This window comes from Polypterus senegalus, chromosome 2, assembly GCF_016835505.1.
Source record: "Polypterus senegalus isolate Bchr_013 chromosome 2, ASM1683550v1, whole genome shotgun sequence".
NCBI classification, from domain to species: domain Eukaryota; kingdom Metazoa; phylum Chordata; class Cladistia; order Polypteriformes; family Polypteridae; genus Polypterus; species Polypterus senegalus.
The window spans coordinates 73,214,328-73,422,157 of record NC_053155.1 but is presented as its reverse complement, the minus strand read 5'-3'; the positions used below and the strand labels follow the sequence as shown (position 1 = coordinate 73,422,157).

The following is a 207,830-nucleotide window of genomic DNA, read 5'->3' as shown; positions in this document are numbered from 1 at the left end:
CACAAACATCTTTCAGATGTGGGAAGAAACCTAAAGGATAGAGATCACAACCAGCACAGACACAGGATTAAGTGTACACTCCACAGAATCAGTACCTGGGCCAGGTCCCTTACTAGTGATATCCACACAAACATTTAACTGTGTTTGTTTAAATATGAACATAAATAGTACAGGATAGCTGGCAAGAAGAAGGGTTACTCCATCTAGTGGTGAAAATCAAGCTCTGCAAATTTTGATGTGGTGTTGCTGGTGTAAGTTCCATCTCTGCGTCTTATGAGTTAGGGGGTTCCATCTGTCTATATAGCTATAGCTTGATTACTGAATAATTCATTTTTAAGTTTTTGAGTCTTTACCACTTATTAAAATATTTTTGTTAAAGTTCTTAATGTGCACAATATAGGTATAAACCACTTTCAAACACCTTTTAAAATATACTTATTCACTCACTTTCCAATAGCTTCTTCTGGTAAGGGCCTCTGAGGCTTCAAACTAAATAGGTGAGACTAGTCTTCCTTTTCTCCAGGGTGTCCTCCTAGTTGGCTGAGTGGAATAATCTACTGTGGGAGCCACAAAAACAGCTGTCCCCACTTGATCCAAGGAAGTAACTTTGCTATTACCAGTTCCCCTCAGATTGAAAGTTTTCTGAGCCTGATATGAAGAATGAGCCTAGTAACCTTGCCAAAGAAACCTTTTTCAGCCACTTGTGCCCATGATTTTATTTATTTGGTTGATACCTAAAGCTCTTGACCATATTTGAGGATGAGGACACAGATTGACTGGTTTATGAAGGACTTTCTCCAAGGACTTCATTCTGGTATCACAACTGCAAAAGTGGACGGACACTCTCCATGTTGATGTCACAGCAAAGATACCTTAATCAATTTTGCAGTCACTTATAACTAAAATCCTGAGATTAAATGAGTCAATGTAGAATTCACAATCCTCTTTCTGGATCTAACGTTGACTTGTGAGATGGAGTATCAGTTCCAGTGACTGGCATGGAGCTTCTTCAGAGAAGCTGAGCAGTGTCTTTACTGTGTAATTAGCACACACCCTGTGGTACTCCACCACAGACACAGCCTGCCAGACTCAAAGTGTTAAACGTTCTTCTACACATTATTTAAGGGCATTGTTAACCTACCCAGCACTATGAAATCCAGGGCCTACATCATTTCTGATTGAATCTTGCCAATCCCTTCAGGCCTGGCAGCTGTTGTGGTTAAAAAGCTCTGCCACAAAGTCATGTAGAGAAATCAGTTCAATACAAAATATTCCCCATTTATGATACTCCTAGGTCCTGTTAATATCTGGATGGTTTCCTGCTAACCCTTCATTAGTTAAGCAATGGTTTGCCAGAACCTGCCTCCTTAAAGTCATGTCCCATGGCCGCGCCAGACACCTCCTACACACAACCTTTACCTCCCTACACCACTGCAACATCACTATTGTGGCCTTTCAGCAACATTTAACCCAATCCAGAGATCTAATAATCTTGCACGAAAAGTCTCCTTATTCAATTTAACAGATTATTTCATACCATTGATGTCAACCAGATGGTTCATGAATTCCTGCCATCACACTGCAGGTTGCCTATCAATCTCAGGATAAAAATTGCAGTGCCAGTCTATCTCAATGTTCACTCACACACACAAGTACAGTGTATACAGTAATTTAAATTACTTTTAGCTGTGGAAAGCAGTGTCTCCAGGCCAGGAATCATACCCAAACTCTGAAGTTGTGAAGCAACTGAGTTAATCAATGCACAACTGTGGTGCACTGGTGCTCCTATTAAAGAATGAATACTGAAAATTCTCCTTTTTCTACTATGAAATGCTGCTTATGACTTAGGAATGTATCAATTCTACTACCCCAGTCTGCCCATCACCATTGCTTGCTCTAACCTACCAGTCCACCTGAGACCCTCTGATCTGTACTTTCTGGCCATTCCAAAGCCTTGTTTTGAAACATTTGTGAACTACTAGCTTTTTAGCTTCTACTCTCTGGGGCTACTCTTTAGTACTGTCTGTAAAGCTTCATTGGTGGTTGCCATCAAATCATGTTTAAAACCCTCATCTCTCCTGTCTTTCATTGATATAACTATTTTATTCTCTGACTCTTCTGTTTCTACTGTATCAGTGTTGTCTTGCTTTTTACTATCTATGTTCCTTCATTGTAATTCATTTTTAATTTTGAAGTCTCCTGCTGATGTTTTTTTTCATGTATCTGAAAGTTCCCATTTTAAGCTTTGTTGTCGTGTTGCTTTAAATTGTTTTCTTGTGTGCTTTTAAGAGCTGTGCTCAAAGTTTCCTGTGAGAATAACACTAGATACACAAAAAAACTGATTGAATCATATGTCTGAATTTTAGATTTCTTATCTGTTTCTTCAAGTGACATATCTGAAGGTAAAGCATTGCAGGTTGATCAAGCAACCTCAACTGAATTAAGTTTGATAATGGATAAAGATTAGTTACAGGACTATGAGGACCCAGTCTTTAAATAAATGGTGTTAAATGGAGATTCCTCATGACCAAGAGAGTAAACTTAACTGTGTTCAAAATAAATAAAGTAAACTTTTACCTCAAAGGAAAATGTTTAGTCTGATAAGACAGTTTCTTTCATATGCCTAAAATGTAATCATTCTGCTGTCTATATCAGTGTCTGATTTAAATTACACAAAGGTAGATAGTGTTTGTGTCAGGGCAAAGAATAACATTTCTGTTTGTCAAAGCAATCAGAAGTAGCCAATTCAGAAGAAAGCCTGAGACCAAGACAAAACCAAACCTGTCAGCTTGCCTCTTTCGCCAGCCAAGGGATAAAACACTAACAGACACTCATTCCAGAGTCAGAAGACCAAACCAACACATCTCAAGACTGCAGTCACTGCACCAAAGTTATCCTAAGGCTGTACAGTACTGTATTTTCCCATCGCCTCACATTATCTGACATTAAACTGGGTTATCCTGCTTAGGACCCCAGCTCCTTGTTGGCTTCATTTTTCCTTGTTGTTTAAAAATATTTAACACTGCTGGAGCAACACCTCATGATTATTCAGGGCCTAGTGTCTTGGGTTTGAAATCAACAAGCAATTATCTGTATGAAGCTTGCATTTTTGCATTTTTCCTTCAAAGTCTGTGTCGGTTTACTCCAGGTACTTATCTATTACACCCAAATCTCATTGATATGCATGTTGTGAATAACTGATGATTTGAAAATGGCCCTGTGAGCATGAGTTTGTGTAAGAGTGTGTACTGTGATATACTACCACCATGTCAGGGCTGGTCCCTGCTTTGTGCCCAGTACTGCTTGATCAAATGGGTTTTCAAATGCTATGTTATGCTATATTATGAATTTAAAACTCCATAAATTTGTATTACACAGAATGATTGAGAGTTAATTTTATTATAGAAGCGGAAACTAAATGTAAGTAGAGGTTAAGAACATGATGATGTTTTTAAAATAACCCAATTTTGTTCATCTTTAGGTACAAGCAGTGCTTTCAGACATATTTTTTAATTTTAGTAGCTACAAGCCTAGAGTGGCAGAGTTTGGATACAAATATTTAAGTCAGGCTGATGGGCCAGTTTTACATAAACTTGGATGTTTTGGAAAATGTAACCTAGTATACAGGTGTCATTTCTGACCTGAATTCATTGTAACAGCAGAACAAATACTAGACAGATTTTTAAAAGGCAGGTTTGATGTAGTAACTTCCAGACTCATCCTCTTCTTTAACGTCCCATATACTGTATCTTCAAAATATTTCCATACTCTTTGAATATTGTGGCCTGACTCGGATTATAAAAATTAAATGCACATTGCAACTGACTTGTTTATCTATCAAGCCATAACACCAAATAACTTATGATTCATTATAATAAAAAAGGTTGCTTAATCAGTGATATTTTGTATTAGTCAGTGGGCATGCTTGTAAAGACAGTCAAAAGTAAACAAAGTGGTTCAAATCAAACAAACTTAATTTTGAAAAAACAAAAATCCCGAAACCGTTGACGCTTCAGGGTGCCTTTCACATTTTATGCTGCACTCTGAGTTCTGTTACAAACATGGACATTGTCCATAAGTTAAGATGTTTACATGCTTGTAACTGCAGGTGTAATTTGTGTGTCTAGACAGTGTGTCTGCTGCAACTCATTAATGTAGATAATTTCTAACAGACTATTCAATTTTGTCCTCATCTGAGCAGGCGAAAATGAATCTGTGCTGAATTTAAAATGGCCAATTAACTGTAAACATGGCTGCACTTAATGCTGCCTCTTAGTTGAAGAGAGAGGCACTGTGACTATGTGCTGGTTCTGCATGTTGACATGTAAGACTTGCCATGTTCTCATTTCTGATTTCTGTTAAATGTATTTCAAAATTTCATTGATACACACAAAGTCAGTCAAAGTACAAACCATTTACTGAACTACATTATAATATGTGAAAACGGTTGCATTGCAGTTCTTTCTTTAGAATACCTGTGCATTGCAAGAATGTACTATGGAAATTAACTTTAGAACTCAGCTGCAAAATTCTAAGTTATACAGGTGTATCCTTTATAAAAGGGGTTGCCAACTCCGGCCCTGGAGGACCACGGTGGCTGCAGGTTTTCATTCTAACCCCTTTCTAACCTGTTTTTGCAGGTAATTAACTTCTTTTGAACTTATTTTATTTGACTTGCTCTTGAAGACTCAGCCCCCTTCATTGTTTCTTTTTCCTTAATTAGCAGCCAAACAATAATAAGATACAAAATGAGCCAAAACATGACTAGCAAACTGCATCCATCATATAATATCTAAAAATAAAGAAAGATGAAGGTCTCAGGAATGTTGATCTTCTCAGGTCCCCAAAACATTTTTACCAGAGAAAATTAATAATTTCGGAGATGTCTGCTAATGCACCACGAGAGCAGCAACAAGCCACAAAATTAAAGAACGGGTTTAATTAACGACAAGAATTGGCACCTCATTAAGCAGCTGGTTGCAGAGAAATTGGTTGGAGTTTGACGTCTTCACTTAGTTGGTCATCTGTTGGCTCAGTCACTTCACATTTCATTTCTGTTTGTCTGCCATTTAAGGAAATAAATGAAGCAATTTGGAGGAACGATGAAGAAATTCAGGGGAGCAAATCTTAAACAAGGAATTCAATTAAAATGAATTCACAGGAAGTTAATTAGCAGCACAAACAGGTCACTCATTAAGAAAGGGGCTAGAATGAAAACCTGTAGCCATGGTGGTCCTCCAGGACAGGACTTGGCGACCCCTGGCTTATACTACTACCATTTACAGCTTCAGGATAATAAACATCTCCAGCTAAAGACATCACTTTGAATTTATAGCCACAACTGTCTATATGGTAAGCCAAGCAATAATCCACTCATCTATTTATCAATCTATTTATTGAACCAGTTTAATCTAACTGCAGAGTTACCGGCCAAAACAATAGCCCACACATGGCTTTTGATACTTTCTAATTGGTTATTGTACAGAACAGTTTCTTATTAATCCTTGTTATTGTTACAGTATAACAGGCTGTGAGATCTATATTGTGTGTTTAATATATTAACATAAACTCTGCAACAGAAGAGTTAAAGAATAAAAAAAGACTTGTTGTATCTCTTAAAAGGCACACTTTGTCTCTGGCTATTGCATTTAGATTGTAATTTCCATATGCCCAAAGATAAATAAATAACCTTTTGAAAACATTAAAAAAATCAATATACCAATTATAACAGACAACTTGGATGAGGGTTAGTATAATACAAATAACAACAATGTAGTAAAAACAGAGAAAACCAAAAAAAAACAGAATGGTGGCAGTGTGACATCCACATAATTTGTACCTGTCCTGGCAACAATGAGCACAAGGCAGGAACAGCTCACCCACACACACTCTGATGGAGCCAGTTTATTATCACCAGATAGTGTAACATGCACATCTTTGAGGACGTGGGAAGAAAACTCCCACATGCAGACATGGAGGGAACATGCCAAATGTACACAGTGAGCAATGAACTCAAGAGCAGGAATCTCAGTCTGTGAGAAAACAGTGTTAACTATTGAGCCAACATGCCACAGTGAGTATATGCTTAAAACAAAATTTAAATACAAGCCTGCTTCACATAGGGGATAAACACACCTTTTTTGAAAAGAGGTCTGTAAAGATAAAGGTATGAATCAGAGATTATTATTATTGAACATCCACATGTAGAGAGCAATGTTAATAAATACTGTTATAAAAGGGTCAAAATGTGAATTTAGATGGGACTAAATATAAACTGGGAAAGGCTACAAAATAGTAGGTCATGGAATCAGAGAGTGCTAAGCACAATGTATCTGGCTAAGTCTGTCTAGATTTAGTATTTTTACAATAATCAAAACACACTACCTATATATATAAACTACTAAACCATTTGGATCCAGTGATCTTGATATGCAATAGTAGGCTTATTATAATTTAGGCCAATCATCAAACAGTATCAATTTTCTGTCAAAACTTAATTTACTTCAGGGTTTTGCAGGAAAGAGAAAAACTGTGTCATTTATTTTTTGTAGGGTAGACTTAGGCAAGTATGGTAAAGCCTTAAAAAGTAAACTGGGATTATTATAGTTGAAGGTTACGTTTACACAACAAACAATTAAAAATAGTTGGAAACATAAGATCTCCTCAGTAGTTATGTAAAGTTAATAGTAAAGAAATTATTATAGAACACACATCTTTAGAAGGCTCCATAGGATATGTAACATATTAGAGCACCAGTTAAAAAGGAAATTTAAATTTATAAAAGGCAGATGGAGAAAAATAATACCATGAATACAAATTATAATTCTGAAAGGCACTTCTAGTGTTTTAACTGCAAGAGAAGCAGTAATGAAACAGTGGAGTATATTAAGACACACAAAGGGGAAATGTAATATGTACTATTAAAAGGGACAAAGGCAAATAGACTGCACATTTAATTAGTTGCATTCAAAAAAGCGAGTGATTAAATATATAAACCTGTAAACAGATATTTTTCAGAAATCACTAAGTTCCTCAAGAGTAGAAACTATACTTGTACCATTGTTTAAAAAATTTATCTGACAGACCTTGAAAACTATAGGCAAGTTGCGGTGTCTTAACGTAATGGCAGATCATTTAAAGGCAGCAACTGTAAAAGATGAGCTGACAAAACAGATATCCAGTAAAGGTCTATTAGTAGACATTTAGCATGAGTTTAGACAGAAGTGATTGTATTTCACTAATATGTTTATTGTCTCTTTTCTTAGCGAGTCAAGCATCTCTTTGAGCGTGTGCCATTTAGCATCTTGACGTAGTGCATGTACCTCCCCAGACCACAGCTCTCGCTCACTTGTGCTGGGGCCCCGATTATTGTGATTCTGGGCCATGCAGCTCAGCTACTTACTGTAATATCCACAGCACTGGCATGTATAGGACCTTTCCTCCCACCTATGTGGCTGGATATTTTCTATAGGATTCACCCACTGTCTTGTGGCATCCTGGTGCTGCTTTAACCTCTAGCAATATCTTAACAGTCAAGTAACTGTTTAGTTTTATAGCATTTGTTCAAGTAAATGTAAATGGTGGCACAAATACACAAATACAAAATAAATATACAATAAATTTAAGTTATGGTAACACAAACAAAGAACCCAAATAAAAACTGAAAAATAACTTTTACCTTAGCCATCGTAACTTAGGTCTGTCTTGTACTCTGCTATTAACTTACTGTGCCACTATGTTCTACTCCTTACTCCCAGCCCCTCACCTCTTCGCTGTTGACAAAACAGACATATCTAACAGTTTCATAAACTAACATTATGACCAGCTCTTACTTTCCCTTTTCCATTCTTGTTTTTTCCTTGGCATTCCTGATGTAGGACTTGGTACAATAACTACATCAACCAAGCTACTCCTCCTGACCCTGTGGAATAAGACTTGACAGATTTTCGGAAGCAACTTCATCAATGGTACCAATTTCAGAATGAAATTATGATTACACCACAGATGTGGATGCTAGAACACATCATGTTGTATTGTAGAATATGAATGGAGAGTCCCAGAGACCACACTTTTTACTTTTCTGTGTTCCAAATGTTCAGGGGATTATTTATTTCAGGGAAGCATGCCAACTGTAGATTTTTTTTCCTTCTTTATATAAATAGAACTCTACACTTATTCAGTTACCACTGTCTACACAATTATTACTGTCTACTGCAGGCTTCTCATTACCCAGAGTTTTTGGTTTGAGTTTTCCAGTCGCTCACAAATTTGTCTGCTCATGTTTTGGTCTGAAGTTCCCCTAACATTGTTGGTTCAATTGTCTTCAATGGCTTTTGTAGTACATATCCATTGTTTATACCTAGAATGTTTCTTTTATGCAGAATATTTTGATAGTTAGTTATATTCTGTTATTTAGTTTTCACATAGATAGCATGTTTTCAATTGAAGCTTTTTTTCCCTCTAGACAGTGGGCTTTTATTTTGTGTGTGATGATACAGCATCTGCTTATAGAAATGGAGCATATTGACTGGGAAATTGCCAGTAAGCATAGCTAAGGTTTTCCTCACCCAGATGGCTCAGGGCTAAGCTATTTGGAGCTAAATATTTTTTAGAGCTGTGCACTGCAGCCTTTGGCCGCTCTCTCTTCTTTCTCTCACAAGTTATAAACATACTTCTGACCACCTGCACTTCATCAGCTTTATATCTCTTCCTGCCAGCTTTAGTCTGCTTCGGAGCAACTATTATTGTTATTTAGCTTTTTTTTTTGAAGATGGCCAATAAATCACCCTTTTCTCATTAAAATCATATGTTGTTAAACTTAAAAATTTTTTTTTGCTGTTTTCATAGTCAATATATATAAAGTTGTTTTTTCTCTCATTTTTAAAAGTACAGAATTAATATTGAACATGATTTTCAGCATAAGATGTAATATTTAGTGCTCCTGCCTACCAAATACAGCATTCTGTATTCAACACAGGCACCTATTTGTTATCGGTGTGATAGTTACACATTCTCCCCATGTCTGCATGGATTTTCCCTCCCACCTTCCAAACATGGGTACATGTTAGGCTAACAGGCAATTCTATATGGGAATATGTGAGTGTGCTTCTTTGTGAATGGCCATTGTTATAGACTTGCACCCCATTGATGAAACTGTTTTTACTCTGAACTTGAAGCTTCCTAGACAAACTGCACAGTCATATTATTGAATATAGTAGTGTGCTTGGCTGTTAAATCTGCACTTACTAAAAGCAAGTTAAAATTGAAGCAATAATTATGCAAATATCCTTTAGTCTTATTAAATGGAATAGAAAAACATCTAAAAACAGGCCATCAGCCTCTCTTAGTTCCTGATGTAAGTGAAAAAGTGACATTCATCTACAGTATTTGATTATTGAAAGCACAATCCTTCAGAGTTATTATATGGAATGGATCAAAAGCTGAGTTCAGGCCACCATCCTCCTCTGGCACCTGATAAAACTAGAATAGTGGTATTTATCACCTTAACTATCGAAAGCAACATCCTGAAGTTCCAGAGTGTTTCTCACAGAGCCTATAAGCTAGGCCACTTCAGAATTTTAGCTATTATTGTCTTATTGTCAAGCAGAAGAGGTTTTACTTTGATTCATATGTAGTAGCAATGTTGAACTAGACAGATCCTGCTGCAAAAAAAGATGATGCCTTCTCAGTTAGAAATCTTACTGGTCGCTCCAGAAGGGAGAGTTCTCCTTTATCTCCAGCGACTAAGATGACTCCACTTTGCACTCAGAGTCCAGTGGCCCAAGTTTGGATCTAGAAGCTCTGGGTGAGGACGTGCAGCCAAGAAGGGTGTAATCAGAGCAAATTTCTCTGCAGTGACATACAGTGTGTGTATTTGACAGGCAGTCATGTGCTCACTGCAGTGACTGTGCATGTGAATGCCATACTGCCATTTCAAAGTTTATTGGAAATAATTCTTTGTATAGTCTAAACAGCAATTTTGTTTATGGGATTTATTAATAATATTTTATATATACGATATGTCTCAATGTTTTATAGGTATTAGTGTTCAATAGAACGGTGTTTAAATAGCTATTCTTTAACATGTCTTCATTTGTATAGGTTTAATCAGAGTCTTGTGTGTCTTGTGCTCTGTTCAGGTACAAAAACTATCAAGATGGCCACGTATGACATCCATTCATCCATCCATCCTCCAACCCGCTATATCCTAACTGCAAGGTCACAGGGGTCTGCTGGAGCCAATCCCAGCCAACACAGGGCGCAAGGCAGGAAAGAAACCCTGGGCAGGGCGCCAGCCCACCGAAGGCTGCACACACACACACACACACACACACACACACACTAGGGACAATTTAGAATCACCAATGCACCTAACCTGCATGTCTTTGGACTGTGGGAGGAAACCCACAGGGACACGGGGGGAGAACATGCAAACTCCACGCAGGGAGAACCCGGGAAGCGAACCAGGGTCTCCTTACTGCGAGGCAGCAGCGCTACCACTGCGCCACCATGCAAATTTAAACATACTTGATTGCAAGTCTAAATGTGTTTAAAACAATGAAGGCATTCTTGTTGTAGAAGAAAAGTCATTGAGGTGGTGGGGCTACAAAGAATTAGATTTCCAGGGTCTTAATGAAGTCTTCACAGTATATATCATAATTAAAATTCACATAATAGCATGGAATTGTCTTACCCTGGGCCTTGCCTTCTATCTTAAACTATATAGTAGATTTAATATCTATGAACTCAGATTCACCGTATTTATTACTGAAATCCTTGTGTGATTTTAGACTGGAAACTTCCTTCAGGACAGACTGATATGGAACTTGAATTCCCTTTTTTAATACAGTGTTTTAAAATGGCTTTACGGTGGCATGCAGTAAACAAATCATCTATTCATCCATATTATATATATATTTGGATGATTTAGAGCAAATGTGGACCCTGCCCTGGACTAGGAGTCAGTTCATTGTGAGGCAGTCATATTCACAAACTAGAGAACCTGGAGAAAATGCCTGCTGTTGTGAGATTAACAGACAAGTTACAATCAAAGAGTGACCAGGCTGGTATACAGTTAGATCCATATTTATATGGACATTGACACAATTTTCATAATTTTGGCTTGACAGACTTGTAATAAAGCAATTTTAACATGATTAAAGTGTAGACTTTCAGATTTAATTTAAGGGGTGCTTACCAAAACTATCGTATGAGCTATTTAGGAATGATAGCCATTTTTCTGCATAGCCTCACACCCTCCAATTCCAGGGGCTCAAAAATATATGGACATTTGACAGACAAGCTGTTCCATAGGCATGTGGGAGCAGTTCCCTGATTATTTCATTAATTATTAATCAAGTATAAGGTCAGGAATTGATTGCAAGTGTGGAAATTGCATTTGAAAGCTGTAACTGTGAACTCTAAATATGATTTCCAAAAAGCTGTCCATGCAAGTAAAAACAGTCCATTATTAGGCTGTACCCTTATCTCACCTCGCCAAATACTGTTTTGCTTTGTATGGATAATGTTTGATAAGTACATTTGTGCTATCTATCTATCTATCTATCTATCTATCTATCTATCTATCTATCTATCTATCTATCTATCTATCTATCTATCTATCTATCTATCTATCTATCTATCTATCTATCTATCTATCTATCTATCAACAAGTTTACACAACCACAAAGTGTAGGATGAAGGCCCAAAACACAGATGTGGTTTACCCCATAATCTATCTTTGTATACAGCAGGTTCTTGCAGGCAAATGGAGATGGATGAAAACATTGCATTTTACCAAGAAGCATGGCTCACTTTAACACACAACAAAGATTTAAAAAATATCAACACTGTGAATAAAAGATATGTCATCCCCTCCTACAATTATTTTTCTCAAGATGTGCTTTCTTCACTTCACTAAATTGAAATGGATCTGGAAAAAGTGGCATATTATATAACCATTTCATACTGGAATAGCTCAAGGATTAAAAGCCGCACTGGCTTTCTGGGGCTTGCAGAAGAAGCATCTCTACAAATGTAATTTATTTTAAATGATTTTTCTAAGCATTTGGTTTTATAATAAAACTTAAATCAATGTTAACTATTTTGCTTATATGTATAGTTGACACCCAAAGTTGACATAAATGGGCTATAAAATGGATTCATTGACAGATAGATTTGTCATATTTACAGAAAATTTACAGAAGAATAATTCAATTACAGGTACCTTAGCAATGTTTGTGTTGTCACTGAAATGGCACAGTATATTTCACAGTTTTGCAGAAAGAAATATGAGTGTATATATAGCATATAACAAATTTGTTCTGAGAATTTTCGGGAAGCAAGATAGAGGCTTTGAGTTATGGACATTGTTTCACTTTAGTAAAACTGAAGTTTTGAGGTAAGGTGGTTGTACTCACTAAATATGACACCGGAGACTGTCAAAATATTGCACAATGATTAGCTCATAAGACTTTTACTGTACTCTGTACGCATGACAATAATGACTCTATAAACCTGCAAATCTGTCTATCTATTGCAACAGTGTGATAGAAACCACTGGATGGATTTTGAATCTGAGTTTAGTCTGCGGTCTTTCTTTACTGAAGAATGGGTTCAAGGGGAGTAAGACACAAGCATGTTAATGGGCAACCAGAGAGGGCAGTATGCTCATTTTTTTTAAGATTTTACAAGGAAAGCTCTGTATCTAGAAATAATTTTACAGACATCTTGGAAGTGAACATCAGGCCAGAGTATAACATGCTGCTCCTTTTCTGTGTTTTTAAGGGGCTACAGTCCACTTGCCTTCATTCTATACAGAGGAGTGTGCTAACAAAGCTTTACAGAGATCTACGCTGTCTCTATATCAGACTCACCTCAATGACTGAGGGCCTCATTTATAAAAATGTTGTGTGGATCTGATTGTGAAAATATGGGCAAAGAAAAAAAAGCATGCCAAAAAAATTCGATTTATCCTACTCAGTCTACCATTTATTATTCACAATCACCTTGTAAATATGCATACTTGAGCGTGCCTCAAATGCCACCCTGAATCATCCATATATGGAGAATGCTACAATGAACCTCATACATATGCAATCACCATGCTGCAGAACTTCATTGGCTGGTAGAGCAGCCCCATCTTGACATGTCGAGACCCAGCCACCTGCATTCAAAAGTATCTAACTGACTGTGCTCCGCAACTGAGAGAGCAAGATCATGTGCGACATTATAGCGACTCTCCTCTAAACTCTGGAGGTCTGGGGAAGGTGTAAGACACCATTGTCTGGCACATATGATGATGTGTTTGCTGTTACAATGAATAGTATAAAACATATGAAACACTGAGGGTTACCTTACCAACAAGCCAGCCACCACATGCAGCGCCATCACGTCTAAAGTTACTTTGCCTCAAAATAAATGAATCATGGATTTTACCAGACCTTAGAGACACAGTGTTTGCCAGTCACATCTTGGGAAACTTGTGCATTAAAAGAATGTAACTGCTTATGGGTAACAAAAGACGCTTCATTTTCGCAAGGTGTCCTTATTGCAATACCGTATGAGTGCAGTAAAGTGCTCCGACTATTTTAGGCGAACCGGACACTGCTGCAAACTAACTTTTATGTTTGGTAAAAACGTGTCTCTCTTTTTTATGCATGTACACCCATACTATACAAAAACTGGATGTAGGGCCTCACTGGTTGGTCAGGGGTTTCCACCACAGTGGCCATGATGGAGTGAAGCTTGGCTGAGATACTGTTGACCTGTCGATCAGTTTCCTGAGAAGTGAAAACTGGTAGCTGATAGAACTAACAAAAAAAAATATATATAAATATATATGTTCAGTACATTTACGTTGCACTGGCCCTCTTAAAAGAGGGCTAAAATACATTTTACTTATTTGGCTGATGCTTTTATCCAAGGCGACTTACAGTATGACACAATTGGTTCCATTTCTTTTTGGTTTTCCAGTTGGAGCACAGACAGGTCAAGTGAGGCAGGCAGGTCACACAGTGTCAGTAGCAAAATTTGAACCCACAATCTCAAGGTTGAGGTCCAAAGTCTTAACTACCTCACCACACTGCCTGCCTGGACATAATGTTTATCATTTTTGAAATGTAATATGTTTGTTATGTCAACATGCATTATAATAACAGCTCAGTGATATGAATTATGTGTGTGAGTCATCATTTAACTGGTTTGGCTGGATCTTCCTGAATGATCAAGTGTCGTCATTTCCCAGTTTCTCTGAAATGTTGCGGACCACGGATCATAGTTGCCATATATATATATATATATATACGTTTCCTTGACATGTTTTCTTTTATAATTCCTCACATTTGCATGGGAATTTGTGTAAGTGCATTTCAAGCCTCTTTTTGTGCTTATACAGACTTTATAAAACAGGGCTCTGGACGTGGCACCCATCCACCCAACATAATAGAGCTTCTTCATGACAATCTGAAGGAAAAAACATGTAGCAATAAAAATGAAAGAAATGAAATTCAGCCTGAAAGAGCACTACAAATCTCACTGGATTAATGAAATGAAAAAAAACCCAGTTAAGTTAAAAAATCAAAAGTTCATAAAAATACGAATTGGCAACAAATATAACCAAATTAAAAAAGGAATAAAAAAAATGAAAAACTGATCAAAAGCAGACTCAGTGACCACAAGGCAGCTGCCTGCACAGAATGAGCCAGACACCTGGAGAGCAGAGACTAAGTGGCTACCGAGAGTGTGCATGCTTGGAGAAATGTATTTCCTCCTATTCTGCCTAGGTATTAAAGTACAGTACCTACAAATTAGAGAGATTCAGCCCAGTGATCCATTGTATGCTGGAATTCTTTACTTTTAATAAATAGAAATTAAATATGTTATGAATAAGTACAGTAATTGAATTAGTAGGGCAATTACCAACTGAGGGACACTCTAATACTCCACACTGCAGACAAGAAAATTTATACAGACCTTCAGTAATAATACTTTTACCAAGCAGGATCTTATTACAGTTTTTTAAAAACAATAATTAATTATTTTTTATTTATTGATAATTATTATAAGAAACATTATTATTAATGCTTTGGTAGTATCCAAGTTAGTGTAATTTGAGATGCAGACTCAATGAGGGCTGTTAAGTATTTCTTATTTTGTATATTGTATATTTTCTTTATTGATCCTCTATCTTATTAAATATTAAAGTAATTTAAAATAATCTAGTCTTTATTAGTATTCATAAAATGGTTGTTTATTAATTCTGAAATGCCTAAAGTTGTTTGGCGTGTACGTCCTCTGATCGCACAGCTCTGCATTTACATGAGAATGTTGTATCCCTGCATAACAAGAAAAGACGTTAAAGTTTGCAACCCTTGCATTAAGGGGAGGAGAAATTGGAGAGAAATTCACAATGGTTGCTCTGCAGGACTCCCTACTATAGGCGACAGCACCAGAAACATGTAATTGGTAATTGTATAAAGATAATTAAAAATCATTCAAAGTTAATTTAAAATTGCTATGAATCACAACTCTTGCATCAAAGCCTAACAGAGAATTGCTTCATCATATCATGGACTTGAATAAATGTCTGCTAACAAGTAAAAGTTACTCATTACTTTTACTCACCCAAATATACCACTCTTAATTGCTGTGTTTCTCTGCCATGCTACATAAAGCTTAATGTTAAATGGTGGTCATGGTGCAGGCTCTTTCAAAAATCAAAGATTTAGGTTTGACAAAAAATGCAACTTAGTGTAATCAGTTGAAATGTATTGTCACATACAGTATATGGAGTACTGTGAAATTCTTTTTTGCATACTTGATCAATACACAATAGGCACCACTTCCCATCTCTGTGAACCTCAATCCATAGGTTATGTGAAGCGGAACAATGCAGAATACAATGGAGCCTGGATCTGGTTAGTAGCCTGCTCTGGCATCATGGCGTGCAAGACAGTAACCAAACATAGGTGGGATGCTTGTCCATTTCTGGGCATATCATGTGTAAAAGTTTCTTTTCTTCTTTCTACAATAAGACCAGCACTGCATTGCCAGATTCTAGAAAACTCACCTGTTTTTAGGTTCTCATTCAAGGCCATCATGTTATTATAGATATTAGTTTCAATTAAACTTTTTTCCAGCCTTTTCCCTCCTGTTAGTTTCCACTCTTATGTGATCTATGAGCAGCAAATCTAAGCCGTCTATTCAAAGCTGCATCTAATACACATTAACATCACAGAACTGTTTCCTTAAATATATGGTTCTCTGTAGCAGAAGCACATTGTTTTCCATCCCTAATGGAATATATCAAGGCATTGTTTAAATTTTGGTAATGTTTTATTGCATGGATTCATGTAAACAGGACCGGATGTCAATCTTTGCATTTAAGAAGTTTCTTTTATCATGTGCCATGTAAAGGCATGCATAAATTGGATGTATTTCCATTTCTGTTGTTATATTGTCATATTCTGTTCAATTCTATGGAGCTTGTAAGGCCAGTAAGTGATGATGTGGTCATTACACGTTGGTAATGCTCTGTATCTGAGGGTTTTCCTATACATCACACTTTATTCTTATAATTGGATTCCTTGTACCAATTTAAACGTTTCTTGTATCTAGGCCAGATGACAACTTCTGAAACTGTTGATGTTCAAGTCTTTGTCATTAAATAGTGTTGTCCATCATCATCAAAAAAAAGGCAACAGGATAATTCCATGGTATACTGGGAACCTTTTTATGGTACATTTTTGTAACATTTGTCATTTTCTTTTGTGTGTAATATGCCAACAGTGCCCAAGAGATGACCCATTAATAGGGAGATTTTTTTTTTTTTTTACTAATTAAACTTTATTGTTTCATCATCTCCTTTGGATCATAGTCAAGCTTAATTTACTTTGTGTAACTTATTGTTCTTTTGAGAGACCTGGTGGTGCTGGTCTGACCACACTTGATTTTCAACAGCAATCTTTTTAACTTGTTTCCCAGGGATGGAGACAAATATAATACTTCCACCCTATCCTGGTTTTAATCCAGGTCTCCACTCTGTGGAACTTCACATTTAAATCAATTAATTGGCAGCATCCAGAAGGAAAGATGGACTTTTAATTTAATGGACACCATAAAGATTAAACGACCAAAAAAAACATCTTTGGATATCCAACTGTCATGTTGTGGCTGGTGGAGCTGATTTTGATGTGCAGTTTCTTGCACTCGTGATGCAATAGCTTTTTCAAGTATCTGACTAACCTACCATGACTGGCAAAGTCCCCTCATTTTTTATTTTCACAAATTACCCTTTTTTGTCTTTTGTAGTGTTTCATTTATACTTCTTTGATGGCACATTGCTCATAATTATCTGAGTTTGGGACTTATGGGATATAATGAGCCAGAACCCCTAAGAGTACTCATTTTCATTGTTCTACATCTGTGAACAGACAGCCTTCCATTGTCCCATCAATGCCTTTGAAAGCCCCTGTGAGTAACATCTGGTCTTTAGTTCCTAATAAAGCCTGTTTTCCAAAAGTGTACAGAATTGCTGCTATAAAGTGAGTAGGGATAATATCTTTAATTTTCTTGCATACAGTAATCTTTAAGTACAGTACAGGCCAGAAGTTTGGACACACCTCCTCATTCAATGTGTTTTCTTTATTTCATGACCATTTATATTGGTAGATTCTCACTGAAGGCATCAAAACTATGAATGAGCACATGTGGAGTTATGTACTTAACATAAAAAGGTGAAATAACTGAAAATATGTTTTATATTCTAGTTTCTTCAAAATAGCCACCCTTTGCTCTGATTACTGCTTTGCACACTCTTGGCATTTTCTCGATGAGCTTCAACAGGTAGTCACCTGAAATGGTTTTCACTTCACAGGTGTGCCTTATCAGGGTCATTTAGTGGAATTTCTTGCTTTATCAGTGGGGTTGGGACCAGCAGTTGTGTTGTGCAGAAGTCAGGTTAGTTGGACGATCATTTATTTTTCAACAGGACAATGACCCCAAACACACCTCCAGGCTGTGTAAGGGCTATTTGACCAAGAAGGAGAGTGATGGAGTGCTGTAAATGGTCATGAAAATAAAGAAAACACATTGAATGAGGAGATGTGTCCAAACTTTTGGCCTGTATTGTATAACAATGAATTTCTCAAATGTTAACTACATCTTTTGTTTGTTAATAAAGCACAGACAGATTTACTGAAACAAAGTAAATCATAACTAGTTAAACAATATTTCTTTACAATCTTTCACTTATTTTTAACACAAAAAGTAGTTAGTAGTATTGAAAACATTATTCTTTTTCACTTCTATTATGTGCTACATCTCTGTCATCCAAACCCTTCCTGTATCTAGAATGAGTACTTTTTGTCAGTGTCTAGACCTGAATTCTAAATGGGCCTTGTCAACGCTTACAGTGGTATGATGAACTAGTGCCTCATATAGCTGCTGATTTGGACTGGTTGTTTTTGTAATACTGTAATACTGTACTCTGTCTGTGAAGACTGGATTAAATATCTTGTGAGTTTTCCCTCAAGATCAACTAGGATGGACCTGTAGTGGTCAATCATCTTTGTCAGCCCGCTATTGTGCATTAAAAATGTAGCGAGACACTGACAAGTGTCACTCTTCTGTGGCACAGACTTTTCAGAAGTTTCTCCCAACTCTAGACAAGACAGCTCACTTATGATGTGATACATCAAAGCTGGTCTTCTTTTAAAATGGGAACGATAAACAAATGATCAAACACGTTCAAACCATTGTAACAAACCATATTCAAACTGTAATTTTGCTATTTTTGAAATTAAGATTATTTTTTCATAATCGTGGTGTAAACTTTAATTGAAGTCATATTGAGTAGCAACTGTCTTCCTAAACTGCTTCATGTGACCTCCAGACTAGAGAGATTTTCAGATCTTTAATAAAGGGAAAAATATAAGTAGGTAAAATAATGAGAGGCCTTTGAGCAGAAGTACTAAATCTGTTTTAACTCCATGATGACAAAACTGCATGTGCCCCTTCTACAACTTACAAGAAGTAAACTCAGATATATTATCAGCCATTCAAATGGCAAAAGGAAACTTGCTCTGCATACCAGAAAGACAAAGAATTAAGAGAAGACACAAGGAGTTAAGGAGAAGACCGAGAGGACCAGCCTGCTCCCTGAGTTTTTCCCCATGAATATGACTTTGTCTCCAAAATTGCTAAAGATCTGGTTGTCTCCTTTTTCCCTCATTTGACAATCAACAGAGAGATGTGTGTATCCTGAAACTGAAGTTTCCGAGTACGATTCTTTAGCAACAGGTTAGAAATTTCCTGAATGATCAGATATTTCAGGTTTATATTTCTCAATCTTGCCATACTGGTTTAGTCACTGACAAAAATCTGACACTGTTGATGTGGTTCAGCATGAGTAAGACTGGCAAATATGCATGGGTATGCCAGGGGTGGACTGTAATCCCATACAGTGCTGGGATTGCTTTGATTTTTTACTTTAATGTAGTGGATTCAGACACTGGATGACTAGGTATGAGAATTTGTTTCCTTTGAGTAGGCTTAACATGGAATCATATATTGGCCATTCTTTCAGGTAGGGCAGTCCTATGATAGTCTGAAGAGAATTTGGGCAGAAGACATGACACATTTCCATCACTGACTTTCTGTGTTAAATCTTTCAGGAGATTGCATCATATCTGGATACTAATGAACAATTCTTGTCACAATGATTTAGAATGGCCGTGGGGCTGGGTGTTCTTTTGCCCTTTGAATTCCTACAGGTCGGTTCTTTCAAACCAGATGGATTTTTCTTTTGCTCTTCCTCCAAACTTGCTGTTTGATCACAGCATATATTTTCAGATCAGCCATCACCATTTACCTCTAAATCCATTGGAAACTAATTTCTGTCTTTTGTTATTTGTAAATTATGTTGTGCTACACTTCCATGTAGAAATGTGCTATATACTTTAAATAAATGTTATTATAGAAATACAGGGCAATTTATAAATCAGTATTCTTTTAATCCACTCTGATCAGAAAGTTTCTTTAATTAAATACCCAGATATTATAATTTTATGAGTGCTCATATTAGAAACCAGTGCAAAGACATTTTAAATAAATTCTCTGTCATCCATGTTAGGTGAACATATATTTGCCAGAATTACTTTAGAATTCCTCCCAAACATGACATAGTGCCCTTTAGGATCACATACTACATCTGTTGCTACAAGTGGGATTATTTTATGGATTAAAATTCCCATACCTCTTGAATGAAAGATTTGGCCAATCCAGTCTCTTTTCAGTTGAAAGTGATCCATACTTGTTAGGTGAATCTCTTGTAAAAACACCGCCTTGGCCAACAGAATGTTAGGTTATATAGCACGATGTGTGGAGTACAAGTCCAAGGAGGTTATGCTCAACCTTTATAACGCACTGGTGTGGCCTCATCTTGAGTACTGTGTGCAGTTTTGGTCTCCAGGCTACAAAAAGGACATAGCAGCACTAGAAAAGGTCCAGAGAAGAGCGACTAGGCTGATTCCAGGTCTACAGGGGTTGAATGATGAGGAAAGATTAAAAGAGCTGAGCCTTTACAGTTTAACCAAAAGAAGATTAAGAGGTGACATGACTGAAGTGTTTAAAATTATGAAGGGAATTAGTACAGTGGATTGAGACTTGTATTTTAAAATGAGTTCATCAAGAACATGGGGACACAGTTGGAAACTTGTTAAAGGTAAATTTCGCACAAACATTAGGAAGTTTTTCTTTACACAAAGAACGATAGATACTTGGAAAAAGCTACCAAGTAGTGTGGTAGACAGTAAGACGTTAGGGACTTTCAAAACTCGACGATGTTTTCTTGGAGGAAACAAGTGGATAGGACTGGTGAGCTTTGTTGGGCTGAATGGCCTGTTCTCATCTACAGTGTTCTAATGTTCTAATCTAAGCCTGCAAGATCTGACAATACTTTTTTCACTTTAGTGACTGATCAGTGATATACTGCTTCTGAGCATTAGGTGTAATTTATTATTTTACGTAAAAATGGTGCATTTTTATGTTTTTGTATCCAAATTCAAGAGAATATTTCATTTTTTCATCTGTACATTATATTTACTCAAGAATGTATTGTGTCACAGCTCAATATTCTGAATGCAGATGAAACTTTAATTCAACACATTTAGAAATACAGGATGCCATAAAATCATTTGAAAGTGGAAACCAGCAGACCCAGGTTCAGCTATATTGGCTTCTTTATTATTAACAATGTTTATAGAGGCTAAAAGAAACACACTTTTACACCACATATTCTGCCAAGCATTAATAAACACTTTCCAAAGAAAAGTAAAGACTTGCTACAATGTGCACCATATAGACAATTTTACTCTTGGATAACGAGGTTAAGGATTGAGAAAGTTCTTCCCTCTGTAATACCACAAGACCAAAAATAGATTTATTAAAGGCAGACACTCAGCCTCACACTTTCTGTGCCTGTTTAATGTAATTTACTTATGACTCACCGGAAGTCTTCTTGTCTTTGAATGCAGAAAAAGTCATTGATAGACCCAAAAAAGATTATCTGTTTACTACACTGCACAGTTTCAATTTTGGCGGCAATATATCTTCATGATTTTAACTACTTTATACATGTCCAGAAGCCTCTGTCCATATTAATAATCCAAACTCTGAATACTTTAGATTAAAACAAGGTACCTGACAAAGGTGCCCAATTATCACCAATTATTTTTTTGAATTAGTCATTGAGCCATTGGCTATTTATATCTGAAGAAACCACAGGTAAAGGGGCCTATCAGAGAAGGAATCAAACATAAATATCACTATATGCAGACGATATGGTGCTTTATATATCAAACTCACAATCATCTCTACCATTAGTCTTAATCATGTTAGTAGAGTTACATAAGATTTATGAATTTCCCAGTGAACTCTCTAGTGCATCATACTAGATTAGATATCTATTTATTCATAATATAAAAACATGTTAAATATCTGGGAATAACCATCACAAGTAAATTTAAAGGTCTTTTCCAGCATAAAAAGTGCCATGAATAAAATCAGACAAGATGTTAACAAATTGCCCACACTCCATCTCCAATTAGCAAGAGAGAATTAACACTGTTAAAATGAACATTCTTCCTAACCTGCTATATCTGTTCCAGTGTACTCCAATACACATGAACAAATCATTCTTTAAGAAATCAGACTCAATTATAACATCATTCCTCTGGAATTTGAAATGGCTACACATTCAAAAGGTAACTCTTGGTCACCTTACATTAGTTGGGTCCTACATCAGTTACATTAGTTAATTTAGATTTGACTTTAAAATTCTACCATGTAGTTATCCACCTTAAAAACAGGATAAATACCTATGTGTCTGTGTATCTGTATTTCTGTCCGGTTGCTATGTCCATGTCATTTCAATAGATGGTGCTTCACAAGCATTTGTAGCAATAAAATGCATTACTACTAATGTTTTTGATGGGCCATCTGTTGGAATGACAAATGCAATACATTTTATTGCTACTTATTTTACAAAATACATTCCAGTAGATGGTGCACTGCAAACATTAGCACTGAGTTCGATGAGGATTACTTTGATTTCAACCCATCTTAGACGGGTAGCACAGCTAATGATATATAAAGCCTTAAATAATCCTGCTCTTTCCTATAATTTGGAATGTCTGTCGCCATACATTACAGGTCATACATGCACCTTAGATCTTCTAATAATGACCTCCTTATTATTCCAAGAGCTAAGCATGAAAGATGTGATGAGGTGGCTGTTTATCTTCAAGGAGCTTGTGCAATCACTGACCATTTCTTTATTGTGTGGTGGGCGGCTGGGGTTGGTACCCAGCTGGGACGCCCAGGAGGAAGCCCTCCAGACCACGAGGGGGCGACCGCCCTGGTTGTGTTGGGGGCCACAGATAGAGGGTTTGGAAGCCCAACCCTGTAGGGGCCCGTGGCCACCGCCAGGGGGCGCCCCGGTGCCTGAAGAACCCTGGACCTCAGCACTTCCGCCACACCAGGAAGTGCTGGGGGGAAGAAGACTTGGGACACCCGGAGGGCTTCCGGGTGCGCAGCCGCCACTTCCGCCACACGGGGGTGTGTTCGCGGAGGACTGCCGGGAAGCAGCTGGAGCCCATCTGGGCTGGTATATAAGGGGCCGCCTCCCTGCATTTGAGAGCGAGAGTTGGGTGGAAGAGGATGGAGCTGAGAGAGAGGAGTGGAGGCGGCCAGAAGGAAGACACTGGAGACTGTGAGGCCTGGACTTTGGGGGATCGGTGCTGGAGGCACTGGGTTGTGCACTGAAGTTTATTGTAAATACTGTAAATAAATGAGTGTGTTGGGTGCAAAAGCGATGTCCGTCTGTCTGTGTCCGGGTCACGTTCCACAATTGTTATGAAGATCTACATTTGTTCTCCTCCTAACCTTCAGTGTTGAACTTCCTTAAGACATTCTGTTAAGTCCCACCAATAACCAGACTGACGTTTTTGTGCATTCTGCAGAGCCGCGTTTTTTTCATTAACATACTTTCCAGAACCTGGCACAGTAAAACATTTGAGGGAAACCTTATTCAGCGTATCTTATATATTTTATTAGCCTGTTTAAATGCTGTGCACATTACCAACAGAATCCTCTGTATCCTTTTCAGTGTACGTTTCATGGAGCTTAGCGTCTTCCATTTTATATTTAACACTAGCCCCGGTACCTGTTGAAGACAGGTAACAGAATAACTAAGAAATGTTTGCGCTACAAGCTACTTTCCTCTGTATTCACGTGTGTGTGCCCATCTCTCCACCGGTGCTCACTCTCTCAAGCATGTTCCCATAAAGCCTACTTCTCAGACTCTCCTCTTAGCATCTTATCTGGTTTTATACTTTCAGTCTTTAATGGCGACTCTGTTAGCGTGTGCCTTATGCCTTTACTAACATTTCTTTACCAGCTTTACCCCTCTCGAGCGTGTTCCCATAAAGCCAGCTTCTCTGATTCTGTCATTATTTTTGAGGCGCCATTCTGAACTCCTGTCCAGATCTTTGAAGGCAACACACTCAGCGTGCCTTGTACACATTTGCTCCTCCTCGTATGCCTCACACTCGCACTTCTTCCTTCGATCATGTCACCAAAGCCAAATTGACCCATGAGATTGCTCAGAGGGACTGGACACATAGACCTTAGTGTTTTATTATATAGTAGATTCTTGCTCCCTCTAAATTGTATTAAGCACTTAACCATTTTAACATATTTGCAGAAATTTTAACTGTTTCAATAAATGGTCTTTTTCAAGGTTTACCATGTACAAAAACACTGTTAAAAATGAACCTTAATCAGCTGATGATCAGACATAGTCAGCAGGTTTTGCATAGACAGTCAATGAACAGTCAGATCAAACGGCATAGATTACGAGGATTCATTTGGCCCATCTAAAGCTAAGTGGCCAGCTTATTGTAACATTTACTAAATGCCCCTTCAACTGAACGTAGACTTGAGTGTTACACCATTTATTGGAAAGAAACACTTTGTTTTTACCCAGAAGGTCAGCTTTTAATATTAGGTGGTATCATTTCTTCTGATGTTCATATAGGTTTTCTCAGATTTTCCAAAGACATGCCATTAGATTGACTAGTGATTCTAGACTAGCACATTATAAAGGTGAGCATATCCACCTTCTGTCCATTACTTCAGCTCCTTGTGACTTTGGACTGGATGCAGTATGTTTAGAATCTGTCATGATAAGTGATTAGAGAGAAATTTCAAAGAGAAATGCAGCTAGCTGTCTGATAAACACAAGTTCTTTAACTGCAGGCTTTCCACTGACCAGCCAGACACATTTATTTTTATCAGCACCAGCCAGCCTTCCGGGAGCAGCTTCAGGCCGTGACGTGCAATCTATTAATCTAATTTGGGAACTGAGTCTTAACACAACAACAAAGCACACCAGTGTCCTGGAGCCATTCACATATTCATTTATTACACTGTCTGTAATCACTATTGACACCCATAATCCTCACATCATTTTGTAGAGTGGTAATCAGACCATTACAGGCCACTGACTAACCTTCCCGAAAGAATGACCTTTATGATCAATGCCATCTTGTTACAGCTGATCAGAACACAGGCGTTCTGGGATATAATTTTCCCACTAGGCACATATAGTAGATATGATTTTGCTTAAGCACTTGTTGTATATGCTACTTTTTAAAAAGTCATTAGTAATCACAGCAAAAAATCATTCTTAGTCAAAACTGTTGGACCCATATCCAGTTCAGGATCATGGACACTAGAGATTACAGCAGTACTGTGTGCAAGTAAGGAACCAACCAAAGATGGGGTGACATGTCACACAGCCTTTAAATTTGGGCATTCCAGATTTTTCTCTCACATTCTGTAGATATGCACTTTACATCAATTATTTGAACTGAACTTGGTACAGTATGCATATCTGCCCTGTGATGGTCTGGTGCCATGTTCTGGGCCATGCACCTGATACTGCTGCCGATTCTGACTTGGGCATTGACAGATTCAGAGAATTAAGCCTGTTTAGCCTCGAGCAGAAAGGACTATATAGGGACCTAATGCAAGTATTTAAAATCCTCAAAGACATTGATAAAGTTGATCCAGCAACATTCTTTCATCTTAAGGGTGAACATCAGTAGAAATTAAGGGGAAGTGCATTTAAAACTGAAACCAGAAAGCACTTCTTTACGCAAAGAGTGGTGGGACTCTGGAACAAACTGCCGAGACATGTAGTTGAAGAAGAAACCTTGACAGCCTTTAAGAAAAAAATCTGGATGAGATACTGAGGCATCTTAGCTATTAGCTAAACAAATGGGCTTGATGGACTGAATGGTCTTCTCTCATTTGTCAAACTTCTTATGTTCTTTTTATTTTCTTATGTAAAATAAGGTCCACATTAAATCATTACTAATAATGCAAAGGTTTCCAACTGGGGGCCAGATGGACACTTAGGGAGCTCTGGTTGATGTTCTTTATAGAAATCAATTCTAATTGTAAAGAATGTCTTTAAATTGCCTCACATACTTTTTAAAGAGGTAAAACTAAAAATGTTTTTCAGTTGTTGCACAAAGCTAGGCCTGTACCAATGTAGTTAAAGTTTAGAGCAGTGGTTGTGAGCAGCAGTCAGTTGGTACTCAAAAGAAATTTAAAAAAACTGTGAAGAAAAGGTGGTCCTTTAAAAGCCCCTTGGCTACACAGCGGCTGATCCTGAGTTTCCATGCTCACATCTCACAGTGTTCCTGTTGTAAGACTCCACTCCAGTCTCTTCCACCCTGCTTCATTCATGTTTACTTCTTCTTTTTCTTCTGTGGCTATTTCCATTTTTATATGGGGTCGCTATTTGTTTTCACTAGACTTCTCCAAAAGAGGTTACGGCATGATTTGGACGGTATCCAGTCTTGGGACTGCTCACATAGTGTCTGACATAATACCTATCTTATCATTCCCCAACTCCTTGAGCTAATCCATTCCAGGATCAAGAATCCCCAGAAACCATGCGCCAAGGCCACTGTATTTTTTGGAAGAGTGCATCTTAAGAGGTCAGTGCTTGCTTTCTGCACCCCTCCTAATCCCCCAATCCCTAACCCCTGTACACAGCATATCTTCTTTCACTGAGGCCTGGTCTGCCTTCAAAACATTTTCAATTTTGGTATATGTATTTGGTCTACCATCATTTTTAGAGCAATTTTAGAAACTGACAGAATATGCAAGGAAAAACAAAGAACTGTTTACAATTATTAATAATAAAATTATCATTTCATGATATTCATAATCAATTTAGTGTTCAATATTCTCCTTGGCATCATCCTTACAATTGGAAAAAACAAATCAAAACCATTACATTTTTTTCAACAACAACCAAAACAATTGATTTTTCTTCAGCAACAGCAAAATGTTATGTGAGACAGAAACATGCAAATACCAAAAAGTCAACATAAATACAGCAGGAAGGGCATGTCCAGTGTCCATTACTATACTGATGCAGATTTAGTATACACGCTTTATCCTCAATACACGCGGGTAGTGTTCAAGCAAATGTCAAAAGATTTTTTGCAATCTTTTTTTCTGTTGTTTGCACATGAGGGGGTAGAATGTCTGTGACCGAACCACACAATTGTATTGAATGTACTTGCCACCCCACTTGGTCCCTCTACAGGTATCAAGTTCCAGACGTACCCAGAGCTTACTTCACACAGCATCTAGAATTTGATACTGAATCATGCCCATTTGGATGCGATGTACTGTATCCACAACAGCCTTTCCTCGTAACCTATGAGACTTTTCTTAGTACTTATGTTTCAACTGGGAACATACACCTTCTGCATATTTGTGATGATCGCTTGATACACATCCCACAGTTTTACAGTTTCAGTGCTTCACCATAGTCAGCATTATAAGTGAAATGCAGGCATTTGGTAATGAGTGAAAAACTCATCTCCTGCGTGGTTTACGTACTATGACCGGCAGCATCTGGAGATTGAAAAAACACCTGCATGTTGTCTGCACCAATAGGCTGCCAGTGCCTGTGACAAGCAAATGGCTTACTGTGACTTTTCTGACACTTCTCACAATAGCAATTCATTTCAACAACTATTTTCTCCACCAAACTGTCATTGACAAATTGTAAATAGTCCAGATAATCATGACAAACAGACATTTTTAGACAGTACCTGACCAACACGATTGTGCAGGATTGTCAACATTAGTATGAAGCTAACACCAAACATGAACATCACTAAAACTTGGCAAGTTGGAATCTACTGAAGAGATGTCAGTTTCACTGTCCTTGTCAACACCTGATGACCAAATCACATTGTCATCACAATTTAAAGCTATGGCTCAGTTTCAGTTTGTTATGAAACTGGTTTTTGGTTGAAGGCTCCACCTAGAAATATTCATGTTTTTTTGCAGCATTATGTTATTTCATCCACTACATGGCAGAATATTGTCCTAAGAATTATTTGGGCTCAACACTTACTGTAAAGCTGATCTTTAAACTTCACCCTAAGTCTGACTCAGGCTGAACTATATTTAAATAGAATTTCAAGCCCATGTTACCAATGTGGTTAATGCAAAAGAGGTTAATATTAATCAAGAACAGAAAGTTATTGTTTTGGACAGAGTTTCTAATGTCTGGTAAACTTTGTCCTTTTTTTTAAAATAAGTACAGGAAATATCTGCACCTAGAAGGAGAACTGTGCTTGAAGTTATCAAAACTGGAACCCTATGTGCCATGAAGCAGGCTCAGCTTTCCCACTGACCTGTAAACATTTCTGAGTTATCTTCCTCCTGTTTTAACCTTTTTACTTTACATCAAAATATACTACTGCTTATATTAAAAATAATTAGCATTTGGAGTATATTAGAAAAAGACACACAACCACATTAAAAAACATTATCTGCCTTCTCCCAGTATGTGGATTGTAACACCCGGGGAAACAGGACTATCGACATACTATATGAAAAAGTTAAAGACGCATATAGTGCCACCCCGCTGCCTGCGCTTGGGAAAGCAGATCATAACCTGGTTCTGCTTCAGCCTCACTACAAACCAAGAGTGAGGGAGCTACCTACAACCACACGCTCATTCAGGAAGTGGTCCCCTGAGGCAGTGCAGGCTCTGAGAGACTGCTTTGGAACTACAGACTGGGATATATATCACTGGGGTCACATAGTGAGAACATTGAAGAGGCTGTTGAATGCACAACTGATTACATCAACTTCTGTATGGACATTGTAGTTCCAGTAAGAACAGTACGCTGCTATGCTAACAACAAGCCATGGATTACAAGTGACATCAAGGGCCTTTTGAACCAGAAGAAAAGGGCTTTTAAAGGTGGTGATCAGCATGAGCTCAAGCGCGTGCAGAAGGAACTCGAGTCCAGCTCAGGGCGAAAGAGCAGTACAGGAGAAAGCTGGAGCAGAAGTTGCAGAACAACAGCATGAAGGAAGTGTGGGATGGGATGAAGATTATCACTGGCTGCAGCTTGAAGTGGGGTGCCGCCATTGAGATAGATGTGGAGAGAGCAATCCAAATTAACAACTTCTTTAATAGGTTTGATCACCCTAACCCACCTCACCTCGGAGTACTGCATCCTCCAACCATCCTTCTGCTGATACCAGCATAGGTGAGACATCCCCACCCACAATTACAGCAGTCCATGTGAGCAGAGAGCTGAAAGACTTGTGCCAGCAAAGCAGCGGGTCCAGATGGTGTATTGCCACGACTGCTGAAGGCCTGTGCGCTGGAACTGGGGAGTCCTCTACCGCGCATCTTCAACCTGAGCCTGGAACAGGGGAGAGTCCCAAGGCTTTGGAAAACATCTTGTATCATCCCTGTCCCAAATGTATCACGTCCTAGTGAGCTGAATGACTTCCAGCCTGTTGGTCTGACATCACATCTGATGAAGAACATGGAGCGGCTGCTGCTTCACCACCTGAGGCCACAGGTCTGCCACGCCCTCGACCCTCTGCAGTTTGCATACCAGGAGAAGGTGGGAGCGGAGGATGCCATCATCTATATGCTATACCGATCCCTCTCCCACTTGGACAGAGGCAGTGGTGCTGTAAGAATTATGTTTTTGGACTTCTCTAGCGCCTTCAACACCATCCAACCTCTGCTCCTTAGAGACAAGCTGACTGAGATGGGAGTAGACTCACACCTGGTGGCATGGATCATGTACTATCTTACAGACAGACCTCAATATGTGCATCTTGGGAACTGCAGGTCTGACATTGTGTTCAGAAATACAGGGGCGCCGCAGGGGACTGTACTTTCTCCGGTCCTGTTCAATCTATATACATCAGACTTCCAATATGACTCGGAGTCCTGCCACGTGCAAAAGTTCGCTGATGACACTGCTATTGTGGGCTGCATCAGGAGTGGGCAGGAGGAGGAGTACAGGAAGCTAATCAAAGACTTTGTTAAATGGTGCGACTCAAACCACTTACACCTTAACACCAGCAAAACCAAGGAGCTGGTGGTGGATTTTAGGAGGCCCAGGCCCCTCATGGACCCTGTGATCATCAGAGGTGACTGTGTGCAGAGGGTGCAGACCTATAAATATCTGGGAGAGCAGCTGCATGACAAATTGGACTGGACTGCCAATACTGATGCTCTCTGTAAGAAAGGTCAGAGCTGACTATACTTTCTGAGAAGGTTGGCATCCTTCAACATCTGCAATAAGATGCTGCAGATGTTCTACCAGACGGTTGTGGCGAGTGGCCTCTTCTACGGTGGTGTGCTGGGAGGCAGCATAAAGATGAAAGACGCCTCACGCCTGGACAAACTTGTTAAGAAGGCAGGCTCTATTGTAGGAGTAAAGTTGGACTATCTATCTAAAAAATCCTTACATGATATTCTCCAAGTGCAATATTGGGTTTGAAATTTAAAAAAATATCTCCTTAAATTGTTCCTGTTATAAGAATTCAGTACTTTACAAGAATGAAAAAATGGCGATACTTTACCCCATTTCAATTCCTGGAGGTGGTACATCAAGAAGAAAGGTGGCGGACCCCTGACCTAGAGGTATCATGTGAATTTTGATCACATATGTATCAACAGTTTGCTACAGTTAGGCATTTGCCTTTATTAATATTTTTCTATTATTCAAAATCACACTGTATGACTATGGTTGGCAAAAACTAAGATATAAAATCATATTCTGCTTTGCAGTGTTGGTTTGTATTAGTGTGGGGTACTGACCAAATGTCACAATATTTTGGGGGCCTTAGCTTACAAAGGTTTGGCAACCCCAATTTACTTTTACCCCTCAAAAAACAAGTCTAGAACATTGAACTTTTTCAACAAGAATGAATGTTATTATGTAAATCAAAAACATGTACTGTAATTACAAAAAAAATCAACACAAATACAGTAGGGAAGGTATGTCTAGTGTCCACTGCTGTACTGATGAAGATTTAGTACACGTCCTTCGTGTAATATGTTTTTAAATGGTCACCAACACACATCCTGATGTTGCAATCAGGACAGTAGGAGAGTGTTTGCATAATTTTCTTTTAATATTTTTCTGTTTTAGCATATGATTTGTTAGAATGTCAGTGCTTGATGTGCACGACTGATGCGCCTCTTGTGTTATTGTAGGCTACCACAGTGCCAGGTTTAGTGACTTCCACATTTTTGCTAACATGAACACTGACAGTTGTTGCATTATGTATATCGCTTAGGAGGCTAACATCTATTTTGTCCTTCCACTTAATAACAATCATTTAACCTTTTTGCCATGTTGACGCTTCATGCCACAAAATTCACATATCATGGTGGTTCAATCGTACAGTGCTGTATGCATGTGTTTCACTGTCTCTATCAACACCTGATGACCAATTCACACACTGTCATCTCTATCACTTGATTCAACTAATGGTTCAGGTTCAGTTTGTTCTAAAACTGGCTTGACATTTTTTGGTTTTCATGCCATGCCACCGCCCCACTAGTCAGTACTGATGAGTTATCATGGAATAGCAAAACACTTTGAAATATTCCTAATTTTTTAATAGTGTGTAATTTTATCCACTAGAGGACAGCAGAATCCTGTCCCGGGTGCTGTTTGGGCTTAACACTGTACATGCAAACAATACACTATCCCAGAGAGACAGTCAAGCTTAACCGTACTTGCATAGAATCCCAAGCCATAGAGACGCTTAGGGTTAACATCAAGGAGCATATATATTAATGTGTGAAATGTTATACTCATTAAATTTTTATAAATTTTATTTTAATTAAAACATATACTGTAACACACAATTCAATCAAAAATACATTTGTGTGAGAAAATACAGAAGAACAACCATTTTGTTCCAAAAAAAATGAGAGACAAAATCAAGCATAATCAAGCTAAAAGGAAAACACACACTCTGCTTGATTTTTTTGACTGAAATGTGTTAAATTTAATTAAACGGGATTTATAAGGTCAGTAAAACTATAACACTATCTCATTTAATACCGGATGGCAATAACGTATTTCTGCTTTTTCACCACAGCAGTTGTAGCTTAATAAATCATTTAAAATTTCAGTTAATTTCAGTGTTCTGATGAACTATCTTGACTTGAATGTGATGTCACTGTAATTGGTCACAGTAAGCGAGCTCCAGAGCTGAAAACTTTTACATTCTGACTATGCAGCAGTCCCTGGCGTATATTGTAAATCCCTAATTTTCTTACACATTGCTGTGATTTAAATATTTATTCCCTTAGTTTTCAGACTTCACCCGTTTGATTTTCATAATGACATTTTCTCCATACTCTCCTCTTATCTTTGTCTTGCACTTCCCTCTTCTTTGCTTTGGTTAGGTTAGGGCTTTAGGGGACACCTCAGCAGTTACTAGACTTAAATTATTGGAGAGATCCACTGAAAATGCAGAGCGACCCACTCAAGTCACGTTTCTCTCTTACTTGCTTATTCATTTACTCTTCTGATCTGTCTATTAGTATTTGGCCAGAAAGCACTCCCCACTGAGAGAGGGAGGCCCACCAGTCCCGATAGCCATTCCATTCCTGGATGTGGGCAAGTCTGGTAGTGTTACAGTCACTCTATGGTAAATCTGTCATAAAATGATCTCACCAATCACCAGAAAAGGCCCTAGAGTAGGATACTTAAGCAACTGACTCTTGTTTGCATAATAACAATCAAATTTTGATTCTCTGCACTTGCATTATGGTGGTTGGGCTCAGGTCCCTTGGATGTTGATTGTTTAAAAATGTACCAAACTTTCTATAAGTGTGATGTGTGAACGAAGCCAAAAATGTTTATAATAAATTTATTATACAGACCACCAACACACAAACATGTGGGCTAGTGACTATGAATTGGCCCAGTGTCTGTGAGTCTGGCCAACTGATGGATAGGAAGTCCATCCAGTTGTTCTTGCACTGTTGTTTAAAATGATGATGCTTCACAACTCTGCACAAATTTTGAAAATGACATCAAACACAACAGAGATCTAAACCTTTGTGCTTTTGTAGTAACAATAGTCCTTCTAAGAAAGTTATGAATTGAACCATACTGTACATTGTAAATGCACCAATCAGTTTTCATGATGAAAATGAAAGTAGCAGGACAAGCTTTGGCAGTAGAAAGACAGCTAGGTCTCTTTTTGTTTTGCATCACGAGGCATCATTTTAAAATAATGGCAAGCAGCCTTTATGTGCACAATAAAAAAATCTAATTCAAAATACAATTTCAGTTTCCCAACTCATAAGTACATGCATGGAAAAACCACCTTTTGAGTCACTCAACCTTAAAGGCGAAGAAGGATGATTAGGTTGTATTTGGTGTTGTCTTAAAATATTCGTCTGGTGAAATTAAGGACATTCCTCTTAACCAGCTGTGCAGCCTGATGTGCTCGACATTTAACTTCATGAAGAACCAGTAATGATCAGAAGGCCATTTCTTCATAACTGGATGTCTGAAGAAAGAAAATTCACACATAAATGGTATAGTACTGTTATTATTATGTCAAATTTAGCTTTAGGTTCATGTCAGAAGACTTAGACATGACACGTGCATACTTTAATGCAGTGTGAGTTTAGACCTGACTTGGATACGGTTCTGCTCCTGGAGAGTTGTAATCTTTTACTTTACACCAAAATGTATTTCAACAATTTGCAATCATACTTTGTTATCTTGCAGAAGATACAGAATTTTTATGGACTGCCTGTGAACATCTTCCATGTTCTCCTCGAGCCTACGTGCATTGCATGTGTACTTTGGTTTTCTTGCCTCAGATACTAAGCTAGGTGGAAGTGTGGATTGGGTAGTATTAGTCAGATCATTACAAAGGGACCTGGACAGAATTAAGAGCTTGGCAAATCTGTCACAGATTACATTTAATGTAATTTAAAATGAATTGTTACAAGTAGGAAATGAAAATGTTAGATTTGAACACACAATGGGAGGTCTGAAACTTTATAGCTCACCTTATGAGAAGGACCTAGCAGCCATTAGGGACTCAAGACAGTGCATTGAGCGATCAAGAAGGCTAATGAGATTTTACAGTAGGTTATATAGTACAATTTGTGGAGTACCAGTCAAGAAAGGTTATGCTTAGGTTATACAAAGCACTAATGAGTCTTTATATCTTATTTTTGATTGGATATTAAAGGCATGCTTTTACAAATTCAGATCATCTCACCACTTGTGTGTCATCTCATGCCAAAAACCTAAGCCTGATTTTTCACTCAACAAATAATTTTGGCAAACAAATTAGTTAAGTTGTTAAAAGTTTTTACCAGTTGAGAGTTATTTCTAGAATTAAATTTATTTTGTCATATCAGGATCTGGAAAGCTTCATTCATAACATCACAATTGCGACCACTGGCACTGACAGGGCTGCCTATGAGGACTGTGCTGGTCCCCATGGGTCTGACGACCGTGATGAAAGTGACTCCATATTGCTTGACGTTGCAAAAGGTCAGTGACTGTGGATCCCTGTATCCTGGTTCCAGCACCCTTTTCTGGTGGTGCGGTGAAGGAGATTGATCACATCCTTGTGGGCAGATGCTGGAGGCTCCTACAGAAGCGCAGGGTCCACAGTGCCCAGTTTGTGAATTCTGACCAGAGACTTGTTGTTGCTAGTCTGAAGATCCAGCTTAGGTCCAATAGGCTACCCCCTATTAGGAGAATGATGCTGGACCTGGCTAGACTCCAAGATTAGGCTGTTTCTAATGAGTCTGCCTGCAGTTTGTGTGAGAAACTTGTAGACTTGGGTGCGACTGCCAATCTTAATATAATGTGGGAGGCCTTCCATGACAAGACCATGAAAGTTGCTGAGGGTTGTGTTGGTGTTGCCAGTGTTCCCTGAAGGAGGTGTTTTATCTCGCAGGGCACCATGGATATCATCGAGAGGAGTTGCAGTGCACAACTTTATGGTACCAGGAACTGAGAAGGATGTCTGTGAGGGCAATGAGGGCAGATAAGGAGGCATTTGTTAGAGGAATCTGTGAGCAAGTGACATACCATCTATGATCTAGTTACCCACGTCCTGCTTACAGAGGAATCGAAGCATTACACCCCTCTGAATCTGTTCCTCGGAGTGTTGCAGGCAGGGCAGGTGATGGAACAGTCCTTACAGATGACACTGCAATTGTGACCTGCTGGGCTTGCTATATTGAGCAGCTGTTTAAAGCTGATCCTCCGGCTAGGACGTTGGACATCTCTGGGTTGATCATCCAATTAGCTGTAAACCACCCAATCTCACTGAGATTGCACAGGTGTTGAACCAGCTGAGGGTAGGTACAGTTGCAGGGATCTGTGGTATCCAGGTTGAACTTTTCCAGGCTGGTGGTAAGGCTGTCCTCCTTGCATTACAAGCATCATTCCAACTGACTGGAAAACAGGACTTATCGTCCCTATCTGGAAAGGAAAGGGTGATTGCCTGGCTTGCTGCAACTACAGGGGGGATAACACTGCCCTCAGTGTTGGGGAAAGTCCTCACTAGGGTCATCCTCAATAGGATTCGTGATCACTTGCTCACCTAGCAGTGACTGGAACAGTCTGGTTTTACACCTAAGAAGTCTACAATCGACCACATCCTGGCACTGATGGTTCTCATGGAGCACATACGCGAATATTGCCAGAATTTCTTTGCAGCCTTTGTCGATTTTTGTAAGGTGTTTGACTCAGTTGATCGAGTTACTCTGTGGGACATTCTGAGACTTTGCAGGATCCCCCCGAAGATGCTGGATATCATGTACACTGGTACTGTGAATACTGTGCAGACTGGAGACAGAACCTCTGTGTTTTTGCCAGTTGATTCTGTGGTTCATCAAAGGTGTGTTCTTGCTCCTGTTCTATTCATTGCTTGCATGGACTGCTTATTGCCAGGGTTGTGGGGTCCAGCGGCTGTGGGGCTTCTGTTGGTGAAGAAATATTAAATGATTTTGATCTTCACTGAGTCAATGGAGGCTCTGATTGGGGTACTTGAGAGACTGAGTGAGGAGTCTGAGTGTCTGGGCTGGTGAGTGTGTGGGATAAAAACCAAGAGTTAGGCCTTTAATGACCTCTTGGGCACAGCCATCAGCAGTGTGTCTGTTTGTGGAGAGAATATCGACCTTGTCGATAGGTTTATTTACCTTGGCAGTGACATTCATGTCTCTGGTGACTCTTCCGATGAAGTCAGCATACGAATTGGGAAAGCATGAGGGCTCATGAGGTCACTGGAAAGGGGTGTGTGGAATTCAATATAAAGTACTATTAATTGTTTTTAAAGCTTAAAATGGGATGGTCCCTCCTTATATGTATTTCAGATCTTCTCTGCTCTTATTTATCTCTCAGGTCTCTTAGATCTTCAACCAAAGAAATCCTGCATGTGCCACAGACACTTATAAAACAAAAAAGTGACTGAGCATTGTCTGCTGCATTTCCATGGTTCTGGAAACGTTTTTAGGTTGATTTTAGATGTGCTTTCACCATTTTTGTATTTAAATCTAGACTTACTTGTATACTCAAGCCTTTTTAGACTGCTAATAAAATATGTTAGACATTTTCTAGGTAATGTTTCAATATGTTTATTACTATTATTATTATCCATCCATCCATTTTCCAACCTGCTGAATCCGAACACAGGGTCACGGGAGTCTGCTGGAGCCAATCCCAGCCAACACAGGGCCACAAGGCAGGGCGCCAACCCACCGCAGGACACACATACACACACACACACCCACACACCAAGCACGCACTAGGGCCAATTTGGAATTGCCAATCCACCTAACCTGCATGTCTTTGGACAGTGGGAGGAAACCGGAGCCCCCGGAGAAAACCCACGCAGACACAGGGAGAACATGCAAACTCCATGCAGGGAGGACCTGGGTCTCCTAACTGCGAGGCAGAAGCGCTACCACTGTGCCACCGCGCTGCCCATTACTATTATTATTATTATTATTATTATTGTTAGTAGTAGTAGTAGTATGTACAGCACTTTGGTCAGTGAAAGCTATGTTAAAATGTGGTTTATAAATAACTTTTGCTTACTTACTCCCTTACTAGTGAGGCTTCATCTGGACCACTGGGCACAGGTGTGGTCTCCATATTTCAAAAAAGACATAGCAGCACTGGACAAAAGCGACCACACTAAGTCTAGTTATGAGAATAAACTGAAGGAGCTGAACCTTTTCTTTTTAAATGAGATTTAGAAGTGACATGATTGAAGTGTTTTAAATTATGAAGGGATTTAGTACATTTTGGAGGATCCCAGCTGTTATTTTAAAACGAGTTCTTCAAAAAGACAGGGACACAGATGTAACTTGTTAAGAGAAAAGTTCATACAAACACTAAAGCGTTTTTCTTTACAGACAGAAACATAAACACATGGAATAAATTACCATGTAGTGTTATAAACAGCAGGACTTTGGGACCTTCAGCTTTTGACTTGTGTAGGTTGAGAGGAAACAGAAACACAATGGAACCAGGAGATGAAATGTAGTCTAAGACATAAATGTGCCAAAATGATGTTAATATAATTACTAAAGTCTGAACAGGAACCAAAATCAAAAGGGAAAGCTACAAGATCAAAACCCTTTTAAAATGAACACTCACAAGTTCTTTGTTTTTACCTAAGTCACAGTGTCATGATTTGGTATGATTTCGGGTCCTAAAAGGCCTCTAGTGTTTATTTCCATTGTTAGGTCTGCTTCTAACGTTGCTAGCGGAGTGTCCTCTGAGGTCAGGACTCATGTGTAATTGATGGGATGGGATAAAAGGACAGTTATGAGTGCAAATCCTTATCTGATCTGTGGATGCCAAGTCACTGAAGTATTCAAGGTTTTTTTGTGCTCTTTCCTTGCGTGTACTTGTGGTTTTGACCTTCTTGTTCTCTCTACCATGATTTTTGTCACTCATACCTGACTTTGGTTTTGTTTTGCTTTATATCCTGTTTTTTGTCTTGTTTTTTACACACATCTCCTGTGTTTTGCTCAAAAGCTTATCTTTCAGTTCTCTGACAGAACACAAAGATACCGAATGTGCATGTGCACCTGTGCAGTGTTTCATGTACTACCAGGTACCACCCGCTCTTGGTGCTCTTCCTCATGCACTGGCATGATAATGTGCTCTGTAACTGCTAGATCATGCTGTCTAAACTAAACCAAGGCTTTGCTCAGGCTGCCTTATCCCATCTTTTCCTGTCTGCATAGCTTTTGTTCACTGGAACATGCACCTTACTATCTTTAGATACAGTAGAAATGAATTGCCATACCTGGAAAGCAGAGCGTCTTTAGCATATTCAACTTCCTCTCCCTCTACTGGTACCATTTTACCCATCAAGGTCACTTTGTTACACTTCAGGTCTTCTAGGTCTGTTGCATCTTCTCTATAAAATAAAGAAGTGGTGCCATTGATATTTTACAGGAAAGGTTTACATTTTGTATGGCTGGTTTATTGCAGGTTTCCAAAATGGCAAACATTATGCTATCCTTGCATTTTTACAAATTAATTTAATTACATTTCTAAAATAATAAAATCTACACATTCAAGTCTGAAAAGGAGAGGTGACTTGAGCTACACAAGTCAGAGTAAAAATAAAGCTAATATACTACTTTATAAAATAGCCAATAAATATCTACAGTTTTAGCATATTTTTAATAGTCTAAAGAATGAATATGTTCTCAGTGGTGTGTACTTGGATAAACCAAAATAGATGGATGTAAGCATATCTATATCTGTTCTTTCAATTCCTGAGCCTATATATTCTAGCAATATCAAGTGATAGGCTGGAACCAACCTAGTATGGGGTCCTATTTCAAACCCATGCTCATCCAATTTAATGTCAGATATTTTCTTTTTTTAAGTCTTTCATCATCAAACAATAATGTCATTTATTTGCTGCCTCCACCATTGTGATGTTGACCTTTTTTTGAAAATTTAGAACTTTAAAAGCTAAAAGCTCAAGCTTTGGATCGAAGTCAAAATTTTTTAAAAGGTCTTACAAAGTCCTAAGAGCACGTGCCAAATTCAATGAATTTCTAAGCAGTGGTTTGGCTGTTGTTCGTATCAACTTTAAAAAGCCACGAACTGTGAAAGCTTGAAGCAGAATCACCTAATCAGCTCTTAAGACTAATGAGTTCATAAGTTCTCCACAAAATTTCATAAGACTCATTCCATTCATTCTTGAGTTACATAGTCTACAAAATGTTCACCACAAACTAATGGACACACAGTACATACAGTGGTGTGAAAAACTATTTGCCCCCTTCCTGATTTCTTATTCTTTTGCATGTTTGTCACACAAAATGTTTCTGATCATCAAACACATTTAACCATCAGTCAAATATAACACAAGTAAACACAAAATGCAGTTTTTAAATGATAGTTTTTATTATTTAGGGAGAAAAAAAATCCAAACCTACATGGTCCTGTGTGAAAAAGTAATTGCCCCCTTGTTAAAAAATAACCTAACTGTGGTGTATCACACCTGAGTTCAATTTCCGTAGCCACCCCCAGGCCTGATTACTGCCACACCCGTTTCAATCAAGAAATCACTTAAATAAGAGCTGCCTGACACAGAGAAGTAGACCAAAAGCACCTCAAAAGCTAGACATCATGCCAAGATCCAAAGAAATTCAGGAACAAATGAGAACAGAAGTAATTGAGATCAATCAGTCTGGTAAAGGTTATAAAGCCATTTCTAAAGCTTTGGGACTCCAGTGAACCACAGTGAGAGCCATTATCCACAAATGGCAAAAACATGGAACAGTGGTGAACCTTCCCAGGAGTGGCCGGCTGACCAAAATTACCCCAAGAGTGCAGAGACGACTCATCCGATAGGTCACAAAAGACCCCAGCACAACGTCTAAAGAACTGCAGGCCTCACTTGCCTCAGTTAAGGTCAGTGTTCACGAGTCCACCATAAGAAAGAGACTGGGCAAAAACGGCCTGCATGGCAGATTTCCAAGGCAAACCACTGTTAAGCAAAAAGAACATTAGGGCTCGTCTCAATTTTGCTAAGAAACATCTCAATGATTTCCAAGACCTTTGGGAAAATACCTTGTGGACTGATGAGACAAAAGTTGAACTTTTTGGAAGGCAAATGTCCCGTTACATCTGGTGTAAAAGGAACACAGCATTTCAGAAAAAGAACATCATACCAACAGTAAAATATGGTGGTGGTAGTGTGATGGTCTGGGGTTGTTTTGCTGCTTCAGGACCTGGAAGGCTTGCTGTGATAGATGGAACCATGAATTCTACTGTCTACCAAAAAATCCTGAAGGAGAATGTCTGGCCATCTGTTCGTCAACTCAAGCTGAAGCGATCTTGGGTGCTGCAACAGGACAATGACCCAAAACACACCAGCAAATCCACCTCTGAATGGCTGAAGAAAAACAAAATGAAGACTTTGGAGTGGCCTAGTCAAAGTCCTGACCTGAATCCAATTGAGATGCTATGGCATGACCTTAAAAAGGCGGTTCATGCTAGAAAACCCTCAAATAAAGCTGAATTACAACAATTCTGCAATGATGAGTGGGCCAAAATTCCTCCAGAGCGCTGTAAAAGACTCATTGCAAGTTATCGCAAACGCTTGATTGCAGTTATTGCTGCTAAGGGTGGCCCAACCAGTTATTAGGTTCAGGGGGCAATTACTTTTTCACACAGGGCCATGTAGGTTTGGATTTTTTTTTCTCCCTAAATAATAAAAACCATCATTTAAAAACTGCATTTTGTGTTTACTTGCGTTATATTTGACTAATGGTTAAATGTGTTTGAAGATCAGAAACATTTTGTGTGACAAACTTGCAAAAGAATAAGAAATCAGGAAGGGGACCAATAGTTTTTCACACCACTGTATTTCCAAAAATGCTCAAAATATGTCGTAGGGATATCATATTTTTTCTGTGTTAAAAAGTGAAAGTCAATTTTTTAATTAAAACAATACTTTATTGATATATGAAATATGGAGAAATAATACATTTTATTTAGTCAGAACCCCTTTATTGAACATTTTAGCCTAACTATACCATGTGATGACCTCTTTTTGCTCTTGTGGTGTGAATTCAAATTAACAAAGTAACAAGAGGCGTTTTGTTGTCAAATCCCCCTATAGTAACTGTCTCCTAGGAAAATGTCACTTTAGGAGTGTAGAGAAAAAAAGATAGCACTACATAAAATGAGATTAAGGATAAAATGTTGGCAACCAGTTAGACACTTCAAAAAGAACAGGGCCAGGTGCCTGCCGAATGACAAGAATCCACAAATGTGGCTCCAGGCAAAAGCTGAGGGTTACATAAATATTAAATGAAATCAAACACATCCCATTGTATTCAAATATCCTTTTGTTAAATATACTGCCTGGTTAAGGTTACTTCTTGTTTAGGGTGAAATGCTATAGTAATCACCTATCATACATATCTTACAGGCTTTCCAAACAGACAAAGTCATAAATTAGGAAAGGCTTACTTAAAATGTTGTTCCAGAGTTTCTCATTACAGTACTCTGCCTGTATATACATTTCAGCCAAAATTACACCACCTAAATCAGCTCATTGCAGACTGGCTGTCATATTTGCTCTTCAAACATTTCATCTTTTAAAGTACCAGTTTATACTTTCTGAATGCCTAATGGCATTAACCCCTAAAACTAACACTACATAAGGAGATGATCAGCGTACTGTATTTTAGTAAAGAAAACAAGTACAATAAAGAGCCATACTCTGTTTTGCTCTCTGATGTGCTTGTTAATTGCTCTCTTTGGGCGTCTTTACTAAACCTTCACCAATAATTTGCAGATGGTTATTTTTAAAGACTTCCCTACAGTCTTGCTGTTGTCGTACCTAAATCTATGTTAAAGCACTTTGGTACACACATGAATGCAATGACTTGTGTTAATAGCTGGTAGCTCAGAATTTTATCAACTTATTCTGTGAAACTTAATTTAACATTAAATGTATGTTTTTGTATGGTACAATTAATTGATTGTTAAATCTACAGTATCTTTATACCACAATATTTTGCCGGGATTGGCAGTAACCTTCTAAGACCCTAAATTGGACTAAGATGGTTCAGTAAATGGATGGATGGACTAATTATTTTGAAACAAAAAGGAATCACCTAGGGTGACAATTTGTCTAGATGTCATTTAGTTTACATCAGTTTATTTAGATAAAATTATCTCAAATTAAGATCAGACACGCTAAATATCCATAATTGCAAATGTACTCACACACAAATGATAAATGAAATACTAATTAGCCTAAATGTCGGCCAGATCTGACATGGGTGCAAATTCACTACCACTTGCAGTTTTTGAAGGACATTTCATGTCATTTGTGCCCAAGTTTGAGCTTTGTCTTTAAAAAGCCATTTTGAGCAAAAACGAGCAAAACATCAGCAGAAAAATATGAGAGTTAAAGTGCTTGTGTGGGTCCCAAAAGTCACATGAGATGTAACGTGCATCTAACTGATATGTGCCCCAAGAAAGCCAAAGGTCTATTGAAACATCGCTTTCAGGTAAAAGCCAAAATTAGTGTCTGATGATGACAGCTTCAAACGAAACCCTACAGTCTGAGGCTCAGCATTGTGTCATTCAATGCTTAGGACTTTGAGCAAGTTATGTTTTTAGAGATTCAGCATAATTGTGTTATCTTACAACAACAACACCACTGTCATTTATGCAGCTTTGGAATATACATAACAATTTCAAAAAATGTGCACATTAGAAGCTTTTCAAAATGGGTGCAATAATAATACATGAAGTTCACATATATACTATCTGTGGAAACCCATAATGACTGAACAGTGAAGTTGAAAGTTTTACATTACTTTATACATTCATCTGACTATCCATCTTTCCATCCAACCATTAATTTTTCTGAGTGTGTATTTTTTTGTTTTTAGTAAAATATTGCAAAAAACTGCCGCTTTCTGAGCTTGGGACCAGATAAGGTCTGCATGGCAGCCCATTTCACGACACAGTTACCCACTGAGCAAGCTAAAAGTATGTAGAGTTGAACTCCAGGGTCTAGGCACCCTTAAGGTAGCCAACTCCAAAATAGGGAGAGCGTTCAATGTCCACACAGAAAGCATTACTTTCAGCAAATGACAGCATGTTGGTGTGTCAGTGTAATTTTATTATAATGCATTGTCAAGGTTTGCTTTGCCTGCTTGTGACATCTTGGAAGGGAGCATAGAGAGAACAATAAGAAGAACAACAGGGAAATCCAAATGATTCAAAGCATGTTCTGCTATCTTTCTGGAGAGGATGCAAATTTAGGCAGGGAGACCACACGTAAGAACATAACCAGAAGTGGAGGAGGAGAAACTACTTTCCATTAAGGCCTCCAGGAAATAAAATGTGTGTCCAGTCATATGGTCCGGGAACCAAGGAAACAGTGCAGAGTATGGTCAGCCATCCGGGCACCCAGAATGAACTCTGGTGTTAAAATGACAAATTTCACCAAGGACAGAGGGTCCCTGTCCTTGTTAATTAGTACTGATAAACCAAAGTGTTAAAATATGAACTGTATGTTGGATTGTGCTGATTGATGGAGACCATCTCTGATAGCTGGACTGGTACATATCATTGTTTACTCACTGTTAATAAATGCATTAATCGGTCCAGGGATAGGTAAATTCATAGCTTTGTGGTTGTCTCATCTTCTCGATGTGTCCCTTTCTGTCACAGTAGTAAGAAGATTCATACATATAAGATCCAACATAAACAATCATATCTAATGTCTAAATCGGTACATTAGAATTAAACACCACATGGAGGAAAATTAGGACTGTGGCAGTGCATATCTGCAAAAGCATACACTGATTGTTAATGTAAAGAGGGAGAGCAGGTGACAACTTTATAAATCTTACTTGACTAGTCTGCTAATGATATGTTGTATAAGTCTCAGTGTTACAATAACGTCCACTGTTTATATTGGTAACCATTTGTGACATGGACGGTTTATAAGAAGTGACCCTTGTTAGATTCTTTGCGGCACACTCTTTATTTACAGAAAAGCATATTATTTTCATTTTGGAAAGTAAAAGAGAAGGTTAAAGACATATTGCTGCACTTTTCACTTGGCCTTCAGCAGATGTGCTATATAACAGTTCATCTGGCTACATGGTCAATATGTTGTGACTTTAACCTTTATAGGATAGAAATGATGCTTATCTTTATATTAGCGTGCATGTGGATGTTTAGAAAGCAATGAAAATTACAAACACCATTGGTGTATATACTCTCTATGCACCAGTGTCTATAATACAATGATTTACGCCAATCACACTCAAGGCTTTGTGGAGGACTAGTGCCCTGCCCAGGGTTAGATAGCTTCCAGATGCAGCTCTGAACTAGATTTAAGCTAGTCTAAGAATTTTATGGTATATGAAAGTATTCTTTGAATAGAGGTGTCAACACGTGCACATATGGCAATTTCTGCAAGCTCCAGTCTTGTTAATATATCCCATTACATTATCACATACAGTATAAGCAAAGTCAAGCACCCATTTAACCTTCTTTTTAATTGTCATTAGTCTACAACTCTATTATGAATTCTTCCAAAACTGTAATGAAAGAAAGTTAATCAGTTGTTTAAATTTTGTTTAACCACAAGCAGTCAGGGGCTATAGTGGTATTTCCAATAAAATGGAACCAGCTGGATGGGTCTATTTATAATCAGTTAGATTTTATGTCACTGAAAGAAAAAGCAAATATGTAGAAATTATAAATAATTTAACATTAAAGAAAATGTTAATGGTTAATGAGCATAGGACATTGTGGCCGGTGTGTGAATTACCCCATGGTAATTAGTAAGGGAGGGTGTGGGAACAGTGGTTTCATTAGTCCTCATTTGTTAGCTATACAGAAGCACATATACTAAGGTACAATAAATAAAGTGCTATCAACTAGGATATTAATATTTTTCAATTGATTAAGTGCATCTTATATGGATATGTAATCTGCAAATGAAAACCAAGCCAGCTTGTACTTCTGACCAGCATCCCACAGAACAGCCAGTTTTCATGACACACAGACGTCTGTGCAGGACTGCAGAAGCCACAAACTAGCCATAGCAGTGATGATGCTTGTTCTAACAACAGTAAAACCTTTGGTTGAAATTTCATCTTTTGTAGCTTTTTCATTATTCTGCATGAGTTTTTCTAAAAATATATCCAAAATTTATGAGCAGAAAACCTTGTTCACGCTTCTTTGTTCTGGAGCAGACTTAGAGTAAATGAAATGTCATTAACGCCATGGTGCCACAGACCAACACTAAAACTCAAATTTATTAAGAGTAAGGAAAACAGAAGTAGGTCATTTTCAGGGCTAACAAAAGTATGCAAACACTCCAACAATGACCTCCTTCTTAATTCATATTTTAGCCTATCTTCTCACAGGCCCAGTAATGGGCACTAAGTGATTTATAACACCCTAAACTGTTTTACAATTTATTTTCTCTAATGATTTTGATTTTTGAGGCTTTCCCTGGGTTCCTTAATGGTTAATTAGAAGTTGCCACAATCCCCTCCCTGATCCCACTTATTTTACGTCTTGACTGCAACTGACGAGAACATCTTTCTAAGACAAAAGAGTGAATTCCTAGTATAATATTTCTTGGGTGGCAGAAGTTAAAAGTGCTAAACAGAAACTGTAGTCTGAGACAAGTGAGGGTCAAAAGATTGAGTGAACCTAAGTTATAAAATGAACCAGAAATTATATTCAAAAGAGCTTAGTCAGAAACTTGATATTCTAAACAAAAGCTTTTATTTTCAATTCTTTCTTTCTTAAATAGCCTGTTGTTAAATAGGATGCATTTGATACATCATTAATGGATACATCCAAACCCTAACACTACAAAGAGAAAGTGACCTTGAGTGAGAAATGAGTCAAAACACACAGCACGACATCATTAAGAAGGTGACAGAGAAGAATGAAAATGATTAACAGAAGTAATTAAAAAACTCAAAAAAGTAAAGTAATAATGTGTCCAAGAATCATGATGGACACATTTTCAGGCACTTGAAAACACTTAGGGAACAGTGGGGTAGGTCATCTTGAGGGGTTGAGTGTTTTCTCAGCCACATGGTAAGCCATGACAGAAGAATTGTACATCTGATCGTTTCATAAACCAGTAAAAATACTTTATAATTTTGAATTATTGAGATTGATTTCTCTATACTCTATACTGTATATTGTTTTTTTCACAATCACCTTTTAATGCCAATATTTAATTTCTCTTTATGGTCTTTTGAAGCAAAGATGTTTAGTTATAGCTGAATCATAACTTTCTTCTTCGCTAAATGGTGAATATGTATTTATAATCTATACATTATGTACAATTAGTTATTTTATGTTTAAAACAGACAAACTAGGAGTAATATTATCCATTGAGCAGCTTACAGTACCTGCAGTAATTGCCCTCTGGGTCAGAAAGAGTAAGAGTAGCCATTGGGTTGCTTATCATATCCACGACACTGCTGTCCTTTAATGGGATGTAGAAAAATGGGATTCCTGTGCCATTGTTTGGAAGGCCATCGCTTATGCAGAAAACATTGCCAAGTGGTACGCCTTTGATCTGATGAAAACAGGGAGAACAGGTTATAGTGTTTTGCAACTCTGTCTCTGAATGGCCAGGTCTAGAGATAAGTTAGCATTTCCGTTAAAGTGACATCCACTGTTTATACCTGTCACCATTCGTGACTTTGACAGTTCAATACTGACCCATGCTGGGACTTTGTGGTGGCACCCTTTATGTAAACCACATATGAAGCAGTAAGGTGAATAAACATTTATGTACACAATTTTACTATAACATTTATTAATTTAACATCTCTTTACTCGTTCACTGTATATTCAATATATATCTGCAGCATATTTTACATTTAAGGGAATAAAATGCAAACAATAAATCACAGGTTAGTTAGGGATAAAATAAATGCAGTAATGCAGATACTGTGTTACTAAAAATTCCTTAAACTGAACTCTTAGTCCCCTTCCTCTGCTCCTTTCACAGAGCTATATAACAGGAGAACACAGTGTAATGGAGATCCTTACTTATATTAAGACAGCAGAAAACGTTTAGGAGAGTGCCAACATGCTTATTTTTTGAACAGAATTAATGACTTCTTGCCAAATTCTAAAAAAATCTTTAGCCTTCCTTGTAAAGAGAATTTACTCTAAGTATCTAGGTTATGGCTGCATTGTATCAGGTAATGTACAGTAGAACACAACTGAACACAGTTGAATAGGACACCAGTTTCGTGCTGCCTACTTAGTATACAGTATGCTGTGAAACAATGGTGACTCTTCAGATTAGACCATGTGGAGATGGAATATAAATCTAAGGGGACCTCACACTGTCCTGTGTGGTGCTGAGGTGTCACCCGTTGCACGGCTGCACTCGGATTCCAATCTGGGTGGTTCATTGTGTGCGGCAACGAGCTGCAATCAGCGCAAGCTTCTCCTCCTCTACATGGTCAAAATGCAAAGTTACATTTATAATGTAAAAGTTAACTTGAAAATCTATATAATTTATAAGTTAAAATTAACAGGAATTATTTACCTGGAACACAAGCAGCTTCAGCAACATAAGGTTAGCCAAGTGAGTCAGTGTAAGCCATTCAACAAGCACCTTAGTGGTGTATGGTCCTGCACCTTAGCAAATATACCAAGTTCTAATAAGCTGTGTTATTATTAAATTACAAGAATTTATGCTGCATGCTTTCAGGAGTTCAAAAAAGTACTTCTGCGATAACTGTGGTTGTTCTTAGTTTTCCTCAACCAGCTTCTTGCCTTTAACAAGTTGCTTGTCTCAGTTAAACATCTTTGTTGTAAAATCAGCAGTGTTAAGGTAACATTTTATCTATGGAAACACTGATTCCATATAAATACTTTAAGGGATTACTTTAATACTTTAAGAGGTAATTTAACACTGATGGCCCCCCCAAGAGAGTTTGAAAATGGATGGGTAGATGAACAGATGGGTATCTGCTTAATGCAGAAATTAATTTGTCTTCATCAATCTGAAATGATTAAGTTAGTTCTTCTTTCCTCCTTTAGCAACGTACTGTAATTAAACCATCCATACAATAAACTCCAAGGTGTAAAAGACAATAATAAAACTCCATCCTTTTCTTTATTAGTCGATCCCACATCTAGAAATAAAGAAAACTGGCATGAAAAGGCTATTCAGCCCAGTGTATCTTATATTTTCCTATTTACTTTAACATGTCCAGAATATAATTAATTGATGATCTGAAGCTCTTTATTGTGCTTTCAACTACACTACCAGGTCACTCATCACACATCTTAAGTACTGTGCATATCCTCATGTCATATTAATTTTGGGATTTTGTGAAACATTATTATTTACTTTGTGATTTGAAATTCATTTTATGGTTTATTATTATTTTTGACTTTTAAGTTGTTATACTGCGAATACTTCCATTTTAAGATAGTTGTTTTTTTTACTTACGTCCATGTTGTGGTTGGTAACACATTGTCTTTGCCATAATTCCAGGAAGTCATGTGTTGTGATGTCATAACCTGGAAGGTATTTGATGTGGCAAAGCTCTAATCCTGGCTTCTAAGATTCTCGATATTCTAAACAATAATTTTGAAATGGCTACAGTTTGTTTTCTTAAGGATCTTCAGGGCTAGGAGGCTTTATGAGTGTTTGGTTAGACTTTATGATTCTTGGTGAAGTTTCTGGCTTGTCGTTTTAGTTTCATTTTGAGTTCCAGCTTTTCTGTCCGTTGCTTTGTCTTTTGACCACCTTTTTTGCTTATCCCATCACCTGTTCAATTCCAAATTATTTCCTCTCTGCATTTTCCTATCCATGGGAGAATGGTACAAACTCCATACAGAAGGTGTATGGGCAGGGACCTAAAAACAAGCTTCTGAATCTGTCAGTGATGTTGTGAGGTAGCTACAGTGACCACTGTGCCTTCCAGCCAACAGAGATGGCTAAATTGCTCAAAAATAAAGTAAGCATGGACACTGGGCAAGCTAGTGGCCCCATGGTTGATACACAGAGAGGTCAGGCAGAACAACACCACTGGAGACCAACTATACCATTGGAGACTACATAATCTGACCACAAAAAAAGTGAAATGTAAATTGTTTGTACTCGCCTTGAGATGATAATTATGGGATTACAGCTGAGTGGCATGAACAGTATATCCTCTTTTATAGCTTAAACAGCAATTAATCCTCACGCTGTCATTTTAGATGTTGGTTAAAACATAAAAGCAGCTTTTAGTGGTCCTGGGATGGAAACAGTCGTAGGAAAGATGATTTTGTGTAATAAACAAGCACTTTTCTCCTTAGTAGTCACGAGAGCGACATTAGTCAGGAAAGCATTGAATGCGGGGACAGATATCAACAGTAAATTGGGGAAACAGATGGAAACCAAGGTAAAAGGTTAAGTGACCCATTAATCATGTCTGGCTAATGCTGCGGTTTTGGTCTAGTGGTTTAATACTGTTTACACTGGCGATGACTTCTGCATTTTGTTTAATTTATTTGGGTTATTTAAAAATTGCAAATTTGTTTTACTCCAACTAAAATGTTTTCCCAGCAAATGAATTCAGCCTTCTACATTTAAAGGTTGGACTTATTATAAATATTTAGAAATCTGTTTAGGAAATTTAAAAAAAAAATGTCATGTGTATCAGGGCTTGCCTTTTATCACAGACGTCCTATATTAAATGGAAAGTCCTTCTTATTTAAAGATGTTTAGAATTCAGTGGTTTGCTACTCCAGGGACCCGAGTTTGATCACTGTCTGTGTGGAGTTTGCTCTTTTCTTCCCAAGATTGCGATTGAGTGCTGGTTAGGTGTGATTGCCCATCCAGGGCTGAGTCCTATCTGATGTCGCTCATGATCTGAAATGGTTAAAGTGTTTTTAGAAAACAAACAGTTACACAGAAGAAAAAGGTTTAAAGATTTATAGAAGAGCACAAAATTGAGCTGCCAAGCTAACATCAATTCTAGCAATGCAACAAGGCATATTTAGTAAAGTTCTTTTTTAGACTTTACAATATAATGTCTGCTTAATTCCATTCATTTTCTCAACCAATTTATTTCAGGCAGTACAGGTTCACAGGAGGCTACAACCTATCATGGAAGACTCAGGTGCAAGATAAAAAAATCACAGTAAGATGGAAAGCCAGTCCATCCCTGACCACACTCAAACAAATGTCCTAACAGGTTAAACCCCTCATTAGCATAACCTGCATGTTTTTGGGATATGAGATGGAATAAAGCACCCCAAGAAAATTCAAGTGAACACGTGGAAAATGTGCAAACCTCAAAAAGACAGTGAACAAGCTTGGAATTGAGCTCAGGACTCTGGAGCTGCGAGGCTAGCCACGGAGCCACCTAGCCACACTAGAAATGAAATAACTGTAAAATGTTAAAGATTGTAGGAGTGAGCTAATTTGCTTTTGCCTAAAACCTGTACACACCTTTCCTAAATTTCATAGCTAGTCATGTCTCAGCTAACACACTAAAGAAAGAAACAAGAAGACAATACAGTGAAACCACTGGTCAGCAGAAATTACCTGCCTGATTAATGAAAGTAAGTATTTACAGTGATCTGCTTAGGCAAACTTCTCCTCTTTAACATCCACAGGATCTGCTTAGCACAGCTTCTAGTGCTGGCCATGGTCATTCATCAACTGGACTACAGCAAATCCCTCAAGCCAAACGTGCTGCCTTTCTATTCTAAAACTTTCTATCATAGTTGCATGTAACTCTCATGTCGCCTCATGATTCAGAACCTTCATCCAATCTTACTTGGCCATCGAGTGTTTATCCCTACCACACTACCAGTGGTTTCCATTGCTCATGGATGCTACAATTGTGTATTCATTTCCTTATATTTTAAAGTGATGCTTACATTCAAAGCAATGTATGGCTACAGTTGCGTCAATATTGTAAAAACTGTGACTTGTTCACCGAGTAGAGGACAAGCCTTGATGCTTAGAAAGTAAGGCCTCAGCCACTTAGGGTCCACGTTGTGTATTTCAACAGAGGTTTTAGCCTCACATCACAATTACACCTGTTACTCTGTTTGAAAGTAGTGAAAAGCCACAATATTAGACTTAAAACTCTGAGGTCTGTCACCTTATTTGAGGAGTGTGTGTGATGATGTGTATCTATGGTTTAATCAACTACAATACTTGCATTAGTCAATTCCACCCACTTTCTGAAACTTCTTTATCCATTATAGAGTCATAACCAACTGGATTCTGTCCCACAGATACCAGGCTGAAGGTCATACAAATCCCAGGATGCCACGGCATGTCATCACAGGGTACACTGGTCCACACTAGGACAACAAATAACTTATCCTCTACTATAGCAGCATTTGCATGGAAGCTCTCCATTTTATTTTCATACACTTATAATTTGATAGTTGTGCTGGGTGAAAGCATCTAATAAGGAAGTAAATAGAAAGATCAAACCCAGATCTAAAACACAATGCAATAATCGTAATAAGTATTAAATCTTTGGTTTCCTAAATTAGTCATTGTACCCCTTTTATGAAGGGACAGTTAGCAGCAATAGTGCATCTCGATTACAGGATATATATAAACATACACAGCACTGTTACAGTGCCCTCCATAATCTTTGGGACAAAGACACATTTTTTCTTAATTTACCCCCGTGTTCCACAGTGTAAAATTACAAATACAACAATTCAGATGTGATTAAAGCACACATTGCAGACTTTTATTTAAGGGTATTTGCAAAAGTATCAGTCACATCATATAGAAATGACAATTTTTCTACATCATTCCCTCATTTCAATGTACCATAATGTTTGGGACATAGCAATGGCAGGTTATATTCAAGCAGCTGTATTTGGTACTGTGCTGTGTATTCCTTACATACAATGGCTGCTTGAAGTCTGCAAATCATAGACATCTCCAGGTGCTGAGTGTCTTCTCTGGTGATGCTCTGCCAAATCTCTAATGCAGCCATTTTCAGCTCCTGCTTGTTTTTGGAGCTTTCTCCCTTATGTTTTCTCTTGGCCATGTGGAAGGCATGCTGAATGCAATTTAAATTGGGGGACTGGCTTGACCATTTGAGAATTTTCCATTTCTTTCGCTTTGATAAACTCCTGTGTTGCCTTAACATTTTATTTGGGATCATTACCTTGTAGGATGAAGTGCCGTCCAATGAGTTTGGAGGCATTTCCTGGAACTCGAGCAGACAACAAGTTTCTATACACCTCAGAATTCATTGTGCAACTGCCATCAGCAGTTCCATCATCAATGAAGGTCAGTGTGCCAGTACCTGTGGCAGCCATACATGCCCAAGCCATAACACTCCCAACCACCATGTTTAACAGGTGAGATGTTTTGATTTTGTTGTCATTTCTACATGCTGTGACATAAATGTATGCATTAAATGAAAGTGTATAATGTACACTTTAATCACATCTGAATTGTCTGATTTGTAATATTAAATTGTAAATGTTGTAATGTAAATGTAATGTAAATCATGGAAAAATTAGTCATTGTCTTAGACATTGTGGAGGGCACTGACAGCACTTTTATATGTCCATCTGTTCATTTTTTCCAGTACAGAATTACAGAGAACCAGAATGAGAGCAGGTGCATAGCAAGAACCCACCCTGGATGGGAGACAGAGCAGACACATGCATTGGGTCACCTTGAAGTAATCAAGCAATATTAAGTGTGTATCTTTAGGTCCAGGTATGCAAGCATGAAAGATATACAGTCTTCACACGTTGAAAGAGCATCTCAGCCTTATAATGCTTCCTAAAATTTCATTGTCCTATCTATTTTATACTTCCTATGCATTGCTGAATTCATGTAATCCAGTTCAGGCCGGAGGCAGCAGCCACCCTGGAAGGGATGCCTATCTAATGAGGGGCACTCCACACTTACTCAGCTGTTTTCGAGTCACCAATTTATCTAACCAGCTAACCGCTGCATGAAACTGCTGCTCCGCTTATATTTCTTTATAAGGCGCATAATACCAGGGGTTTGCAGCACCACTGTGTTTTGTGATATGCCCTCTCAAATCCCGGCTGGTCTGCCTGTCTTGACTTTACCTGTTCTCTCCGTGTGAGTGTGGCTTTCTTCCCCAGTCTCTGTGTGATTTGTGCCTTATTAAATGTAGCTGAATTTATTAACATGCTCAACAATGGGCTGGCATCCCGTCCAGTGTTTGATCCTGCCATCAGCACCTACCGTGGCTACACAAGGGTTCACAAAGTGAATGGAAATTAAATACCCGAGGGACACACCGCATCGCCACTGACACGCTTATGTGACAACAGACAGACAGATACGATTAGACATTACCGGTTCCTGGGTAGCAGTGGTCGCCAGGACCCCCCAGATGCTGCGGTGCACCAGGGAGCGGGCATTCTGCGCTGCTTCCTCGTGTGGAGGAAGAGGAGGAGGCGGCGGCGGAGGAGTAGGGGATTCCGTTGCTTTTCCCACCTCCCTCCGGTACGAAAACATCCTGGAGGTGCGGGGGATCGGCTGGGGCTCTCGGGTTCTGGGCGACGCGCTCTTCTCCTCCGAGGTCGGGTACGTCTGCTTCCAGATGTTGCTGGTGTCCTCCTGCAGGAGGGCCGGCAGGGTGTCCTCATTGGAAACGCCGTCCAGCTCTTCTTCCACCTCGTCAGTGACGGCCCACGAGACCGAATTAAGGATCACGTACGGCCCGCCGGGGGACGTGGCGCTGAAGAGAAGCACGAGCAGGCTCGCCAGCGGCAGCGTCGAACTGGCACTCATATTTAAAAACAAAAACAAACAAACACAGTGTAATACAATAAAATAGCAGACGTGCACCCTAAAATACTCATAAAAAATCATCCAGAGGATAAAGCAACAGCTGGACTGCTAGTGCCCCCTGCCGGGCCAGTTGAAGCGCCACAGCAGCATCAATGCTTCACGTACTATGGCAGCAGATGTGCAAAAAAGTATATCAAAAAAATAAAAGAGACATACATGCACATCAGCACAAATAATGGGATCGACAAATCAGTGGACTCACACCAGTAAATGACAGATTGACGGTTGCCTCCAGTCAAACGAATGTCTAACATCAAGCTAACGTGTTGTGGCTAATGAGTTCTTTAAACATCTCATATCCCATCATGCTCAGGGGCTCGTTTAAACTGCTGTTCCCCTTTGGTCAGTCCTTACTGCGGTGAGCGTGGACAGAAGACAGGAGCTCCGCGTTATCTAAAAGGGGGGGCTGAGCTTTCCGGCATGTTTGTCAGAAGGTGAGGAGACACCAGCTGGCTGATAATTCATGAGAGATGCTCGAATTTCGGGGGCATGGGGGGTCAGCCGTGAACCAATTTTGAAATAAATTATTTTGGTTGCCAGGACGTACCACCAAAGCTTATTTTATAATGAGAGTGAGACATGGAGGTTGTATCTGGAACTTGTCAGCCTGTAGTTGCTCATTTTTTAAACAGGATGCAAAAAAAAGGATACTTGTCCTTCGTTCCTTTACTCTCACTTCACATATGCATTACTCCCCAATTGCTATAATATTCTTCCACCTGTTGTTCTCCTTCCACACTCTCACACACCCTCCTTCCTTTCTTCTCTCTTCTTGTTGACTCCATTTACCCCAACAGCCTTTTTTCTTCCGTCATTCTTCTTTTCGTGTCTTTTGTCTTTAGCCCAGAGCCTCTTTGGGGTTGCAAGGTAAAATCTTCCCCATCAGTAAGTATTGTATAGTAAATTATACGCTTAATAAAAGATGTTTAAAAATATGTAACACTGTTCTGTTCTAAAGAAAGGGTGTGTTACTTGTCCAAGTAAATTACCTACTTGCAGTAACTACAAGTACAGATGTACTAAGAAATTTTAAGTTATTCAGATACAAAATAATTTCAGCTTTCGATGTGCACTGTTGCATGAAGTCTGTCAAACAATTACATATTATTGCAATGAATGGAGAAAATTCACAAATGATGGGCACCATTTGTTATTCAAAACACGTTCAAATGTCTGACTTGATAAACAATCATGCTAATGAAAAAGCTCGGTTAAGGTATTCTTTCATGATATTAAAGTTTAATGAACTTACTGCACATTAACCTCTCATTGAGCAGACTTCAGTGTTCTGTGCTGTGATATACAGTTTCATTTTAAAGGTCAGTAACTCCATATGGTGTTTGTTCCAATCACACTTTAATTTATAAGCCAAAAAATGTAGAAAAGCAAAAGTAACCATTTAAATAATCAAAGCACGACCTGTAAACTCTGGTTCTGTGCTCCTATCGAATTTCGGCCTGCAGCTTGATGCTTCGGGGCAAATGGTTATTTTTATACTTAAATATACTCAAAAGAATATATTCTACTCTTGCAAAGCTGCAACAACAACTTCACAGAACTCTGCAAACTAATACCAGCCATAGATTTGCTTTCATGTTTAGCTGGAATTGTGAATCTTGTTAATAAAGTCTGAAAAATGAACAGGATGAGTACTGCCAAGGGGCAGGATAAAGTCAGATGGCCATCAATCCCAAACCATTCTGATTCCTAACCAATTATACAAGAGCTTTACTGTGACAGGTATGTTGGTTATTGTTTTGCCGAATGATGCTTTGATTGAGCATTTGTGGGTGCAGAAAATTTTGGAAGTTAATCCTTTTTCCATAGGTAGATAACTCACATGAAAGAAATCTGCCTTTTTTTAAAAAAAATCCCCCAAGTTAAATTCAGCCTCCACCCCATGAAACTCAACCCCATCATTTAACCCTGATTTCCCCCAGATATGGGAAAATTTCCCCTGACCTGGCAAACCAGAGCCTTTTCTAAGAGATGAGTATTCCCTAACATGCGGTGGGCAACTAATATCTTCAAGGATAGATAGATAGATAGATAGATAGATAGATAGATAGATAGATTATATGTCCACTGGGGAAAAAAATGGCTTTTTTACAGAAACTCTTAAAATGAATACATAATTAATTACAAAATGTAACAATGGTGTTCTGTAAAAATCAGAAACATGAACTGGGAAAGGTTTTTTTCTATTCTAATTAATGTAATGTAACTTACTTAAACCCATTCAGTTCAATTCAAGGTTGTGGGCATCAGGTACAAGACAGTGAGTGCCAGGCCCACTCCTACACACACACACGCACACTCCCACTGGGTTCATTAGACTATCACATATGCCTTTGGGATGTGAGAGGAAAACCCACAAAGTCAAAGGGAAAATGTTCATTTTACATGGGTAATAATCAGCGAACAAACAGGGAGCAATGGCACCATGGCACACAAACAAATTGTTAGTTTTAAACGATAACATGAAAACACATTTTATGAAAACAGTGTCCCAATATATGCACTTTTAAAGCTTAATGCAGGGGTCCTTAATCATGGTCTGGTGGGCCTCACTGGCTGCAGGTTTTCCTTCCAACTAGTTTCCCAATTAGAAGACAGTCCTTGCTGATAATAAAACTTGGCATTTAACTAATTGGCTTGTTAGTGCTTTCATTCATCCAAGAGAAATTTTAATTTCACTGTAGAATTTCCTTTTCTGAGAACATTATCCATGTGTTTTGTGGACCAGAACAGATTTAAACTTAGCAGTCCTTCCAATTCCCCTCTTATTTATTTCTCAATATTTTTTTCACCCAGATACTTCATGGTGCATATGCACAGGTTTAAAAGGAAGCACATTCGTGGGAGAGCTGCCAGTTTATTGGTTATCTGCATTTCATTGTTAACTAATGTCTGGTTAAGAAAACAGTCACCAATTAAAACGTTAATACAGCTGCTAAAAACTAAAACAGGCAGTTAAGGGTACTGATCTGTAACAGGCAAGATAGCTAAAATTAAGTCCAAAACATGTATTGCTTTCATAGTAAATAAATGGGTTCTAATTAAGAAATAAGTGAAAACCTGCAGCCACTGAGGACCTTCAGGACTGTAACTGAGGACCTCTGATCTACAATGTAATTAAAATTTACCTTTGATGAATGAAAGTTCTAAATACCAAGTTTCATTATTAGCAAGGACTGAGTTCTAATTTGGGCACTGACTGGAATGCAAACCTGCAGCCACTGCGGCCCTCCAGGTCTGTGATTGAGGACCAAATGCCTTAATGTCATACCATAAAGCATTTGCACAAGGCTATAGGCTATTTTATAAGGATGGTGCATTGAACACTTAATAGAACTTTACACATGAAACACACTGCAGCACACAAGCCACTAATTACAGATGACAATGTACATGAACAATGAGCATATTGATGTAGCAATGAAAGGGCAGTCGAGATAAGTGATGAACGTATGTTCTTCCTACATGTAAGAGGGAAAGTAACAGGATGTCTTGTTTGCACAACGTCTGTAAATAATGAATTTACAGACACCAAAAGAACTATTTGTTGAGCATTGTTTAACTAAATATAGCATGTCTCATCTTTGTGTCTCATTACCAAGGAGCTATTGGAGCAGAAAGCTTTAAGGCTGAATGCCCTTCCTGGATCTGACCTTTTTTAGTTGTCTTTTTTTGAAACATAAGAAGGGTGGTGGCTGTAGTAGTTGGTTGAGAGTGTGCTAGAGAAAAGTATCAGGGAACATGTGAAAGCTAACAAAATGTGTTTGATTTCATGCCTGGGAAGGAAACAACTGATGCAATGTTCATTGTTAGGCAATTCAGGAAAATCATCCATCGAAGAAAAAGAAGCTACATTATGCATTTGTACATCTTGGCAAGGCATATGATAAAGTTTCACAAGAGGTGGCGAGGTGGGCATTGATAAAGTTAAGCACGGAGGAATGGTTAGTGTCTAGGGTGATGCTGAATTTAAGAGGAGGACTGTTTGAGGTCAAGACAGTAGATGGAGATAGTGAGAGTTTTTGAGATGAAGGTGGGGCTATGCCAGTGATCCATTCTGAACCCATTGATTTTCATGATAGTAATGTAAGTAGTGACCAGAGAAGTGTGTAAATGATTGTCACAGGAATTCTTGTATTTCTTGTATGCCAATTATCTTGTGATGGAAAAAGTGAAGTGGAATTGAAGAAAAGATGCTGAAATGTAATACTAGTTTGAAAGCAAAGATCTCAAGCTAAATTCAGGAAAAGACAAGGTGATGGTAGGGATGCTTGGAAGAGGCCGGTCCATGGCCGTGAGACATGTATGGGAAGGTTGTTAAGAGAAATGTAATCCAACCCCTGTTGTGTCTGAAGTGGGTGCTTAAACGATGTGGTGGTGTGTAGGGTAGTTCACATGTAGCAAGTGTGATCTTTGATTGATTAAAGTGTTTGAGATGAGCGCGGATTACTATTAGAGTGAATGTCAATGTTGATATCAGCAATGAGGCTGTTTTGGAAAAGTAGGAAATTACTGCTACTTATGTGACATGTTTGGATATGAAACTGCAAACATAGAAGTGACAGCCAAGGTCAGAGGTGCATGGAAGATATCCCAAGAGCTGTCTCCCACTTTCTGAAGGAGTCTGTCTGGCATTGAAGGGTAAAGATTATGAAAGATGTATGAGGAGTAGTATGTTTTGTTAGAGTGAGACATGGCTGATGAAAGTGGGATGTGAAGAAAATCTGGAAAGAACAGAACTGAGAAGGATCAGGCGGATACATGGCATGTCACAGAATGAAAGAAAGTGGAATGCGGAGTTCACAAAGTGAATTTGTGTGGAGGCAATAGGTGCTCTGGAGAAATAGAATGTAGCTTGGGCATGTGGATTGAAAGGCCAGAGGATGATTGAGTGTGTCCCATAACCGAGTCTACCTTTTTAATTGGCTTGTTGATTCAGTGGTCCTCTGTTGAAGTGATGTTACCAGCCCAGCATACTACAGAGCAGAAAATTGCACTGGTCATCACAGAGGTGTAGGAGATGTGTAGGATGTTACTATCTACATTAAAGGAACGCAGTCTCCTGAAAAAAAGTATGTTCTGCCCTTTCTCACATAGTTTCTCTGTGGTATGAGACCTGTCCAGCCAATCGTTGATGTGGTCCACCAAGTACATGTAATGGTGCACTACCTCCATATCCACTCTCTGAATAGCGACTGGGCATAGAGGCTCTTTAGTATGGCAAACGTCATTAGCCAGTTCTTTGATTTTGCTAATAATGAGTGCAGTTTCTAGTTTTGTTTACTAAGAACAGGCTCAGAGTTTGTGTACAAATCTATATCTACAATATAATAATGGAAAGCACCCAAATAACAGTTACATACAGTGACACTTTACACCTTATGGTGGGCAGTAGCTTACAAAGGGGAGAAAGGGTACTTTACAAGATAGAATTTATTATATTTTAATTCTGGACACAAATTAGTGCCCACTTTTATTTTTGTAACATCCATTTCATGGGACATTTGGATGTCACTTCAAGAGCATATATAATATTCACAAACTTGGCAAAAAATGTTTGTCCATAATTGCTGATTATGTCAGAATTTCAGAAAAGGAATTAATGTTTCATGTTTCAATTTTCCAGATATAACACATCTTACTGTATTCAGCACATGCTCCTAACCTGTCTCTTCTCTCTCTCTCTTATGATAAGGGAATAAATAAAGGAATGCCCATCCAGTTAAATGAAATAATAAATGGACCTTAGCAGCAAGACCTTAGTACATCACTTGGTACTTAAGAGCCATGCATAAATGTTTTCATTTTAACTTGAGGGCAGAATGAACACAGTCTTATGAACACTGTTGTTTTATGATTCTATTGAATAAACACCATTTTCTGCTGCCACACTCCCCATGTGTTTCACAGAATTTCAGAAGCGCATTATTTCAGAACATTCTATGATAATGCCAAGATTTTCTTCAGTTCTGTAAACTTTTGCAAATATGTCAACTACTTTGTTCATTTCCAAACACTCTGTGTGTGTGTTTGTGTGTATACCATTAATAGAAAGAAAAAAAATAAATAACAGAAAACACAAAACTTCATCTCAATATATATACTGTTATCGAATAAGGCAATTCAGGTTCCCACAGGTAAATGTTGGGGTGCCAACACAGTCATCCCCATTTAATTCAGCCACAAAAATAATGAAAAATAGTCTACTGTGTGCCAAACTACAAACAACAAAAGAGACCGCAGACATAAGGAGAGCCACCTAGCTGTAATAATGTCATCTGTCAAGTGATAGGGAGCTCCTGCTTTATGGTACAGTCTGTTCACAACTGACTGCCTCCTTCCAACAGCAGCTTGCTTTAAAGGTGGAGACTGGAGTCAATTAGAGTCTGGAAGGTGGAAGGTGGAGTCAGTTGCCCTCCTTGGGCATCTTTTCAGTGTTGCGGAGGGAAGAAGAGAGGAGAAGGTTAGCGCAAGCACCCCCTCTCAACCCAGGGTGGTAGTGTTTGCTTCAGATGAGCCTGGAAAGTGATCCACAGATTCACATGAGTGTAAGTACTTTACAGCTTAATATAAGGCAGTACTTTTATAGCCTTGTCTTAAGTTTTACATTTCACAGTCCTGATACATCAAATAAGCCAATAAAATACTCATGAATGAAGTCAGCAATATCCACATAGCAAATTTATAATGGACAGCTGGGCAATGATATGAAACGCTTTTTGCCTTAAAGCAAAAAAAAGAGACATTTTAACCCCATCCTTGATATCTTACAGAGCTGTAGCTTAAATCATTTTGCATCAGTTTTGATATGTCAGAATTCCAGAAAACACAGATAAGGACAAAGTTAGCTGTCAAGATATGAACATGCTTTGCAAACACTTATGTACATTCTCAGGAAATCGCTGCTCTCATCATGTCCTCCAGTTGCTTACACCTGGCAGCCAAGCAGTGATGTGGCACGTGACATCATGTACCCTTGATATGCTCCACTCTCACTCTGCCAAGTATTTTCAGTTCTGCACATGCACTTAGATGGGATGTTCTTAGCTTTCTTAAGAATGCAACTTTTTGTGATTTAAAGTTTCTTTTGACCCATCTCCGAAAAAGGTGACAGCTCAATACAGATTCACTCTCTTTAAAGTTGAAACAATTAAAAAATATTGTTCCGTTTTATTGACAGTTTCCACTTAAGAACCCCAAATTATGGGGATAAATCAAAAAGTCAAGGCAATTAGAAAATTACATGGCAACCACAACGGATAGAAGCTGATTCAATGCAACATGTTCACAAAGGCTCATGGGTAGTTTGAACAGGCACAATGCAGCACTCTGCCATAGTTGAAGCCAAGGGTAAATGAACATGGACACTCTGCTGTGGGATTGCACCATTGTTGAACAACATGCCATAGTGAGATTTCTTTGGGCAGAAAGAATGAAAGCTCCTGAAATTCAACAAAGGATTTGGGCTCAGTAAGGAAGTGAAACCAGCATAACTCAACAAAAAGTTTATGAATGGTGTGGTGTATGGCCGGCCGTTTATCCCGGCCAATACCCCCAAGCCACCAGGTGGAGCTCTCCCTGCAGCATGGAGGTGCCCCGAAGACCAGCAGGGCATCATGGACATTAGAGTCTTTATCCACAGCCCTGCTGGATACCATGGGGGCCACTAGGAGACGCTGCAGGGAGGAACGATGCTTATTTACCCTACTCCCCGGAAGTACGTCCGAGTCACATGGACAAGGGGAATGACGTGTTTCCGGGTGAAGAAAAGGACTCTTTATCTGACCCAGAAGTGATAGGAGATCACATGAACTGGGGATTGGAACACTTCCAGGTCAGGGAATATAAAAGGATTGTGGGAGCACCCAGACGGCGAGCTGAGCTGGGTGGAAGGGTGGCAACGCATCTGGGAGTGGTGGAGAGTTTATTGTAGTTATTGTGTGTTTGATTTAATGAGTATTGTGGAGAGGAGAGTGCTTTGTGCACTGTGCAGAATTAATAAAGTCTACTTTTGGACTTTTATCAGGTGTCTGGCATATTGGACAAGGGTTCAATGGAGCGACATCGACCCCTATCTGTCACAATGGGTAGAAAGGTTTAAAGCAGGAAGAATAAGTGTAATTGATAATGCTCGGTCTGGTTAACCTTCGACATCACACACATAAGACCACATTGACTTGGTGAATGCCTTTATCAGAAAAGACTGATGGATTACATTGTCTGCTGTTGGTGCACATTTGAATATCAGCTATGGATCTGCTCAAATCATAGTTTATGATGACTTGGGGTATCGTAAAGTTTGCACACTATGGGTACCCAAACAACTTAACTGATCTGCACAAGCCCACATTCTTTGGTGAATTTCAGCAGGCTTCACTCCCTCTGCCCAAAGAAATCTCACTACGGCATGTTGTTCAACAATGTTGAAATCCTGCAGTGGAGCATCCATGTTCATTTGACCTTGGCTTCAACTAGACCAAGTGTTCCCTGGGGTCGATTTGAACTTTCTAGGGGTCAATAGTTTCAATAAAAAATGTGGAGGTCGATGACAGCAAAAATAGACCCCCTTAATACTGCTGTTTGTTTGTTACTTCAAAATATCTATGATTCCAATAGGTACCTAATCAAGAAGTAAAATAATTCAAAAAAACACTTTTTTGATAAAAACACATGACATACCAAACTTGAGAACGAAAAGGTAAAATGTGTCATTAAAATAGTCACACGTAAGAATACATGTAATGAAAATACATGTAGTACAAACATGTCTGTGCATTGTCTTATCGAACGTATCAAAGCAAGTGCGGACACGAAAAACCGTTGCATGTCTGCACTTGCTCGCGGTGGGACGAGACAACGGATATGTGATATTAGCAGAATCTATCAGTCTTGTATGGTCATGCTTTCATAAAACACTATAAATTGGTTCGTTTGATGTGATATGTACTTATTTGTGATTTGAACTATGAATATAATTATTTATTGAAGATCAGTACTACGAAAAAGAAAATCAGAGGAAACAGTTTATTTATTTGAGTTTGAACAAAAATCTTCTGTTTCAAGTAAGTACATACTTTATTGTTTTTTTTTTTATCACAGGGGCTGTCGAAATTGTTTGTTAATAAAAGTTTTTATTTCTTCAGATAATAATATGACTGAACCAAAAAAGAAATGCAGACAGTACAGCTTGGACTATTTTGAATTTACCTGTACATATTTATTTAATAAATGTCAAAAATGTAAAAAAAAACTCTGCTCGTATTTTTTTGCTTTAATTTTCATTAGTTCAGGTTTCGATATTAAATTTTGCACAAGATAATGCTATATTCTGTAGTCCTTTTATCTTTTTCAATCATTAATTACAAGTGATTAAAATGAAATGTTTGATATCTAGTGAAATATCGAATATCGAGTACTGTACAAATTTATTAATTTGAGTAAGTAAAGTAAATGACTAGGGGGTCGATGGTTTTAAAAGTTTTTGGTAAAGGGGTCTACGGCCGAAAAAAATTTGGGAACTCTTGAACTAGAGTAATGGCTGAGTGCTGCACTGTGTGTGTTTGAACTATCCATAAGCCATCGGAAAAGCATTGTATTGCATCAGGTTCCATCCATTAAGTTTTACTACATAATTTTCAAATTTCTTTTTCTTTTTGATTTTCCCTTCTTACATGCTGGTTTGAATTTTGGTATTTCTTACATGGCCAATGAATCTTCACAAGAGTGCAAGACCAGCACTTGTCTACATGATGCTGCCACCACATCCCGACTCCATCAGCAGGCATGTTCTCCTGAGATTTCCCACTAAACTTCTATGCTACACAAAACAAGATTATTTACAACTTACATATAATTTTAGAAATTACAAGCAGCAGCAATGTATTAAACTTATTTGAGCAATTTCAACAGCTGTCTTCTTTATACAACATAAATCCACTCAGCTTTTATGGGTTCAAACAGAAAAATAGAGTGATCCCACAAATAACAGATGATAACAGCCAGTCAAGTACATTTAGCAGCAGTTATTGGTATCTTCCTTCAGGTGGTGATTAGAAATTTTGTGTCTGAAGGCTTGTTGACCAATTAACATTCTCAGTTTTGTTGTATTTTAAAGTGTAGGTGAGTTTCTCCACAGAAATGGATTGAAGATGGGAGGTCTCCATGCTTCAATGGCTGTGTCGGTCTATAGCAGATAACCAATTTTCAGGTTAATTTCAGTGCTGGCAATTTCACTGGCAGCAGCATGTTAAACAGAGGGTTGCAGTGTAGTGACATCCTTGTTAAAGACCATACTTTATTTCCATGTGGGATAGTTAAGAGTAGCCTACATAGCTTTAGAATGTAAAAGGCGTGCATTGCTAACATCAGAAAAGGGCACTTGGGCTAACGAGGGGAAAGGGGCTGTAGATACACTTTTGTGCACATCCCTGGTTACATAAAAGCAAACTACATTCCCAATCAAAAAACCATCATGTAGATGAAAGAGGTACATGCAGACAGCAGACAGGTCTCGGGTCTGATTAGGACCCAGGTTAACTACAGTGCCACTACAGTCCCTTCCTAAATAATGAAAACTGCAGTGATAATATCCTGGAAAAGCAATTCAAAGAACCAATTTAACATATTTTTATTTTTCATTTAACATACAATCAAATGAAGTCTTGCAAAGATCAAAGAAATTATGATTAATAAAGCGGTAACTTTTTCCAATGCTTATAATAGTCACTAGAGGGCAGTATTGTCTAAAATAGCCGTCCATTAAAGTGAGGCTCCTGCCATCCAGAAACTCCAAGTCAGTACATTTGAGGAAAGGGTCAGTAGGGGGTTAAAGATAAAGCGAGACTGCTCTCATGCTGACAGCTGCTTTATTTGTGGCAGCATTTAATCTGTATGCGGGATGAAAGGAGAAATGAACGACCAGGAGGCTGAGCCTGCTATCGTCTGGCACAGTTCATGCAGACCTTCAAATAAAACAGGAATGAAAATGTGAGGGAGGACGCCTAACTAATGCTGAGAATCAGCTGGCACTCCAGAGGCAGGGCTTATTTGGAGTGTAGCTAAAATAAACTTCAACGGCCCTTTCTTTAAATGTAAATTGGATTAAGCGGGGTAAGAAAACAGACAGATGGACAGAGAACAGGAAAAGTACTTCTCAGGGGTATAGAAGAGAGGATGAATTTGACTGGATGGTGTGATTGGAGCCTGGCAGGTGCCACTTGGCAGCAGGGTACTGTTGTGTTGGTAGTTCACTCCATGGCAGTGTAATAGGGGAGTCACTTGTGGCAGGATATTGGAGACTGAATATAATGTCTTGTGGGACTGCTGGTTGGGGGCTGGTGCTGTTGGTTTGAGTTAAGGGTCCAAAATGATAGACTATGAAAATGAATACAGCAACTAAAGAAACAAACACAAAGTAATAATAGCTTAGTTTAGGTCTAGCCAAAAACAAATACTTTAACTAATCTTATACAGTAGTCCACAAAAGGCTAGCTTGCCTTTCAAATCATACCCAGAGCTTTCCATAGGAAAATTTCAGATGTGGCAGCTTAGATGTGTGACTATACCATGGTACCTAATTAATGATGCCAGAGGCGTACAGGCAAGTCAGTGGGCTTATTAGGAGCATTAAGTAGGTGCGCCATATGCCTATCGGAGTGATGCCAAAAAGTCAAGCTGTTGACAGCAGACAAAAGGATCCTGGGGTGTCAGGCATGGCTACAAGATGGCTTAAAGAGTTGCAGGTATGAGGGTTGGAAATGCACAATAAGTGTCCATTTCTTCAGAAGTCGCAGCATATTTCAGAAAAAACAGGTACCATGTATACACCATTAATGAGGTGCTATTATGCACACACCTACACTCACTGACACACACACACCCACGGCAAATTTACAGAGTCCAGTTAGCCTACAATTGAATATCTGTAAGATATGGAAGTAAAGTCCACCCCGACACAAGAAGAATGTATCAACTCCACTCAGAGTGACAAGGTTAGGATTTGAACCAAAGCGTCAAGGGTTGTTAGGCAACAGAGTTGGGCATTGTGACGCTCCTCAAAATTAAATTCGCAAGATGCTAAAATGCCACCAGCATTACCATGCACTTATTGTTTTAGTGTAGAAAGAAACAAGTCAGGCAATGTACTGAAATTATACGAAGAATTTTAGAAATAAATAAACATGGAGGATTACAATGCACTGCCCCTTAAACAGACAAATTTTCTTACAGACTTCTGTCTGGGAATTGTCGGCTTATTCATTCCTGATAAGCTCCTTGCACATCATAATCCAGCAAAAGTACCCTGATCCAGCATTTGGAGCCTCGTTTAAATCTCTGCTGTTGATGTCATGGTGTCATTTGCTGCTGAAATGGGCCTAATGGGCACACACACAGTTCTCCTCAAATCCCCAATTCATTTTCATCCTGCTTCACCAAACTCAGATTTATTGCTCATTACTTATCTATAAGAGGTCGTTGTTTTTATTATATTTAACAATTGTCCTTCACTTGTAAAGTGCTGATGGTACATTGAATACTTTTCTCCTGATGTGTCCAGCCTTAGACTTTCCCCACATACAGCAGTGAATATAACAGTAAAGTATTGTGGACTGGTATTTTATAATGGTGAGCAAAATTTAAAAATCAGGTCTTAATAATAGTATTTGTATTCTTTTCCCCATTTGTGGGGCAACCGGTGCCACAAGTGTGTACAAAAAACACAAAATTGTTATCTATGTAGAGTAAAATCCACTGGAGAGATTTTGCTCAAAATCAATACGGTGCAGACTTTTTAGATTGCTAATAACTAAGCCAAGTTCAATTCAGATTTAGGGAATTGTTTTTGTATTATTGTTTCTGAAGATTCATATCTTGACACACAGACAGACACAGGCATACTGGCAATTGTCAGAAAGTGGTCAAACAGCGTGCAGCATTGATGTCACCATTTTGGGCATAGAAGGTTGGTGCCCTGCACTTCCTGGTCACCCAAGATTGTGGATAAATTCAAAACAAAACTGACTGTTCGTGGGTGAGTTTACTGTTTAGACCTCTCTGGTGTAAAGAATCCTACATTCATTTTTTTTTTTACCTTTTCATATCCGTTTTTTTTTGTTTTGGCTGCATGACCGACTTCTATAAGATGGTGTCTGTACTTTGCAATAATGAAGGGGAGACTTTACTTCTTAAACACAATTTGAGTTCATTATGTGATTTTCACTTAGCTTTGTTGAATGAGTTTAGTGTTGGCCCATGAACCGTTATTTCTAATCTCAGTTTTTTCTGCACTGGCCTCTGCTTTGATGGATAGTTAGTGATTCGCATGAAATTGAAGACATAGTGAAATCGCTTTACAAAAAGTGTTGTGAAACTATGGTGTTTCCTGACCTGGAAAAGTGATGGCAAAGTGTGACTCTCTGTTGAGCTGTTCTCTATGAAATGCTAGGGGCCTCATGTATAATGTCATGTGTAGAATTCACACTAAAACCTGGCATATGGACAAAAATAGAAGTTTCTTCACACACAAAAAAGTTCAGATGCATAAAATTGTGTGTAAACAAAATTACATGCACTTCCCCTTTATAAATCCCAATCAACATGAATTTTAACTCACATGCATGCGCCTACAGCCCCACCCTGACTCCTCCCAGAATTTTGCATATTTGAATATGCAAATCAATAGAAATAGCTCCTTCCATTCAGTATGTGTTAAAAGACAACGGTAAAAGCACATATAAAAAAGAAGAATTTCAAAAAGAAGTGGTCGGATGTCAAAGTCGATGTGAAAAGGCGAGTGTCTGAGTGTCATGCAGAAGTGTATTAGGGCCACAGAGAAGAATAAAAATTAGGGACACATCGATGAAAAAAAGGTCTGTGTCAAGATTAAAGTCAAAATATTGACTTTAATCTCAAAATTTAAACTCTAATCTCATAATTTTGTCATTAAAGTAGAAGGTTGTAAACATCATGTTAAAATTGATGTTTAACTTACTAGAATCTCTCAAAATCCATCGTAACTAAAGTAACACGTTAAATGCTTTGTATTCTGTGTGTTCCCCAACCTAGTAATTAATAGCTAAGTGCTTCTAAAACGAGCTTTCTCTTACGCCGACAGGAGCACACAGGAAGTGATCACCACACAGAATACATTACCTTCATGCTATCACAGCCCTCTGACACATATTAGAATAATAACATATATACTTTTTAGACGCACGTCCTCAGCCATCACCAGACTGGTATGCCACCTTGATGGATGAATCAGGGAAGAAAGCATCTGCGAAGCACTACCTCCCCTGGAACGCTAGAGGGCAGCCCTCCTTGGCGACTGTGGCACAACGGATTCCCGTAGGGCATAGCGGGACGGAGTTTGGTATAGCCCTGTTGGGTTCTGTGGGAGCTGCCAGGGGGAGCTGCACTGCCATTAAATGGATTTCCACCACACCTGGGAATCATACCAGGTAATCCTGATGAATTACCTGGAGCGCTCCCAGATGCTGAATAAAAGGAGCTGCATCACTGCATTTGGAGAGCCAGAGTCAGAAGTGGGATGGCAGAGTTTGCTGGGAGAGGAGTGGAGGCAGCAGAGAAGAAGAGGAAGAGAAGGAAGAAGGAACAAGGGCCTGAGCATTATGGCTTCTGTGCTTGATGTACTGTGCTTTGTAGTGGGGAGCGAGGAAAAAAGGTTGCACCATAAGAAATAAACGCGTGTTGCCTTGGACTCCTGTGTCTCTGTGCCTGTTTGGGTCCAGGTTTGGGAGCTGTAGTCCCCTGGAATTTCACAACTTGATATGATTTCCATGAAGAAATGCATTAAAGCATGTATTGATCCTGCCTCCTGCAAGATGGTTGCTGTGACGCACGTGACCCTGGATGGTCAGCAAAAGGAATTGGGGGTTGGTATGTATTGTAATAGATAGGAATGTCCAAATACACACGTGTTTATTTACAATATTTACAGTGGTTGCTCAGTCCTTGGTCCTTCAGCCGCCTCCACTCCTCTCTCACAAACTCTGTCCACTTCCACCCAACTCTGGCTCCCCGATTGGAGTGAGGTGGCCCCTTTTATTTTGCCCTGGATGTGCTCCGGGTACATAATGACGACCTTCTGGCAGCACTCCCCAGTGTGGCGGAAGTGCTTCCCTTGGACCCGGAAGCACTCCGGGTGTACACCATCCCTGGTCCAGCAGCACTTCCTGGTGTGGCGGAAGAGCTGTCCTCCAGGGCTCTAGGACTGTCCAGGTGCCCTGGGGTGAGAAGTGCCGCTCTTCCGATCCGTCCTTCCTCCAGGCGTCCCGGCGGTGCAGGGTTCCTGGCCATCTATCACAGTATGTTTGACAGACGCAATACTGCTGCAATAAATTATTCCATTCAGGGTCGGGCCAGGCCCAGAAAGCATAGGGTGAAAGGCAGGAACAATCCCGGGATGGGGCGCCAGCTCATTGCTACCACTGTGCCACTTGTGCCCCAACATGTTTAATTCTTAACAGTATATATTATTTAAATACATCTCAAAATGAAAGTGGAAACAGGCGTATGTAACATTTTGTGCATACACACCGTTTATACATGAGGTCCTAAAAGTGGGATGAGAACTCACTACTCTGTGATTACTAGCCACCAGCTGTACTCCACATTAAAGAGAAGTCTGTCAATAAATAGGCAGAGGCAAATGTGGCCACTAAACCAGTGATGCGGCTTCATCTCTCTGTCTCTCTGAGCTGCAACTACATGTGTAGCCAGCCACAGGAAGAAAAGTGTTTAGTTCTCATCCGTGGCGAGCAGGATAACCCCCAAAGCCCTGCCTAGTAGCCAATCAGTGAGGGTGAGGTGGATGGCAATGTCACATGATGCCTGCTTCACTTGCTAATGGCCTCTTCTAATTAGCTGCAGGGTGAGTTGTCTTGTAGGCAGAGAAAGCATTTTGAATTGTGCTGTAGGCTGCAGTGTTGGGAAGAGTGTCTGTTGGGCCCACAGTACTCTAATGACACAAACAGGCCTTTTAAGAGTCATTATATGGTGTTTCTTTGCAGTTTTCTTGGTGAGAGGAGCTTGTGCTTATAAATACAAATGAGATTCACAATTCATCACTATGAAGTTGCATACAAAATTAATTTTGGTTTGTTCATCCTTCTGAAATGTCCCGTTAAACAAAACAAAAGATCTCTGCCACCCTTTTAAATAGAAAGTTCTCGAAAGCTGTGCACTAGGAGCTTCTTTAAGACACACCATATTGCCTTTCTTGACAGGACTGGAATTGGTAAAGTATGCATGTCTGTACCCAAGCTGTTTCTGGACATGTATTCCACAGCAGGATTACTTGGGGTGGCACAGTGGCTCAGTACTTTGTGATGCTGCCATACAGTATATGTCTCCAGGAGACAGGATGTTGCATGCTTTCTCCATTCTGAAATGGGGGTTTCCTTACGTACTCTGACTTTGCTTACATGCCACAGTTAGATTAGTTTGTGACTGACTGTCTGCTCAGACTCTCTGCCATCCCTGTCCCTCAGTGCTCCTGTCATGCTTATGCACATGTTCTACGTTTGTCCTCCTGCTCTTTCTTTTATTGTTTATAATTTGTCATTCTCTTCCAGTGATGTTCTCACTTAATATTCTTTATTTACCTCAAATTCTTAATTTGCTTGGTCCTTGTGGCCCCATGTTATCTGACTATCAACCTAAGCTTATATGTTTTTGAACAGTACTTATAAATTACTCCTTGCTTCCCAATGGAAGAGAGAAAATTTTAGTTAATCACTTTAAGAAGCTGACTGTCCTCATCCTATAATTTGATTCAACATTGTAAATTAACAGCACATCCAGTGAGGTCATCCAAACGTGTGAGTTTGCTTCTTCTCTGGTTAAATCCCAGAAATCTGTGATGCAGTGGCTCCTACATTGAGTATAGCTGTGTGGTAACCAGAATTTGCCATTTTCTTCGTGGTATGGCACAGGACCTGGCATAGGGGCAGGTAAAGAGGGCATTTGCATTTGTTTTTTCTATTGTTTCTTGAAGTGACAAATTTTATTTTTTGATCAGGTTAAGAAAAAATGTATTGATTGAAAATTGTCTCAGTGCAGATAGGACAGCATGAGTGTAATTACTGTTCTATTTAGATTTGGTGGTTGTCTATTCCCTGTTCTGTAGTGAAGTGTTTTCATTTAATAGATGGATGAATACAAGGATGCATTAATAAAGAGGAAAAAACAACCCGATAAGCATTAGATGCATGGAAAAAAACAAATATGGAGGTGCCACTAGCCCATTTCAGGGAATGACCCCACATATGCTCTTAGAAGGCCAACTTAGTGTCCCATTTAACCCCAAGTTTATACCTCTTACTTGCCATCCAGTAGTTCTATCCATGTATTGGAATATTAGAACAATCTAGATGAGACCAGGGCCATCCAGCCCAACCAAGCTCACCGGTCCTATCCATTTAACTACACAAAAATAACATCAAGTTGAGTTTTGAAGATCCCTAAAGTCTTTCTGTCTACCACACTACTTGGTAGCTTATTCCAAGTGTTTGTGGTTCTCTGTGTAAATAAAAACTTCCTAATGTTTGTGCAAAATGTACCCTTCGCAAATTTCCAACTGTGTCCCTGTGTTCTTGATGAACTCATTTTAAAGTAACACTCTCGATCCACTGTACTAATTCCCTTCATACAGTTAAACACTTCAATCATGTCACCTGTGGAGGCTGGCCCGGACACAGACAGGCAGACACATTCATTTCACCGAACACACATTTATTTATACTAATATTTACATGGTCCATAAGTGCCACACAAACCCCACAAGTCCCCAAAGTCCTGGCCACACAATGCCTTCACTCTCATCTTCAGGTCGCCTCCTTGCCTCCTCCAGCAAGCTCAGTCCACTCCATTTCCGACTCTCGCGCCGAATAAAGGGAGGCGGCCCCTTTTATTCACACCCGGATGTGCTCCAGGTGCTTCCCGGCAATATTCCACCAACACGCCCTCGTGTGGCGGAAGTGCCGGCTGTATCCCCAGAAGCACTCCAGGTGTCCCTGCTCCTCTTCCCCCCAGCACTTCCTGGTGTGGCGGAAGTACTGAGGTCCAGGGTTCCAAAGGCATGGGGACACCCCCTGGCGGTGACCATGGGCCCCTACAGGGTGGAGCATCAAAGCTCTATACCCGTGGCCCCCAAAGGAACCAGGGCGGTTGCCCCCAGATGGTCTGGGGAAGGCGCAAGCCCTCCTCCGGTCCTCATAGGCGTCCCAGCCGGGTCGCCACCCCAGCCACCTCCGACACACCTCTTAGTCTTCTTTTCCTTAAACTGCATAGGCTCAGCTCTTTTAATCTTTCCTCATAATTCAACCCCTGTAGCCCTTGAATCAGCCTAGTCGCTTTTCTCTGGACCTTTTCTAGCTCTGCTATGTCCTTTATGTAGCCTGGAGACCAAAACTGCACACAGTATTCCAGATGAGGCCTCACCAGTGTGTTGTAAAACTTGAGCATAACCTCCTTGAACTTGTACTCTCCACGTTAGGGTGCCATATAAACTAACATTCTATTAGCCTTCTTAATGGCTTCTGAACCGTGTGTGTCACTAGGCAGTGTCAAGTCCACTACAACTCTTAAATCCTTCTCATAAAGTAAAATTTCAATTTTCAGACCTCCATTGTGACTTCAAAAATTTAGAGTCCTGGCGGGGTCATAGACAGTTTTGCAGCATACAGTAAAACAAAATAATGTCACCCCAGGACTGTGGTGCAGCATAAACATAAATATAGGACAAGTGCAAGACAAGTAAAGAATTATTGTATACTTTAAATGAATAATTAACAATAGGTAAGTGAATAAATAATAATTTGAAATGTATAGCAATACATTATAACAGCAACTAATAATGAATACAATAGTAGTAACAAGTGTAACAAATGTAAATAAATAAAGTACTTGGTTGCAGATTTGAAGGAAGAAGGGCAGCACAGAGTATGTGGTCCAGAGAGCCAAGGGGTAGAAACTCCTGCAGAACCTGTCAACAGTGGTTTGGATGCTACAGTACCTTCTGCTAGATGGAAGCGGAACAAAGAGATCATGATGAGATAGACACTGGATAACGAGCTCCCATCTGGACAACCGCAGAACAGAATTTGATTTGGGGTTCGATTGGGCTGCCCTGTTGGGAAGCTAGTAGAGGCTGAATCCCCTTTCCCAGGGTGGAGTTGCCTGACTCAGAAGTGCTTCCTGGAGACAATGGCTTATCACCGGGAGTACATGTTAAAAGAGAGCCCTCCATGTCGCCCAGGGAGTCGGAGGACAAAGTTTGCCTAGGAGGAGTGCATAAGAGAGAAGGAATTCTGGTTGTTCTGACTGTGGAAGCAAGAAGCCTTTTGAGAGCTATTTACTTTAAAATAAACAATATTCTTTGAACCCTAACTGGAGTCAGAGTGATTGTTTCTGTGGTTTAGGGTTTTTTGACATCCTCTAGCAGCCACACAAGCCATAAAATTAAATAAGATCTATTAGAAAGCACTGTCTAATTAAACAATTTATTTGAAACAAAAATCTGTAGCCACTACTGCCCTCAAGGACTGACTTTCATGGAAAAATACTATATTAATCTGACCATGCAATGATTTCCAAAACCCTTTGCTTTCCATTTAATAAAATCAAGGATCCCCAGCTTATTTGGTGGTAGTAGTGTATACTCTGCAGACTGTTCACAGACATTGAAATCACACAATAACTTTCAAAAGTTTGTTGGCAGACTGTTAAATCTCTTATATATTTAAACCTTTGCCCATGGTATGGTGATATGGTGATTAGCACTGCTGTCTCACTGACCTCGTATTTGTTGTCTGTGTGGACTTCTGCACGTTCTCTCTTTGACCAAACCCACGTGTGTTTAATTGTCAAATTGTCATTGACTCAGTTAGAGGGTGTATGCGTGAGAGTCTGAGATGGACTGGCACCCTGACCAATGTTTCTTCCTGCTTTGCACCAATGTTACCAGACCCACCCTGAATTGGGTTAACAGGGTTTGAGAATATTGTGTTAAAAATTTCCTGCACAATTTTTACAATGCAAATCAACTTTCTTTATTATAAGCTTTTTTTTAAATACATGTGTTTAAGCTTCTTGTGAGCATGACCATAAAATGTTAGTGAAAATTGGGGAATGGATAAATTGAGTTCCATATAATACAATGTAGTCTGGACAAATTATGCAATCAATGTGCATATTTCCATGCCTTCCATTTGTATGGCGATGTAACAGGATCCCCAAAATGGAAGAACTGGCCAATATTACTTGTTGGACAGCATTTACACCAAATTAAAAAGTGTAAAGTGGACAGATATTGTGTGTACAGGCCAATGCCTTCCATGACATGAGTCAACCCTTAATCCAAGAGGCCACTGTAAATTGTCTGTCCTGCCATTGTAATCATTTAGGAGACAGCACCTTCATGCCCATTAATGTTTAATTTATATTCATGTTGTTTGAAGAATTGGACTTAGCATCATCCATCCATCCATCATCCAACCCGCTATATCCTAACTACAGGGTCACGGGGGTCTGCGGGAGTCAATCCCAGCCACTAGGACACACATTCAGATCTCTCTGCTGCCCTGAAACACTGTTAGACTCAGGATTTTGATTAACCCATCCTCATGTAAATTGCTTCTACTTGAATGTGTGTTTATAAATTGAACACAAATGACACAAAACATTTTTGGAAGGCGACTCATGAAATGCAATGTGGTAAAAACTTGACTGAATGAATAAGATAAATGAATAAGAATTATTACAAACAACATGAGGAGTTGCCTCATAATCCAAATGAACGTGCTTGACATGATGCCAGCCATGCTCATGAATGTTCCTAGAGAACACCAGGACTCCCACTGTCACTGTATGGTGCCTCTCCCTTTAAACACAAGTCTGGGCTCGGAGGCCTGAGAATTTATAGCATCTGACCCTGGAAGTGACTCACGTTGCTGTGAAATTTAACCCCAAACTGGATTATCACCAGTCTCACCCTGCCGGTATTTATGAGACTAGAGTCAAAAAGTGATCCAGGGTGAAGGCTTGCTGCCACTGATGTGAAAAAGAAAAGGAAAGACAGAGAAAAATTGGGAGAGAGACAGTCTGTTTTTATTGTGTTTGACAGGGGCAAGAGGCCATTATTAGACAGAGGCTGATGTGCGGTGTCATCCATGGAGATTTCTCTTGTTTACTTGATCTTTTTCTGGTCCCTTGCGTTATATGCATCCCTTGTGTCATTCATGAAAGCTTAATGAAGTACATGAATAATGAACACAAAGCAAATCAAAGCACTTAAACACCTTTTATTGTCACTGGCACCTTGTCAGAACTTATTCTCGATTAGAATGCTTGCTCCCAAAATGACAGCCTTCAGCTTTACATCCAGATCTTTTGGAAACTGTATTGAAAGTGTGTCTCCAAAGTTGTCCAGAAAGTACTGTGTTGAGATGGTTCCAATCTTTGACTTCCAGGTTCTGTCAAAAATCTTAAGAAAACAGGATCTAGATAAGCAGAGGTATGAGATTTGGACGCTGAAAAAAAAGGCATTACTGTATGCTGAAAGTGTTGCCTGCACTACGTTACCTGCCGATGCACTTTAGAAATATCAAGTCCAGCCAGTAGATGTAAAAATACAGTGCTGATACACTGAAATGTCCTTTTATAGAAGAGACCATTGATACATAATGAATTTCATCTGCTCTCACATGTAAGTAGGCATAGAAAATGTGCAGTTTTGGATGTAGGCAGGAGGAGTTTGCAATGTTTGTGCTATAAAAAATATAATTATGTCCTATGATGGACAGGTATCTCTGAAAGAACTTGTCCCTTGCTTCTGCTTGATCCTGTTGTAGTAGTCTGCAGCTCCACATTTCCCAAGACTGGAATAAACTTATTTGGAAAATTAATGAATGGTATGTAATTATGTGTGTGTACAAGTAGGTTTGAGATTTATAGGCTTGAAGCACAAGGACAGAGAGGCTGCAGGATTTAAACAGTGACAAACCAATTTGAATACTGATATTCTATCCGTCCTTCCTTTTCCACAACATACTTAATATAATGTCATGGCTGTCAACGCCTGTCATGTCTGCACTGGATACAAGGCAAGGAGCAGTTCTAGTTGGGTCACCAGCCTGACTTGCACAGCCATATTTCTGGGATGTGGGAGAAACACAGGCTTAAGGTGGGCCAGAACTAACATTGTAGGCACATTGCTTTGTTTGTCTGTCCTGTAATAACCCATCCATTCATTTTTTGGCCTACTTATCCAGTTCAGGGTCATGTGCAACCAATTCTGTAAACCAGATCAGAGTACTGGGGCACCAAGCATTCTGGGTGGTGGGGAACTAGAATTGTTACCCAGAGTCTTAAAAGTAGTCTGGCGTTGAAGAGCGCAGTGAAAATGCTGAAGAAGGATGGTGATAAATTTTGATCTTGACCGGTCTGCAATTTTCACAATTTGCTTTTTGTCAGTTTACATAGGTAAGATGACCATTTTCCCCCACAGGCAATACAGATCAGGACTGATTTTTCATATGTTATGATTCTCTACACATTTTATAGTTTTGGTATTGCAAATGGACATCTGTATCTTACATGTTAACATTGGTCAACATAAATCATATTGGCTAAGTTATTAGTATGCTGTAGACATTGCGTCATCCTTGACAAACCAAAAATCACAAAAAGGATATCGACCAATCACAATTCTAACATCCATCCATCCATCGTCTAACCCGTCAATCCAGAAAACTACACTTACAGGAACACAACTCAGCAATTTCACTGGCAGCTGGATTCTAATTTAAAAAAATCTCATTCTCTGTCTGAGGGCTAGATGTTTCAGCTGTGTGCATACAGTACATGGCATTATGTGTGCTATTCCTGAAGACTTGGCATTCACTTTCTACAGGAATCTCACTTATTTCCAAAAACTTTAAACATATCAAGAATCGTCTGATTTCTTCATTCATACAATCGATGTATTTGAGATCATGTCCTTTTCTTCCACAAGTGTGCTTAGTCCGAGGTGAGAGATATCAAATTCAGAGAAGCACCAATTTCTGTGAATTGTATGGGGGGTTAAATACCCAATCTTTTCTTATTAGTTTCATTATTACTGAAGTGTAGAAGAAATCAAGTGCACTACCATATGTGGCATATGCTGTACCATGATTTCATCTTCAATGTCTTCTGTGATTTTTTTCATTTAAGGAAGACATAGGTTTCAAGTTAAGGTAGTTATATTTACTAATCATGATGCCAGAGAGTGGCAGATCTACTGTATAGCATGCTACAACAAAGACTCATCTCCTCTTTAATCTTCCCTGTTGATTAGCACATGCAAGTAAGAATTTTACTATACAGTTCTCTGTACATGTGACAATAATGACCCTACAAACTTATACATACTGAAATAATAGACCTTTGCACTATTTTGACAACTTTTTCAAATATATTGTATTTTAATTCAATTTTAACATGTCCCCATAAATGATTATACTACAGTGACATTGTTACACTGAAAGTGAGTTACCTCTAATTATGAGGTCAGATAGAAGCTTGGCCCATAAGCCTTCTTATAACTGTATTTCAGGCTTGACTCTCTGCTTGCTTTTTGACAATTCCTTTTGGTGTTCATACTTTAATGACTTCAGGTAATCACCCTGCAATAAAAGTGGGTGATTTTTATACAGTATGCTCTTCAGCACTCCGTGTCCCCACTCTGTAAGTTTGTGTGGTCTAACACTTTGTGAGCGAGATGTTGTTGCTCCTCAAGACACTTCCACTTCACAATAATTGTGCATATAATTGACCAGGCAGATCTAATAGGGCAGAAGTTTCACAAACTGACTTGTGACAAAGGTGGCATCCTATGAAAGTTTTCTTCTTCTTCTTTTGGCTGCTCCCGTTAAGGGTTGCCACAGCGGTACATCTTTTTCCATATCTTTCTGTTCTCTGCATCTTGTTCTGTTACACCCATCACCTGCATGTCCTCTCTCATCACATCCATAACCCTCCTCTTAGACCTTCCTCTTTTCCTCTTCCCTGGCAGCTCTATCCTTAGCATCCTTCTCCCAATATACCCAGTATCTCTTCTCTGCACATGTCCAAACCAATGCAATCTCGCCTCTCTGACTTTGTCTCTCAACAGTCCAACTTGAGCTGACCCTCTAATGTACTCATTTCTAATCCTGTCCATCCTCATCACACCCAGTACAAATCTTAGCATCTTTAACTCTGTGGCATCCTACGAAAGTGCCACGTTTAAAGTCACTGAGCTCTTCAGTGCCAACCAATTTTTTTCAGTGTTTGTCAAATGAGACTGCATGGCTATGTGTTTGATTTTATGTACTTCTTAACAATTAATGAGGTTGAGATACTTGAACTCAATCATTTGGAGGGTTGTTCGCATAGTTTTGGCCATATTGTTCTTGACAATCACCCTTTAATCTTTAACAGCAATACCATAAGCACTAAAAAGACAGAGTCTAAATGCTTTTTTCTTCAGTATTTTCTTTTTCTTTTTTTTTTTTTTGAAATTTTATTAATTTTATTGCAATCATTCCATACAAATCTTCTTCTTCCTGAGGAGTCTGATCCAGGTCAGTCTCTGAAAGGCCATATCTTGAACTAGGGCTTGCCGACCTTAGCTTGGATGTAGCTTTAGTTTTCAGTTCTTTCGGACCCACTTTCTTGTTGGCCATGTTTATATTTGCTTGCATATACTGTAGCAGTGCCCCTCAGGTTGGATAAATACAGGATATCTCAGGATAATAAGCAAATAATATGAAAAATAACACCGCTGCTAGCAGAGCTCCACTTCAGACGTCCATCTATTGCAACAGACGAGACCAAAATCCTTCTTCTTCAGTATTTTCTGTATAAATCTTACTGTTTTTAATGTTTCCCCTATTTGTTCTGCCATATTCACCCATATAAATGGTCTATGGTGTAGGATTGAATAATGTAGGTTTGAGAATCAATGTTGTTTTTACAAGTTTGGGGCAGCACAGTGATGCAGTAGATAGCACTGCTTCAGCTGCTGGAGACACCTGCTTTAATCCTCCTTAGCTGTGTGGAGTTGACACATTCTCATAATGTTTTCGTGGCTTTTTTCTAGGTGCACATCAGTTTCCCCCCACCAGATCCCGAGCATGTGCATATTGGGGCAATTAGTGACTATAATGCACCTGTGTGTGAGTGTGGGAATTCCTGCCATATGCTCCTTGCTGCTGGGACAGTCTGGCCCTTGCATGATCCTAAAATTGTCAATAAATAAATGGATGAATGATACGTTTTGCCCAATATAATATAAATGCTATTTTATTAGAAACCCAAGCCATATTCTTGCTATTCTTGCACCATATGGTGTTTTCTCAATGCGCACAAACAGAATGCTGGGATTGAAGAATGAGTCCTAAAAAGTGTGAAAGTGAGAAGAGAATTTTTACTTGAACTGTGCTTTAATTTAGAACCTGTACTCACCGGCCTGCCTCTCAACTCTTACTAACCTCCTCAGTCACAAAATGGTAGCTGTATCTACAACAAGTTGGTAAAAAAAAGCAGGCCCAGGAAAACGCTGTCCCCCCTCTGCGGTCATTCCTCTCTCTACATACTTTCAAAAAGCTGGACATGAACTTTAGACTGCTTCAGCTGCTCAAACCCATCTGGCCTACAACTCTAAAATCTGCATTTGATAGTACAGCCATAGCTAACAAAACAGCTGAACCTTCAAAACCAGTTCAGAGTTACGGAGAAACTGGAAGGGCTGGCACCATCTGGGGTTTTAAACACTACTTTATTTTTGAAAATCCTGGTATGTCACAGATGTGTGCCTGTAGTAGACTGATAAAGGGAGGGCTAGAGTGTGTAAGGGGAGGCTGTCTTCTCAACCAGAGGGGGAGTCGCCCGCCCAGAGGCTGGTGAATGAATACTGTGCTCCATTGTGTGCTGCTGGGAGTCATGCAGTGTCAGGTGCGGCTCATGTGCTTGGCTAGTGAATGCAGCCACACTATAAATAAAGAGCTGCTTGTATTAAGATCTTTATAAAGAAGATGTCTCCTCCTCATAGTCTTCTACTGAAATGTGGTATCAGTTACAAAATTAACTCTTACACTCACAGTTCTCTTCATATTAAAACACCACATCCTAATTAGACATTTGTTTAGGAGTTAGTAAGCTTCATTTCTTCAGCGATAATTGATCATTTTTTTGCAATACATTAATCTTGACTCTTACCCATGTATCAATTTTCTGAACCCACTTTTCCAGAGTTGGGTATTCTAGAAATGGATTACAACTAATTTCAGTTAGAGTGATGGTCCTTTGCAGGGTGCAGTCACACTCAGTTGCTGCAGTTCAAATGAGAGTTTACATCATGCAATTGAGCTGTGAGACATGACCCATGTGAACTCAGAAACAACATTAAAATCCATGGAAGCATCCTTGGCCAGCAGCTTAACTGCAGTGAGGTGATAGAACTATCTATTTTAGCATCACCCCATCTCTGATGAATTTTTCTAATAAAGTAATCTGAATTATCAAAGATGGCAGCAGATGTACAAGAACTATGGCATCATGATTCTAGTATACTGAGTCTGAATGCAAGCTTGGCCATTGTGTTTTTTGCACATTCACATTTTGTAGACGTGGATTCTTCTCAGATTTTCATTCCTCAGTCCAAAGACTTGCAGGTTAGGTTAATTGGTCTCTTAAAACTGAGCAGGCACAAATGGGTTTGAATATGCACCTTATGGTAGATCAATACCCCACCAAGGGTTGGGTCCTTCCTTTTGACCAAGGCCCCAGCTACAAACTCTAGCCTCTAAATTTGATTAAGCAGATTTAAAATGAATGAATGGATGGTTGGATATGCCAATTGCTACATTTTTAGCACACTTTCTTAAACAACAGGTTGCTCTCCATATTACAAAAAAGACACAGCGCTAGAGAAAATCCAGAGAAGCACAACTGGTTTCTGCACCCTGACCTTTTGAATGAGTCAAACCTTTTCAGTTTAAGAAAACATAAAATAAAAGGTGAGAGGGTTGAATTGTCTAAAATTATGAAGGAAATTAGTGCAGTGGATGTTAGCTGTTAATTTAAAATTAGTTCTTCTAAAAGAGCACAGGAACTTCACAAATATTAGAAAGTTATTTTTCATGTAAGAGAGTCAATAGACACATAGAATAGGTTACCAAGTAGTGTGCTATATAGTAGGACTTTAGGTACCCATAAGACTCATCTTGATGTTATTTTGAAGAAATTAATTGAGTAGGATTTGTATGTTTGTCTTTTACATGTCCCTCCATCATGATGTTAATGCCAGAGATGGGTAGTTACATTTACGCCGTTACATTTACTTGAGTAACTTTTTAAAAAAATTGTACTTCTAAGAGTAGTATTACTGCACCATACTTTTTACTTGAGTACATTTGTGAAGAAGAAACATTACTCTTACTCCGCTACATTGGGCAACACTCGACTCGTTACTTTTTTCCATTTACAAATTAGATACGATATATTTTAGTCGGAGAGAAGTCACCAGTGGATCGACTGCATGACTGTTTCACCAATCAGACATAGCAACAATAATCACATGACTCCGTTTCACCAATCAGACGTAGCCATGCAGTCACATGACCACACACAAACTGTGGCGGCATAGTGGCACAAACTCCTCACAGATAGTGGACAGGGGAAAGAAAGAATACATGAAAAATGGCAGAGGCATCTGTCTCCAATGCTAAAACTGAAGAGGATGAGGATGAACACTTCTGGCCTCATATTAAAAGCATGTTTAGCTTCATACAGTATTATACTGTCAGTGTACAGTTTATCTTGTCACTGTAAGTAGTTTGCACTGTTCAAACATACATGTTACCTACTGTAGGTATTGGATTTAAAAGCTTTGTTGTGAAAACTGAGATTTGGAACTTTGTGCTATTATGTAAAAATGTTATTTATTTTTACTCATTTTTTATTTTATTATTTGGGAACAGCAGAATTTGCACATTATTTTATGTTTTATGTTTATTACAACATTTCTAAAAAAGAAATCATTTATTATGATCAGTTACTCAGTACTTGAGTAGTCTTTTCACCAAATACTTTTTTACTCTTACTTGAGTCATTTTTTGGATGACTACTTTTTACTTCTACTTGAGTAATATTATTTTGAAGTAACACAACTCTTACTTGAGTACAATTTTTGGCTACTCTACCCACCTCTGGTTAATGCATGCAATATCTCTGGAACTCATCATCTTTTTCTCAAGTCTTTTTTGTATTGGGGAAAGTAGAGTATCTGTTTTTGCATATTATTTTATTGTTAGCCCTAAAAAAACTGCTAAGGTCTTCAGAGTGCAAACTAATTCAGAAGTTCAAGCCTATTCAAGAACACATGCAATATTAGTGTTCTCCCAGAAAGAGAAAGGCATAGAGAGAAAACAGACAAGCATCAGTAGTTGAAAACAAAGCCATCATCCAATGCAAAGGATCTTCACTAAGAAGTCAAATAATCCTGCACCAGAGCTCTAACACTAATCTAAAACTCAAAGTCTTTACATTGAAAGATGAAATTTTCACACTAACTCGCTCTCTCAAAAATGTTTGGTAGCATTCTCAATCTTGAACAATCTTGCCTTCACGATATCGACCTTTATATTGGTGCCCTGATGATGTCTCATGTCGAAACTGTGGTTGTTACTTCCAACAAAAGAATGTTCTAAGTTCTAAACAATAAAATGAAACACACACTTAACCAAGAACAATCATTTGCCCAATCCTTACGATATTCTGTCCACTCCTTCGGGGTAGTGAAGTAGTGGACATTTTCTGAACTACATGACAGAAAACTGACTTACTGCTTTTAGCATGATACAAGTGCAAGTTCTCTATACTTCTTTATTAGAAAATTAGAGCAAGTTTGACGAGAACAGACCATTTTGTCCAACATAGCTTGTCAATCTTTATTCACATAAATCTTAGCAAATCATCAAGTTGAGTTTTGAAGGTCCCCAAAATACTACGGTGTACCACACTACTTGGCAACTTAATCCATGTACCCATAATTCTCTGTGTGAAGAAAAACTGTTTAACATTTGTTTGAACTTTAGCCTTAGCAAAATTTAATATGTGTTAGGAATATATTCTAATTTGGTCATTATTCATTCGCAAAAGTTGTTTTTCAAAAACCGACTGCCACTATTTATGCATCAGGCATGCATCTGCAGACAAAGCTCAGTAATTCATGTAGTATCTTATAAAAATTCTTTATAATGTTAAGAAATGAACAAAATGACTTACATCAAGATTGGCATTTCTTCCAAAGCACAGTCCTTGGCATTGACCTTTAATGAACAATGCTGTCTGTCCCGCAGAATCTCGAATAGTGAACCGGTATGTGGTAGGATAGTGCGCCTCCTTGACATAGCCAGCCACAACCCCAACAGGTGCCTGCACTTCCATCTGCAACATGGGTTGAATAAAAAAAAAATCTTTCAAAAATTCACTTTAGAAACAGTTCTTTTCCAGGTGGACATTGTCCTGTGGCAATTGACACAAGAAAGCAAGCATTTAGAGAAGCTGATTTAAATGAACTTCAGACTAGAAAAACAATGGCAAGTTACAAGCTGCTTGTACTTGTCACCCTTCTGCATTTTCTAAAGCTGTATTGTATTGACTAAAGCCTTCAAATTTCCAACCACCAGTTCTAAAAGGTAGTTTTTTTTTCATATTCATCACTTATCCTGAAGCTGATATTCGGGGGCAACATTCTTAGCAGTAGGGCCCCTACATCCATTTCCCCAGCCACACTTGCCAACTCATATTATGGGATCCCAAGACATTTCCAGGCCATCTGTGAGATATAAAAGGTATGCGAGTTCTTAAAGGTAGTATTTTTTGTCAAGAATAATTAAAGCAACAAGTTTCTTTAGCTCTTATCCTTACAAGCCAATCCATAATTAAATGGTGTCAGAGTTCAAGAAATAACGATTGTGTTATTGGTGATGAAACACTCATAATTTTGTTGAGTTAGTTTGCTATGATGCTGGACGTCCAAACTTTTTTTTTAAATTAAGGAAAGACTCCATTAAAAATACTTAGTAAAACAGACTGTGTGAAACTAGAAGGGAACGATGACCTTTGATTGTTGGTACTTTTCTTCATATGAATTTTGTAAGATTTGCTTCTAGCTAGATTGAGGCCACTGTCAAAAAAGGGGAAGGATATGTTCTTAAAGCTAAACACCTTTGCCTTCTAAGTACCCTCATTATGTGAGTTGATTTCATTTTTGCAGAAGTGGTGCAGACTAACAAACAGTGAAAGACAGAGGAGTTTTTTGAAGGACCCTGGAGAAGAAGACTATTTGAAACAGTGGTCTTTAATAAAGTAAGATCTGAAGAAACTTACTGTATGTCAAGAAGTTGTAGGCTGGTGTAAAACAATTTATTGTATAATGACTAAAATGTTAGATATACAGTATGTAAAATGGCTATGTTGTTAATGAAATCCTGAAGATGACTACTCCCTAGATCTGGTCACATTAGAGTGTCATTTTGCACTTTATTTCTAATTGATTGATTGATGCATTTGTGATTATTTTGTTCACATAGTTAAACTTTAAATATCATAGGAGTTATCTGACAATGACATCATCCATTTTGTATAACTCTGAAAATTACATTATTGTTCCATTTTAACCTAACCTAAACTTTTATTCTTTTAACCTCTAGCAGTTTAGCACTTAACTTTGTAACGTCCATCTTCCTAATCTGCTTATCCAAGGCAGGGTCACAGGTCAGCTGGAGTCTGTCCCAGCAACCATATGGCAGAAAGAATTAAAAAAACAAACACCTGGACAGAGTGCCAGCCCATCACAGGGAGAATACCCACACCCACTAGGGCCCTTTGAGCTACACCAATTCACATATCTTTGGGTTGTGCGAGGAAGCTTACATGGACACAAGGAGACATACCAACTCCACACAGCAAATACCCAGGACATGAACCCTAGTCTTTTTGCAAGGCAGCCACTCTATCACTACACCACCCTGTTTTTGTACCATTTCAGGTTAGTCACTGGATTTGAACTGTTCCACTTTCAATAAAAACTGAAAAATGGGGGTGTTCAAAAACATTTGACCGGCAATGTTCTTTGACAAGGATTAGGTCCCCATTTAGCCTCCTGTATTCAAAACCAATTTCTCTTCCCTTAATTTTTCGAAGCAAAACTTGCTCCTTTAATCCATGGAAGTAAGTTGGAGGCTCTCATCCATAGAACTTTTAGGGGAGCTACAGTAAGTGTAAGCTGGGGTAGACTTATGGTATCCATTCTTTTCCAGTTATTTCTATTAACTCTTGTGACCTCCAGGGGGTGTACAGCTCCCTAAACACCCAATACAACAGAAACCAGGACACAAGTTCAGCACAACACACGTTTATTCAGCTGTGGGAAATGCTTTTGTCTCATTTTCCACCTGTGTAAAGTAACTCAGTACAACAAGCACAATAACCACAAGTTATCTCTTCCTTTGTCTCTCGTCTATCTCTTGTCCACCTCCACTTCTTCACCCACAAGCTTTGTCCTCCACTTCCTGACTCTTCAAATGGAGTGAAATGGCCCCTTTTATCGAGCACCTGGAAATGCTCCAGGTGTTCCACAATATTTTTGTGGCCACACTTCCAGGTGTGGCGGCTGCCATAAAGAGTAGTGTTCAGCCATTTCTCCATGGAGGTGGCCACGGGCCACAGCAGGGCTAAGCTTCCATGATCCAAACCCATGGCACCATAGCAAGCCAGGGAGGCTGTCCTCTATGGTCCCAGAGGAGGTGCTGCCCCATAGATGCTCCTTCCCCCGGACCTTCTCTTACGAAGGCATCCCCGGTGTCTGTTACACTATCTACCAAAAGCTTTCTTGCACCTGGCTTTATGCACTTGAATTCCATTAAGGTGCTGTTTATTGCATCCTTTCATCTGGAGTCTTGGTGCCTTACATACTCAAATTCTTTGTTTTCCTAAATATTATTTTTATTTTATAGTCTTATATGGTAATTACTGTTTTTTTGCCAATTTGAAAGCTAAACTCCAAAAAGACTTTCTGCCCACCTTGCACTAAATCCAGATTGACTTAGCACTTAGCCTGTTCTATCAGAGTCCTTATACTCTGCATATCAGTGAATCTTCACCCCAGTCAGCTAAGCTCTGACTCCCACTCAGTGATTATGGCTCAACTAAACTGTATGTACTGTATGCTTTTGGTAGACGATCAAATGCCAAGAAGCTGTCTAGAAGTATTCTATTTTTAGGATAATCAGTAACCAACAATTCGCTTAGAAATAGGTGGGTATTGCCTGCCCAGATCTTAGGTTTGACAAGAGACAAGTAGGACAGGGTCCTAGTTGACCCTTAGGATAGCTTAGGAGAAGAAAGTAGAGCGAGATACAGGATGCTGGATCTTTGAAGTAGCGATGCTTCCCACAGTGCCACCAATTTAACAAAAACATTAATGTATATAAAAAAAACATATTTAGAAATCAAGACAACAGAATAAGTCTGCTTTATCTAAAAGGCTGTTAGGTATTCTTACTTATTTCTAGTCTAGTTTTTGATGATCCTTTCCAAAAGGTAACCTGCTATAGACTTTGGTCTGGTTAAAGGAAGATCATATCATCTTAGGTTCTTCCATCTCTACAACTTCATATGTGATTCGATTTGACAAATAATGGCTAGGTTAAGTTATGTGGGGTACATATTATAAAGATACCCCATACTTTAGAGCTTTAGTAATCAATCTGGATTAATTAAAAAACACCACACTGAAAGTTAAATATTACCTGTTGCACATTCCATGGGCAAAATATCAGAGAACAAATGAAGGGCTGGATCAGGTGGATGACTTCTCTCTTGCGGTGGTCATAAATATTCATCTCAAAACCTTGCTGGTAGCCACGGAAATTCGCACTTTGGTAGATGTTTGTCTGAGTTGCAAAGTACATCATCTTCCCCATTGAGTTTTTAAGCTGAAATTTTCTTGTACAAGACATGCCATCAAAAGCTGTGCAATATTAAAAGAAAAAAAACAAATATTTGTGTTTTAATGCACAAATTTAAATCTTTTAGTGTGTTAAAATTTAAAAATGACTCACCTGTTAAGTGTATTTCAACTAGATTTCCATTTTTTTAAAAACAAAAGTATCAATAGCACTGTGGAAGTCACTACTGCACAACGTTTCCGTTTAATTTTCAGTCCTAACCTTCATTTACAAAATCTTAACACATCGACTTGCAGACAGCGCATGCTTATTCCCTCCAGCTGTGTAGTGTGATACCCCCAGTGGCTCAGTCGCAAGTGGTCTTAAGTTCTCCAACAATTCTCTTCACATTACTATAACAAAGTCACACTGGTTTTGTCCTAGTGAGTCGCCAGTTGTATGGGTGGACCCTTGTGTTTTTGAGTGTTGAAGGCCAAAGAGGACTCAGCTGAAAACATAATTCATACAAAGCCCACAAACAAGAAAGGATGGTGTTGAAAAAAAAGGAAAGTGAGTGTTTTGGACTTTTTGAATGGTTAGAGGGCTTGTCACACTTTGGAGTCAACATTGATATCTGTTCAGTGTTTCATATTTAGTTTTGTGCAGTGCTTCTTTTCTTAATCCTCGGTGCTCTGGGTTAATTAGCTGCCAAAATGAGATCAATCTGAGATAGTTTTGTGACAGAATATGAGATTTGAAACTACAATGAAGAATCATGGGGTTATCATGTAATCACTCAGCTCTTGTGCTTCCTAGTCTTATAGTTTGCCACTCTTTGAAGCAATTGGATTCAACAGATTAACTGAAGCTGACATTTTTTCCAGTTACAAATAGTTTCAAGTTGTTCACTGTGTCACCTGCCCTAATAATTGACTCCTTAGGGGTCTCTTGGTTTCTGTAGGCCTGATATAGGTGTGTGTGTGTGTGTGCTCAGTGGTGGACTAGTGTCCCAAACTAGGTGGATCTCTGCTTTCCCTTCTGTGCTGCTACCAACCACCTTAGAAAAGAAAAATCACTTATAGAAAATGAATGGACAGACACATTAATCAGACTCAAGAAGAATGATAGATTCACATAGCTTGAGGTTCATCACAGTAGAGGAAATGCTTTCGCAGGCCAGTGGTGGTACTCTCAGTCCTATATGGTGTTGTAGTTTGTCTATAACACACTTTTAAATTTGTCATTAAGGTGGAAAATAATATACCAATATCTATATGTCACCTCATTAATTTTTAGAACACAATTATGCTATATCTTTAACTTAAAAAAAAATTAAGAAGAGTTAGGGAGAAACAACATAATGTAACATTCTTAAAACCACTATATCTAATTCAGTCCTATTCTGGCAGCTTCAGGTGGGAAAAGAGAACCCATCTTGGATGGGACACCTGTCCATTGCAGGGCCCATTAACATGGACAATTTACAATCAGGAGTTAACCAAACTTAGGACTCAGCTGACCTAATAAACTACACAGAAACAACAACAGTTGAGCGATCTGATCCTTCTCATGAAGCAAACAGTGCTAACCAGAAAAACACTTTGCTGGCCAAACAGAAGAATAATAAAGTAACAATAATTTCATTCTGTATATGATTTTCCATGCACATGAGTATCATGAGTGCTTTACGGGGACAGGAAAATTAGGGGTTACAGTGTATATAACTCAACTTTCCATTTTTGATGCTAGAAAGAAGAAAGCCCCATGTGATACCAACTAATGCCACAATGTGGACTCTGCTGTAGCCTAACTCCTTTTGCTCCTCTTGGGAGGCAAAAAGAGAAAAAAAAACACAGGAAGCCTTCAAACGACCAATGGCAGTCATGAAGTCGACTACTTTCTCAACTTGGCTATGTCCGAGGGGGGATGTGAAATTTCAGCCATTGAACAGGCTATCTCTGGTTGGGAACCCAGTACTTTTTGTGACTTTTCACCATTTATTTTACAGACTTTCATCTATCCAGAAGTCCCCGTATTGTCTCTCTTTTCCCTGTCTTTTCCATCTTATCAGAGAACTGTTACCTCCCACTTCCTCTTTAAGGAAGCTCCTTTATATACCAATGCCTGTTGTTTATTGCAATGGATTTTTAGTCTTCTGGCAACACTGAGTCTTACAGACTCCTGAGAACATTACACTTATTACTGCATAATATTCCACTTCAAGGACTGTGGCCCAGTGTGCTCTGGTATGTTTCCCTCTAATATCAAATACTTTTTTGCAATCCTTGAATTTTTTTCTTTGTTTATCAGTAACTGCTAACCCATGCACCGGGCTTTAGTTCTCGCTTCTGGACAGAGTGTCCCAACACTGAAAAGTAGAGTATAACAACACTGGTAATTGTCAGGGGTTGCAATGGCATTAGACACTGTGTCAAAAAAACAGTGCCAAGGGTGCTGTGCCCTTACTTCAAATGTAGGGCATCTTCCAGTTTTGACCAAAATATTCTCGTACAGGGAGCTTCCAGCAAATGGCAGGATGTTGAAGCTGGAGATGGATATTATCAGTCAGATGTACTAAAGACAAATAATTCACTTTACAAAAGATTTTGTGTGATGAGCCAGAATTCCTCTGTGTGTCCTCTGACTTGTCACATGTTATTCAGCACATAAAATACGGAAGTACATGTTGAGAAAGGCAATTAAAAGAAAACAACAAAATAATTTTATGGAGCTGAAAACATGTCTTATTATATAAAAACTGGTCCTAAGAATATTCTCATTCAAGCGCGGTGTAATAGTATCCTTATTATTGCCAAATGGCTTCCTAGTCCTGGGTTCAAATCCTGTTCTAGGTGCTGTTTATGTGGAGTTTATGAGGCTTTATTTCCCTCCACAAACTCACAGATTGTGTTGACTGGCTACTCAAAATTAGCCCAGAATAAGTGCATGTAGATATGTGAGTGATTGCAGCCTGTGATGAACTAGTGTTCTGATCAGCACATGGTCTTGCTTTGTGTCCTACTCAACTGGGATGATCTCCAGAAGTTTGGAAAATTAATGAACAGATGTTTCTAAAAGTCATGGCTCATTTGAACTCTACTATACAAAATGCTAAATTCATCATATACAGTTTGCGTGCATATTAGTAGAAAACATGTGTTTACACTATGACCTGGGCAGTATTTTACAATAAAAACAGTTTGAAAATTTAAGAGAAAAATTTGCAGTGAGCTCCTCCTGGGATTGTGATCATGGCACGGTGAGAGAGCTTGTGTGCTTCAATAATCCACAGAGCTACTATATGTTCACTGAAGGTACTGTATATGCTTCAGGCACGTTGTTAGCTTTAGCACTTATTTGGGGTTTAGCCCCCCCTCCCGATTATGCCGGTAGTTCTACATGTAGGTTTGATCAGGGCAGGGGAGAGTTTCTCATGTGGCAGATGAAGAGCAGGGGTGCAGGTGATTCCTGCACAGAGTTTTGCACCAGTCGGAAATGGGAGGGAGCAGGATTTCTATTGTGGGGCTTGATGTCAATTGAAGAGGATAGGATCTTGAAAATCAGGAACTGAACCACTGAAATCAGGGCCTTTAGCTCCTGGAGCCCACCCCCAACGATGCCACTCAAAAGAAATTTGGTCCAAACGCAGTGGGTGACGAACAGACGAAGAATAAATGATCCTCATGTTATCTTTGATTAACTCAAAAAGAAATTCTACCACAACAGTTTTCTTGACCTTACAGGATAGTAATCTTCAGCACGAGCTACAACAGTTCTCAGTTGAATGTAATCATAACAGACAAATATTAGAATCTTCAAATCTGTGGTTATGGTCATGTCCTATTCTTCTTCATATTAACAGTTCTCTTGAATAGTTACACAAAATGGAGAAGTTTAAGTATGTTGGGGACTTGTTTACAAGTAATGGTAGAGATGAGGTGATTGACCAACACATACAGTGGCTGCAGTTTTAGGGATATTGTACTGGATTCTGGTAGCCAAGAGTGATGTGAGACCTTGTATAAAGCTCTTCATTTATTGGTCGGTCAGTATCTCCAGCCTCATTGATGGTCTTGAGCTCTGGGTAGTGACTGAAAGAATGAGATTGCAAGTATAAATGGCTGAATTAAGGTTCCTGTGAAGGGTTGCTGGGCTCAATCTTTTTGACAAGGTGATGAACTCAATAGTATGGGAAGACATTAGAGAAGAACTGCTTCTTCACTGAATGCAGATGGAGCAAGTGATGTGGTTTCCGTATATAGTTAGGATCCTCCCTGGACTGCCTCCTTTGTGAGATGTACAAGGTACAGCCAACTGGCTGAAGACTCAGGGCAGGTCCAGGACATGATGAAGGTATTATGTCCCTCAATCTGGGAATTCCCTAGTGGAGGCTAGAAGTAGTTGCTAAGGTTATTGTGGCTTGATTTTGTTCAGCTGCATTTTGAAATTACAATAAGAGGAGTGAAAGTGAAGTGCAGTGAGATTGGCATTGACCAGTATATTGTTGCTTAAATTACTGTTAAGCATTTGATGAACCACTAAATTATGACAAATCCACTAATTCTTCTTATGAGATGCTTTTCTTTATTCCAGACCATCATATTGTCCAATTCTATCCAATATGTTTCCTACTTATTTGCAATTTTTGACATTTATTTACATTAAACTCCATCAGCACATGTTCTAACTGACTAATCCACCTTTGGGACCCCGGTGTTCAGAGCCTATCGTAACAGAAGTTGTTGCAGACTGGGGACCAAACCTGAATTGGGGTGCCAATCCACTCCAGAACACGTGTAAGTTCAAATGTATCAATATCTCCCCAACACTGCAGAACCTCCAAAGCCCCGGTACTCCATTATAAACAAATTGAATGCTTTCACCAGGATAGATTTACCTGAATTACATAGTATAATCTCTCAACTGAAACCCTCCACCTGCGTCCTTGATCCAATTCCAACCAGGTTTTTCAAAGAAATATCAGGCGTGCTAATTGACAATATTCTGGACATAGTTAATTCGTCATTAGATACGGGGGTCTTTCCAGACTGTCTTAAGACTGCTGTAGTTAAACCCCTACTTAAGAAACATAATCTCGACCCCTCTGCCTTTGAAAATTTTAGACCCATTTCTAACTTGCCCTTCTTAAGTAAAATTCTAGAAAAGGCAGTCATTATGCAGTTAAATAACCACCTCAATAAACATGCTATTCTTGATACATTTCAGTCAGGTTTCAGAACAAATCACAGCACAGAAACTGCACTCGTTAAAGTAGTAAATGACTTGCGAGTGAATGCAGACAGAGGCCATTTATCTGTTCTCATCCTCTTAGATCTGAGTGCTGCATTTGACACCATTGATCATAATATTCTTAGAAATCGCCTTAGTCAATGGGTGGGCCTCTCTGGCAGTGTCTTAAATTGGTTTGAATCCTACCTGGCAGGGAGAAAATTCTTTGTGAGTTGTGGTAATTACAACTCGAAGACACATGATATTCTATATGGTGTTCCACAAGGGTCTATCCTGGGTCCGCTGCTCTTCTCAATCTATATGCTTCAGTTAGGTCAGATTATCTCAGGTTACAACGTGAGCTACCACAGCTATGCTGATGACACACAGTTGTATTTATCAATAGCACCTGATGACTCCAACTCTCTCGATACACTAACACAATGTCTTACTGGTATTTCTGAATGGATGAATAGTAATTTTCTCAAACTAAATAAAGAGAAAACTGAAATTTTAGTAATTGGCAATAATGGTTTCAGTGAGGTTATCAGAAATAAACTTGATGCACTAGGATTGCAAGTTAAGACGGAAGTAAAAAATTTAGGGGTAACCGTTGACTGTAATCTGAATTTTAAATCGCATATTCATCAGACCACTAGGACAGCATTTTTCACTTAAGAAACATAGCTAAAGTTAGACCTCTTATATCATTGAAAGATGCGGAGAAATTAATTCACGCTTTTGTTTTCAGTCGACTAGATTACTGTAATGCACTCCTCTCAGGACTACCCAAAAAAGACATAAATCACTTGCAACGAGTGCAGAATGCAGCTGCTAGAATCCTAACTGGTAAAAGAAAATCCGAACACATTTCTCCAGTCTTATCGTCACTACACTGGTTGCCTGTGTCATTCAGGATTGACTTTAAAATTGCTTATGGTTTATAAAGCCTTAAATAATCTCGCTCCATCTTATATATCGGAATGCCTGACACGTTATATTCCAAATCGTAACCTTAGATCTTCAAATGAGTGTCTCCTTATAATTTCAAAAGCTAAACTTAAAAGAAGTGGTGAGGCGGCCTTCTGCTGTTATGCACCTAAAATCTGGAATAGCCTGCCAATAGGAATTCGCCAGGCTGATACAGTAGAGCACTTTAAAACACTGCTGAAAACACATTACTTTAACATGGCCTTTTTATAACTTCACTTTAACTTAATCCTGATACTCTGTATGTTCAATTCATTATAATAACTATTCATAGTGGCTCTAAAATCCGTACTGACCCCAACTCTCTCTTCTGTTTCTTTTTCCGGTTTCTTTGTGGTGGCGGCCTGCGCCACCACCACCTACTCAAAGCATCATGATGCTCCAACATTGATGGACTGAAAGCCAGAAGTCTACGTGACCATCATCATCATCAGGTCCTTCCATGAAAACCCTAAATACAAAGGGGACTGTTTGATTTATGTTAGTTAGATTGCCCAGAGGGGACTGGGCGGTCTCTTGGTCTGGAACCCCTACAGATTTTATTTTTTTCTCCAGCTTTTGGAGTTTTTTGTTTTTCTGTCCACCCTGGCCATCGGACCTTACTTATTCTATGTTAATTAATGTTGACTTATGTTTATTTTTTATTGTGTCTTCTATTTCTCTATTCATTTTGTAAAGCACTTTGAGCTACATTTTTTGTATGAATATGTGCTATATAAATAAATGTTGATTGATTGATTGAAATGCACCCTCACTCATATTGTGCCAGTTTGGAGATGCCAATTAACCTAAGTTGCATTTATTTGAAAAGTGGAAGGAAATTCCAAGCGGACATGGGGAAAATGTGCATACTCTGTAAAGGCAATGCCTGGTCCTCCAGTTTAAATCCAGTCTCCGGGAGCTGTTAGTTGCCTTATCCACTGTGCCTCCATTTCTCCATATGCCATTTTGACTAATTTAGAATTCAGTCAAAGCAGATTGAATTGGTTAATTTTGTCCCGTCATACACACAGGCAGTGGGGAGGAATAGGAGTGACAGACTAATAAAAGCATAAAGAAATTATTTGTCAATCACTGTTTTTGGTCCTTTATTTATAATGTGCCCAGTGGGAACTGAGAGCAGTTTGTATAAAAAAGAAATGCATCTCACAAAATTAGAAATAAAGAACAAATCATTAAATTATTTATTTACTGTTCACTTACACAAGCCAAGGACTTTAACATCCATTGGGACTTTGCAGTGTGTCACTGAAACCCAGCAAGCTCTATACTTGGCTCAGAAGCTCAAGGCTCTGAAGAACACAGTCCTCCCTTTCTTTTCCTTCCCAGCATGCTAGTTGCATTTTCTCACAGTGAATATTAAACCCACATTCTCCTGGTTGCAGATTCCCAGACAAAGTCAAAAGAGAAAATGACCAAATGCCTGACAAAAAACCTCTGGAGGCTTACGCTGTGCAGCTCAACTCAGTATACAATGCACGTAAAAGCAGCTTTAAATACTCCTGACCACTGCACACAGATATTCTGTGGTTTCCCAAATGTTTAAAATACGATCAGCTATATAAGCTGTAAATGTTACAGTGTCTGATGTCTTTGAAATCTGCTTTAACAAGGGATGAGCTCGATGTACTGTATACATTAGACATTTTTAGATTAACATTTGATCTGATTAGTAAAATAAAAACAAAAGGATTGCCAGCAATAGTTGTACGTGCTACATAATGAATCCTCAGGGAACAGAAGGAGCAGCAACATGTGTGACACCAACGGCAAATTCTCAAGCAGAGAAAGGGTATGAAACATAACCAACACCAAGTATGTGCTAGCTTTTATAGTGAACATTCATTTTTGCTGTCCATTATGTGCTGATAAACCATATGCAGTGAGGTCTAGCTTTTTAAAAGTATTAAAAGATAGCTTTAGTATAATTTATTTGCTTCAAAAAATTACTGTATATTTTTAAGCAAGTAATTATTTATAAAAAAGTGACTCCCCAGAGATTCAGAATCGTGAGTAAACATGAAAAAAAACCTTAAAAGGATAAGTTTGATATTTTTGAAGTTGAACTTATTTTTTCACAGTCATGGTATGCATCCATTTTCTGTGGAAAAAAATGTGCTCTTAAGTAAAACATTTGTTATTAAATTTTAAAACATACCATACCTATTCTTGGGGCTTAAGATGTGGTTAGAGAAACTATATATATTTTGTGAATAATTCAAGCACTTATGGTATGATTGTTCTCAGGATTTAGATGAATAAACCATCATTTTCTACCCACACACACACACATCCATCTTCCCACTTGCACTGATTTGGAATCAGCAATTAACCCTAACCCTTTACATCTTTGGGGATGTAGAAGGAAACTTCATACTAACTCGGTGAGAATGTGCCATTTCCACAGAGACAACGACTGGATACGACAAGATTCAAAGCCAAAACATGTGACCTGTGAAGCAGCAGCACAATTGACGGAGCCACCCGACATCAGAGCTACTACTCATATATACAAGCTCTATTCTTTACCCCACTTTACTTTCAGCTGAACTGCATTGACTTACATGGAAAACATTAGTGGGCTTCAGAAGCAGGTGATCATGAACACTTTTTCTTTTCCCCTTAGTCTCTTTTTTTCCCTCTTAGTAGCCATTCTTAGAATAGTTAATGGCACAAACTCATTGAACATATTTCTGTAGTTCTTCAGTTGAGTCATTCACGTCTTACCTACAAGCTATAACTTCAAGCACGGGAGAGTTGGTTGCTCAGCATTCTCTAGTCTGTTGCATATGCACTCTTAGGGTAATTTGTTGTGAATTGAAAATGTGGCTTTTATTTATGTCCTGCATCACATCCCCACCTAAAAATGATGACCCCTTGGCAAGTTTGTAAAACTGTGACTTCAAGGTATCACAGTAATTGATGGAAACTGTAAACACCTAATAGTTTTCCCTTTAATTTTGTATCCAGTTATGCCCTTTTAATAGAATGTGAGCTTCAGGAACATGCACCGTTTTTTGCTGTTTTACTTCCTTACTGTGTGTGCACAAAAACTCTACCCACAATGACCATTGTGAATGGATTAATGAACAGGATCTTATCTTTACTAAGACTGTTTGATAAAATATATTACCTACAATTTATTTTTTATTGTCATAATACTCCATAAGTGTAGAAAGCATACTTTCTGAAATCAAAAACATTGCTGCTTCAAAATGCATATGTTCATCAAGTTTTATGTCTGCACCATAAACTTCATTTTAAACTGCAAGAGCAGGCAGGATCATGTCATATTATTTTCTCACCCTTGCCATGGGGGTCTGAAGTCTATACTAGCTAGCGCTGAGTGCAAGGAAGGACCAAACTTGGCCAGGGCACCAGTCTATCACAGTGCAAACACACATATGCACTTATACATAAAACACACATAAGAGCTGATTTAGTGTCACCAGCTCACCTAAACTGCATGTCCTTGGACAGTGGGCAGTATTTGGAGCACCCAGAGAAAACCCACACAGATTTGGGGAGAACATACAAGCTCCAAGCAGGAAGGACCTGGGATGCGAACCCTGGTCTCCTTAGCAGAGATACCACTGTGCCACAGTGCTGCTCAGCTGACAAGGTTTTTTTTTTAATTTACACAAAAACTCTTAACTTTAAAACACAATTTCCTTTGACAAAGTAATGCACACCATGAACATGAAAAACAACTTTGACTTGAAAAATACCAGACTTGCCCTTTAAAACTTACTTAACACGTCCCCTTGGATAATGCAGGTTCCAGTTTCAGATCTCATGCCTTCCACATTTCTGACGTATGCTTATGACAACATGGATGTATGATGGAAGTGCGGAATTTTCCTCGGGGTAGATGTTGACCACATTTGTTTGTTTCCCTGCGCACAGTGACTTGCATGGATGGGACGTTCATGTTAACAGCAGCCAGAACAGTATGACAGAAACCTTGGTGCTAATTGAAAACTCTGGAGTTGAATATTATGAAATAATATTTTTTTGCTGCTGTTAGAACAGATCAACCTCCTGTACATATTTTCTTCGGACTAGAGCTACATTGACTTGAAAGCTGTGGGCAAATGTTGTGTGGTTTCATAAACTGACACTTGCTTTCCCCCTCTACCTGCCCAGGTGGTGGAGGTGTTCATTATATCATCATCTATATATGTATATAAAATGTTCTTCTACATGTACAAATGTACTGCCTTGTTCAATTCATGTTGTAGTCATGTTCCTTATATTAAAGGTTGCTCTATAAATCTAAGATTAATTGAAATTAACTTTAACGTTCCCAAGAGGCTCATGTTGTTTAAAAATGCAACGTAAAGATAGACTTGAATTACCACTTTTAAACCTCATAGCTTACTTTTTTTATTATGTCTTCCACTTAGTGATCAAAAGTTACTAACCTTCTATAAGCTCTCTTTGCTGATGCAGAAGAACTTGATCGACCTACAAAGCAAACAATGAAATGGATCAATGAACAGAATACAGTGTTCACCTAGTAAAGCTTCCCTTAAGCAAAAATGATACAATCAATACAGAAAAAAAAATGAAATGTAAAAATAAAAACAGGTTGGAGGTTAAGAGATGACATAATTAATGTCTTCAAACTTATAAAGGGAATTAGCAAAGTGGATTCTGGCTATTAGATTGAAATAAGTGCATCAATAAAAACACGGAGGCACAGGTGTATGTTTTTCTTCACACAAATAATTATATATGTGGAAAGACATGCGATGGATATTAGTATTTTGGGGCATTCAAATCTTGATAACTGTCATAAATGTCAAATGTTAGATGGATAGGAATTGATGAGCTACACTGGGATCAATGGCATGTTGGTTTTATGCTGTTATTTACATTTTCATCCATCCATTTTAATAACCTGTTATATCAGGGTCAGCACCAGAACAAATTTAGAAGGGTGCATTTTAGGGAGTATTTTTGATTATAACAAATTTGCCTGAGAGTGCATATGCTACAGAATATATCAAATAGAGCTTCATCCTGCACAACACAATGCTGCAGGTTAGCACTATTGCTTAATAAGCCCAAAGTCGAGCAGAGGTGGTATCTATCAAGTGTGCATAAGATGGCACCTGTGGCACACAGGCTCAAGCTTAATATTTAGTTTTCTAAACGGTTTACAGTATTGTCAAGATGTAAAACTGCACAAAGAATGATGTATGATATTAAGAGGTTGAAACACACACATTTAAAGGCAGATGTTAAAACACTGAACTCACAATAGGGAGATCTGAACCCAACAAGTCTGAAGATTGAATCTTTGCAAACATTTTGTAATCAAAATTGTGGCAGACTGACAAAAGTGCACCAAGAAAAGCACACACTGACGAATGCATGCAGGAAAAGGGTGCACAGCCACAAATGTGCTCAGTAACGATTAACACATCTTTCTATATATAAAATCCAATGTCTGTCTGTTTGTCCGCTTTTCACGAGAGAACTACTTGATGGTTTTTTTTCTATAATTTGCTTGAACAATCCGGTTGATTTTGCAACTTTTCTCACTGCACTATTTATCATAGTTTGTTTGTGGTACCGATTCATTTGCACAAATCCAAGAGACACGCAGCGGGCTGAGGGGAGGGGGCAGAGCCCCCCTCAATCACGCACCAGACTCGGGTCATTCCTTACCTCTGCTTAGCTAGTGAATGAGAGAACTACTTAACGGACTTAGATCGGGTTTTTTTTCTGTAATTTGCTTGTACATTCTGGTTGATTTTGTGACTTCTCTCATCTTGCTAATAATCATAGTTCACTTTCAGGAGCAATACAGTTATGCTAATCCGAGGCAGAGGCTGTGGGCCAAGGGGAAGGGGAATCATGACATCAGGAGTAGGGAGCCAGGCAGGGCCTTCCTCACTGTCCTGTGTCATTACTACATTACATGACAGCTAGTATGAAATAAGGAGAAGCTCCTTTCTTATAATTTGTCAATTGTCTATATACTATATATAAAACATAATTTCAATTATGATATACAATGTATGACTCTGGTGAAACTGTTACTAAATGATTAATTTTTATAAAAATATTAAAAATGAAAAAGAAAATGTGGCTAACCAAACCATGATTAAACATTACTCACAAATGCAAAGAAAACATAAAACCATGTAAATAAAAGTGTAACTGTATTGTGGAATGTATAACACCATGTTATATGCAGTTTCTTGAAAAAAGTCTAAATGTGGCACTCGTCCTTGTATTAGTATTAACTGCTGCAGGCAGTGATTAAGCTGGACATATCCTGATGTGGACATCTCTAGTTCTGGATGGGAAGTATCCACAATCTCTTTAAAAGCAATGGGTCAATCATCACAAGATACAACAGTTAAAGTTATTAGTAGGTAAACCTTTTTGTTGGTTTTATAAGTGTTCACTTAATGAACTCTTGAATTTTGTTCCACAGTGACTGTCATTGATGAAATAAGCAAGCCACTAGCTGTGCCGCTTGGAAGACATGGATTCTGATGAGCATGAATTGTGGATACTTGGCAGAAAAGGTGAGAAACTGTCACATTTTGCATTTTTTGCCAAGTAATAGTTTTTGTAAAAATTATTATTATTATATACGTGTTTATTACATAAAAGACTTGTATTAAAAGCATATCTACATATATAAAATATGTTTTAAAAACTTTGTGATAGGGACAAGCATGTCTGGATGGGAGGCCTGGCCCCTGCAGGATCCACCTGTGTGCTGTGCTCTATCTTAGGTTCAAGAAGTGTCCTTTCCCACAAAAAGAAGACAAAAAGTAGAAAAACACCATAAATGAGATGCAGTCATGCACAGTCCCAGACTCTCTCATGCCACATAATGTAAATTTAAAGTTGCCAATTGACATGAATGTCTGGATTGTGAGAGGATACTTGGGTACTTGGTGAAAACCTAGGCAGAATATACAAATTCCACACAAACAGTGACCCTACTGAGAACTCAAGTCCTGGGAGCTCTGAGGCAAGTGGGGGAAGTAGTATATAATAATAGTATATAGTATATAACAGTATAATAATAGTATATAATCACCATGTTATTCAATCTTTCTTGGACACTTTACCTGACTGAGGTACTCCAGTCCAGAGGTACCGTTGTCCCATACCTCTGGGACTTCCATCCACTCCACAGGCTTCCAGGTGCCTCTGCATTCACCAAACTGTGTCTGGGACAATCGATTATCATCTATGGTTCCTTAAAAACAATTTATGTCCAATAATTTCCATTTTTTTGTAATTGTATTATTACCTCATCACTCACTCAGTAGAATATTTTATCATAACAATGAATATGGATAGTTTAAAGCAAAAGTGCACTTCAATGCTCTGCTGACTTCCTAAAGAAGTCGAATGAAATACTGCAAAGATTTAATTAGATATATTGATGTCACTAAAAGGTTCACTGCAGTGCAGCTCTGGCTACTCCACTTGTTAGCATTACGTCAGTATGCCAGTAATGTCAGCACAAGGAAATCTCACACGATGATCAGAGCAGCCAAATTGAGCCTAAAGCCTGGATGTCAAGGAAAAGGAGAGAGACTGTTCAGAAATTCTTAGACTGACCTTGTAAATACATGTAGTGCTGATCTCCAGGCACATCTCCCTACTGTATCTTAAATAGCCCCATTCTCAAAATAAGCATGTAAAATAAAACGTATGCGGACATGTAGGATCAGCAATAGGGAGAGCACTAAGTGCACAATTATGAGACAAAAGAAAAAAAACACTGGCCCATCTTCACTTAAAAACCCTCTTTTCTGCTGAGGTGTCTCATTTGCTCATCTCAGGTATAGTTGTCACCTCCTCCCTCTCTATCTCCCACCCCTAGTCTTTCTTTCTCCTGACATTTAACCACCCCCACACTATGGTCATTTTTGGGGCCATTAGCAGAACTGGTGTCTTCAGTAGATCTCATCCTGCCAGGCCACTGTGGCTTCACTGTGCCAGGTATCCATAGAACTTGCAACTTCATCAACAACATTGTTTATCAGAGTAGTCAGCAATACTCTCTCACAGCTACAGGAGAGTAGGTATGTATTTTGCACATTCCCCCTGTGTCGTATGTTATTTTCTTCCAAATTCCAAAAACTTGCAAGTGTATCTTCAATTGTCCTGGGTGTGGCTGGGGCTCCCTACTGGCCTGGCTCCTTGTCCAACATTGATCTGTGCTTTGCTCCCAAAGCTTCTGGACTCAATTGTTTAATTCTGGTTTCAGGGGGCCCAATGCCTGTTTTTGCACCCTTGGGTGTGGGCAGGAGTAGCTATGGATGTCACATATGACTAGTTGGATGTCACCAGTTGGTCTGACAGGTATTAGTTTGTGTAAAAAAACTGAAGTACCTGCAGCTAAACCCACATAGAGAGCAAACAAATTCCACAGAGAGCCTAGGATTCTAGGTTTGCGAGTTAGCAGCAGGACCCTCTGCACCACTCTTTGCTTTAATAATAGTTTATAAAATGACTATACTAACTAAGGTTTTACTAAGTTTTTTTTCCCCACAAGGTTTCAGGCCCTAACAGTGTCACTAAACAATTTGTATGGACACAGGAGTGAGGTGTGCATTGGATAAGATAATTTGTGTTTTCCATTTTATAACAGGAACTTAGGTACTTTAATACATGGAGCTGAAAAGTGGATATGTGTTTCATATCGATTGGACATTCAAGTGAGAATTTCACTCCAGTCAGTTCACATGACAGCACTACTGGTACTACTACTACTAAATGGCTAAGATGTTGGAGTGTAAAACACAAAACTGCATATTCAGCCCCAGCGTCAGTCTCTGGGCAAGTCGTCTGGCCTGCTGGTTCTTCATACAAATATGTGTACAACTGTGTGCTTGGAATAGTGCTGACCTATATCAAAAGGTTGTTGGCTGGGAATAACCTTAAAATACTGTATAAACAAACCACCTGTCCTTGTAAAATTGATTTAAATATATTTACTACAGAGTAAATAAAATGTGCAGGAAGACTGGATGGAATGGTAAAATGTCAAACGTAGAGATGGACGCGGTCTGTCTCCCAAGGGGTCAGAATTGTGCTGTGCATTCCTGTGTTGCTTTTTGACAGACTCCATTATCGGCTTTTCCATCAGTTGCTTAACTAGACAAGATGCAACTTTTGCCAATCAGTTTGAGTGTTTATTTTAGCAAAGTAAAAAAATAACGAGTAAAACTGACTGATTATAAGGGCAAGAACACCCTCACTTTGAGGTCATTATTATTGTTGTTAATAATATAACATGACATCCTCAAACTTGTTTAAACTGATTTAGGATTACAGGTGGACAGCTTTTATCCTGGCTACTTTTTGTACAAATCAAGAACCAACCCTGGACAGGCCAAGGATTGATTGCAGGACTCACTTGCATAGACACTCTCTAAAACAGGGCCACTTTGGAATTATCCGTCAGTTGTTTCCAGCATGTCTTATAGATTGTGCGAGGAAACTAGATGAGACAGAGGAAAACCCATGCAGCCACAGGGAGAACATGTAAGCTCCACGTCAATGAGCCTGTAGCATTAGTCAGTTCTGATGATAATAATAAAAATATGAAGGACAAAGTGCAACCGTTGATCTTACCACTAGACCCTGATGGTAGAAGTACTGGATGAGACACTGAAAGACAAAAAAAAGAAGAATTGTAAAATATATTCCTGTTGTATTCTGGAAAGGCTTTTGAGGACACCCCTCCTTAAAATGTAAACCTTTTTTTAAATGCACACATACTTTAGCTGGCCTACTCTTACACTTATCAACCTTTGGGGATATAAAGTTCACAGTTGAAATGCATCTGCACCCAGGACTACAGTCCACCGCTTTATTATCTGCAGTTCCTTCAGAGTAAAATAGAGCAAATGTGCTGGTAGGGAAACAGGTTTGATACATCTTAATCTTTAAGCATCATTCAAATAGACAGTGCCATAAGCAAAAGCAAAATAAAGTGTTACAATGCACACCATTCAACCTGGTATTGGTAAGAGTTTAGTCTTTTCAGGTGGCACTTTTCTTACGTTGCCGGAGTGTCGACAGAGTCCTCTTCTGTTTTTAAAACCTTATAAAGCTTTTTATCATTATCCGACGTTCATAAGACTAAAATCATGTTTCCAAAATCAGCTGCTTTAGCCCACTCTTCTGACATAATAAATGGGAGACAACTGAATGGCATGCCTGTATAACTTAGAGACTGTTTAATTAACAATATATGCATTATGAAAGCAGTTGATGTATTGTGCATTTGATTTAAACCAGTTCTTAACTGTCTTATCAATAACAACATGCACAGCCAAGCAATATCTTAGACTTACAATATTACAGAGCTTATTACTCTGTCTGCTTAAATTAATTAGCAAAATATTCAGGTAATTCTTAATCAAAAACAAAGACATTAACAGACAAGGTACAGTTCACTGCAGCCAAGTAACATAACAAGCTGCCTTAACATAACAGCCTTTGCAAAAGTACACATTTCAGACATTACACAAAGAGTTCTGCTCCTTCCAGAAAGGCTCTGCTTGTTTCTTCAGTAAGCGCTAAGTGAACAAGGTTTCCAGTTTTATTTATTGGTTTTTACTAAATCAAAATTGCCATCTCCAACAACTTGCAATTAACAAAGCACAAGTTCATGGTCCTATAAATAGAGCTGTGGTATAATTGCTCATTTGCTCAGGGTCACATAGTGGGATGACTGAATTTCTTGTGGCATTTCACAAATGTTTCTTTTTGTGTTGTTTGCGAATTATAGCTTTTCACAAAATGAATTCTTGCCAAAGACTCACTTAATTAGCGTTGCTTGCTCTCGGTCCATTAAGAAAGAAGCTAATTAGGTTTTCTGCTGTTCATCTACCTTGATGCTTTCTCTATTTAGATTGGGTTTCCCAGAATTTTGTTGCATTTTAGAGACCCTCCTAAGCAAGTATTTTAAAATAACCTCAAATCTCAGGATACTACATTTTAATTTTTGTGCATATAACCAATTAGCACTTATTTTTAGATAGATACTTAGATACTTTATTAATCCCAAGAGGAAATTCACATACTCCGGCAGGAGCATACTGATAAAAAACAATATTAAATGAGAGTGTTTTGCTCTTTGCAGCACATCTGTACTCCTTTGAATGTAGTCAATAACTGTTTGATTTTTAAAAACTGTATTACAGAATACCACTTATTGGGTACCTGGAAAAAAATTAGCTACCGTTTTTTATCTTTTTTGCGTCAGATCTTGAATTTGAAACATTCAATGACAATTTTTCCATAGTTATCTATGAAACAATTGCACACCATGTTAAGAAAAATGGAAAATCACCAAAAAATTCAACAGATCACACTAAATGTGCAGTATAAATATAAGCCTGATTATGCATGTGTGTCAGAGGATCTCCTTACAGGCTCTGTTGAGGTATGTAATGACCCAGCGGGACGAGAAGGGGGTGCTATTACTGGCGTTGCTTTCTCCTTCTCTCCCAGCAGTACCTAGAAACCACCCAGTGAGGGTACCTGGCTCCATCCTTTCTGGTTCCCCTTCCATTAGAATCCCTGATTCCCAGAAGGATGCATCATTTGTCAAAAGGACGAACCACAAGATAAACTGCCTGATAGAAAGTGACCTCGCAGGACGAGTATTATTCTGTTATTTTTTACCACGAAACTTAGGGTATTCATGCCAAGACAGGCGTTACTGTTGTTTATTTTTCAATATTAAACGGGACACCCGGATGGTGCCTCAGATTTTTGTCTGGCAGTCTGTTGTTCCTGCATCTGCTTTTATTCTTGACATTTTTAGTCATGTTTTTACATTCCGTTGGAATATTTATTGATGACTGATTTTAATTCTCATTGAGAAGAAACACTTCTTTTTATTGTATTATTTACATATTTAAAGAAAACAACTACAATGTACTGCACTTTGTTTATTTTTAAACACTGTTTAAATAAACACAGTGCACTTTGATTCACCAGACTTTTTTGTTTATGTGTCCTCTTTGACATAGACAAGCATTGCTATCGATGTCTGGGTTGCAGAAGACGATGCCAAGGCTGCAGACAACCTGAACATCTCAACATATTTTTGTGTTTTTGTGAGTCCTCACATCACTGTTTAGTGTGTTTTCCATAAGCACATTGCCATGTTGCAGCTATGGAGGTGTTGTGTTACTAGAAACATGATGCACATATTGTGTGGTGGGCATCATCATCGTGCTGGCATTATAAAAGATGTCCATGCTATGAAACACATCAAGACTGACATTTCAGTCTTTAATGAAAAGACTTAATAGAAAAACTTACTTCAAAAGAAAACATTCCAGTAAACAGATTCTGGGTTTGTTTTAATTTAGCTTTTTGTTTTACTCTTCTAACATTGACAACTGACCCTGTGTGTCTTGTGTTGTGTTGTGAGGGAGGGCACCCTGATGTCACTGCTGAAGGGACTACCCTCTGCCTTTACATTGAGGTGGGAATGACATTCCCAGCAGTAGTTGATTGATAGTCGTTTCTGTCTTGTGGTTACTGAATTTTGCTTCTGTTTTTGTCTTTCATTTATTTCAGTCTCAGATTGGATTTGTTAGCTGTGGGTTGCGTTTTTAGACAAGCCTTTCAGCCTCATTTTTATCTTTTGCCATTTTCTTTCTTCTTTTTGAGTTTTTTTTTAATAAACATATTTACTAATAAAGATGATTTGTTGGCTTTGTTGTTCAAAACAGAGGTTTGACAGTTCCTCTCCCTTGAAGGGATTTTTTTGTATATTATAAAGGACATTGAAAGTATTTTGAAGTTTTGAAGCCATATTCTCTTTGTGGGCATGTGTAGTTCAAAGTCTGCCTGTAGAGTTTGAGGTGAGGCTGCCTAAGGTGAGGCCTATCCTAGGCAGGCCAGGGTAGTTCTTTCTTGACTTGGTCTATGAGTCTTCTAGAGGCCTCATAATCGTTTCGTTTTTTTCAAGAATGAATGCCTGCCACTCAGTTTTCCATCAGGGTGATAGGATTCTAGTCTTATCATGCTGACACACACACATATAGACAGAACCTATACAACACTGGACATCATAGTAATGCAAATAAGTATCAGATAATGCTAAGGTTTAAACAGAAAAATTAGAAAATTAACAATATAACAGTAAAAAACTAAACAGCTGCTGACACATATCACAAGAAGGATGTTGATGGGAGAGTGGCAAGAAATATGTTGTTGTTGGAATGAAGACTCCATCCCTAACTTACTGGTTTCAGTAGATAAGTGGCAGAAAGATTTTATGTTCTGATGTGACTAAAACAAAACATTACAGTCTGGTATGTATGCTTCACGAATCAATCCCCATTCATGAGCCAAGTATCATCATCCACATTATAAAGTGAGGTGGTAGTCACATCACAAATAGCAGCTGTGACTTGCATTCTTTTTGGGATCGTCAGAAAGGTGAATGGGGCACAGTAGAGAAGAATAAAATCTGAGCCCCTCTGCTAGAAAATGAAACTGGGGAAGAAACGTGAGTATCATGAGGACAGTGGGTGGTGGAATGAACATTGCCAGAGCAACACTGCCGTGACTTACATGAAAGAATAAGATGAAGGAGTAATTTCATTACACTCCACAATACGCAAAATAGAGACTTGTCTTAAAAGATTACTGACTGTTAGTGCTGTCAGACAAGAAATCATTAACCTTGGGGATGAATGGTACAAAATAGTGACATTTCAGTTTTTTTTAACTTTTATTATTTAATTGCTTACTTTTTACTTTGTGAAAAAGCATGTAAAATTAATGACAAAAATTGCTTTATCTAATTAATAAAAGTCACAGGTTATGATACTATCCATACATCCATCCATTATCCAACCCACATACTATTAAATATAAAAAAATGTTGGGGGATAAATCATTCATTAGGGCAAGCTTATCATGACTGTATTTGTACCTTCTGTAAATATATAATCTCATCAATCCATCCACCATTTTTCAAATCTCCTTAATTCAGTCTTATGGTTATGATGAGCCAGAATCTTAATAAGCACTGGGAATCACACAGAGAAAACCAGTTCATCACGCTTACATGTGCAGGCCAATTGTGAGGTGAAAATAACCTCTCCCTTTGTAAATTTAATAGCCATCTCTTTCTTTATGCATATAATAAAGTCCATGTTAACTACAACTCAATTTGGGACTGGCCTTTTGGCAGTATTTCGATCATAAAGTGTACAGGTCATTGCAATTTTCTAGTGTGAGTCACCAATATGCATACTTTAAAGTACTTGTACAGAGTAGCACAAACAATCTTCAAATCTTGGCATCTGCATGCTGGCTCTGTATAGAAGGCAGGGTTTCTCAACCACTGGATCGCCCCCTGGTGTGTTTTTTGGCTGCCATTGTTGGTTCAAGAGTGGGTCGTGGTGGTTCTCTTAAGAAATCGACAACGCTATGTGATATGTTTCCCCATTTCTAAGTGAGCTTGTTTCACCAAGGGGAACACCACAACTTGCACTTGTTTTCTCAAGGGAGACCTCACGTACTCTAGCAATCTTTCTCATTTCAACAATAGGGTGATTTGCAATTGCTGCTGGTGCAATATAAATGGACAAAACTGAAAAAATAGACCATAACGGTTGAGAAACATTAGTGTAAGGGAAGGTGTTGTAAGCCAAATGTGTAAGAATTAGCCATGTAGAGCAGCACTGATCAAAACAAACCTTAAAGGTTCCTCCAAGAGTCAGAACACATCTGAGGCTCTGTGAAATAATAATAACAAAAAATGTATTACTATTTACAAGGCGCTTCTACCTTCTTAATGGAAGAAGAGTGAACCATCTGCACAGATTGGATTTAAAAAAGAAATGCCGTGTGGCATGGCCATTCAGTGTCCTGAAGATTGGAACTCTGTGAGTGCAATTATATACTGTATATATTTTTACTTATTGCTAGTTTGTGGCCTTTTGTTGATTGCAGCATCAGCACAAAAAAGTAGACTGCCGTTAGCTCTGTAGCTCCACCACCACTTCTATCACTGCCTCTGTGCAGTGCGTATCATTCTATAGCTGGAAGTGCTGCAGAAATTACATGATAAACAAAAGGCATACGGCCTTTGTGGCCTGTAGCGGCTGGTTTGGCTATTACCTTATTACCCTATTGCTTTCCTAAGGCCCTCAGCTGTAAGTATGAATGACTTTAACTCGACTGGCTATAAATTGGGGCATGACTGTATATCGTAGTATGTACAACGTGTCCTTGTGACTCTGTATTGGAATAAGAATAAGAAAACAAAAATAATGAATGAATCCAACATGGGTGGGTTAAAGGAAGCTGAATTGAACCACCCTAGTTGCTCTCTTTGTAAAGTCTACATATTCTCTCCAAGTTTGTAAAATTTAATTTCCTCACATATACCAAAGATGTACAGGTTAATCTAAGAGAGGTTGCACCTGTGTGCCAAGTGATGGACAGGCACTATTTCCTTAATGGGTTTCTTGTGCTTGATGCTGAAAGTATACAACTCTGAACTAGACAGAGCATGTTGTTAATATGGACAAAAACTTAAATTCATTTTTCAATTTCTGTGTCACAAACAGATCCAGCCTCATGTTTAGTCTATAGATTTTTTAAACATTGCTCACATAGACTTTGGGACTATCAGTCAATCAGTAATTTTTTCCCCCCATATCATTAGAAGCACTGTCATAAGACTTCCATGTCTGTTTTGCTCCAACTGCTATGTCAGTAGCACAGGAACACAGTCCTCTGTAGTCACACTTATGCCTCTCTCCTGTTTGCCTGCACGATGTAAAATTAAGTGTGTGCTGCAAATATCTGGTGGAGACATGCAAATGTGTTGCAGCCTGTTCTAAATTCTAAATGGATCTAAATGGACCGAAAATGCTTAAGATCTTCTTATATAATATGCTACTGCGGCTGTTCGTTTGTCTGTACAGGATTTAAATCACCTGTAGTTCGCAAACCATTTGAATTATTGACCTGAAATTTGGTACACATATACTACGTGACGTCTACTATCTGCTTTTGGGGTGATGATTTTTATTACTCGTTTTATTTTATTTTATTGTAAAATCAACTCTCGTCAGTGGGCAGCAGGGCGGCCGTGCAGCGCATGTGTACGGGCGCCATTCTCATTCCTACCACCTTCACCATCACTTCCCCTACCTCTTCATATTTTAATCATTCTTGAGGCAGATTGAAGACTTAAGTGCCAGCTTAAGTGAAAAATGAAGGAAAATGTACTAAGTAATCGCAACACAAAAACTGACTTAATCATTTTTAACACGAAAAGATACTGAAGAGAAGAAGCGGGCCGCTAGGGTGGAGAAAAGAAGAGCTGCTCACGAAGCAGCAAGTGCATCAGCCTCTGAGCAAACGAATGTTAAACGTACAGAGAAAGAGGATGAAAACTATAAGTTAAGTGTATTCACCAGTGGCGTAGCTCAAGGGGGGACATCTGTTCCCGGGCGCAGCATCCAGGGGGTGCCAAATTGATGTTGAATTCCCTTCTCCATTGCATTTTGGCAAACAGAAGGGGCCGCGAAATCTTCAGTTGTCCCCGGGCACTGAAAACCCTAGCTACGCCTCTGGTATTCACTGCACGTTATCGTGCAGTACGCCATTACTGGCATCTAATAGCTCTTGAAAAACAACCCAACAAGATTTAAGAATAATTATTAATCTAATTGCAAACTTGTATTTATTCTGTGCTTTATTCTGAATTTGCAGTTCAGGTTTACAGATTAATTGACTTTATATCCTACTTATAAAGTATGGAGCATCAGTTCAAGTTGAGCAGATTTAATTTATGGATGAAGGGAATTTAAGGGCTTGACATCTAAACTGATGAGTGATGCCAGGTACCAACTTTTTCAAGTTGGTTTGTGTTTTTCATTGTTTTTTGGTTCACCAGGAGCCTGGGTTTGAATCCTGCCCAGGCATTAATTCAGTGGGATTTGCACATTCTCCAGATGTATGTGATGGCTTTTCAACTGCTACCCTAGGTTCCCCCCACATTCCCAAGACATGTTAGGTAAACTGGTTAATATAAACTGGCCTTTTATATGTGAGTATAGGTGTACATATGACTATACCATTCAGCAGGTGGCTCCATATCCAGGGTATATTCCTGCTTCATGTTCAATCCTGATCCCTTGCAACACTGAATTGAATAAGCAGATACAGAATGGAGCAGGAGCTGTAAGGCTAAGGATCTGCGCTGGTATCTGGAAGGCTGCCGGTTCGAGTCCCTTTTACTGCCAAAACAGATCCTACTCTGCTGGGCCCCTGAGTAAGGCCCTAAACCTTCAATTGCTCCAATTACTGTACAATGGCTGACCCTGACCCCAAGGGGTATGCGAAAACTAACAAATTCCTAACACAAGAAAATTGTATAAGGCGAAAAAAAGAACAAAGAAATGGATGGCTGTTATCTTTTGGAAATATACTGTATATATATAAATTTATCTTCTGTGAACTGAAATTTTAACCAAGAAAATTGTCTTTTATAGTGCAAAACCAAGGATAAGGACCACTGAGTAATGCTCATACAGACATACAGTATAAGCTTGACTCCATGTGATGAGCACAAAGCCTAAACTCGGTGGCAATTGCAGACTATTGACACTGGCTCTAAATCTCCTGTGAAAGCAAAGTTAATAAAAGAAGGCAAGCATGACGGGCAGTGCCATTGTATTTCTCAGATCTAATCCTACAGCATTCATTAAAAAATACTTACCATATGATGGAAGAGAAACTGTTTTCTTTTTACCTGCAACATCAAAAAGAATGTTATAGTGCTGTGACAAAAATACACAAACCATATTAAATATTAATGTAGGAGAGTCAAGTCATTTGTTAAGATAAATAATTTTATTGGAATATTCAAATGTCCAGATGGAAAAAGGCAAATAATAGGCTAACAGTTTGTACAGGCACTGTGACCATAAACTGAGATTTTACCAACACATTAAACTCTAACATGTGTGAGTGATAAGAAATAAACTGCCAAATGGGGGTTTACAGAATTAGACAAAGGACTCCCAGAAAATGTTTTTATCCTCTCACCTTCTAAGTTTGTGTCCTCACCAATAGGAGAGCTGTTGTGACTGTATTGAGCTTTCCACAAAACTCCAGACATGTCAAATTAATTAACTGAGTGGCAGAGATTTAGGGACATTACAGGAGGGGCGTATCCTCACCAAAGATTAAAAATGGTTAGTTAAGACCAAAAGAATTGAGAAATAAAATTGGAAAATGAAGACTCTATGCTAGGGGAGTGACACAAGAATAGTCAGAAGTCATGTGACATGTATTTCTAGTAAAAGCATTTTTGGAACTTTGAACTTTATATTCCATCAATGTTTTTTTTTTTGGTTATGGTGTTCTGAGTAATGCATTGACCCATGTACTGACCTTGACAAAACCATTTAACGTGCTTGTATCTCTACTGCTCTGAATGGCATCTTACAATTTTATTATTTTTTCTCCTTGTATTACACTGACTGCTCTTACTCCATTACTTGTGCTATGGTGGAGTTTTCTGTTTTTTTTCTGCTTAGTTTGTGAGGGCCTTTAACCTCAGTATCAAAATCAAATCCATCATTTTACTAGACTTTTGATCAATAAAGTATGAATTTAACGTTTTCCATTCCTTAACAGTTTTTTCTTCATTTCTTATTGGCCTACATTTCTTCTTGAAAGTCTCAATATTCTTAACTTTCTTTGTGTGACTTGCACTTTTAAGTGATTGTTAAAGTCCACATGGGTTTGTTCCTTCTGGTTTACTCCTGCAGTCCAAAGACAGTGTGTCAGGTTAGTTGGTATCTTTGAATTACACACGGCAGTGTGTAAGTGATTAGGAGTGTGTGTGTGTGACGATACGGGTCCTGCTCCATGCTTCCATCTCTTCTTTGGGAGCCTTTTGAACCGTCGGTAATGAAACCCAATGAGCTGGACAATGAGGACACCAAACGAAGCAAGGGGAAGGTGCAAAGTGCAAATAGTGCTTTTATTAAAACGAACAAAACAAATCCAAAATGTTCAAAACAAGTGCAGTGTGCTGAAAATATTTCATCATTGGTGGGAACCTCACTTAGTTAAATAACTAATAATAATATAGCTATAATGATTCTTTTTTGCTTTTATAATTTTCCCCACTCCCTTGTTTGTTCATTGTTAATATTTTTTACATTGTTTTGCTACCACAAGGCGAGGTGCAGAGTAATGAAAGAGAGAATGGAGCAGGAAATGAAATGTAAGTATGGGGCAATCTATAAAAGCCTACCTTTCCCCACAGCTAAAACATTTAACAAAAATCAAAGTCTAAAACACTGGGGCTAAAAATTTACAAGAAAATACTGTACTCTCAAGACTTTCAGAAAGTATCCACAGACTTGAATGACGAGCGATATGCAACACTGTCTTAAAAAACGGGAACATCCCCCTAGCAATCCATTAAAGCAACAGTCATTCAAGATGGGGGCTCCTCTTAATAACAAAATTTTGTCACAGCACAAGATGGTAAATAATTCCAACAGTGTGAAAATGACGTTTTATAAAAAAAATAATATTTTTGGAATATGTAAAGTGAAATAGAATGGTTTGTAAAAGCTTAGAAGAAATTTAAGAAACACAGCAGTCACAACAGATATTAATTGTAATTTTGCCCTCATCCTTTTCAGCATAATTATGTGACTTAAAATCCCTGTTTAAGACATCTGTCACATAAGCTTCATTGCTGAGTCATTATCGTTTATTAGCAAGTCCCCTTTATATTCCTTCGATATTTCCTTTTTGTGAATTTTTTGACCTCCTGAACCGTTTTATATTAGATTTTGGTTTTTCGACATTTTGTTCTTGTTTTGCTTTTTGGTTTGTGAACTTGGTTTTAATGATTTTTGGGTTACTGTCTTTCTATTTATTATATTTATTTTCTTGTATATTGTCACTTTTGTTATTTGTGAAGCATTTATCACTAGCTCTGCTTACCTGTCAGACAGGTAACAGAATAAATTTAAAATATTTGATATTTGTTGCATGTATCATAAGCATTTTTCGTATACCTTTCCTCAGTATCCTCTTGTGTCACCATCTATCTTGCCTGGCACTTCCTCTCTTAAGCATGTTACCCTAAAGCCTACTTCTCAGGCTCTGTCATTTTGAGGCGTCTTGCTTGCCTTCTGTCTGCTTTTTAACTACCATGAGTAGTGGATAGGTCCCCATAACCCGCTGTGAAAACACTATTTGTATTCTTGCAGATATTTCTCGTCTTTGAAAGTGACTCAGGTTGAACCTCATTAGTATTTAGTGACCCAACATCACTCAGTAAGCTATTTACTTGAAGACAGGATTCTTGACCAATGAATGAGGAGGAGAGACAAATCAAATCAAACATACAGTATTTTTAGGAAGTAACTGTTAATAATATTTCAGAAAAAAATGCACAATTTTTGCACGTTTTGACCTTACAAATGTAAAATGGACACGTGGATTATGCAATTGAGAGATTTTTTTTTTTCTATGGATGTTTTTTGGTTACCCCTTCAAATTACATGGAGTAAGTAACATGAAAGATTTAGGTGAAGTATTCTTTTAAGGTTCTGTTTCTGGATTGTGTTTTCTTAACCATCATTTACCTTTTTGAACCTTAAAGTCCTTGGCCCAATTGCGTGCCTGTGTAGGCCGGAAAGCTGTCCATTTGAGGAGGGGTGAGGCTGCCTGGGGTCAACACTGTTCCAGAGTCCCAAATTGTTATCAGGGTTGGTCTGACCATTTGTTTAAGTTTTTAGGAGCCATGCTTCTTTTCCATGCTGTTGGTGGCAGGAAATCATAACAGTTGTGTCACAGACCAGTTTTGCTACCCATCTAAGTATCGAGTTGAAATGTTTTTTTATTTGATACATGGGTTGTCCATTTGGTCTGATATAATAATTTGCATCCAATCTCTTCCCCTTGTGTCTGCCTTTTCCTTTTTGGATAGAGCCATCCATTTTCCACACTTTCTCTTGGCATTGCTAGTTGATCTAACCAATGCTATGGTTGAAGTTTTTTGCTGAGAAAATATGATGGTGGTTGCTACAGGATCAGCCTGGTTTAGTGACTCTAACCTATAGTAGTCATGTCTGAGCTTTGTTTTTGCCAGCCTGTGTGTCAATATATTGTTATTTTCACTCATCCATTGTCCACCAAAGTTATCAGTTATTAGCATTAAAACTATAAACCTTGTCCACATGGCCTAAGTGGGCTCAAGAAAGTTGCTACTGTGCTGTTTTTGCAGGCATGCAATGTTGGACAAGAACAGGCAGATAAGATCAATTTTATTATTTATAGGACCTTATCTGGTGTTTTCATTATTATAGTTATTTTTTAAACCTACTTCAACATGTTTTTCCTATTTATTAATTTATTACATAATTTTCTTCCTAACCCTAGCAGCCAGACAGGCACACAGATACACAGACCCACACAGCCGCTTGGCCTTTTATTAAGGTGGATCACAATTGTCTGCAAGCACTAGAATGCAATGTTACAGCTTTTGTTCCTAAATGCTTCCTCAATTTTTTATTTTTTATTTGCCAAAACCATGATTAAAATGAAAGTTATTAGACTCTAATAAAATCAATCACCCATAGCCAATATACCAAAGTACATTTTTTTTTTCTAAAAGGCTTTACTGAGAAGATGTGTTAATATAGGAGCCTTTAATTTAACTTTAATGAGATTTGATATGCTCGATAAAGTTTACTCAGAGATGCAATCTTTTGTAGAACTTACTTTTTGAATTGTTCTGAGAATGTTGTGTTTGCTCCACGGATTCATCCATAGGGACCTGCGTATTTTGTGCCAGTTATATATATGTGGAGGCTCTGCAGCTGTTTCTGTAGCAAAGATGATAACAAAGATGAATTAGTTATTTATAAGCTGTCTGCATTTTTGTTTGTAGTCCAAGTATTATATTATCACCCAGTTCTTAACTTGTTTTCAAATGCAAATGAGAATCCAGTGCAATTTGGTGTGTCAGACATCTTTGGAGCGAAACAAAATGCATGGCAAACGTCACTTACTGAATCTAATACACCTGGTTTTGTGAGGCCTTTAAACAGTAACTTCTACCTTGACCATACAAATGAACCTTGACCATTTTTATGTGTCATTCAGTGGCGAATGACTAAGTGATCAAGACTTTAAGACAAAATTCAGATATGAGTAGAAAAAAGAAGATGGAGTTAATGGATTAAATTTCAGGTCAGAATCTTTAAAACTGTGCAGTTAATGTCTTTATCTCACTTATTACACTTTCTCCTTTTCTTCTTTCTCTTCTTTTGTCTTTCCCTAATGATACAGATTTTTTTTGTTCACCTTTACTTGTATTTTTCTGACATATTTAAATCTTTTTGACCTCTGTATTGCTTTATTTAGCTGTTAACTCTAATGACTATAAAATGTTGCTGTTAGTTCAGCCAGGGATCAATAACTGGAAGACAAGAATAACTGAACGCCATGATAACCGAGAGTCAAAAGAAGTGGTGTGGAAAACAAAGCTGAAGTGAAAATACTAAAAAGAACCCCTTTACTTTTGAGATCTAAACAACGGCAAACCATGAGAAAGACATACTATATGTTTATCCGCTGAGGAATAATTCTGAGATCCAACAGTGTTGAATTTATATGCAACATGACGCATAACCTCTAGACACGATGTCTAGACAGTGATGTATAAATGCAAAATAATATAATGCTAAAAAAATATAAACATCATTAAAATTAGCATGGAGCACCAAATAAACAACAGAATGAGATTCTTTGCAATAAAATGCAGATGAAATTAAATACATACTGTATATAAATTGTCCAAAAATCATTCATTAAATAAATTATAAACCATAATCATAACTGTTGGTAGATGACATCATATAACATGTGACTTTCTACTCACATAACTGGCAATGGGCTTAGCAATTATAAAATGAATGGCCAGTATCATGGAAAGAGTGACACAAAATAGCATTAACAATACCAAGGCAGAAAACAAAATGGCATCAACAGAATAGTGATAAAATATATGCAAGACTAAAGCTTAAAGAAATTAAAACCCTAGTACAGCCCGATAAAAGATAAAAAATTGAAAAGAAACCAAAACATTTGTGCAAATATAGCCAAAAGTGAAACTCTAATTCATGTTGAAAATGACATAAATAATATTCTAAACCTGCTTTTGGGGTCCCAGACGTTTGAGCCTATCCTGGCATCATTGAGCAGAAGCAGAAGCCAGCCCTGGACAGAGTGCCAGTCCATCAGAAGCCTACTCATACACATTCTAAAAGTGGATCGACCTAACATACGCGTCTTTGAGAGAGCCGAAGGGAAATCCACATAAACAAAGAAAAAATGTCCACGCTCCCTGAGGCAATAGCTGGATCCAGAAAACATACCCTGGGTGCCTATTCCTGTCACAGACTCCCATTTTGAATATCATTTGCATCTACTGGGTAATTCATTGGGGCTCTTTGATTTTTGAAATATAGAGTTTTAATTTTGATTTGTGATATAGGCTGTTATATCGCCTCCATTTGTATGGCGCTCTTGTTGATTCCTGTTGCTAGGATCATCCTGGAGTGGGTGTGTCCTCAGAGGTTGTGGCCTGTCAATCGAGATATGATGGGATCTGACTATACGGATCCTAAAATCCTCAAACTTTTTGAAATGCTTTTTGAACTTTCAGTAATCCTTCTGACTGCAATTTTCTCTTGCGATTCTTGGCTTTGGATACTGATAGTTGTTCTTCTGGTTCTGACCCTTGCTTTGGTTATTGACTATGTCCGTGTCTTCCAGGTGCCTTCTTAAATCTCATCCCTGCTGGCATAACAGATCCATGAGACAGCAGTTCTAACTGCTGTGCCATTGTGCCTTCCCTTAAATATTTGTACTTAAATATATTTTCTTTTACATCAGTGTGAGTGTAGACATCAGTCTTTGCATGTTAATTAATCTTGCTCATAAAGCTGGCTATACTTTCTTCATACCTGCCAGATTCAAATATGGATTCTTTTACATGAACTGTTAACAGCCTGTTATATAAATTTATGTTAAGCCTGCCACACTATATGAACAAAACATTAATGTCTGTCTTCAATAAACTCCAGTAATTTATGTATAATTTGTTCATGAAATTCACTTTGTGCGCTTTCACATCCATTACTTAGACAGCATTGTGACAACTGAAGCCTTGTAGTGTTTTTGCTTCAATGAGCTATGCAATGAAATCCTGCATTGGATAGTTTGTATTGTGTATTTTATTATAATGAATACCTTTTTCTGTTTTTAATTCTGAACAATTAGGTACTGTTAAAATTTCGTATTTGATCACTGGTCTAAAAGAGAGCTATCAGGATGTTTAAGAACTGGTGTGATCTTACGTCTTTTTGTTTGTGCGTTCTGTAACAAGTTGGGCCACTCCTGCCTTATGCCACATGTATAGTAGTCAAGACAGACACTAGCTGCCTGAAATAATCTCTCTATTATAAAAAAAAATCTTGGAAGGAGATGAGACATGATTGTCTCAGAGAGACACTTTCACGTCCCGCGAGACGAGTCTTCGTGCCAACCACACCCGGGGCCGGCAGCCACGCGAGACAAGAGCTTATTCAAAGAGATTTGGAAAAGTCCTGCGTGGTTATGTCAGACATATTTCTTGTAGAGAGAAAGAAACGATATTCACTCATGGTTACTTATATGTTGCGTTGTCACGATGTAATTCCAAACACAGAATCAAAATTCAATGCATTATTGATGAAAAAATAAATGCGAAAAGAGATCAAATATATGGACATAGGTGATATGACAGAAGTGTGCCGCGAAAAATGCAGATCACATGGCACTGCAGCAGCAGCAACCCAGTAGCTGATCGAGCAAAGAGGTACAAAAAAACTGTATGTGTTTCCCATTGTATCACCGTTTAAGAGGGGGTATCGGAGGAGCGATCGTGTCTCCTTGGGGTGCGTTTAGCCCCCCTCTTCACAGGTGGATTAGTGAAGCGATATTTAGTAAATTGAAAAAAAAAATGGCTGGACAGGAATAATGGGCTTCTCCCTGATACTGGCAGAGAAGCTTGGTAGTTATAGTTAGTAGTCAATCTGCAGTGCTGAACCTGGAGAATTACCAGCCCGGCTTGTTCATCTGACTGAATTTACATCCAGGTGTAAATTACTGAAAGGCTTCACTTGTGAATGACCACCTGTACATTTATTAAAGCCATTATAGGAATTATAACCTTTACCCTTTCCATCATTTTACAGTTTAAAAAGTAAATACCTTTGTAAGTTACCTAAGGATCAAATAAGAAAGATGGGTGTGAATAATTTCCTCCTATTTGTAAATCTTTTAATAACATTATCATTAATATAATTCTCCAATAACCTTAATGCAAATGAGCCTTTTCACTACAGTACCAGGTGCAAGGCTGGAAATGGCCCAGGACAGGGCACCAGTCCATTGCAGGACCTTCTCAGGCAGACACACACACACACAAACATAATTTTAAAACGTCTTTTTGCCTAACCTGCATGTCTTTAGGAAATGGGAGGGAAGCTAGAATACCTTTAGGAAAACTCTTAGGGAAGAGCATACAAACTCCACACAAACAACAAATGTACACATAAGGACCAAACCCAGGTCACTGGATCCATGAAGCAGCAGTACTAACCACCACACTACCACAGCACTCCTAAATCGCCTTATGCTGTAATAAATTGTGGTCAACTGAGTATAACATGGGCAGCACGGTGGCGCAGTGGGTAGCGCTGCTGCCTCACAGTTAGGAGACCCAGGTTTGCTGCCCGGGTCCTCCCTGCGTGGAGTTTGCATGTTCTCCCCGTGTCTGTGGGGGTTTCCTCCGGGTACTCCGGTTTCCTCCCACAGTCCAAAGACATGCAGGTTAGGTTCATTGGTGATCCTAAATTGTCCCTAGTGTGTGCTTGGTGTATGTGTGTGCGTCCCTGCGATAGGCTGGTGCCCTGCCCGAGGTTTGTCTCCTGCCTTGCGCCAGCTCCAGCAGTCCCCTGTGACCCTGTAGTTAGGATATAGCGGGTTGGATAATGGATGGATGGATGAGTATATAATTTTTAACACACTCTGAACATCTAAGTGACATCTAGTTACAGATGTCAATCTACAAAGTGTGTGAGGCAAAAATATTAGCAACAAGCCAGAAGTTGAAGAAAAATCTGAAGTTCAGATGTAATCTGATAAAGTTTTAGATGATGATTTGGGGCTCTTCTAAGACTAATATAACTAATGGCTTGGTTCTGTTTACCTAATAGTGTCCAAACAGTATCCTGATAAAAATAAAACCAATCAGTTTTCAACTGATGTTTGCTGGGGGTATGTGATAGAGGAGTCGTAAGACACCTTGAAGCACATTTGGGCTTTCTTTAAATTGTGGTCATGGACACTCTTACACAGGAGGAAGGAATACTGTTTTATGGAAAGACTATTTACAACTGGACAACCTAACTGCTAATTTTAACAGGGAACTGGATGTGATTCATTTATACAGCTGGTGGGTGACAGAGTGGATGGCTGTAAAATGTTGTACTAGTATCTTGTTATCTTAAAAGATCTCTTTGGTACATGACTCTGTACCTCCGTTGACAACAGATGAGTTTTGAAGCAGAGACCCCTTCAGGTTTTAAACAAATATCTGGATAAAGTGTTTGGACAGTTCTACTATTAGCTAAATAAACTAATTCAATGGACACAGTGGCCTACTTTTGTTTGTAATATTCTTTTCTTCTTATGTATTTTTAATTTAGGTGATGCTCCCGCTTTTGGAGAGCTATAGAGTGGTCACCTCCACCGCTAATCACAACATCATAATTTTAAATTGCTCTCAGCCCTCTCTGGCTAATTTCATTCATCCCAGCAAGCGAAACCCTTTGTTGTCTGGCTCAGTAAAAGAAAACCATCTCAGTATCCACTTGGCCAGTGAGTCTGAAAAATTAGGCTCAGCGACAGTGTGCTGCTTTTATTTGTTCCACTACACAAAGTGGCAAACTCCAGATTTTCAAAAATAGCTCTGAATAATGCAAGGAAACACAGCAGAAAAGTAAACTGAAACAGTTTTAAAACAAGCACGTTCAATTAAGTGTGAGAATAACTTCCTGTTGACAACAAATTATTGCATTACATTTTCCATATTACAGAAATAATTGCGTTTGGCTTCCATTTAATAGTAAGAGAACAATCCATACCTGTCTGTCCCTGGTGTTTATGATCCTTGAGCTGCACTCTGGAGATTACACTGTAACAGCCCACTTTAAATGGTCTTGCTGCACTTTGAGGAGTGGCTGAGCCCCTGGACAGCTGATTGATCCTGGGGGATTAAGTTATTGTAAAGTAGCAGAGCATCAGTACAGAAGGCATTATTGTGACACTAGCAGTGCTCTCCCTGTTTAGAAAATCAGGTGTCATCTTTAGAAGAGCAATTCACAGTAAACTCCATTTAAAGCCCCTGGCTTTACCTTCTATGGCCATCGGTAAAGGTATCAAACTGTTCAGCATTCATTAGCTGACACTGTTGTATATTCATCAAGAAGACAATGTGTAAGAAAGCTGGGGCAGCAGAGCTTGCATGTTCATCCCATGTTTGTGTGTGATTCTGACATTTTCTCTGGTTTCTTGCTATTTTTTAAAAAAAAAGATACTGGTGCATAATGCATAAGAGTGGTGCATTTAACACATTCAACAGCTGCCTTCTCTTACAAAAACGACTTTATTTTGATGTCACACATAACCAGCAGCTGGAACATAGCCTTGTATTTGTCGAGGTACATATTTCAAGTAACAACTGATGAAATATACAGGGCCTGAACACATTTACTGCACTACTTCAGATCAGCCATACGCAACAACTGTTTCTGCTCCAAATGTCTTCATATTTTGTTTTTCATATGTGTATTTTTTCATGTATTTAAGAAAGAGTAGCACAACCACATGAATCTGTTTTCTTAAAATCTGTTTCAACATGCTGATCCTTTGCTGATTCTATTTACTTAATATCAGCAAGATTAAAAAGTCTTTTGCTGTTTGGAAATAAATACTGCTTTCATTTTTCACTGAAGGCTTTGCTGTCTCAAATGAGGTATACAATTGATAACGACATTGTTAACTGATATTTAAAGCTGATTCTGATTACTTGCTTACCATGCATTTGCCACAAGTATCTTCTTATATAATACCCTACCGTGGCTGTCCATTTGTCTGTCCAGGATTTTAAATCACCTGTAGCTTGCAAACTGTTTGAATTATTTACCTGAAATGTGGTACACATATACTAAGTGATGTCTACTGTCTGCCTTTGGGGTGATGATTGACCTCCAAGGTTATTACTTTATTCCTATTTATTTTTATTTTATTTTATTTTAGAATCAACTCTCGGCAGTGGCCAGCAGGGCAGCCGTGTGGCACATCTGTATGGCCGCTGTTCTTATACCTACCACCTTCGCCAACACTTCCCCTACTTCTTCATATGTTAAATCATTCTTAAGTTTTCAATCTGCCTCATGTGCCAGCTTAAGTGAAAAATTAAGGAAAATGTACTAAGTAATTGCAACACAAACACTGACTTAATCAGTTTTAACGCGAAAAGATGTCGACGAAAGAAGAGAAGAAGCGGGCCATTAGGGTGGAGAAAAGAAGAGCCGCTCAGGAAGCAGCAAGCGCATCGGCCTCTGAGCAAATGAATGCTAAATGTACAGAGAAAGAAAGAGTATTGTGGTGTATGGCCGGCCGTTTATCCCGGCCAATACCCTCAAGCCACCAGGTGGAGCCCTCCCTGCAGTATGGAGGTTCCCCGAAGACCAGCAGGGCATCATGGACATTGCAGTTTTTATACGCAGCCCTGCTGGATGCCGTGGGGGCCACTAGGACATGCTGCAGGGGGGAACAACGGGTATTTACCCTACGCCCCGGAAGTACGTCCAAGTCACATGGACAAGGGGATTGACGTACTTCCGGGTGAAGAAAAGGACTTTTTACCTGACCCGGAAGTGATACAAGATCACATGAACTGGGGATTGGGAACACTTCCGGGTCAGGGAATATAAAAGGACTATGAGAGCTCCCAGATGGCGAGCTGAGCTGGGTGGAAGGGTGGCAACGTGTCTGGGAGTGGAGGATTGATTTATTGTGTTTATATTTGTGATTGTTTATGAGTATTGTGGAGGAGAGGGTGCTTTGTGCACTGTGGCGAGTAAATAAAGTCAACTATTGGACTTTTACCTGGTGTCTGGAGTCGTGGACAGGGGTTCAAGGGAGCAATAGCGCCCCCAATCTGTCACAGTATGAAAACTAGGAATGCTCAAGTCAAGTGTATTCACTGCACATTATCGTGCCATTACTGGTACAAAACAATTACATTATTAAATCTTTTGTATTACTATGTATATTCTGCTTGTGTTTTCCAAAGCACAGCATGCATAGTTAAAGATTTTTACTAATTAAATTTTTTCCCAAAAGTAGCTAAATTGCAAGTTTACTTGAGTAGTTTTTTCAGGTTGTACTTTTTTTTTTACTTTTACTTGAATAGTTTACATGTCAGATACTTTAACATTTACTTAAGTATATTTTTGTCTAAGTAACTGTACTTCTATGAGAGTAGAATTTTTAGTACTCTGTCATCTTCTACTTGAGTGGTAACTCCAAGTTGGCCCATTTTGAATGGGTGGTCCTCGGCACAGATGTCTGCCTCATTTATGGTTGTTTAATTGCTATCTTGTATCTGTTGGTGTCGGGGTAGGCATCTTCTTCTACTTACTTTGTAATGGGAAAGCAAGTTTAGAAGACTGGAAACAATAAATGAGGGCAACAAAGAGAGAAAAAAATAAATAGTGGGACAGTGTACCTGAATAGAAAAACTTCTAGCAGTACAAATCAAGGTCAATAATTACAACTAAAATTAAATTGATGTGACTTAGTAAAAGTATCTAAAAATAATGACTAGATAAGGAGATTAAACCAAACAAAAATGTTTTCAGTCCCAAATCTCCTGGGGTGCCTGTCCGCAACAGTGTCAGCACGGTGGCCTCCTTGTCATCTGAATATCATGTTTGTGACCTGCTGCAGACTGCCGAATGGGGCCGAATGGGGCCGAATATTGTAGGTTTATATGTGTGCAGAGTGTACTCTCATGTGTAATTAACATGCATCATGTCACCACTATCTGGAGCAGATCAGCATCAGTTATATAGTGCCTTTCAGATCTATCTATCTGATATGACAAACATGTTCAGAGATTTTTTAAATAAGGAAGTTTCAAAATATTTGTTTGTTCTTCTCAGTGATCATGGCACTGGTGACCCAGTGTGTCCAAACACTATTGTTATTAATGAAACAATACAGACTGCTTATCTTCTATTACCTTATAATTAAGGTTCAAACCATAGTCACTTCAGTTACCTCAATTTTAACTCCAGACTATCCAACATTGCCAGGAGGCTATTAACACAGTTTAAGAGCTGCTCACTCATCAGACAGTCTTTCATTCATTTACTCTTCAGATCAATACTGGGGTTGTAAAAACTGTTTAGCCTTTAATTAATGTTGATATATGAGGATGTGTCTTGATTACAAGATACCAAAAGCACTGCAATCACATTTGTAATTCAGTCCAGGTAATGTGGACAGGCAAGGAGTCATGTTTGAGGATCCCAAAGAAGAGATGGATCAATATCTGTCCGTGCCTTTTTGAATTCTTGTTTTTGCTTACACTTTGACTATATGGCAAAAAGTTGGTGAATAACCCTTCAAATTATTGAGTTCAAGTGTTTCATTGTTAACAGAGGCATAAAAATAGGCATGTACCCATACAATCTCCTTTGATAAACATTGGCAGTAGAATTGATTATACTGAAGAGCTCAGTGACCTTAAACACACTGTCATAGGATGCCACCTTTGTCACAAGTAGGTACATGTAATTTCTGATCTGTCTGGTCAACTATACGTGCTATTATTGTGAAGTGGAAATGTCGAGGAGCAACAACAGCTCAGCCACAAAGTGCTGGACCACACAAACTCAATGAGCAAGGCCACGGAGTGCTGAAGTGGATAGTGTGAAAATTACATATACTCACAACAGAGTTCAAAACTGTATTTGGAAGCAAAATCAACACAAGAACTATGTATCAAATGTGTGGGTATAGCGCATCTCTTATGAGGATTGTTTTTAAAAAAACACCATGGACTCATTTGAATGTAACACTTGTCCTCCTCCAGGAAGACCATGACCTGGAAGAATACCCAAAACCACACCTCTGTCTTCACCACCAGCCTCACCTCAGAGAAGATGAGTGGATGACTTGTCAACAATATGGAGTCCATTCAGGCCCGGTTCTGCCGGTCGTGCAAAGGGTGCATGCACGAAGGCGGCCAAACTTACTCAACAAAACACAGGTTCGGCGCGGGGCCCGTCTTTTCCCATCGAATGTTGGTAACTTGCTTCAAAGAAAAACGGGCAAATCACAACACGTGAATTGTGGCAGGTCAAGTACGCAGCACATCAATCAAAAGTTTTTGTAGTGTTAATCGGAATTTTACTGATGAATTAATCAAACTTGTCACCGACTTGTTAAATGCGTAAGTCAAGTTTTCTTCTACCTACAAAGAAATTTTCTTTAATTGTTTTGACATTAAGGAAATTGTGAAAATTTTTAATTTTAAATACTCTGGTTTAGAAAATGAGTGAAGGTATTATAGGGTGAGGGGGCGGCTGAAATTAAATGGCACTATGGCGGCTTTGTCTCTAGAACTGGGCCTAAGTCCATTCACAGTTGACCAGTGAGAAACAAGACTCTGTTGTCGTTCTTTTTTTACATTTTTCTAGCCTTTGCAACATCTATTGAACTGGGTTATTTCAAGGTACCCCAGTCCTTTTTATATCATATTTGTCTTTTTATCCACAATGTACTATGTAAACTTATACTCTAACAACAACAACATTTATTTATATAGCACATTTTCATAAAAACAGTAGCTCAAAGTGCTTTACATAATAAAGAATAGAAAAATAAAAGACACAACAAGAAAACAAAATAAATCAACATTAATTAACATCGAATAAGAGTAAGGTTCAATGGCCAGGGGGGACAGAAAAAACACAAAAACTCCAGACGGCTGGAGAAAAAAACTAAATCTGTAGGGATTCCAGACCATGAGACCGCCCAGTCCCCTCTACAAATAGAAATAAATATACAGCATACACACACATACCAAGAATACTCTTGCTTTGCTTCCAGATATGTTTAGACTAATGCATATCTCAGTCTGGCCTGACATTAATGGATATGGATCTTCAATTAAGTGTGACCAGTGATGGACTGGCACCTTGTCCAGGGTTTTCTTTTGCCCATTGTGCAAGGATAACCTCCGGCTCTGTGTCCCACTCTTTTGGATTAAGCTGGTTTGGTTAATGAATCGATACTTTGATTCCCTGTACCCATAGCCATTGGTATAACCTGCAGTTCTGGGACTTTGATAGTCATGATTGAGATGGACCAAGTTAGGTGAACAGACAGGCAAGACTTTTTGTTTGAAAGAACAGCAGATGTTTGCAAATAAATAAATTAAATCCAAAAAATGCATTTAAAATCACCTAGGCCAAGAGGTATACTGCTTGTGTTTTCTCTTTCTCTCTCAATCTCTTTCAGTCAGGACATCAGGAATCTCAGATTTGCAAGCTGCTGTATCCATGTCCTCCACGCAGACCTGAATTGCCACCTCATCCGGTACCTACAGTCCCTGGAGTTGTCACAACTACCCAAGGCAATTTGCCCTTTGCCATCCTACCTTCATCCCCCAGCAAGCTATTGTGATCTGTCCTTAGTATCTTGTATGCTATGCTGCTCAGCAGACCTGATTCTGGTTACTCACAGAACCTCTGCAACAGCCCTCAGTCCTTCTCCCTGTAAATTAATTAACAGGGCAGATGTTACCCATTCTATCTTCTTGATTTCACTTCTCTCACACCGACACTTCATACTTACCTTATCACAAAACTTCACTTCCCACTCAATTGCACTAACCTGTCCCTTTTAGCTCTTGAATTTCTCAAAAGTTGGTGCCATTTAAATGGTAATCACTACATTAAGCAAGCATATATGTTCGCATTCACAGTGTGAGATAAGCCGAGATGTGCTAATGGCCAAGTCAAAGTCCTGACCTTAATCCAATTGAAATGTTGTGGAAGGACCTGAAGCGAGCAGTCCATGTGACGAACCCCACCAACATCCCAAAGTTGAAGCTGTTCTGTACGGAGGAATGGGCTAAAATTCCTCCAAGCCGGTGTGCAGGAATGATCAAAAGTTACTGGAAACATTTAGTTGCAGTTATTGCTCCAAAGGGGGGTCACACCAGATACTGAAAGTAAAGGTTCACATACTTTTGCCACTCACAAATATGTAATATTCGATTATTTTCCTTAATAAATAAATGACCAAGTATAATATTTTTGTCTCATTTGTTTAACTGGTTTCTCTTTATCTACTTTTAGGACTTGAGTGAAAATCTGATGATATTTTAGGTTATATTTATGCAGAAATATAGAAAATTCTAAAGTGTTCACAATCTTTCAAGCACCACTGTATAATATTTTCCCAATGCAGGGTTAGAAGGTGCCAACCCCAGCAGCAAAGCATTTAAGGCTGAAGCAAATCCCGGACAGTAAGCCTGTTCCTCACAGCATCATCTGGAGAACAACTATGTGCAGTCACGCTTTATATGACAATGGCATCAGTTGTCCTGACAACAAGTCTTTGGACTCCAAGAAGAAACTTGTGAAGACCAAAGAAAGATGCAGAATTTAAGACAGAAGACCCCATAACTGAAAACCTAGAGCTTATACTCAGGCCTGTAAGTCCCACTGCACCACAGCCAAATCAGGCACAAATTTGTATTATAATAGCTGCTGGCTTGCAGCATGTAAAATGTATTAATTTTGTTCTCAAGAGACACATAGAACTATTAGAGACTTTTTTCTATTTATAAAATAAACAAAGGATTATAAATAGCAGACCCAGGGAACATGCAGGCATTGTTCCCAGAATATTGATTGTAGGCCCCTGTCGTCAATCCTACCCCATTTCTATTTATAAGAATGACAGAGACACATTTATTCTAGCAGTGCTATGTATTTCATAGCAAATATGTATAATTCACTGTGACATTGTAACCTGAAAACTCTCTTTAAACTCCAAACAAATTTACAAAAAATATTTTTATGCAGTATTTGTATTTTCAAGTATATTTTAGTCTAAACACCACTGAAAAAAAATGTAAGGAAATTCCAGTGCCTTCAGTACTTTTTTCATATGAAGAAATATGCGATTTTTCAAGTACTCTGGCTGTCCTTTATCAGCTTATTTTTATCACCTATGATAGTCACTTTGTGTCACATTTGGGATGCCTTGAAATTATGTAAAAGTGGGATTTTAATGGGCACAATTTTTAAATGCTACCTTTGAAAACATTAAGCATTTGAGATAATGTTCAAGCATTTCATTTTGACAGATAATCTTGGTCCAAAATGTTGGACATTCTACATGTGGACTCTGTCCTGTTATCTTACTTTCTGGCTTGTTTCTTAAATTTTATAAACTTTGTTAAGAGGTTGTGTTTTTCTGTGGGTTTTGGAGACTTTCCCAATAGAATGCCATACCTGATGATTGTGATGTTGTAGCTAAATGCTGATTGAGTCTATTTGATCTGTTTGTGTGTCCCAGCTCTAGATGCCACAGTAATTTGGTCAGCTGTCTTATGGTGGCAGTGATAGCAGTTCCTGCCCAGTTTGTTGAGTTTACATGTTTTTCTCTGTCTATACAGTTTTCTTCCAAACTCCTGAAGCTGGCACAGTGTTTGCAAATGTGTTTCCTACATTAAAGCAGCAGCTTTAAACGTAATAAATGAGAAAGAGATTGATGGATTGCATAGTTTTAGATCACCGGAGTTGCCACAATTCTTCTTTGAATGTACTTATTAGATAGGGTAACACAATGAACAGAGAACAGATTGGGCCCATGGTGGGATCTCAATTATGTAGAGAGTAGATATATCAGCAAAACCAAAGAAAAGTCCATAGGACTATCAAGTCCAAGAAAACAAATTCTTTGGAGAGAGAATGCTTTTAAATCATGGGGGATCTAAAGTAGGTTCATTATTGAACATTGACTTCCATGGCAGGGTTAAATAGGGTCCGGACTAGATAGGGCAGCAGTACTGACAATGAGACGGCAATGATGTCTGTGGTTGTCGGTGGCTTCCTCCTCCATTCTAAAGGCAAAACAGAAAATTTCTGATTGTGTTAGCCTTTCACCCTTCCCCTGGGTTCTTACCTGGAGAGAGCTTGTAAAACACGTAGAAATATGGTAAATGTTTATGATCATAAAGAATAAGGTAGCCAGCCCTCTTTGTTCTTATTCACCTCTAGACAGTTGTGAAGTTTAATCAATATTCAATAAATGTCACTTGATCTGTGTAGTGAATAGGCTTTGCACCCATATACAGTACATAAGAACATAAATTTGACAAACGAGAGGAGGCCATGCAATCCATTGAGCTTGGTTGTTTTTAAGTTAATAAATTATACAGTCTTGCTTTTTTATTTATGCTGTTTCAGTCTATGAAAAAGTATTTCTTCTGTAACACAGAAAAAAGTTTTTTGTTCCAAGAGATGTAAAAATTCCCAGAAAAACTGAGCAAAGCTCCTAGTTAGACGCTAATTAGTTATTGTACCAAGACAATATTGCATTAAAGTTAGACAGGTGCATCTCAATAAATTAGAATATCATCGAAAAGTTAATTTATTTCAGTAATTCAATTCAAAAAGTGAAACTCATATATTATATAGATTCATTACACACAGAGTGATATATTTCAAGTGTTTATTTCTTTTCATTGTGATGATTATGGGGATTAGGGGTGGCGCGGTGGGTAGTGCTGCTGCCTTACAGTTAGGAGACCCAGGTTCGTTTCCCGGTTCCTCCCTGTGTGGAGTTTGCATGTTCTCCCCGTGTCTGTGTGGGTTTCTTCTGGGCACTCTGGTTTCCTCCCACAGTCCAAAGACATGCAGGTTAGGTGCATTGGTGATTCTAAATTGTCCTTAGTGTGTGCTTGGTGTGTGTGTGTGGAAGCACCATTGCCACAGCCTGACATTTGTGTGCACTGCAACCTGCACAATCCTGAGGCTTTTGAATTGCAATCCTCCATAACCTTCTAGCCCTTAAACTTATGCACACTCCATCAGTAATGCGAGAAGGTAACTATGAGAGCATTGAGAGTGCCTCACCTAGCAGACAAGGAGAGAGGGAGATGGAGATGAGTGTCCAGACTACTGCAGCCACATTCATCCTGTCAAATTCCAGTGCAGTTTTCCTGGCAGAGCCTGGCATGGATTGTCTACTGCATGATTATTTAATGCATGCCAAGTAAAAAATGTATTATGTGTGCCATAATTAGTTTTGAGGCAACGCTGTTGGCAGAACTACCTTTTTACAGTGTATTTCCCAATAGTGAATCTGGTCCATTCATAGAGATAATCTCTCCTTGCCATGCCAGTTTAAAGTCATGTGTGGCTGGAGTCTGTCCGACAGCAATGTGCCCAAGCTAGAAATCCACCCCAGTCCATTGCAAAAACACATTGTGGTTAATTTGACGAGGCAACACCTCTTTGGACTGTGACAGTCTCTGGAGTAATGCTTTAAATACTGCAACATTATCCTTTCTTCTCAGTGGTGCCCAAGATTATGAATTACACTAAAAAAATTGATCTTGATACTTTAATTGCTACATAAAAATTGATAATTAAATCAGATTGATGGCAATTATTACCCAAGAGGCACAAGGTTAGTAGAAAATGAATTTGCTAATGAATCTTTATTGATAATACAAAAAAAAGGAAATTAAATAAAGGCCACTGATGACATTCAGGTGGTCACAATGTGCTGGTTCTGAAGGACACTGTAATGTTGTATTATGTCAATTTCCTTTATTCAAAGTTATTTGCATGATGACTATAAATCCTGCCAGGATTGCCTTCTCCATCAGGTGAACGATGGGCACATCCTGACAAAGGTCACAGACTTTCTACTTCAATCTTGGTCCAAGCCTGGCTTTTACCTTACCTACTCACGTACTGACGGCTATCCAGTCTCATGTTATAGTTTGTGCCAGCACAAGTCGTGACTGCTACTGCATGTCCAGTTTCCCAAAATATTTGCATTAGTAAAGTGTAATGTCACACCATTAACACAAACATTAAAAGTTGCATCGTTACATAGATTTTCCTCCTGTTATTAGTGGTATTAAGGGTAAACAGGAATGAAATTCTTAATTCTAAAAAGTTGCAAGTATTTTTGAAAGAGAGGCATACAGGCTAAAAAAACAACATATAATTAAAATTACAGTATAGCAGAATAAATATTGTAAAACAGATATACTGTACAACCTTTAACTGAAAGGCCCAATGACACCATTTGTTTCACACTGAAACAAGTATTTACAGTTTCTTGGGTTAGGGAGGGTTACCTTAGCAAGTTTCTGTAAATTGCAAATTTTTTGCACTCCATAGCAGAGCTGGAAAGCTCAAATTCACAAGATTGAGTCCCAGAGGGAATGGAGATAGTAAAAACAGTGAAGGCCTAGAGGGCAGCTTGGCTTATTGCTGTCCTAATTATTAATTTAAGTTCTCCATTTAATCACTTATATTTGTTAGTTTTATTCATCAAATTCATGGACCATGACATGTTAAATATACTGAGTATCATATGTACATTGCAAATCAAATTTTATTTGTCACATACAAATTATACATTCAGTAAAATATGCAGTGAAATGCTCAGTTGCTCAACTCCTATGACTGTGCCTTAAGATGAATATAAAGGCACAGAAACAATCCATAACTTTATAAATAAAAAAAAACATTAATATAATAACAATAATAATAGCTAAAAAGATAAATTAAATAACTTAATGTGAGAGAGTTTACAATAGGGCATCATGTATTTCTGGACACTTTCCTTATTTAACATGTGGATGTACTGTGGACAGAAGCTCCTCCTCAGTCTCTCTGACCTGGACTTTAAGCAGAGGTAGCATTTACCTGACCACAGCACAGAAAAGATGCTGTTGTAGGGATGGCTAGTAGCATAGATAATTTTCCTTGCCCAGGTTGACATCGCTTAGAGTAGATGATCTGGAGTTTATAGAGTACATACCCTGTGATGTGTTCAGCTAACTGCACCACTCTCTGTAGCTCCTTGCAGTTCTGCTGTTCCCAAACCAGGTGATGATACTTCCCGACAGAATACTTGTGATGGTGGATGTATAGAAGTTCATTAGTATCTGGAAGGGCAGCCTGAGGTGTTACAGAGGTTGCCATTGCTTTTTCACCAAGGTGTCGATGTGCTTGGACCAGGTCAGATCCTCTGTGATGTGGACACCAAAGTATCTGAAACTATCTACCCAGTGTAGTGCCTCTGCTGTTTCCTGCCAAAGTCCACAATCAGCTATTTTGTCTTTCTGACATTTGGTAGAAAACTGTTTGCCTGACACCAGTGTGACAGACTCTCCTCTTCATCCAGGTAAGCCGGCTTATTGTTGTTATGTATCAGGCCTACCACAGCTGTGTCATCAGCAAACTTGACAATGATGTTAGAGTCGTGTACAGCTGTGCAGTCATATGTGTAGAGGATGTACAACATTGGGCTCAACATGCAACCCTGTGGAGTGCCTATGTTGAAAGTGAAGGGTGATGAGGTGTGGCCATCTACCTGAACAACTTGGGGTCTGCCTGTCTGGAAGTTAATAATCCAGCTGCATAATGAAGTGCTCAGTTGCAGGTCCCTGAGCTTGGTGATGAGCTTAGAGGGGTTCATTATGTTACATAGAGAGCTATAGTTTATAAATAGCATTTGCACATAGTTCCCTCTCTTGCTGTCCAGTGGAGCAGTGCTGTATACAGTACAATAAGTTTATTTTTATATAGACCAAAATCACACAAGAAGTGCCGCAATGGACTTTAAAAGGCCCTGCCTCTTGACAGCCCCACAGCCTTGACTCTCTAAGAAGATAAGGAAAAAACTTGCAAAAAATCCCTTGTAGGAAAAAAATAGAAGAAACCTTGGGAAAGGCAGTTCAAAGAGAGACCCCTTTCCAGGTAGGCTGGGAGTGCAGTGGGTGTCAAAAAGAAAGAGGTGAATACAATACAATACACAGAACAGAACACAAGTATTCCTCAATACAGTAAACAGTGTAATAGTAAAATACAAATATTACAAGTACAGAGCAGAATTCAACAGTAGATGATATCACATAACAGGATTTGGATTTGTTTAGAGTCCATGGAGACCTCAGCCATCAAGGTGCATCCCCCAATTGGCCATTCCACAGGTGAGATAGCGCTGGGCCAGCCAGCCTCATGAATGGACCCCTCAACCCGATGATTCCTGTGATTCGCCGTCAGAGATGACTTTACCTTAGGCACGCAAAACAGGCAGGTGGGCAGTGGCACCAAGTGCCACATTTGAGTATCAAGAAGAGAAACAGGATAGTTAGGGCTAGTAACAAATTATAATTATTACTGTCTAATTACTTATGTTATGCACATACACAGACACACACATATACATATATATATACAGAGGCATGCGGCTGGGGGTGGTACTCAGCTAGGACACCCAAGAGGACCGGAGGAGGGCTTATGCCTCCTCCAGACCACGAGGGGGCCACCACTCTGGTTGCATTGGGGACCATGGGTGCAGGGATTCGAAGCCCAACCCTGTAGGGGCCAGTGGTCACCGTCACCGTGGTGCCTGGATAGCCCTGGACCACAGCACTTCCACCACACCGGGAAAAGTTTGGGGGGAAGAAGACTAGGGACACTCAAAGTGCTTACAGGTGCGTAGTCGGCACTTCTGCCACACAGGGGAGAGTCTGCGGAGAAGTGACAAGAAGCACCTGGAGCCCATCCGGGCTTGTATAAAAGGGGCTGCCTCCCTTCAGACGATGACTGGAGTCGGGCGGAAGTCTTATTGGAGAGGAGTGGAGGCGGCCTGAAGAAGGCAGGCATCGGAGAGAGAGAGGTCTGGACTTTGGGGGATTTGTGCTGGAAGCACTGGGTTGTGCACCTGACTGTAAATATTAGTATTAATAAATGTGTGTGTTGGGTGACCAAATGATGTACGGACTAATATATATATTGTGGAGCCGTCCCGGACACAGACAGGCGGACATGTTGTTTTTTCACCACCATACGTTTTATTTACAATATTTACAATAGTTAATGGTCACTAAGACCCAGTCCAAAAGTGCACAAACCCCAATACTCACAGTCCTGGCCACAAATGCCTTCTTCTCGGGCCGCCTCCACTCTCCTCTCTTGCCTCGTCCTTCTTCCACCCGACTCCAGCCCTGAATGAAGGGAGACGGCCCCTTTTATACTCTCCCGGATGAGCTCCAGGTGGTCCCTGGCATTCCCCTCTTGGCCACCCCCCAGCGTGGCGGGTGCCGGCTGTCCTCCCAGCAGCTCTCCGGGTATCCTTCTAATTCTTCCCCCCAGCACTTTCTGGTGTGGCGGAAGTGCTGAGGCAACAGGTCCCCAAGGCATTGGGGCGCCTCCTGGCGGTGACCACGAGCCCTTGCAGGGTGGGGCTTTCATGCCCTCAACTCGTGGCCCCCAAAGCAACCAGGAAGGCGGCCCCCACGTGATCCAGGGTGGGCGCAGACCCACATCCGGTCTCTCACTGCATCCCGGCCGGGTCGTTGCCCCTGGCACCCCTGACAATATATATATATATATATATATATATATATATATATATATATATATATATATATATATAAAGTTAAATAAAACTTTGCTATTTTGATTGATTGATGGCCTAAATAATGTCAGTCTTAATAAATGTGTAAAATTGTTAGACACATTCAATAATGATAAAAAATATTTCATCTTACTGCCTTGTATTTCATTGATTTTTTTCTTTATTCACCATACCAGTCACTCAAATACTCTTGTGAAAAAAACAAGGTAGCCTTGTGCACAACACAGATATCCAAAGTGTTTAAACTGAACACATATTTATTTAATATTTATGATGTCACACCTTGAGTTTCACATGTGACTGATGTAACGAAACAAAGTGCCATCATTAAAATTTTACTTCAGATTCAGTTTTAAATAGTGAGCTGTGTGAACAGGCCTGGAAAATTGAATTCAAACAAGAGATAAACTAAACAAGCCACAGCAGTATGACTAAGTAGACTTTCATAAATCAGAGGGCAGGGTGGTCTTTCCATCATAATTATGTGAAAAATAATAAAAGCAGGCATGGCAGGTTGAATGGGAAAACACAAATTCACTCACAGACAGTGATCTGACTAGTATAATACACGGTATGAGACATACTTGAGGTTAATAAAGTCCAATCTAACGTAATCTAATATTTTAAAGTGTGGCTTCTACATATTGTTGTTACTGGGATAGATTTTAGTTCTCCAAATCAATTTAAAGGATGGATGGATGCATGAAACTAAAATACAGTATTGTGTTGAAAAGGTTTACAATGTGAATAGACACCTCTGTATAAAATCTGAATAAAAATGGTACAGAATCAGTACAAGTAATCATATGTGGAGGATGCTTCATTTAGGGTTTATTAATGCCTTATTCCTGCTATAGTTGGTCAAAAGCTCCAGTCCCTCTGTATTTTAATTATGCAGGTTTAAAAAGTTTAACCTATGAAGAGAAACTGACTGGCTATTGACATAAGACAAAACTGATTCAAAATTTCTGAAACTGATTGACATTTTAATTTCAAATATTAAATATTACTTGCATTATTATTTAATTTTAAATTAAATTTATATTAAATATTTAAGCATAATTTGTCATGACTTAGATAGATAGATAGATAGATAGATAGATAGATAGATAGATGGATAGATAGATAGATACTTTATTAATCCCAAGGGGAAATTCACATAATCCAGCAGCAGCATACTGATACAAAAAACAATATTAAATTAAAGAGTAATAAAAATGCATGTAAAAGCAGACAATAACTTTGAATAATGTTAGCATTGACTCAAAAGATAAAAATGTGGTGATACTAATTGTGCCACTGAGTCACCAAATGTTCTTTCCATACAGAAGATTAATTCAGGAAACAGGATTAAATGACAGAGATTTAATTGCACTTATAGGTGACATTGCAATAAGTAAAACACAGTTCAGTCAATAATATAATCAGCCCAATATTCCAAACTTTGATTTTTTAAAATGACATCACATTAAATCGTATTGAATACTCTGCACTCCTCTCCTGCCCAGTTCAGAGGGCTATGTGAACTAAGAATCCATTATGAGAATAACATAAAAAAACCACACCAAAAAGATTCAGCAGAAACCCAGAATGTTATGATTCTTCTAACTTTGATTTTCCCAGGACATAATAATTAGTTTTTATTTAGGTTTTGTACTATGCTGAACTTAATTTCACTTTTGTTTACTTGTGGGACTTGTTATTTTATCTTTATGTTCTGAATTTACCACAGCAATTTTGCCGCCCGCCAACAATTTCAGTATCTGGTAGCATGACAAAATATCTTGTGCACAACACCAAGCTGGAGTCGCAAATCCTTTTCCATGTTTGTGGATACCTCTAACAAATTCTTTAGTGAATCATTCGTGTGATACAGCTATTTACAGAATTCTGTTTAGTTTCTTCAGAATTTTTGGTATATGTAGTGAGTTTTGACACGCCACTGTGTTCTTTCTGTCTCTTTCCCCGCTTGTGTTTTAACACCGATTAGACTCTGAGAATGTTATGTTTTTAGAGGATGCATCCTATAAGATAATTTCTTCCATCTAGAATACTTTCATATAAATATGAATATAATAGAACTCTGTACACATGATTGCTGGGAAAATTCACAATTTCTGTGAGGTAGCATATCTGTTCAACTTTGACAGGGATGTATGTGCGACAGGACCCTTTTTATGTGCGGAACAAAGAGCCAAAGCATCAGTCAGAATGTTCTCATTTAACAGAGCTCAGCAACAATGGTTAACACCCATCTTTGTAAGTTGAGCACTTAGAGGATCGGTGGTTTTTCTTTCTGGTTCAGCTTTTCACATTTGTTTTTACCTTTAAGATCCGTATGGGTAATATGGTCACGTCTGGTATATATATATAATAGTTGAGATTAGGAGGGAGGATACTGAAACTACAAGGGATTCTTGCTGTTATCCTGTTTTATACCGTTTGTCTATCTCTTTCTGCCTGCTGTGTCCTCTCTATTAAAGTGGCTTGTTATAATGAGACAGATAAGTAAGGGCTTGCCTTTAACTGCTTTTCTGCTTCAAAGGCACCACCTTTCTTTCCATACTGTTTTTTGTAATCCCTAGGTTTTAAATGTCACACAGTTTTTTTTTATTCATTTTTTTGATGGTGTTTAAAAATTTGCAACATTTCAGTCTCCACTTGGTCAGAATGGTCCAACAGTTTCAAAGCATATTTTTGTCATATTTTATTAAATAACAAACAGGAGTTTATCACTTAATTTCTCCTTTTTTTGCTGAATATATTGTAGATATCAATAACCTGAAACTGAAGATCCAAGCAGAAAATTAGAAGTGAGCAGCACCAGTGCAAAGTGGTTAGTGCTGCTGGCTCAGCTCCAGGAGACTGGTGGTTTGTCTGTGTGGAATTTGAATGTTCTCCCCATGTCTTTGGAGATTTGTCTCTAGATAGTTTGGCTTTATTTCCATATATCAAAGAACTAAAAAATGAGTGATATGCCTTTCTATTTTTGTCTCTGTATTATAAAAGAAAATCTTGAGATGAGACGAGACTATTGCCAAGAGATTCCTGCCCTCCTCTCAACCATTTCAGGTTAACGGCCCACGCCAACGGTCCTCTCACCTATCATTTGTATGAATGCTTTTGACAGACACAGTTCCTGTGCTCTCAGCTCTTATAAATTTTTACATTTTCCTCACTTTAAGTTCCCAATAAAAGAAGACTTATTATGTCCAAATCTTATTGAAGAATTTCATCCCGAAGGGTTATCAACAGAAGAAATGAGTATACTGTCAATCCTAGCACTGAGAAATGATGAAGTCAAACAAATTAATGTGAAAATTGTTGCTCAGTTACATGACAAATTGGTTAAATGCGTTTCAATAGTATATGCTGAAACAGTTGGTGGTGATGTTGCGGAAGACGAAAACATCAACTTACAATATCCTGTAGAATATCTACAACTGTTAACACTGTCCAGTCTTCCACCGGCCGAATTACTGTTGAAAGAAGGATGCACCGTAATGTTATTGCATAATTTATGTATGAGTGATGGGTTATGCAGTAGGACAAGTTTAGTTGTATTCAAAATTGGTTGAACAATTCTGACATGAAAAATTTTAACAGGCGACAAGAAAGTTAATGTAGCACATCTTCCATGAATAACATTAGACACCAAAGCAGATCTTGATATACCATTTGTATTAAAACGTTTGCAGTTTCTTGTTAGAATAGCTTTTGCTATGACAATTAACAAATCACAGGGACAAACATTCAAAAAAGTCGCTTTATTTATTAGAGAGAAAGAAACGATATTCACTCATGGTTAGTTATATGTTGTGTTGTCACGATGTAACTCCAAACACGGAATCAAAATTCAATGTGACACTGATGAAAAGTTAATTCCGAATATTGTTTTTACTGAAGTTTTACAATAAAAATGTAAATTTAAAAAGCATGCGTGACAATTTCAAAGCCAAACAGAACAAAAACCTATAACGCAACATGAAACATAATTTTCTTTCAATTTACTATTTTTTACTATGGTTAATTACTTGCTGTAATGTAAAATAGTTAGGTCTATTATGCATATGTAACAATTCCCAGGAAAATAACAATCTGTTTAAATTGTACATCCACATCCACATAAGCGAGCGGCAAAGCCATAAAGTGGCTAGTTCATAGCGCCACTATGGTGAGCAAAGCGAGCAGGGGGCAGAGCCCCCTAGTTTTTTTAAATATTTATTATTACTTCATATCCATAAGAACAGATAATTTCCATATTAAGTATTTTTAGTATGATGAACCTGAATACTTTATTTTATTTTTGAAACTTTTCTTGTCAATTACCTCTTAATTTTTAGCATTATTCTGATGACACTATTTTGTTTCTAGTTGTAATATGGCCTCTGCAATTCTGTGTTGATCTTTACATGGTTGCAGCCATGTTGTACACAGGTTGTTATGCATTTTGCAGGTCAGATAACACCGAAGTCATGTATTTTATTAGGTCATTTTGTTCTGCCTATGAAAAATGGTGGTATGAATGTCCAAGTTTAATTAGGGGAAAGAATTCCAAGTTAGTGTTAAAACTTTGCAATGTTCATTTTCAACAATGAATACTGGTTAGCATTTTGGTTTTGGCCCAAAGTTTAAATAATATATTTGGTTGTGACCTTAGTGTGTATTAGGACTACAATTCTATCTCAGCCCTTACTTTTTTATCCCATCTCCAGGTTACTGTATTTTTCATTTTTGCTTCTCATAATAACAAACTGCACACCAGCAACGTCTGGGATTTTTGTAACATTTAGGTTGTGTTTCCCAGAAGTCTCTTATTGGTGAGCATGTGGTGTCAAACTCAGGACCTTAAAAAGTTAGTTAGTTTATATTTCCTGGATGGCATCTTGCATTTTTCACTACTGAGCGAAATGGGCTTGTTGTTCTGATACAAAAGTGTAGGCAAGTTCAGATAATAAAAGGCTCCCGGTTAGAAGTAGGAGTAGTAATAATGTTACATGCACAGAATACTGTGGTGCTATGACAAATAAGAATACAGAACTTCATAACATGCGGTATATGCATAGATATGGTATACTATATCTGCTGTAGCAGCCTGCAATGAACTGGTATCATAAGATATCTAATGTTGGTCTTCTTTCTATGGTTGATGTTACTGGGATAGACACCAGTCTCTTGCGAACCTGTAAAATGTTAAACAGTTTCAAGAAGTTCATTGTGTGGAATAATGGGTATTTAATTAAGTATTCAAAGGCTACTAAATACTGTATAGACCTGAAGTATTTAGTTTACTTTTGTTAAATTTATGAAATTAATAAATGTAAAGCTGACATGTACTGTATTTCTACATTAAATGATATGTGGGAAAAAAAGTACTGTGCAGGTACGCTGTACACATGATAATAAGCCTGAATTTAACTTGAACATGAAGAGCAGAAAGGAGAGGCCTCATTAGGTAAGCAGTTCACTTAAAGGTATGAAAACCGCATGAAAGTGCTTTGTTGGAATGTTTACAAGAAAATTTTCCAGAAGTGTTTTATTTAACAATATTTTTGTTGTGTGATACCTTGTGATTTTATTTTTTTGTACTCTTTCAATTATGTTTTTTGTAGGTTTTCTGTGCACGTTTTAGGATTTGAATAATGGAAAATCTGAAGTAAACATTAATTTCTGTTTTCATTTTGTTTTTAATATAGTTAAAATTATTTTCTTCTGTTTTTGACACCATTTTGTTTTTGTACAGGCGCCGCCATTTTGTGAGGGTTTGTTGATCTGTTAAAATTGAAATGAACCGGCTATTTATGCAACAGTTTTGTGATGGGATAAAAGATCACCACTAATGTCCTGTCATGATCTAAGATTGTGGATATATCAAGAAAAACTATAGCTTGCAAGCTTGCCATCTCTTTATTCTTTTGAACATTGTAGACGTGTTTATTTGGCTTTGATTTTTGCTTAGCATATTGGGCTTTGGCACTTTTCTTACCCATTCTGCAGTGTTGACTTTTGCTTTTTCTATCAATGTCTTTTCTCCTGTTCTTTTGAAACATAGCAACAGCACAATTTTAGCAGAAATACACGTGTTTGGTGTGTTGTCATCATATGTCTGGAAATCTCGCATCTAGATTATGCAGTATGAAGAATTTATCCATTTTTTCATGTACAGTTTGACATTGTTTGCTGTTGTACAAAATTGGTCCTGACTGAAACACACAGTTTTGGGAGCTTGTTTTGTCAATCCTCCATGAAAACTTGAGATTGTAATTTTTTCTCATTCATTGCTACAAACAACACAGGACACTAGAAAGGGCCTCATAATCATGATGAGTGTATCCTGAGAATTCCAGCTTAGAAATCACTTGCTATTATATATTTCTCTTTTAAGAAAATCAGATTGTCAATCTCATAATTCTGAAGATAAGATGGTCATCTGACACCACCATTGGCAAGATAGTGTGTCTTTGATATAGTACCAGGAGGCTAGCGGTCCGAGTGGGCTCCGGCCCTGTGTTGCGGCTTGCTTGCAATTACAACCATGTTGGTATATCTGTTGTTAATGCAGGGTTTGGGGAAGTATAGGGAGGCTAGGGTTGATGGTAGATGGTTGCAGAGGGTTGGGTTTGTATTCTTTCTTTAACCATTCATTCAAAATTATTATGAATTATAATCCTTCACAGTATACTTATTTCCTTATAAATATCTGATAAAAAAAACTTGAGGATAGTCGATCTTAGACTGTACAGTACACTATACGGTGTCTTGATACCCTCCAGGGTGAAAATATTTGATTAAGGTTAAATAAAGTAGCTGGGAGTCAAATACAGATTGACTGATCACAATTATATCACAATCGACACCTGTACATTGCTGTTTCTTTGTCATATTTAAAACCATCCTCTGCTAATCACTTAAGTTGGTCATTACCCAAAACCTAAATCTAATCTTATTATGATCTGAAATCATTGATCTTATTTAGTCTACACATAATTCATTTTTCTCACTTGAAATTTATTTTGGGATGTTGCTAGCCTGGTTAAGATGATGAAATCCACTTTGCACCTCTATCTCCCATTTTTTGCTGTCCATCTGGATGTCTGTCTAGTGCTGGCATTGGCCCAGACATTCAGAAAGGCCATTTAATAATGTAGAGGACTATCCAAGAGGGACAAGTGGCTACTAGTGTGGAATAAAGCCACTTAATAGTTTATAGGCAGAAGGAAGGCTCTCCGGTTTATAGGCAAAAAGGCCATTTAGCCTTTAACACTTTCTCTGTATAGTATGTGGCAAGTAAGTAGCTTTTGGGATTTAAAATTTCCAATTAAGGTTCCTAGTTTTACTTAATTTTCCAGGAGCCATCATCATGTTTTAATTCAAATTTAGGTCATGTGTAAAACATCCACAAAAAGGTCATATATAGTAACGTAAAGTACCATTTGTGTTTTGTATAAATCCAATGTAATCTCACTCAAATGTACGTCAAATAAACACTGCTGCATGCACTCACTCATGGAGCACTTCATTCATTTATGTAGGCCATTAATGCGCTTTTGCAGCACTAGGTCTTTGCTTCAGTTTATTTGCAATAATTGTAATCACTCGACTTGTTTCTAGTGAGACAGATTAATGGAAGGTTTGATTAGAGATTAATGGCTGGATTAGTGGAACATCTGCAGACAGTACTGCAAGCTGTGAAAACCACTTGGTTGTGCTTAACTGAAAATGATTTGAATATGTCAAATCCAGCCTTCCGGTTAGCATTAAAAGGATGTGCCAGGGAATTATGTCCACTCCAGCAGTACAGCAGTCCTGGGCTCCTCCACTAGATGGTGGGGCATCCACAGGAGAAGGAGGTGATGTGCAGCAACAGGGACTGAGCTTGACAAAGTAACAACCAGGGCTGACACATTGCAAAGTGTCACTCTGAGAGTTAGTTTACCAAAACGTACAATGTCTATTGAGAGCAGACACAGAAATAAAATACAGTACTATTTTTTCTTTTATGGGCCGCATGACTGATAGATAGATAGATAGATAGATAGATAGATAGATAGATAGATAGATAGATAGATAGATAGATTTTTATTTCGAAGAACTGCTGCCTTGCCACAAGGAGACTGGGTTTCACCTCCCAGCTGCTCCCTGTATGGAGTTTGCATTTTCTCCCCTTGTCTATTTGGGTTTTCTATAGGTGCTCCATGTCGTGTTCAAAGAACAATGAAGGTTAGGTGGATTGGCATTGCTAATTTGTCCTTAGTGTGTGTGTCTTTTATGTTGTGAGTGTGTTAACCCCTCGATGGTCTGCGTCCTCATCCAGGGATTGTTCCTGCCTTGCTCATAATGCTTGCTGGAGTGGGCTCCAACTTCCTTGCGACTCTGCCCTGGATAAGCAAGTTTGGAAAATGAATGAATGGACCACTGTTTTTATTACCAGCTTTAAAGCTCCGTGTGCCAGGGTGGATGCTTCAGTGCATGTTTTTAAGAGGGTAAATATCTTTTCTGTAGTTATTGTTTTATATACTGTACTTAGTCTCTAAATTTAAATAATTAATCTGCCCCCCCCCCAAAAAAAAGGAAATAATATGATGTATTAGATGGTACACAAAAAAAACTGGAAAGTTAAAAGAGCTCATCCCTGGAGTATATCCTGCCTTCCAGGATTATAGATAAAAGGAATAAATATTTAATATTTTATTTTTTTTATAATATTTATATGTCCACTTTCATTCTGTTAAGAACAAATTCAGAAACACTCGCTAGGAGTCTATGTATGACAATGGCCTTAGTGACAAACCTTAATTACATAGTATATATACACAAAGATCAAACTCTGACAGAACTACTACACACCTTTAGTGGTAAGGACCAGAAGGTCAGAGGTCGGCAGTGGACACACCTGGAAATCACTGTTCCAGCAATCCATTTATCTGTAACCACTTGATTGAGTAAAGTGGAAGGTGTTGAAACCTATTCGAGCATCATTGGGTGCACGGCAGGAACCAAATTTATTGAGGCCAATGGCCCTATCATTTAAGTCTTGTTAGGAAAATTGGGGTATGCAAAGAAAAACCTATATACACTATACTTAGTACTAGGGTGTTGTACCGTGTTAGCCATTATGAACTACACTGTACTTGGTAACCACAGTCAAATTTGTGTTCTAAACTGCCATATGCAGCGCCACATATTTCTGAGGGGTAGCTGTTTGCCTGGTGAAATACAACATCACAGCTCAGGGCAAGGGTTTGATTTACTGTACCCCTGTAACTGTCTTGACTTTTGTTTTATCTTCACGTGAACATTCTCCCTGTTTTTTTCCCCCATTTCCCACGTTATCCCCGAGAGGACCAGCCTATTGGTGGCAACTCTGTAATGGATTTTACAGAAAATGGATGCCTGCCCATAGTTACATTTCCTGTTTTATAAACCATTCAACTGACCGATTCAATGTAAAATTTCTTGAAATGTTGCACTTTGTGAAAGACACTATATGCAAAAAGATTTATTTTAAAATAATCGTTATTACATGTAGGTTCTTTCCAAATGAACTGTTACCGTTAACATGAAAAGTTTCATAAGGGCTGTTAAGTAACAACAAATTACGGATCTTTTTTTAAGATTCGTAAACTTAACGATAAACATTTTTATTTTTTATTAAAAAACAAAAATATAGTAGAACATTACGAATTTAACGTCTAGTTGTAGAACATTATTGCAAAATATTATATTGAATTAGGTAATTGGAACTTTTATCATTGCATCGTGATTCGCGTTCACTTACGTATTCCAATGCGGGATTGCCCCGTAGTATAAACAATGACAAAATGTAACCACTAATCACCAGGATGATCTCGATTTTACCCCCACCGGAAAATCGTCACAAGGGAGGTAATGTTTAGTGTTTGTATTATTACACAGGAAGAAACACGTCACTTACGCCGACACACTTTTTTTGTATTTGTAGATGAGGCGGAACACGCGTTCAGAATACAACAGTATTTCAACACAGAGACTATACAATAATTAGTGAGTAACGCTGAAGAAAATCAGCACTTACTTTATGACTAAGTAAAACGTGATTGACGAAAAACCATGCTTTAATAATCACAAAAGCCCAAAGGAAAACGGGTATGTGGAACAAAACTTAACTAATTAACTAACCCAGATCCAAGTCCACGTGTGATAATCTCGTCATGGCTGTCTTTGACAGTAGGGAGTGCTGCTGAGCTGGTAAGATACTATGAACAAATAATACTGAATGTCAAATTCCTGTGCCCTTATAATACACACTAACATCGTATACGCCGACTTAACTGATTAGTCAAAAAGAAATGCTGCTGATGCAAGAAGCAGGCAATTCAGTTAGGTCACGCGAGAACAGAATGTCGCTACAGATGCAGAAAATAGAATCACGCGAGAATCTACTAACAGTGAAGTCACGCGATAACGTGTCTGATGTAAAAATAAGCAATTTAGCTAAGTCACGCGAGAACGCAGCTAGCGATGCATTAAACAACATTGTCCATTCACGCGTGAGATGGCAATTATTGTAAGAACTGTGAGTGGCACCACACCCACTGTGTCGACGTGATGAATGGAAAGGAATGTTAGCTGTGCAGTGTCACGAATCCAGCGCCCTAGGTTTGAAATCCACACCTGTTTTAAATGTTATAACCTGTATTATTTAATGTTTATTTTAGGTATTTATATTATTGTTTTCGTAGTTATAAATAAAGCATCATCAAAACACTTGTGACCCTTATCCGTGTAGAATGTATACATTCTCTCCGTTTCTACGTGGGATTTCTTCCGGGAAGTCCGGTTTTTCCGAAAATTATCAAAGACTTGTAGTTTAGATTTAGTGGCGATGACAAAATTGCCCTTTTGTCAGTGTTTGTTTGTGGGGGTACTGCCATGGACTGGCGCCTTATCCAGGGGCTGCTTTATAGTTGTATAAAGACTAGAGCTCCTGATATAAGCTGCGCAATCATGTCTATGGGTTGTATTAAGCGGGCTTGACAATATTACATTGTACTCCTCAAAGGTGTTGTTATTGTTTGTATTATCAATTTATGTTGCATTGATGCAGTGCAGAAATGCAGTGTGTGCTAGGAAAAGTTAAACTATGCAGAAAGAATCATTGATAGCGAAATGTCCATGTAGATCGAAGGGCGCTACTGAGATCTGGTAAACTCGATAACGGTGATCAGCCTGTGATGAAGAGAAAGATGAGTCAGCCGGGGTGGGGGTCGAGACCGTAAAGAAAGGAGATAAATTCAGGCTAGCATCTGACGTATTTCATGCGAAGGAGGAACCCTACGTAGTTGGTTCATTGAATCGGAGCATTTTTATCCCCATCAGCGGAGAGCGCAGCAAACCTGTGACTCTCTTAAGGGCAGTCTAGAATGGTTGAAGATTTATTACAATGTCCAGTTGACTCCTTGCTTATGTCAGTATTAACAGTTGTTACTCCCACAAGACATATTACCCAGATTACTAGATCTCTCACTGGTTTGGAGAGAGGCTAATTTTCTCCCCACACGTACAGTTTCAGTGTTAGTTTGATGCCAAAACCACGTTTCTGAACCTTTTAATTTCTGAATTCCTGCATTAATGTGACCTCGTCTTCATCAAAATAATAATAGGCAACGACTGGCTGATATGATAGACCTTTATATATTACACATTTTGAATTAGTTATATAAGGACAATCAAAATAATTGAACTTCCATAAAAGGGGCAAATGTAAAGAGTGTAATTTGAGACATGTTTGCCAATCAAAGAGATACACCTTGATGCGCCTTGTCCTATTAATAGCAGCCCCACAATTGGTTTCTGTAACAGAGGCATGTGACATAGTTCTTTCCAATTTAACATTAATGTACTTTTTACAGGACAAAATAATTTAATGGACTGAAAAAAAGAAGATTGAATGTTCTATGTGAAAATGTTTGGTTTCCTTTGTTGTTGTGTTTGGTTTCTTTTCAGTTTTTTTAAATAAAAACACAATTATTTATTTGGATTATTATTATTGTAAACCCTTCTAACTTCTTGGGGGTATTATGCCAACTTCTAGCAACCATAGGCATTTATGGGCAGCTGAAAGTTAAGGCAACAGTTTAAGCAGATTAAATCTATAAAAAGATATCTAAGCATTTCCAGCTTCGAAACTCCACTGTCAGAAACATTTAGAAGTGGAACTGTTGAAAGAAATGAAGGAACATACTGGGTGACCCACAGCAGTCTGGTTAAACATCTAATAAAGTAGCTCAGCATTTTTCAAACATAGGTTTATATGTCCATTATTGTCATGTGTACAGAGAACAGTAAAAAGTATTACTTACATTTGCTAATCCTAAAAGTGGTCTGCAAGGAACAGTTTTCTTAAGAAAACTTTTCTTTGTTATCACAAACGTCACAAATGTCATCTAAAGTATTCAAAACAAAAAAAACCCGAAGGTGTTTGCTGTACACCAATGAAACAAAAATGTAACTTTTTGGCCATTTTCTCTTGAGATAGATTTGGTGAAAAACAGATTAAGAAAAGAATCATGGATCTGTTATGCTTTGGGACTGTATGATGGTACAGGAAATACTGCGTGGATGGGAAGAAAAATTGATTCATCAAAAGTTAAAAAGTGATTAAAAGCAGATCTTCCAGAGACAATAAGGAATTTCAGAATAAAAGAGGTTGAATATTCCAGTAAAATTAAAACTGAAAATATCTAAATATTAACAATGATGTACTTAAAGGTATGAATAGTAAAGGTTTAAAAACAGCATTCACAGTCCCCAGAGTTGAGTGTTATTGGTGATCTGTATGGAGATGTCAGAGATGCAGTGCATGCAGGAAGACATGCAGATGTCTGTGATGTAGAATTGTTCTGCATGAAAGAGTGGGAAAATAAATACAGCAAAAGCAGAAAGTATTTTAGCTGTATACAAGAAGCTTTGAAAGTATTTTAGCTGTATGCAAGAAGCTTTGATTTCTGTCAAAGTAGGTTTTACTAAGTACTGGCTGATAGTACACCCAAATGTTAGCACATTTTACCTTGCACATAGTTGTGTTAACTTCTTTTCACTCAGAAATTAAGTGAATGTGTCGTTTGACCAGGAGTAACCAAATGTTTATTAATTTTTGATGTGCTTTTGTCACTTCTGATTACGGTAGTGGAACACTGGCTCACACAACATAATGTGTCCACCTGTGGTATCTGAGCAGAAAACTGCATATTACAGTGCTGCTTCTTTTTCTAGAGGCATGATAATTATACATTCACTTAATAGACATGTCCGCAGCAGAGCAGATTTATTCCTGTTTATATGCCACTACAAACCCACATTGGACTGTCACCTCTTTAATCACACTCCTTTGGTTGATTGTCTGGGATGTTGTCCACTGAGTAACAACATTGTTAAAAGGTGGGGCTGATGAGGACAGACAGATAACTGTAGGAAATCAGAATAAAAAAAACAAGGGAGCAAAAAACACAGCTTAAAGGAAGAGGCAGAAGGGTGTTTTCAAAAAAGGATCTGAGGCAAAAATAATTTTAAAAGCAAGGCAAAAATTGTGGATGTATTGTAAATGAGCACAAGATCAAAAGCCTTAAAAGACAAAATAAGAAATTGGAGAAGCACTAGGGATTTGGAAAATTACTTAGTGGTTGAGTATGAAGGGGAAACAAGAGCCTACCTAAATATACTCACTAATGACAGAATGGGCCTCAGGTGATTGGAGCATAAATAATGTGATCTGGAGCGGGAGCTGTGTGTTCAGTTATGGGGCGCGACCTCTGAGCACACCCTTCATATTTGTTAAAGAACAGCTGGAGGGTAGAGGAGGGTGCAAGGCGCTAAAGAGTGCAAAGGTGCATGAATGTGGTGTGCCCTGCAGAGGATTAGAATCCCATCTAAGGCGACTTCCTGCATTGCACCTGTTACATCTGGCAATACTTTAACTTGCCATGACCCTGGCAAAAAGTAAAGCATTGAACAGTTGTGAAAATGAACTGTTAAGACTGTTAACATGTTAGTTAACACATTATTTAAGATTTTACTTTGAGAAAAGCTTTTAATTTTGATATCCTATAGTTTTTTCAGATAAAAGAGTACTTCACATGACTAACAATGTGAAATAAGGACTTGGAGGTTTGTAAATAATACTGTAAAGTTTGGTTTTAAGGTCTGAAAATATAAAGAGAATAGAACCAAATTCAGTCACCTTACACTGAAAGATATAGCTATGAAAAATGTAATTGTTTTATCAAGTTATTTTCTTCATACCGATTATTAGATTTTTTTTAGAAATATCAATAAATGTGAATATTTTGACACTTGTGTTCCCTCTCATATTTTTTACAAGCAGACTACCATGAGATATTTTAGATATTAAGCTTGGAATATAGTACAGTACTTTACTAAAACTGACTGTTTTGATGAAACAAAGTTATACTAGTGTGTTAATTAATGGAGCTTGATTGTAGAAATTATCCATAGTCATTATACTAGAGGAGCCCTTTTATTTGATATACCTCCAACATACACTTTTCTCACAGGCTGACGTCACCACTGTCATGTTCTACCCTATTCCCATGCCACTCTTCCCAATGAAAAATGATCTTTTTTTATAGAACAAAACTGCTGGAGACAAGCACTTTTCTGTGTAGCCCCCAAAAACTCTTTCATGTCTCTCAGCATTCTCCTCTCTTTTTACTGAAATTGCAGCAATCATTTTTGTTAGTTCTTGCGCAAGTCATGTTTAGCCTCTAGCATTCCTGTTCACACTGACGATGACAGCTGCAAAGCCGTGACATCATCCACCTAAGCTGCCTCTTTCCTGGCCCAGCTGAGGAAATTGACGCCAACAGTGCCCACATCTGTCAAGAGCTTAGACAGCACAGTATGTTGTTGGTGAAAGGACAAATAATCCCTGAAAGAAAAAAAAAACAGACAAAAAGTGTTCTTTTTTTCTAGAAATGAAATTAGACGGGTAACACATTATTGAACCTGAGGGGGAAATATTGTAAACATCCATCCATCCATCATCCAACCCGCTATATCCTAACTACAGGGTCACGGGGATCTGCTGGAGCCAATCCCAGCCAACACAGGGCGCAAGGCAGGAAACAAACCCTGGGCAGGGTGCCAGCCCACTGCAGGGCACACACACCCCCACACACCAAGCACACACTAGGGACAATTTAGAATCGCCAGTGCACCTAACCTGCATGTCTTTGGACTGTGGGAGGAAACTGGAGCGCCCGGAGGAAACCCACGCAGACACGGGGAGAACATGCAAACTCCACGCAGGGAGAACCCGGGAAGCGAACCCAGGTCTCCTAACTGCGAGGCAGCAGTGCTACCCACTGAGCAATCCGTGCCGCCCCTATTGTAAACATTAAAATGTAAAATTTGAGTAAAAAGTACTTACATGTTATAATAGTTTCTGCGTACCTAATTCACCATTAATCAGCCTGTTTTATATAGTGCCCTTCTATAGAGCCCACCATTACAAAGAAAACCTGGATAAAAATTACAAAACAAACAAATGTAAAGGATTTTACAAAAGAAAATGAACTGATAGTACATGGGCACAGATGACAAAAGTAAAACTAGAGTCAGTACAGCTGACACTCATACCCATTTATCTTCCTAATGGAGGCTGATTTCAATCACATGTAGGTCACAATTCATACTCTAAGCAGTCTGACTCAGAACAAAGAGCTGCTGTTATCCTCATTCAGGCATATGTTCACAGATATTCGTGTCTTACTGGTGAGGCTCAAAAGTGCCAGACATGAACAAGAGGCACTGTCCCTTTCCTTTATTTGATTATGTTTCTATGTCATAAATTGTCTTCACCAAAAATATAAAAAGCAGACAGATCATTAGGTATTTCAGTTCTTTGTCTGTTAATTTCTCAGTATCATTATTATGAATAATAATATGGTGTGTGCTCGATTATGATTTGTGATGGACTGATCAGGGTTTATTCCTTTAAGGACAGATTCCACTTTCTTGTCATCTTCTAAAGCAATTTCAGGGAACAAATGAATAATATCGACACAGGGATGAGGCACACTCCAGGCATAACACCGTACATGGAATTCACACTATAATATGGTGTACGGACAAAAGCGGAAATGTGCTTACGCACAAAAAAATCCAGATGCATAAATCTGTGCGAACACCAACTTCCATGTTCTTCCGCTACATAAATCCCGGTCAGCGTGAAAGTTAACGCACGTGCATGCACCTGCTGCCCCACCCCAACTCCTCCCAGAATTACGCCTGTTTGAATATGCAAATCAATATAAATATCCCCTTACCTTCAGCGCTTCAGAAAGACAATGGCGAAAGCACGGGGAAAAAAAAAAAAACTTCAGCGAATGCGAAGTGGAGGTCCTGCTAGGTGAAGCAGAGGCCAGGAATGATGTTTTATTTGATAGCTTAGAAAGGTGTGGCGGATGCACTCAAGAGTTCTGGAACAGAAAATCGTACTGTGACCGAAATAAGAAAGAAGTGGTCAGACATCAAAGTTGCCATGAAAAGCAGAGTCGCAACTCATCGTCTGCATGTTAGAACCACTGGAGGAGGCAGTGAACTCCCGGAGCTCACGCTGTTTGAGCAGCAAGTTGCTGCAATTATTGGGAACACACTTATTGCCGGCATTTTACTAGCGGGGGGAGGGTGATTCTGACATCACCGCAGGTGCTGGTGAGTTTTTATTTCTTTTTTGATTACCATTATCTATACTCATGTAAATAATTTGCATGTGTAATAAGACAATCAGGCTGCAGATGCTGTATTAAGTACTGTTTATTTAGTTCCAGACAATAGTACAAAAGCTGACCCCAATGCTGAGGACGTGGCTCCAGGCGATGATGGTGCTGTTTCTGTGCCGACCACATCTTCGGGCGCTGGCTGCTCAGACACCCCTGCCTCGGAAACTGCTGGGCGATCATCTGGCCGTGTGCTGACTGATGCAGTTCTGGAATCCCAAAATGCATTGGTGGATGTGGTGAGAGATGTAGCCAATGAACTACGAAATATAAAAGCAGTATTGTGTGATATTGTCCATAAATTAAATGAATTTGTGAAAAAATAAATGATGCATCAGCTTATCTGTTTTTACATTCTGTTAATTACATTCATTCGACATTATAATGCTGTCCGGTGTGACTGATCATTTGGTGGTCCAGGGTCAGGTTCATCATGTCGCATCTCTTCAGGTACGGGCAAGCTACGAATGAGTGCCATGTTACCTGTTTTTACATTCTGTTAATTACATTCATTCGACATTGTAATGCTGTCTGGTGTGGCTGATCATTTGGTGGTCCAGGGTCAGGTTCATCATGTCACATCTCTTCAGGTACGGGCAAGCTACATGCTTGCACGATATGACACACTTTCTGTGGACTATAGAGCAGCACTCCACCACTCTTATCCAGGCAGCGCCAACGGCCCTTAAGCAGCCCTATAGTACATTCTACCACAGCCCATGCCCAAGAGTGGAGATCAGTATAATGTCGCTCTTGTTCAGTCAGTGGGTTGGCGAGAGGGGTGAGGAGTCACGTCTTCAGCGGGTACCCACTGTCACCTAAGTAATCGTGTTATATGGTTACATCGTTCAGGTAACGTACAACTGTGACCAAAAAGGTAATAAATGTCTTATCTTACCTAGAAGCCAACCATCACACATAGCACCATTTTCAAGTTTGTTCCCCGCACTACTATTTCTCAGGATGAATGAATCACGAGTTGAGCTCAGCCATCTCGCAATAACATTAGTGAGGCCCATTTTCGCATCACTGATGATTTGAACATTAGTAGAATGAAAATGCTTTCTATTTACATAAACAAATTCATTCTGTGAAGGTGCTTTTATAGCAATGTGTGTACAGTCGACCGCTCCAATTACACTGGGGAAAACTGGACATTGCTGCAAATTGCGCTTTGATGTTTGCCTGTTCAACCAGAGTGTATGGAAATCTTATATATCTGCTTGACAAGCGGATAATACCATCCCATACAGCTGGCATGGCACGACTCAGTGATGACTGAGAAATACCCGATCGGTCAGCCAGTTCACGCTGAAAAGCTCCTGTGGCTAAAAACCAGAGAGTGGACAAATCTTGCAAAGGAGCAGATAGAGCACAATTCCTCAAAGTCTGCCTTCATAAAGCCCGGCGCCAGTTCAGCACACAGCTCCAAGAGGATCGCTCTTGGAAATTTAAACCGACTTAGAAGCCAGTCATCATCATGTGCCAAGAATCGGTATGATCTCGGAATACGTGTTCTCTTCTGTTCCTTCTATTTGCGATGTCCTCTAACAACACTAAAGCAGCCATGGCAGTGGAATAGTTTGGCCATTCTGTGCACCATTATATTGTTACAGGTTGATTACAATCAGGTGCCTTAAATTTATAAACGATATGCGGTTAATTTCAGTGTATTTGATAAAGCCAACGTCGTGGATGTGGATCTAAAAAAGAAAGGGAAACCACACTGGAACAGTAGCACTGCTTTGACGCTGGACGCCACCAGTCTGCAAAATCGAGCAGAACTTGCATACGCCAGGGTATAGCTACCGTGGAAATGTGCGTGGCTTTACGCCAAGTTTAGGTTTTATACATCGCAATTTGAGCATGGACACGTTTATATGCAACATTTTTGTGCATATGCATTGTTTATACATGAGGCCCCAGATCTATTAGGCAGTCAAAATGGAGTCAAGCTTAAAATTTCAAATGCCCCAAGCTTCCACTTCCAGCAGGTCAGCTATTTAGTGTCATGGTAAATGGGGCTATTTATAGCTACACAAGATCGTAAAACAAAATTCCCTATATGGAAAGCCAACACTGACCTGATTACCGCTGGTAAAGAACCAAGTCATATTCGGGCTTTTGAAAAACTAAAGTACACTTTGGCCATTGCCTAGGGATGGGTAATGACAGATCAGGGTCCAGGAAGTATCTGGATGATTATATTACCGAGATGTGGTGAGGCAGCGTTTTCTGTGATCTATCCGTGTCCACCTAGAAATGATACGAGCACACCCATAACTTTGAGGGTACATGAGGGACTGAGGCACCAAAGGGGAAGAAACAATCCATAAGATTGATGAATGCAAGGGAAGCAGTGTACTGCCAGAGGCAAGCAAGCAGGTGGGAGGCTGAGACACGTCTAGAGAACAGATTGACATTTATTTGTTTTGGTTCAGTTGTTAAGAACTTAGTGTTTTCATGCCTGGTCTGTGATCAGTTAGTGGACAGCAGCTGGAAAGATGACCTTAACTTGTACATTTCACCTACATAGAGCACCACAGAAGACACCCAGGGTCTTAAGAGACAGCATTTCATGTGTAAGTACCACAAAATGAGTTAAGCCGAGCTTTGCCTTCTTTTAGAATGAAACCTACATTTGTATGTCCGTGAGTCTTCTCTCATGATGCTGGAGATGTGTTTGTCATTTTCTAGTCCCATCTGCAACTTCATGTTAGGTAGCACATTTCTTATATTGGCTTCCTCACAGCTCCAGAGCGTGTGTTTGATTTTCAGCCCAGTCCCTACTTGAATATTCAGCCCATTCTCGATATGTCTTTTCTGTAAAATCTTGATTAGATTAGATTAATTGGCCATGCTGTTGTGCTGCTGGTGTTTTCATGACTGTAACCTGAGATGAACCTTTTTCTTGTCCCACCCACAGCTGATTTCTCTCCAGCGCTCAGTGTGCTGGCTTACTGCGACCCTGTAGTGTTCCCAGAGGCTTTCTTTCTTTCTTTCAATAGGATTTGGACACCACTGCACTCTTCCTCCATTCCCACCTAGACTTAAGCAAATTAAGCATGTGTTTATATATATTACTACCATTATGTTTAATTATTGTCTGTTTTAAAGATTATCACAATTTTACTTTGTATTTGGCACTTGGTATGAAATTCTAAGCCAAACTGCCATAATAGTTGTAGTTTCAATATCATTTCGGCATGCGGTGAAATTCTTACTTGCTTGTCCGACAAACATGTGACAAGTCTGCACTCTCTGGTGCTGTAATACACAAAAATGTATTAAAATACACAAGTTTGGTTTATTTAATAGAAAACACAAATGTCCATGCCTGATATACCCCTCACTCCTGTTTCCTTTCTATTAGTTCAGTTTTGCTCCCATGTCCAAATAACAAGTACCATAAAATAGCATATTCAAGCCCCTAATTTTGGAAACTGGGGGACTGAGCCTGTCCATGCAGCATTGGATGCAAGGCCGGAATGGACCTTTATCAGTGAAGCAGTTTATTGCACAGGGCCCATTCACATTCACAATGACACTAGCAAGTTTGCAGTTACTAGTTCACCTAACATGAATATCTTTTGAGATATTGGAGAAAAATTGAATCTGTACAGAGATGGAGAGAACCTGCAAACTACACACAGACAAAGGCTAGCCAAAGGATTTAATAATTAGACTGTGGTTAGTGTTACGTTTTCACAGCTCCAGCACCATTGGTTTGAATTTTCTCCAAGTCACTGTTTGTGTGGACCTTGTATTTTCTTGTCTTGTCTATGTCAGTTTTCACCAATTGCTCGTGTTTCTCCCACTTTCAAAAGACTTTCAATTTAGATTGATTGGTGACTTTTAATTACCTGACTGTATACAGTATGTGTATTTGTGTCCTGGTTGCTGCCATTTTACCAGATGCTACTTGCTATGGCCTCATGTGGCACTGCACTGTAATAAATGGGTAACAAAAACAAAATGGCATTGTTAAATTGGCCCTAGTGTGCGTTCACCTTGCAGTGCACTGATGCCCTGTCCAGGGATTGTCCCTGCCTTGTGCCTGATGCTTGCTGAGATAGGCTCCAGCTACACTGTGACTCTACCTTGGATAAGCACACTTGGAATATTTAATAAAATAGTATATGCCCCAGCCCCCAGTCCATTCCCTCCCCCCCATGTTCTGTGGGAGGTGGCCATATTACTCAATGATGCAGCAGAAGGATTGTCTTTTGCAACCATCTTCAGTCTGCACTTTGGCCAGTTTCCAAAAAGAAAATGTTGCAGTTTAGTTTTCAGTGCTGGGCAAAACGCCATGCTTGTACTTTTAATTAAGAATGAAAAATTGAACAGAGACTCGAGTCATTTGTTTCCCATCTGTTGCCTGGGTAGAATGAGTATTTGTGCTTTTGAAAGCCTTTACAGACGATGAACCCAAATGGGAATTTGTAGACCTTGGTGGCAAACTAAGGAGAGCACAGCGTCTCCTAGTGGCAGGCTTCAAATCTACATGTTGTTACCTGGTTTGTCAGAACATTGGTGGTAGTGATTTTTCCTTTCTGTTATAGAACTCCTCTGATGTGGTATGGCAGCAAAATTGGCTATTATATAAAAAAAAAAAAGATTCCTAATTGTTAACAAGAACAGACTACTCTTAATGAAATGCCTCAATTTTGAAAATGGGCTGTGCAAACTGAAGCCCTCCACAACATTCTCGATAGACTGTGCAGTCAGTAAAAGTCTGCATAGTTGTACACAGTGGGCAATGCATGGTTTCTCTGACCTGAACATTTACTGACAGTTTAGCAAGTACAGTCATTTTTTGATGTTGTGGAGGGTTAAAATCCCATGTGGCTGTGCTGAGACCTCCTTGAGGGTAGGATCTCAATCCTTTAAAATGGAAACATCAACATGCCTAGAACACAAATTAAAGTTTAATGGTTATATTTTATCCAGTTCAAATGAGCATTAAGAAATTGAAACAAAACTGCATTTGAATTACTGAAAAAGGAACTATTGTATATATGTTTTTTATGAAAATCTATATTTAGGACATTAAATTAATGTTTTAGCAAAGAAAACTGGTAAGATATGAAGCACAATAATGCTACACAGCTTGTTGCCACCCATCTATTCAATCAGTCTGCCAAAAAATGTTTTGTGTATGTGAAATTTAATCAGTACAGAAATATAGGGAATCAGAAACTATCATAACAGTACACATCAAAAAGAAATCCTGACTGCCATGCTTATGCATTTGCCCTCGATCATTCGCCAGAAAAACTTCAACTGGCTAATCCACCTGACGGCATCTCTTTGGAATGTGGTGAAGGCCCAAATGAAGCCAGCCATGTGGAGTCTCACTGTGGTGTCCAAGAGCTGCAAGAGGGCAGCACTTTTTGCGTACAATATGTATGTTTCCTGTAATAGTATAAAGTTAGATTATCAGATGATGCCATGTTGTTATTTTATGATTGGTAAGCAGTAATTTCTTTAATCTCCTTTGCTTGTTAGTGCACTACTTTGTGTGGCTGGAGTTTGTTCTTGTGGCCTATTTCTTGAACTAGCGCATGCCAAACCTTACATGTTGAATACGTGAGTTGAGAATTCAATACTATTGCTTAAGTTTAGCTGAGGAGTTCTCAGCTTCCTGATTGTACCTATTTTACCTTTTGAAGACAGTATTTGGAGTGAATACATCTTTACTTAATCTGTGTATTTCAAGTGTTGTGTCTCCCTTTCCTAATCCGTAAAACTGCATACCATGTGCAGCTGTAATCTGGGTGGTCAGCAAGTATCTGAGGCCCCACAGATGGTGGTTCCCAAGTGCTTTAGGTTGCAAAATGGGATCTTTTCTTTTAACCTTCCACTTTTGCACTTTAAATGTTTTAGCTGAAATTATTGCTACTGCCTTAGTAAATATGGCAAACAACACTTACCTATGTGTAAAAATTGTGTTAATAGATGAACTAATCTTTGTTTATATTACAATTAATGTAAACAGTACTTGCCTGCTGAAATATGAAGAACACACTGAAAAAAATATTTTTCCCCTAACATGGTGATAGTACTGCTGAGTGTATGTGTGCCAATATACAGCATGTAAATCAGGTCCAGTTTTCAGGCTTTTTAGTGTCACTTTTTCAGCCTTATTTTAAAATTTTATTCCAGTAATTGCAGAATTTTTGCCATTTTTTGTTTATATGTTGCTGGGCATATGAGCATATGCATTGGCATGTAACATCAGCACTGCTCTTAATGAAAAGGTCAGCCTCCAAACTTTATTTAGAAATGGAAAACCTTTGAATGAAAGAAAATCATTAAAGTAGGCCATGCCATTGTGTTAGTTTGCTTTTTTGTTAAATAACAGCATTTTTAAATCTGGTGTAGCAGTCTCTTCCTATATACTGACCAGGGCTCTGCCAAATATCCCAACTAATCCTCCCACTCAATGCAACCAAGTGTCATTTTTAGACTGTGCCATGTTCTGAATGCACTTAAAATAATTTTCTTTTTACCTTCTTGATTTCTGTAAGTGTCGTTTAAAGAAAAAAATATATTGCATTGTAGTCATTTTCTTGTTGGTCTTAATGAGATCTTCATCTTCTCCATTTGGCTGGCTGTTGTTGTGATGCTGTGTTTTCATCAGCTCTTTATGTCTGTAAGAGACGTAGGGTGTAATGTCAGTAGTTTAACAACAATAATGGGAAGATATCCTTGTGAGAAATGAAATTCATGAGCTACTCATTTTAAGAGAATTTCACATTCTTCTCATTCACTTATCTAGTGATTTCAAGATTTGTTTTCTCCTTTTATTTATGACTGCAATGCAGATCCCATTAACATTGTGGAAGTACATGAAGTTGAGTTTTTATAAGTCAGCAGCCTTGAAAAATGTGCTTTTGTGTTTCTGCAAGAAGAGAAGGCATTCACCACTGGTAGCAATATTGGCAGATGCCACCGATTGCCCCTAAGGCCAAGCAATTTGCACATCTATATTTTATTCCCTGGTAAGTATCAAGCTGGCAAAATGCTGAGCTCAGCTGAGCTACCAAGGGGAGATTCCACAAAGCGTGCTTGTGAAATCAAGACTCAGCTGAGTGAACCTCGCTTTAATAAACTGCGCTCTCCAATCGAGGCTCAGTCTGTTTCTTGTTAATTCAAGACAGGCTTCAGCAATCCAGGATTATACGTGCACTTCTAAGATTTAAGCAGCAATGACAACTTATTGTTGATAACATCAATCAGAATCAAGGCTCAAAATAACCTTTGGCATTAAGCGTGGAACTGATGCCATTCATGATGTATTATGGGATATCTTTGTAAAGTTAAAGGTTTTTTTTTATTTGTTATGAAACAGAAGCACATATAACAAACAGTGGCAGTCTTTTCAGTAGTTGATCAATAGCAGTAGAGTGTTGTACCGTGTTAGCCATAGATTGATACAGGAGAAAGTAGGGTGTCATTTCACCCTACTTTCTCCAGTAGTTGATCAAGAAATAGTTAATCTAAAATAACATTGTGACAGTGCAGGGTATCTCCATATTCCCAGTTCTCTATAAGAGCTTCTTGAACCTTTTCCTGCCAATAACGTATCTGCACCACGGCAGCTGGTTTGCTTACTTGATGGTGAAGATTGGAGTATTACATTTATAGGTCTGAATCACAATCTGATTATTTGGATGGTTACCTACCGGTAACGCTTGTGGTGTGGACTGTACCCGGCAGTTTATCCCGGCCAAGTCCCCCAAGCCGCCAGATGGAGCCCTCCCTGCAGTATGGAGGTGTCCCTAAGACCAGCAGGGAGTCATGGACTATGTAGTTTTTATCCTCCGCCCTGCTGGATACCACAGGGGCCGCAAGAGGGAGCTGCAGGGAGGACCAAAGACTTATTTGTGCACTATGACCCAGAAGTTCGCCATAGGAAGAGCGACGGGCTTCTGGGATGAAGAAAAGTACATTTTACCTGACCCGGAAGTGATACAAGAGCACATGGACTGGGGATTGGGAACACTTCCGGGTCAGGGAATATAAAAGGACTGAGGGAGCTCCCAGACGGTGAGCTGAGCTGGGTGGTAGGAGGGCAACGCGTCTGGGAGTGGAGGATTGTGATTATTATTGATTTATTATTGTAATTGTGATTTATGAATATAGTGGAGTCGAGGGTGCTTGGTGCACATTATTATAATAAATATAATCATTGTGGCAATTTTACCAGGTGTTTGGCGTGGTACCTGAGGGTTCAAGGGAGCACCACTGCCCCCTACTGCGACAGTGGTTATAGTTAACTATAGTTATATATACTACAGTATACTGTATACTTATAGATTATAGCAGGGGTTGTCAAGTCCGGTCCTGGAGGACCACCGTGGCTGCAGGTTTTCATTCTAACCCTTTTCTTAATTTGTGACCTGTTTTTGCTGCTAATTAACTCCCTTTCCTTTCATTTTATTTTACTTGTTTAAGTTTTCTTCCCCTGAATTTCTTCATCATTCCTCTGAATTGCTTCATTTCTTTCCTTAAATGGCACTCAAACAGAAATGAAATGTGAAGTGAGAGAGCCAACAGAAGACCAACTAAGTGAGTCAATTTCACTCCAACCAGCTGCTTAATACGGTGCCAGTTCTTGTCGTTAATTAAACTAATTCCTTAATTTCATGGCTTGTTGCTGTTCTCATGGTGCATTAGCAGAAATTTCCATAATTGTTGATTTTCTCTTTCTAAGAGCACTGGTAAAATGTTTTGGGGACCTGAGAAGATCAACATTCCTGAGACCTTCATCTTTCTTTATTTTTAGATATTGTATGATGGACGCAGTTTGCTAGTCATGTTTTGGCTCTGTTTGTATCTCATTATTGTTTGGCTGCTAATTAGGGAAAAAGAAACAAGGGTTCTGAGTCTTCAAGAGCAAGTCAAATAAAATTAGTACAAAAGAAGTTATTAGCAGCAAAAACAGGTCACTCATTATGAAAAGGGTTAGAATGAAAACCTGCAGCCACGGTGATCCTCCAGGACCTGAGTTGGTGACCCCTGGTTATAGTTTATTTCTACAACAAAAACTTTTATTTCTAAAGTTAATTTTCACACATAGGATGTAGCTCAAAGCACTGTCCAAAGGAAAAGTTACAAGAAACAAATTCAATTAGTTAAAAATTATCTATACTAATAAAAGGCAAAGCTCTCACTGACTGACTGACTCATCACTAATTCTCCAACTTTCCGTGTAGGTAGAAGGCTGAAATTTGGCTGGCTCATTCCTTACAGCTTATTCACAAAAGTTAAGCAGGTTTCATTTCGAAATTCTACGCGTAACGGTCATAACTGAATCCTACTTATGTAAATATACGGCCATAGCCTGCAGCTCGGTCACCGTGTGAGGCGGAGTTGCGTCTTCCATCACCACGCCTCCTACGTAGTTGGCTGCCTGCCTATATTGCGTCCCCCTTACCCACGCCTCCAACGTAATTGAGTGCCTTCCCATATAAGGCCGTCCGTCAGCAACAAATCCAATAGACACGCTGCCGCTACGAGGTGTTTGTCATGCCTAAGACGAATACGATTTTCGCAAGATACAAGTTTAATGAGAAGGCTCAAGGTATAAATGAGATTTTTGATCACTTTGTAACAGAGTTAAAATTGCTGGTGAAGGACTGTGCTTATGCAAACGAAGATGAGATGATCAGGGATAGAATAGTGTTTGGCACAAATTCAGCAAAAGTACGAGAGAAACTTTTAAGTGCTGGGTTTGAGCAAACATTAAATAAAGCCGTGGACATCACAAGATCGCACGAGATAGCAAACCTTCGATGCATGTACTCCGAACGGCTCACGTGAACTGACTGTGAACGCAGTATGCAGACAACAAGCAAAAGCTCCAATGAGTGCTGAACAAAAAATGCATTACACAATTGAGAAGGCAGCAAAAGAATATGAAGAGAGTGATGCATACAAGCATATTCATAAGTGCAGCTACTGCAGAAACAAAGCACACGGTGGAAAAAGTCAATGTCCAGCTAAAGGAAGACAGTGCAACCGAAGATGAGATGGTCAGGGATAGAATAGTGTTTGGCACAAACTCAGAGAAAGTGCGAGAGAAACTTTTAAGTGCCGGGTCTGAGCTAATATTAAATAAAGCCGTGGACATCGCAAGATCGCACGAGATAGCACAACCACAGCTGAGAACCTTCGATGCATGTACTCAGAGGGGGTCACGTGAACTGACTGTGAACGCAGTACGCACACAAAAAGCAAGACCTCCAAAGAGCGCTGAGCAAAAAATGCATTACACAATTGAGAAGGCAGCAAAAGAATATGAAACGTGTGACGCATACAAGCATATTCATAAGTGCAGGTACTGCGGAAACAAAGCACACGGTGGAAAAAGTCAATGTCCAGCTAAAGGAAGACAGTGTAAAAGATGTGGTAAATTGAACCACTTCGCTAAAGTTTGCAGGACTGGGAAAGGTAAACCCGTGCATGCAGTGTGTGATGTCTCAGATAAAGATGAAGACGAGCTGTTTATTGATGCAGTAAGAAAGGAACAACCCACAGCAACACTCATTACAGTCACAAAACAATTACATTGACAATCATGTTACGTTGTTTTTAAAATGTTTCCTTTTCTTTTTCATAAGTTCTTTAACACACTACTTCTCCGCTGCGAAAGCACGGGTATTTTGCTAGTAATGGATAAATAATAAAAGAAATACAGTAAATCAATGCTGCCTTACATGAAATAGATATGTAATTAGTAGAAAAGTTGAGTCAACACCACAGAGAAAATGGAAAAGAAAGCAGAGAGATTCCCTGTGTGTGTCTCTCTCTCTGCACAGGGAATGCACAGGAAGAGATTGAACACGTGCCATGTGGCCCCGCGCATGCGCACTTCACCAGAAGACACACACACACCTGGACGCACACGGGTTTTATTAAAGAAGATAATTCTATGCATGTATAGTCTATTAAGGCTACAACTAAAATGTAGCCACACAAATAGCCAAACTAAAAAAGTAGGTGTTTAGACATATTTTAAAATGATCCACGGTCTGGCATATATCTGTTAGTAAAGTATTCCAGATTTTGGGGGCATAATAAGATAGTGTAAAATTTACAGTGTACCCTATTCATTGACTACTTCTAGACTCGTACATACAGTAGATCATGTATGTGAGGTAATCAGGAAGCAGAACACGGACTGTTTTAGAGAAACTGAAATAATAATTATCTTAAATTGACAAGTTAGATTTTACAAAGGTAACCTTAAAGTTTGGTCAAATCTTAAAAAGGAGGGAGAGATTTCAAAAAATAAAATCTTGTGACCTTTAAAATTTGAATTAGTTTGGTTTGGCAATTAAATGTTACTCTTTATAAATTCTTACTTACCAGCTAATGTCTACTCCATACAGGAAATGTCACAAATCCAAAAAGTGAGTTGTTACAAAAGGGCTTGTGTAAATGAAAATATCTTGATCAGTGTTGGGGGACAACATTTTAAAATTACCACGCCCTATGTAGACAGACTACTTTCTAAAGCAGGGGTGGGCAAAGTCATTCCTGCAGGGCCACAGTGGCTGCAGGTTTTTGTTCCAACCCAGTTGCTTAATAAGAAGTGCTTGTTGCTCAAGTAACACTTCTGCTTCATTTTAGTTGTCTCGTCATTAAGATTTTTAACCCTTATTGCTTATTTTAGTCTTAAACAGCTGTAGTCTTGGTTTTTATTAATTACCCCTTATTATTAGTCAGATGACAAAAGAAACCAGCATTTCTCCATTTAGTTGGTTTCCATTTACACCTGTGTGTGCTTATCATGCATTATTTGGTTTAATAAAATACTTGGAAGGAAAGTCAAAAGAAAAAGTGAATGACTGAGAATTACTCATCTGTTTTAGACTTCACATCCTTTGGATGATATCCTTAGAAAGGAAAAAAAATCTAGGATATGAAAATGACCTGACATGGCAGAGTTAAAGCACTAACAAGCCATGAAATTAAATAATTGACAAGGATTTTTTTTAAATTAAGCAGCTGGGTTGGAACAAAAACCTGCAGCCACTGTGGCCCTCCAGGACTGACTTTGTCCTCCCCTGTTCTAAAGCAATGAATTATCTAACGCAGCTCTTGTTTTATCAAACTAAAAATTCCCACTTAAAAAAAAACAAAAACCAGCTATGCTTTACTGTGTTACTATAGAAGCTCATTCCCAATGCTTATTTCACAGAAGTGTTGCCTGCTGTTGCTGTGCACGGCTTCTGAGTGGGAGGTGGAGCTGGTGGCCATCTGCTTTAGTTGTAATTTCGATCTTGTAGCTCTTTCTAGTGAGTGAGGCAGATGTTTTAAATTTGTCAGGTGGGTTGACATAGATGACTTGATTGCCTTCACTTGGGTTGAGAGGTGGGTTTTCTGCAGGAAGTAGATGCTTACGTCACTTGATAGTATTCTATCTCTTAAGTAGATTGATCAGTCTTCGGAGTTTCATGTTTCGGTCCTATCTTGAAATCTTGTACCAATCTAACTACTGCATATCACTTCAGATGGAGAAATGACACAATTCCTCAGATTTGTTTTGTTATATAATACATGTACTGTTATTTATTTTGTTTCACAATCAGCTAATTTACGTTGTGTTAATTATGTAGTGTCACATACAAAAGGGTTCACCTAGCATGTAGCACAACTGAATATCAAACATACTGTAAAGCTGAAGAGCAGAGTGAAACACATGCAAAATGCCACAAAGAACTACCCCCTTCTTTGAAACCTAGCGTATGCCCTCTGCCATACAGGAGTAATCCATTTACAGGAGTGCCGCCCTAGACATTAATGGTAAAGGTGGGTATTTTTGAAGTTGAACTTTCTTTCACAATTGTCACATGCTTTCATTTGCCCCAGATACATTGTTAAATTAAGCTGTAAATAATAATTATACAAAAGACTCATCTGCACAACTAGGTCATGATTATGGTCATTAGGGAAACAGTCTGGTTGGGACGCAAAAGCTTCAGAAAAGTGAATCTCTCATTCTATCCTCTGTATTTTGTATGTATGTTTAAGGTTGGAAATGATTTTTTTATTGTGTTTTTTTAGAAAAGTGTTTTCCAAAGAAAGAATACTTGTCAGAGTTCAGAGCAGCTTGTGATGGTGAACCTAATAATATATCTCAAAAATGACAAAAATAGACAAATATTGTTAGGATCCTTTAATGTTAATCAGTTACAAATTGCTCATTTTATTGTAAGCTTAATGTGATCTGTAGTTTAATGTGTGTATTTGTATTTTCTGTAAACTTACAGCCCTCTGAGCCTGTACTTGGTGAAGAGCGCTATACAATATAAAAAAAAAACTAAATGGAATTAAATAACATGACACGTGGAAAAGACTAGCAAGAACTCAGAGGTGAAAAAGTCTGGAAGTAAAGTTATTTAGCACAAAACCTGCTTCTATGTGAAAATGGTTACCAAAGTACATACTCCAACTATTAAAACAAAATTAAAGATACACTATCTGCTTTCTACAACTTTCTATCAACTATCTTTCTGTAATCCCAATAACTTCGAACCACTGGCTTGTAGTCTTTACTTCGGGTTAGACATAAATACCACACCTGAAAAATGTGACAATAATGACCCTATGAACCCATTTGCTATCTAAAAGTAAAACAAAAATGCTGTTAATCACATTTATCTGATGCCTTCTGTGGTTTCAAACATCATCCAGACAAGTCATTGCCCTGCAGCAGAAGGTAGAGCCAGAGCGAGAAATCCAGCTGTATAGTTAGTTATTTTGCAATGTCATTTACTAGCAAAGGAAAATGGGGAAAACTGTGACCCAGGCCTGTTGCGACCTGTTATGAATTAGCTTGACATACAAACTGTGAGATGACTGTACCTAGTAGGACATACCACATTAGCTAGTAGTAGTAGTAGTAGTAGTAGTAGTAGTCATCACTGTGTTACAGCCTGCTTATTGTGGTGGTGAAACTGGGCTTTATTTATGTAAAGTATTTGTGTAATATGACCTTCTGATAATCCTTAGTCAGTCAAAACAGTGTCTGCATCTTTTATTGGGTTTTGGTCAGAAGTTGGTAAAAGTACAAGGAAGCATCTAGGCTTCAGGTGGGTAGGAGAATCACAGTGGACTTCAACCAAAAGTCAAACAGGAAAGATTACAACATCAATTGTATAGTGTGGTTTTGCAAATACGATTTCATTATTTTGAAAAAATATTGTGCTATGTTGCAAATGTTTTTCTTACATACATTGCATGATCAAATTTTGGGTTTTGTTGTCATGATTCTTATACTTGCACGCAGATGCTAACATAAGCTGTAGTCTCAATGACTGTGAAATGGACCAAACAGTAGGTGCCACTCTGGATCTGCGATATTACCAAGGTCCCCACTGTCATCTTTCAGCAATGGTTCCTCAGAAAGAGGCAGGACCATCTGCCAAAGACTGCCAGAATCTAAGGGAGACCCCCTAGATCATGGGTCCTTGGTGACAGTCCTGGAGGGTTGCAATGGCTGCGGGTTTTTATTCCAACTAGTTTCCTAATTAGAAAGCAGTCCATGCTGATAATGATACTTGGGATTGAACTGTGACTTGTTAGTGCTTGCATTCATCCAAGAGCAATTGTAATTGCACTGTAGTTTCCTTCTGTGAGAACATTATCCATGTGTTTTGTGGACCAGAATAGATTTAAACTTAATGGTCCTTTCAATTCCCCTTTCATTCATTTCTAAACATTTTTTGTCACAGATACTTCATGGTAAGCATGTGAGCTGGAGAACTGCTAGTTTATTGTTTATCTGCATCTCTTTATTAACTAATGTCTGATTAAGAAAACGGGCAACAATTAAAACTTAAATGCAGCTGCTAAAATCTAAAATAGGCAAATAAGGGTTCTGAATGGTAACAGGTAAGAGAACTAATATTAAACCCAAAACAGTTTTGCTTTAGTAGTGAATAAAAGGGTTCTAATTAAGCACTTGGTTAAAGTGAAAACTTGCAGCCATAGCAGACCTCCAGGACCCTAATTGAGGACCTCTGATCTATACAGCTGTTGTGTCCTTGGGCAAGACACTTAACCTACCTTGCCTGCTGGTGGTGGTCGGAAGGATTGGTGGCGCCAGTGTGTTCGGCAGCCTCACTTCTGTCAGTGTGCCCCAGGGCAGCTGTGGCTACATAGTAGCTTATCATCACCAGCGTATGAATGTGTGTGTGAATGGGTGAATGACTGTTGTGTTGTAAAGCGCCTAGGGGGGTTCTTAAACTCTAGTTAGGCGCTATATCAAATACAGGCCATTTACCATTTACCATTTACAAAGTAACTAAAATTTGTCTTTGCTGAATAAAGACACTAACAAGGCATAGAGTTAAACACCAGCTTTCATTATCAGCAAGGATGGGGTTCTAATGAGGACACTGACTGGAATGAAAACCTGTAGCCACTGCAGCCCTACAGGACTGTGATTGAGGACCCCTGCCCTAGATTTATTGGGCAGAGGGCAGTTCCAGGGAGTGATTGGCAGGTGGCCCTACCTCTTGGGGGATCACCCACAAAACACATGGGGCATAATACAGGTAGCTTAAACACAAGATCAAAACAAAGAGTAATGGGCATAATCAACAAAAGCAACATTAGCATAATTAAATGGCATAAAAATAACAAAAGACATGAAACAAGACTTTGAACACCAGCCAAGGGAGGAACCCTGAAACAGGACACCCACTTGTCCCATTCATTTTTTTTTCTTAATACTTCCATATGCTTTGGCACTCAGATTCCTCTCTGCTAACTGTCTCCCGCCATGAATTTCTCACTATATGAGCTTCTTTGAAATCTTTCCAAGAACAGCGCTGAACTTCCTCACATGGGTTGTTGCCTTGGTTTAAGTTTATTGTTTGTTTATTTATTCTTTTCGTTACTATTTAAATATAATTTAGAATTTTATGTTATAATTTGTGGTTTTTAGTTTTGTGTCTGTATTTTGTTTATTTAATGGTGTTATTTATTTATTTATTTATGTATTACTTTGCTTGAATGGCAAATCTGTTTTCACTGTATTTTTGATCCTGCTTCATTTTGTGCCATCTTTTTTGAATTCTTTAATAAATATTTAAACATTAAAGAACTATTATTTGTTTATATTTTATTTGGCCAGAGGATTTCTATTTTTTTTCCTCTTGCTTTTTTGATGTTGTAAACATTTGGATAATTTTGAGAAATTTAAAAGCCCGAGTCCTGTTATTGGGCTACATTGGGCCTGAGGCCTGCTATTTATATGGGGGTTACCTGCTTGGGCTGAGGCCTATTCCAAGAGCCCAGACCTGAATCAGAGTTGCTTTGGACTTTTGTGTAAGTTTTTGGAGGCCTACTTCCCTTTCTGTACTCTTTTGTGGCAGGTAATACAAATGTGTTTGTTATGCTTGTGTTGTTTGTTGCACTTGCACAGTCAATACAGACAAGCCAACAAGAACCTTAAAATCTGAGGGTTTGATGACCAGTCTCCAGATGAGTGTGGTTGCCTCATTTTACATGTCCTCATAAGTGCAGATTTTCATAGACAGAGAGTGATTTATTAAATGACCTTTAATGTACCTCACAGTGGACTGGCTTGCTGTCCAGAGTGGATTCCTGCCATGTGTGCCATGTCCAGGTCAGATTGACCAATGACTATAAATGGTGGTGATGTCAACCTGTTAGCGTGTATACTTGACTCCCCACATTCCTATAATCCACCTTAATAAAAGGGTCAATACAGTATGTGTGTGTATCCATAGGAATTAAAATAAAAAAAACAGATCTCCTTGATGTCTTTTTGGTTTCTCCTCAACAACAGTTCAGAAAGATCAGAAAGAAATAAAATTGTGATGTGTTCTTTTGTCTCACACTTCTCAATTTTTTCTCCTGAGACATACTCCCCTGCTATTCTCTGATTCTCCTCTTGAGTTACACCAGAGATAAATAACAAAGTCACAGAATGGGATCAGGTTTTCCAAGTAGTGTCTTTTTTTGCAATTTGAAAGTATTTGTATTATGTGGTCAGTATTACTGTATATGGTGAACTGTATGGACAGTTGTTTGTGGTAATAAAACATTTTACTATGATTACAAAACTGTAGTTATTGTTTCTGAATAATACTGTAGATCGTACTCATTTTAGAAGAAAAGGCAGGCAGTGAGGCAAAGTGGTTAAGACTTTGAATTTCACCTCCTGAGCTTGTGGGCTCAAATCCCACCACTGTGTGACCATGAGCAAGTCACTTTGTCAGCTTGTGCTCCAACTGGAGAAACAATAGAAATGTAACCAATCATATCTCAAATGTTGTAAGACACCTGGGATAAATGCATAAGTCTAATAATAAGTAAAACATTCAAAGTCTTGAAAGTGATCCCACAAAATATTACATGCTTTTTTAAACCAAATTCTCAGTTTCGACTCCTTTTAATTCAGTTGTATCTCATGTCTCTTTTTTGTCTAAAGCTATTTCTCCTGAGGAATTTTAGGAGAAACGTATATGACTAAGTGATTTCTTAAATGAAACATAAATGAGAATCACTTTTAAGTCTCATGAGCCATCAAAGGCCAACCTTTGACAAGTAAAGTTATCCTGCATATCTGTTTGTGTCCATCTGGTTTCTGTGTGTCTGTTATTTAAAAAGATGGCACATAACAAACATTTTTATCAATAAAATATATTGCATTTGTCTTTCCAGTAGATGGTGTATCACAAATGGTAACACTTCTTTCCGGAATCTGATACCAAATGGCATATAATAGAGACACACGTATTGCTTTGTGCACTGGAAACATTAAATCTGAGGTCTACGTTGATTACTTAGATTTCAACCCAGATGGGTAGCAGACCTAGTGAAAATAATAAAAATATAGTCACAGCATATTGAAAATATAGTCACAGCATATTGAAAAGTGAATAGAAGAATAAACTTGAACCAGAAAGCACATTTGATTTGTAACTAGGAAGTCAGAACAAAGTCTTCAGGCTAAAAATCAGAACTCTACATTGCATTAAAAAATACATTTGCAAAGATTTGTGCCACTCTCTTTGTTTTCACTCTATAACTCAGATGAACAGCAAGTAGTCAATGTGACCTTTATACCCACAACCCTATAATGGCACCAGCCACATTCTTCTGGGTTGATTACCAAGTAATGTGGCAACAACCTCAGCACAAAATGTCTGTGCCCGTGAAAAACACAATGGTGCCACAGAAAGGATGGTAAAATAACCTTTTAACACTTTCTGGATGTAACCTAATCAGAATCCCTGGGTAATAAAGACAAACACCTTACACATACTGTTCATTTTCAGAAAACACCCCAGGAAAGGCCCAAAAAATGATAGAAAAATGCAGGTCATAACAGGGTAGGTATGCAAGGCCAAAGCAGGGTTGTCTTTTTCACTGATAAGTCGTATTGAGGAATTTTCTTTTGTCCACCTTTCCTGGTAGCTTCCAGGAGTCATATGTGGGAGGAACAGTGGTCTGAGAAATAAGTTTGGGTAGGCAAGGGGTTAAGCCATGAGGCTTCTTCTAGGTCAGTGATATCAGAACTATATATGTTTCCAGAACCCTGGCCCATGTGTTCCCTTTGAGTTAATCCAGACAAGCTCAAGTAGAAAGTCACAACCTTTATACTACGTTATTGGAAGTCTGAGAAATATATTTATAAATGGACTTACTCTGTAGAATCTATCTGTAGAATTTAAATTGTGTAAATTTTTTTGTGGAGGATTATATTTATACCATTCTAAAAAAGTATTCTTTGTTTGTTTATTTTTGTTATTAATATAGCACTTCAGCACACTGAGGTGGGCAACACAACAGTAAGAATACTGGACTACTACACACATCAGCAAGCCAGGGTCCCAGCCCAGAAAAGTAACAGCACAGCACACTCAAATAACTTGGGAGCCATTAAGTAAGGCATTTTTGACTACAACATAATTATGCTCACTGTTAAATATAAGCATTTTATTATTAAATATATATAAATTCTCAGTTTACTGGGAGATGCATTTTAATGTAGAGCATAGCCTATTTAGGAGTAAGAACTGCATTTTTTTGTGACAGATAACAAATAAAGGAACTATTTATGTACACACATTTCAGTACAGACTATGTTTTTCTAACAATGCTCCATGTACTGGGTGACAGGTCACACATAATGAAGAATTTATTGTCATATTATAAAGTGTATTTTCATAGTAATGCTATTTTGCTACATATACATTTGTACCGCTGACAAAACTTCACGTCAATCAGTCTATGCCACTACGTTTCTGTTCTCATAAGTCTTGCCCATCACTTTATTCTGTGTGAGTATTTCATTGTAGTGTTGCCATAAATTTGGATGACTACCAAGCTACAACATTTTATAAGTAAGCCAACAGTTTTTGTTGTTTTCTGATGTAATACTTTGTTGTCCTGGTCTGAATTGCAAAAAAATTGTAGTGGATGATAATATAATCACTACCTCCGGACACTTTGATCGCCTCAGTTATGTGAACTTCTGCCCTAATTATTGAAGAAAATTAGGTCAAGACAGGCATCTCGAGGAGTTTGTGTGCAGTCGCAGGTTATTATGTAATTATCTAGTTCTCATATGTGACTTATTCCTTTTATCCATATATTCATATAGTCCCCTCTTTAAGCCATGATATCAGAGAAGCTTTGTCTCTTTGTGATTTTCAACTTTAACAAGCGATGTGCCATCGTTTTATTAGTTTAAGAGACAATTAAATGCTACGAAAATGTGTGTTTTTTTAATCACGTCTGTGTGTTTTGATTTCTTTCTCCAGTAAAAACGTTTTGAAAGCCACATGCCCACCATCTTCTGATGCACTACGCTGCTCTATCATTGTCGATGATGCATATTGTACAGTCTGGCACTCAGTATCTGATTAGCGGGTTAAATAGAGCATGCTAAATTGGGCATTTCCTTTTGAATATTTTACAATTTAAAACCTGTGTGCCATTCCCCTAGTAAAGTTAACCCTATCATCAATTTATACTTTTTGGTTAAATTACTCTCTTGAGATGGTGCAGATAGAAGCCACCGGTAGGATTTGGTTCCGTTAATTGTGTCCTATTTTTAAACTTGTCTTCTGTTCAAGGCTGCAGCGATCACATCTTTGTCATGACTCAGGCATTCATGCAAAGCAATACAGACATATGATCCGTGTGACATTAACTTCATTGAGCACATCCTTGCTGTGAGGTTACTTTTAAATGACTTATTATTCATCAATGAGCAGGAGAAAACATTTTGAGTCTGTAATAAGAACGGCAAAGAGAACTGTTACAAATGAGAGATATGCATTCAGTCCATTAAACTTGTTTAGTCAGATCATAGCTAAACTGTCCCAAAGTCAATTTGTATCTTAGTACTGTGACATGCTACCAAAGCAGTGCACTCCAGGGCCTTATGATGAGACAGAATGGGAAGGCTCTCTCTGAAGGTATCCTGATGTGGAGTACCCCCCACAATAACGATAAACTAAACTGTTCAGTTCTGCACTTTCCTGTTTTCTTTCTGTTATATCAGTGTAAGTGAATTATGGCTGGAACTCTCCCCACAATGCATAATGAAAGATTAAATGGACTCATCAACATTAATATTGTTCACCCTTTCCTGACTCATCCTTAGTTATAGACTTTACTCTTCATTCATTAGTTCAGTGTACATGAATTCAAAGCAGTAGCAGTTGGATCTCTATCCTTGCGGGATCTGTATTCGTAGATTTGAGTATTCGATGAAGCTAGTTGACGAGTTGACATCACTTCCATAGCCATAATAACAACAAGAACAAGCAAAGAGCTCAGGTTGGAAAGCCTAGCCACAGCATTTCGTGACGCCAAACGCCTTGCAGACTTCTTCTACGAATATGACAAATATTTAATTCGAACAATGAAATTTAAGGAGAATCTCGAAGACATTTTAACACCTAATGTTTCTCTTTAATTGATAAAAGATTACCTGGTCTTACAGAAGCAGTGCCCAAGTTTAAAGCAATAATGGCAACCAACATCGTTGTTCTGATAATAATCATAGACTAATGGTCACATCAGTCATCATAGCAAGAGAATGCATTGGAAGATCAAGAAGTAACAGATCTGCACCCAAGGTATAATTTTCAAATATAAGAGTTCTTAAGGAGCTGATAGTGAAACATTCCTGAAGTTAATGTCACATTACATGACTTTTTTGTTGAGTGGTATGTCAGATTTGCTGATTGCAGTAGATGATCTTGTTGCTACACCATGTCAAATTACGCAACTGAAAATTGCAGCCCCATATCACATTTACCAACCAAGTGCTGACCTACCAGCACAGTGGTACTCGCCCCTTTTTCTGACAGCCAATAGTGTTCTTCCTGATGGAGCCAGTGCTGTACGAAGGATTACCTGCTACAGCAAGTCCAGTAGCAATCGATGACCTTTATTTATTTTTTCCACTCTGTTACGGTATGTAAAATGAGAGACATCAGACAGAAAAGCTTCTCCTTTGTTTGTGAGTTTCAAAACAGGCATGTGTTTTATTTCTTGTCACTACATTCTGTGCATTGATCTTGTGGCTGAATACTTATTGATTCTTCACTATAGCACACAAAGAGCCCATCCCCCTGACCAAAATAAAAATCAAACCTCTTTGATTTTATCCTAGCCAGTTGCTGACAAGTTGGTCTCAGTAATTGGGTATATCACATTAGGCGATCAGCATAATGGGAGTGCGCCACCAATTGCCTCCAACAGGCTAAGATTATGTCAGTGAAGGCCAACAGCTAGCAGCAAAGACCATTCATCATGACCATAAATCCAGGCACTACATTTATTAACTAATGGAGTCAATCATCAACAGCATCAGGTAAAGAAGCTGAAGTAGAAAGGGTCATGGTAATGACATGCTGCTAGTACTGTATATTCACCAAACACACATTGAAAACAATGGGAAAGTCATGGGAAGTCAAGCTAGGCCAGCAAGTTAGCAGTGATGTACTGAAACCAATTTTCTTGAGGGCAATCACAGAATAAGATTATTGGCTAATAATTACACATCTCCCCCAAACAATGTAAAGAGTACAGTGGTGTTAATGACCACCAGATCCACCAAAACAAGCAGTAGCAGTCAAAATGTCACCCCAAAGCTTTGCATGAATTGATTTCAAGAGCCCTGAGCAAAACCCACCCCACAGGTACATCAGAGGAGCTAGAATACAAAGAAAGACCATTTGAAACTGTATTATGAACACTCTTGGAAGGATGGTCCCACACAATTCGATTACTTAGGACATTTTGAGTAATAATAAACAACAGTTTGCACCAAACATGTTAAAAGACAGATATGTGACAACACACTAAGCATTCAAGTTCATGACTTATTCAGCGTGTTTACTAATCTCAGTTATCCTAACAAATGAAAATTTCAGTACTGTACAAGTGCAAAAATCTCTCCACGATGAATTGTGTACCATAATTGCAAACAATCTCTTTAGAATATTACGTATACTTGTACAAAGAACATCACTAATAAAAATGAAGACCATCTCACTTAATTCCAGCAGTTTTTGCTGCTGTTGATGACAATGAATAAAAATGTTGCTTTCTTAGGTGAAATCTGGCTGTCCGGCCATTAATATACTGTTTCATTTATAAAACTAGTACCTGAGTAATGGTAAGGGCATATTAAAGATCTGGACATCCCAAATTTAAATATCCAAAGAAAGTGATACTGTGACTTCACCCCTGTATGGAGAAATTAGTGGCTTGTTCCAAATGAATTACGTTTATGCTTTTTTAATTTAGGATCGTTTGTTGTTCTAATGTATTATTTTCAGATAATTTCAGTAACATAGTTAGTAGTATCCTATGTTTGTATCTTGAACGGCAAGTTATCCTTAAGTTTTTACCTTTATAAGTAAAATGTACTGAAATTTTTGTGAAGTACTTTGAGCCACCTTCAATGTACTGCATGGCATTTGCTATACAAATAACTGTATTACCGTTATTACTGACACATTTAAAGACAAAGAATCTGTCTGAAAATGTCTTTTTGCCAAGTTTATTGGAGGTAAACAGTTAAACTTTACTATAAATGTGTGTTTTGGGTTGGTATTAAGTTTAACAATTTTCAGTTGCACTAAGTACTGCAAGTTGTTATCACTGTGAGACACCTCTAAGAGAAGAAGTCAACTTGAAGTAATGACGTCATTTCCCAAGGGTCTCTTTTATTGGTAATTTTTCACAAATACTAATAGTATAATTTAGTTCTTTTGGTAATACATTTTCCAAGAGATAGTCACAGTTGTTATGGTTACTTAGTTTTAATAAACCATACCTAAATTCTGCATTATGTGAGTGTTATAGGTGCCAGAAGTTGGAGCTAGATTGGTTGTTAAACTTTTGTGAATTAAAGCACCCCAAAAAGTGAAAACAGAGTAAAGTGCAGTTCATTGTAAGACCTCAGTAAATATAATTTCAATAATTGTAGACTGTTGCTGAAATACTCAAGCACTACGATTTGAAAACCATGATCTTAAATAGCATTGATTACCAATAAGTCTGCTGGCATCATTTCTAGACCCCTCTTCCTGTCTCTGTTGCAAACTGCACAGCGAGGCCATTGGTGCGGACAGGTGTGCTAGAATGACCTATTTATACAACCAAGATAGGATAAAATTTCCAAATTTAATCTTAAAAAAATTAACTTCTGTTGACTCTCTGTCAGACAGTTCTTGACTGTGTTTCTTCTCCTAAAGTGCATTTCGGTTTATTCTGAGTCTGCACATAAAAACACTGCAAATGTATAAGTGTATACAAATAAAAGGCAGGTATCCAGGATCCTTCCAAAGCAGTATAAACCTCAGTTGCTCTGGATTATTCATTTATTACATGTCGAGGTTCCAACACCATTATACCCAAAGAACACCATTAAATCAAAAAAGTGGGTTAAATAGCTATCCATCCCAACCTTTGATGGAAGAAACAAACATTCCACTCTTTGTTCATGTAGGAAAAGGTCCAGAGATCCTTTTAATTGAAAACCCATGGGGAATTCCATCCATCTTGTAGTTGATGAAATCTAATTTTTAGAATGTTGGGGTCCTTATATTTCAGCCCACACCTGCCCATTAGAGGTTCCTAGAGGTATATCCCTGAGGTGACATGGCAATGTTACACTTTGAACGCTTTATTTACAAATTACCCCACATCTGTAAAAGGTGAGCTTTTTTACAGGCCTACAGGGTATGTAATGAGAAGGGCAGTAAATAACCTCATCGTTAAAAGCTGATAACATCAAAACTTGGTCAATCAAGTTCAGAGATGTAGAGATCAAAGAGGAGTGTAACAGATTTCACTTCACTAAGATTTGCACTATGTAGATATCCTGACTCGAAAATTTGATTAGGCCGCAGTTTAATAAATAGGACCAGGCAAAAATATGCAAAGTTCATAGCCCAAAAAATCAATCCACCGTATTGCCTAAAACCCAGTACAAAACTCTAAACCTTAGTCAAAAAAATCATTGCCAAAACAATAGTTTGCCTCAGTAAAAGTAGATCAGCATCACACACTAGTCTTTCAGAGGTTCATCTGCAAACTCAGATAATTACAAAAGTAAATGGACCGACCTTTAAATGGTTGCTTTTCTGACAGCATGAATCGTGGATTTACCAGGAAAAAATATTATAAAAAACTATACTTTGTTAAGAAAAGACATTAAAATAATTTAATATTATTAAATAAACATTACTTGCAAAAATTAACCAGAAATTGAGTATCCTCAACTTCAAAAACCACAAATGGGAATAGAATGATTGCAAGAGAGATAAATGGAAACCAAAAAAATAAAACAAAACAAATTATAACAGTAGACTAGCTGCATAATGTTTGATAAAGTCTCACATATTATTCCATACTTAGTAATGTCAGCAGCAGTGTCCTAATTAAAATATCACCAGAACTTTAAAGGATATGAATGAGCAGAATGAAAAAGAACCCTCAATTTAAAAATGAAAATATGTTTACAAATGTTGTATCTATTTAATGATAGGGAATTCGCTCAAATCAAACAGTAGGGAGTTCAAAAACAAACAAGGAAACAAAATTGTCTTTCTAGGGGATGAATGGACATTTACTATATTGCAGATTAATCAAAATATTTCAGATTAATAGAACAGAATTATTCAATAGTCCATGCTAACCAACATTTTAAACTGTGTTAAGATTCAAAAGAAAGTGACAAAATTGTTTATACCAAAATATACATTCAAATGAAGAGAAACCAGGAGACCATTACTGGAATATTGTACCAATGGAAATATTTCTTTCTTCTCTTCTGGTGCCATAAGGTTCTGATCGATGCCTTAGCTGTCTAATGGGCAACATCAAGCCCTTCAATTCTCACTTAGTTAGAAAGATGAGTTTAACACACAAATAGTGCAGACCCTATAGAAAGGAACAAAACTAGATTGAACACTTCACAGTTGAAATTAGCTAGAAGGAACATAATACATTCTAAACCAAGAACATGTACACAATTTCTGCCAAACAGAAGAAAAACAGTAGGAATCTGAATTTAAAAAAGGAGATAGCAAGACCCAGCTTGCTATCCTGGAGGCAAAAGACAGAATGCTTTAATAAAATACTGCTCGTTTTGATTATCTAGGCCACACCTACTGCAAAGTCAACAAATACTATTTACTGTGCTATGTCTCTTTGGCTTTATCTCACCAGTATTTCTTACAGTATTTTACAGTATTTCAGATGGTCGATGCCACTGAATGGTAAATATGCAAGAATATTCATAAAAATAGGTCATGGTCATCATTTTCCAACCCACTTAATCCAGATCATGGTTGCGTGGTGGTGGTGGGTTTGGGGGCTGGACCTTATTCCAGATAGCACTGGGTTCAAGGCAGGAACAAACCCCAGACAGGGTGCCAGTCCATATCACGCTGAACAAATACACATGCACAGACATGCACATACATACACATAGGCCAATTTAGAATCACAAATTCACCTCACCTGCATGTCTTCGGACAATGAGAGAAAACCAGAACACCCACAGTAAATCCACACAAACACAGGGAGAGCATGCAGACACCATGCAGTTAGGTTGCAGGATGCAAACTCCAGTCTCCTTACTGCTAAGCATCAGCAGCCCCGTGCCACCCATAAAAACAGGTAGGAAGAACAAATACAATAAAGCAGCAATACTTAAGTCAAAGGTACATGTTTTTTGTAGGGGTTAGTATGGATTTTGGAGCCACCATGAATGATAATGATAATTAAATGCATATACAGAATATCAGGGTTAAACTAAAATAAAGCTATGAAAAAGCCATGTTAAAGTAATTAAGTATTTAGCAGTTTTTAAAGTGGTCCATCAAATTAGCCTGGCGAATTTCTATCGGTAAGCTATTCCAGATTTTAGGTGCATAACAGCAGATGGCTGCCTCACCACTTCTTTTAAGTTTAGCTCTTGGAATAACAAGCAGACACTCATTTGAAGATCTAAGGTTGCGATTTGGAGTGTAAGGTGAAAGACATTCTGAAATATTGGATTGATAGAGATTATTTAAAGCTTTGTAAACCATAAGCAGTATTTTAAAGTCAATTCTAAATGACACAGGTAACCAATGTAGTGACATCAGAACTGGAGAGATGTGCTCAGATTTTTTGTTCCTAGTTAAGATTCTAGCAGCTGCATTCTGCACCAGTTGCAATCGATTGATGTCTTTTTTGGGTTGACCTGAGAGGAGTGCATTACAGTAATCTAGCTGACTGAAAACAAAACTAATGTACTAATTTCTCAGCATCTTGCAAAGTTATAAGAGATCAAACTTTTGCTATATTTCTTAAGTGAAAAAATGCTGTCTTAGTAATCTGATTAATATGTGAGTTAAAATTTAGGTCAAACACAAGATGTTATTTCTTTTCTCTTTTTTGTAGAACCCATTTTGAAAACCATTTGCAAAGAGACTTTAACAGGACGTTAGGGTTACCTGTTACTGGGGAGAGTCTGAAAGGCTTAGCATTGACAGGATCACCAGAGTTGGGTCTGCCAGTCATGCTGCTCCAGACAAATGTTCAAAGAGGCTGCTGTGGCATGGGCATAACTAGCCATTCACTATGTAGCATGGCTTCACTAATTAAAAGCCAAGAAATGTACTTTTTATTTTGTTTTGTTTTTGCTTGTCATCTTTGACAATTCGAGACTTTGACCACCAGCTAGTTGCTCAGTAATAATAATTATCATGATTCACTGGGAAAAGAAAAGTGCCATAGAGCTCCAAAACTGTGACACAACTGGTCTATGAAGACAACCATAAGAATGTGTAATGAGCAGAGCCCAAGCCAGGTTTAAACCACGTTAGGTGGAGTAAGAGCCAAAACAAGGCCAAAAATAACAAAAAGAGATGTGCTAACGCATTTATTATGGAATTAACCACAGCTAAAATAACTACAACCCTTTTAGAATGAGGCCAATTTCTAACACCACTACAGTCTTTAAAAAGATCTTCATAAATAATTTGGTATCTACTACTCAATGTACTTTTTATAAATTTTTTACTTTTTGGATACCACATGTAAATAAATGTCCTAAAGTGATCGTATTAATTTCTGGAAAAATCAATATAATATCTCTAACCAAATTCCCACTAAATAAGTTTAACAAATACCTGAAGCAGTACTGGAATAGTAGAAAAGCCATATAACATGACCAAATACAAATAATAAATATGTCTTTGTTGATAGTTTGCATGTGTCGAATTCTAGGCACTCCCTCAATGTAAATTAACAAATAATGTTGCTTGGCAGACCTGTTTGAACAGGGGTGTGATCAGCAGTAAAGCGCATCTTTTTAAAACTGTAGCGTTATTGCATGATAACTTGTAAATAATTTAATCTAATCATCCATATTTTTAAAAAATAAGAACCTGTCCTCATAGAAGAACCATACATACATGTTAATATTTTGTCCAAAATATTCCTGAAATTACTTCTTCTCAGCCTGAGTTTCAGAAGAAAAAAAATCATACAGGTGACCTTTAGGAACAAGTGCCCATGATATCATAGCCAGGTCACTAGCCATCAAGTCACTGAAATAAAAATCAATTTTGGGCATATTCCTTATAAATCCTGTCTGAAGAATTTTTGTAGCAAGGAATGGTGGCATAAATATAATCTGAGATTTACCAGCTAGAAATACTGTTCATCTGACCAAGAGTGAGCATTTTCAATTACAAGTTTTTGGAATGCATGTAAGTCTGTGATTTTTAAGACCTTTTCAGTAACACATTTCATTCAAACTCCTGTTTCTGTCTCTGAGAATATTCTGTTTGGTTTGATGAAGGAATCCCTTGTTCTGATTCTGGACTAAATTGTTGAAACATTTATCAGATAAGTCCTGGTGTAAAAAATAATTTAAGAATCTTCATTAAAAGCAGATTTAGGTACCTCAGCAACAAGTGGTAAGAAGAACAAAGCCGAAAGTCATATTAACAACCACTGGCAGCACACTTTCATAAATTATGAGGGTAAGCAGACATCAATTGATTGTCGCCTAACAACAGAGCACATTGGGAAGCCTGAGCATAACGTGTACCCGTTGTCACACACGTTTGTCAGAGAGTCTTCTTCCGAGCTCCTCACAGGAAAGTACTACCACCCCAGGACGTGAGGGGGCGCAGTTGCTGACTATGTTGTTCCTTTTTCCACCCACGACTCAGAGCAAATGTCTTTATATTACAACATGAAGCCAAATTTTAAGAAAGAAGCCCTTGTTAAAAAGTAACCTCAACACAGAGGGTAATTAGAAAGAAATACATTGGCATTCAAGTTCTAGAACTTAAGAACACAACCCAAGGAAAAATATGTGTCGTTTATATTAATTTATATTAATGCACACTCAGAAACACCTAAAAAACATACATTTTCAAGATGAACTATTTTGTAAACACTCAAAATTGTGGAAAAACTTGACTGAACACAACAGCATATTGTATCTGATTAAATGACCTGTGGGAGTGATGATTGCATAGAGAAACTGCTCCCATGCCTTGTGTGTGTGACAGTTGGTAATCTTCAGAAATCAGGACGACCAAGGCGATGGAGAGTACACAGTTTGCAGTGTGGACAACTGGTGGGATAAGAAAGGTTATAAAGATAACATGTGAATATTAGTGTGAAAGAGAGAAGCATCATGAGAAGATAGGTAAAGGACAAAAGACTACATTATTTTAGTCAACAAAATTATTAAACTGGTTCTGTTCAGATGATACATGGTGGAAGTACAAAATTAAGGACAAAAAAGTTGTGGCAAAAGAGAAATTGAAGAAGAGACACTCTGCTATCTCATAAAGTTAGAGTAATCAAATGTGTATTGGGATTCAAATGAGAAATACTTGCATTAAGGGTGGAAAACAACATGAACTTGAGGGAACATGGAAGTGGTAACAATATGGATGAAGAATGAATACCACAGGTATACTACACTAGAATAAGAGAAAAGTTGGAGTGAACACATTCTCATTTGTGAAAATCAAAGGAGATGAGTATGTAAAGGCAGATTAGAAGGAAAAAGCCTAACAGGGAAGATGAAAATAATATTGCTAAGCAATAATAAACAAATTAAGGAAAGAAGACAATAACAACATATAAAAAGTCATGGGCAAGGAGAACTAGAGAAAGCAGAGGCCTTACTGCGCAACATTGATGCTTATGAGACTATGTTAACATTTCAGCATGTCATGTTTTATAAAGAACAGACATAAGTGAACTACATGTGATGACATTCTGCTTCCCTGACCAGTGATGCTACATGATTTCCAGAAAGACTTCTTCAACACATGGGTGGACTTTATTGTGAGCTATTAATTCATTTTGGGTTGTGCAGGGGACATTTGTCAATGGATGGTTCAGATTTTGGCTTATTGGAGAGCCATTGGTGTTTCAGAAGAAGGAAGAGTCAAAGTTGACTCCTCCTTCTTATGTCATCTAAGCTGGAAACACAGCCAGGAGAGTAGATGAGGAACTCAGTAGGTGGTCTAAGAAACAATTTGTGAAGAGAATGCCTAGTGAGATTTCATAAATTTGCTTTTTTGGCAACTAGAAATGATTGTTTTTATTTTTATCATATTGTTGTTTAATTTAAATGTTATATTTTTCACTGCAATTCTCACCATGAAAGTGAAGATTTTATATTTTTTATGTCAATGCACTAATATTTTAAGAGTTACGTATTTTATCATGGGCACCACCATTTTGTATGTTTTTCTCAGGGTGGCTCCATCTTGTTTGCAGTTACTATGCAGGTTGCTACCACATAATTTGTGTTACGTGGTATATAATGTTCTCTCCTAGACAGTGACCAAGATGTAGGGAAATGGTGCGGACATCCTAGTTTTGGGATAATTCTAATAACAAAGTGACATTGGATTTTCTAAATATACGTAGGGCTTTCAAATTTTTCATTTGGTGAAGACTTTAGCACTGTAGATTTTTGGACCTCTTCTTGGTTTTGATGTTTCTGCCTATGGCCTGTCAGTATTTTGATATTCAATTAAACACTTTGATCATGTTGTTACATCTTAAAAAATGTTTTTCATGCCCTGGTTAAATTCTATTTTTCAGCTATTTGTAACATCTGGTTTTCATGGTGAGACTGTTATAAATTGTCCCATTGTTAATATTTTTGTATGCATGAATGGACCTTGTAATGGACCCAGGACCACTTCCTGCTCTGCATCAGTACTTTGCGGGTACTGAAAGATAAGCTCTTTTACCTTGTGGTCTAATGCTCACCCAGAAACACATCCACATCTGAAAACATATAGCAGAGGACAAAACACTCAAAGATTATAGCATTATAGCACAAAGTTTGACTTTTAATGGTGGTTTAACTTCTCAATACAAACAAATGTGAAATCAGCACATCAACATCATCAGACAAGAGTCTTTGGCACAACATGAACATGGCAAATGGAGTTTCAGGTTCATCTGTGTCCTGGTTTCTGAGTTTGGAGCAAAGGTTCAAAGTCTGCATAATTCAATAATTTGGGACATAAAGCAACAAAGGGTGGCAGATTCTATCTTTTTACCACCCAATTCAAATATTACTTACAACATTTTCAAAATAAAAATCTGAGAAGTTCTAGTACATTCCAAACATTCAGCTTTGTTCTTGTTTTCCAAATAATTTCTGGATGTTTACATTTCAAAAGGGTGTTGTCTTGCAGCTGATATAGTGTTTCATATTACCAGAGGAGAGAAGTTGGGAGCATGCACTGATGCACTGTTGCCACACCCACCACATGACAGACCACCTGGATTGGGACCCAAGTGCAAGAAGTGACATCTTAGCACCACATTGGAACAGTGTGAAGCTTTTTACAGTGGCTGGAGTGCCAAACCTGCCAGCAGAACCTTGACTTTTCCCGATAAGTTGGAGGACCTGCTTGCAGGGCTGGATGATAGATAGATAGATAGATAGATAGATACTTTATTAATCCCAAGGGGAAATTCACATAATCCAGCAGCAGTATACTGATACAAAGAAACAGTATTAAATTAAATAGTAATAAAAATGAAAAAAATGAAAATGAAATGAATGTTAGCAGATGCAGATTATAATTGCAGGTTAAGAGCCTTCCTTGCTCAAGGGCTCAATTGTGTAGACTCATGTCTGGTGTATATGGGATTTGAACAGGCCACCATGTGATTGCAACCAACAGATCCCTAACCTTAGAGCCACCACTCTGCCCCGACTATATTAACAGTAAAAGCTAAAATTATTATTTATGTTTGTGTTCAAATATCATAAATTTATGTGCATATGTTTGTGTTCAGACATCATAAATTTATGTGCAAAATATGCAAATACTGTATATAAAAAAACTTGCATAATCATTTAAAGCACAATTCACAACAACATACTATCTATTAATTATATTTAATGCACTGTATAGCATCCCATGCGGCTTTGATAAGCTCTGATTTATGTCACTCCTGACTTGGATTAAGTTTGTTCAAAGGTTTGAAGGTGGTGGACATTGTGTACCCATCCACCACCAGACACTTGGATTTCAAGTCCTGTCTGGTCACTGGCAGTGTTTACTCTTCTCGTTTTCACATGAGTATTTTCAAGGTCCTTGGATTTTCTCCTACTTTTATTGATTATTCACTGTGAACTGCCATGGCATGGGTGTGCGCCTTGTGATGGAATGTCATCCAGTTTAGTTCAGCCCAGTTCTCCTGCATCTGAGGCTGCTATAATTGGCTCTGCCAGTCCACAACCCTTTGAGAATATGGAGGTTTTGTTCTTATCTTAAGTAGAACAACAATGGCTTGTTTTTGTATCCAAAAATAGGACTTAGTATGTTTGACTTCAATTTTCCATTCACTTTATACATAGAATCAACAACAACAGCATCATTTAATTATATAGCACATTTAATTGCAGTGCAAAGTAGTGAAAGAAAAATTAAAGGCAAATGAAAATTATTAAAGGGGTAAGATTGACTGCACATTTATACTCCTTGCTGTAAATACGTGCAAGGTCTATATGAATGAATTATGAAAATGCTTGATTAAAAGTATGTTTATGTTGTGATTCATGTGTAAAAATGGTAAAAGTGTGAGGCCCAGTGGTGTTGTTTGGGGGGAGCTTTAGCCCCTGATCTCTGAGAGCCCCCCCAACCTGTTTAATGGACTTAGGCTTCCTGCCCATGTTCTTCCGCCCTTCTTTCTCCAGTTCTGCATTCTGAATGCTAGCCACCATCATGAGAACTTCAAGGGGACCCCCACTCACCAACAGCATTAAACTCTACTGGAGAACGCTATTCCATCTTACACATACTGTATCTTAAAGTGAGACCAGAATCGGAGAGCGGGGCTAAGCCGGTAACACTTTGAATGTGACGTACGAGTTAATTCATATCTCATTGAGCCTGTCTAGGCATGTATGATATAACTTATACGTCAATATACAGCCACTGTAGACACAGCCAACTTGCTGAAGAGCTTTGCTGCCATGTCTCAATTATCTGCTACAGTGCTGCTATCTAGTGGATAGCCATAGAATTTGTTGTTTTGTTTTTTTTTTTGACACAACAGCTTGTGGAAAATCGTGTTATGAATAGATAGTCCATAGTTATGTTGTCACGAAAAAGTTATAAAGCTGCTGATGTTTTGAAATAACTAGATTTGTTGCAAGATAAATTTGATGATAGTGACAGTGATTGAGGATCAAGATTGTGATAATCAATTGGATGATGTGTAACCTATAGGCTCTGGCAATGATGGGCATAGCTGCCCCAAAGGTGTTTCTTCATCACAAGATGTCTGAGTTGTCACAACTGTTAGAACAGCAGTACGTGGACATTCTGCCGCCCACTGAGCCACAGTCACCAGCTTTCAAATGTGTTGTGTGCAACAAGCCTGTACATTGCAAGGAAATATGTTATATTTACAGTGCATGTTTGTCTAAGCCTGCACTATGCATGGTGCCATCATTCAAAGACTCATTCAATTAAAGACTTTTAGTTGGGTTGCTGGTCAAAATAAAGTAATTAACAGTTTCTTTACAATTTTGAGTTACTGTTGATAATAAATCAATTGCTTTCTAGTACATTTATTTAAATTTTTTACAAATTTTGATACAGTTCATTATTTATCACATATGCATTGACCATTACTGCAGTGTCCTGGTATTAAATGGTCCAGCAATCAATGTATTAATAAGTACTGAAGCTAATGACACCCCTAATGAGGCCTCCATAATGTTCAGGAAAGCAGGCCAGAATCACCACTAGTCTGTCTAGAGGGGGGAGCACACAGAGACAGCATGAAGAGCAATCAAGACTGTCTTCCTTTGGCAAACACCAGAGCAAAAATAAAAGGGCAAAAAAGTATAGTCTTAATCATTCCAGATAAATCAAGAATGCCCAATTAGAGAAGGGATGACCATAAACTCTTGCCTAAGAGATAAAATAGGGCAAATGAAGAATCTTTATATTTTAAGAAAATAATCTGCAACAAAAGTAAGTTCAAAGGGCAAAAATGCATAAAAGGAGTTGTTGGAAAAAGGCAATTCATGTCACAAACACAAATAATCCAAAAAGAGAGGTCCAAGATCCAGTAGAAACAAGAAAAAGGTATAGCAAAACAAGAACACTCACCAACCACCAAGTGCACACAAATGTACTGCAGAGGAAATGCAATTCCCAAGAGCCTTTAAATGGATTGAGAATGATAGGTGGCCTTGCCTCTTGGGGATCCCCTCACAAAATACAAGGGGCATGGCAGAACAAAGCATCAACACATAGGAACCAAAGTATTAACAAAACAGCTGACAAAAATACATAATCATACAAAAAATATACATAAATTACTATATACAAAATTAATATAAACAATAATAATGAGATAATTAAACATGAATGAAAAGGATATAAAAAAGGAATTTAAACGTAAGCATAACAGTTTTAAGCAGTATTTTTATGTGTTCAACAGTACATGTGTAGAATTGCACACCATTTTGATATGTAAATGTTGTTTCAACAAGGGTTCCGTCTCAGGCTTATGTTTATATTCCTTTTAATTGTCTTTTTTGTTCACTTTTCAGTTTGGATCATTTATTATGATTATTTCTGTTGATGTGGTTCTGTTCAGTTATAATTTAGTTATAATGTCCCCCGTGACCCTGTGTTCAGATTCAGCGGGTTGGAAAATGGATGGATGTGTGGATGTTTCATGCATTACTATTTTTGTTAAGTTTAGATTTGTTTATGAATTGTTTCTTTGAATGTCTTTATGTTTCTATGTTTCCTGTGTTTTGGGCAGGACAACACCTTGCGTCACTGCTAAGGGACCGCCCAGCCCTATAAAAGAAAGGTTGGGAAGTGGAGTGCCTTGTGGTTCATTGAATGTGCTTAGGACTTCAGTCTGTAAGTGTTGTTTTCACATTGGTTTTTCTGTTTTCTGACTCTTTTTCTTTCTGTTTTAGGATTACAATTTAAAGTATTGTATTGCGACTTGCTTCTGTTCATATCTTTTTGCCTGTTTTTTGCTCTTTTGAATATTTTGTTATATGTTTCTGTTTTTTTAAAATAATTCCTTCTTTTATAAAGTTTTTTTTTGCCATCCATGTCTTTACAAGCCAAGGATTTCAAGTAATCATGCACCCATGAGGCATTTTGATTATTTTGTTGACTTTGCTTTTGTTATGGTTTCAGCCAGCATTTTCCCCCTGGTTGGGATTCAAAGTCATGCCTTGGGCCTATTTGTCTAGTATTATGTCAGTTATTTGTATTCATTTTTATTTTTTTATAATGTATGTTTTTCTGGTTATGCCCCTTGTTCTTTGTGGGTGGTCCCACAAGGGTCGGGAACGGCCCTCCATCACATTTAAGGGGGGGCCTCTCATAGTTCCTGCTGATTCATTGAATGTGCCAGGGAGTGGAGAGTTTTTGTAAGTTTCGATGCCATTGCTATCGTTTTCTGGGTTTTTGACCCTGTGCTTTGTTTTTCAGCTTTGTCTTTGGATTTTATTTTGGGACTGTGATTATTGATTTTTTGAACCTCTGCTCTGTTTTTGACCACGGTTCTGGATTCTGTATTGGGACTTCGTCTGCTGTTTATTACTTTGCCTTTCATGCATTTCCTTTGAACTCTTTGGAGCCTTAGGGATTGCACAGCCTATTTGCTAAAATAAAGCATTTTTCAAGAAAGTTGGGATATTTGATGGTACTCTCCCTCTCTAGTGGGCAACTTTGGAAAGTGTTTTTGGTACCTGTGCTTTCAGGACTCACAGCTCACGATAGCTTATATGCTTTTTTACTTCTGAAGGCAAGACCCATTTGGCCTGGTGTAGGTAAATGCCAGCCAGTTGAATAGCCATTTGGCTTGCAGAGGCGTAAACCTTTTCTGGTCCTGCTAGTTTGGATTCTGGCCTGCTTTGTGGTAATAGCTTGGATACCTCACACCACTATGGCCATTTCTTGTGCTGTATGCATAACAGATTGATCTGCCAGGTACTCAATTTTCTCAGCTTTCTTATATGGGGGTGGAGGTGGTCCCTAGTAGTGAAGCAAGGGGTGGTCATGCCTCTTCCACCCCTAAACACAGGGGAAATACAGACATTTAAAGAAACTGTACATGAACAATCCTAATCATAATAAAAATAGTAATATATGAAACATAATGGCCAAATAATAAACAAACAGAACAATATTAACAGAAATAATCATAATTCATGATTCAAACTAAAAAACAAACAAAAAAGACAAGGAAAAGGAATATAAACATACGTCTGTATAGGAACCCTGGCTAAAACATAATAGTAGAACAAGTTTAAAGCGCTTCCACCGAGCTGGCTTGCATCAGTTACTATGAAAGATCAGATCTTCATTCTGTTCTGGGAGTTTGATAGAAATGTGGTCTACTGAATAAGACATTGGACTCACACAAGGATGCTGTCTCAGTTGCTACCTGACGTTGGCCTTTGGCTTGCTGGTGTGCCAATTGTATTAATACTGTTTATATCTGTGACAAGTTATATGGAATTTACATGTTCTCTCTGTGCCTATATATTTTTTTTTCCTCAAGGTATCTTTGTTTTTCTCATGGTACCTCTCGTTTTCCTTTCTTATCCCAAATCTAGTGCGTGTCAGGTCAATGTGCACTTTGAAATTGTTGTGTCAGTGTGGATGAATAGACCCTGCAATGCATTAGTGGACCATTCAGGTCTGCCTCATGCCTTGGACCTTATAGGCCCTGGTATACTGTAGCCCTCAAATGGATTAAGTGAGTTTAACAATATTATACTAGTCTTGTAAGTCACCTTTGGTGAAGGCATCCCCAAATGAGCAACATTAACATTTATAAAAGGATAGCTTTATCTGTCAACCTGTGACGACTAATGCTAACAAACAAGTGAATATAATGGAACAACAAAATTCCTTAATAATGTGTACTGAGTACATCCTAAATTTTAAATTAACAAAAGAGGAACAGAGGATTTAAGAAACTAAAACCTTCAGTATGGAGAAATCTGAAAGACTAAGCTTAATGGCCATTAGGAAGAATCTCCTTACGTCCCAGTAGAAGATCTTTATTGTTTGGCACCTAGACTTCCCCACGCACCTTCCGGAAGTGATGGCATGTCATTCTGCTGACTGAATGACTGTGCTGCCTCAGGTCTAGACATTCCATTTAGTGGCCTGTGATGAGCTACACGTTATGCATGGTCGGATCTGATGAGTCATAGCTTTATATTGCACTTCCCTGAAGCGTCTTCTACTTGATTTATTACTTTTGATTCTGACCACTATTGCTAGTTGCCGTGCTTTTGTGATCTCTTTTTCCAGAGTGTGACACCAGCAAGTACTTTGTTTTGCGCTGGTATTTTACATAACCTTTAAGGTTTATTTGTTTTTGTCAGCTCCACATTATATTTACAGAGTGGAAGAGGACTACAATGTCAAAAAAACATTGGGATCTTGAGATCTGAAATGGGTGGGACAAGCAACAAGATGACTGGGGCAATATTTCTAAAGTAGCTACGTAAAAATGATACTGTTTTCTTTATTCAGATTTGATTACTTGAATTTGACTTCAATAAGGAATATGAGATCAGATATACGCTGTTCATTTGTGTTATATTAAGCTTTATTGAAGACTTTAGGTGATATTACATAATAGTAATGAATTTTTTGTTAATATATATAATGATCTTTAACAATTTATTACAAATAAATCTGGATCGTTGGGTGTATGCACTTCTGCATTTCCTAATACAATACAATACAATACAATACAGTACAATACAGTTTATTTTTGTATAGCCCAAAATCACAGAGGAAGTGCCACAATGGGCTTTAACAGGCCCTGCCTTTTGACAGCCCCCCAGCCTTGATTCTCTGAGAAGACAAGGAAAAACTCCCAAAAAACCTTGTAGGGAAAAATGGAAGAAACCTTGGGAAAGGCAGTTCAAAGAGAGACCCCTTTCCAGGTAAGTTGGGCGTGCAATGGGTGTCAAAAGAAGGGGATCAATACAATACAATACACAGAACAGAACAAATCCTTAATACAGCATAATAATAAAAATTTTAGAAGTACGGAGCAGAATTAAACAGTAGATGATATCACATAATAAGATTTGGAAATTTTTAGAGTCCTGGAGACCTCATCCATCAAGCTGCCTCCCCATTTGGCCATTCCACGGCTGAAACGTTGCTCGGCCAGCCAATCCGATGAAAGGACCCCTTTTTCCCATGATTCCTGTGATCCTCCATCAGGGATGACTTTACCACAGGCAGGCAAACAACTTGGTAGGTGGGCCGTGGCACCAATTGCCACATTTGAGTACCGAGAACAGAAACAGAATAGGTGAGGGTTAGTATTCAAATGTAATTATCATGTTACTTATGTTATAGTGCTAATGACTAACAACAGAGATGCAGTATGTACAGTTAATCAGCAGCTCTAGTCAGGATATGCTAAACTGAAGTAGTGAGTCTTCAGCCGAGATTTAAAGGCTGGGAACGAAGGGGCATCTCTTATAGAAGCAGGAAGACCATTCCACAGTTTAGGGTCCCTGTAACTAAAAGCTCGACCTCCCACTGTAATTTTATTAATCCTTGGAATCATAAGAAGACCAGCATCTTGACATCTTAATGTTTGTAAGTCATGATAAGTTCAGACAAGTAAGTGGACCTCGGCCATTTAATGCTTTATATGTTAAAAGGAGGATTTTGAAATCTGCCCTAAATTTAACCGGGAGCCAGTGTAAGGATTTAAGAACTGAAGTTATGTGTTCATATTTTCTTGTTCTTGTAATAATTCTTGCAGCCCCATTTTGGATTAACTGGAGGCTGTATAAAGAATAGTTTGAACAGCCAGTAAACACTGCATTGCAGTGGTCAATCCTACTAGAGATAAATGCATGAATTAATTTCTCAGAATCCTGTTTATTTAGAAAGCGCCTTAATTTCCTAACATTTTTAAGATGGAAGAAACATGTTTTGGACAACTTTGTAATATGTGCTTTAAATGACATGCTAGAATCAAAAATAACTCCTAGATTGCGGGCTGATTCAGTAAAATTAATTGGGATTCCAACTGAGTTAAATGATGACAAAATATTGCTGTGATCAGCGTCATTCCCTCCAACAATTAACATCTCTGTTTTATCTGTATTTAAAGACAAGTAGTTCTCATTCATCCACTCCTTTAATTCACTAACACAACTACTTAAAGACAACATCGGAGAAACTTCATTTGATTTAAATGAAAGGTATAACTGGGTGTCATCTGCATACGAGTGAAAATTAACATTATGTTTCCTAATGAGATCCCAGTGGAAGCATGTAAAGTGAAAACAGTAAAGGTCCCAGTACTGAGCCCTGCGGGACACCATATTGAACTTCTGTGTGTAATGATGGAGTACTGTCAGCACATTTCTGTACATATTGGAATCGATTTGATAAATAAGAACTAAACCAAGCAAGCACAGGGCCTGTAAGCCCAACATCGTTTTCTAGCCTGTGCAGTAAAATAGAATGGTCGGTGTCAAATGCTGCACTTAAGTCTAACAACATAATTACAGTGGAGTTTCCTTCATCAGAGGATATCAGAATGTCATTTACAACCTGTGTTAGTGCCGTGTCTGTACTATGACCAGTGCGAAAACCAGACTGGAATCTATACTAATAAAAGGCAAAGCACTGACTCACTCACGCACTGACTCACTCACTCACTCACTCACTCACTCACTCACTAATTCTCCAAGTTCCCGTGTAGGTAGAAGGCTGAAATTTGGCAGGCTCATTCCTTACAGCTTCCTTACAAAAGTTTCATTTCGAAATTGTACGCGTAATGGTCATAACTGGAAGCTATTTTTCTCTATTTACTGTAATGGAGTTGAGCTCGAAAGTCGTGGGGGGGCGCAGTTTCATGTGACATCATCACGCCTCCCACGTAATCACGTGAACTGACTGTCAATGCAGTGCGTAGAAAACCAGGAAGAGCTCCAAAAAGTGCTGAGGAAAACATGCATTATACAATTGAGAAGGCAGCGAAACAATAAGAAGCGAGCGAATGACATATACAACCATATTCATGAGTGCTGCTACTTCGGAAACAAAGCAAGGTGTAAACCTAAACTTTAAATTAAGTTCATAGACAGGCTGCCGCTGGCATTTGTCATGCCCATGGGTAATGTGGGATACAAGTTTAATGAGAGGACGCAGGATATAAACGAGAGTTTTGATCACTTTGTAACTAAGTTAAAATTGCACGTGAAGGGCTGTGCTTATGCAAATTCTGAGAGACTGTGTTTGTGGGGGATTGACAGTTAAGGCGGGTGGGGGAGTCACGCCATCATCTCCCCTCCCATTCACCTCATTTCGCTCTGAGCTGAGCTCCGCAGCTAACGCACGCAGTGTTGCGGAAGCGACTTTGTGATGCTGCCACCAAATACTCACAGAAAAATCCACAAGTTAATACACACGCTGTCTCTACAGTCTCTCCACACTGAATCCTCCAGGCACTATTTACAAAAGGTTACATTGACAATCGTGTTACGTTATTTTTAAAATGTTTCCTTTTCTTAGCACAGCTGAGAAGCTTCGATGCATGTGCTCCATAACGCTTTAAATAATCACGCATTTATTCACACTTTGCATTCCAAGCAAAGTCGAACTTCTCTCAATGCATGATTTCCTGGTACACCGATTACATTGATCAGCGCTTCCCGATTCATTTTAAACTTGCACCCCCTTGATTTGAGAAGATGAGGTTAACACAGAAAAACAGATCACCAATTGAAGCTTTATGAATAATCGATTCGCCATCAATAATTGTTTTGGTAAAGCCATACTCAGTGTAATCCTCCTTCCATTTTATAATTTTTCCGCCACTAGCAATGATTAAATGAACGGTAAAAAAGTAAGAGCGAAGAGAGGGTGACTTATTCAGGCAGGCAGGCGACAGCTCAATAGCTCGAATTTGGATATAAGTAGGTTCTATTTAGTCACCAGAAATATCTTTGTTAGGAATGGAAGTTGAATTTAGTCATTACATTTCTATGGTAAAGAAAAAGTTATGCAATGATGACTACATTTAACTATATAAAGTTAAAACTTGATTATATAAAGTCACTGTCGGAATAAATAAAGTCAAAACTTGAATATATAAAGTCAAAACTTGAATATATAAAGTCATTCCCAAATATATAAAGTCAAAACCTGAGTATATAAACACAGCGTTGGAATATTTCGGAATATATAAAGTAAGCGCTAGAATATATAAAGTCAAAACTTAAATATATAAAGTCAGCATTGGAATATATAAAGTAAGCGCTGCAATATGCTGTATAAAGTCAAAAGTTCAATATATAAAGTCAGCGTCGGAATATATAAAGTAAGCGCTGGATATCCATCCATTTCCCAACCCGTTGAATCCGACCACAGGGTCACGGGGGTCTGCTGGAGCCAGTCCCAGCCAACACTGGGTGCAAGGCAGGAACCAATCCTAGGCAGGGCGCATGCATCATTTTCAAAACATTAACCGAACAGTGTTTTTTAATTTATTTTTGAATACGTTTTTGTTCACTTAGTTCAGTTCAGAGTCGTTTCAATCAATAGATTTTGACTTTGACTTTATATATTCAGGAATGAGTTTACATACTCCAATGTTGACTTTATATAATCAGGAATGACTTTATAAATTCCAACGCTGACTTTATATATTCAGGTTTTGACTTTATATATTCCAGCGATGACTTTATATATTCAGCTTTTGACTTTATATATTCAGAAACAAGTTTGACTTTATATATACCGATGCTGACTTTCTACATTCAAGTTTTGACTTTATATATTCGGGAATGACTTTATATATTCACAAAATCAATTTATTTGCCTGTTTGGCACCCCATAGTATATGTGTGTGTGTATATATGTACACATGTATGTGTGTATATATATATATATATATATATTGTGAACTGGGACACAGGCAGACGGACAACATAGTTCCACCACACACAGTTTATTTACAATAATATGTACAAATTTGTGCTCATGTGCACGCCCAGTGCCTCCAGCACCGCTCCCCCAAATGTCCAGGCCACACAAGTCTAATGCCTTTCTCCTGGCCGCCTCCCGTCCTCGATCCAGTTCTGTCCTCTTCCACCCGACATCCACTGCTGACTGGAGGGAGACGGCCCCTTATATGGGAACCCAGATGGGCTCCAGCTGCTTCCCGGCAATCGGTCATAGCCACACCCCAGTGTGGTGGAAGTGCTGGCTGCGCACCCGGAAGCCGTCCGGGTGTCCCCTGTCGTCTTCCCCCCAGCATTTCCTGGTGTGGCGGAAGTGCTGGGCTCCAGGGATATGCAGGCATTGGGGCGCCGCCTGGCGGTGGCCACGGGTCCCTACAGGGATGGGCTTCCAACATAACCAGGACGGACACCCCCTTGCGGTCTGGAGGAGGCACAAGGGACCACAATATATATATATATTGCATATATATATATATATATATATATATATATATATATATATTTATGCCAGCAACACTCATGACTATGACAAAACAATTACATTAACAATCATGTTACGTTATTTTTTAAATTTTTCCTTTTCTTTTTCATAACTTCTTTAACACACTACTTCTCCGCTGCGAAGTGCGGGTATTCTGCTAGTCTGCTATAATTCACATCCCCTTTATATAATCTTGGTAAGGGACCAGATACAATTAAATTCCGACATTTTGTTTTAGCTTTGGTGCATAGAGAGATGAAGTTCCGCTTTAATACCTCAGATTGCTGTAAATAAATATCATTAGTGCCGACATGCAGCAATAAGGTAGATACTTCATCGTCTGCGACACGGTCCAATGCGGCCTCTATGCCAGAAATCTTGGCCCCTGCGAGGCACTTAACATTAACTGCTGGTTTAACATAGTTTGGAATTCTAACATTCCGCACTATGGAATCGCCAATTATGAGCACTTTATTATTCTCAGTTTCCACAGGCTGCGGAGAGCTGAGAGTCTGTTCTGGGTCTGAATTGGTGACCTAGATGCCGGGGGACTACATTTTGGATTCTTAGACCCCCGTCTTACTGTTACCCACTCGCCCTGTGGCTGAATTGGTGCTGCTGATTTCGGCCGCGCACTGACTACAGTGGGACCTGGAGAGACTGAAGTCGAATCAGAAGTAGCCGAATTGTCTAAACAAACCGAGTCGATCCAATTTTCGGTTTGCCTAATCGCAATCAGATTCCTAACACGGTCCTCTAATTCGCGTTTTTTCCCGACCAACTCTAAATTAACTAAACACTTTTGGCAGGTGAAGCTATCTACACTGTCGGCCGGAAAACCTGAGCTGTACATACTGCAGGACACACAACATTTAAACGCGCCCTCGACGGGCAGAGAGCAGATAGAACCTACGTTAAGTGTTGAAGTCATCTTTGCCGTTTTTATAGGTGCTTCAGCGCTTTCCGTGTTCAGCTGAATCGCTACGAGACCGTCGGCTTTAAGTTTCCACCACCCGCTGAACGATCGACTTTAATTTCTCACTGCCGGTTATTTCTACTGGTCAGCTGCCGGCTTTACCTCAGGTGAACTTGCTCGTGTGCTTGCGAAGGGCTGCGTGCCTGTGGGAGATCTTATGGGGATCAAACCTTAGAAGTCACTGCCTGAGATGAAGCCTCTGACATTGCACCACAATGGCTGATTCGCTTATTCGACAGGGTGAAAATCAGTGTATTACATACGTAGGTCTGAGTCACAGTCTGATTATTTGGGTGGTTACCTACCAGGTAGTGCTTGTGGTTGGTCAGCCAGTCATTAAACATCTGCCATGTCCTCTCTGTTGCGAGAAGCAGATCATAGACATGTGATACAGTATCTGCCAAATAATACAAAGAGTACACAACACGTGTTTCACCCCTATTGGGGCTCATTGGGTGTACACACTTTTGCATCCCCTTACAGGGATCAAACCTCAGACGTCATGCCTCTAGCATTGGGCCACGGCAGCTGCTTTGATAGCAACAGCTATATTGTTTATGATTGTTGGGACTACTGCTGGTCATAAGACATATTACATCATCATAGACGCCTATGCAAAATTGTGGCACGGTAACTCCATTGATAAACACTGTTAAAAACAACTCTTTTGATTAGCAATTGGTTATGGAAAAGCTATTAGATTTGTGAACTCTCTGCTTTATTTCTTTTGACCTTTATACTTATTTTAGTGTTTAGTTAGTTAGATATATATATAGATAGATTTACAAAAAAGAAAACATCTGACTTGGCAGTCTCAGTCCCAGTGAGTCATTATGCAGATGTATTGCTGTTGGTGTAAAGGAGCCCCAGTAGCGTTTGTTGAATGATTTGCTGGCTCAGAGAGAGGCTGCTCTGCCTTTTCTTATATAGTTCCTCTGTGTTCTTAGACAATTTCAACCTATTATTGATGTGGACCACCTCTACATCCACTCCTTGAACAGTGACTGTACACAGAGGCCTTTTGGTACAGCACAAATCTATAGCCTGCTCCTTGGTTTTGCTGATGTTAAGGTGCAGACAATTCTCTTTGCACCAAGAAACAAAGTTTTCCACCCGACTCCTATACTCTGTCTCATCCCCCTTATCAGTACTGCCCATAAGTGCGTAATCATCTGAGAGTTTCTTCAAGTGACAAGACCTGGTGTTGTATTTATAGTCAGAGTTGTATAAAGTGAGGAGTAAAGGTGACAGGACTGTTCCCTTCTCCGGTGTTCCTCACATCCATATTAGAAACACAGTCCTTGAGTCTCACAAACTGCTCTGCAATCGGATAACAGACATGTGGATTATGCAACACGAGTAACCTGATATTTTCTTTGTCCATGTACGATTTTCATACTGTTTGACATTGTACTACACTGGATACCTTTGAGTTCTGTAATGTCATAAACTTTTTTCTCTCTTCATTCTACATGAAAGCATTTTTTTTAGCCACCACTACAAAGTACATGTGGTAAGTAACATATATCATTTTTGAGTGGAGTATTCCTTTAAATCCAGTGGTAAATATAGTATATAATCAGATATCGTGCCACTGTTGCTGTAAATGTGATGGGCACGCCATTCCGTGGGGGGTGTGGGGGATTTGGGGGAGGAGGTTAACAAAACTGAATGTGGGACAAAGCCAGAATTCCACATGTAATGGAGAACATGCACACCCCACAGAGAAGAGCACCTGGCCAAATATCAAACTGATCGAAGTGGCAAATTGCTTAAAAGTTCAAAGATAAATTTATTGCAGGCAATGAATGCTGTTTTTAGATGTCAGTGTGATTTTGGCATCACTTCTTGGAATACTGAGGTGACGATGGTAGGCATGGCAACTGATAACATGAAATACAGGCTAAATAGAAAGAAGCAAAGCGTATTTTAAAAAATCTTTTAGATGAAAGGTAAAGATTTGTACTGCATTTACCATCATGAATAAATGATACTGTTTAGGAGTTGCTGAATCATTATTATATATTATATTATAATATTATATATTATTATATTATATATCAACAGGACTAACAATGCACACCGTTAATTACAATGCTCAAGAAAGAAAACCTTAAATGATTAAATTTGAAAAAAAGTGAATTCACAGTGACTGCTATGTACACAGACTAATTTAGTACTGAAATATAAAACTGTAATTGTACAAACATGTAAACTAAGCAAAATCGTTTCATGCACATACCAGATTCAGCATTTACTTTGCAATACTGATCCATAAAGAACAGCAGATAAATATTTAATGAAGCCTGGCCAACTGTAACCGTACACTCCAATCAGCTGACATCTGGCCTCGATTCATTGAAGGCAGCTTTCTGCTACTGCCTGTGCTGCTCAGGACGCCCACTGAGCAACCTGGCAATGTGGGGTCAATCATAAATCATGTCTGCTTTGGTTAAGTATCAAAGGACAGGTCACAAGGGTTATTTTTTTATTTACCTTAATGTAGAAACTTTTTAAAGATGGCATTGAATTTATTTTTCAATGGGCCAAGAAGGTGTATTGAAAAGATTTTAAAATAATTCTCTCACGTTCATCCAATACATAAAGGTACTCTAAGCCATAATGAATGCATAATGTATTTGTTAATATGAAAACGACAGCAGTATAGAGCCCACTGCTCAGTTTAAAACAGCTATAACTTTACTCAAGTCCACAATTTGTCCCTCGTGATGAGTGTTTATAATTTAAAATGAGTGCAGCATTTGTGTTATCCCTAAGCGGCAAAATTAATTTAAATTTAATTATTCTTGTTTTTGAAGTATGTTAGAATATCATCACTACAGATTTATAAAAACTCACAAAGACTCCTGCAAGTTATTATTAACAAATGATTTAAAAGTGTTTGGCATGTAAATAAGGCCATAAGGCATACCAAGGCAATCATAATAGGCAAATTCAGATAAACCATATGGGAAACTGCAAAAGCTGGAACAATATAGCACAAAAGGAGGTTAGGAGCCAGGAATAAAATACAATAAGTACTGTATTTTATTGGTAAAGGTATGTTTTTAATACAGGGAGGGGAATTATAGATAAATATAAAATTAAAGCCATAAAGTAAAGCCAGAATCTGTCATAATCCTACACCTTTGCACAGGATGCACTATATGAGGTAGTGGAATTGTTTGGAAGGGTGCAAGGCAAAGTGCCAAATGAACCAATGGCAGCAAAACAAAATAAAAAAACAAGGAGTGGTGTCACACCCTACAAGACTCCTAAACTAAAAACAGGAGTCCAGTCCTCAGCCTATTCTGCAATTTGCAAGAGCTTGCTTCGCCTAAGCAGCACTACCACAATGTAGGATTTCACACCAAGAATAAAGGCCAAAACCACCCAGAAACACCTTGCCCACACAGAAGACTGACCGTGCATTAAGTTAAAAAAGAAATTCTAAGAACAAATAACTTATGCATAAAGTCAAAATTTAAACATTTCAAAAGAAGATCATAAATTCAAAGAAACAAACGAAACACAGAAAATAATCAAAATCAATCAAATTTTCAAACAAGGCAATCAAACAAAAAACAAGTCCATTAAATTAGAAAGTAAAAACCTGAAAACAAGAGTCAGATTGAAGTTTTGAATTCAGAGTTGTTGTGAGTTGCAGTCACAGGCATGACAGAATGAAGTGTGAGCCCTTCAAAGGATCCAGTAAATAGGACAGGACCTTCTCTGGTCTTCCCAGAAGAAGCTTGACCCCAAGTCAGTGAGCAGTCCAACTGCCGCATGCAGGCCTCGGCCTACACAGACCCAGCATAGGGAACTAGTTTTAAAAGTTCAAGTTCAAATCCCAAAATATATTAAAATGTCTCTCAATGTAAAACTTTGGTTTGTAGAGATGATCCAAAACAAGAAATCTTTATAAAAGGAGGAATAAATGATAAAAATAGAAAAACATGGCAGTACAAAGGAAACTAGGCCCAACAGAAAATCCAAAAAGTAGAATCCACGAACACAAGCAATAATCCACAAAAAACACAAAATATCAAAAGAAAAATTACTCACAGAAACTCAATAACCAAACTCAATGCTCCACTACTGGTCTGGAATATGAAGAATATAAAGGAGTCACTAGTCCCTGCCTCCTGGGGTTCCAAAAACAAAGCAAATGGACTGGCAGCACAAAATGTTAAATTACAAACAGAAATTATAGCAGATATGACAAGCAATAATTAAATTATGGAAAAAGATGCAATAAAATAGAAAATACATATAAGCACATATCAAGAATGAAAGTGGTCAAGAATACCAACACACTTGCAAAAAGGGAAGCACCACAGGGAGTGTAAGAATTCTGTTATAAACCAAAGTCACAGCGATTTGGCTACAGCCGTAGATAGCTTAAGTGAGGCTCTCAGATGATCCCTGACTGAACACCCGAGAGCTCTAAAGAAGCAATTCTAGGGAAAGGAACCAGGGCAGAGTCACAAAAAAACATCAACAATGGTTTAAAAAAGGATGGAGTGGTACAAAAAATTGACAAAAACCTAAAAAGAAAAAAATGTAATCCTAAGAACATGGATGCAAAGAATACGGCCCGAGTAGAAGCCCAGGCCTCTGTAATGCTCTGAACCAGACTGTGCTGGTAAAGCATCGTTAACAACAATGAGATCTTTTGTTCCACAATTGCACAAGACTCAACAAACTGCAAAGTGATAAACCCTTACTTATCTAAGCACCACGTGTCCCAACACATCCTGGCACCTGCTGTTGTGAATTTAAACACTGCCAAATTAATGTTTGTAAATTCTGGAATTTTTATATGCATTTTTCTTACTGTTTGTTATTTTCTATTGTTATGATGATAATGCCAGCACACTGCCATTTTGTCAGTATTTTTCCTTGTCATGGCTGTGTTTTTTTGTAGGACAGTTTCATGGGAGCAGCCATCTTGTTCTTGATACTCATATAACCAGCTGCGACTCTGCAACTGAGAATTAACTGCATGAGCAACTACTATAGTAATCCTAATCAGTTGTGGAAAACAAAAGAAAAACTACACCCTAATATGGCAAAACAGCATCAGGCACATGAAAAGCCTGATAGAATTCACAAAAATGTGAAAAAATCAAAAACTCCAAAATTTCCAAAAAAAGCAAATATAACGAACTGTGGAAATAGAAACAAGGCACAATGCTCAATGACAAACAGAGGTGAGCATTGCTATTGTTCCACCTCACATCACTGCCACAGCAGACACTGCCAAACAGCAAAACAAAACAGGATGTTCTGATGCAGTGTCAATACCCACACTTGCTATCCCAGTAGAAGTGGGGACACAGCTAGAATGAACCCTGTACAGTCCATCACAGGGAATGCTCAGAAACAGGTCATTTAGACTCACCATATAAGCTAAGATGTTCATCTCTGAGATGTAGGAGAACACTAAAGCAGCCAGAGAAAACTAACATTTGACTTGTGGAGATCAAAGAACTCTAGCATGTTTGCTCTTAAAAATGGAAATATTTTAATATCAGAAATCAAGTCACACATCTTGTCCATTGTACCTCTTTGCTTGTTGTTGTATGTACCCATGCCTGTGGTGACATCGGTTCCTACATATTGTGATCTGGCTTCTTTATATTTTTTATACTCTTGGATATTTTTTATACATTTTACTACCCATTTGTTATTTTGCTGATTGCAGAATCGGTTTTGGCTTAAGCGAGTTGATTTACTTTCACATGTTTTTGCAGTGTTGTTTCTCTATGAGCAGCACCATTTTCTTATCTGATTGTTTACCATTGCCATGTGGAAACAACTGGAAGGCTGGGACATGTGATGACACTGCTGGGATGGAATGAAGATGAGTATCGCTATTTATTTACTTGCCTATGCTCCAATTGGAAAAAAAAGAAATCTAATCAATTATATCTTAAATGTTGTAAATCGACTTGGATAAAGGCATCGGCCAAATACATAAAAATAAATGTAATGTAAATGATGGGCAGGTAGCCCTGCCTCTTGGGGAACCACCCACATGACATATGGAACATACTAGAAGATACATAGACACTATCACACACAAGCGATTAGGGGGCAGCCAAAGGGCCCGACAGAATGTGAAAAACTGCAGGAGGGGACCACCAGACAGCACATTAACACCGTACTCTCTTCCTCACCATGGAAAAACGAAGATACAAAGTCCTACAAAACATAAACAAATGCTCCGAGAAAGACTTACCAACAATGCATTTCCACATCAGCCTACAGTTCCCCCATGATGACTTAATTTCCAGTCCCTCATTGATGTCCTCACTTCCGGCTTCCTATGGTGATATCACCTTCATCCCGTGTCACCTCTGTCACCATCATTTCCCCTACGACTGTACTTTTTCCGGTTCCACTCCATAAAATCTCCCTCTGGCAACTGTTTATTGTATGACATGTACTTTTGTATGCATATGACTGGTACTTAAGTGCTAATTCTTTGCCTGAGTAGTATACACTATACGGGGAAGGTTTCCCCAATCCTTAATCAGTTTCTCTGTGTCTTTTATGCTTCACAACACATGGAAACTAAATGATCAACAATATTAACATCAACAGAATAATCAAAGAATTAGCAAAAAAGACAAAGAATTTGAACCCTCTGGCGGATGGGAAATCTTGGCTGGAGCATAACAAGCATCTTGCATTGCTAATTGAGGGGGGTGATTTATGGTTGAAGGAAAAGCCTAATATTAAGAATCACTCCTCTCTTGGGTTTGTTGTAGTGTGGTGTGGGGTTTCTCAGGGTATTGACAGAGCATGGTAATCCAATTTTGAAAATTGTAGTTTTTGTTTTTTTCCAATTTCTAATATGCTTTCGGATGTCTAGTTACTCCAGTTAATGGTACTGGAACTTTAGATACCCACACTTAGTCAAACAGTTCATGCTTAGCTGAATATTCAACATTTACTTAAGCAAGTGAGAGATTATGTCATGTCTTGTTTTAGATGACTTTCCAGCAATTGGTTTATCACATTAATGAATTAAAGAATGCAGTTTTTCTTTCCTTCCCATCAATTAACTACTTATTTTAACAACCTGAAATCTTGCATTCTGCTGTGTGTTACCCAGAAATTAGCCAAAATGACTAATGAGTTACAATCATGGTGTGTTCAGGAAGCAATAATTAGCCCTTTGCCATCTCATTTTGTTCAGACAGCCCTGACTCAATAGTCACCTGCTTCCCCAAACGCGATTCATACCGAACTTAAAATTCCAGTCCTTGAACAATACACATGTGACACTGAGGGATGCTACTTCTCTTTTATGCAGTGCTCAATGATTTTTGACCAACAACTTTCTGCTGTACTTGCAGAAAAATGAAGATATTGTAAATAGTATCCCTGATATGTGCTTGGGTTCTAAAGTGGACCCTTTTCCCTCTGAAGTAACACATTTTTAGTAAATGGCTTTTTTTGTTTATGTGAGATTTCTTGGGAATTTTTCATTCTTCATAAAGAAAGGTGGTAAGCCCTCATAAGTTAATTAGACTTAATAAGAAAAATAAACACTGTACACTTATAAGACTTTGACTTTAAATGCAGTATCATTGTGTGAATCATTTCTCATGAAGGTAATTCCAATCCATATTATGCATTTTGGCCACTTTATATTACAAAATGCTTGTTAAGCAAACAAAGAGAATATTTCAATAATAATCTTGGAGCTTTTGTTGTGGATATTGCAACACAGACTTGCAGTTCATAAAGGGTCAAAGCAGATTTGTCTTGTTGTGGACAATCTGCACATTTGGGTAGTAACACAAGCTTAGGGGATAGCAGAAACTTGAATCAGCAGATCAGGAAGGCCAGACATACTTCAGGAGTGACCATGAACTCATTGGAGACAGTGGAAAAAAGCATGATGGCAAAATTATACATTCTTGCTTTTTGCTTTAACTATTATAATGTATCAATCTGTGGCTAAGTAAGTATTTCTTAAGTTCCGCTGGGAGAATCACTTACAAAGTTCTTTGTTTCTAGAGATTTCTAGCTAAAGCTGCTAGTTAAGCATTGATAGGTTTTTGTGCCAAAACAATATTATTTTAAAATTACAAAAAACTGTTACAACACCTTGACATTTGAAAACCTGCAACCAATTTACCCAGGACTTCTAAATTGTGGCATTCTGTAACCTTCCACCTTTCAGGTGACAGCACACTCTGACAACACTAGAAGAAGATAATAGCCAATGCACTGAAAGCATCTCAGTTAACAGACTGAGAAGGGGGAGAGCATCCTAGCTGCTAGAACCAATATTCAACTGGGGTCTCCCCACAGAGCCTGATATGAACTGTATGCTGATTGGTTCTACAAGTATCAAATTATTATGTTTTGTGCTGTGACTCAGTTGTGGTTGTTGTTGTTTTTGCCATTCTTATAGTTTTTAAGCTGTATTGTAAGTCAAAGTACCTTTGCACTCTGCATTTCCCAGCATTGAACCTGGTCCACCTGTGGAGATAACACCTCTTCTTGGACTCAATATTAAATGTACACTGGATATATTATGTGTTACGTCGTGGATCTTACAATTATGTTATACTTTGCACTTTAGTTTTGCACTTTAATTTGATGATCCTTTATACAAATAGTAATACACCAGCATAATGCCTCACTGTGACTGTAACTGCCAAGTCAGAAGTTGTCTTTCTTTTTTATCTATCTATCTATCTATCTATCTATCTATCTATCTATCTATCTATCTATCTATCTATCTATCTATCTATAGTGACAAGAGGGTGGTGCTGCAGCCTCAAAAGCCTCAGACACCACCACACAACACTCAGTAACAGGTAAGGTCAGATGGCCAGGAGGATGGGAAAAAAAAACTCCAGTTAGGCTGGAGAAAGAACAAAATCTGCAGGGGATCCAAGGCCAAAGGACTTGCGACCCCCCACTGGGCATTCTACCTAACATAAATGTTCTTAATTTGTTCCTCTTTCTTTCTAGGCTCCATATCAGAGGATTTGATGAAGTTGGCCATGTGGATGGTTTTCCTGCCTTCATTCTATATTTCAAGGGACTTTGTGGTGGTGGCACAGAAGAAACGGACAAAACAGCAGAGAATGGCAGAGATTAGTACAGATTGTGGATCCCTGACAACAACAATAATTCTCTAATCATATAGTGTATCAGGAATACAACTAATACAGTATGGAGATACGAAGAAGCCAAATTAAAATAATGGGTTTTTAGGAGTTTTTTTTTAAATGTTCCACAGTATTAGCCTGGTGAATTTCTAGAGGTAAAATATTCAGATTTTAGGTGCATAACAGCACAAGGCTGCCTCAGCACTTCTTTTAAACTTGACTCTTGGAATTATAAGCAGACCACCATTAGAAGATCTATGGTTATGACTTGGTGTGTAGGGGGACAGGCATTCCAAGATGTAGAACGGAGCAGGATTATTTAAGTTTTCTTAAACCATTAGTAGTATTTTAAAATTAATTCTGAAACAAACTGTTTCAGGAATAGTTTCAGTCCAAAGACGGTAACACAGACGCAGACAGGCTTATGCCTTCTTTAATTACCCAGCATCGGCCTCTTCTTTTGAACTGTCACACTGTACTCTGTAACCCTTCACCTTCCATATGTGACTGGGCACCTCCTAGCTAAGATATTGTTAGGTAAGGTGCATGGACATTAGCAATAAGCACAGAGAACAAAGGAGGTGTAGATGTGAAGGTTTCCTTAGCACGACAATGAGATTTTCAAGTACTATTGCTGTTCTACTAATTTGTTCTAAGTGACTGTCCAAATTTCAACGGACTAATTTGTCAATTGTTTCCTCAGATAACCCTTTTTACAACAGCACTATTCATGCTAACATATTCCACTTATTGAGATCTAACAGATTGATGCACGAAGTGCAACTAGTGGATAGTCTTCAATGTTCAGCAAGAGCAGCAGAGATAGAAAAAATAACAAAATGTAAGGAAATTTATAGTAAACACATTCAGTGTCAAATATTTTCAGTAACAGAAGAAATCAGGAAGGCAGCAGACACTTCATAACGCTGTAGCATGGCATAGTAAATAAGCTGTAGAGTGTACAGTAGATTAATATTCAACAGTATCACAATGTAAATATCACCTTGTGTTTCAACATACAAAATATACCAAAGAATACAAGCAGAAACCAGCAACATCTGATTATCTTTTGTAATGCCTATAAATTATGTGCAACTCAATTAACAAATTCCATCTATCTGTCAGTCTGCTGCAGGATTTGCTTTGGCCAGGGGTAGGCAACGTCAGTCCTGGAGAGCCGCAGTGGCTGCAGGTTTTTGTTCCAACCCAGTTTTTTAATGAGAAGTCAGTTATTTCTGATGAATCACTTATTGCTCAAGTGACATTTTTCTGCTTCATATCAGTGGTCTCGCTTGTTAAGTTTCCCTACCCTTAATTGTTAATTTCAGTCTTAAACAGCATCATTCACTGTTTTAATGGTTCCTTATTAGTAATAAGATGTAAATGGCAAAGGAGCCAGCAGTTCTCTAGCCAACTGGTTTCCATTTACACCCGTGTGGAATCATTCACTATTTGGTTTAATAAATCACTTAAGAGAAAAATGTAACATACTCAAAATTATCCATTTTAGACTTCAAATCATTTAGATGATATCCTTGTAAAGGAAAAAATCTATGATATAAGAACCTAACATTGCAGACTAACAAGCCATAAAATTAAATAAGTCTGAGATTGGCAAGGATTGAGTTCTAATTAAACAAATAGGTTGGAATGAAAACCTGCAGCCACTGCGGCCCTCCAGGACTGACATTGCGTACCCCAGGCTTTGGCTGATAGACTTACAAAATGAATGCCACAGAGCGCTCAAGCTCCAATTACACCAACACCAAAACAATTTCTGCATTCAGGTCAGGTCAGGTTGGGGAGCATGCCCTGGTACAGTGTGTTGCTGCACCCGCCACACAACGAAACAGCTCGGGATCCTGGTTGGAAACCCCTGAGGCAGACACACAGCTCAGTTCCATCCCCCAGAAGTGACCATCTATCTGCCATAGCCAGGTGTTACATGGGCGTCCCCTTGGTCTGGTCCAACCACTTGGGTCCACAACATAAGGATCCTGCAAACCAATCACTGTCAAAGAATTGCGCCACAAGGTTATAGTGCCGTAACTGATGGTCCCTCACAATGCAGGTAATGTGCCTCATTTGGGACTTCATGAGCAATCACTCATTCGACACAAAGTCAAACCAATAGTACAAAAGCCAACGAGACACAGTACTGAAGGAGTCCAGTCTTTGTCTCAGGTCACTGGATAGCATCCATTTTTTTGCAACCATATAGCAAGACAGGAAGCACCAGGACTCTAAAGACTTGGACCTTCTTCCTTTTGCATAGATATCGGGAGCACCACACACCCCTTTCCAGACCCCGCCATGCTCTCCTAATCTGTCTACTGACTTCATAGGAAGAGTCACCAGAGACATGTCACTGCCGAGGTAAGTAAACCTCTCAGCAAGGTCAACACTCTTTCCGCAGACAGACACGCTGCTAATGGCTGTGCTCAAGAGGTGATTAAAGGCCTGAATCTTTTTTTTTTTTCCAGGACACTCACAAACCCAGACACACATCTCTCAAGAGCCCTGATTAGAATTTTCATTGACTCCGCGAAGATCACAGCATCGTCAGCATAGTCAAGACCAGAAAATCTCTCTTTCACAACAGATACTCCACGACCTTGCCCAACACTCAATACATGCAAACATTGAACAAGGTAGGAGCAAGAACGCCCCCTGATCAACCCCAGAATCAACTGGGAAAATGCAGAGGTTTTACCTTCACTCTGCATAGCACTCACAGTTCCAGTGCACAGGCCAGTCATGATATCCAGCAACCTCAAGGCTGTAAGGTTCCATGTTGCAAGTGAAATTTTATTTTCACAACACCTTTACAAGACTTCTTTTTATCGTTAATAAAATCAACCATGCACAATTCTTTTCTCTCCCTCTCTTTCTTTTCCTTCCACTTCTCCAGTTGAGTTTCATCATCCACCTCCCGATTCTGACTCCCTGAGGTGAGGCATCAGTGCCCTTTAATGCCAGACCTGGGAGTACTTCTGGTGTTACAGTGTGAACATTGGAAGCACTTCCAGGTCAGGCAGACATTCCTTAAAGTAGGGATAGTCTGTCCCTACACCTCATTCTGGCAGGGCTGTCTAACAAAACTCCAATTCCCAGCCTTCCCTGAGGGTATTCATGTAGACACCGTAACCCAGGGAGACTGCTGCCTATTGTATCGGGGAAGTAAATAGTCCATGCAATTGGTCAATCCCTGTCCTTTTGTTAAACTGGCTTCCCGGACAGGTAAGGAACCTTGAACTGAGAATGCCAGCCCATGCTTGGTGTCCATGGCAATATTTAGCAGGACACTATTCACTGAATAAGTGATGAATATTTTATGAACTGCTGTAAATGTTAGTTTGTCAAAAGATCATGAAATAAGATGTTGTTTTAAAAGGTGCATTCCTATATGATGACCGTTAAGCAGAAACTATGATCTCTCTCTGAGTCGGTCAGTTTCTGTTTATGTGACTAATTGGGCTTTAGTCACAACACCCAAAATTAATGTCTCTAAACTCTGTCAATTTCTCTGCAATTTTGTTATTGATTTATAGCATTGTTACAAGAAACAACAAAGGTTTTTTTTTTTTTTAATAAAGGAGTAGCAATTGATAAAGCATCGAAAACTGCCCAAAAACACAAAATGCTTTGGCACTTCAGTATCTAATGTGGCCTAAGAAAGATGCTCCTCACACCATGAAGTACAGTGACTAACCTGCTTTGAGGTGAAGAGTTACTTTCTTTTGCTTCTAAAACTAAACTGCAAAGATATTCAATATTTGTGTTTCAAAAGTACCACAAAACAAGCTCCCATTTCACTTAAATGTGTACTCCATTGATTTCTGTATTTAATGTGCACCTCTATTTTTTTACTGTATCCTTATAAACAAAGATTAGACAAATATGAAGGGGTTCAAAGTTCAAGTTTACTCACATGCCACTTTGTAATCACGTTGAAAACATCTGAGTGAACCGTTTGGAATGCCTTGACCTCTGCACATCACACAATCCACAGACACTGCTGTCAGCGTACTTTATTTTATGGAGCAGGCTTTAGGCGAGCATGGAAAAGGCAGATCAGAGCCTCTGGCAATCCACTAAATTATTATGGATCATCTTGTCGTGAACTGCGGTGCTGCCATACTTTCCACTGTAAATTCATCATACTGTAATAGCTTCTCAAATGAAGGATGTCAGACCTGGACTAACATGTAATCCTGAGAGTCCTCTGAGTGCTTTTATTTTCTTCTGCAGCTCTGCCACAGTTGCCATACTTGCAGGACGTCTATGCCATTGTGTTTCCTGCTTCTTTTTTTCTGTCTTGCTGTCACAGCTATTCTCTTCTATCCTTTTCTTACTCTTCCCATTTCTTTCCACATCATTCACTGTCTCCTCTTCTCTCCCCCTTAGGTCTTACTGTAGTCTTCACACATATTTCT

The 207,830-nt window shown here is 38.5% G+C and overlaps 2 protein-coding genes across 3 annotated transcripts; both read right to left on the bottom strand.

The window, feature by feature from the left end:
* Positions 1–31,741: 31,741 nt before the first annotated feature.
* creg2 (cellular repressor of E1A-stimulated genes 2) lies at positions 31,742–53,950 on the bottom strand. Its single transcript, XM_039743975.1, has 4 exons — positions 53,311–53,950; positions 46,376–46,545; positions 38,239–38,352; positions 31,742–33,453 (listed from the first exon to the last, which is right to left on the bottom strand). Exons 1-4 carry the CDS (start codon positions 53,827–53,829, stop codon positions 33,306–33,308), a joined length of 951 nt encoding a protein of 316 aa, XP_039599909.1. The 5' UTR covers positions 53,830–53,950; the 3' UTR covers positions 31,742–33,305.
* Positions 53,951–74,955: 21,005 nt separating this feature from the next.
* On the bottom strand, positions 74,956–207,574 carry LOC120523034 (phospholipid scramblase 1-like). 2 transcript variants are annotated; one of them, XM_039743973.1, is made up of 10 exons: positions 144,093–144,158; positions 120,317–120,438; positions 114,843–114,946; positions 110,806–110,838; positions 102,666–102,701; positions 100,145–100,275; positions 97,469–97,511; positions 86,688–86,908; positions 83,158–83,319; positions 74,956–75,331 (listed from the first exon to the last, which is right to left on the bottom strand). In XM_039743973.1, exons 3-10 carry the CDS (start codon positions 114,889–114,891, stop codon positions 75,170–75,172), a joined length of 837 nt encoding a protein of 278 aa, XP_039599907.1. In that variant the 5' UTR covers positions 114,892–114,946; positions 120,317–120,438; positions 144,093–144,158; the 3' UTR covers positions 74,956–75,169. The 2 variants fall into 2 exon arrangements, with proteins under 2 accessions (XP_039599907.1, XP_039599908.1); XM_039743974.1 differs by lacking the exons at positions 120,317–120,438; positions 144,093–144,158 and adding an exon at positions 207,326–207,574.
* Positions 207,575–207,830: the final 256 nt, after the last annotated feature.

Coding starts and splice junctions, on each gene's coding strand:
- creg2 (XM_039743975.1), bottom strand. CDS start 53,829: ATGATTTTTTATGAGTATTTTAGGGTGCACGTCTGCTATTTTATTGTA. Junction 46,546..53,310: donor CCACTGCTACCCAGGAACCG/GTAATGTCTAAT, acceptor TGTTTTCATCAG/ATCAAAGGCGTACCACTTGG. Junction 38,353..46,375: donor CCAGAGGGCAATTACTGCAG/GTACTGTAAGCT, acceptor TTTATTTTATAG/AGAAGATGCAACAGACCTAG.
- LOC120523034 (XM_039743974.1), bottom strand. CDS start 114,891: ATGGATGAATCCGTGGAGCAAACACAACATTCTCAGAACAATTCAAAA. Junction 110,839..114,842: donor TTCTCAGAACAATTCAAAAA/GTAAGTTCTACA, acceptor TTGATGTTGCAG/GTAAAAAGAAAACAGTTTCT. Junction 83,320..86,687: donor GCCCATGGAATGTGCAACAG/GTAATATTTAAC, acceptor CCCATGTTGCAG/ATGGAAGTGCAGGCACCTGT.